At 35.8% G+C, this 288,358-nt stretch overlaps 1 protein-coding gene and 1 pseudogene across 3 annotated transcripts; one reads left to right on the forward strand and one right to left on the reverse strand.

Moving 5' to 3' along the window:
* Positions 1-14,479: 14,479 nt before the first annotated feature.
* LOC139706376 (small ribosomal subunit protein uS14-like) lies at positions 14,480-14,689 on the reverse strand (annotated as a pseudogene).
* Positions 14,690-97,965: 83,276 nt separating this feature from the next.
* Emcn (endomucin) lies at positions 97,966-204,257 on the forward strand. Of its 3 annotated transcripts, XM_071614507.1 has the most exons (11): positions 97,967-98,162; positions 140,647-140,724; positions 150,613-150,723; positions 165,152-165,190; positions 179,505-179,576; positions 179,828-179,881; positions 181,450-181,545; positions 185,086-185,110; positions 186,287-186,348; positions 192,122-192,195; positions 201,522-204,257. In XM_071614507.1, the coding sequence occupies exons 1-10, from the start codon at positions 98,096-98,098 to the stop codon at positions 192,154-192,156; spliced, it is 639 nt and encodes a 212-aa protein (XP_071470608.1). In that variant the 5' UTR covers positions 97,967-98,095; the 3' UTR covers positions 192,157-192,195; positions 201,522-204,257. The 3 variants fall into 3 exon arrangements, with proteins under 3 accessions (XP_071470609.1, XP_071470608.1, XP_071470610.1); XM_071614508.1 differs by lacking the exon at positions 140,647-140,724 and having other exon boundaries at positions 97,966-98,162; XM_071614509.1 differs by lacking the exon at positions 181,450-181,545.
* The last annotated feature ends 84,101 nt before the right edge of the window (positions 204,258-288,358 follow it).

Genomic DNA, 288,358 nt, shown 5'->3' on the forward strand with positions numbered 1-288,358 from the left:
AAGGGCACTAATCCCCTTGATGGGACCCTACTCCAATAATTGTCTTAATCACTTCCTAAATGCACCAATTCTTAGTACTTACAGCTGCATTAGAGATCGGGTGTCAATAAATTTGAGGGGTGGGCACAAACAGACCAGAGCATTATTTACTAAGTTTCTTAACTTATTCTTTTCTAGCACCCCAGTTCCTTGGGATTGAGTTCTTGTCTTGTTCTTCAATCTTTCCAGAGAGTAAAGCATTGTGCCTGGGCCATGTGCTATCAGATCTGTCCCAAGGTCACTTTGTATTTATGCCACTCTTCTTATGAAATACTGACTTGAGTCATGCTGTGTTTAACTCTTTAGACCCTTACTTGAATCTTATATTCTCTAAAAATAACTTTCTGACTGTTCAGAATCCAGCTGATTATCTCTGCTCCCCTCTCAGATAAGATTGGTCTCCCAGGCCTCCCTCTAATTTCATTTTTGGGGCTGTGCAGGAATCATTTTGAAGTTCTAGTCACAATATATGTTGCTAATCACATAACCAATAAATAGTTGTTTCTTTCAAACAAGATGATAAGAGAAAATGGTACATAAAATTAAGACTGTAACCTACAGTCAGAATTATTATAAAAGAAAAAATGATATAGTTTAAAAGAGAAAGAAAATGTAGCATTTTGTAGCATATTTTGCAAAATGATATCATAGTAAGGGTGAATATTGATGAGCATAGTGAAGTGGTATATAACCTATACTTAAATACTTATAATGTAAGATTTACTAGAGTGAATGAACAACTTTAAAAAATATATAGCCTAGTTGTCACTTATTGAAAATTCTTTTAGATGATTAATTGAACTGGAACTTGAACAAATATTTGTACACCTGTGTTTACAACGGCATTATTCACACTAGCCAAAAGGAAGACGTAACCCATGTCCATACATGAATGAAAAGTTAAATGAAACATGGTATAAACACACAATAGGATTATTATTCTGCCTTAAAAAGGAAGAATATTCTGACATGTGCTACAACATGAATGAACCTCCGTGACATCATGCTAAGTGAAATAAACCCTCACCAAAGAGGCAATGTTGTTTGGTTTCATTTATATGAAGTACCTAGAATAACCATACTCATGAAGACAGAAAGTAGAAAGGTAGTTTTCAAGGCCTAGCAGAAAAATGTGGATACAGAATTTCAGTGTTAGAAGATGAGAATGTTCTGGAGATGGATGGTGGTGATGGACACACAATATGATGCATGTTTCAAATGCAACTAAACTAGACACCTCAAATAGTTAAAATGTCGAGAGAACAAAAAGACAAACCACAGACTGGGAGAAAACATTTTCAAAGAACAAATATAATAAAGTACTATTATCCAAAATATATAAAGAACTATTAAATTTCAACAGTAAGAAAATGAACAATTCAAATTATAAAAGAAAAAAGGTCAAAAGCTATGAGCGAACAGTTCATCAAAGAAGAGATATAAGTGGCAAATAAGCACATGAAACAATGCCCACCATGACATATTATTAGGGAATTTCAAGTTAAAACAACAATGAGATACCACTGCACATCTATTAAGGATGGGCAAAAGACAAAACACTTACACAAGATGCTTGTGAGAAATGGAGTATTAGGAACTCTCATTCATTGCTGGTCGGAACATGAAATGGTACAGCTACTTTAGAAGACAGTCTAGGAATTTCTTTAAAAAAATAAACATACTCTTTTATATAACCTAGCAATGGCACTCTTTTTTATTTCCTCAAATCAATTGAAAATGTAAGCTCATACGTCCTGCACATAATGTTTATAGCAGCTTTACTTATAATTGCCAAAAATTTGAAAGTTTCAAAAATATCCTTCAGAAGGTGAGTGGATAAACTGGGGTTTATCCAAACAATGAAATAACACAAAGTGCTAAAAATAAATGGACTATCAAACTATGATTAGCTATAGAGGGAATTTTATGCAAAATGCATATTACAAAACAATAATCAAAAAAAGCTACACAGTGTATAATCATAACTGTATGATATTATGGAAAAGTCAAACCCATAGAGACAATTAAAAGTTTAGTTATTACCAATAATAAATGAGGAGAGAAAGATCAATAGTCAGGGTACAGAGGATTTTTCAGGACACAGAAACTACTTTGTATGATACCATAATGGTATAAACATGTTGTACATTTGTCCAAACTCACTGGAGGTACAAAACCAGGAATGAACCCTAATGTAAACTATGGTACTTGGGTAATATTAATTTGTCTGTGCAGGTTCATTGATTGTCACAAATGTATTATTGTGGTAAAATGTTGGCTGTGCTGTGAGTCAGTAGAATATATGTGAAAACTATACTTTTTGTTCTATCCCACTGTGAACCTAAAACTGCTCTCAAAATAATGTTTATTAATTTTAAAATGGCTAAAATTATAAATTTTATGTTTCATATATTTTATGACGATAAAAAACATTGAAGTGATTATTTTAGTTGTAAAGATGTTTAAAACTTTTTGTTGTTAAAATGAAGGGAGGGGGCTGGGGTTGTGGCTCAGTGGTGGCGCTCTTACCTAGCATGCGTGAGGCACTGGATTCGATCCCTGGCACCATGTAAACAAACTAAATAAACAAAATAAAGGTATTATGTCCATCTACAACTAAAAAATAATTTTAAAGAATGAAGGGAAATTATTGTGGAATGATTCCCTGTGAAATCAATTATCTTTCGAAATCAATGAAGCATGGGGACATGATTTAATTGGAAAATAATGCCTCAGGACTATGTTGCACCCGTAAATATGTCCACAGAGAAGTTATTTACAACATTTTAATAAACAATAAAATCAATAATAATCAAATAATAGTAAAAACATTTCTTTTCCAATTTTCTCATTAAATTAGTCACCCACCGTATACTATGAAATTTGAATTGTAAATTTGAGATTATTTCTTACTTTGGGGATCTTTTCAGTGCTTTCCCCACTTTTTCATTAACAATTGCTTATTATGTTACCCAAAAGCTACCCAAATTATATTTTGAAAGGGGTCTGCTATGAATAAATGATTTTAAAATATTTTTAATAATTTGTTTTCAACAAGAGATCATTCCGGTTTAGTTAGCCAAGGATATATAGCACCCACATTTATACATAAAATTAAGCTAACTTTATCTTTTAAAATAGTAACTTATAGACTAACCTTTTCAAATCCATCATAACATGTTTGCTTTAAAAGTTTTAATAGTTCCTTATTAATTCTGAAAAAAATAATGATAATCTAGTTATGTTACATCATTTTTCTCCTTATAGACATAACTTCGACATCAGTAGATAATTGTCCTTGTGAAAAATTCACTTATTCTGATTTTGGGCTTATGCTCAGGCTATTACTTCTCTCTCAAATTCTTTTCCCATTTCCTTACTTATCCAAGTAGTGTCAAATCTCAACTCACAAGGTATCCAGCTGTACACTTGAGACAAAAGTTGGTGCTGGAATAAGCATCTCACCATCAACGACTGAAAAAAAAAATCTGGATGGACTGTAGAAGACAACTGTTTGAAGCATTGGAGCACAAGCAGGAAGGATTTGAGGAGCTATAAATCCAGGAAGAAAGAGAGAAAAGACAATAGAGATGATCTGCTAGTATTCTGTCTGCCAGCCTAAACAAAGCAAAAACAAATCCAAATGAATCCAAAAGAAAGATAAAATGACAACCTTCTTTAGACAAAAATAACATCTACAGCCTTCATAAGTTTTCATCCATAGTTTCTCATATACAATAAAACAGCATGAGACATATAAAAACAAACAAAATTAACTGCAGGTGACCAAAACACACCAGAAAAGCAACAGATAATAGAAATGAATCCATAGGATGATACATAGGATAGGAGTATCAGACACAGATTTTAAAATCGTTATTATTTATCTGCTCAAAATTTAGAGATGGTATGTAGAATTTCAGCAATGTAGTAAAAATAAAGAAATGGGAATTTTAGAACTAAAAATACAATAACTGAATGAACTATGATATGATGTCAATGATTGATTTGATAGCAAATTAGACATAACTGAAAAGATTTGTGGCCTGGAAAATAGATCAATAGGAAGTAATCAAAGTAATGCATAAAAAATGATGAAAACAGAGGAGTATAAGAAATATATGGAATATGATTTTAGAAATCTAATATGTAAAAATGGAAAGAGAAAATGGGAGAGTCAATATTTAAGGAAATTCTGGCTCAAAGTTTATCAAAACTACTGTAAGACATAAAATATTATGATCTAAGACGTTCTCTGCTTCTCTACATTCTAGTGTGTCAGAGGCTAGATGGTAGATGTAACCTCTAGTGTTCTAGTATGGTCTAACCTTGGTTGTAGTAGACAAATATTTTGTTTTTTTGTAAAGTGACTTTAGTACTTAATTGTGCATTCCAGAGAACAATGTCCAACCCCACAGGGCTTGTGTGAAATGATTTTTGCCTGTAAGGATACATCACTTCTTTCACTAATGTGAAAACAAGTAGGTAAAGGTGAACTACCATTATGGGGCTGGGCAGTCTCTCTGAGGAACAGAGCCATACTGAGTGCTCAATGTTGATCTCTGCTGCAGATTGAGTGTTCCACATGGCAGTAGTTGGGTCAGTTTTGGTGAGGAAGGGTTTTGTTGTCAGGTCCATGCATACTCTTCAACCCTAACTCTTCCATTGCTCTTAGTTTGACCCCTGGATCAGGCCTCTGTGGGCACTGAGGAGTTTCCACAGAATCTCATGTTAAAGACAGGATCCTTAGTGTATTTAATTAAAAACCAAGAAATCTGTTGAGATTTGATACATATGGAGGGCTATAGAAGGATTTTAAAGAGGAACAATAAGAAAACCAGAACTTCACCACAGGAAAAACAAGTTAAGAATAGTGTTAAAGAAATGAATTTTAAAGTTAGGCAATGATTCTAACCTTAACTGAGGCATAATGAGGCTGAAATTTTACTAATATGAATGAGAATGGTGAAAAGTGGACTGAAAGAAGATACCTTGTTTAGGAATTGACTGGGTGGAAGTAAGAATAAAGGGTATGTCAAAATGGGGGCAGGGGATATAGCTCAGTCGGTAGAGTGCTTGCCTAGCATACATAAGGTCCTGGGTTCAATCCCCAGCACCAAAAAAAAAAAAAAAAAAAAAGATATTTCAAAGATGACTTGAATTGTCCATCCTAAATTATAGAAATGGGAGTAAAGCCATTTTTGAATATCAGAATACCAATCACATTGAGTTTCAGGGATTTAAATATCAGAGTAGAGATAAAGTCAGCAGATAGGTTATATGCATATGTGCACGCATTTATGTGCATACATGTGTATGCATGTGCACATACAACTGATATAGACACAAAGATACCCAGATCATCTTTCAAGGAAGGATTGACCTGCAGAGAATGTGGTGAGAATTCAACTTCTGCTACCTTTCCCATAACATCTATCTCAAGCTTCAGGGAAGTCCTTTGCCTAAGGTCAAATCCTTACCAAGGAAGCCTGTATCCACTCACTAAGTGATGCAGGAGTATAAATTTCTGGCCATCAGTATCTGTGGTACAAGACTGTGCTGAACAATACTTGCTTCAGAGCTCCCCTAAAAGTTCAGCCTCTTTCACTACCCAAATCTGTTTTTTTTTCTTCATGTTTTGTACCGTTGTTGGTCCTTCATAAACATTGCATCTAAACTGTGTTGCCACATGTTTCTGGAAACCTAATCTGTGGTAGCAGCAATGTATCATTTTGAATTCTTTGGGATGCAAACAATGGACTAAGCAACAAAATTTGTCTTAATAAAGTGTCTTATAAAATGTATTGAAGCAGGGTATTTACAGAATTGACAAATAAGTAACTCAATTTTATCAACATAATTTCAAGTTTCTTTATTCTTTTCATTCTTTTTCTTGAAACTTTGTCTTCTCCAATTTGTCTCCTCATAATCAAAAGATGGATGCCATCTGGGTGCCTTGGCACATGCCTATAATCCTAGCGCCTCAGAAGGCGAAGGCAGGAGGATTGCAATTTCAAGGCCAAGTTGGTTAACTTAGCAAAACCCTGTCTCAAATTAAAATAAAAATGTCTGGGGATGTGTCTCAGTGGTATAGTGTTCTGGGTTCAATTACCCCTACCCGCTACATACTCACACAAGATGGATGTCACAAATACAGGTAGCATATCCTCGCAACCAAGACCAAAAGCAGATTGATAGTTTCATGTTTGCATGATGGTTTCTTTGTTTCCAATTGTTGAAAAATCCAGGTTCCAGTATTCTGAGTTGGTCCATCTCATAGCTTATAATGACACTGGGATAGCAGTTTCTGGAATATTCAGCTCCCTTAAGAAGACAATTTGCTAGCAATTATATATTTGGTAAAAAAAAAAAAAAAAAAAAAACTGTAAAACTGTATGTGGGTCAGTAACCACCATGCCTGTCATACAAAGAAATGAATTTGAGTCCACAGATGTATGAAAGATATATTTTCCATTAGTATCTTTATATCAACTTAGACTATAAAGTCATTGTTCCGTACATAAGAGAAAATTCAACCTTAGACCATAATCTAGGGAACTTGTGGGTGCAAAGGTTTTGTGATATTATTTGATGCCTCTGGTGATTAATTTTAGTGTCAACTTGACTGGATTAAAGAATATTTAGAAACCTGGAAAACATTGTTTTGGGGGTATGTCTCTAAGGGTGTTTCCAGAGGAGTTTGATATGTAAGTATGAGTAAAATAGGTGGGAAGATCTGCCCTTTAAGTGAGCAAATACCATCCAATTTTCCAGGGATAAAAAGATAATGAAGGGGCTGGGGTTGTAGCTCAGTGGTTGAGTGCTTGCCTCACATGCATGAGGCACTGGATTCGATCATCAGCACCACATAAATAAATAAATAAAATAAATATTTTAAAAAAAAGAAAGAAAAATGAAGACAGAAGTTGAGCTGGTGTCTTCCATCCCCAGAGCAGTTTATCTCCTGCCTTGGATGTCAAAAATTCACCTTTGCTGGGTGTGTGGTAGTGCACACCTAGAATCCCAGCAGCTCTGGAGTTTGAGGTAGGAGGATCACAAGTTCAAAACCAATCTCTACAACTTCATAAGACCCTGACTTAAAATAAAAGAAATAATAAGGGCTGGGGATATAGCTCATTGGCAAAGTGCCTTGGGATCCACCCCCAGTACCACCTGCCCTCCTCGCCCCCACAAGAAAAGTTCAGGTTCTCTTGTCCGTGGACTCTAGAACTTTACCAGCATCTCCACTTCCACTCCAGTTTCCTGGGATTTGTGCCTTAAACAAAAGTTACACCACCAGCTTTCCTTGTTCTGAGAACTTCGGGTTTGGACTGGCCATACCACCAGAGTCCCAGGGTCACATTGCAGATGATCTGTCATGGACTTTTTTGCCTGCTGCAATCACATGCATTAACTCCCTCTCTCCCTCTCATATACCTCTGTATAAATCCTATTGGTTTTGTTCCTGTGGAGAACCTTGACTGATCCAATGATAAAGCAGCATCAAGGAAAGGTCACCAACACTGGTTTCCACTGAAGCCTCCTTTCTTGGGATGCTCATGGTAGCTTCAGGTCTGTTTCACTATTTCTGTGCCACCACTCAAGCATGTCAATTGATGGTGAGGCTGAATCTCTGGGTCATGGGTACTATCTCCTTAGGCACACCATTCCTCCAAATCACTCTCTTCAAAGCTTTGTCATTGCTCTGCTCTACTGATTCAAAACAATGTCCTGATCTCTGAAAAAAAAAATGCTAATCTCTGACCTCTCTCCAAGGAAAATCTCTGCCTCAAGTAATTCTTCAGTCTTTTCTTGCTCTCTTCTTCCCTTTAAACAAAGAGTAAAGTCTTTTTACTAAGTTTCAAGCTTGGACTTTATGCCCTATGAAAATCCTTGAGATGAGGAAATGCTTAGGGCTTGGTTACTGCTTAGAATTAAGAGAAGTGAAATGCAAAGATCAAAACAATGAAAGAACAAAAACATATCCTGACCCCCACACACAGTGTTGCCAGAATTAGCAAATTAAAATACAGGAAGCCCAGTTAAATTTAAATGGCAGATAAACAATGAACATGCTTTTAGTAAAAGTATGCCCTACACACACACACACACGCACACGCACACACGCACACACACACACAAACACACACATACACACACACAAAACAGTTTTGACAAATGTAATTGTGAGTGTTGGATCAAAGCTTTGAAGAGAGGTTGCTATTGAAATACAGATTTCAATGAGCTTAAATGGAAATTTATTCTAAAACTGAAATTTATGTGTCACTGAACCCACGTTTTTACACACACAAAAAAATGTTTACTCCATGGGATAGGATACACCTAGAGAAAGAAATATTCTTTATATTCTCCTTAGTTTCTGAAATGAAACAAAATATATAGACAGTCTCAAGAAATAAGCATGGGATAAAAAAAAAAAAGTCAAACAAAAATAACCAAATTGGTGTGGAAGAATAACCAAATTGGCATTTGAGTAGCTAATATAGCAATGTATTTTTAAATTTTGTTTTTCTGCCTAAGTACTGCATTCTGTAGCTACAGTTTTCACTAGTTCTTTAGATTATGCTATAGAGACATGTATAGTAATTGTGATCTTTCACAAATTTTTAAAATTAGAGAGATTCATATTTATATTCCATTTTTGTAGTTATTCAGATTGTCTATGCATGTGACCTAGACATTACATTGGTAAAAGATTCTCATAAATGAATAATTATAAAAATTATTTTTCAAATATCAATGTCTATTTCTAGATATTCTTAAATGGTGTGTAATTCAATATTTTAAAATCTACACAATAGAGATACTGTTTGATGGTTTTCATGGGTAAGTTAAATGTGTCATACTGTTCACATAGGGCTTCTTGGGCAAATTAGAAGCTGATGTCTAAAAATAAATGTTAGGTTCCTAAAATACCCGATTTTAGAAAGTATGGCCTTAATTATATTAGATCTAGAGTGATCTTGATATAACCTGAATAATTGGCATTCCCATGGAATAATCAAGAACACAGAGAACTAGCCAGAAGTATCTCAGAGAGACACCTTCACACAGCCATGATTAAATCACAGCTGTTCTCATGGCCAAGGACAGGTCAGGTCCCATGTAGCATTCAGAAAGTTCCGGCCCTGGCTTTCTCCACAGCACTATATTCAGATGCAGGACTTATACTATTCAGTTATTTTTAAAATTATATATATATATATATATATATATATGTGTGTGTGTGTGTGTGTGTGTGTGTGTGTGTGTTTAGTTGTTAATGGACATTTATTTTATTCATTTACTTATATGCAGTGCTGAGAATTGAATGCAGTGCCTCACACATGCTAGGCTACTGCTCTACCACTGAGCCACAACCCCAGCTCATTACTATTAAGTTGTTTTAGAATCATCTTAGCTTGTAACATTTTCAGACAATAAGAATATCTTATCTAAATAGCTAGCAGAAATGATTTTGAAATGAATCAGGAGGAAGTTTCCTTGGATCAGAGAGATTATGCAGTAACTTCAGAGATGATTATTATTCCATCTGTTGATGTGATTATGGAAATTCTGGCTGAGACTGTGAATCTTGTGCACTGTGTTGTCCCTCTACTCCCCAAAGATGGAGGGCTGCCAGCTATACAAAGTATTGGAAACAGATGAAAGCAAAACACTGACCTTGAAGTTCTGTTTGGGAGTACTTAACCCTTTTTGTATAGATGGTGTTAGAGTATTCATGCATATTTATTCAGACTTGCAAAGCTCTCTAAGTGTATTTAACTGAATTTTATTTTTTAAATTCTCCTCTGAACTCCATCACATGGCACCCAAAGATAATGACAAAGCTCAGAGAAGAGAAAATGAAAAGCAGCAGCAAGTTTAACTGAAAAAGTAGGCTATCATATGCACTGGGCAACTTAAGCAACTGAGAAAAAATGTGAGTGGAACAATGCTCATGTTACAGCCAAAACCAAAAACAATTCTTGTTAAGAGAAACAACAGCATAAAGGAATTAGTACTCAGTTCTTATAACATAAATTTGATTTTTGCAGTAAACGTGGTCTGGGTTGTAAGGAATGTTACTACTTTTAAAAAAGCCTCAAGACTTTGATTCTTTTTGATTCATTTTTAACAGAAACAATCAAGACTAAAACTATCACTTTAGGACATCAAATTTCTCTAGAAGAGCAAAAAAAGGGATTATCTTATGGAGGCTTTCAACCCTCAGGAAGTTTTGGCACCTCAAGAATGCAGTCTGGGTTTCTAAAGTGCTCCTAACTGGAATGTTTGGGCTTTCTAAGGTATATTCTTTTTCCCGCTGCATGTTTTTGTGAGATAGGATATTTTCTTATTCAAAATAACTCTGTGGGTAATTGTATATGCCTCTTCAGGACGCTGACCATGAGATGCTGTCATTTCTGTGATTCAGCTTCTCTAGTGAGCCATAAGGCCCAGCCTGATGTTGTGAAAGAGGAAAACAAATCCTCTCTGCATCAGAAGTTATTGCAATACCTTTGAATGTGAAATGACTCATGTCAGCCTTTGAGAGGGTCTTGAGTAGATTCCCTCATGTTATTGTCTGCTGAAGCTATTTATTACCTAGAAGTTTTCTTAATTACTTCTCACTTAAAATTCCTCCCACCTCTCCAGGGGACCAACCCTGGGGACAGGATATATGTCCATGGAAGTTGAGAATAAATGGTGGACTCCAATGTGCACTGTTATAAATCCAGTGGGATCAGTTTTTATATAACATATACCCCAGTTGAAGGACTTCAGGGCAGTAAGTTTCCTTAGTTCAAACTGGGAAGAAGGGAAATTTTATGTGCTTTCTCTGCAAATTGATTTCTTTCATTGTTCTACATGAATTCTAACCCTAAAGCAGGTTGGAGAAATTAAAAATGGCCTCACTAATCCAAAGCCAAAGAAGAATCAGAGTGAGCTGTATAGAGTAAGTCTGCAGGTCAGTAAGTCTAATATTTTAAACCAAAAATTAGAGTATGAATGAAAATCCTGTCATTGGCACAGTATTTTTTCAATGCCAGATGTGTTTTTTCATTATGTGGAATATCACTGTGATTTGACAATATCGATAGTGTTATGGAAACTTTCATAAACTGAAGAAAATGCTCATGGTTAAATGAATCTTCAAAATAGTTTCCTCCTTCCTCAGTAGTCAGTTCCACAGTATTACAGAATGACTTCTCTTGGACCCAGATGCCAGATGCAACTGGTTATTTAACTGGTCCTTGGTGCCACGAGACCAGTGCTGTGGAGACATTAACCTTCTTTGCAGGGCTATTTTCCTCAGAATTATCTCTTGCTCCTTTTATTCTCAGTCTTTATTGTCCCAAATGTGCAAGCCTGGACTCCTCTCCTTTTTTTTGGTGAATATCCATAGTGAACAAGAACAAGACTGGTCTTACAAATAGTACAAGTAGCATTATTTGAGTCTTTGTATCATTTTGTGAATATTTTTGATGACCTACCTACGTTGTGCCACTACTCTAGTCACTCTTGGAAAAGTCATAAAACAAACAAAATCCCTGGTAGAAGAAATCAGACAATAAAATATATAAAATATATAGTTCATAAGAGATAGTTACTGCTATAGTTAAAGAATGGGAGGGGTCAGAGAATCTGGAGAGTGAATGAAGAAACTGCACTTTTAAATAAAGTGATCGTGAAATGCTTTACTATAAAAGTGAAATTTTTGACCAAAGGCTCGGATAGGTGGGGAAGAATACTTTTCAAATATCTAAGGGAAGAGAATTTTAGGCAGAAAGAATCACAAATAAATGCCTTGAGGGCCAGAGTGCGTCTAGCAGGTTTGAGAAACAACAAAGAGGTTTATGTTGTTGGAAAGAAGTGTGGTGGTCAAGAAAGACACCAGAGAGATAGAGAAGGCCTGATCAGGTAAAGAATCTGGACTATGCTCTGCGGGAGGTGGTATTTGTTGATATGATCTGGCTCCAGCTCTTAAGTCCACAACTGACCACAAAGGGTCAAGGGTGAGATCAAGGGAGATCAATTAAAAAGCTATGCTAATAACAAAACTGTCAAGACAATGACTGTCACTTGGCCCAGGGTGATGACAATGCTGCTGGAAATTGCAGCTTGATTAGATATAAATTGGGAGAGAGACAGAGGAGTGGAAGATAGCTGCACGGTTTTGGTCTGAGTAATTGGAAAAATAGACTTTGCATTTATTGAGATAGGGAAGGACACAACCTGCTGAAGTCCTTCATACTTGATCAGTGGTCCTGGGCCAACATCATCCAGAGAAACAACCCTTAATTTCACTTCTTCTCTCTACTTCTCAAGGGATGCGATTTTTTTAAAACCTTCAAGCCACTGGTAACAAAAAGCCTCTGGTATTACAAAGTCTTATAACTCAGAGCATGGACATTCAGCCTCATATTTTACCATAATTATTTTGCAACATTTCACAAGCAAAATGAAAGTTTGTGTGTTTGCGAGGTTGTTTAATTATCTTAACATCTAAAAGTGACACTCATCTGATTCACCCCTGAAAATATTGCTTTGCCCTCAGCAGAAGGCATTCTGGGTGCTTGACTCATTTATGGGAATGATTTTAACTACACTATTGTTTCCATCTTGGACTCTTGTTTATTTTGAGCCTCATGACAGATGAGCTCACCCAGACCTTAAAATGCAAAATTTAAGGTTGTGTCAGACTATAATTTTATGCTAACTTTGTTTATTCCCCTCTTCAATTACTGAAGTTACCACCCTAATCCTTGGAAAATAACTGGAGACAATGTTTGTTTTGTAGCAAATTAAAAGCTGACATCCTGGTTTTCCCTGAGTGTGACTATGTGTACCCAATTGAATTACATTGGAAATACACATTATGGTGTTGAAACTTTTTCTTTATTCTCTGGGATTTCTTTCATGTTTGGAAAAAGCAAGGGAAAGTGATAAACATCTTCTAAAAGTGGAAAATGTCAAATCCCAAGCTACTGAGACATAAGGCACTTCCATAATATTTACATAAAGTCTAATCATGTCTCCTGTCCTACAGGGAGAGCTGAGAGTAGGAGGAAGGGAAGGTTCAAGCTATTACCTTTCATTGGGTTATAGAAGGGAATGTTCTGGAGCCTCTATCTTTGGGCAATGCAGTAAACCATGATTATGACTGTGGCTAGGAAAACATTTTAAATGTGGAATAAGGTAAGACATAAGACCAAGAATGTCTACTTTATGGACTCTGTGGGTTTTATTTTGAGCATCTGTAAATCTGTAGACCTTTATAAACAGAACAAAGTGGTCAATTTTCAATTTTCACAGGGGCTATGCTCACACAATGGTACCAAGGGCTTAGTTTGGGAACAAAGTCATTAAAAATAACTACACACAAAGAACTCAGTCATAAATAATGTGCCACAAAAAAAGCCAAAGACTCCAAGGCTGATTTACTTCAGTGTGTCTAAAAATCTGCTTCAGACTGCCTGCCCCTAAATATGGTAAGCCCCCAAGGGACCCCTCTGATTCTCTTTTCTTCCATTTTGTTTTCTTTCTTCCCCTCATCCCCTCTCATCCTGTCATTCTTTCTTATTATGCTGGTGGTTTGTCAGTCATTCAGACAACCAGATGGAGAATGAGAGAATGAGAGAAAAAAATAAATATTCCCTAGGTTCCTTGTCTTCTGGCTTGGGCCCTGCATTGAGATACAGCCTTTCTGTGTTTTCTTCCCATTTACAAACTTTCCTGTCTTGACAACTGTTTCTACCAGATTTCACCAGGATAAAAATGTTAAAGAAAAACAGGGAAACTGACATTGCTTAGACACCAGAAATAAAAAAGGCCAATGAAGATTTCTTTCCTTCTTTTGCCTCTTCCTCAAATGTTGTTATTTTTAACTACTATGGCTTCCTCTTTGACTTTTCTCTTCTTCTATTTCATCTAATTATACAGGAAATTATGTTCTCTCATGCATGCACATATAAGGACCTTTTCTTACCATCACCACAAGCCCAGCCTCTTTACACTCTGATACAGCAGAGTTTAGAATCTCTAAGGATACTTTCCTGACTCTCTGTCCTTCCAAAATGTAATTAATCCCTCCCTTCATTGGCCTCAAATTTGTGTTATCATGGAAAATATGACCTCACATATCATGGGGGGAAAATGTGTTAATGGACTAAACACTGACTCCTCTGATAAATGAGGGCCAAGAAAATAGTTATCTTGTTCACCATGTCTGCCAGTGTTGAGCGCACAGTAGGTACTTAAAAGATCCTTGAATTAATGTGTATATCATATACCAGGAACTTCTAGTTACTCTTACATAGGTTAGAATATTTCATCTTTAAAGAGTATAATATTGGTTTGCTTCTTCTGTCCTTCACTTTTTTTAAGTTTTTTTAGAATTTTATTTTATGTACCAAGAGCTAGCAGTTGCTAGCTTTCATTAAGTGGCTGTCCTGGGCAATCCATTCAAGGAAGTCCATTTAGCTAATTTAATGAAGCCTATATCCTTTGCGTACTGACAGAAATACTGCCAGCACAGACTGAGACCATATCTCCAGATCAGATTGTGCAGGATTATGCAGGTATGGCAAGAGCAAGAAACCTGGCTAAATTTTCACACATGGCTCCTATAGAGCTGTTGGTGATCCATCTTGCTTTTAAGGGTGCAAGAGGGCCAAAGGTTATCCTTCACTTTTGTAAAAGTAAAATGATGGAAAAGCAGAGGATGTAATGGTAGGAAGTCATGTGTACCTTCTAGTACTAACGGGATTCAACTGTCATGAAGGAAAAGCGTACTTTCAGTGGTACCCCAATTTCAGTGTGTGTCACAATAATCAGTAGGTCTTTCTTAAACAAAATTCTGGGCCACATTGTTAGAGTTTCTGATTCAGTATGTCTGTGATGGGGCCTAACCATTGGTATTTTCAACAAGATATCAGATGATGAGAATGCTGGTCCTCGGACCATCGTATGAGGAACTCTGTTTTGCATCATCTCTGCATCCTAATCTGTGAGTGGTTACATTCTAGTTAAATCATGCATGAATGGAATTTGTAAAGAAGTCTAAGAGCTTATATATCAAGCCTGTCAGTAAGTTGATGAGTGTTTACATTCTATTATCTATCTACCTTTCTACATATCTATCCATTCATCCATCTATCCATCTAACTGATTTTTTTTCAAGTGTTTTTATATGCAATTCTGGTTACAAATCTATAAACAGGAGATATTTCTGAGTTTATGGGACATATTTATTTTTGTGAGTTCTCCTCTTCCATGGACATTAGAACTATAATAGCTGTCATATAAAGAGAAGCATGCTTAACATTATAAAGGGAAGTTATCATAAAGTGCTAGAGCTTGAATGTTTCCCCCAAAACTCATGCCAAATTTTAATGGCATTGTGACAATATTGAGAGATGGGGCCTTTCTAAATAATTATGTTATAAGGGATTCACCTTCATGGATGGAATAATGCCACTGGCACAGAGTGTGTTAATTACAATGGGAGTGGCCTTGTTAGAAGAGAAACTTCTCAAACATGCTCTCTTACTCACTCCACACCCTCCTCACATGCTTTCTTGTTGTGTAATTCAACTCTTATCGAATGAGTTCCTCAGACTCCCTGTAAGACATGTATACATATGTCTTATATATATGTCTTCCTTCTGTATAAGTTAGACCATTTGTGAGATTCTGATACTCTGTTATGGTAGTAGGAAAGGATTAAAATGTAAGGTTACAGGGCCCAAACCAGTCTTAAGCCATGGACACCTGGGTGTGATGTGCCTTTGTAGGCATGCAGGGCCAGGGGAGGCTGAAGAAAACCAGTTAAGGACCCCTGATTTGAATATTCTAAAAAGTGAGAATTAATGCAGTAACATTTCAGATACAGTGAGAAATAAAGCAGGTCAAGGGTGATGGTAGATGCAATGGCCTCCAAGAATATTCCGTATGGGAGAGGAATCAAGATGGCAGAATACAGAAGGTTGCATTACTGGAAGTTACATGGCCTAAAACCAAGAAAGCAGACAGGCAGCTTCTCCGCAAGGTGGGTGAACAACAACAAAAAAGCATAGGGATATTTCACTGGAATTTAAAACTGATCATTTCAAAGCAGATGGGGGACACAGGAGGTTGGATATAATAAAATAAACAAAAAATCCCAGCAGCACAGCTGAGGTCGGGGTGGGAGCACCAGCCAGAGTGGTCCCTCCGTGCACAGAGTGGAGGAATAAGGTAGTTTAAGGAACCCACATTTTCGGGAGACCCAAGGTGTGTCTGGGCATTTAGAGACTATGCCCCAAACCTGAAAGATGAACTGCATGATATCTGTGTGTAGGGAAAGAAACCACCATCTCTCCAGGAGACCTGAGGAGGACAGGAACGAACCATTTTGCAGCCACAGGGGCTGGCAGCTGAGGGAAACAATCCTTGCAAACTCCAGTTTGGCCTGAAATACAGGCCTAGTAAACACAGGCCGCAGGACGCAGAGCATGCTTAAGTGACCAGGAGAAAATCAAGCATGGATAGATGTTTTCACAGGACACAACCTGTGGCCGAAACCCACCTGGCTCTACCCCTTTTCTTCCAATTTGACTGCTTGCAGGACCTTCTGGGAGAGATGCATCTGGCTGGGAGCTCATAAGGCCCCGGGGCAGGAGAGACTGGAGACTGAAACTGAGACCTGGATATGTGGGGTCCACAGGTGACATAGGGAACTAAGAATGGCTCCCCCACCATATGAGTGGAACCCAGGGGAGATCCCAGGGGTTCAGTATTGTAGCCTGGATCAGTAACTACTGGGTGCTGGAGATGTGCTTATTTAGAATCTCCAACCAATTGGCATTCAACAAAGAGCCTGGAGCCCACCTAAGCCTACACCCTGCCTCCAGGAATTCTGCTGATGGGATTACCTCTCACTCCAGCAACCCGGAGGGTGCAGCATCATGCTCCAGACACTCCTCCTACAACTCTGAGAAGAGACACTGAGAATCTTTTGAACTCTAGCAGAAAGAATTCTTTAATTTTTCATTGAGGTTGTTTTTCCTTCCTTTTTAAAAATTCTTTTTCTCTGTTTTATTATGAGGTTGATGGCACATGGACATTTATACACTTTCATATTTTTTTTCCCTCATTTATAGCAGTTTTTAAGCCAGTTGTTTTTCATGGATTACTTTTTTTAATTGAGAACTTAAGAAGAAGGAAGATGGCGGTGAGGGGAGTGCATTGCCCCCGTGTGCTGCTTCACTGTGTGGGAGTATGACAAGTCAGAACGGCTAAAGGATATCTTGTTAGGAATTTCCAGCAATAGTGGGGTGCTCCGGAACCTGGAGGAAGGATTTCCATCGCACGAGGATCGGCTACGGGGACTCAAACGCGAGAGGTTTGTCACACGGAGGGTAACACTGCTTATTCAGCAAATCGCCCCGCGGCTAGAGTCTGCAGCGCGCGCTGGGAAACGAGGAGATAGCGACGCAGGGATACAGCGCTGCAGTTTCTGCCAGCCATGCAAGCACCGTACTCAGGGCTGAATTCTGGGTTCGAGACGGGGGAAGTAAGCGGTCCATCTCGGTTCTCCACACCGGTCAGACCACAGAGGAGGCCAGCAGCCACCATGTTGGAAAGCTGACGTCACCATCCCTGTTTTTGACTGACCGCAGCTCATTCAGCCATAGAACAGGTAATTTCAGGCTGCAATTCGCCTGTGGCTTGCAGACAGATTACTAGGGTTCAGTGCCTGGGTGCTTCTTAGAACCTGATCATATCGGAGCGAACACCGAGCGCGGGGCGGCCGAGTTCCGGCTCCCAGAACCGTCCCGGAACCGCCCTGGCCCAGGGCTGCGGAGCCTGCGGAGGCTGCTTCTTGGACCCTGCTCCTATCAGAGCATACACCAAGCACTAAGCGGCCGAATTCCGGCTCCCGGAACTGAGCACGCGGGGACTGCTTCTTGGAGCCTACACTTGTAGGAGCTTACACCGAGCACGGAGCAGCCGAGTTCCGGCTCCCGGAACTTCCCTGGCCCGGGGCTAGGAGCCCGCGGAAACTGCTTCTCGGTCCGGGTCCTGCTGAGGGCCGGTCAGGACTCACCGGTTGCTTTGGTTGCCTGGCAAGGGGAACGAAATGCTGCCATTCGCATAGGATACCAACATGGCAGAGATCTGATGTCATCAGAAAGCAGCGGAGGAGAGAACTTCATCAATACCAGCGGCGACATAAACAGTTGGTCTCCTGGTACGGGGGGTGAGGCACAGACACCCGAGTCTCCTCAATTTGTCGTCGAGCCAGAGGGGAGGAGCCGGGCCGCCGCCAGCGCCCGGAGCAGGCCCAGCGGCTCGCCAGCGTGGTGACCGCGTGACCCCAATTGGAGAGGGGGTGGAGGGGAGACGCCACCCGCACCCGCAAGGTGGGCAGACCCGTGACCCAGTGGTACATGGGCGTGGTGGGGGGGCAGGGCAGAGCCGCCGTTTGCGCTTGCAAGGTAAACAGACCTGTGACAGCCTGGCGGGTCAGGCCCAGTGGCCTGCCAGTGTGGTACACACGTCACCCCAACTGGAGTAGGGGCAGAGCAGATCCTTCTCCCACGCCCGGATCAGGCCCTGCCGGTGTGGTGGTCACGTGACCCCAATTGGAGTGGGGGCGGAGCGGAACCGCCACCCGTGCCTGCAGGGTGAGCAGACCTGTGACCAACCTGCAGATCAGGCCCAGGGGTCCGCAGGCGTGGTAGGAGGGGCAGGGCAGATCCGCCGCCTACGCCTCCAAGGTAGGCAGATCTGCAACAGACCGGCGGATCAGGCCCAGGAGCCTGCCGGCGTGGTACACACACCACCCTAATTGGAGTAGGGGCAGAGCAGAGTCGCCGCCCGTGCCAGGAACAGGCCCAGCGTCCTGCAGGCGGGGTAGTCACGACACCCCAATTGGAGTAGGGGCAGAGCAGAGCCTCCACCCGTGCCCGAAAGGTGGGCAGATCTGCGACCGACCAGCGGGACAGGCCCAGTGGCCTGCCGGTACGACAGACACGTCACCCCATTTGGAGTAGGGGCAGAGTAGAGCCGCCGCCCGCGCCTGCAGGGTAGGCAAACCTGCAACTGACCGGCGGATCAGGCCCGGTGGCCTGCCGGCGTGGTACACTCGTCACCCCAATTGGAGTAGGGGCAGAACAGAGCAGCCGCCAGCACCCAGAACAGGCCCAGTGACCTGCTGGCGTGGTAGCCACGACACCCCAATTGGAATAAGGAGAGAGCAGAGCCGCCGCCCGCGCCTGCAGGAAAGATACGCAAGCAGTATGAAAAGACAAGGAAAGAAAGGACCACAAGCAATGCAGGTCAACGCAACTTTAGAAGAGGTAACAGCTGCAGCAGATGGAATGTCAGATAAAGAATTCAGGATATACATGCTTCCGATGATCTGGAGTATCAAGGAAGACATTAAACAGCAAAATCAGACAATGAAAGATCACTTCAACAATGAATTACGCAAACAAATCCAGGAAGCAAAGGATCAACTATACAGGGAGATAGAGGTTATAAAAAACAAACAAACAGAAATCCTAGAAATGCAGGAAGCAATAAACCAACTTAAAAACTCAATGGAGAATACTACCAGCAGAGTAGAACACTTAGAAGATAGAACATCAGAGAATGAAGACAAAGTATTTCAACTGGAAAAGAACATAGACAGCTCAGCAAGACTGTTAAGAAACCATGAGCAGAACATCCAAGAAATATGGGATAACATTAAGAGACCAAACTTAAGAGTCATTGGGATACAGGAAGGTACGGAGCTCCAAACCAAAGGAATGAGCAGTCTATTCAATGAAATAATACGAGAAAACTTCCCAGACTTGAAGAATGAGACAGAATCCCAAATCCTAGACGCCTACAGGACGCCGAATGTGCAAAATCATAAGAGATCCACACCTAGACACATTATAATGAAGATGCCCAACATACAGAATAAGGAGAGAATTTTAAAAGCTACAAGAGAAAGGAAGCAGATTACATTTAGGGGTAAGCCAATCAGGATAACAGCTGATCTTTCAACACAGACTCTGAAAGCTAGAAGATCCTGGAATAACATATTTCAAACACTGAAAGAAAATGGGTTCCAACCAAGAATTGTGTATCCAGCGAAATTAAGCTTCAGGATGGAAGATGAAATTAAAACCTTCCACAATAAACAAAAGTTTAAAGAATTCGCAGCTAGAAAACCATCTCTTCAAAACATCCTCGCCAAAGCATTACAGGAAGAGGAAATGGAAAATAACAATGAAAACCAACAGTGGGCGGTAGGACAGTAAAGGGCGGGAAAATAATCAAAGAGGAAAACAAACCATGTTTAGTAACAGAAATAAACAAATATGGCTGGAAGAACAACCCATATCTCAATAATAACCCTAAATGTTAATGGCTTAAACTCACCAATTAAGAGACACAGGCTAGTAGAATGGATCACAAAACAAGACCCAACAATATGCTGCCAACAGGAGACGCATTTGATAGGAAAATACATACATAGGCTGAAGGTGAAAGGTTGGGAAAAATCATATCACTCATATGGACTTCGGAAACAAGCAGGAGTGTCCATACTCATATCAAATAAAATAGATTTCAAGCCAAAGTTAATCAAAAGGGATAAAGAGGGACACTACATACTGCTTAAGGGAACCATACACCAACAAGACATAACAATCATAAATATTTATGCCCCAAACAATGGTGCAGCTATGTTCGTCAAACAAACTCTTCTCAAGTTCAAGAGTCTAATAGACCACCATACCATAATCATGGGAGACTTCAACACACCTCTCTCGCCACTGGACAGATCTTCCAAACAAAAGTTGAATAAGGAAACTATAGAACTCAATAACACTATTAATAACCTAGACCTAATTGACATATATAGAGTATACCACCCAACTCAAGCAGTTACACTTTTTTCTCAGCAGCACATGGATCCTTCTCAAAAATAGATCATATATTATGTCACAGGGAAACTCTTAGACAATACAAAGGAGTAGAGATAATACCATGCATCCTATCTGATCATAATGGAATGGAACTGAAAATCAATGATAAAAGAAGGAAGGAAAAAGAATACATCACTTGGAGAATGAACAATAGGTTACTGAATGATCAATGGGTTATAGAAGACATCAAGGAGGAAATCAAAAAATTCTTAGAGATTAATGAAAACACTGACACAACATATCGGAATCTATGGGACACATTGAAAGCAGTTCTAAGAGGAAAATTCATTGCTTGGAGTTCATTCCTTAAAAAAAGAAAAAACCAACAAATAAATGATCTCATACTTCATCTCAAAATCCTAGAAAAAGAAGAGCAAAACAACAGCAAAAGAAGTAGAAGGCAAGAAATAATTAAAATCAGAGCTGAAATTAATGATATCGAAACAAAAGAAACAATTGAAAAAATTGACAAAACTAAAAGTTGGTTCTTTGAAAAAATAAACAAAATCGACAGACCCTTAGCCATGCTAGCAAAGAGAAGAAGAGAGAGAACTCAAATTACTAACATAGGGGATGAAAAAGGCAATATCACAACAGACACTTCAGATATACAGAAGATAATCAAAAATTATTTTGAATCCTTATACTCCAATAAATTAGAAGATAGCGAAGGCATTGATAAATTTCTTAAGTCATATGATCTGCCCAGATTGAGTCAGGAGGATATAGACAACCTAAACAGACCAATATCAATTGAGGAAATAGAAGAAACCATCAAAAGACTACCAACTAAGAAAAGCCTAGGACCAGATGGGTATACAGCAGAGTTTTACAAAACCTTTAAAGAGGAACTAATACCAATACTTTTCAAGCTACTTCGGGAAATAGAAAAAGAGGGAGAACTTCCAAATTCATTCTACGAGGCCAATATCACCCTGATACCTAAACCAGACAAAGACACTTCAAAGAAAGAAAACTACAGACCAATATCTCTAATGAACCTAGATGCAAAAATCCTCAATAAAATTCTGGCGAATCGGATACAAAAACATATCAAAAAAATTGTGCACCATGATCAGGTAGGATTCATCCCTGGGATGCAAGGCTGGTTCAATATACGGAAATCAATAAATGTTATTCACCACATCAATAGACTTAAAAATAAGAACCATATGATCATCTCGATAGATGCGGAAAAAGCATTCGACAAAGTACAGCATCCCTTTATGTTCAAAACTCTAGAAAAACTAGGGATAACAGGAACATACCTCAATATTGTAAAAGCAATCTATGCTAAGCCTCAGGCTAGCATCATTCTGAATGGAGAAAAATTGAAGGCATTCCCTCTAAAATCTGGAACAAGACAGGGATGCCCTCTCTCACCACTTCTGTTCAACATAGTTCTCGAAACACTGGCCAGAGCAATTAGACAGACGAAAGAAATTAAAGGCATCAAAATAGGAAAAGAAGAACTTAAATTATCACTATTTGCAGATGACATGATTCTATATCTAGCAGACCCAAAAGGGTCTACAAAGAAACTACTAGAGCTAATAAATGAATTCAGCAAAGTGGCAGGATATAAAATCAACACGCATAAATCAAAGGCATTCCTGTATATCAGCGACAAATCCTCTGAAATGGAAATGAGGACAACCACTCCATTCACAATATCTTCAAAAAAAATAAAATACTTGGGAATCAACCTAACAAAAGAGGTGAAAGACTTATACAATGAAAACTACAGAACCCTAAAGAGAGAAATAGAAGAAGATCTTAGAAGATGGAAAAATATACCCTGTTCATGGATAGGCAGAACTAACATCATCAAAATGGCGATATTACCAAAAGTTCTCTATAGGTTTAATGCAATGCCAATCAAAATCCCAACGGCATTTCTTGTAGAAATAGAGAAAGCAATCATGAAATTCATACGGAAAAATAAACGACCCAGAATAGCAAAAACAACTCTAAGCAGGAAGTGTGAATCAGGCGGTATAGCGATACCAGAATTCAAACAATACTACAGAGCAATAGTAACAAAAACAGCATGGTACTGGTACCAAAACAGGCGGGTGGACCAATGGTACAGAATAGAGGACACAGAAACCAATCCACAAAACTACAACTACCTTATATTTGATAAAGGGGCTAAAAGCATGCAATGGAGGAAGGATAGCATCTTCAACAAATGGTGCTGGGAAAACTGGAAATCCATATGCAACAAAATTAAACTGAATCCCTTTCTCTCGCCATGCACAAAAGGTAATTCAAAATGGATCAAGGAGCTTGATATCAAATCAGAGACGCGCCGTCTGATAGAAGAAAAAGTTGGCTATGATCTACATACTGTGGGGTCGGGCTCCAAATTCCTCAATAGGACACCCATAGCACAAAAGTTAATAACTAGAATCAACAAATGGGACTTACTCAAACTAAAAAGTTTTTTCTCAGCAAAAGAAGCAATAAGAGAGGTAAATAGAGAGCCTACATCCTGGGAACAAATCTTTACTCCTCACACTTCAGATAGAGCCCTAATATCCAGAGTATACAAAGAACTCAAAAAATTAGACAATAAGAGAACAAACAACCCAATCAACAAATGGGCCAAGGACCTTAACAGACACTTCTCAGAGGAGGACATACAATCAATCAACAAGTACATGAAAAAATGCTCACCATCTCTAGCAGTCAGAGAAATGCAAATCAAAACCACCCTAAGATACCATCTCACTCCAGTTAGATTGGCAGCCATTATGAAGTCAAACAACAACAAGTGCTGGCGAGGATGTGGGGAAAAGGGTACACTTGTACATTGCTGGTGGGACTGCAAATTGGTGCAGCCAATTTGGAAAGCAGTATGGAGATTTCTTGGAAAGCTGGGAATGGAGCCACCATTTGACCCAGCTATTCCCCTTCTCGGTCTATTCCCTAAAGACCTAAAAAGAGCATGCTACAGGGACACTGCTACATCGATGTTCATAGCAGCACAATTCACAATAGCAAGACTGTGGAACCAACCTAGATGCCCTTCAATAGATGAATGGATAAAAAAATGTGGCGTTTATACACAATGGAGTATTACTCTGCATTAAAAAATGACAAAATCATAGAATTTACAGGGAAATGGATGGCATTAGAGCAGATTATGCTAAGTGAAGCTAGCCAATCCCTAAAATACAAATGCCAAATGTCTTCTTTGATATAAGGAGAGTAACTAAGAACAGAGTAGGGTCGAAGAGCATGAGAAGAAGATTAATATTAAACAGGGATGAGAGGTGGGAGGGAAAGGGAGAGAGAAGGGAAATTGCATGGAAATGGAAGGAGACCCTCAGAGTTATACAAAAGTACATACAAGAGGAAGTGAGGGGAAAGGGAAAAATAATACAAGGGGGACAAATGAATGTCAGTAGAGGGGGCAGAGAGAGAAGAGGGGAGGGGAGGGGAGGGGAGGGGGGGTAGTAGAGGATAGGAAAGGCAGCAGAACACAACAGACACTAGTATGGCAATATATAAATCAATGGATGTGTAACTGATGTAATTCTGCAATCGGTATATGGGGTAAAAATGGGAGCTCATAACCCACTTGAATCAAAGTGTGAAATATGATATATCAAGAACTATGTAATGTTTTGAACAGCCAACAATAAAAAAATTAAAAAAAAAAGAAAATGTAAGATTACAATAATTGGATAAAATTATGGCTCTACTTTATCATGAAAAACTATACAACAAATAAAAAGGATATGATTAAATGAATTCATGGTGTTGAAGATCAGATGTTGAGTGAATAGTAGACTATTTAAAAAATGAATATGCACATTCATAGAATTCATAGAAAATTGTCTAAATACATACAAACACACACGCACACATAGAATTTATGCTTCTGTGGTATCTTAATAGATGATTTCTTTCTCCACTTTACTCTTCCTCCCTCCATATTTCTTCTCTTTGCCTTCTTTTTCTTCTTTTATGTTTGTACCTTTTAAATTTTATACAGAATTATATTTAATTCATTGCCATAATTTGAATATTTGTGTCCTCTTCAATATTCATGTTGGAATTCAATTTTTGCTTAGTCCATTTTGTGCTTCCATAACATAATACCTGAAAATAGATAATTTATAAAGAACAGAAATTTCTGTGAGAAAATACTTCTCACAGTTCTAGGGGCTCAGAAGTCTAAGATCAAGGTGCTGGTATCTGATGAGGGCCTTCATGCTATTTCCTCACATGGCAGAAGAGGGGACACAGGGCAAACCCATTCCCACAAAACCCTCATAAATTCATTCCTCAGCCCCTCCCAAAGACCATGCTATTGAATTAGGGGTTAGGCTCCTAACACATAAATTTTTGGGAGGATGAATTCAGACCACAGCAATCCCCAGTGCAACATATATATAAGAGGTGGGTCTTCAAAAGGTGATTATGCCATGAGGGCTCCTGGTGACTATAAGTACCTGTAAAAGAGCAGCAGGCAATTGGCTGGACCCTTTTGTCCTTCTGCCTTCTGCCATGTAAGGATGCACTAGCAAGGCACCATCTTGGAAGCACTGAGCAGCCCTCATCAGACACTGAGTAGCAGTGCCTTCACCATGGGCTTCCCTGCCTCTGGAACTATAATAAATTTATGTTCCTTATAAATTATCCAGTCTAAGGTATTTTGTTTTATCTGCATGAATGGACTAAGATACTCATGTAATAAATATATACTCCAGAAGATAGGAAGCATCCTTCTATATCACACTGTGTGTAGATTATGATTGCTCCTGGGCCTGAAACACTCCAGAAAGTCTTTGGCTTTGGGAACTTGTATGCAGTACAGCTCTTCTGATTTCATGTGTGGCCTTGTCTTTTTGAAGTCATTGGATCAGGACAGTCTAGGTTCAGAAGGACACAACATAAATTAACCCAGCTTCTACAATGTGGTAATAACATTTCTAACAGCATCCTTATAATTATTTTCTTCTGCCATAAACTTCTTCACTTCTATCAACTCACTGACCAAGCAAAATCTTCCAAGAGCAACTTTCTCTGACAACCATATGTAACATAGGACCTCATCATTCTCTATCCTCTTATCTTGGGTTCTTTTTATTCATCGCACTTATCTTAGGTGGTACCCAATAAATATCATTGAACATATAAATGAATTACTTCTCATCAAAACTTTACAGAGTAGGTACTAGCACCATACCTATTTTCAAGGCTTAGAGAGAATTAAATAGATGGTCCATTTGAAATAAGTTATCAGCATACCTGTTCTTAGCCATTATATATCAGGATGTTCTTTTATCAACTAGTTAGTGTCTATTGTCTCAATGTTAAAAACAGGCACTTGAAAGAGCAGAGATGGATAGATAGTAAAATACTGCTGATAATGAAATGTCCAGACACATGACAAATTACTAAGGGTATGCGTATGAAAAATGATGTGTACTTCCAAGCTATCATCAAGCAATTGAAAATGCCTTCTTTTATGAGAAGGTCAAGATGGTTTTATTTTAAGATCTGTACTTACTGGCAAAATTGATTGCAGTATTTTCAGGGAGAAATATTTTGTTATCTTCTATCTCTGACAGAAAGTAGAAAAAGGAAACACTGAAAACAGGAAAATATGTGTGATATCTATAGAAAGGCAGACACGTAACTTACTGAGCAGCTGAAGAATTAAATCAGAGGTATGTGTTGGCTCTCTTTACAGGCCCTATGCACTTCTCTTTATCATGCAGGATGTGGATCTGGAACCTTTTCTCAGTCATGCCTAAGTTACAAAATGTCACTGGCAATGATCCTATAAGAACTGAAAAAGAGGTGGTCCCTCAAAGGACCCAGAGAAGAGGGATCTGGAACAGGTCTGGTTTGACTGTCCTTACAGTAACTGTGAGCCTGATCTGAGCCAATAACATTAGAGACTTATTTGCATTATGATTATTTATCTAGTTTAATTCCTATACCTTTTGAAAATAAAATAGTTACACTGAGGCTTAAGGTTCTTATTCCTTATCCATCAAGGACAGTCTGGTCTACTCTCTTTTTCACTGTCAGATTCAGATATCTGCCATAAGGAATTAACATTCTGTAATCTATTCTTGTATAAATCTGATTTCTACTCTTTTACAGTTTTATTTTAAAGTAACATTAAGCATCTTCAAATTTCCATGCAAATTTTTTAAGAACACAGGAAATAAGCAATATAGGATTTTTTTTTTTTCAAATTGCAGTTAAAAGCATGTAGAATCCTGCACTGTCATGCATGCCTGTAATCCCAGCAGCAGCTCAGGAGGATGAGGCAGGAGGATCAAGAGTTCAAAGCCAGCCTCAGCAAATGTGAAATACTAAGCAACTTGGTGAGATCCTGTCTCTAAATAAAATACAAAATAGAGCTGGGAAAGTGGCTCAGTGGTCAGGTGCCCCTGAGTTCAATACCCAATACCCCCCCAAAATAAATAAATAAATAACAAAATAACTACAACAACAACAACAAAAACCATACAGAAAATATTACTGTGTTTTGGATGAATGTTATAATTTGGGTACCTTCTGTTTTCACTCCAATCAGACTGCCTCTGGTTACTCTGCACAAAGGCTTTGCTTCAAATGCCAACAGGGGGAAAACAAAAACAAAAACAAAACACTATATTGCCTCCAACAATCTGAGACCACCCACTTGGTGTATCTCAAGTATAATTTCAAATGAGACCAGGGGAAGATCATTGGTTAAATTACATGATGATGTCTGACCACAATGTAGGCATAAATATTAAAGGAAGATTTATCTGCATCTCATGGCCAAATTTCCCTTTTAGTTTCTCTTTTTTGTATAGAGACAAAGAAAAATAAGCAAAACATTAAGAATATGTCATTACATCTTCATAGATATTAAAGATAAAACTAATGAGACCCAAGATAATATACCAAAAATTTATAGGCCAGGATTCAAAAGGTGGGTTAGAGGCAGCCAGACTTACAGATTCTACCTCCATGAGTTAGAATCTGTCTGTTCAATAGTGAGCAGACAGAGACTTGGAGAAATACAGAAACTTTAGAGCATGCAGCAGAGAGTAAACCAGAGTGCCCCAGCACTGATCACACAGCAGAACAGCAGATGGCAGGGGCAGAGGTGAAAGGGAGAGTCCCAATAATCACTAGTAGCACAGGAGTCAGCACCTCGCAGAAACAGTCAAAACAGGTAATAGACTTGGGATGTGTGTAGCTCTGGAGAAGTTTTCAGCACTTTCCAGTATATTCTCTTGGGTCTGTAAGAGGGGGCTGATGGCTGTAGGAATCAAAGCCCCCTCCATTTTCCTATCTCTGGATCTTCATGGCAGTATTACTGCACTAATTTAGTGGGTGGCTTCCTTGAGGGTCATCTGGGGGGCAGGGGAGAGTTTTTGACTCACCAGCCTCTGAGAATTCTGTGTGCTGGGGAACTGGACTGATACACACAAGGAAATGAAGACACTTTCCCTTTAAAACTGCATGTTTGGAAGCCATATGAAGGTGTCCCAGGAGGCCACCAGATTCATGAATTGTGGATTGCACTGGGCCCTCCCTTACCCAAGACTCTGGGAAGGTGGGGCAGCTATAGGGAGTTTAGGGCATTGTAGGAGGAAAGGGAAAACCAGTCCACACTTAGGGAACATCTTTTACAAATTGACTAAATTAATCAAAAGACCTGAATTGGATTTGGCAACCATGTTTGTTATGTTTTTTCAAAGAAATGATCACTTTTTTTTTTGGCCTTGTCTATTGGAAGTGCTCTAACAAAAGACCATAAACTGGGTGGCTTACATATCATATCATTTTGTTTGCACGGTTTTTTAGGCTGAAAGTGTACTATCACAGCAACAGTATGGTCAGGTTCTCACAAGGCTTCTCTCCTAGATTCATGGATAGCCATCTCCTTGCTGTGGCATCAGAAGGCACCAAGTATGAAGGAGCTCTTGAATCTTCTTTTATGAAGCCACTGATTTCCCTCACAAGGCTCCACCCTCATATGCTAATCACTTACCAAAAACCATACCTCCAAATACCTTCATTTCACAAGTAGGTTTCAATATATGAACTTCAAGGGAAGACAAACATTCGGTCCGGTCCATAGGTCCATAATATTCCACCCCTGCAAACTTATGTCTTCACATGCAAAATGCACTCATTCCATCCTGATAGCACCCAAAGTTTTAACTCATTCCATCATCATTTCAAAAGTCAGAAGTATAATGTCACATCTAATTATCCTCTAAATCAAATACAGGTGAAATTCAACGTCTGATGCTTTCTGAGGCAAATTCCCCAACAGCTGTGAACCTATGAAACCAAACATGTTCTGTGCTTCCAAAATACAATGGTAGAATAGGCACAGGAGAGACATTCTCATTCCAAAAGGAAGGAAAAAAAAAAAAAAAGGAATGACAGGTCCAGAGTAAGTCCAAATCCAACAGTGCAAACTCCATTAGGTCTTCAGGTGTGAGAGTGATCGTCTTAGGCTTGATCTCTGTCTTTCAGACTTTGAACCCACTGGATCCTGTCCCTGCACTCTACCTTGCATGTGTGCACCTCCAGGGCTCTGCAGAGTGGCATTGCCCTCATGACTCTCAGCAGAGGCCACCTTTTGAAAGCAAGACTTTGGTTCCCCCTTTTGAAAACAAGGAGGAAGCTGGGCATAAGGAGGCACACCTGTAATCCCAGCAGCTTGGGAGTTGGAGGCAGGAGGACAAGTTTAAAGCCAGCCTCAGCAAGTTAGTGAGGCCCTGTCTCAAAAATACATACGTATGTACGTACATACATACATACATGCATGCATACACACATGCATACATACATAAAGAAATAAAAAGGGTTGAGGACTGGGGATTTGGCTCATTGGTTAAGCGCCCCTGGATTGAATCCTTGGTACAAAAAAAGAAAACAAGAAGGCAGGTCCAGGGATGTTTAAATTGACTCAGGAGTCATTCTTCCCTTGTCTGGAAGAATAGCACATTCTCTCCTATAAATCCTCTCCTGTAAACCCTAGAAGTCTGACAGCACTCCTACATTTCTTCCTACCTTCTTCCCCTTCAATTTCAACTGGTAACTTTCTTGCTGGAGTGACTAAGTCCAATTTTCTGTCTTACACTGATAGAGCTGCTATAACAAAAATGTTAGTGGGAGACACATGGACAACGGAAATTTATTTCTCATAGTTTTGGAAGTTGGGAAATTCTCCAAGAAAGTGATAGCAGATTTGGTTTGATAAGGTCCCACTTCCTGGTTCATAGATGGCCATCTTCATACTGAGTCCTCATATGACAAAAGAACTCTTTGGGGTCTCTTTTATTAAGGACATAAATCTCATTCACGACGACTCCATCCTCCGTACCTAATAACCTCCAATTGGCCCCACCTCCAAATAATATCACATTGAAGATTGGACTTGGGCAGGGGGTGGGCAATAAACTTTCATTTGGTAGCATAGATGATTATGAAACTAACATATTTCTTTTATTAAAAGTATTCATGTAATATTCAGTCTCCACAAAAAACCTAGAATTGTCCTTCTTGTAAGATTACAGTTTGCTGATGCCATAGTGTCAATGATATGGACCTAATTTAGGCACCATCTTTCTCTCCCACACCTTAGTCTAGCATAATAGAAGCAGCTCTGGGAGCACAGAGAATGTCCAGGTGAGGTGGAGGACATTCTGAGTCCATTGACTTTGGACTCACTGATTTTCTGTCCCTTGGGCAGCAAAAAGTTCACTTGTGTACTGAAAGCATTGATTGCAGCCATTGGCCAGTCCCGGAGGATCCTTCAGGTCTCTAGGATGACCTGGGATTTCTGTTCCATAGCTAGCATCTAGGCCCTATCGGGACTTTTTCCCCCCACATATCAGACAGGTGTTCCTGTTGATTTAAGCAGGTGGGAGCATTGAGTCTGGGCAGGGGACTATGGGACATCAATTAAATAATGACATTATACTCCAGGTTGGTGGGAATTGGCCTTACTACTTATCTGACTTCTGAAATTCCATTAAACATGTAAAATTTAAATCACGGTAACTCCTTGGCTGCATCGCAGCTTACCAGACGTACAGAAGGAAAAATGGCTTAATGGGGTTTCGAAACACCTCAAGAATGACTTTTTTGAACTAATTTCCTGGATTTTTTTTTTTTTTTTTTTTTGCTTTCATACTGTTTTTCTTTCTTCAAATTCCATACATTTTCCCAACCAGAACAAAGAGTCAAATCTTCTGTAATGATTATTCCAGTCACTGTCTTCCTTTCGGGCCAAGGATACAAAAGTAAATCAACTTGTTCACATCTCACAGCTGCTATACAACAGCAGGAAGAGATCTGAATGTGTCATTATTCCAAGTGAAGGAAAACTAATTGAAATAAGAAAGAAAAGCATGTGTAGTTCAAGTTCAATCACTGTTTTATAAGGATGTGCCTTAGTAGGAGAATAATCATGACAAGGCTTTTGGTTATTGATCAACTATAAAAAATATCTGAAAAAATTTTCTTCCTATAATTTGGCTTTCAGAGAGGGAATAGTTTAAAATTATAGAAAGCTTTAGATTAATAAGTCTTTACCAGTTTATTATTATTGACTTATTGGGAAATAAGAAACATGGACTAAGTAATGCCAATTTTAGTATTTTTTTTGAAACAATGGTTTAGGAACTTGTGAGAAAGGGTCATTTTCTCTAAGCTTTTCCTTTTTCACCTCTGGTTTTCACCTCACAGTTGAATTGCTGATTGTTCCTTTGAGAGGCAACAACAAATCCCCTTGATATCAATTCAGGAAGTTGTGTCATAGCGCTTGAAGTCAAGGCAGGTTCCTCTTGTCCCCAACTACCTGAAGAAATGCCCATTCCAGAAGTTAATTCCTTGAGTGGTGAGCACAAACAAAGCTTTATGGTTCCCCCTATAGTACCTCAAAAGACGCAGGAGGGGCTCTCATAGGGTCATATGTTGATGCAAAACTTGGAATTTTCACAGAGTTCCCAAATAAGATCCCAAACAATCCAAGTTTTTTTTAATATAGTATTGATATTAATTTATCTTTATTTTTTTCCTATACAAAATAGTATAAGTTTTACCATAGGAAGAGATGATAAGAGTATGCAAAATAATGTAGGAACAATTATATAAATGTATCTATTTACTAACATTTAACAATTATGTTAATGTTCTAGGTTTTTATGATACTTTTTGTGTATTAGACTTTTAAAAATTTACAATTTATTATTTCTTTTCTCATTTATAAATATTTACTTTTGTATCTAATTTTGTAGCTATAAATTAGTGCTCCTTTTCATAAAGAGGCCCCTCAACTGCATAGGATCAGATACTGCAAAATCAGGATTCATTTGATCAGAAGATTTTTCTGTTGTACAGAACAGTGATTGGGAGTTGGAAATCTGTCATGACAGACCTGGTTCAAATCTTGATCCTGCATTTATTTTAACTACATGACCTTGGACAATTTCCTCAAATTCTCTAAGATTCAATTGTTAAATTGGAATACTATTACTATCTACCTCATGATGTCAATAGAATAATATAACAAATGATACTATGTTATATGAAAGCAGTTGAGACCATTCCTGAACAGATGTCAAACAAGTTTCCTAGTCATATGAAACCCAAAGAAAACTATTTCCCCTTCCTCAAACTGACTCCTTCCCTTGCCTTCCCCATCTAGTAGTAACATTAATCCAGTTTATCAGATAAAAAAGAGTTTCATACTCTAAATCTAATTCCATCAACCAACTCTATTGACTTTAGCCTCAAAATATGTCCCCCCCATATCAGATCCTCACCATCTCCACCTTTATTGACACAATCCAAACCCTAAAGTATGTGCTGTACAACTCTCATAATCTTCATCTGGTCATCTTGATCCTGCTTTGACCCTTTATTATGCCTCTCCAGAATCAATGCATTGAAATCCTAATCCCAACTTCTCATTTAGAGAGAGGACTTTTGGAGTTAATTAGGTTACCAAGGCGAAGCCCTCCATGAATGGGATTGATGCTCTTATAAAAGACCCAGAGAGCTCTGCAGTACTTCTGCCATGGGAAGACACAGCAAGAAAACAGATGAAGGAAGCAGCCCTCACCAGACAAAGAATCTGTTGGCATGTTGGTCTAGGAGTTCTCATCCTCCATAACTATGAGAAATAAGTGTGTGTTGTTTACATCACCTAGTCTATGGCATTTTTATCATGGAAGCCTGAGGAGACTAAGACAACCCACCTCCAACCCTGGCCTCAATCTCTCAGGCCCTCTATGCTACTTCTAAGACATTGACTGGCCACTCCCAGTCTGAAGTTACACTTGTCTCCTCCTAACTCCACTCTTCCCATTTGTTCCCACTGATAGCTTTCTGTTATTTTCTTCACTGAAGATATTGGACATGACCCATAGTCTGTTTCTCCAACTCAACTCTTAAAGATCCCATCTGTAACCTAGTTCTCCTTTCCTTGGCTTTCACCAATGCCCCATGCAATGCACACCTGTAATGAAATCATTTTATGTCATGCCAACATGTACCATTGGCCTCTGGTTGAACTTTCTCACCTAGAAACTGACATATTTATTTAAAAATAAATTTCAATGCTCCATTCTGTGAAAAAATTATTGTACATTTTCCATCTCTCACTCCTTCCACTATTTTTTTGTTTTGTTTTTGTTCCACTGGGTCTTCTAGTCCTTATACCTTTACCTTTTACCCCAATCTCTCCAGCCCTTAAGGAGTCACTTTCTTTCTACCCAGTCTATATTACACAACATATCACAGTGACTTTTATTGGATCAGAGTTCAATTTGACTGGCAAGGAATTGCTCTTAAGTCAATATATCTTTCTACCTCCTTGTCCTTGGTAGCTAAGCAATAGTGGAGGAAATCATATAATCATGTAGATGAAGCCACTACAAAGAAAGTTTCTTCTTTTGGGAAATCTTTTGGCTTCTAGCTAATTTTGCAATTCCCCATGGTAATTATTCAAAACCTAAGCATTCCATTTTAGCCATTATAATTTTGGCTTTCTTTCATGATCCAACACTTAACTTGTTTCCATGATAAAATAATAATAATAAAGATTTTAAATTGGATATCTTTAAATCATTCAATAGATAGTTATTAAAGATATTCTATTTTCTGGACACTGTTCACGGTACTCAGGTTATATCACTAAGGCAAGCCAAGTCCCTTCATCATTTTGTGTGTGTGTGTGTGTGTGTTTGTGTGTTTGTATGTGTATGTTACTGTAGAACATAGGGTTGCTTTATTCTGAGCTATATCCCCACCAACCTCTGCCTTTTTTTTTTTTTTTTTTTTGAGAAATGGGCTTGATAAGTTGTTGAGGCTAGCTGTGAATTTGAAATCCTTCTGCCTCAGCTTTCTGAGTTGCTGGATACTCTCATCTTTAACCTCCATTGTCTGTTCAAATATATTCAGAAAATATACAGCAAATATGTTAATTGCCTTCTTCATACCAAGGATTTTTCTTGTATGGAAGAAATGCAACAATTAAAAGGACATACATAAAATAGTCTTTCCTTATGATGTGTTCATTTTAAAGAGGGAATGGAAAAAAACAGTAAAATTAATTTTAAAGTATGTACATACTGTCTACATATGCATATTCTTGCATTTATATGTGTGTCTATTTATATATGTATTCATGCATATATCATCACTGGTAAGCAGGTTAAGGGGCATAGGAAGTGGTTGGGGCATAGAATGTAATGCCAGTAAAATTACCTTTCATTTAACTTAAATAACATTTAGACAAATCCCATGCAGCTCATAAAGAATGGAAATGGGACAACCGAGTGCCAGGTTCTGTGCCCATAAAGAGAGATGATTGGAACATAATATAATAATCAGGTGAAAAGTGGAAAGGTTTATACTGATTTGTCTCTTTTCTCTTTTGCACAAAGGTCAAGGTTAATACTAACAGTAATGTTCTAAGGTTCCAAACTGTGAGTTCTCAGATTAACAAACCTACCAAAAGTTTTAGGTCTAAATAAACTTAATGATCCCTAAAATTAGTATTGGCCTCACAGAAATTTCTAAAGCCTCCCCCATCTGGCCATCTGCACCTCCTTCTCCAGCTTTGTGTGCCTCTGGTAAGAGAACACAACCATCTGCCTTTAGCAAGTACACCCAGTTGCCTTCCAGACAGATTTCCACAAATTTCTAGCACACACACACACACATACACACACACAGAGAGAGAGAGAGAGAGAGAGAGAGAGAAATGAAGGAAATGTAGAGCAATGGATTTAGTATGTTTTTCTCAATACCCAACTGTCAAATATCTTCAGTGTGTGTTTACTAGTTGTATTCCATTGCACTATTCCAACTAAAAACAGATTTTTACCTTTAGTTGTACATTTCTAAATTTAAAAAAACCTTTTATTTCTCATAAAGTTATCTATGCATAAGGGAAATGTATAGTAGAAATACTTTGATCTTTGTCCTCCTGGAATCCATTCAGACTGCTAAGAATGCCCTAATTTCCCCTCAGAAAAACCTTTTCTTCCTCAACCCTCAGTACCTGGCTTACAGTACAGCTCTGGTGTATAGTTCAAATCTCAGCTATAGTATAAACCTGTAGTACAGAATGGGCAGGCAAAACTTGCTGCAATTTGGGGGGAAGCTTGTATGTTCTAGTCAGATCATATAAGGACCATCAAAATGGAATCTAGGCTGCTGGGAGAGAACTTCTCCTTCCAATCAAATGTTGGTGAAAATGAGGTAAAAATAGAATTCTCTGACACTATCGCTTCTCGGCCTTTTGGCTAAGATCAAGTGTAGAATTCTCTGACACTATTGGTTGAATGCAAAATGGTGCAACCACTTTAGAAAGCTGTACATTTTTGTAAGTATTAAATAGAGACCTATAAAACTGAGACATTCCACTTCTAGTGATTTTCACCACAGAATAAAAATTGATGCCCTTATGATATGTGTACACAAACCTTACCACTTTTTTTTTTTACAAGGATCCTCAAACTGGAAACAATCTAAGTATCTACCAGTACATGAATAGATAACCAAAATGCAGTATATACACTTAAAGGAAAACACTCAGCAATGAAATGAATGAGTTTCTTATAGCTGTGACATGATAAATGAATCCCTAAATCTTATGTTCAGCTACAAATAAACACAAAAGAATGCATGGTATATGAATTCATATATTAAAAATTCTAGAAAATGCAAATTAATCTATTGTGACAAAAGCCTTACTGGTTGTTTCCTGTAGTTGAAATAATGGACCCTACTGCTGCAGAGGGGAAAGAAGAATCTACTAAGACCAGTAAGAATGTTTGTTTATCAACGATGATGGTAGAGTCAAAGCCGTTGCAATTGTTAACATTGATTAAGTTGTGAATATATGTAAACAAATTATAGCTCAATATAGTTCGAAAAATTAAATAAAAACTCAACCAATTTGAAATCAATCTGTTTTTTAATCATAATAAGGAATAATTCTAAGTAATCTTTTGTCTAAATTCTACACAAAGTCTTCAGTAACATCGTATCTATGTGAAAGCTAATTCAGAGAACTCCCAGTGCTATATTTGGCTCCCAACTCTGTGAACTTACTACAGATAGGTCAAAAACTTAGGCACTAGAATAGAGACCCTGTGTCTAATAGATGAAAAAATAGGTCCAAATCTTCACCATTGAAAGTTGGCCTAGGAGCTTTCTTAACAAGACTCCTAAAGTGCAATAAGTAAAATCAAGAATTAATAAATCATATGGATTCAAATTAAAAAGCTTCTTCTCAGCAAAGGAAACAATAAAGTGAGGAGAGAGCCTATGGCTTGGGGAAAATCTTTACCATATGTACCTCTGATAAAGCATTAATCTCTATGATATATAAAGAACTCAAAAAACTTAACACACACAAAAAAACAAATAACCCAATAAATAAATGGGCTAAGAAACTGAACAGACACTTCACAGAAGAAGAAATACAATTGATCAACAAATATATGAAAAAGTGTTCAACATCTCCAGCAATTAGGGAAATAAAAGTCAAAACTACTCTAAGATTTCATCTCACTCCAGTCAGAATGGCAATCGTCAAGAATACAGACAACAATAATTGTTGGTGAGGATGTGGTGAAAAAGGTCCACTCATATACTGCTGGTGGGACTGCAAATTGGTGCAACCACAATGGAAAGCAGTATGGAGATTCCTCAGAAAATTGGTAATGGAACCAACATTTGAACCAGCTATCCCACTCCTCAGTCTATACTCAAAGGACTTAAAATTAGCACTATAGTGACACAGCCACATCAATGTTTATAGCAACTCAATTCACAATAGCTAGACTATGGAACCAATCTGCATGTGCCTCAATAGATGAATGGATAAAGAAAATATGGTATATATACTCAATGGAATTAATTACTCAGCTTTAAAGAAGAGTAAAATTATGGAATTTGCCAGTAAATGGTTGGAGTTGGAGAATATCATACTAAACGAAATAAGCCAATCCCACAAAAACCAAAGGTTGAATATTTTCTGTAATATGTGGAGCTAATTCAACATAGGGCCAGAGGCACTAGGAAGGAATAGCATTATCTTACACTAGGTAGATGGAAGTGATGAAAGGGAAGAGGAGGAGATATGGGGTTAGGAAAGATAGTAGAATGAAACACATTTTATTACTGTATATATGTGACTACATGACCAATATGATTCTTCCACATGTATACTCAGAAAAATGAGAAATTATATCCCATCTATGTATGATACATCAAAGTTCATAAATGCATTCTACTGTCATATATAACTAATTAAAACAAATTTTAAAAGTTTAAAAAACAGCTGATTGTTTTGAGAATAACTTCTCCACTGTTAGAGATAGTTTGTGCTCACTGAGAACAATTTGATGTGTGAGGTACTGGTAAGTGTTCAACAACTGGTTTTCTGAAGAATATATTTCCCTTTCTGACTTCTTTGGTACTACTGTACCTTCCAGACCAATCTGAAGCTACTAAGACAATGTCAAACAAAGATTTGGGGAGTGATATTTGCAGTTGCCCCTTGTGAGTTCTTGTGAGCCAACACTAGACAGTGTTGGATTAACCAATGTTGAGCAGGGTCAGTAAAGTCCTATAGCACTGAATTCCTAAAATTGCACACTATGCTTGAATAAACTTGATCAGATTATAAAGTTCAAAAAACAAAATTTCAGTCACTTTAGTTCATTAAATTATTACCTAAACTTTCCAGAGCTTATTCTTTGGAAGGATTTATGTTATTTTTCTACTTTAAAAAATATATTACAAATGCAATTAAAATTATTAATCACATTTTTTATATTAGCACATTTAGTTAGTTGTTATTTATGTAACTACATATACAAGTTCAATCACAGAATACATTTACATCTATTTTTAATTTTTGCATTATTATTTATTTAATTTTATATTATTAAAGATAATTTTGGTTTATGGTGGAGGGGTGCTAAAAAAATTCACTCCAGGTATATAATATGCCAAATAGGTTACTGCATAGATTAAGTATGTAAGCACAGAAATTTCAGAAATAAACAAAAACAAAATTTTAAATGAATATTTCAAATATGACAGTCTAATTAAAAACATAAGCCAGACTTAGCACTAGAATTAGTATTTCTAATTCATTCACACTTCATTCTTTCACCTAAAACACAAACTGAAATGAAAGTTGTTATTGATTTCTTAACCACAGTGCCATGAAAGCTTCTTTGGTATCATTTTTCAAGTTTTTTTAAATAAAATTAATATATTATCATAGATAATACCTATCTTTTGTGGATTCAGAATTCTAACAGAAATTGATATAATCATTTTCATGCCACTGACAAATTCGTAGCAACAAATGTGAAATGGTTTAAGGGACAGAATTGGGAAAGTCAAATCAGATCTTTACTGAAGCCCTGGACAATTATTTAACCCATAGGAACACCTGATCCTTACAACATTTTTTTCCCAAACTTAAAATAAAATTAAAAATTGCATATTGAAAACCCTTTTACTAGAATCTAATAATTACAGTTAATAGTATGTTGATCACTATATTAATCACTTTACAAATATCATCTTACCTATTTTATATAGTCCCCAAACTCTAATTTAGTCTCCATTTTACAGATGAAAAACTGAGGCACACAAAATTTAAATAACTTGTTCATAGTCACAATGTTACTGAGTGGAAGCAGAAAGCTAAAACTTATATCTCTGTTATTTTAAAGCTCATGTTAATGCCAATGCTAATAATTCTTATTTATATAAAGTATTAAATATTAAAGCACATAAATAATTTCTACTTCAATTTGGCTTCTGTGTATAGACCCAAGGCTTCCTAGTGAGAATTTCAAAAAATCAAAAATGGAAATTAGAATATGAAATGGGGTTTGGTGTTTGCTCTAATTCCCATCAAAATTTCTATCCTCCCTCAAATACGTTTCTGAACTCAGAAGCAAGTATGTTTATAATTATTGTTACTGTTCTTTTTATCTCTGTCCCGGTAATCAGAATATGACAACTTAGCTTGAAATTGTCATTTCTTTTTAGTGTAAAGAACAGATCTGTCATGGCCATCAATTCAGAAAGCCATCACTATGATTAAAAATAAGCCAAAACCATTCATCTACTCAGTGAATTCTGAGAGAGAGAGAGAGAGAGAGAGAGAGAGAGAGAGAGAGAGAGAGAGAGAGATTGCAGATAGGTTTTCTTGTTAAAGCTAGTGGAAGCCGTGTGCCTCCAACTTGAACCATGTCCCTAAGTAACTTCACAGGTAGATAAGGAAAAGTATGAGGAGGACAGAGGCTGAGCTTCTGCATTGAATTAAAGTAGTTATATAAAATTTATCTGTCACACTAAGATAGTATTTTTATGCATATAAACTTGAACTCAAAGTAAGAAAATATCTCTTTTTTTCACAGAAAAAAGAAACGTGCATGGAATATTCATTTCAATGTGCTAAGCAGTTCTGAAGACCTTTAATACAGGAGTGAAAAACGCTGGATATTAAATGCTGGGCAGCAGTTCTAGTTTTATCGTTTATTAGCTAAGAGATCTGGGCTAATCCCTTAACTTCTCTTGGCTTCAGATTTTCATCTTTAAAATGATGATAACACAGAGTTTTGTGAGCTTAGTGGCCAGGAAAGCACTATACAAATGTTAGTAATGATAATAGCTCTTATTTGCCATTTCAATACTTGCTATTCTCTGTTTCCCTGCTCCAAGGAAGTCTATGTGATATGTGATAAAAATCTCCTATGCCTCCTCCTCTTTAATCATCATTTCAATCAATCAGTCCCTCTGCATATGCATTTATTTAATTGATATTGACTAATATATTTGTCTTCCTTCTTATCTATTTTAAATATGTCTTTTAAGTGTCCCCCTGTACTCAACACTGTGACTATGGTATACTTACTTGTTTAAGCATTCATCTCTCTGAACGTACTGAAAGTTTCTAAAAGCAGGGACTGTTCTCTTAATATTTCTATCCTAATTCCCTTGGTGCAACATCTATCAATAAATGTTTATTGAATTGGCAATTGCATAATCTATTCATGCATTTTAGTTACCAACTAATTTTAGTTACACTTTACATGTGTAAAGCATACTGTTAGCAGCTAGGGATCTCATGCTACGTCAGGAAATGTCTCTGCCCTGAAGAACCCAGTCTACAGAGGATGAGGGGGCACATGGAAAAGTCGCTTATGAATGGGACTTGCACTGAGGGCTTTGACAGGGTGTGCATTGGGAGCACAGAGAAGGCCATACCTGCCTTCTGCAACCTCCAACACAATTCATCCTCATAACCCACTCCTCTCGAAGCTGGGATATTATTCCTGGTATTGTGCTTTCCACTCACAACTACCCATCTTAGCTCTAAATTTCATTCCTAAAATTGAAGGTGATCTTTTTGTTCTTCTAATTTGTTTCAGTTTCAGATATCAACTGAAACAGCAACTTTTTTTCAACTTAAGATAGTCTAAACACTAAATCCAATACTCTTCAGATGAAACATTTTAGAGCTAACCCTGAAACACTTTTAGCACTAGTGAAATGGGAAAATAAGAAATTTCATAAAGCAATAGGAAAAAATTCAACTACACTTATACATAGAAATTTTTTCATTAGAAGTGTTTGCAGTAGACACCTATCCAGGCTCTTCCTTAAATTTGATGATCTTGTCTCTGGTTAGCATACACAGCAACAGGGAGCTCATGCTTCAAAAGCCTACCATTCCATTTTTGATACTTCTAACTATTCTAAAGATTCACTCTACTAAAGAAAACAAATTATCTTTAACTTTCTCTGAGATTGATTGCTAGAAAAAGATCTCCCCCTTTTTTTACCTAATAAACTTCCCTTTACTTAAAGGCCACTCCTATTATCCTGTAAATATTTTCTCTGGGTGAAATTTTCCAGTCCCATTTAACTGTAACCCATGGTACATGTTATTCATCATTTATTAATTCAACAAATATTTACTGAGTGCCACTTCAAAATATTCACTGATCCTCCAGCTCTTTGTACTTCTTTTGGGTGGACTTTTAATGACAATATTCCACTTGAGCTATATTTTGTGGAGTCATGTCAATGCATACAAATGAGGCTGAGATTACATTATCTTCATGAAAAACCATTTTATACTGTTGTCTATAATTGGATCTGTAATAGCTAAAACTTTCTGAGATTTTTTTTAATGAAGAAATGTTGAGCCACAAATCTTCCTTTCTTTGCTAGTATTCAATTTTTGAAACTAAGTGTAAGATTTACCCTGTTGGATTTCATCTGTTTCTTTGACCTATCAAAATGTTTTATTTTTATTCAGAAATTCAATGTATTTGTTACTCATCATTTTCTGCACTTAACAAATTTCCTAAATAGGCTTTCATGTCTTCATCAATGATGTTTTTTAAAATGTATAGATCCTGGTGACATACCACTTTTTTTTCCAGTAATCTTTTGGAGTAATTTTCAACTAGCATCAACAATTGTATCAATAAACATTAAGATATCAAAAATGCTTGTTCAAAAAATGTTTGTGCTAGCTGGACAAAAAATGTTGAATCAGAATCACTGTTGCTCAAGTTAAATGTGAAATAGATTTCTAGAATTGCATAGCTTGCTAATAATTATTTCTTATTTGTAAGTGTTCATATATCATTAGTAAAAATATACTCTTAAATAAACACCGGACTTGTTTAATTATAGTTTCTGGAATACAAGTGTGCGTTTTCCCCTCTGAATAAGCAAGTATTTGCACTTTTGTAGTATTTTAAAACTTCTCATAGTTCCAAAGTGCAAAGTGTTGACAGATATTTTGCATCATGCTTGTAATTGTTTTTGTGCCCTCAGATGTAATTTGCATGAACTTCTGGTTTCTCCTGTTAAGAGAGCCTCATAATAGAAAATAAAAATACACAGCTTCTGGGGCTGAGCAGGCTTAGGTTGTCATCCCAGTGTTTACACTGAATATGCTTTGAGTCCTTGAGCAACTTCATGTCCTTCTCTAAGCCTAGATTTCCTTTTCAATAAAAGTAATGATGTCATTCCTACTACACATACTCTTATACCTTTCTGGTGGGACTGCAAATTGGTGCAACCACTATGGAAAACAATATAGAGATTCCTCAGAAAACTTGGAATGAAACCACCATTTGACTCAGTTATCCCACTCCTTGGTCTATACCCAAAGGACTTAAAATCAGTACACTATAGTGATACAGCCATGTCAACATTCATAGCAGGTCAGTTCACAATAGCTAAGCTATGGAAGCAACCTAGGTGCCTTTCAAAGGCTGAATGGATAAAGAAAATGTGGTATATATACACAATGGAATATTACTCAGCCATACAGATGGATAAAAGTATGGCATTTGCTGGTGAATGGGTAGAACTGAAAAATATCAAAATATCATGCCCAGTGAAATAAGACAATCCCCCCAACCCAAAGGCCGAATGTTCTCTCTGGTATGTGGATGCTAACCCACAACATGGGAGGGTGAATAGAAATCCATTGGGAAATGAAAGGAGGGGAGAGAAGAGAGGAATAGGAAGAACAGTAGAATGCACTGGACATAACTTTCTTAGCCTTGCATTTGAACACAAGACCAAGGTAACTCTGCATCATGTACAACCATAAGAATAGGATCTTAGGGGCTGGGGTTGTAGCTCAGTGGTAGAGTGCTTGCCTCACACATGTGAGGCACTGGCTTTGATCTTTAGCACCACATAAAAATAAATAAAGTTATTGTGTACATCTACAACTAAAAATAAAAAAAGAATACATGGATCTTCTTAATTCAGGAAAAATTAGAATTGGGTCATATTTAGAACAAGTTATACTTCATGTATACATAATATGCCAAAATACATTCTACTAAAAAAAACAAATAATTTTTTTTAAAAAAAGTGATAGTGTCTTTACATTCCTAGGAATACGTGAGCTATGTGTGTGTAAAATTTCACTAGGGGTAAAAGGTTCTTGAACTCAGAGACTCATTTAACTTCTTCATTGCTACATACACAGAACTTAAAGAATATGTATAGAAAATTTCCTAAAAGCAATTGCTGAATAAATTTATGGTACATGATAGATGCCAATTAATGTTGTTTTAACTTCTCCTTCCTGACCTACTTTGATCCTAATTTCTTCTTGGCAAAGTTTTACCCTGTGTACTTTGAAGACCATTGTCTTTCATGTGGAAACTAGAAGTAAAATAAATGTTGGCTTATTCTTTCTTATTCTTTTAACATCACAGTGTCTGGTCCAAAACTAACTCTTCCTGATGGTCTTTTTGCCTACACAGTAGAAAAGGAGAGAAATGGTTTTTGTCCTCAGTCTATTTTAAAACCCTACATATTCTGAGTTTTAGTATTTTCATAATGAATTTCTGGCTAGAGTACTTTTTTTATATTCTTCCTATGCAGTGTGTCTGCATCATTTCTGATTTCTTAATGTCAACCACTTTTTCTTCTTTTATGGGATTATTTATGTTTGAATAGATAGCATTTATTTACTTTGAGATTTTTATACCTTTCTTTATTCCAATCCTTTTCAAATTACCCTCTTGTTTTAGGTTCCTAAACATGGACTCGTGTTTTCTATGAATATTTTCAGGCCGTTTTCCTAAAGGCCAATGCACATATCAGGCTATATTCTGTGTATATCCTTCCTTTGGTTTTATGCCAATGTTTATACATAGAAAGTCAGCCCTTCATTTTTTTTAAAGTAATGTTCAAAGTAGCAGTCTCAGTAGTTGCTTCTAGAAAATGAATCTATTAATGAGGAAAGTCAATAGTGTTTCAGATCTTCTACTTTAAGAGAAATTAAGTTTCCAGAGACATTTTTCAACATCAAAGTTTTAATACACTTTGGTATTTTGCATATATTAAGTGATCCCTGTATTTTAATTGCATTATCAAAATCTATCCAATTTCTCCAACTAGGCTCTACCTCCTAAAGATTTTACCATCTCCCAATGGCACCACTACCTGGGGACACACAAGTCTTTGAAGGATATTCCAGGTCCAAACTGCTATAGCCACTATATATTTTTTAATATCAGATATAAAACCATAATTTTTCCTGATTACCCTATACAGTATGGGATATTGGGTCTTTCACAAGAACTAAGATTTCCAAGGTACTTGCTTGACACCTATAATAGAATGTTCTTTGGAACTAGACATATCTGGGCATGAATTCTAACCTTGCCACTTATTAGTCACTTCCCATTGGTCAATTTTCTTGAACTCTATATATCTCAGTATCTTCATCATTAAAATGGAGAAAATAGACCTGATTTTCTGGTTGGTTTAGAAGAAAGTGAGACCATGTGATATCCTTTCAAGGAACAGTGTCTATTCCCTCTGTTTCATCTTTGACTTGCTTTCTTCTTATGAACAAATTAATTCCAATTTGGGGGTTTGTGAGTCCTCTGAGTCTTTCTACTTGGTTATTTTCTCTAGTCAATGCATTGAAAGGCTTTGATTAAAATCTTTTACCTCCTCCTATAATGAAACAAATTTCACTGTTTATAATAGTGATCTTTGAATTTTAGACCATGCTCCCTGGATGTTGCTGAAGAATTTGATATTTCTTGGTTTCTCTTGGTCTCAGTTTTCCTGCAATTTTTTTTTTTTTTTTGCAGTTCCCTGTTAATGTGGTAAACTATGTCTTGACAGTGGGTTCTGAGGGCATTGCTTGTAACTATGCTTTTCTTTATATATAATTTCAGCCAACTGTAACTATTATCAATTACTTTGATAAATGCCCCAGAGTCCTTTAGTAATCATGAAAGCATGATTATATTTTTTCTCGCTATTAAGAAAACTATAGACCATAATGACTAATACATAGAAATCTCTACTGTTTTCTTGAGAAGTATACATTAGGTGCAAAATCTTATAGTGTGTACTACTTTGAACATAATCTTAATTGAAAATTAGAATATATATTGCCTTTCTATACATTTTACTGCCTGAAAATAAAAGGCTAAAAATATTTTATTCATCATATTACAGTCGAATTCTACAGAATTTTTAAAGACCTGTCTTTATTAGACAACTCTTCATTATGTGTTGAGTTTTAAATTTTGGTTATATTATACAAAGTGTGTACAATAAATCATTTAAGTTATGTGAATACTAGAGTTAAGTGTGTTAACATTTTAGCTTTTAGACATATAATTTTAATATTATACTAATATTTATTTTACATTGACATTTATTTGTTCACTTTTTTGGAAAACATCTTCTATATTAATTATTGTTTTCCATGTACAATTTTTGATTCATTCTTGGGGTCCTGGGCACTATATTTTTATATCATAGTTATAATTTTGTTATTTTACCTTATACTTTCAAAGAAGGAAAACAAGCTAGAGAAATATCTACAATAATCTACACCATGGGTTAAAGCTTCCAGTCAGAACAGAGAATAACTGTGAACAAATGCTGAGATACTCAGGATTGCACCTTTCTCCCTGCTCAATTCGGCCATCCAGGCCTGGAAGAACAAGCTCTTTCTGACTAAAGAAAGGGAGAATGTGATGTGTATCTGGGTATACAGTGATTGAATTTTTCAGTCTTCTGGAAAATTAAAGCCTGACCAAAATATACACTTCTGTTTTGTTTCCTTTGAGACAGCCAAGAGTATGAGATAATAACTCCAAGCATCTCAAATAGCAGGAGATGCCAAGGCTGATGCATTGTTTCCTATTTCATGAGCTCAGGACAGGATGCTCAGCCCATAAACACATTTAGGGAGCTTTATAGGACACAAAATCACTTACACAGCACTCTGAGTCTCCATGTTTAATTCCTTTCCAAATTAATTTTTATGACTTCTCAGGGAAACTTTTCAATTCCCTACACAGATCATGAAATTTTGATTAAACATTTAATGAGGTTCTTTGCATAGATCTGTCTTATTTCCCAAGCCCCTTCATGCTACCGTGTCTATACAACTCAGTGGCCTTCTCTAAAATAAACCATTGAAAGAAACACATTATCTTTTTATAGTTCTATAACACACAGTCTTTTCAGTTTTGGCCTCCTTAATTATAGCATTTTTAAGATATTTATTTATGAATCCATTGCTGAGAGTCAACTGTGGGCCAGTCACCGTGCCAGATGATAGAAAAGGCAGAGTTGAATAAAAATGATGAATTTTGCTCACAAATAATTCATGGTATATTTGGAGATAATAAAAAAAATATTAACAATGTTTAAGTGAGATGAAAACCAATTTCTACTAAATACCTTGTGCATTGGTACTTTCTGGTGCATTACTTTTTCAGAATAATGTGGACAAAGATTAACTCAAAAACTTAATTTTTCCATTCAGTGGAGATAATAAAATTAGTCAATATATATGATGTGACCCTATGGAGCCTTCCACTAGTAATTTATAGCATATCACATAAATATACAATCATTCCATAGCATCTAAGAGCAACTGGGTTCTAGAACAATCCCCTATCCCCATGGATTCCTCAATTCCCTTATACACAATATTGTACTACTTGCATATAACAAACACATCCTCTCGTATAATTTAAATCATCTCTAAATTACTTGTAATTCCTAAGGCAATTAAATGCCATGAAAATAGCTGTTACTTTGGGGAATAATGACAAAGAAAAAGGTTTGTATAAGTTTAGTATAGATGCAATTTTTTTCTCAAACATTTTCAATTCTTTGTTAGTTGAATCTTCAGATGTAGAACCTGTAGATCTGGAGGGACAATTGTATATGTGCCAAGTACACATTTTTTTGTATTATTATATGGTGCTAGCTATTCATATGTATATGGTATTCAATTTCATAAGCATATGCTACAATTTATAATGTTTGAATAGTGAACTATAATTATGAAAAAGAAAATTCAATAATGTAACAGTAGAAAATAAGAGTATAATGAAGAATGAGCAACGAATTCTGCCTGGGGTTAAGGATTTAGGGAAAATCTGACAAAGGAGTCACAGTTATATTGACATGCAAAGAATACGTAGATGAGCAGGAGAGGGAGAGATATAGAGAGATAAACATATGGACAGGCAAGGCCAGGCAGAGAATGTAGAGCAAATACTCCGGTCATTAGAAAGAGGATATGCAAGAAAGCATGTGGACACCATAGCAAATTTGAGAGGTGGAAAAGAATTGGTATTTGCCAAATTTACAGAGCCTTTATTATGCAGACCTTGAGGGTACAATATGAGCATTTTCTTTTCAGCAGAGCCACACAAAGATTATAGATTTGGTTGAATATTGTTAATAAGTGGTTATTACTGTGAAGTTGGAGGAGAAATTGTCTGTTTATTCAGTTTCTTTGCAGCTGTGACTAAAAGGACACAAAACAACAGAAGAGGAGGAAAAGTTTATATGGGCCCCATGGTTTCAGAGGTCTCAATCCATAGACAAGTAGACTCCATTCCTGGGGGCTCAAGATGAGGCTGAATATCATGGCAGAAGAGTGGGGCAGGGTGAAGGAGCAAACATGATGATCAGAAAGCAGAGAGAGAGAGAGAGAGAGAGAGAGACTCCACTCTCCAGATACAAAATATATACCCCATAGCCACAACCCCAATGAAACACTACCCTTAGTCCCACCACACCTGCCGCAAGTTGCCAATCAGTTAATCTGATCAGAGATTAATTCACTGATTAAGTTAAGGCTGTAACCCAATTGTTTTTTTCTCCAAACTTTCTTGCATTATCTCACATATGAGCTTTTGGGGGACATCACATATAAACCATAACAGTGGATGGAACTAAGGGGCCAATTAAGATATTTTGCAGTACTTCACAACTGAAAAGGTGGTGTCTAATGTGTTAGAGAAAAGAGATGCATTCAATAACTATATTAGGCAGAAAGAAAAAATGTTATTGATTAATGAGATAGAAGAAATAAATAAGAAATGAATAAGTAATTTGATGGGTGGATGACTGCTGATTTCATTAAATGAACTGATGCAAAAAAGATCAATTGCATGGACAAAATGAGGTGAAAAATAGAATTATATATTTGTATGCCTATAGTTCATCTAAATAGGAATTTCTAAAAGGGAATTGTAAACATAAATGGAGCTCAGAAGATAGTTTAATTCTACATAAAATGGTTATTCTGCTATGATTATAGTAAAATCTGTGCTAAACCTAATAACAAAGGGTTAATAGACCAAAAATAATTTTTCACTAACATGATACATTGTCTTAAGACAAATTTTTTTTTGATAAATCAAATGATTTCAGTTATCTTATTCAAATAATTCAGCATTGGAAACTAGTGAACCATTGCTTGAGGAGTAGGCCAGATCTTTGAATTTTTTTCCCACCTCAGTTTCTCCATTTATTAGGTATTTATGACAATATCTATTTTGATGAGTTATTAAAATTTTCAAGAAAATTTAAAATAAGGAAAAACTACCTAAGTAAATTATATCTACAAGAAATACATTTTAAATTTAAAATATGGCTATATTTAAAACAAAGATGGAAAACAATATGCTTTGTTTTTTTTGTCAGTTTTGTCAGCACCATTTTTTGAATGTTATTTTTTCTTTTTTTTTTACAAAAAAATTATTTTATTTTATTTTTTTTTGCTTTTATGATCATATTTTTTATTGGTTGTTCAAAACATTACAAAGCTCTTGACATATCATATTTCATACATTAGATTCAAGTTGGTTAGGAACTCCCAATTTTACCCCAAATACAGATTACAGAATCACATCGGTTACACATCCACATTTTTACATAATGCCCTATTAGTAACTGTTGTATTCTGCTACCTTTCCTATCCTCTACTATCCCCCCTCCCCTCCCCTTCCATCTTCTCTCTCTACCCCATCTAGTGTAATTCATTTCTCTCCTTGTTTATTTTCCCATTCCCCTCACAACCTCTTATATGTAATTTTGTATAACAATGAGGGTCTCCCTACATTACCATGCAATTTCCCTTTTCTCTCCCTTTTCCTCCCACGTCATGTATCCGTTTAATGTTAATCTTTTCTTCCTGCTCTTCCTCCCTGCTCTGTTCTTAGTTGCTCTCATTATATCAAAGAAGACATTTGGTATTTGTTTTTTAGGGATTGGCTAGCTTCACTAAGCATAATCTGCTCTAGTGCCATCCATTTCCCTGCAAATTCCATGATTTTGTCATTTTTTAGTGCTGCGTAATACTCCAGGGTGTATAAATGCCACATTTTTTTTATCCATTCATCTATTGAAGGGCATCTGGGTTGGTTCCACAGTCTAGCAATTGTGAATTGTGCTGCTATGAACATCGATGTAGCAGTATCCCTGTAGTACACTCTTTTAAGGTCTTCAGGGAATAGTCCGAGAAGGGGAATAGCTGGGTCAAATGGTGGTTCCATTCCCAGCTTTCCCAGGAATCTCCATACTGCTTTCCAAATTGGCCGCACCAGTTTGCAGTCCCACCAGCAATGTAAAAGAGTACCCTTTTCCCCACTTCCTTGCCAGCACTTGTTGTTGTTTGAATTCATAATGGCTGCCAATCTTACTGGAGTGAGATGGTATCTTAGGGTGGTTTTGATTTGCATTTCTCTAACTGCTAGAGATGGTGAGCATTTTTTCATGTACTTGTTGATTGATTGTATGTCTTCCTCTGAGAAGTGTCTGTTCAGGTCTTTGGCCCATTTGTTGATTGGGTTATTTGTTTTCTTATTGTTTAATTTTTTGAGTTCTTTGTATACTCTGAATATTAGGGCTCTATCTGAAGTGTGAGGAGTAAAAATTTGTTCCCATGATGTAGGCTCCCTATTTACCTCTCTTATTGTTTCTCTTGCTGAGAAAAAACTTTTCAGTTTAAAGAGTCCCATTTGTTGATTCTTGTTATTAACTTTTGTGCTATGGGTGTCCTATTAAGGAATTTGGAGCCCGACCCCACAATATGTAGATCGGAGCCAACTTTGTCTTCTATCAGACGCAGAGTCTCTGATTTGATATCTAGCTCCTTGATACACTTTGAGTTAACTTTTGTGCATGGCGAGAGGAGGGGATTCAGTTTCATTTTGTTACATATGGATTTCCAGTTTTCCCAACACCATTTGTTGAAGATGCTATCCTTCCTCCATTGCATGCTTTTAGCTCCTTTATCAAACATAAGATAGTTGTAGCTTTGTGGATTAGTCTCTGTGTCCTCTATTCTGTACCATTGGTCCACCCACCTGTTTTGGTACCAGTACCATGCTGTTTTTGTTACTATTGCTCTGTAATATAGTTTTAAATCTGGTATTGCTATACCGCCTGATTCACACTTCCTGCTTAGAATTGATTTTGCTATTCTGGGTCTTTTATTTTTCCATATGAATTTCATGATTGCTTTATCTATTTCTATAAGAAATGCCATTGGGATCTTGATTGGCATTGCATTAAACCTATAGAGAACTTTTGGTAATATCACCATTTTGATGATGTTAGTTCTGCCTATCCATGAACAGGGTATATTTTTCCATCTTCTAAGATCTTCTTCTACTTCTCTTTTTAGGGTTTTGTAGTCTTCATTGTATAAATCTTTCACCTCTTTTCTTAGGTTGATTCCCAAGTATTTTTTTTTTTTTGAGGATATTGTGAATGGAGTGTTTTTCCTCATTTCCGTTTCAGAAGGTTTGTCGCTGATATACAGAAATGCCTTTGATTTATGCATGTTGATTTTATATCCTGCCACTTTGCTGAATTCATTTATTAGTTCTAGTAGTTTTTTTGTAGACCCTTTTGGGTCTTCTAGGTATAGAATCATGTTGCCTGCAAATAGTGATAATTTAAGTTCTTCCTTTCCTATTTTTATGCCTTTAATTTCTTTCATCTGTCTAATTGCTCTGGCCAGTGTTTCGAGAACTATATTGAATAGAAGTGGTGATAGAGGCATCCCTGTCTTGTTCCAGATTTTAGGGGGAATGCCTTCAATTTTTCTCCATTGAGAATGATGCTAGCCTGAGGCTTAGCAGAGATAGCTTTTACTATGTCGAGGTAAGTTCCTGTTATCCCTAGTTTTTCTAATGTTTTGAACATAAAGGGATGCTGTACTTTGTCGAATGCTTTTTCTGCGTCTATTGAGATGATCATATGGTTCTTATCTTTAAGTCTATTGATGTGGTGAATAACATTTATTGATTTCCGTATATTGAACCATCCTTGAATCCCAGGGATGAATCCTACTTGATCATGGTGCACAATTTTTTTTGATGTGCCTTTGTGTCCGATTCACCAGAATTTTATTGAGGATTTTTGCATCTAGGTTCATCAGAGATATTGGTCTGTAGTTTTCTTTCTTTGAGGTGTCTTTGTCTGGTTTCGGAATCAGGGTGATGTTTGCCTCATAGAATGAATTTGGCAGAGCTCCTTCTTTTTCTATTTCCTGAAATAACTTGAAAAGTATTGGTATTAATTCTTCCTTAAAGGTTTTGTAAAACTCCGCTGTATACCCATCCGGTCCTGGGCTTTTCTTGGTTGGAAGTCTTTTGATTGCTTCTTCTATTTCATCTATTGTTATTGGTCTGTTTAAGTTGTGAGTATCCTCCTGACTCAGTCTGGGCAAATCATATGACTTAAGGAATTTATCGATGTCTTCACTATCTTCTATTTTATTGGAATATAGGTTTTCAAAATAATTTCTAATTGTCTTCTGTATTTCTGTAGCGTCTGTTGTGATATTGCTTTTTTCATCCCGTATGTTAGTAATTTGAGTTCTCTCTCTTCTTCTCTTCGTTAGCATGGCTAAGGGTCTGTCGATCTTATTTATTTTTTCAAAGAACCAACTTTTAGTTTTGTTAATTTTTTCAATAGTTTCTTTTGTTTCAATTTCGTTGATTTCCGCTCTGATTTTAATTATTTCTTGCCTTCTGCTACATTTGCTGTTGTTTTGCTCTTCCTTTTCTAGGGCTTTGAGATGAAGTGTGAGCTCATTTATTTGTTGGTTTTTCCTTTTTTTGAGGAATGACCTCCAGGCGATGAATTTCCTTCTTAAAACTGCTTTCATTGTGTCCCATAGATTCCGATATGTTGTGTCTGTATTTTCATTTATCTCTAAGAATTTTTTGATTTCCTCCTTTATGTCTTCTGTAACCCATTGATCATTCAGTAACACATTGTTCATTTTCCATGTGATGTAGGATTTTTCCTTCCTTCTTTTATCATTGATTTCCAGTTTCATTCCATTATGATCAGATAAAATGCATGGGATTATCTCCACCCCTGTATATTTACTGAGGGTTGCCCTATGGCATAATATATGGTCTATTTTTGAGAAGGATCCATGTGCTGCTGAGAAAAAAGTATATCCACTTGATGATGGTTGATATATTCTATATATGTCAGTTAAGTCTAGGTTGTTGATTGTGATATTGAGTTCTATAGTTTCTTTATTCAACTTTTGTTTGGAGGATCTGTCCAATTGTGAGAGAGGTGTGTTGAAGTCACCCATAATTATTGTGTTGTGGTCTATTTGATTCTTGAACTTGAGGAGAATTTGTTTTATGAACGTCGCAGCACCATTATTTGGTGCATAAATATTGATAATTGTTATGTCTTGTTGGTGAATGGTTCCTTTTAACAGTATATAATGTCCTTCCTTATCCCTTTTGATTAATTTAGTCTTGAAGTCAATTTTATTCGATACGAAGATGGCCTCCCCTGCTTGCTTACGAGGACCGTGTGCGTGGTATATTTTTTCCCAACCTTTCACCTTCAGCCTCTGTATGTGTTTTCCAATCAGATGTGTCTCCTGGAGGCAGCATATTGTTGGATTTGTTTTTTAAATCCATGTTACCAGCCTATGTTGCTTTATTGGAGAGTTTAAGCCATTAATGTTTAGAGTTACTATTGATATATGGTTTGTACTTCCAGCCGTGTTTGATTATTTATCTTCTTTTTTTTTTTTTAATTTAGTTTGTTTCTCCATGGTTAGCTTTCCCCCGCCCTCTGTCTTTATAGAGGCACTTCCCACTGATGGTTTTGGTTATTGTTTTTCATTTCTTCCTCGTGTAGTGTTTTGCTCAAGATGCTTTGCAATGCTGGTTTTCTGGCTGCAAATTCTTTTAGCTTTTGTTTATCATGAAAGATTTTTATTTTGTTGTCGTACCTGAAGCTTAATTTTGCTGGATACAGAATTCTTGGTTGGCATCCATTGTCTTTCAGTGTTTGAAATACGTTGTTCCAGCATCTTCTGGCTTTCAGCGTCTGTGATGAAAAGTCCGTTGTTAACCTTATTGGTTTACCCCTGAATGTAATCTGCCTCCTTTCTCTTATAGCTTTTAATATATTCTCTTTGTTCTGTATATTGGATATCTTCATAACAATGTGTCTTGGCGTTGGTCTACTGTGATTTTGTGTGCTCGGTGTCCTGTATGCATCTACAATTTGTATATCCATTTCCTTTTTTATTTCTGGAAAGTTTTGTGTAATTATTTCACTCAGCAGGTTACTCATTTCCTTGGTTTGAATCTCTGTACCGTCTTCTATCCCGATGACTCGTAGGTTTGGTTTTTTTATGTTATCCCATATCTCTTGGATGTTTTTCTCGTGATTTTTAACCAGCCTTTCTGAGTTGGCTAGGCTCTTTTCAAGATGATATGTTTTGTCCTCATTATCTGACGTTCTGGCTTCTACTTGCTCCACTCTGTTAGTGATACTCTCAATTGAGTTTTTAATTTGGTTTATCATTTCCTTCATTTCTAGAATTATTGTTTGATTTTTTTTATAATCTCTATCTCCTGATAAAGATGCTTAACTTCTTCTTTTATCTGTTTATGTAATTCATTTTCAAAGTGTTCCTTCACTGTTTGGATTTGCTGTCTCGTATCCTGTTTAAGGTTCCATTCCATCTGTCTAAGGTATTCCTTGAGTTCTTTATATGACCATTTTTCTGCTGACTCTAGGTCCTCCTGAATATTTAGGCTGTCCTTCATTGTTTGTACTCCTTTTCTTCCTTGCTTTTTTATGCTGCTCATGTTACTTCTTGTTCTGTTTGACTGCTGAGTTACTGTTTACTCTTATAAATTTATTTGATGCTTGGGAGGAAAGATATTAGAAGGGAAGGGAAGAAGTCACTAAAGAGAATGAGAGTAGGCAGGTAGAATTCAAGGAAGGGGTAATAAGAAAATTGAAAAGAAATGAAAAGACAAAAGAAACAAAAACAAAAAAATTAGAAAAGAAAGAAAGAAAAGAAAAAAAATTTTTTACAAAAATAATAATGATAATTTAAAAATTAAAATTAAAATTTAAAATAATAATAATAATAATAAAATAAAAAAATTAAAAACATTTAAAAAAGTTAAAGAACAACAACAAAAAAATGAAAATGAAAGAAAAAGAAAAAAAATTATAATAATAATAATAATAAATGCAGTCCTAGAGTTCGATTAACTTCTCTTCCAGTAGGTGGAGCTGTGCCCACTGGGTCAAGCTTCTCCTCTCAATAGGTGGGAACCAATCACTGTGCAGCAGCTCTTCCTCACAGACTGGGCGGGTCTCCAATCCTGAGTGCCTAGGGCCTTCTCTTGTGTTTCCTCAAGCCAGGCCGCGCTCACCTGTGACGCTCACCACAATACTGGCTACACACCAAGTCTGCTGCTCCTGGGAGCCCTGTTTTCATGAACGCCTGGGCTCACTCTCCCTGTTTGCCTCCCTGAGACCCTAAGTTTGTAGAGCTTGGGGCTGAGAATCCCCCGCGAATTTGCTTGCCCTCCGGTAGCCACGCCCCCAGTAGCTGGTGCAAGCGACCTCAGTTGTCAGCACTGGTTGGAGCGGTAGCCGGGAGTTCCGCGCTGCGAGTCCCGCGCCACTCCTGATTCCCTCGGTCTAGCTATTGCGCTCACAGGAGAGCTGGGAGGGGCCCTTAAGGTTTCCCCACTGTGTGGAGAGAGATGGCTAGGGGATTACACACCTGTCACGCTGGTTTCAATGCAGTTATCTCCTCCGCCCGTGATGTCAGTTCTCTGCCAAGGTGGTATCCCATGCAAATGGTGACCATTCGTTCCCTTTGCCGGGTGACCAATGCAACGGGTGGGTCCTGACTGTCTCTCCCAATCCCCTTTTCAATCCTGTGGCCACTGCCTATGAAGGCTCGGCTGGCTTTTACCTCTGTAAGTTCATAAGGGCCGACCAGTTATTTCAGCAGGATAGTTAGTGCTGAGTCACGAGAAGCAGGCGAACCGGAGCTTGAATGCAGCCGATCCGGGCTCGGTGTGTGTGTTCTGAGGGGCCCAGACTGTACGCCCCAGATCCACGTCAGCTCAGCGTTGCCTAGTGATCCTGAGCAAACAGCATTTAGACAATTTACGGCTCCCTATGCCCGCGCAGTTGAAGAGGTCAGAGACTTGATCTCTCCGCACCCGCCACCATGTTAGATCCAACAATTTGCTTTGCAAGTAGTAAGCATACAAAGACTATGCTGACTATAGTAATATTCAAATAAGTTCAGAGAAAAATTTTGCCACCAATATTGCATAATGCAAAAAATGATCAATTCTATACTCTTTTGTTCATGCAAAAAGCTGAAAATTAAAAGAAAAATAAAGATAAATCCATAATTACATAGGAACATTTTAATATTCAAGTCTCCTCAATTAATAGGACAAGCAAACATCTGAAGGATATAGAAAACTTGACGACATTTTCAACTACCTTCAATTAATTGACATATAGTGCTAGACTTTGCCCCAAAACTTCAGAATATACATTACTTTTCAAATGGGCACAGCTTCTTCATTAATTTATGTCATATATTGGATCACAAAATAAGTACCAATAATTTCAAAAACTAAAACCATTCAGAATATTTTCTTTGAATATGGAAAATTAAACTAAGATCCAGTAACAAAATTATTAAAATTTAATGACAGCCCCCTACTCACCCACATGGAGGGAGGAGGAGCAGACCACGCATACATAGTGGGAGGACAGTGACAGCGACACATGGAGTGGCTTTCCCCATTAGCTTCCATCTAGTGAAAACAGCCAGGAACTATAAGACCATCACCCAGGTTCATGCAGGCAAGGTATTGGTATCCTGGAGGACACTATAAGATTGTAAGGTAGAAACTGTAATACCTTGAATCCATACTGCTAGAGAGGAAAGACACATGTATAACATGAAGAAACAAGAGGAAAAGTTCCTGAAACAAACCAAGCTAGTATAATAATAGATTCCATTGACAGCACAGTAGATGAAATGTCAGAGAAGGAGTTCAGAATGTACATAATTAAAATAATCTGCAAAGCATGGAATGAATTAAGACAGCAAATACAGAAAACAATCGATTGCATCAATAAAGAGATACAAGAGGAAATACAGATTGCAAAAGATTACTTCAAGAAAGAGATAGAGACTCTGAAAATAAAATCAAACAGACATTCTTGAAATGAAGAAAACAATAAACCAAATAAAAATGCAATAAAAATCTTCAACAACAGACTAGATTACCAGGCAATGAAGATGAAATATATAATCTTAAAAATAAATTTAATCACACAATGAAGATGGTGAGAAACCATGAACAGAATCTCCAAGAACTATGGAACAACATGAAAAGACCAAATGTAAGAATTATTGGGATAGAGGAAGGCGCAGAGATACAAAACCAAAGGAATGCACAAACTATTCAATGAAATAACATCAGAAAATTTCCCAAACATGAAGAGTGAATTGGAAAACCAAATACAAAAGGCTTACAGGAGACAAAATGTAGAAAATTACAACATATCTACACCAAGGCACGTTATAATGAAAATGTCTAGCATACAGTATAAGGACAAAATTTTAAAAGCCATGAGAGAAAAGTTTCAGAATACAAATAAGGGGAAACCAATTAGGATCTCAGCAGATTTCTCAACCCAGACCATCAAAGTTAGGAGACCCTGGAACAAAATATACCAGCTCCAGAAGAAAATGCATGCCAACCAAGAATCTTATATACAGCAAAATTAAGCTTCAAATTTGATGAAAAAAATAAAAGCCTTCCATGATAAACATAAATTAAAAGAATTTACAAAGAGAAAGCCTACACTACAGTTTGTTCTTTGCAAAATATTTCATGAGGAGGAAATGAAAAACAACAATGAAAATCAGCAAAGGGAGGAACTATACTAAAGAAAAATCCAATCAAAGGAGAAACAAAGTCAAGTTAAAAACCAAAAATAAACCAAATGACTGGGAATATAAGCCATGTCTCAATAATAATCTGAATGTTAATGACCTAAATTCATCAATTAAAAGACATAGGTTGCCAGACTGGATTTAAAAAAAAAAAAAAAAACATAACAGTATGCTGACTTCTAGAGACTCATCTCCTAGGAAAAGGCATCCATAGACTGAAGGTGAAAGGATGGGAAAAACATACCACTCACATGGGCGACATAAACAAGTAGGTTTTTCCATCCTCATATCAGATAAAGTGGACTTTAAACCAAAGTTATTCAGAAGAGATAAAGAAGGACATTTTATACTGCTTAATGGAACCATACACCAACAAAACATAGCAATCATAAATATCTATGCCCCAAACAATGGAGCATCTACATATATCAAACAAGCCCTTCTCAATTTCAAGGAGCAAATAGATCAAAACACAATAATACTGGGTGACTTTAATACACCACTCTCACCACTGGATAGATCTTCTAAACAAAACATAAACAAAGAAACTATAGAACTCAATAATACAATCAATGATTTAAACTTAACAGATATATATATATATATATATATATATATATATATATATATATATATATAATTTCGTCCATCATCTAGCAAATACACCTTCTTCTCAGCAGCACATGGATCCTTAATTAAAATAGACCACATATTATGCCACAAGGCAACTCTCAGCAAATATAAAAATATAGAGATACTACCCAGTATTCTATCAGATCATAATGGAATGAAATTAGAAATCATGATAAAATAAAAAATAGAAGCTACTCCAACACCTGGAGACTAAATAATAAGATATTCAATGAGCAATGAATATCAAAAGACATCAGGGAGGAGATAAAAAATTCTTAGAGGTAAATGAAAATGAATCACAACTTATCAAAACCTCTGAGACACTATGAACGCAGTGCTAAGGGGAAAGTTCATTGCATTTAGCTGATTTATTAAAAGAATAAAAAGTCAACAAATAAACAGTCTAACATTACATCTCAAAGCAGTAGAGAAAGAAAATCAAATCAACACCAAAAGTAATAGAAGACAGGAAATAATTAAAACCAGAGCTGAAGTCAATGAAATTGAAACAAAAGAAACAATTCAAAAAATTGACAAAATGAAAAGTTGTTTCTTAGAAAAAATAAATAAAATTGATAAACTCTCAGCCATGCTAATGAAGAGAATGAGAGAGAAAACTCAAATTACTCAAATTTGTGATGAAAAAAGAAATATCACAATGGATACTATAGAAATACAGAAGATAATTAGAAACTATTTTAAAATTTATGCTACAATAAAAGAGAAAATCTCAATGACACTGACAAATTTCTAGAAACATAATCTACCCAAACTGAATCAGGAAGACACACACAATTTAAACAGATCAATTTCAAGCAAGGAAATAGAAGACACCATCAAAAGCCTACCAACCAATAAAAGCCCAGGACCAGACAAATTCTCAGCCAAGACCTTCAAAAATGAACTAATACCAATACTCCTCAAATAAGTCCATGAAACAGAAAAGAAGGTAACCCTTCTAAACTTATTCTATGAGGCTAGCATCACCCTGATGCAAAAACAAACAAAGACACATTAAGTAAATAAAACTTCAGAGTAGTATCCCTGGTGAACATAGATGCAAAAATTTTCAAAGAAAAGAAAATCCTGGCTAATTGCATACAAAAACATATTAAAATGATAGTGCACCATGATTAAGTGGGGTTCATCCCAGGGACGCAAGGTTGGTTCAACATACAGAAATTAATAAATGTAATACCTCACATCAATGGACTTAAAGATAAGAATCATATGATTCAGCGTCTCAATAGATGCTGAAAAAACAATCAATAAAATACAGCATCTCTTCATATTCAATACACTAGAACAACTAGGAATAGTATGATCATACCACAACATTGTAAAAGCTATCTATGCTAAGCCCAAGGCCAAAATCATTCTAAATGGAGAAAAATTGGAAGCATTCCCTCTAAAAACTGGAACAAGACAGGATGCCCTCTTTCACTACTTCTATTCAACAGAGTCCTTGAAATTCTAGCCAGAGGAATCAGACAGACCAAATAAATTAAATAGGAAAAGAAGAACTCAAACTATCACTATTTGCCAATGACATTACTTTATATTTAGAAGATCCAAAAAATTCCACCTGAGAACTTCTAGAATTAATAAATGAATTCAACAAAGTAGCAAGATATAAAATCAATACCCATAAATAAAATGCATTTATATACATAGAAAGAAATTAGGAAAATAACCCATTCAAAATAGCCTCAAAAAAATACTTGGGAATAAATCTAACAAAAGAGGTGAAAGACCTCTACAATGAAAATCACAGAACACTAAAGAAGGAAATGGAAGAATAACTTAGAAGATGGAAAGATCTCCCATGCTCTAGGATAGGTAGAGTTAATATTGTCAAAATGGTGATACTACAAAACTGTTATACATGTGTAATGCAATTCCTATTAAAATCACAATGACATTCTTCTATAGAACTAGAAAAATAAATCATAAAATTTATTTGGAAAAATAAGAGGCCCAGAATAGCCTAAGAAATCCTTCGGGAGAAAAGTAAAGCAGGAGTCATCACAATACCAGATTAAACTACACTAAAGAGCACTAGTAAAAAAAAACAGCATGGTATTGGCACCAAAACAAACATGTAGACTAATGGTACAGAATAGAAGATACAGAGACCAATCCACAAATACAGTTATCTCATATTATACCAAAGTGTAAAAAAAATATGGCATTTGCAGGCACATGGAGAAAGGATAGCCTCTTTAACAAATAGTGCTGGGAAAACTGGAAATCCATATGCAGCAAAATAAAACTAAATCCCTATCTCACCATGTGCAAAATTCAACTCAAAGTCAATCAAGGACCAAGGGATTATACCAGAGACCCTGCACCTAACAGAAGAAAAACTAGGCCCAAATCTTCATCCTGTCAGATTAGGCCCCGTCTTCCTTAACAAGACTCCTAAGGTGCAAGAAATAATATCAAGAATCAATAAATGGGATGGATTCAAACTAAAAAGCTTCTTCTTAGCAAAAGAAACAATCATTAAGGTGAAGAGAGAGCCTACATTATGGGAGCAAATTTTTACCACATGCACATCATATACAGCACTAATCTCCAAGATATATAAAAAAACTCAAAAAACTTAATACGAAAAACAAACAAACAACAACAACAACCTAATCAATAAATGGGCTAAGGAACTTAACAGACACTTTTCAGAAGAACATATACAAGCAATCAACAAATATATGGAAAAACATTCAACATCTTTCATAATTAGAGAAATGCAAATTAAAATTGCTCTAAGATTTCTTCTCACTTCAGTCAAAATATCAAGAATACAAGCAATAATAAGTGTTGGTGAAGATGTGGGGGAAAAGGTACACTCATACATTGCTGATGGGACTAAAATTGGTACAACCACTTTGGTGAGCAGTATGGAGATTCCTCAGAAAACCTGGAATGGAACCACCATTTGACCCAGCTATTCCACTCCTTAGTCTATAACCAAAAGACTTAAAATCAGCATACTATAGTGACACAGCCACAACAATTTTTATAGTAGCTGAATTCACAATAGCCAATATGTAGAACCAACCTAGATACCCATCAATAGATGAATGGATAAAGATACCGTGGTATATATATACACAATGGAATATAACTCAGCCATAAAAGAGAATAAAATTATGGCATTTGCAGGCACATGGATGGAGTTGGAGAATCTTATTATAAACAAAGTAATCTACTCCCCCAAACTAAAGGCTGAATGTTTTCTTTGATTAGTGGATGCTAATCTATGATGGGGGTGGAAGGACATGAGAAGAATGGAGGAACTATGGATTGGATGAAGGGGAGGATGGGATTGGGTTATAGGATTAGGAATAATGGTGGAATGAGATTAATATCATTACCCTAGGTACATGTATGATGGCACAAATGGTGCCTTTCTACATGATATACAACCAGAGAATTGAAATATTATACTCTATTTGGGTACAATGAATTGAAATACATTCTGCTGTCATGTACAACTAAGTAGAACAAATTAAAAAATAATTTAAAAAAATTCAATAACATATCTAATACTCCCCCAGTTATTTTAAAATTAAATAACAGACTTCTGAATGAGCCGAAGAGTCAAAGAGTTCACAGAAGACTTGAAAATACTGTGAACTGTATTATAAAAAAATAAAATATACCAGAATATCTGTGTGTTTTGAGAAAATTAGAAATATTTAAAGTCAATGTTATAAGTGTCTATCTTAACAAGTGAGAAAACTAAGGAGAAAGAAGTACATTGATGCTACCAGAGGGCCAAACTAGCAGGTTCGGGCAAGGGGATAAGGGAGATTGGAAGAAATAAATCGTCAACACACGCAGATCTTGAAGATAAATCTGGGGTCAGATGGAGCACAGCTCTCTGATGGATAAGCAGGTCTAAACAATTACACCAGCAATCTTTATTATATATGTCTCTAAATCAGATTAAAGACTATGCAAGCATTATTCTTTGTATTCATGAAGGTTACAAAGTTAGCAACAGTATGCAACTATTTCCTCAGTTACATTCTACTGTTGCAATGTGCAATATTAGGAGCATTGTGCAGCTCTCAAGAAGTCCATTGTTTAAAGTTACTAATTTGCAGGCAGATTCAGATGCAGCAGAACCAGTGAAACATTGTGGTTATCTTAGCAAGAAAGTTCCTTCATTCACCAGGCATCCTATGCCTTTGCACAGAAACTTTCCCAGTCACCAAGTATGCCACATCCGTGAAGTCATCAGGGACCCCAGTCTCAGACACTGGTCTCCCAGTCACTGTCACCGCTCTCCAAGTACATAGTAAAGAAATTAAGGAAATGTAGAAAGAACAGAGTGGAGAAAATTAACAAAGGAAAACACACACTAATTACTCATAGCTAAAAATACATAAATAAATAAATAAATAAATAAGAAAAGGAAAAAAATATTATTTGTACAGATCTTGTAGACATTAAGCAGATAATACAGGAATATTAGGAATAACTTGGGTGAATAAATTTGACAACCTAGATGAAATGAACAACCAATTAAAAACACAATTTTTCAAATCTTATTAAAGAAATAAAAATATATAAAGGATTTTATATACCTATAAAGGGTTTATTTTTGTAAAACTTTGTAAAACGTCAAAAATAAAATTTTAGATCCAGATACTTTGATTGATAATTTTTTACTAAATATTTAAAGAAGAAATCATATCAAACTTATACAAACTTTTTTGGAAAATATAGGAGAAAGGAACATATCCAAACCTGTTTTCTGTAACATTGTTGGCCCTGTCAGCTAAACCTGATACCGATGCTAGAATAGAAAGCTAGAGTCTATCATCTCTCATAAACAAGGTGACAAAATTCTTAATAGTAGCAAATATAATTTAGCAATATATAAGCAGGATTTATCACAAGGATGCAGAGTTGGCTTAACAGTCAAAAATCAGCCAATGTAATTTACCATATTAGGGGATTAAAAGAAAATGTTCTCAAAAAAATGAAGAAAAATATCTTAAAAAGTTCAAAATATATTAACCAAATTGAAATTTAAAGGAGAACCTTTACTAAAAATTCCTATACTATGACAAATTTAATGAATAAATGAATAATGACAAATGAATAAAGTTTCTCTTAAGATTTGAAGAGTTTAAACTCTAGATTTCCAGAAAAAAAAACATGATTATTTATGTAGAAAACCTTAAGAAACTTATAAAACAGTCTCAAAACTCCAAAGAATTTTATCAAAATCACAGAATATAATGTCAATATTAAAAATCAATATTTATGATAGAAGCAGAAAATTGAGAATAAAGATTTTTAAATTTACTTATGGTAGTACAAAAAATATAAAATGCTATTAAGAATTTTACCCTGTATGTATTAATTTAACTTAGACTCAACCAATAACCTAATAGACTCTTTTTTAAAGATTAAAAACTTAATTTTAAATTTATTTGCAATGCAAAGGGTATTGAGTATGCAAAGCAAGTTTTAAAAAATTAGGTCCAAGTTGGAGAAACTTCACTATCTTATTTCAAAATTTTTAGCATAAAAGAAGGTGATCAGTGGAACAGAAAATAGTTATTTGACTTAAAACAGAGGTCCCGGGACAATTCAATTCAAATGTGAAAGAAAGGTCTTTTCAACAGTATGTAGAAAAACACAAATTTCAACACTTAACTACACACCACCCCCTACAAATTTCATGAACTTAGAGTGGGCATGGCTTCATTTAAGATGCTGGAGAAAATTAATTATTATGAAAAAGAAAAGTTAAATCAGACCGAGAAAAGATATTTTCACTATGCATATCCAGATGAAATCTCGGATCATCATGAGCTATAAAAAGATACCTACAAACCAATATTTTAAAAGCAAATACATTTTTTGAGTGAACAACAAAAATTGTTTAGTTGTTTATCACTGAGCAATGAACCATCCCAAGCTTAATGATTTAATACCAATCATTTTTTTAAAATTTTGCTCACAAATCTGTAATCTGGGCTATGCTCAGTGGGTCCAAGACAGATATGCTTAATATGGCAAAAGTTCAGATGATATGAAGATGGAGGGTAACTCAATGCCAGGGACATGGAATCATCTGGAAGTTTGCTCATTTACATGTCTAGAAGTTGTTTGTGGATGCAGACTGGTAACTCATTCAGTCACTATTGTCCATGACACACTACACACGGCCTATTCATGAGGCTGCTTGGCTTCTTCATTACAGAGTGGTTGGTTTCCAAGAGTCAGCATCTCAGGAGAAAATTCAAGATACAAGGTTATTGAGTTCTAGGCTCAGAAACCAGTTCAATGTTTCTTCTACAATATTAGATTGGTCAAGCTGTCCCAGAATCTAAACTAAATTACTTTATGGAAGAAGTTAGCCATGTTTTTAAATTGCCAAAGATCATCTTTTTGTTACAAATAACTTCTATTCCTTTCCATTTGAAGTATTTTGCTCTCTTCTAAAGAAAAGCCCTCCAGAGGTTTTCAAGATGATAGAATAAAGGAGTTCACTTTCGTGGCTGCTCCATGGTATGAAACCAAGAAAGCAAACAGGTAGCTTCTCAAAAAGATGGGTGAACAACAAAAAAAGGACCAGCTTGGAATTTACTGGAATTTAAAACTGAATATTCATAGGAGATCAGGGACATAGGAGGTTGGAAATGATAAGGATGAAATCCTCAGCAGCACAGCCACTATTGTGGCTGGGCCAGAAGCACAAGCAAGAGTGGTCCCTCCATTAGCAAAATAGAGGAATAAAGGAATCAAAGCAACCTACATTTTTAGGAGGCCTGAGGCTTGTCTGGGTATGGAGCATTTAGCGATCAAGGACATTGCCTGACTAAACTGAAAGGTGGTGTGCAGCACAATGTCTTTGTGCAGGAAAGAAGGCACCATCTCTCCAAGTGGCATGTAGAAGACAAAGGAGGAACCATTTGTAGTCCCTGTGCAGGGGCTGGCAGCTAAGGGAACTGATCCTGGAAAACCTGAGTTTGGCCCAAAATACAGGCCCAGTAGACACACACAGCATGTCATAGAGTGTGCTTAGGTGACCAAGAGAAAATCAAACTAGGAGAAAGGTTTACACAAGAACAATTGTTCGTGGACACCCACCCAGTTCTATTCCCCACTCCCCAATCAGGCTGCTTGCAGGACCAGCTGGGAGAGATGCATCTGGCCAGGAAGGGTAAGGGTGGGAGAGACTGAGTTTGGAGACTGAACCCAAGACCAGGAAACATGGGGTCTATAGGTGACAGAGGACAAAGAATTGACTCCTACCACATGAATGGAACCCTGAGGAGATCACTAGGATATAGATTTTCAGCGTGGACCAGCAATTACTGGGCTCTGGAGGTGCACTGATTTAAAATCTCAAGACTTCTTGGCATTAAGTGAAGAGCCTGGACCCCATCTAAGCCTAAATGCTGCCTCCAGGAATTATGCCTATGGGATTACCTTTCTAACTCCAGCAATTTGGATGGTGGAGAATCATACTCCAGATGACTCTACCTAAAACTGCAGAGAAATAAAGCTGAGAATATTTTGAACTCTAATGGAAAGAATTCTTTAACTTTTCATCCAAATTTTTTTCTCCTTTTTATTTCTTTACTGCATTTTTCTTTTTCCTTTTTCCTCTCTTTTCTCTGTTTAATTATGACCTTAAATGAATTCAGAAATGTAGCAGGATATAAAATTAAGAACCGTCAATCAATTGCATTTCTATACGTAAGTGATGAATCAACTGAAAGAGAAATTTTTAGGAAAACCAACCCATTCAAAATAGCCTCAAAGAAAATAAAATATGTGGGAATCAATCTAATAAAAGAGATAAAAGACCTCTACAATGAAAACTACAGAAATCTAAAGAAATACATTGAAGAAGACCTTAAAAGATAAAAAGATCACCCAGGTTCTTGGATAGGCAGAATTAATATTGTCAAAATGGCCATAATACCAAGAGTGCTATACAGTTTTAATATAATTCCTATTAAGATTCAAATGATGTTCTTCATAAAAAGAGAAAGCAGTCATGGAATCGATTGAGAAAGATAAGAGGCCTAGAATAGCCAAAGCAATCCTTAGCAAAAAAAGTGAAGCAGGAGGCATCACAATACCAGACCTTAAATTATACTACAGAGCTATAATATCAAAAACAGCATAGCATTGGCTCAAAAATAGAAATAAAAATCAGTAGCATAGAATACAAGACTCAGGGACAAAGCCATGCAAATACAGATATCTCATAGTAGACAGAGGCTCCATAAACATGCATCGGAGAAAAGATAATCTCTTCAACAAATAGTCCTGGGAAAACTGGAAATCTATATGTAGCAAAAGGAATTAGATCACTAACTCTCACCATGTATCCAGGAATTAGACCAGAGACACATGCACCTAATAGAAGAAAAAGTAGGCCCAAATCTTCATCCTGTTAGATTAGGCCCCGACTTCCTTAACAAGACTCCTAATGTGCAAGAAATAAAATCAATAACCAGTAAATATTATTTTATAAAACTAAAAAGCTCTTCTCCACAAAGGAAACAGTCAGGAACAGGAAGAGCAAGTCTATAGAATGGAAGGAAATCTTTGCCACCTGTAACTCAGGTAGAACATTAATCTCCAGGATATATAAAGAACTCAAAAAACTTAACATAAAAAAAAACAAAGAAACCAATCAATATATGAGCAAAGGAACTAGACACACACTTCACAGAAGAAATACAATTGATCAAAAAATATATGAAAAAATATTCAACATCTCTAACAATTAGAAAAATGCAAATCAAAACTACAGTGAGATTCCATCTCACTCCAGTCAGAATGGAAATTATCAAGAATACAAGCAACAATAAATGCTGGCAAGGATGTGGGGGAAAAGGTACACTCATACATTGCTGTTGAGACTGCTAACTGGTGCAACCACTCTGAAAAGCAGTGTGGAGATTCCTCAGACAACTTGGAATGGAACCACCATTTGACCCAGTTGTCCCACTCCTCAGTTTATACCCAAAGAGCTTAAAATCAGCATAGTATAGCAACTCAGCCACATCAATGTTCATAGCAGCTCAATTCACAATATCGAAGCTATGGAAGCAACCTAGATAGCCTTCAATAGATAAATGGATAAATAAAATGCGTACATATACCCAATAGAATATTATTTAGCCATAAAGAAGAATGAAAATATGGCATTTGTTGGTAAATGGATGGAATTGGAGGTTATCATGCTAACTGAAATAAGCCAATCCCCCAAAACCAAAGACTGAGTGTTCTCTCTGATATGTGATGCTGACTCAAAATAGGTGGGAGGTGAGAGTGGGGGGAGTGAAGGTTCACAAGATTGAACAGGAAGAAGTGGGGTGAAGTAAGGAGGGATGAGAATGAGAAAGACATAGAATGAATTGGACATAACTTTCTCATGTTCATATATGAATACATAATCACTGTAACTCCACATCATGTTCAACCACAGTAATAAGAAGTTATACTCCATGTATGCATGATAAAAGAACAAATTAAAAAAAAAAAAAAACAGAAAAACCCTCTACTGTCTCATCAGTTATGCCATCAGAGTCAATTTCTAGGTTTGGAAAATTGTCATCTAAACCAGTGAAGACATGGCCAATTTGTTAACTCCTGATACATTGTCCTTTAAATATAAAGATATATGAACTAAAGAAGATGTATATGCCCCATACATCCTGTATTCACTAGTGAAAGGGGCTATCAACATACCAAGAAGTCATGGGGTGGGGGTTGGGGGGTTCATCCACATTAGTCACTGGTCTGTAGCAATCCAAAATTGATCTGGTATGTGAACTTGACACCTTCATGATTGGGATCAAGAACCATTTTCTAAAAATGTCTCCTTGTAGCTCATGACTTCATACTTTTAGTGTTTGAAAGTGACTATTAAGCATCACCTTTCTGAGATCTTTACAACGGTTCTTAAACTACTACACTTAGTGAGGCATCATGGTGCACACCACCTACAATGTCAGCCTCTCCGGAGGCTGAGTCAGGAACATCACAAGTTTGAGGCCAGCCTGGGAAAATTAGCAAGACCTCAAAAATAAAATTTCTTTTTTTTTTTTAAGAGAGAGAGAATTTTTTTAATATTTATTTTTTAGTTATTGGCGGACACAACATCTTTGTTTGTATGTGGTGCTGAGGATCGAACCCCAGGCCACATGTATACTAGGCAAGCACGCTACCACTTGAGCCACGTCCCCAGCCCAAAAAGTAAAATTTCAAAAGGGCTGGGGATGCAGTTTAGTGGTAAAGGACTTGCCTAGCATACATGAGTCCTTGAGTTCAATTCCTAGAACCATGAAGTGAAACAAAACAAAACTCACTACCCTGTATATGATATTTGCCCTAAATTTTTTCCTTTTGGGAACCATCTGTCAACTGAATAGGAAAAGAATGAGTGACCATTTCATTTTTCAAATCTAGAAAAGTCCTAGGTCTTTCATGTTTAATGTTTCATTCTTTAACTCTTCTCTTCTTGCTTTTTATGAGAGACAACAAGAAGAATAAACCAAGTAGCCCTTTCAATATTTGGCCTGGAAATTGGTCAGTAGACTATGCTCTGTGGGATGGCACCCATTCTCATTGCAGAATAAGCTCTTTCACACTACGGTGACACAGTTCAGCAGTTATGACCTTATAGCTATGTATGTTTTCTAAAACAGGGTTCCCTAGAAGAGCAGACTCAATCGAATGTAGGTATATGATAGGGGATTTATCAAGTTTATTACATACCTGATCAGAGCTGGATAGCCCTACAATGGCCAGCTGCAGCTGGAGAGTCAGGGGGCCAGTAGCTCTTAGTCCAAGAAGCTGGAAATGTCAGAACCAGAGGGACCAATGATACTTCCTCAGTCTGAGGATGAAGTCCTAGAAGCACCCTTACATTCTAGCTGTGTCTTCCCCACTTAGGTCACTGACCCACATCATAACTGTTTCTGGAATTACACTCTAGACATACCCAGAAGTGTACTTACCAATTCTCTAGGCATCTCTCAATTCAGTTGACATCTAAGATGAACCAACACAATCTGCAAATTAAAATATTCATTTTCTGGCCCTTTACGTAAGATCTTGCTGACTACTCATAAACTAATTACGGATTTAATCATGAATTTGTTGTATTTTCTATATCACTTCAGAGATCATTTTGCAGCATACCTCACATATTGCATTAATACATTGCAACTCTGCTCCAGCTTCCAATGTTATATTCACATTATATAACTTTACAAGTTTCACTGACAGCCCTCTAGATTTTCTTAGGTTCTTCTTGAATCCCTTAGGATTTTTCTAGTACCCTTTGGTTTTCTCACATTATTTATCACAAATCTGTACCACATGTTTTAGTTTTTTTATGCAACAAATAAAATCTGTTCTTGTTTTTAATGCTGCACAACAAAACACCTTAGAGAGAAGTGCGTTTTTAGATCAACAAGTATTCATTTTGCTCATGAATTCACAATCTAGCTAAACCTTAGTGGGGACAAATTATCTTTGATGATCAGGCATCAGCTAAGGCAGTTCAAATGAGCCTTAAGGATACTCTTCCAAGATAGTGCATTCATATAGTGAAAGTTGGTGTTAGCTGTGGGTTCCTATCACAAGGACCCTCCACAGGGTGATGCAGGTTTTCTAACTGCATAATGACTGGGTTTCAAAAGAGATATCTTTAGAGAAATAGATTCATATCACCTTTAATAATCTAACCTCTGAAGGCAAATAACAAGACTTCTACCACAAGTTGTCAGCCAAGGCAATCATAAAACCTGCCCCTTTTAAAATGAAGTGACATACACCCCACCAACTAATGGTAGTAATGACAAGAATGCATTATAAACCAGGTGTGGTGGCTCAGGCCTCTCATCCTAGCAGCTCCAGAGACTGAGACAGGAGGATACAAGTTCAAAGCCAGCCTCAGCAAGAGTGAAGTACTAAACAACTCAGTGAGACCCTGTCTCTAAATAAAATACAAAATAGGGCTGGGGATGTGGCTCAGTGGTTGAGTGCCCCTGAGTTCAATCCCCACTAACATACATACATACATACATACATACATACATAAAAGAATGCATTGTAAGAGAAACAAATGTTATAGGAAATATTGTTGTGTCTATTATTATTACTATTTTGGAAAATACAGTTCCTGACTTGAGCAGTCTTTCACAAAGAAGACACAGAGATGGCACATAAGCACCTCCCCCCCCCCAAAAAAAAAAGGTGATCATTATTCATCTAAAAGAACCATGTGACCCTGCTTCCCATCCACACTATTTCATACCTATGTCACATGGCTTAAATTAAAAAGGCTAATAACACCACACTAAATGTAACAAGGAGGTGGAGAAACTGAATTCTCACTTGTTGCTAGTGAGAGCATGATATGATATAACTGCTTTGGAAAAATAGTAATTTCTTGGAAAGTTATCCAAATTCTATGCCTAGAAGAGAAATGTAACATTTTTCCACTGATGCCTTGTATAAGAATATATTTTTTATAGATGCTTTATTTACAATTGCAATAATAGAAACAAGTCAAATGTCCACTTACAGGAGATGAATGAACTGTGGTGTATTTATATAAAGAATGCTATTCACCAATAAAAGGGCAAACTATTGAAGTCTGCAACAATATGAGATGAATCTCAAAAGCATCATGATAAGGGAAAAGATTTAGACACAAAAGTGTATATAGTATTTACTTCTATTTGTATTAAATTCAAGACAAACTGAGACTGTTTATGGTAGAAATTAGAATGGCAGTTCCCTATGAGGATGAAAATAAACTTGAGATGAAAGAGAAAGCTTTCTAGGATGGTGATTGTATTATATGTTGATCAGAGTAGCAGTCATCTGGATGCATACATTCTTAAATGCTACCTTTTTAAACAGTTTTAAAAATGCAATGATTTGGCAGTAGGGTTGTGGCTCAGTGGTAGAGTGCTCGCTTAGTACACATGAGGCACTGTATTTGATCCTCAGCACCACATAAAAATAAATAAATAAAATAGTTATTGTGTTCACCTACAACTAAAAAAATGCAATGACTGGTATATATGTTTGTGTGTTTCAATAGTTATACTATAATTTCATCATTAAAGAAAATTTGATATTGATATGTGAGTTTTCTTTAGGAAAAAATGTGCATGATACCCATCCTGCCTAACACCCTGATCTGGCTTTAAGAGGTCTGTGGATACTCTTGGATTATTCTTAGCAGTTCTACATGCTTGAACCTGTTGTCAATGTCTAGTCTCTCAACTTTGAAGTCTCAACATTCCAGCACTAACTATCACCCTTGATACTGGAATCCCAGATTTACCAATATTAGTACTTTTGAAACTTTAATAGGCCCAGGAAATTTATCAAACTGCAGATCCTGATTCTGGAGTTCTGGGAGGAAATCTGCAAGTCTGTACTTCTATCAAGCTCCCAGGTGATGCTGAAGCTGCTGGTGCACGGGCTGCAGGGGGTTGCAAAGCTCCAGTGCACCTTGATGTGGCTTTCCTCTTGGAGCCTCATTGCCCTGTGCTGCCTCATCCAGGAATCTTCCCCAATTTCTGGCACCTTGAATACAAACTATGTTTCCACTGCCAGACCACTTCCCATGCTGGGCCATCCCCATGTCCAACAGAAGGGTGTTATTTAATCAGTGTACACATGGAGAGTATGTGAGTGTCTTTATTTATCTGTGGAATAAGCTTTTTCTACTTCCATTAATTTTCCAAATAACTAAAATTTTCTCTAATCTATATTTAATATTATTTTTTGTGCATCTAAGTCTCTGTAAGCTTCATCTTACTTCCCCAAAGTCCTAAACAGAGAATAGTAAAAATGATTGAAACTTTCATTATTAACTCAGGGACATTATTAGTCTGTAATGCAGTGATACCCTCTGGAGCTATTGAGAACTGTTTATCCCTATCTAAAGAGAGCCTAGACTGCAATTCTTTCCTTGCTTCTGTGTGCTTTTGGAAATGGCTTTTGTTTTTCTAATTCCCTAACAGACTCTCAGCTTTTAGTTCTTATTATTAGACTTCAGCTCGCCTAGCTCTAGCAGGCATCATTCCCTCTTCTAATTGCTGTTTCAATTCAATTACAAAAATTAAAAATTAATAACCAGGCAATGGTAGTATGGGCTCATTTAAAATAAAAATGAAAAGACCCTCGAATGAGGATATATAGATTCTTCCTTTAGGAACAAGCAAGAGCTTTGGTTTCCGACTTTCACTAATTTGGTAACTTAGAGGCAAATGTGGCTTTCTTTTTTTATTATTGGTGATGTTATAATATTTGTCCATGTTTGGTGTATTAACAACTTCAATAGAATCAGCTGTGAAGCTTATTAAAATTTAAGATTCTAGGACCTCAGTCTTAGAGATGCTTTTATATTAGTTCCTGAGAATGCTCCATTTTAGCAAACACATCAGGGGCTTCTTTTACCCAGGAAATTTGAAAAAAAAACCACTATTCCTATGTAAGTATCATTAATAGTTGAAGATTGTGGAGCCTGCTTTAAAATCTCATTAGAATGTGTCCTTTCTCTTCATGCCTCTGCCATTATAGCTAGGTTTAACTTTCCGTGCTGAACTAGAAGACTTGTTTATCTCAATTAGGAAGCTCCTTATCGCTTTAGTGACTCAACCTTTTCCATTTCTTGGGAATGGAAAATTAGATGGAAACACACTGACTTACAGAGCAAAACTCTAAGCCTGGTCTGTGACCTCCAAACTTAAATGTTCTCTAGATAGAGCATTTAAACTGTGAGTTCACCTGTGTGCCAATAAATACAAGTTTTTCCTAAATGGGGGGGGGGGGGAGAGAGAGAGAGAGAGGTGTATAATTTAAGGTCTGATCTTAAGTTACCCTTGTAACGAGAAAACAATTTCCTTTATCCAAAATATATATCATGTCAAACAAATAGTAACTCCCACCTGTATCTTAAAAAGCTCTCTAAAAATTACTTATCACAAATTTTTACCTGTCTAAAAATTCATAAGTCACAAAAGAGGTACAAGATTTCTTTTATGGCAGAACACAGGAGAGAAAAAGACATCTCTGAGATAAATTCTTTAGGAGCCCCCAACCCCACACCTATAAGTGAATCAACTGACAACTATAGAAGAAAAGCACATATTCATGGTCAACCTGGTATCTTCTATTGTGAAGATTTCCCAGTACATTTTACCAAGCACTGGACTCTGACTCTCTATAACAATTCACTTATTCAACAAATATTTTTCAAGCATCTAAGAGTCAGGCATTCTGTTAAACCACTTGGGATATAGTGGTAAAAAAAAAATTAAAAAGCAAATGAAAAGTTCTTTCCTTGGGGAACTCTAAATTCTAGTGCAAAATATGATCTGTACAATAAGACAAAAAAAAAAACAAAAGCATATAATATGGTACGTAATTATAAACACTAAGAAGAAAAGAAAGGATATAAGAAATATTGGTAGGACTGCTGAGATCTTAGTATGGTCACCAAAGCCTTCTCTGAGAGGCACCTTTTAAACAATTTCTGGGAAATATGAAGAAAATTGGCCATATGTATTTCTTAAGAAAGGGTCCTTTATGCAGTGGAGAGAGAGTTAGTAGCCATGGTAGTACTGGAATAATGACTGCTATTTTCACTGAAGGTTGGAAGACTGAGTGGACAAGGAGAAAAGAAGGAGGAAAGGATCTCAAGAAAGAAGACAGGCAGGAAAGAATTGAATAATGCCATGCCTCACAGGTCCTAATGAGAATTGTTTAACTTGCACTGTGACTGAGATGGGCAGGTACTGGTGGATGATCAGAGTGACAGAATTAGACTTATGTTTAACAGGACCAGTCTGATGCCATGAGAACAGATTGGAGAAAGGTGATCTGGATTGAAGGAAATTATAATCAGCTAAACTATAGATGAAATATTTTTCAATTCCCCATACTATAAACAAACTCCCAGCAAACCCTACTATTCACTCTTCACTGATGGTGTAGTCCATTGGATAATTTGGAGCAATTTGTTGGGAATTCCTTCACCATTCCACCACAAACATCTTCAAATCTGCAACTACATTCGAACTCTCTTCCTTTCTTCTTATCACAACAGAAGAAGTGATCAGATTCTAATGAAAGATACACAGTACAATGAACAAAGTGAGGATATTGGCTCTAGAAATAGGTTCTTAAAATAAAATTCTGTCTCCTCCACCTAAATTATTTGCATGGAAAATAATTCCTTAGTAGTTCTGTGCCTCGATTTCTTCATCTGCAACATGACAGAGGGAAGAACTACTTTAACAGATGGTGTGGAGACAAAATAAAAAGTATAAGAAGAAAAGAAAAAGAAAAAATATTCACATCACTTAGAAGAGAGACTGGCACATGACTAAAGCTCAAGTAAACTTAGTTTCACCTTCCAACCATCCCAGGAAGCCCATTGCTTCTCCATACTTGAAAACCTTTCCGGAACAATGATTCTTCAACCTTGTCTTCCCAACTAGATACTTCCCGTCAATAATGAAAAGTGTTCAGGTCTTCTTCATCATCATATATATATATATATTTCCCTGGACCAGCCCTTGTTTTTGCTCATTTGCTATAATCTGGATAGCCTCACACAAAGATTAAATTATTGAAGGCTTATGTGAAAGGAAAAGAAAAGGAAGGTAAGAAACAATGTCACACAACGCCAAATAAGGTGTTAACAAATATAGCTACCTCTTCATTGTAAGCTCTGAATTGTGTAGCAGATTTGACTTTTGGACATTTTCAGTTTTTCCAGGAAAACAAAGGTGTTTCTAGTAATCCTGGGGAGGAAGGAAGGAGGGGGAATTGATTTGTGTAACTCCCTCCTCGTTCTTGTTCTCTACTGGGTGATGTGTGTGGCCTTCAAGGAGTTAACTTCTGTGTTCTTTTGAGTTTTGTGGCCTGGTCCTTGTGGATGTCAGATTCCACTTTGGAATCTGTCAGTGTGGTGTGTGGTTGTAATTCATCTAAGCTCAGAAATGACATGAAAAGCCAAAAAAATTCAGGGGAGCATCTGGTCAGCCTAGCTGCATAAAAGTAGCCAAGAGGGAGGCCTGGTGTTCTCAGAGCAATTTGAGACCAGACAATGAAGCAGTGTTGACCAAACAAAGTTGGCTGGCCTCCACTGGGGCCAAAGCTCTTGGAGATAGGCGATGCCAAAGGAATATGATGAGTCATGTATTATCTGTGGCTGATACAGCACAATAGCTGTTTCAAGTTTACTCCTGCCTCTTCAGCTCTTTACAAATTTGGGGAAATATTTGTCTACAGGCTCTGCTTCTTCTTCTTCTTTTTTTTTTTTCACAATCTAGTAACTAAAACTTGGTTAGCACACTAATCTTAAATCTACATTCAAAATGGCTCCCAGTGCAGCCATCAGTGGGCTCCCAAAAACATTTTTAATTCTTATCTTATTTGACCTTTCAGAATTATTTGATGTAAATTTACAATATTTTGTTCTAGGCAGTCTCTGCTCTTAGCTTACAAGACAGGCACTTTTTTTTCTGGTTTTCCTTTTATCCTTCTGGTTGCTTTTTCCCATCTTCTCTACCTATTCTTTAACATGTCAGGGATCCTCAGGGTTGGATTTTAAGCTCTTTAAAGAAAAAATTTTTTTTTAGTTGTAGATGGGCACAATACCTTTATTTTTATTTATTTTAATGTGGTGCTGAGTATCGAACCCAGTGCCTCACCCATGCTAGGGGAGCACTCAACCACTGAGCCACAACCCCAGCCCTGATTTCAGGCTCTTTTCACCCCTCTCTTTACATGTCCTTTGTTAATACCTTGTTCAGTCCATAATTTTAGTTACCATGTTTAATCCAGAGTTACCTCCCTGGAAATATTATTTTTTACCCCATTCTCTATTCTGAGCCTCAATCCAAATGTGTACAGACTATTTTATTTTATATTCTTATAAATACCTCAAACTCAACATGTCCAAACTTTAATCTGTGTTCAGCCCCCACAAAGCAGTTCATTCTACAGTTCCACTTTGAAGGACACAACCCTATCACCCATTTGATCATTTATACAGGAACTTTGAGAATCATCCTTGACTTTCTCCTTCTCCACCTATATGCAAACAATTACCAAGTTTTGTAAATTTTACTTTCAAATCTGTTTTGAATTTATTTAGCTCAGTCCATTTCTCTCCTAGATCAAGCCATCCTTTGCTTGGACTTAAACAGTAATATTACAATTGACTTCACATCTGCTCATGGGCTTTTCAATTCTATTTGCCATAAAAGTAGTCTTAAATATATATATATATATATATATATATATATATATATATATATATATGAACCCAAACCCACCTCCCAGTAATTATTTTCTTCTCTTTTCTCACCAGTTGAACAGATAACTTATGTACTTAAATCTCCATTTCCTCACTTTTCCATGGAATCATTTACTCATTCCAAAAGGGTCTCATGTTTGCAATCTACATTTCCTTAGAATAGTTCCCAATCTTCTAATCATGCATCAATCCATTCCACTCACATGACCTGTTGAGAACATCATGCTATATAATCCCACAATCCTCACCCCACTCGTTGCTAAATCCACAGGGAATTTTAAAGGCCTATTCTTACTTGACCTTGTAACAACATTTAATAGCGTGAATTATATCACTGCTCTTCCCTTTTCTCTGTCAAGAGAGTTTAACCCTATCTTTCTGGAAGTTGTTGTCTTTTTTCTTTTTGTCTCTGTAGACTGCTCATACTTTCACTCATCAATTAAATGTTGGAATCACATCAGGTCCTTTCCTTCTGGGAAGTTTTATTCATTGCTACTACTTTACAACGTTACACAAAATATATACTAAATTCACATTTCCATCTCATTTTTTTTTGTCTATTTTTAGACAGAAACATGTATGTGCCTACTTGCATCTCCTTTTGAATATCTCAAGAGAACCTAAAGCTCAATATCTGCAAAACCAAACTTATGAGCTCACTATGGAAACCTTGTGCATTTTTATTGTCCTTTATCACTGTAAATGACAGCACTATTCTTTGAATTTTGCAAGTCAGATATAGCAACATCTTATTCTCCCTCCATTCTTACTTCAATCCATCAGGTGCTCTCAATATTACCTTCCCAGAATCTCCTTAATCAATTCATTTCTCTTCATCTCTACTATCTTCACTCTAGTTCAAGTTTCCCATCATTTCATGTCTGGACATTTTCCATAACTTTCTTATTAGACTACCACATTTGTTCTTACCTCTGTCAAATCCATTCTCCATATAGCAGATAAGGTGGTCTGGTCAAAATGCAAATCTGTACCTAGTCTTTTGAGATAAAGGCTTAAATCCTAAACATAGCCCATGAACCTCTGCATTCTTCAGTCACGTATCCATCATGGCACTCACTTTCCACACACATTGCCCTCCTTTGTCCCGGGTCTCTTTCATGATCACATTTGCCCTAAGGTCTTTGAGGGTTTTGTCATTATTGTTGTTTTGGTTTTTGTGTAGTTTTGCTTTATTTTTCCTGCCTGGATGGATCATCCATTCTTCTTTTGATTAGTTCACTATTCAATATCCTTCAGATTAAGACATAATTCACTTTTCCAGGAAGATTTGGCATATCTTCCTAACTAGACTAAAATCTCCCACTTATACAAATTTTACTAAACCAAAGTTAGGAATATTTTCTCATAACAGATCAGATCAAATGGAAGTTGAAATTTGACATTTTCTGTGCATTCTTGATTAATGTATGCTCCTGGCTACAACCCTCCCTACTAATTTGTCAGCTTCATGAGATGAACTACACTAGTGCTCATCATTCTGTCCCTAAGCTAGGATAGTACTAAGTGTATAACAGACATTCGATATCTGTTGAAAAACAAATGAATATATATGACATATTTATTGAAACATTCTCTCCTTTTAAAGATTTAAATATAACTGGAAACTTTGAAAATTTGAGCAACTCTAATGACTTCCTCACAATTCTTGTGAACTTATCATACCGGTTAAAAGCTGAACTGCAAAGGCAGGTTTCTTGGGATTCAAATCTGGCTCTATCACCTAACATATGTGCAAGTTCTATAAATCATTTAACCTTTCTGTGCTTTGGTTTCTGATAAATAGGGATAATAATTATACTATTGCTTCCAATTCTTATGAAGATAATATGAATAAAATAAGTGGCTTAGCATGCCTGTCACATAGAAAGTGGTCATTATGGCTATTATAATCACTGACTTTATTTCATCATGTTTCTCTCCTTTTCTAAATTCGTGATCTCTGTTGGATATTTAGATTCCATCTCCACTAGGACCATAGTGGCAAATGCATTGTCTTGCACCTTTTTTTTGAGGAATTTATTCCCATCAAGTTTATTTTAATTTTTGTCATTTTACCCAAACTGTGTGTTTTCAAAGGGAATTGTCTAGAGCTCAAAGTGACCTACTTGCTTCATTGGTTTCAAACCAACTTCCTCTCTTCTCTGAAGTGGCAGTCTACACTTGATTGCTTTTCATAGACTTAACCCATGACCCTTCCTCAGGCACAGATTCCTTGGATTTAAAGTTAAGTTTTCCTCCAGCAGTTTCTCTCCCAAGTTACAACCATGTTAATCTTCTTGACCTCTGCTTCCTAAGAATTATAATTAAAAAAAAAAAAAAGATTCCTATCTTCCAGCATTGGCAACTCATTTTCAGGCGTAGAATACTTCTCTGAAGTCTCTTGACCCTTACAGTTAAATTCAAGGCAGACTCCTGCACAACCTGATTCCTACCCACTTTTCTGAGCTCATCATGTGCTACATCTTCTTACTCACTTTTCTTTAGCCACAATGATGTATTTCCTCTGACTTGAATGCAACAAGGCTTTTCTGTTTCAGGGTCTTTACAATTTTCCAACTCTGTTTGCCTACTTCAGACTCACTCATTCTCTGGATATAGATTTAACTCTATTCCTCAGAGAATTCTCAGTTACTAGAATCAAGGTCCCTTTTCATATATTTTCATTGCATAATATATATTACTCCCTATAACTCTCATCACAAGTGTATGAAATAATAATTTTAATAATTAAATCCTTGTAACTACTTTTCTATATTTTAAAATCAACAAATATTGCTAGTTAAATAATAAAGAAATTAAGATTTATCTTCACATCATAAATACTATAAGGGCAGGTATTATATGGGTTATGTTCATCATTCTTTATCTAGTTCCTAGACCAGTAATGGACTCATAATGTGTAATAGATATTTGCCAAATGAATGGTGATCTAATCTTTACAGTTGCATTTTGCTTGATTCCAGTTTTTATTCCCAAATCATTCATAAATTTCAATTCCACCTACTTCTTGAGTCCAGAGTTTGTGATGCTGACCTTGAATCTTTTGTGATTATAGTGCTGTTTTCTCTGTTAGGGTCTGAAGGGTAAAAGAATGTAAGCAGAAAAGCACTGGGCTGAGGGCAGGGAGACTAGTTGGAGCCGGTCAGTGACCTACTTAGTTTCAGTGTGAGCCTTGGATTAAGTGAGAACTTCTCAAGTTTCTTTCAGTGTGAAATTATCCTGTTGAATGATTTCCCTTTGTTTTAAAGACTACACACAAAAAAAATCTAGTCATTAGTTTTATAGATTTAGTTATAGGATCTATTCATCTGATAAATGGTGTCTTCTTTGTGTTTTTTCCCTGAGATAACTGAACATTCTTTTCTGTGTGGTTTTGAGTTGTTTTCCTAGTTAGCATATGCTGCATAAATAATCAAGAACAACTGCTCAGGAATATAAGAGGAGTTTCAAAATTGCTCTTAGAAACACAGGATAAACCTTGTTTAGAGACATAGAGTCAAGAGAAGGATGAAATAACCAAGTTGATTGGAGTCAGCAGAGGGGAGGTATTATTTGGCCTTTTGTGGAGACAAGAAAACCAAATCCACTGCAGCATTTTCTCACTGCGGTTGACTGATCTCCCTTGCAAATTACAACATTGAACGTGTCTGTTCTGTGCTCTGCAGTATGAGTCTGGAGAGCTTCTGTGTGCGTGCACAGCACATGTGTGAGAAAAGAGGCTTACAGGCAGAGGTCTGCTGCAGTCTCACGTTACTCTACACAGTTTTGGAAACATGTTCAGAGCCACATTATTTCTTAGTTGAATATTTTAGACATTTTAATATCCTCCATTTATCTCTCACCAGAAAGGCAGTAACAAGATTTTGTGAGGCCTGAAGCTTGTAAAAATCCATGTCGTTTTTAAAAGAAAAAAAAAATACGATATAACAGTAATTATTTATTTGAAACAAGAAATAAAAGCACAGCAAATATGTATTTTAAAAGCCCACAAATATTACAAATGTCATAAGATAAACAATCTTCTATAATACTTTTTTTCTACAAGTTTGGGCTTTGAAATATTTGATCACTGCTTCATATGATGAAGATTTTTTTTTTTTTTGGCAACAGGGATTGAACCCAGCATTGCTTAACCACTGAGCCACATCCCCATCCCTTTTTATTCTTTATTTTGAGACAGAGTCTCACTAAGTTTCTTAGGGCCTTGTTAAATTGCTGAGGCTAGCTCTGAACGTGTAATTCTCCTGCTTCAGTCTCCCAAGCTGCTGAGATTACCAGTGTGTGACACTGCACCTGACTTGACAAAGATTTTGTAAAACCGTTTTCTACAGAAAGAAGAGAAAGATACTCGGCTTTCTCAAACTGGGATGAACATGCTTTCTGTTAGATTGCGTGTAGTTGTGATGTCCAAACATGCAACATCACAAACACACATACTTGTTTTTGTAATACTAACCCAAGTAATATAGGCAACGTGATTAATTCTATTTAATTAATTAATTCTATTTAATTAATTCTAATAATTAATTCTATTTCTTATGATTTGTTTAAAAAAGACATTGCATTACAGTGTTGAATTTGTGATATTTATTAAATGCTTTCCTGAAAGAAAAGAGTAAAGGAAAGACACACCCTGCTTATAACTTGATACATCTGATATTTCCAAATGCCCAAATTGTTCTCCAGGTCCTTTGAAGATTTATTTCCATCTGGGTCCAAGAGTGCAGAGAACCAAGAAGTTCTGCAACCCTCCACCTGATTTGTGTTAGGAATATACTTATAAGGCTTAAAACCACAAAGAAGGCACAGGCAGGAGAAGCAATCATAATCACAAGGTACATTTCATACAAATGGAAAGTTGCCAGGCTAGAAAGGTCATATAGACATATTCTCAGAAATCACATATTTAATACATTCTCAGAAAATCAAGCTTGCATTAGTTCCACAGTTCAAAGATATTGTGGTCAAGGTGCAAATGGGTGAAGGTGGAGGTGTTAGCTTCTATGAGAGTGGTCTCATGTGGAATGGTGGACAATTTCACCCAGGGTGAAGTGTCTGAACAAATGGGGTAAGTCTGGGTTAATTTTCAAATCAACTCCTAACAAGAGAAATTACCCAGAAACTGGCTTCTGGTTGTAATGGTTAATTTGAATTATCAACTTCATTGGATTAAGAGGCTTCTGGGTGTGTCATTGAGGGTGTGTCTGGGAATGATTGGCATGTGGGATAGTGAACTGAAGTGGAGACCCTCCCTAAGCATGGACAGCACCATACAATAGGATGATGGCTTTGATGGAATAAAAATTGGAAGAACAAGGAAGCAGCAGCAGATGTAAGCTCTATTCTTCTTGAATGGGTTCTTGATTGCTGCTTCCGATCTCCTGAGAATATCAGACTCTTGCTTCTTCACCCTTCCAAAGCTCCCCCAGGGATTCTCCAGGGAGTTTCCAGAAGCCTTGGGTCTCAGATTAGGGGCACTCTTGATCCCTCTTGTTCTGAGGCTTCAGCCTCTTGGACTGCGCAGGTACTGGTTCCTCCAGCTCTCCAGCCTGTAGACAGCTTTTGTGGACTATCCAGTCTCTGGTCACATAAACCAATCTAATAAATCCCCCTTTATAATCATACTTCCTGTTGAGTCTGTTCCTTTATAGAACCCTGACTAATACATGAGTCCTTACATTTCAGACATTGTTTCACTTCCTCAACTCACAAAATTTTTGTACCAGGAGTCATAAAACACATCATTATCATAATCATGCCCAACACAACCCTAATCCATGCAGCAAGGAGGTAGACATGCTCCTGAAAGCACTAGTGCCCCAAGCAGCCATAACTAGATACATAGAAAGGACCATTTACCACATGAATATACACCACCAAGCCCTAACTAAATTTTCTGACTTTTCCTTAGCCATATCACCATAATATACTTTTCTAATGCTACTCAGCAGGGGAAGGGAGACAATGGAAAAAGAGATAGTAATCTCAACTGACTTCAGTTAAAGCATCTTCTTTTAAGATTTACAACAAAAACATATGACTAAGTGAATACATTGCCTGGTCCCGCCCAGAGGAACTTGGAATGAGCATCTGTAAATGAAAGACTCTGAAGCATAAATTGCATTAGCTTTGTGGTAATTCTGTCTCCACCCCTAGATCTGTCTCTGGTGAAGTTTCATCCATCAATCCATATTTTTTTTTTTCTTTCTTGTAAAATGAGACTGGGGGAGGCCACCAAGGTGGTGAAGAAGTCTGGCCTCTGGCAGACTAGAGACTTGGTTTTTTAAAGGGCCATCAGTCCTGAGCCTCATAATTGATTGTCTAGATCTTTTATCTCCTGGAAGGTCAAAGAGAAAATAAATTTATACTTGGGATAGCCAGTGCCTCTGTTTTTCATTATTTCCATCAAGAAGCAAATCAACATAATGAACAGCTCTAATATTCCTTTTGGGTGGTTATTTTTTTTTCTCTGCACAAAATGATAGCTATCAAAATAAGAGCTTGTCTATTGAAAACAACAAATTTAAGTAAGCTATGAGTTCTTCTCACATCTTCTATAATAATATCTTCCCAATATTTATATTGCTGCTTTCTTCATAGTCCTTATCTTCCAAAAATATCTAATTATTATACTCATCAAGTAAATAACTTAATTCTGTAAAATGATTTCTCGGCTTAGCCTCAGGTCCAACTCTGAATACACTTTCCAAGGCACATGTTTTACTGCCCTACAGCTCTGGGCTTCATGAAAGAGCTGACTCTGCAGTTACTGGGGCCTTCCTTGTTTTCTCTATTAAATAAAATCACTCAGCCAGGATGTAAGTAAACAGGAGCATTCCCTTCTCTCCACTCCTCACTGAAATTCCCATACTTACCGATGTGCTACAAAGGATATGTGGGGAACAGGTTCCTGGCATCTGGGATATTGATGGGAATCCTTATTTTCAAGATGGATCTAGAATGTCAAATATGTATTGAAATATCATCAGAAAAAGTAATTGATAACTACCAAATGGAAAGGCCTTGGCTCTTAGTTTCTCACTCACAAGTCTCAGGTTCTACAGAGTTCAGGTTCAGAAAAACCTAAGAAAAACAAACAAAACAAAATCCATGAGAAAATAAAACTATAAATGTGCTTCCAAAACTTTAGTATACATAAGAATTACCTAGGTTTCGAACCTCTCAATAATACAAGATTTTATCCCATTTGTAGAGATTTTGACTAGTTGAACTCCTTGGAGATTAACCTATAACCTTTATTTTGGAATAAGCACTTCTGGTGATCTTTATGTTTGCAGTCTCCTGCCACACTTACAGAAGCTCTGTGCTGTAGAATTTCCAAACTCAGGTTGACAACCTCTGACTCTTGATGGCTATTACTCAGGTTAGCATTGAACTAACTGAGTTAGAGTCAATACCCAGTCCTGGTGTATAAACACTGGGCTTAGTCTCTTCTTTGTCTTTTCATATTTAAGTGTTCTTTCCTGGTTTTTGTTTGCTTCTTTGTTGTGATCCATTTTAAAATTTTAAAGTACTGATTTCAGTTGTTTTTCAGACACTAATATTGACATTAGAATAAGGAATTGGTATAGATAAAACTTGCTCTTTTCAATGATTGTCGATCATTTTTCTAAATCACTACCTTATAATTTTTCTCTATTCTTGGCTTCTTTTTAGGGAAGTATAGATTATTCTCCAAAAATCATACTCAAAAGCAAGCAAGCAAGCAATACAGTACAAAAAAAAAAAAAAAAAAATCCACTAAATTTCCCTGTATCTAACCTAATGGGGAAAATTAATATAAAATATTAGAAAATTAATTCCTTTTTAAAAATTTATATATGATAGTGGAATGCATTACAATTCTTATTTCACATATAGAGCACAATTTTTCATATCTCTGTCAATTTTTCATATCCCAATTCGTGTCTTCCTACCTGTATTTGGATAATAATGATCATCACATTCCACCATCATTAATAACCCCATACCCCCACCTTTCCCCTCCAACCCCTCTGCCCTATCTAGAGTTCATCTATTCCTCCCATGCTGCTGCTCCCTATCCCACTATGAATCAGCCTCCTTATATCAAAGAAAACATTCAGTATTTGGTTTTTTGGGAATGGCTAACATCACTTAGCATTATCTTCTCTAACTCCAACCATTTACCTGCAAATGCCATGATTTAATTCTCTTTTATTGCTGAGTAATATTCCATTGTGCATATATGCCACTTTTTAAATCCATTTATCTATTGAAGGGCATCTAGGTTGTTTCCACAGTTCAGCTATTGTGAATTGTGCTGGTCTAAACATTGATGTGGCTGTGACCCTATAGTATGCTATTTTTAAGTCCTTTTTAAGGAGAGGGATAACTGGGTCAAATGGTGGTTCCATTCCCAGTTTTCCAAGAAATCTCCATACTGCTTTCCATATTGGCTGCACCAATTTGCAGTCCCACCAGCAATGTATGAGTGTATCTTTTTCCCCAAATCCTTGCCAATATTTATTGTTGTTTGTATGCATAATAGCTGCCATTCTGACTGAAGTGAGATAAAATCTTAGAGTGGTTTTGATTTGCATTTCTCTAATTGCTAGTGAGGATGAACATTTTTTTTATGTGTTTGTTGATTGATTGTACATCATCTTCTGAGAAGTGTGTCTTCAGGTCCTTGGCCCATTTATTGATTGGGTAATTTGTTTTTTTGGTGTCTAGCTTTTTGAGTTCTTTATATACCCTAGAGATTTGTGCTGTTTCTGATGCGCGAGGGATAAAGATTTATTCCCAAGATGTAGGCTCCCTATTCACCTCACAGATTGTTTTTTTTTTTTTATGAGAAGAAACTTTTTTAGTTTGAGTCCATCCCATTTATTGATTCTTGATTTTAATTCTTGCATCACAGGAGTCTTACTAAGGAAGTTGGGGCTTAATCCCACATGATGGAGATTAGGGCCTACTTTTTCTTCTATTAGATAAAAGGTCTCTGGTTATATTCCTAAGTCCTTGATCCATTTTGAGTTGAATTTTGTGCATGGTGAGAGATAGGGTTTAATTTCATTTTGTTGCATATGGCTTTCCAGTTTTCCCAGCACCATTTGTTGAAGAAGCTATCTTTTCTTCAATGCATATTCTTGGCACCTTTGTCTAATATAAGATAATTGTAGTTTTTTGGATTAGTCTCTATGCTGGGAGCCATTAGCCAAGTAAGTAGGTATGACAATTTCCTTGCCAGCGTACCCCATGTTGCAGTGACATTGAATGTAGGTGACCTTGCTCAAGGACCAGGGCGGATTAGGGTGTTCCGGGTTTAAGATAATCGTGTTTAGGGCGTTCCCAGTTTAGGTTCCAGGTTTAAGGTTTAAGATTATTCCTCCTGGGAATAGGGCGTATCCTGCTGCCTGAGTTCCCCTTGAGTTCTCACGGGATTCAGACAGTATATTTTGGAGATAGAAGCCCAGTGGATGTGGATTTGGGCAGAGAATGTGGATTTGGGCAGAGAACGTGGATTTCCCCAGAACGTGATTGTAGACGGCTGGTGTGAGTTCGGGAATAAAGAGTTGCTGTTTGAATCTACAAGCTGTGTGGTGGCTCGTGATTTTGTGCCCAGCCAGACTGTGGCATCTCTATGTCCTTTATTATGTACCATTGGTCACCAGTCTGTTTTGGTGCCAATACCATGCTGTTTTTGTTACTATTGCTCTGTAGTATAGTTTAAGTTCAGGCATAGTGATGTCACCTGCTTCACTCTTCCTGCTAAGGATTGCTTTAGCTATTCTGGGTCTCTTATTTTTCCAGATGAATTTCATGATTGCTTTTTCTATTTCTATAAGGAATGTCCTTGGAATTTTGATTGGAATTGCATTAAATCTGTATAGTGCTTTTGGAAGTATGGTCATTTTGATAATATTATTTCTGCCTCTCCAAGAGCAAGGTAGATCATTCCATCTTCTAAGGTCTTCTTTGATTTCTTTCTTTAGGGTTCTGTAATTTTAATTATATAGATCTTTCACCTCTTTCATTAAGTTGATTCCCAAGTTTTCTTTAGGCTATTGAAATTGGGGTAATTTTCCTAGTTTCCCTTTCTGAGGATTTGTCACTGATATACAGAAATGTCTTTGATTTATGGGTGTTGATTTTATATCCTGCTACTTTGCTGCATTCATTTACTAGTTCTAAAAGTTTTCTGGTAGAACTTTTAGGGTCTTCTAGGTATAGAATCATATCATCAGCAAATAGTGCCAATTTGAGTTCTTCTTTTCTATGTGTAGCCCTTTAATTTCTTTCCTCTAATTACTCTGGCCAGTGTTTCAAGAATTATGTTAAATAGAAGTGGTAAAAGAGGACATCCCTGTCTTGTTCCAGTTTTTAGAGGGAATGCCTTCAATTTTTCTCCATTTAGATTGATGTTGGTCTGGGGCTTAGCATAGATAGCCTTTACAACGTTGAGATATGTTCCTGTTATCCCTAGTTTTTCTAGTGTTTTGAACATAAAAAGTGCTATATTTTGTCAAATGCTTTTTGTGTGTCTATTGATATGATCATATGGTTCTTATATTTAAGTCTATTGATGTGATGAATTACATTTATTGATTTCCATATGTTGAACCAACCTTGTATCTCTGATATGAATCCCACTTGATCATGGTACTTGATCTTTTTGATATGTTTTTGTATTCAATTTGCCAGAATTTTATTAAGAATTTTTACATCTATGTTCATTAGATATATTGGTCTAAAGTTATTTGTTTTGTTTTTGTTTTTGTTTTTTTATGTGTCTTTGCCTGATTTTGGAATCAGAGTGATATTGGCCTCATAGAATGAGTTTGGAAGTGCTGCCTCTTTTTCTATTTCCTGAAATAAATTGGAGAGTATTGGTATTAGATCTTCTTTAAAGGTCTTGTAGAACTCAGCTGTGTATTCATCTGGTCCTGGGCTTCTCTTGGTTGGTAGACTTTTGATGGCATCTGCTATTTCATCACTTGAAATTGATCTGTTTAAATTGTGTATATCATCCTGATTCAATTTGAGCAAATTATATGACTCTAGAAATTTGCCAATGCCTTTGATATTTTCTTTTTTATTGGAGTACAAGTTTTCAAGATAATTTCTAATTATCTTCTGTAATTCTGTAGTGTCTGTTGTGATATATACTTTTTCATTAAGTATGTTAGTGATTTGAGTTTTCTCTCTCCTCTTTGTCAGTGTGGCTAAGGGTCTGTCAATTTTATTTTTATTTATTTTTTCAAAGAACCAACTTTTTGTTCTCTCATTTTTTTTCAATTGTTTGTTTAGTATCAATATCATTGATTTCAGCTCCAATTTTAATTAATTATTTCCTGTCTTCTACTGCTTTTTGTGTTGATTTGTTCTTTTTCTAGGGCTTTGAGATGTAGTATTAAGTCATTTATTTCTTGACTTTTTATTCTTTTAAGGAATGAACTCTATGCAATGAACTTTCCTCTTAGAACTGCTTTCATAGTGTCCCAGAGATTTTGATATGTTGTATCTGTGTTCTCATTCACCTCTAAAAATTTTTCAATCTCCTCCTTGATGTCTTCTGTAACCCATTTTTCATTCAGTAGCATATTATTTGGTCTCCAGGTGTTGGAATAGATTTTATTCCTTATTTTATCATTGATTTCTAATTTCATTCCATTATGATCCATAGAATGCAGTGTATCTTTTTATATTTGCTAAGAGTTGCTTTGTGGCATAGTATATCATCTATTTTAGAGAAGGATCCATGTGCTGCTGAGAAGAAAGTATATTCTCTCACTGAAAGATGGAATATTCTATATATGTCAGTTAAGTCTAAGTTATTGATTGTATTATTGAGTTCTATAGTTTCTTTGTTCAGCTTTTGTTTTGAAGATCTATCTAGTGATGAAAGAGGTGTGTTAAAGTCACCCAAAATTATTGTGTTGTGGTCTATTTGACTCTTGAACTTGAGAAGAGTTTGTTTGATGAACATAGCTACTCCATTGTTTGGGGCATATATATTTATAATTGTTAAGTCTTGTTGGTGTATGGTTCCCTTGAGCAGTATGTAGTGTCCTTCTTTATCCTTTTTAATTGGCTTTAGTTTGAAAGCTACTTTATTTGAGATGAGGATGGAAACACCTGCTTGCTTCCACAGTCCACGTGAGTGGTATGATTTTTCCAAACTCTTCACCTTCAATCTGTGAATGTCCTTTTCTATGAGATGAGTCTCTTGCAGGCATTTTGTTTTTTTTTTAATCCAATTTGCTGGTCTATGTCTTTTGATTGGTGAGTTCAGGCCATTAACATTCAGGGTTATTATTGAGACATGATTTGTAGTCCCAGCCATTTTTGTTTATTTTTGGTATTTAACATGACTTGGTTTCTCCTCTGATTAGATTTTCCTTTAGTGTAACCCCTCCCTCTGTTGATTTTCATCATTATTTTTCATTTCCTCTTCTTGGAATATTTTGCTGAGGATGTTCTGCAGCGCAAGCCTTCTAGTTGTGAATTCTTTTAACTTTTGTTTATCATGGAAGGTTTTTATTTCATCATCAAATCTAAAGCTTAGTTTTGCTGGACATAAGATTCATTTTCTTTCAGAGGTTGGTATATATTGTTCCACGATCTCCTAGCTTTGAGGGTCTGGGTTGAAAAATCTGCTGAGATTCGAATTGGTGTCCCCCTGTATGTGATCTGATTCCTCTCTCTTGCAGCTTTTAAGATTCTATCCTTATTCTGTATGCTAGGCATTTTCATTATAATGTGCCTTGGTGTAGATCTGTTGTAATTTTGTACATTTGGTATCTTGTAAGCCCCTTGTATTTGGTTTTCCAATTTATTCTTCATGCTTGGGAAATTTTCTGATATTATCTCATTGAAGAGATTGTGCATTCCTTTGGTTTGAAACTCTGTACCTTCCTCTATCCCAATAACTCTTAGATTTGGTCTTTTTGATGCTATCCCATAATTCTTGGATGTTCTGTTCATGGTTTCTAACTATCCTCACTGTGTGATCAACTTTATTTTCCAGATTGTATACTTTGTCTTCATTATCTGATGTTCTTTCTTCCAAGTGATCTAGTTTGTTGGTTATGCTTTCTGTTGAGTTTTTTTTTTTTTTTTTTAATTTGATTCATTGTATCCTTCATTTCAAGGATGTCTGCTTTTTATTTTTCCAGAATCTCTCTCTCTCTTTCTTGAAGTTATCTTTTGCTACTTATATTTGCTCTCTTATCTCATTGTTGAAGTGATTGGTCTTTTGCTTGTATTTGCTCATTTAGGTCATTCTTTAATTCACAGATCACTTTAATCATGAGCTTTCTGAACTTCTTCTCTGACATTTTATCAACTTCACTGTCCATGGGTTCCATTATTATAGTGTCCTGGTTTGTTTGGGGCACTTTCATTCCTTGTTTTTTCATGCTGTCTATGTGTCTTCCTTTCTTGCAGTGTGGATCTGAGATATTAGTTTCTTCCATATATTCTTGTAGTACCCGTGCAGATTGTACCTCACCTTGATGTTGGGCTTCCAGACCCTGCTGGTGTCCCTCAATGAATGCTACTGCATCCTGGATCAGGGTCCTGCTTAAGATGGACTGGGTGGATCTGGGCCATTCAGCTTGACCTCCCTTGGTAGCCTGCTGGTCAGAATGGGTGATCCTGTGCCAAAGGCTAGGCTCTGGCAGTGTCTTCCCTGCTGGGGAATGGGTGGACCAGGTCTGCTGTGTGCCTGGGCCCCATAGAGGCCATTGTGGGTGGATCTGGGCTGCTGGGCTTGACCTCACTAGAAAACTAATTTCTTAAATATTCACTGCTCTTTAGTTCAAGATCTGCTTCAACTATGGGTTTCGACAATTGTATCCTGAAAGCAGAGAAAGAGGAGATTGCAAATAGAAATTGGTGGATAAAGTATCTTGATTATAATGTACAAGATGACATGCCCATTGCATAGACCCTAATAATATTTGTAGATGTTAATAGGAGCATAAAGCAAAAGTTATCATTCTTTAGAAATAAAAGTTTTAACACATTAGAGATTTGATGGAATGACACATAAAGAAAAAAACTAAAAAGAAATTATAATTGAGCAATCATTATGCTTGATTAAAATAGGAAATAAATATTTAAGAAATATTCCACTCAGAGTCCAGGCTTAGATAGCTATCCTTGACATTTAAAAGAGTAACTTGGGGATAAAAATGAAGAAAAAAAAGCAATATGTTATATATAGTGCAGTTTATAATGAAATTAGAAAGTTCTGTGACAGGAACAACATAAATAAATAGAGATGTCATTTTGGTTGGGTCATGATGGATTAGGGTCTGGCTTTTAGTTTAATATGCTCAGAAATGTAAACTTATCAGACCTGGAGAATTAAACTAAACTCATCATATTCAAAAGACCAGTTGTATAGAAACACAAATATTGACTTATTAATTTGAACAGAGCATAATTTCTCCTAAGGTGCCGAGACACCAACTGGCCTGTGGGTCAGCATATTATTTTTCTCAGAGGAGAATTCTAGTTAGGTGCAAACTTTTAATTAGAAGACTATTTGGACAGCCTGAAAACAAACATAGCATAATTAAATAATTGGATAGGGAACTTTTCTAATAATATCTTGTTCACTGTGTCTTAGACAAGTTTTCATAAAACATCAAATACAAGGGGAAAACATCTAAAACCACTTATCAAATTATTATTTCTTCAATAATTGAAAGTATACTCCTGGTTTCATAAATCAGGTCGAATGCAACAGGAGATTAATAAGTGATTATCAAAGGCCAAATGAAATGTTTAGAATTTAAGGTTTTAGAATTTAAGTGTTCAAAATCATAAAAACTAGTTATGCCTCCCCAAGTACAGTCTAATTGCCCCTTGAAAAGATCAAGCTAGATTTAATTAGTTATGGATTTGACCATATAAATGGAATTTTTATTTTAATTTGAAGTGGTAAAATTTTTGTAAAAGTGTGTTTTGAGATATTGTTATTGCTGCTTTTTAAACTTTGAATATGCTGATATTAAGATGGCTGGGTACTAGTCAATTAGAAGCATTTATTGTATTTTAAAGTGAAACTTTCCTGGGTGGATGCTGTCAGTGAGGACCAGGAAATGCAGCTGCTTCCTTTTAAATGGTAGCAAACATCCATTAAAAAATCATTTTCATAATGATTCAAGCTTGTAATTATTAACTGCTGTGACCATCCCACACACCAATGAATCCCCCCCCCACACACACACACACATTTATATATGGGAGTTTTTTAAAAGCTCCATGGATGATTCTGATGCTTACATTTGAGGACAAATGTGGGCAATACTGCCAGTCCAGGATATCAGGATCCAAAACCTCATAAGACAGGAAATTTGGATTTTATGATTGGAAATGTGCTCAGAAAATGCAATTTGCTTGTGAAAGCCATTACTATGTCATTTCCTCAGACCAAAGGCTGAATTTGGAAGGATGGGTCAGATTGGGCTCCAGCTTTGTTGTTCATCCAAGATATTTTTATGTTTAATTATATATATGGGGTGAGAAAATATTAAGCCAGTGCTTGTTTAATGAAGTTGAAAACATTAGTAAACAATTCAATTAGGTGATGAAATAGAAATGATTTATTGTGAGAAGCTTGGTGAGAAAACCATTTGTACTTGGCTAAAATTGTTTGCATTTTGGTAAGGTGAACAATTTTATAATGGCCATGTTCTTAATTACTAACATCCTATTCCTAAAACTATTCATCTTACTTTATGAAACAATTCACAAATTTTAGGAAAACTTGAAACAAAGTATCTTATTTTTACATAGAAATGATACATTTAGAATCCTTCCCTTCAAGTCATCTTCAATGTTTAATATAACATGAGCTTGAATTGAAGAACTAAGTTGAAGAACTAAGAATTATCATTACCATTTTAGAGATGAGTAAAGTAAGACTCAGAGAAAAAGTTATTTCTATTCTATTGTCATGTAACAGAACTGGAATATAAGGAGCATCAATTGCTTCAGGTAATTTGCATACATGAATCTCATGTATTATTCCAATGGCACTTTTATGGAAGGGCCCACTGTGATTGAAGGCTTTCTCTGCAGGGTAGTGGGATTGGGAAGTGTGAGGGAACCTTTAAGAGGTGGAGTCTAGTAAGAGTTCATTAGGTCATTGAGGGTATAAAGTAGATTAGGTTCCACAGCTTGGTAATTCTCAAGCAACCTCTTTGGGAGAGGATTGTTATAAAAAGAAGCAAACCTGGCCCTGCCTGTATTTTTTTGTCTCTGCTCCTGGCACATGCCCCCACCAACACTATCTGCCATGATGTGGCCCACGGGAGAGATTAATTAATCCATCATTTCCATCTAAATAATAGTTGGTATCAGGTATTCATTAGAGAAATGTAAAACTGATGAGCAAGTTCCATGAAAAAAAAAAAAAAGAAAAACTAAGAATTGGAGAATTTTATTAACTTCCCCTCATTCACAGAGAGAAAGTGGCAAAGCCAGCACTCCTTGCTCTCATGAAATGAGGATATCTATACATTCATGAAGACTGGCTTTGACTGCTCCCCTCTCTATGCAACCACTGGATCACTGAGAATCTATGCTGACTGTGAGAACCAGGCTAAGTTCCTGGGATTCTAAGTTCACCCAGATATTGGGACAAAGCTGGCAGAATCTAAATCGTGGCTATGAAACAGAAGGGCAAAGACTGGAAGACCTCTATAATAAAAATTATGTAATACTAAAGAAAAAACTGAAGAAGACCTCTAGAAGATAGAAAGACCACCACATTCCTAGATTGTGAAAAATACATATTTTTGAGATGACTAAACTACCAAAACAATCTAGAGATCCAGAGCAATCCCCATAAAATACAAATGACATTCTTCAATGAATCATAAAAAGCAATCCTAAAATTTGTATGGAAGCACAAAAGACCCAATGATCCTGAGCAAAATAAAGAGCTCAGGATCAGACAAACAAACAAAAAATAACTACCACGCCATATGACAGAGCTCTCCCACGTCTGGGTATTTATCCAAAGGAAGTGCAGGGGATGTCATGCTAACTGATTTCAAAATATATGACAGAGCTGTAGTAACAAAAACAGAATGGTATTGGCAAGAAATTAGACACGCATATCATCGAATAGAATAAAGCACTCAGAAATGAACCTGAACATCTACAGCCAACTGATTCTCGACAAAGGTGTCAAAAACATACCTTGGAGAAAAGATAGCCTCTTCAGCAAATGGTGCTGGGAAAATTGGACATCCACCTGTAGAAGATTGAAATGAGAACCTTGTCTCTCACCCTGCACAAAATCAACTCAAAATGTACCAAACCTCAATTTAAGACCTGAAACTTTGAAACTACCAGAGAAAACATAGTGGAAACATCAAGATGTTGGCCAAGGCAGCTATTTTCTGAATAAGACTCTAGAAGCTGGGGAAACCAAAGCAAGAATTGACAAGCTAAAAAGCTTTTTATCAAGCTAAAAATTTCTGCACAGCAAAGGAAACAATCATTAGAGAGAAGAGACAATCTACAGAATAGAAGAAAATCTTTGCCCAGCTATTCATCTGACAGAGGATTAATATCCAGAATATATAAATAACTCAAAAAGCATAACATCAAAAGTATTCCAGTCAAAATTTGGCAAATAATCTGAACCAACACCTCTCAAAATAGGAAGTGCAAATGGCCAATGAATATATGGAAAGTACTCAATATCTTTATCCAATTTACGCCAGTTAGAATGGCTATTATTAAAAAAATTAAAAAATATCCTCAGTGATGTGAGTAAAAGGAACCATCATACAGTGTTAGTGAGAATATATAGCCACCATGAAAAACAGTATGGAAGTTTCCTCACAAACCTAAAAAAAGGCCAGTCACGGTGGTGCACATCTGTAATCCTAGTGACTCAGAAGGCTGAGGCAGGAAGATTGTGAGTTCAAAGCCAGCCTCAGCAACTTGGGGACCCATTTAGCAATTCAGTGAGACCCTGTCTCTAAATGAAATACAAAAAAGGGCCGGAGACATGGATCAGTGGTTAGGTGTCCCTAGGTTCAATTCCCAGTACCAAAAACAAACAAACAGACAAAAAAAAAAAAAAAAAAAAAACCCAAAATAAGTACCATACACATGACAGAGCTATCCACATCTGGGTATTTATCCAAAGGAAGTGAGGTCAGCACACAAAAGAGACACTTGTGTGTCCATGTTTACCGTGGCACTACTCACAATAGTCACAATATGGAATCTGCTTGGGTGCCTGTCATCAGATGAATAAATAAAGAAATTATGGTATTATATGCAATGGAGTATTAGCCATAAATAAGAATGAAATCATGCTATTTTCAGGAAAATGGATAGAACCAGAGGACATGATGTTAAGTAAAATAAGCATACACAGAAAGACAAGTATAGCATGTTTTCTCACATATGTGGAATCTAAACCAGTAAAGAAAAGATGGAAGGGGATAGAGCAAGGAGAGGAAGGGGGATGAGGGGAAGGCAAAGAGGATAGAAGGGAGGGAGGACATAATCTCACCAGTTTGTACAATTAACAACCATTAATAATTTTAATAGAAAAATAGAAGATACTTACAAAGGAAATAAATTCAAATAGAAGAATGTTTTCACCACAAAAAAATTATAAATGTGACTGATGTGTTAATTACCCAAAGTTGATCATTACAGAACAAATACATGTATTGAACCATCTTATCATGCCCTATAAATATGTACAATTATTACTTGTTATTTAAAAAATTATTTTTCTGAAATAAATATTTCTCATTTCTGAGATATTGTGCCAGTAGGATCCCTCCATTTGCATGTCTTCTTGAATCAAGGGACTTACACAAATTTAGAGAGTCATTGTGAAGTGAGAGAACTCTCTTTATAGGCCGAGAAGTTAAATTGGGATAGACAATTGAGAATGTGAGGGACAGACTCTTTGGAAGCTTAATAACCAGCTTGTCATGATGTCTTCTTTCCTTTTGGGGCAATAATGAACTAGCACTGGCCCTGGCATTATGTGCAGAAGGTATCTAAGATAGGCTTGGCCACATGACTGGGCCCTCCCACTGTTGAGGCTCATTTCCATTTTGGCTTTGTAGGCAGGGGACTTAATATTTCTTGTACCATGGGTTTCTCAGTATCTATTTCATTTCAGCTCTGTTCCCAACACCCTCAGAAGATCACCCAATTCTCATCTTAATATGCAAGTAACAGGATAAACTATTAGGTTCTATCCCCACCAAGGAAATTACATGATCCTGAAAGTACCTTGAAGTGGAAAATGGGGCAAATTTCTAATAAAAGTTGAAAGTCTAATATACCTGTTTCTAACAAGGCAGACTATCTCTAAATGTGAATATCTGTTTCTCAATAGGTGAAATAGGTGAATGTGTGAATGTTTACTTACTAAATATATGCCCTAATTCACTTACTAAATATGCACCCTATTCATTATATCAAAAATAATAAATGCACCTATATCTAGTCTCTACGCATATGCATACATATAAGCAAGCCCACACATTCATCTCTCTTTCCATATATATGTATATATATATATATATACACACATATCAATAACACATATTTTTGTGTCTATACTTTCTATTGTGTGCCATTGATCTGTCTCTTCTGTAACCACTACTGTTTTCATTGATTCTTTTACCTTAAAAAAGTGCTTTCTGATCTAGTGAGGCAAAACTGACCACTTTTTATTACTCCTATATTTTTTTTCTGCTTAGCCACTTTAAAATGCATTTTCTTAGTTTTTGTTTCTCTCTCTTTCTTCTTTCCTCTACAAGTCCTTTATATGTTTGTTGGTTTGTTGTTTTTGTTTTTGTTTAAATAGCCTAAATATCTATAATTAAGCATTCTTGGAATGGGTTTCACACAGCACTCAGGAATAAGAAATCCAAGTGCCTTTGGATACCCTAGAAATGATTGTGACCAGCATCAGTGGTGACCCTGTGTGCTGTGAACTCCAGAGTTAGAGTACAGCAGGGAGCAGGAAGTGAGTTAATGTGCATTCACACAACCACACCCCAATTTATTTCTGGAAAGTACATGTGACAGCTATTCATATACATTGATATCACTATATTCTCCAGGATGTGCCAGACAAAATTATAATCCCAAAGGTGTTCTGTTTTATAAAATCAATAAGAATAGAGGGTGTAATCAAGTCTCCCTTAAAGTCCACAATAGAAACCCAGCCCTTCTGAGACGTGGCATAACTTAGGATGAAACAAGCTAGTGTATTCAGGGGTTTTGAGCCACAATTGCTCTTGGGTGGAATCGGAGTCCTTTCCAGCATGGTTCAGCAATGAGATGTGTTACTTCCTTATAAACAGGTAAAGGTATAAGTTTTGAATAGTTTCTTGTCAGGGTAGATCAATCTACACTCCTGTCCAGTAGATCGCAAGTCTAAGGTCTATTAAAGGGTGATTGGCTGAGATTAGATGTGAAGTCTGTCGATGAGGAAGTTATTGTCACACATCAGAGTTGCATCCAGAGTAGAGGCAGAGTTATCACCATGTTTCAGTCGGTCATCACCGACATGAAAGAGATTCCTGCTATATAGGTCATCCTGCCTGGTTGGCATTCTTGTCCGGAAGAATTCATCACTCCCAGCCTCACTGGTCTGCAGTGATGGCATTCCACCCAATGCCATTCTAATGCCATCCCCTCTACCCACAAAGTATTATAAGTATTTTTTCCTTGCTCTTCATCAAAGCCCAGCAATAAAAACAGTGAACACCCACACTCATCTTGCTTAAATAATTTAAATAGCTTGTAAAACCTCTCTGGGCAGTCTAAAGAAGTCTCCTTGCTTACTCAAGGGCAGATTATGATCTATGCGATAAGATTTTGCACTTATCTCCCCCATAAGGTAGTCTTCTACTAGTCTGATTTTCAGGTAGAAAAGAGAAGACAAAATGTGATTCTCGCTGGATTTTGCTCTGATGTCTAGCCCTGGGGAAGTTAAAGCTTTTTTATTCACCCTGAGTAGCCGCTTAATGAGGTCCCTTTATAACCACTCCAAAATGTACTTTCAAAACAAAAGTTAGAAAGCTCTCTGATCCATTCTCAAGAAGAATCTGTTTCTGTTCAAAACCCATCCTGACCTTTTAGTTGAAGAAGAACAAAATAATGTAGTAACAAAAACACAAGTGGCTGCCAAAGGAAGAGAGGGGAAAAAAAAAGAGTTCCTGTAAGGGACTGAAACAATAAATCTCCTCTCTGCTGAACTCCCAAAGGGAGTGTGTGTATTTCCTCCCGTTCCTTATCAGAGCCCCCAAAATAAGTAGGAATGAGCAGTGGCTGCTCACATTCAGCACACCTTTTCCATTTGCTAATAAGGCCCTGCCAGGCTGGGAGGAAATTTTCCCTGCCTTACTCTGAAGAGAGAAGCCACTGTGAGGATCCACAGGCACCATGCAACTGCTTCAAGTGACCACTCTCTTTCTTCTGTTCAGTCTTTGCAGCTGTGAAATCACCCCAGGTACCAATTTGTTATTCTTCTGATGGTGTGGATGAGAAATAACTATGAATGAGCTCTTAGCCTTAGTTTACCTTCAGGGAGCTTTTCCTGAAATTTTGATACAGCGATTCTTTTGCTGAATTGAGCCTGTGGACATTGACTTCCATTGCATGGAGACAGTGCCATAGAGAGAACATTTGCTTTCACTGAAGGGAAACACTTGCTGATGCCATAGACTTGAAGTGTTTGATGAAATCGTAAAGGCACTAGAAATATACAGAAGAAAAATCTGGGGATAGAATGCTGGCTAACATGCACCACTTCTCAAATATGTATTCCTTTTAGACATAAGTCCAGAAGCAATAAGATTGTTATGAATGGCTGAAAGATTGGTAACTGGAAATGTTGCATCACAGATGCTCCCCTATATTAGTTCCAACTGTCTATCAGCTCTGATCTATTGAGAAGTTGGGTACAGCTGCCTAAAGAAGGGAATCTTAATATCTTAAACTGTTGGGATGAGACAGGGAGACTCATTTAGTTAAAGATTATAGAGTTTTGTTACAAAAATCTACATGCATCAAAACATATGCACATATTTTGCATAACATTTCAAGAATATGTAAACACAAAATCCCTGTTGCTTGACTGCAAGTTAAGAAACTCCTATAAAGGATATATATGTATCTACATAATCCCTGACTATATTAATGAACAGTGGCAAGAAATGATTATGTTTGACTCTTAACCTTCCCTGATTAATTCATTGTAATTCTAATTAAATGTAATCAATATTTATTAAGCTCCTATCCTATATTTGGCAGTGAAAGGAATATAAAAATGAGTAAGATGCCCTTGCCTATGGAGGTAAATGTACCATTGGGAGAAATAAACAAGTGATTCTAATACAGGACAGACTTAATAAGTGTGAAAACCAAACTATCATAAAAGAACATAGTTGTAAAGATTGATTCTGATCCTGAGAAATCCTAGGGGGAAAATATCCAAAAACTCAGTTCTAATTTTATTTTGTCTGGGCTCTTTTCAAAAGTTTGTTGCCTACAAAATTCTGATGTATAAGTATAATGTAGGGAAAAAATAAGCAACATCTCATCAATCATTTTTGATCAACATTTTGTCAATAATTTTTCAAAATATCTATGTAAAAAGTTAAGACAAATTCCACAACATTGCAGAATCACATAGCTTGTTTCCCATGCAATTTGGAATTTCCAGAGTTAGGTTGCAATAGGTATCAAAGGCAGAAATTTTAACTTAGAAGAGTTATTAAGAATCTGACTTTTAAAAATAAAGAATGTATATCAGCTGTCACAGAAATCAATGCGCTAGTGGATGAGTAAAGTCAATCCGCATGACAAAGACTGATAAGAATCTCAATGCCATAAAAAGCATGGCTCACAAGTACATGCCAGGTTAATATAAATTCCGAAAGTCTGTGTTAGGCTGCTGGCAGGTCCAGGTCTGCAAGCATCAGCGAGTACAGCATTTTGCCAGCATTATTAAACTCAGAATGGATTACACGTCCTTTGAAAACAAAGTGGAGTAGGATCAATAGAATTAGCTTCCAAAACTTGTCAATAAGGAAGATATGAAGGTGAAGGACATCGCAGAATGGTCTGGCAGATTCTTCCTATTACGTTGGCTTTGGTGAAGCGCCAGCCTCCTTGAGCTCCCTGGTAATGAGCACAACCTTTTTTAAACAGTATCATCTTGCTAATGAACTGTTAACCCAAGGAAGATGGTTTCCCATTTGTGCACACACAAAACTTAAACAATGACTCTCTCTCTCCATTTCTGCCGATAAGCCCACTTATTAACTAAAGGCCAGTGTCTGTGACATCTAAAAACAAAGCAAAACAACAACAAAACTGCCTCATTTATCAGAGAAAAGGAAGTTACAGCATAGGAGCAGACGTCCACCATCCATGTGGTGCCTAGAGGGAACTGAAAGAGCTTTTCCCATGGGCACTTAAGTCTTTGCTGCACCTGGCTTGGCCTGCTTTGTTTCCTTCACAGGTCGGGCACAGGAAGTGAAGCATTTCCTAGGCTGATCTAGTAAGTTCTTTCCTTTACTCCCTGTGCCAGGAACACACTGATTCCAGAGCTTCACATGTTCCCCAAACTTAGGATGATTAACACATTCTAAGGTGCAGGAGACATTTCATCTGCCTAACATTCACAAGTTGTCAAGCAGATCCTTGCTTTTTGCATAGTTATTTATTTCTAAATCATAATCTTTTAGAGAAATTGATCACATTTCCTTTCTAATGTTTTTGTCAGTCTCAGATTTTAATAAATACAATACAGGCTTTTGTGTTGTCAAAATCCAAGGACTCTTTCTACATGGCATGAGTGACTTTTATTACTTGGTTGGTGGTATACTATTTTACAATGTCCAATTTGGAAAGCTTTTCTTTTGAAAAATATATATAGGAGTTTCCTGAAAGGAAACTGTCATTCTTTCCTAAAGTTCTCTAAATTGTACTTAAAACTGAACAGACCCCTACAGTGGCATTTAAGCTCCTTTGAGCTTTCAAGTCTAGATTGATGAGCTTTTGACTATCAGGACTGAGAAGTTAAAGGAAGGATGATTCTAAGCAAAAGAAGGTCCTGGAAACAATATGTATTTACTCTTCAGATGCCATTTCTTTTTAAACTTTACATTAATTCAGGAATAAAAAAAATAGCATTTTCAGACAGAAATAGATTCCCCTTTATTGGTATCTGAAGGAGGATTTAATTGCTTGGAGAAATTCATTTGTTAGTGACTGAACATTCAATTTCTTGAAACAAAAATTGATTGAAGATACTGTAAGCAAATTCTACACTGAATGCTCTAGATTTATAAAAATCATCCTTTGCCCTAGAAGTGGGGAAGGAAAGAAGATAAGCCAAATTTGATTATAGTAAAGGTCTCAAGAGGTGAATAAAGAATATTATGGAAAATTTGCAGCTAGCTTAGTTTGTGGTATAAGATCATCAGAAAAGTCTTCATATAAAACTATAAATTATGAGCTTTTATGAACAGATTTTGTTGAATATGAACATTGAAACATCATAGTATTCTAGTCTGAAAATATAGGGAGGCCACGTGTTGGGCAGAGTTAAGGATTTCCTGAGTATTAAGAAATAAGTTTGGAAAGATAGCAGCAGGAATACCAGGAAGATAAATATTGATTCATATTGCTGGGAGTATAGCTCAGTGGTAGAGCATGCTTAGCATGTGTGCTGCCCTGGGTTCAATCCTCAGCACGATCAAAAAAGAAATATTGATTCATAAAGTTGATTAATTTACAACTTGTAAGTGTGTTTGAGCATGGGAATTGTATGATTGGAAATAAAAATTAGGAAGCTCAATCTATCAGCAAAATATTTGTCTAGACTATTGGAGTCAAGAGAGATAAAAGGTAAAGAAATTAGTTTGTCATTGGAAGTCTGAGAGTATGACAATGAAATGAAAAGAAAGGTCTGGTAAGAGGTTTAAGGAAATAGAAAATGTGTAATTTATTATTTTTACTGCCAATGATAGAACAGGCTGAAACATAAGAATGACATTACTTTAATATTAGAAATAGGCAAATGGCTTTGGAGCAAAGGAAGGGAAAGGAGGGAGTTGGTTTGGTGGAAGAGTGATTTTGGTTTTTGACATGTTGACCTTGAAATGCAGATAAGATATTCAAGTTGTTTTTTTTTGGTAATAAAACTTACCTGGTGGGTAGTTGGGACACCCTTGGTTTTGGATGTAGTAGGTGATGAGAGGTGTTGAATGTTCTTTAGTTCTGAATCCAAAGAGTTCTTAGTCCTGCTCATTATAGCATTAATAAGAAAGGTCATCTATTTGCTCTCCTTCTTGATGCCTATATTTTTAACTCTCCTATGGCACTTATTTTCCAATTTCATCAGTTATTTGTGTGTCTTATCTCCTTTACCAGATTTTAAGTCCTTTAAGGAAGGTGCATATTTTCTATAGATTGTTTGCCCAGCAAACAATGAATGAATGTATAAATGAATGAAAACGTGTGTGTGCGCGCGCATGTGCATGTATATATGTAATTTCACTTTTACTTTCATTTCACCTTAAATTCCTTCCCATGACAATGACTTATGAGCTTACTACTTTGTCCTTGTGAAAAGTTATGAACAGGTGTGAATTACGTAACATAGGTATGAGTGGATTATTTTGATTCAAGGCTATGAAAGTGATAACCAAATACAAGGGCATATTGTCAAAAGCTAGTCAGTTCTCAAAACTTGGCAGAAGAAAACACAATAATATTAGATGAACACCTACTTTCAGGTAACAATAATTTTACAACAAATCTGAAAAAAGAAATTGCTGTAACTCTGACCATTGGGAGGGAAAATTTCAAAATAGAATTGACTCTACTCTCTGTTTGGGATATTAAATACTTAACGTAATACTATAATATAGTTAGAAATATTCAGGAGATACCATATTCTCAACCAACCTTAAAACACAAAATGGCTTTTGTTAAAAGCAAAATTCACAAAAAGAGAAGTTGGAAGAAAGTTAAAATAACTACTGCACATCATTACTTCTTGTGTCATTGTAGGTACCGTGAGTTGGCTGCTTCAAAGCAGGTCATTTTGCTTAGTACTTCTGTTTAGTTTAATCTACATCAACATCTCTTAACTTGTAATAGGTGATCTATGGTAGGAAAAGTAAAATAATATGGAACAAAATCAATGGGAAAAGTATTTAGTCCCAAGCCATTTCTTTAGCATTTTTTCTTTACCCTCTCATTTTTCAATGGTCCCTACCTAAAAATAAAAGTGATTATTCTAGAACTCCTATTTATAGGAGATTCAGAAACACATTCACTGTCAGTTTTATCTTATGAACTGTAATTATTCAGAAAATTTAGGGGAAAAAGATGAGCATTTGAGGGTTTCAGAAAGTTTTTAATTTCCTAGATAATTACCCATCTTTTCCTTTTCATTGGTGAAAAGCATTTCAAGCGTCAGGTACATATTTTAACTTTTGAAAAATTATCAATCCAAATTACTTGTAATCTTTTTTTCCCTTTAGCAATCACTTTCTAAAATCTTCATCTTCGAGACCAATCTGAGTGCACATTTCTAAACACTGAATGTCAAATCAGAAAGTTACCATGACATTCAATTCCTTAATAGCCTCTCTTTTGCTGCTTCTGGATTCCTATGTGTCACTACAGCTTTGTTGGGTTAGGCTAACAATGCCTGTTGGGTGTTAGGGGCAGCTCTCTCAGTAAGGGAGATTTTTTTTGTCCTGTTGACCACAATAGCAGTGTCAACATGAGAAACATTAATAGTGTCAGTTAAAGCTAGAAAGGCCACTAAATGGGTCCCAAATGTTGGGCAACCATTAGAAAAAATGCTTTCAAAAATTTAATAGAGGTTTTGTATCTTAAGAATGATATGTCAGTCGAGATGATCATAACTGGTCTGTAAATACAAGCAGTCACCATGTGGGCACTAGGCATCTGCTCTGTCTTTCCCAACATCTTTTCTGGCCCGGTATACACCAGCTATTGCTGTGGCAACTAGCTACACACAGGTGTAGCCAGACAGTACCCCGCCTCACTTTCATGCATATTGCTTTCTGTCAGGTGCTATTCTGGTACCAATGTATGTTTCAGAATCCCACCTGGCACTGTCAGATGCTTGAGCTACAAGTGCAGATGCATCCCATGAACAGCTCTTAACCCAGGGATGAGTGGAGCTAGCAAATAAATGCTTTCCTCTTCTAACCTGCTCTGGTCTTACTCTTTTAGTTCCTCTCTCCCTTCCCCTAGGTTCATGTTCCTTTAAAAACTGACTGTACATTTATTTTTTGGTCTCAGGCTCAGCTTTCTGGGGAACTCTAGGATTTATTATTTTTCTTGATGGAAACATTTTGGTTTGGGGGTGATAGTGTATACCTAGGTATAGATTAGTTACAGATTCTCCGATGCTTTAATTAATATGCACTACCCTCCCTTCTTCCTCTCTACTTAACAAGCAAAAAGCATTGATTGATCATGAGATGAATAAACTCAACAATATTCTAAACAGAGCCTGTTCTAAGACAATCATTTGCCTGCTTGCATATACTCAGTCATGAATTATTCTGTGAGGTTAGTAGTCAAAAATGTCAATGTCATTGATTTTACTGAAATGTGGACTTCTTTTTAATCTGTTAATCAGTCATTCGGTACTAATTTTGTCAAATACCAGAAAATGGAGATCACAATTGGGTCTGACCCAAATTAACTCAGAGAAATATTGCTACAACATCTACAATCATCTGCCATTTACCATGCCACACACTTTGCACACATTACTTCCATCAGAACATTTCAAGTTTATCTGAATTATTCCCATTTACTTATTAATAATTAGAGGCTTAGAAATGGAGTCAATTATACTGGGGTTGTATGGATTAAAATCAAATGAAGAACTATTGCTCTTTAAAACCTTCCCATACAGCTCACTATCTTCCAATACGGTGACACTTCAGTAAGTTGAGTTCTCTGATCAAAACAACTAAGGTTAGAAACTTGCCACTTGAGTACTTAATAAATCCTTGCCTTCTCACAGCATCTACAGCATTTCTACGTAATGACAACAATTTCCTAATATCCTTGATTCCATTCATTCTTAGGGAACCCATTTGGAAGGAGCTATAGGCATTTGTCTACCTGAACATTATGTGGGTTGAAATAAAATTTGTGTGTCTCTAAACAACAATGAAAGTAGTATGTGACTGGAGAAGATGGGGAAAAAAAAGAAACTCAAAAGAAATAATTATGGCCTAGATGAGTCATTTTGGGTCACATTTGTATTTCTGGAGTCAAACTGTCTGAGTTCAAAGTTCAGTTTGACTACTTGCTAGTTGTGTGAACTCAAGCAAGTTACTTAACTTTCAGCTTCTTTAGCTGTAAAATGGGGGTGAGCACAGTCCTTACCTCATGCGGATATTGGAATGATCACATAAGGCAAGATGCATAAAGCACCTAGAATAGAGTCTGGCATGTGGTGAATACTATATGAACATGCTGAGTTATAGAACTCAGAATCCTGTAGCTTATTATATCCCATTTCTTAGTTAAAATAATGTAATTCCAAGCTGAATCAAGTCAGAACAAGCGAGTGTTTAAATAATTATAATCATAATCCTCGTCAACTAAAATATAAGATCATAAAAATTTTCACAATAGAATTAGTACAGGACTCTAGAAAGATAGTTGCAATATTATATTTTAATCACCATATATGCCACACAATTTGATATATGAAAACTTGTGCATTCTTTGGAATGCCTTTCAGATTTGTAAATTATTTAAAGTTAATCTGTGAACTAACCACTCAAATTAAAAAGCAAAACAGTGTTTTTATTTAACGAGAATTCTAATTTTTAGCCCCCAAACTGTCAATATGCACAAATATTATTACCTGTATTAAAAAACTGGGCATTGCTCAAAGTGATGGAATACTTTAATGGAAAGAACTTGGACTCAATGTCAAAACAAAATGTGGCTCTGCTTCTTAGTATGCTTTAATTGGTCAACATATTAAATCCTTTTCAGCCTCAGTTTCTGTAACTAAACATGAAAAAAGTATATATGTTGACATAGCATTAGCTGTGAGAAAAAGATTTTTAAACACTATGTACATCATAATTTCCGATTAAGATATTATTATGTTAACCAACATTTAAATCACAGAATAAGTAGAAAGCTATTGCATAAATTTCAGAATTCTTTCTTACTAGCTGGCTCTGTCTTTTCACCATTTCTCTTTTACCATAAAACCTCTCTCTATATACACACACACACATATATACACACATACACACACACACACACACACACACACACACATATATATATAAACCCTCTGAGTTAAAATTTATATATATATAAATTTTGTATATTTAAATATATATAAGTATATGTATTTATACATATTTATGTGTGTGTATATATATGTGTGTGTGTGTGTATATATATAGTGTGTGTGTGTGTGTGTGTGTGTGTGTCTGTTCACATCCAAATGGCCATGTACTGAAATAATGCTTGATTATAAAAATCACACAGAAAACCATTTGTATCACACATTGAATTTATTTTTAACTGAAGTGGGAAAAGAAATCCTTTTCTGTGGTAGGAACTGTGAAATTGCCCTCCTGGGGTATTCAGCAAGTGTGAGGACACAAACACGGAGCTCCTGGACACTCTCCCCAGGGTACAGAGGCTACTCTGCATTCATCAGCTCAAAGCCATTGTGACAATGCTTCTATCCAACCACAGGACATCTCCTGGTTTCATCTCTCCCTGATAATCCAATTTTAACTAACTTAAAGATTTATTAATAGCAAGTACATTATTGAGATTAGAATAGTTAATTCATTTGAATCAATAAGCTTTTTCTTTTTTTCTTTTTTCCCTTTCATTTTCTGACAGTTTCATTTATTCTGTTCGATTCTCATGTCAACTGAAGTCTAAAATTCTATAGGTTTACCTGATCAAAGAAAAGTTACAAAACTGACAACTAGTTGAATATCTTTAACTAGAACCAGTTAGCATCTAACTGATATAAATCTCTTGAGAGGTAGGACAACATCTAACTGATCTCATTTCCTCCTCCCCAGGACCTGTTTTTGTCACATAGGTGATATTTAGTTATTAGCCTTTATTTTAATTTGGAGAACTGCATTTCTTCAAAAGTCAGCAGGATTGAAAATATCCAAAGCATTCCTGGATTGGTTTTCAGTTACTTGAGGGCAACGTTTATTTTTATCCTTGGCCTATGTAGTGGACAATCTGTGAAAGTCATTTGGGGATACAGTGTTGGTTGGCTGAACTTATTCAATTTGCTTCACGAAGCTAACTTTTCATCTTATTTTGTATAAAAAAATAGAATGCCCACCACTCTATCACAATGACTGTCCAAATCATGCCAGAATGCATTGACAATCTGAACACTAGTGTTTCTTGCTAACAAAAAAATAAAAATAAAAATAAAAATACTATCCTACACTTCTATGCCTCATTCACCAGGCCACTCTGAACCGTTCATACTGGATGAGTCCAACCCTCACTAGGTCAAATTATAAAAATTCAGTTGTAAATAGTTCACATCTCCAACTCTAAAGTTCAGTATATTGAGTAATTAACTCTATTCTAATATTATGTAAAATAAATGCATCAGATAGTTGAGTTCTCAAGATTTAAAAATTCATAGATCTGTAAGTAATCAAAATGCTGTTCAGTGGTAGAGAAAGAACTGTCAGAGCCAAGAGCCTTATATTTTTAGCTACAAAGGGCCACAAGCCTGCTATGGGACTGGGGCAAGCAAATTATTTATCTTCTCAAGATTTTAACTTCCACAACTATAAAGTGAGTGTGGCTTTCCTAATTGATCATAGGGTTTTTAAAATTTTTTTCAGATTCACAATTTTATGCTTTTACTGTAACAAACAATTTCTATACATTTTGCCCTGAGTTATCTTGTCCCATTTTCCTTCTAGTTATTATTAGGCTCATTATGGAGCAAAGTGCCAATTCTGTTCCACAGCATTTACTTCCTTTGGGGATTTTTGACAATATCTCTTTGGCATGTCCAAGGCCAATTCTCTACCATGAGAGACACTTCTCACAGAACACATTCACAGAAACATTCTTTCCATTTTTCCATGGTGTACTATTTGAATGAAATTTAGAGAGATCTGTCAGGATTGGGGCTAGAAAAGAGATTTCAGTGGAGAGAGAAGGGGAGGAGGGAAAGAAACTCGTTGACACCCAGAAAAACATTACCAGAGTAAAAAGGAGGTTAAAAGAGTAGAAGAAAGCGACAAGAGTCTGGGAGGAAGAGAGAACCTCTTTGAGACAGCTTGGATGGGGAGATGGAGAGACTTTCCAAATGCTCTCATGATTTGGGTAGAGCATTCTCCATTCCCCACCACCTATGTAGCCACTCTTACAGGCCTGGTAGCCAGTGGGATTCCTTCTTACCGTTAAAGTTCTTGGCTGGGCATGGTTGTGTACACATGTAATCCCAGAGACTACAGAGGCTGAGGCAGGAGGATCACAAGTTTGAAGCCAGCCTCAGCAATTTTACGAGGACTTAAGCAACTTAGCAAGACCCTGTCTCCAAAAATTAAAAGGACTGGGGATGTGGCTCAGTGGTTAAGTGCCCCTGGGTTCAGTCTCTGGTACCAAAAATAATAATAGCAACAACGACAACAACAAAATAAAAAACATTACAGTTCTTGTGTTCCTTCCTCCTTCCCTGCATCCATCCTTTCCATTTGCAGAATGCTCTCTTCACAATCCTATCCTCACAAGGTAAGCAGAGGTGTTACATTTAGGGAATGGGTTTAAGTCGTCTGATCCCAGGGAAAATTTTGGTATAAATTCTGTGTAATCTATTTTTTTTTTTTTTTGCCTGTACTAGTTTATGATAATAGAAACAATATTTGGCCAGGACAAATGATGATTGAACTACTGAACTCTCCCTAGCACATAGGCTTAAATTTCAGCCTGTTTGAGTATCCCTTATTAAACAGTTACTCTTCATTCCCTACTAACACTAAAATCTCCCTCCTGCTTTCATTAACATTGACAAACCCTGGCCTCTACCATAGAGGCTGCTCAAGAAAACTTGCCACTTTCAACAATAATTTGATTAGGCAACCAGTTTCAGTACTCCCTTCAACATTTAGAAAATATGTTGAATATAAAGATAAAAAAATATTTTCCAACACAAGGTGTTTCATACAGTTTAATCAGTTATACGGAATTTATTGCCCATATTAAAAAAAAGAAAGAAAAGAAATAAAAAAATAAGCTCAATAAAGGGGTAAGAGAAAATAAAAAAAAATAATAAGAGCAAAAGTTAATGAAATGGAAGGTAAATATATAGTGCAAAGAATATCTTCACATATAAGATCACTAAAACTCTGCAGATACAAATCAAGAGAAAAAAGAAACAAAAGGAAAATACACCTGCAGATTATGTTAAAAAATTTGTGTTTAATGAGTGAATGTAATGAAAATATGCCAATCATTTTGGAAATTTATATAAAATAAATACATTCCTAGGAAATATAGCCAACCAAAACTGACTCAAGAAGAAATGCAAAATTTTAATAGGCCTTTAACAAAATTGACTCAGCAATTAATATTCCCACAAAGAAAATTCTCAGCCCACTTAGTGTCTCCAGAAAGTTAAACAAAACACTCAAATAATAAAACCAGATTTACATAAACTCTTACAGAGAATAAAAATAGAGATTAAAAACTTAACAGTGATATTATAAAATGAGGTATGTTTTATAATATAGATCAATTTCATTTTTAAAGGTTTTTGAAATATTTTTAGAAAGGTTCTTCATCATGCTCAATTAGGATTAATTAGCAAAGTGAAGTTTGGTCTAAAACTAGAGAATCCATCAACACAATTCACTGCATTGATAAAATAAGGAGAAAGATGTATGATCATTTCAGTGGATGCAGAAAAATCACTTCTAAAAATTCAATATTTATTTTTGACAAAACTACTAAGGTAACTGAAACAATAAGGCAAATTTCCTAATCTAATACAGTAACTTCAAAAACTTAGAGCAATCATCATGAATAATTATTCATTGTTAGCTTTGAGAGTGGAAACAAAGCAATCTTTCCTAGCAATATTATTTTTACAAAAACATTGTGTTAATATCCTATCTAGTGCTAACAAAAAAGAAAATAAATATTACAAGAATTAGAAAGGAAAATAACAAAACTAATATTATTTGTAGATGATATGATATGATTGTGTAAGTAGAAAATCCAGAAGAATTTGTTGCCAAGTTATTCATCATGGCTTCTACATATAAAATTCATGTAAAATTAATTGTATTTTCATCAATACAGCATGCATTTTAAAAAAATAATTTAACAATATGCCATCTAAAGAAACATCAAAAAGCCAAGTACCTATACATATTCTAGTAAAAGATATGAATGATATTTCACTGTGTGACACTAAAGAAAACTTGAAATATTACAAAAATATACTATGTTCATTGATTGGACAAACCAATATGTGGAATAAGCTTATTATAAATTTTACATGGAAATTCATAAGATCAAGATAACCTTAGTAATTCTTGTAAGTAAAACAAGAAATGAGAGCCTAGTGTTTTAATTATGAGGTCCCATAATAAAATATAATAATTAAAACTGTCAAACTGGTTCATGGTAGACAAATCAAGCAACAGTGGGGTCAATTCCACATAGATCAATGTAATAGAGAGCTTTAAAACAGACCTCTAGCTATATAGATCTTTATTATAAAACAAAGATGTTATAATATAGCAGTGGGAAAGAATTGGCCTTTTTAATAAATGCTGCTGTGAAGACTGGTTAGTCACAGGGAAAAAATTAAATTGGATTCCAGTATATTACTATATACAAAGTCAATTTTAGTTGAATTACTGACTTAAATGTAGAAAGTATTAAAAACATTAAGACAAATTTAGGATACTATGTTCATAACCTTAATCTAGGAAGAGACATAAAAAGTACTAACCAAAGAAGACATACAGTTGATTGCACTAGAATTAATCATACCATTTATCAAAAGACCAGGTAGCAAAATGGATAGACAGTCATAAAATGAAAGACATGTATTATCTCTATAACTGACCAAAAAACTCATCTACAATATATGGAAACAATACAAAACAGTAAAAGATTAAAACCAACTAATCAAAAAAATGGCAGTCTTAACTAGATACAAAACAATAAGAATACAAACATGTTCATAGCAGTATTTTTAGAAGAGTCAAAAATAATTGACAGCTTAATGTTTTTCATTGCCAAATATACAAATAAATTGTGGTTCATTCAATGAATTGTATACACCAATTATAATGAACATACTGTAGCTATTATCAAAAAATGAAAAATAATTTAAATATACTGAGAATATCACAAAAATACTTACTTTATATCTCTAAACTCTACCATATTCAAACGTACACACAGAGAGTGAGCTTATAAAAAAAGGTTAAGATGATTACTACATGAGATTGGCAATTACCTCTGTATAAGGTGACCAGAAAGGGGATAATTCATAAGAGTACGTTCTCAAGGGGATCATGCAACTGCCAGCAATATTCTATTTTTAAATGTGGGTCACAATTACACCAGGTTTTGGATAAGATTTATTCATTATATGTATATCATGGGCATATTTCCATTTTTGCCTTTTAAAATTGTAACAAAAGTTGGGTAAATGAATAAAATGCAGACTCTGAGTTCAGAATTTTTAAATTGAAGCAGGGATATATTTAAAGGAAAATAAGCTGTCCTATTAGGGGTAAAGAAGATAACTCTTCAAGGTCTTAAGGGAGATTACTCTTAACCAAACCTGAATGCATTTCATCAGGAAACCTTATGACATATCAAGAAAAGAAGGCTATGGAGAGAAATGTCTGCAGGCTTCTGAAGTATTTTCAACAAGAACAAAGTCTTTTTGGCAAATAAATCTCTATTATCGTTACTCCTGCCCTATTTGTGGATTCTCTATTTCCCCACATCTCTTAGTATAAATCTCTTGTGAATAAAAAATATGCACTGCAAACTTCAAAGCTTTAACTTAGCTATCATGGATTTCCTCTCAGTCCCACTCTGTTATTCTTCTGAATTTTCTTTTCTCATTAAACCTTACTTGTTTAGAGTCAAACATTCCATGTAAGTCTCACCTCTGCTCAGGCTTGCCCACTTGTAGTGAGATAGCTTTCTGCAAGATGTCACTGCCTCCAATTATTTCAGCAGTTAGAGACAACCATCTTAAACTAGTTATACAGCAGTGGGTATGTCTGTCATTTCTCTGGATCGAAGACTGATGCTAAGGATTTATGGCTATCCAAGATTCCTAGTCTCCATGAGGTCTTTATTACCAGCTTGGGAGTTATCTTCTGAAGTCCAGACTCATGTTTGAGTGCTGTTCTGGTGGTTAAGAAAGGCTATTATTAGTTGGAACATTGTTTAAATTCTCCTGAGGACTTTTAATTCCATTTAAGTTTGACCTTTTTCAATCCTTATCTAATTCAGTGTGGAAGTACATTTTTTAAAAGTTTTTAACCATTTAAGAACTGATTAAACATTTAATAAAAGTATTTTTTTAGCAAAGCCATGTGCTTTGTTTTCTAGTGAATCATTTCAATATAGAAGTATATTAGACTTCATAATTTAATGAAAACAATGCCATATTTGTATATCAACTGAGAGTTTATGGGGTAATTTTACATATGTCATTCCTACAAAACCCTGAAAACCAGGCAAAAGGGCACATGCTAACTTTTCAATTTATAATAGTTTTAAATACTAAAGGGAATTAAAAAAACATACAAATGAAATTAAATGTTATAGGGTGCTCAAAGTGATTGCTAAGTTTGCTGTATTAGTAAATAGAATAATAACATTTGAAAAATTGAACTTGAAAGCTTAACAGGGGAATAGATTTTTTTATTCTGCAACTTAAAAAAAAATGAATATTGACTTCCAAAGCCTAATTAACCACTGATAAAATATTCTCTGTACACAAATGTATACTTCAGGACATTAAAAAAACCTTTAAGAGTCTAACTGCAAAAGGTACTAAATATTAGTGTCATATGTGTAAGATATACACAGGTGTTACTTGAATTGATAAGGGAAATAAGTAATCAATGTTTATGCCATCACCTACCAAAGCCCTAGTTCACAGTAGGCATTCAGTAATTGTGTGAAAAATACTCATTAAGTGCTCAATTGTGGGATTTGGGAATTGCTTATATAGGAATACTGAGAACAAAAGAATCATTGTAGATGAAACTAATCAGACTTCCTGCAGGTAGTAGTACAACTTGAGCTTCAACATAAGAAAAAGTACTCACATTCTCTAGGGACTTTATTAAATAAAAAAGAGGGAGGAACAACATAAGCATAGTTACAAAGTAGCAAATAAAATTCCATATTTAAGGGATAACAAGTAAACATCTTTTGGAGAGAAATTAGAGCGAATAGTTTCAAGTTATAAATCAAATTCTAAAACTTTTTCTATAATACTGAAATTTATTTTTAAAATTTTAATAATCTCTTTAATATTTAATGATCTCTGACAGTAATCCAACATTTAAAAAAAATTTCTTTTGTTGTAGTTGGACACAATACCTTCATTTTACTTATTTATTTTTATGTGGTGCTGAGGATTGAGCCCAGTGCCTCACATGTGCTAGGCGAGCACTCTCCTGCTGAGCCACAACCCCAGCCCTAATCTAGCATATTTTAAACGTTGTGTCCACTAGTCTCCAAGACAGTCTCTGGTGGTCGTTGGCTTCTTGTAGTCATGCCTCTGGGAAGACCATTCCCACACTGAATCAGGGCTCAGTTGTGTGACTAATGGAATATGTGCAGGTGATGTTGTATTATTTCCAAAATTAGGAAGTAAAAGACATGTGGCTTCTACTGTGGTCTCTTAGATTAAATTTTTCTCTGGAGCTGGGAAGTTAACTTTATTGTTATGAGAACAATCAGGCAGTTTTAGAGAAGATAACCCCTGGAGACAAACTGAGGTCTTCACCTACAGGCAGTACCGAACTTGCCAGCCATTGAGTGAGCCATGCTTTAAATGGATTTTCTGGATACATCTAACCCTCAGCTGACATCTGACTTCAAGCCAGAATTGTTCAAAGCTGCTCTCAAATTACTGCTCTACAGAAACAATGAGAAACAATACATGGTTGTTAAGATCCATGTTTAGGAATGATTTACTTTACAAGCAAGTGATAGCTAATAAAAACATCATCAGTTAAAATTTATAATACATTTAAGTTTTTGAAATAAATTTGACATTTAGATGATACGAAACAGAACACCTTGTATCAAAACAATTTTTCAAGTTGCAGAAGCAAATTGTCTCAAATTATATTCATGGTAAATTTCCAATTAGTATTGACTAAATTTAATCGATCCTTTATTTAGTTGCCTCATAATGAGACCAAAAATATCTTTAGAATTATATCTCTTGCTATAAAATTAAATGTCCTCTAATTTACCATTGAAGAAATAATATAGAATCAGAATGACACTTTATCACCTTTTTATAATATCTTAGTAATAACACTACCAATAAATGTTATAAGAAAAACAATTTATTCTATGTTACTCTTACATAGAAAATTTTTAAAAAACACTGTAATTATGAAAGATATCATGTTATTTTCATAACAGATGCACTTTACTAATGGTTTTTGTTTACAAATAAAATCTGTATTTCGTGAAGTGCCTACATGAGATTACTTTGTTCATGGATCATATTTTCCATTTGTTCTCTCTGAATATTAAGAAATTAATTATTGATTCTTTTTCATCTAATGAAAAATCAAAAATTTTAGGGTAAAATTCTCTTTTACTTTCATTCACATATTGGGAAAGAGACAAATGATATAGAATTGAAATTATGAAAGAATTAAATTTAGTTTTAGACATAGATTTATAATATTAAATGGTAAATTATCCCAAATCCTTTCTCTTCTCCTGAAATCTAATTTACATTTACATTATTTCCTTTTATTTGATAATGTTGCTCTTGTTTAAAATTCATAGACTAAATTTAACTCATGCTATAGTAAAAACCCAACCATTATTTAAATAAATAACAATGGGTACTTTTTTCTAGTGAAATTTTCTTTTTTCAGGGGGAGGTTAAATTTTTTCTTAAATTTGTTCTTTTTAGATATACATGACAGTATGTATTTTGACATATAATACATACACAAAGTATGACTTATTCCAATTAGAATCCTATTCTTGTGGTTGTATGATGTGGAGTTACACTAGTCATGTATTCATATGTGAACATAAAAAAGTTTTGTCTGATTTATTCTATCTGTTTCCTTTCCCATCCCCTCTCCCTTCCCTTCATTCCCCTATGTCTAATTCACTGAACTTCTGTTCTCCACCCCCTTAGTGTGTGTTAGCATCCACATATCATAGAGAACATTTGGGTTTTGTTTACAAATAAAATTTGTATTTCATGAGGTGCCTGCATGAGATTACTTTGTACATAGACTATATTTGTCCACTTGTTTTATCTGAATATTAAGAATTTATTGGCTTTTTTTCATCTAATAAAAAATCAAAAATTTTAGGGTGAAATTCTTTTTTACTTTTATTCACATATTGATTTTGGGGATTGGTTTATTTCACTTAGCATGATAGTCTCCATACCCATCCATTTACTGGCAAAACTCATAAAGTCATTCTTTTTATGGCTGAGTAATATTTCATGTGTGTGTGCATATATATACATATATATGTATACATATACATATATATGTACTTCTTGATCTATATATATATATATATATATATATATATATATATATATGTACTTTTTGATTCTTATATATCTAAGGTCTACTTTGAATGTAAGATTTTAAAATAAAATATTATATTAAGTGTTCATTTCCAAACTTGAGTTTTTCTTTGCTTTAAATCATTTCTTGATGCTTTTATTCTTATACTAGTTTGTTAAATTAGCATATTTTTGCTTTTATACTTTTGTTTTTCATGTTATATTTATTCCTTCTAAACTTTATCTTTCAAATCAATGATTTCTCTAATTATTTATCTTATTTTTATACTGCAACATTTCTTTTTATTATTCAAGGTATTTAAAATGCAGTTCAGTTTATTGTCCCTTAAAACCTTGATTTGAATTATTTTTTCAAGCATAAAGGTCAGATTCTTCTGAAATGTTGTGCCAAGTCTTTTCCAAGGTGCTGTCATTTACAAGCTTATAGTTTAATCTGCTTTGTTGTTAGTAATGTCATAAGAAATAAAAATCAAGAGCCTTACACAAGCCTATCTAAATCACTGTAGGCCCAATGGTTACTGTTTACATAACATATTTTCTCCACATAGGTATTTGAGATATTTAATGATTATCAATCACTGACTCAGCACTTACTTTCTACCTATATTATCAGTCCCTAAAATAATGCTAAGCTTTAGGATCTTTTGACTTTGGGTCTTAAAGAAAGTTGTAATAATGCATGCTAGAATGCAAAAGCAAAGCAAGAAGAGAAAACAAAATGGAGTGGGGCTGGCTTCCTGTCCCATGGGGAAGCTGTGATTTGGTGCATTACAATGTCCTTCATGACAGATTTGGTAACCTTAAAAGACTTCACCTACAGCAAAATTTCCAGTGTATGTAAAGGCTTACAACTGGTGACACTTCAGGTCATTCAGGCATAAATGGCCATAGAATTAAACAACATTGATTAAAATCTCCAATATGCTCTAGTTTCCTAGGGAAGAACTTGTACTCTTGATGTTTTATGTTTTTGTCATTCCCCAACATTCACTGATTCTTTTTTTTTTTTTTTTTTTTTTTAGCTTTTAAAGAGCAGGACTCACATATGAAACCATCATAGTTAGTGGTATCCATCAAGAATCCAGTGATTATTTTTCATAGTATTTATTTTTTCTGGTTATTTCTATTAAGACCAGCAATAGTTTTTATATATATATATATTGCATTTTAACATCATAATATTCAAATGTTCTAAAGTGTGTTGGATTTTTAAAAACTTAAAAATCCAATCTAAGTTGGTTTTAAAAATAAGGGTAAGAAGATAAGAGTAGATACAGGATTTGAAATAACTCACAAAGGTGGTCCAGGAGTGAATGAAAAGTTTAAATATACATTTCTGTAGCTTAAATCTTAAGAGGCCAAGTTTGGCATTTCCTTTTCTTTTGCCAATTCTTTTTTCTCACTCAGAGACTGCTGAAATGAATAAGAGTTTTAAGGGTACTTTGATAATTGGTAAATGACTCTTCTGAACTTATCAAATGCATTTTACCTCAACCTTTATCAACAGGAGGATATGAAGAGAAACGTTTCCAAATGTTACAGTCTCTCTAGAGGTACAGAAAATGCCAAAAACACAGGAACTGCCTCATGAATTATTCCCAGATTTTCAGGTGATCCCATATTTTAAAAAATCATAAATCCAAATTTAATCCAGCATTCAACACTGTTGATGTCACAAAATAACAAAGGTATGTTTACAAATAGAAATTAAAGGTAAGGAATAATGATTAGCAAGTAAATTAAATCCAGACATTTTATGTAAGTATGACATTCAATAGTAAATCAATGTAAATTCAACAGAACTCAATTTTAGTGGGTGATAATTCCACTTTAAAAGTTAGAATAATTGCAACATTATGAAAGTTCTGTTCATTTGAGCAAAACTTACTTATTTTTAGCATTTAAAAAATATTAAAAGCCTAAAGTCAAGTACTGCACTGATAGCTGAAAATACATGCTACACAGAGAAATGTTACTGCTATCTATTAAAATTATTTGAAAATTTGATGGTTCTTATATATTTTTATAACTCTAAGTTCATAAATGTTTGTACAGAGTGTCATTTCTGAGGTCTGGATAAGGGAGATTAATTGTATATTGATAGCAACATGAAATTCCATCTACAGGCAGGCACTATGGTTCAATGGGATACAACTTTTAAATAACTAGAGGTGCTGGAATTTATTGAGAAACAAAATTATACAGTGACTTCTTGCTCTTTGACTTATATCTGTTACTATTTCAGAAAACTAAATTTCTAATTATTCCGGTGTGAATTTCTCTTAAAGATAAAAGAAATCAATTCACAAAAGTTATCTCTGATCTACTGGTTGTTTTCACACTTAAAATCGTAAAAAACACTTCATTACCTAATATTGATGATATCTCAGATTGAAGTAATTATTGCTGCTTCAGAGTCTATTTGTTCTGAATATCATGCCATATTTGTAAAACTTTATAGCCAATACTGTCTGGAATACTGTGCTATAGAAAATTGTACAATTATCCTCTGTTTGACAAACATGATCATGACCCAGCAATTTGATTCTAAGTTTACTAAATGATGTTCAGTGAAATAAAAAACTATATTATAGAATTCAAATATCACCTGTGTATCTCTACCTGTTAATATCATAACATGGTCAGATTCAGGATTTATCCTGAAGTCTTCAATTGAAGACTGGGGAAAATAGGAATATAGCCCAGATTTTTGTGACTCCCTTTGGCAGAAGACGGATTGGATTCTCTTATTTGCCTTTATTCTCAACTTTGAGATCCATTGAATCTTGTAGGTCTTTTGGTTATTTATGACAACTTTTATTTATTTATTATAATAGAAACCCATAGGTTTTTAAAAAATAGTAGCATACATGTGAAAGTCAATTTACCAGTATACAGGTAATAATAATGTGAAAATGAATTCAAAGATCCCTGGTAGAAACTCTGCAGATCTCAATAGTGCAACCCCACAATGAGATAACCATCAGTGTAGGGCTTACAGAGCTGCAGTATGTGGCAACTATTTTACTGTATAAAATCATCTTCTAAGTTTTCCAAAAAGAAAACTTGCATTAGCAAGAACCAAACTGTAGTTCCCCTTTCCCTCAGGCATTCCCAGAAAAATCCACTTATATTAAGTGTTGGTTGGTATTGCAGACTTTAGTGAAAGAACAGAGTTTACATCAGAGAGATGCAAAAACTCTAGTTCTAGATGTCCTTGTTCTTAAGTCTTTTGGATGTGCCTTCTTTTACGACATTTTCTCTCTTCCTTTTCCCCCCACATCCTCAGGGGTAAAAAATATATACATATACTGTTTTATTTTTCTCAGATCAATTCAGTTGCCTCTAGCCCTTTCTATTACACTGAGTTCTGAACATCCTTTTCAATTTTCAAAACTACCTCTTGCAAGGGTACACCTGACCGTGTGTTCTTAGATAAGTATCATGTTTATTCTAGTTATTGTCTTGACATTTTGGAAGGGAGCTTGGAGTGGTTCACTTTTCCAGTTAAAATTGACAGGCAATATGGTTCAATAGGGTACTACTTTAAAATAACTAGGTGTGCTTGAGTTGATGGAGAAGTAAAAGCATACAGGAGGATTTCCAGTCCTCCACTGTCAGCAAGAGTACACTCTTGCCAACCAGGCTTTGAGAGTATATTCTGTAAATATGTCTTTTGCTTACTACTAAACTAAAAAAAAAACTTGGTAAAATGTTCAGTGTAGGCTTTCTTTCTCTCTCCAAAGGCTGTATCTGTCCCTCAACCCACAGAGCTGCTTTAAAAGACATAAATGTAATTAACCTACTCTAAGTAATTCCTTTGATAGCATCCTAATGGAAAAGTTCAAAATATTGTTAATTTGGAAAATATACCCTAAAAAAGCTAATATCTAAAATCTATAAGTAGAAAATCATGAATTATCTGTTCTTGGATGAATACAGGATGTGCTTCCTGCAGAGCGTGTTGTTCAGAACAAGTTTTTCCAACTCTCATGTGGAGAAATTGTGGAGGAACAAATTCAGAGAAGTAAACGATAAGTCTGATGTTAGCATTTAAAACTGACATGTACTGGAATCAAAGGGCTATAAATAATTTGCTCTATAGGTATTAGCTTATGTTTTTTTAATTAAAAAGGGTGAGTCATAGATGTTTAAAGAGATTCCCTGACTATTTGCAGGAAATGAATAAGATCTCAAATTCTGACTCAGTCCTGGGATGCTATATAAAGACTTAAGAGAAATTAACTAAACTTTACTGTTATTGATAAACTGATTGAAGATCCACAAGGAAGACATCCTCCAACTTTCTGAAGACAAATACATCATTTACATGAAAACAAAATTTGAATCCCCCCCTCAGTAATATAATTGCATTCACACACTGATGGAAGAGAAATAAAATGTTACTAAATATTTTGCAATTTTTAAAATGCAATTTTATCATTTACACATATATGCTACTATTTTTTAACCATAGATTAAAAAAAATAGTAGCATATATGTGTAAATCAATTTACCAGTGTATAGACAGTACTTGTGTGAAAATAAATGAAAGATCTCAAAAGTGCAACACCAAAGTAAAATAACAATGTAGGGCTTATAGAACTGCAATATGTAGCAACTCTTTCTTTCATTGTACAAAAGCAACTTTTTTCTATCCTGCATTCTTTTTTTTTCTACTATTAGAATCACAATTTCTTGGAATAGTATAAAGATATTAGGAAAGGAGATAATGAAAACAATTTATAAAATCTAGTAAAGTGGTCATCAAAGTAAGGTCATAATTAGGAGAATCAGACTACAATTTGATACGTTTGTCTCAAAAAATTTTACTAGTCTGAACTTATTGACTATGTTAAAGATAATTTTCTTACTAGTTCACTGGGTATGTAGGGGCAATACTATTGACTACTATACATTTACCAGATTTATCTGTAGAACTCTAAAATGAACTCAATTTTTATTAAGGATATAAAGACTAAAAACTAAGGTTGTATTAGTTCGTTTTCCATCACTATAATAAAATACCTGAGGCAGCTCACTATATAAACGGAAAGTGTTTAGCCAGTCCACAGTTTGGTGGTTCAAGGACATAGTATGGATATCAGTTCAGTTACCAGCTGTGTCACATCGTGGTATATAGCAAAGTAAGAGCACAAGCAGTAGGAAGTAATTACATTTCAAACCAGGAACACAGAGAGGGCAAATCCAAGCTCAGGCTATGATAACATGTGAACTATATTCTGAGCACAAACTCACAATGATGGTCTAAGGATCTTCCACTAGTTCACACTAACATTTCTGCTATCACCAATATTACCACCCTAAGAACAAGACTTTAGCCTATAGACCTTTTGGAGATGTTCAACAATAGCAGGGGTTAAAGACATTGAGTAATTTGCTGATCGTCATAGAGCTGTTATGTGATAGGGTCTGGACTCAAACTGGGTAACACGGCCCTAAGTCCTGCTGTTATCCATTTTTGTACACTAGGCTGCCCCTTGCTTTCCTTCCTGGTAATAATTTTTAAGTGTCTTCTATTCATAAATAACATATATAAATGAATAATGTGCTGAGAAATTCACTGCTAGCCTTTTTGAAACCTCTTGTATGGAATGCATTTCTTATCTCTTGCTGTTCTCATAATTAAACTGTAAGAAAATTAAAGACAAAAAATTATTTGTGTCTTAGGGAATTCCTCTTTGTGTCAAATTGGATCAAAAACCTCTGAACTTACTCTAATTGGATATCAGTATCTGTCTACAGATTGTGGCAGTTTTCATCCATTATTTTTTAAATACGCTTTCTGGTCCTTTTCTTCTTCTTCTTAAATTCATTTATGTATGCATTGCATCTCTCAATAATGTATAATGATTTCTTCAGACTTTCTTCATTCGTTTTTATTCTTTTATCTTTTTGTTCCTTTAAACAGATAATGTTAAATGTTTTGCCTTCAAACTCATTGATTTTTTTCTTCAGTTTGACTGAACCCAATGTTGAAGCTTCCTGGTACATATTTCAGTGTAGTCATAATGCTATTTGTTTCTAGGGTATCTATTCGGATTGTTATTGCTGCTGTTGTTGCTGCTATTTCTATTTCTTTGTCAAAATTCTCATTTGGTGCACTGTTTTCCAAATATCATTTAATTTTTTAATCTATTCTTGTAGCTCACTGACCATTAGAAGGATGGTTCTGAACTATTTTTCTGTTGTTTCATAGATATTCCTTTCTTTAGAGTCTATGGTTGGTGATTTGTTTTCTTGTTTTTATTTTTATTTTTATTTTTTGAGGTATTATGATTACCTGTATCCTTGCACTAGTGTCTATGAATCTGAGCAGTGTGTCACCTGTTCTGGCTTTATGGATTTTCTTTGACAGGGATAGATATTTGCTATTTAGTTTATCCAGTGATTTTGGATGGACCAGATGACAAACAACCTTGGATAGGTGAACTTTGCTTTCCATTTCTCTGGATGTCTAAACTGCTGCTTTCATCCTAAGTTGATTACTTCAGATTGGACCAGGCCACAGCATATATTCCAGTACTGGTACTTTTGTTACATGAATTAAGGAGTGAGGCAGGCTTCTGGTATGTCCCCAAACTTTGGTGGAATTGTTAACTAGCCTGGATAGCAGCTGCTTTGCTCCGTAGAAATGCATAGTGGATGTTTGTCTCTCTGCCTACATAGGGTTTTGGAGTGGGCTTTGAGGCTGTACTGAGTACTGTTTTAATTCCTAACTGTGGCTGATCTAGCCCTACTCATTGCCAATATTTGCTGTGGTGGCAGTCTCCCTCCCCAGGTAGGATCTTGTGGAGATGGGCTTAAGGTCATCTGGAATACTATGTATGGCACAGCTAGCTCCTTGGAAAAGCAGTAGTAATTAAAGCAGAATTGTACTGGCATTAAAATAGACTCATCAAAAAGTGGAACAGAACATAGCATCCAGAGATGAACACAGATGTCATGGTCAATTCATTTTCAACAAAGATGCCAAGTGCACACATGGGGAAAAGGATAGTTTCATCAATAAATGGTGGTGGGAAAACTAGATGTCCATAAGAAAAAATAAATAAAATTGGAACTTTGTCTTATGCTATACACAATAGTCAATTTGAAATTGATTAATAATTTAAACAAAAGTTCTGAAACTGTATAACTACTAGAAGAGAGTATGCAGGGAGAATTATGGTACAATGGTGTGGTTGATGGTATATATATATATATATATATATATATATATATATATATATATATATATATCTCCCCCAAAATGTGGGCAACAACAACAAATGAGATTACATCAAAATAAAAAACTTCTGCACAGTAATGGAAACAAGTAAAAGAGTGAAAAGACAACAGAAAATATTGGGGGAAAATATTTGCAAACCTTATATCTGATAAGGGGTTAATATCCAATAAACATAATGAACTCAAACAACTGTATATGAAGAAAAATAATAATCTGATTAAAACTTGGGAAAGGGACCTGAATAGATACTTCCCAAAAGAAAATATAAAAATAGCCAAGAAAGATATGAAAAAAATAATGCTGAAATTCACCAGTAACTAGAGAAATGAAAATCTAAACCACAATGAGTTATCACCTCATACCTATTAGAATGGTTGTTATTAAAAAGACAAAGTGTTGAAGAGGATATGGAGAAAAGGAAACATTGGTACAGTGTTGGAGGGAATATAAACTAGTGTGGCTGTTATAGAACATAGTACAGAGTTTCCTCAAAAAGTTAAAATGGTACTACCATAGGATCCAACAAACCTGCTATATCCAAAGGAATTGAATTCAGTAGGTCAAACAGATACCTGCACTTGTTGTGTGCTTACTGCATAGTTACTCACAATAGCCAAGTTATAGAATCAACCCAAGTGTCCATCAACAGATGAATGAATAAAAAAATCATGAAACATGAAACACATTGAAACACTATTCAGTCTTAAAAATGAAATAAATTTTGTCACTTGTATCAACATGCCTGGAATTGAAGAACATTATGCTAAGTGAAATAATTCCGGCCCAGAAAGACAAACACTGCATGATCTCACATACATGTGGAATCTAAAACAGCCATACTCAAAGCAGAGAGTAGAATGGTTGTTGGGGAAATGGAGAGATAATGATCAAAGATCGTAAAGCTTCAATGAAACAGGAAGAATGAGACACTTTTTACGGCCATATATTGCACAATTGTGGCAAACGCGTTAACATATTGTACACTTTAAAATAACTAATAGTAAATTTCAAATATTTTTACCACAAAACATTTGAGGTAATATATTAATTAGCTTTAGGTAATAATTTCACACTGCTTTTCTAAATAGTAACGTCAATTTTGCTCACCATAAATACATACAACTGTAATTTGTCAGCTTGTAATTGGAGCAAGACAGGATTCTCTGATTTTTCAGAAGACAAATACTTATTTCAACTTTGCCTTTAATAACTAAAAGTAGTTTTTCAGCTGATATAAATTAAAGCACAATTTAAATCAACTAGATTTTTTTCCCTTACATTTACAGAAAACAAAAATAAAAGTATGTGATTGACAGGACATCTCAAATTTAGCCAAATATCATTTTCTAGCTTCAAATCTTGTCATTGCATGTGTGTAAGTCACTATTCCAAACTAATGTGATTGGCTAATAAACAGTGTCCACTGGGGCCTTCCATGTTTCTGGGGAAATGGTGTGGTTGATGGTATATATATATATATATATATATATATATATATATATATATATATATATATATATATCTCCCCCAAAGTTGAAGTCCATAGTTGAAGACTCAAGACTGACTTAAGTGGCTACATTCTAGGTTCAGAGGATCCTTGAAGTGGCCTTTAAGAAGACTAGAAACTGCATTTCACCTCTACTTTCACTTCTACTGGTCCCAGAGAAGGGACAGAGCACTGCTACTCTTCCAGGAACTGAGAGGTCAACCAAACTGATACCCTTTCTAAAGTCAAGAAATGAGCCCCAGAAACTTGCCCGTGGAGTCAGCCTGGTGCCCTCAAGGGCATGCTGAGTCTCCACATCGTGTTTCCTTGGCAAATATCCTGTGGGCTGCAGAAGCACAGTTTATCTCAGGACTCAGAGAACAGGACGGTGGAAGGAATCTCGGGACAATTGTGTAAAACCCCAAGAGGATTCCCAAGTTCTTCCTTTTCCCTCCCATTCCCACTCCTATAAATTTTAAACACAGCCTTTACCTTCTTGTAACTTAAGCAATTGAAATTCATCAGTCTTCCCTTGGATGTGACATAAAATTTCTCCTGACAATGAAGACCAAACCTAAAGATATCTCAATATCATGGAACATTATCTTTAAAGAACCACTAGTTTGTGAAGGAAAAATAACCAGCACTATCCCATAATATTGAACATGAGCCCCGAGTGAGTAGAGGCAATTTGCCCTGTACCCCTCCAACCTTTCGCCATCCAGAACTCCTCGGATTCTCAGGTCCATTTTGCAGATATTGTTGTTTTCTGTTTAACAAACTCACCAATGTAGTGCTGCCTTCCTGTTCTCCCTAGAGGGGCCAGGTGGCAGAGACACCTGTCCACACTCAGGGCCTGCCAGGCTTGGCACTCCCTCCCCACCTCACAGATGGCTGGAAACCTGAGGAGATGCCTCATTTGAGTGCAGCATTTCCCCACTAATATGAATATTTTCCCTCTATGAGAGACAAGATTTTCTTGTTACTTATCCCCCCAAATCATTCCACATGGGCAATTTGAGCATTCTCAAAACTTTGTCTTTTCCACAGCATTTTTTTTTAGCTTTAATGAAAATGTACTTTAAATTTAAAACCTTATTTTTGAAGAGTTGCCACTAACTTTGATGTTTCATTAAAAATAAGATCTTCCTGTTCTCTCCCAAAAGATCATGCTTCTAAGTGTCTAGATAGCTTAGAGGACATGTGCATTCCACCTGCCTAAATAGCAGAGATGAAATCAAAAACAGATTTTTCTATAGCATATAATAAAGATTACTTAAAAGGAAAACTAGCAGACTTTTCTACTAATTGGTGCTATGATCTTTTGAAACTACCTTATATTTATGCATTTTCTAAGGAGAAAATCTGAAAGATTGTGTTATGTCAGGATATCAAAATTCTTTTCAGGAAGCAAGGTCTACTTTCTTTAGAAGTGAATTTCTAGTGGACTTTAGTTGACTTGATAGAGGAGAGATGCTCTACTGTCCAAAACAAGAAAGACAACTGGAAAGAGACCTACTCATCCTAAGAATGAATAAAATTCTAACTCTTAGATACTATTTCTGCTTCACAGAAATGTAAGTACAAACCATGACTAAAAGGGAGTAGCTGACTTGATCATTTGAAAACAGGAGAAAATATATATGGCTTCCAGTCATAAGCTAAAGTATCAAAGACAAGATAGGCAAGTTCTTATGAAAGGTCCTATAAGGTATTATATCTGAACAGTTGGGAATTTCACATCTTGAACATCAGATGATACAGAACTATTTCAGGATCTATAAATACCTTAATAAATCTATCATTTAACTTTTATAATTAGAATATGTGTGTGTGTGTTGCAGATTTCAAAAAAGCTGGAAAACAAAACCAACCAAACACAAAAGGAATACTCTAAAACTGCAGATAATTCTTCACCCTGTGATAGCATGGAAATTATTATTACAGTATCCCCTGAGCTCTCCAAGTCTGAATGTGTGGGGGTGGGGTGGAATCAGGACACTATGCCATCTGCTTCTCTTACGACATCCCAAGCACAGCCCTATCTGGTTTAGCACAGCAAAGTCATGAGGCTCGGATTGCCTTGTTAAATTTATCTTTAATCACTTTGGAGATAAAGAGAGGTAAAAATGTTATCTCACCATATTCTATGATGAGGAAAACACTTCAGAATAAAGTCATTTTCCTCAATAACTTATTATGAGATGAAATCAAACCTAGAGGGAATATCTACAGATACTACAGTCAAAGAATAACTGGTAGTAACTTGCATCACGGTCAATAACCTTCAGCCATGTTAGTTGGAATGATTCTTTTCCACCATATTATAAGAGAGAGTTTCCAGTAATGGAATTTTCAAACTGAAAAAGCCACTATGTTCATTTTTAATATGGAAATAGTCTTAGTCAGTGGGAAATTTCCTTCAAAGCCTTACGTCTAATATGGAAACGTGTGGTGTGTATGTGTGTGTGTATACCAAATCTACAAGTAATGGTATGAAATACTTGCCATTATTAAAGAAAAAAAAATAGTGAGGCATTTTGTCTAGTTCCTCATTATGAGGACATAAGGACAATGCATCTGCACATCTAGTCATGTCTTCTCTTTTTTTTTTTTTTTTTTTACCACATCCTGTCAAGGCAAAGAACAGGTGAAACTGGGGTATGTAGCTTTGCAAAATGCCACCTTCTCGATGGTCAGATAATGTGGTGGTTGACGCTATATTCTCTTGAGCCTGTCTAAATTAAATTTTCAACTACATCACTTTTCCATGCATAAGGTAGGCAAATTGTTTATCCTTTTTGAGCCTCAGTGGCTCCATCTATAAAATGATGATCACAAGTATATGGGCCTCGTAGTGTCTTTGTTGTGATTACACTCAGTCCTTGCCAAAAGAGAGCATGCTATCTGCTGAACAACCTTAAGAATGAACAACGGAAGTGTAATGAATATTGATGGATCATACTTTTCCTCAGGAGCATTCAGTGGCCAAGTGGGAGAAGGTCAGGAGAAACCTGAATGTAACTCTCAATCTTATCACATCAGTAGTTAGAAATTTGCCTACTTTGAGTTTGCATCAAGTCATTTTATAGATGTGAACTCATCATCAGACAAAGATTTCAAGAGAGCAAGGAACTTGGTAAATATAATATAAAAAGGAGAACTTGATTCAGCTGTTGTCTTCTCATTCTTTATCCCACCCATTTCTCCATTATTTTCCAATATTAGAATTTCTATCCAGCCACTTTCCATGGTTCCCCACTGACTTGATAAAATCCAGAGGCCCAAACTTAGTGTTCATGGCCCTCTGAAATCTGACTCTGGTATGTTCTTAGACAACATCCATCACCATGTCCATCCATAGGTCAACACCAATCAGTCAAACAGAACTCTTTTCATTCATCTCAAATACCTCTTGCTCCCCAACTCCAGAGTTTTGCTCATGCCCTTTTCTCTGTTTGGGTGAACATATGACTAGTTTACTGGGATCTGACTCCCATGTTAACTCTCTCATGAGGGTGGTCATCCTTTATCTTATAAACTTTTACCCAATTTATTGTTTGTCCAACAGCCTCCAAATTTTTAACTGGAGACCCAATAAAAAGTACATTTTGCATTGGCACACATTTCATGCAGAGTTACACGCATGCACATCCTTGCACAAAAAAACTCATGAAATGATACCTTGGTTGTTCAAAATACCACTCTAAAACTGTATCTGTTGGCAAAAATACACTAGGAAAGAATTCAAGGGGAAAAAAAGAGGCTTCATTTCAAAAATTAAAAAAAAAAAGCTCACAAAACAGGGAGACATATCCTTTGGTACAAAATGAAAAGGTAATCTGGAGGAACGAAGGGGTGGCTTTCTTATATAAAGAAATTTCCCAACCAGGTTTCCATTCTTGGTACTCCTATGTAAATGAAGGAGGTAAATTTGTGGGAAGTGCTCAGTCTTGGTTCATCGGTTGAGAATAACAGTTCATTGGTCAGGTCAGGGTAGTGGAATGAGACTTTCTGGTCACTGTTTACCTTGGCAGTTAAAACAAGAACATGGCCAGGCAAGGGACTCAACGTTTAGTTTGTTGTTCTTGCTAGAACAGAGAGTAGATGTGATACACCACACACACACACACACACACACACACACACACACACCCCTCAGTGACTAGACTATCAGGCTCTCTTCTAAATTTAGGCTCAATAACCACTTGGAACCCTTCTTGAAAATTGAGCTTTTTTAAAAATTTCATCTCTCTTTACTTTGTCATTTGGCAACATTTCTGACTGCATTCCCTTAAAGAGATTTAATTGCCCTTAATTATATCATCACCTGCAGCTTAAAAAACATTAATCTATACAACCATACAGGATGCCCTACATTATTTGTTTTGCATGGCCATTATGTTCCCCCACTAGATGAAAGCTACTCAGGCTGATACTAAGTGGTACATCTTAGAGTCTTTTACTGTGTCTAATCACGATTCTCATATAAGTCTTGGTCCAACATGTATTGTGGAAGAGAGAAAAGGAAAGAAAGAAGAGAGGGTAGGAAGGAAGAAGGAAGGAAACAAACAAGAAAGAAAGGAAGGATCCATCTTTGAAGATACTATTTTCAGGGATTAAGATTGTTACTCTTGAATAGGCAGAATCAATATTATCCAGATGGCCATACTACCAAAAGTTCTATACAGATTTAATGCAATTCCCATAAAGACTCCAATGATGTTCTTCACAGAAATAGAAAAAGCAATCATGAATTTCACTTGGAAAAATAAGAGACCCAGAATAGCCAAAGCAATCCTCAGCAAGAAAAGTGATGCAGAAGGCATCACAATACCATAACTTAAATCATACTATAGAGCATAGCAAAAAACAAAAACAGCAATGGTACTGGCACCAAAACAGACACAAAGACCACCAGAACAGAATAGAAGACAGAGACACACCCACACAAATTCAGTTATCTCATCATAGACAAAGAAACCATAAACAAACATTGGAAAAAAGATAGGTTCTTCAACAAATGTTGCTGGGAAAACTAGAAATCCATATGTAATCAAATGAAATTGAACCCCTATATCTCATCCTGGACAAAACTCAACTCAAAGTGGATCAAGGACCTAGGCATTAGACCATACACCCTACCCTTACTAGGAAAAAAAGTAGGCCCAACTTTTCAACATATTAGCTTAGGAACCGAATCCCTCAACAAGACTCCCAAAGCACAAGAAGTAAAATCAATAATCAATAAATGAGATGGTATCAAACTGAAAATATTCACAGCAAAGGAAACAATAACATGTACAGAGATCCTATAGAATGGGAGAAAGTCTTCACCATCAGTACCTCAGACAAGTCATTAATTTCCAAGATATACAAAGAACTTTAGAAAAATAAATAACCAAATCAATTTATGGGCAAAGGAACTGAACAACCACTTCACAAAAGAAGAAATACAAATAGTCAAAAATATATGAAAAAAATGCTCAACATCTCTAGTAATTAGAGACATGCAAATTAAAACTACACTGAGAATCCATCTCATTCTAGTTAGAATGGCAATTATAAAGAATACAAGTAACAATAAATGTTGGCAAGGATGTGGGGAAAAAGGTACTCTCATACATTGTTGGTGGGACTGAAAATTGGTGCAACCACTCTGGAAAGCAGTAAGGAGATTCCTTAGAAAACTTGGAATGGAAACACCATTTGATCCAGTTTTCCCACTCCTTGGTCTATACACAAAGGACTTTAAAACAGCTTATATCAAAATATCAAAGTGATGCAGAGACATTAGTGTTCATAGCAGCTCAACTCACAATAGCCAACCTATGGAAACAACCCAGGTGTCCTTCAAAGGATAAATGGATAAATAAAATGTGGTATATATACACAATGGAATATTACTTAGCCATAAAGAAGAACAAAATTATGGCATTTTCTGGTAAATGAATGGAACTGGAGAATATCATGCTAAGTAAAATAAGCCAGTCCCCCAAAAACCAAAGGCCTAATGTTCTCTCTGATTTGTGGATGCTAACCCCAAACAAGAAAGGTTGGGGAAGGGAATAATAGAAATACATTGGATGAGACAAAGGGGACTAAAGGGAAAGGAGCAGGGAGGGGAATAGTAAAGACAGTAAAATTAATCCATCATAACTTTCCTAGCCTTGTATTTTTTTTTGAGCACATAAAAAACAAGGTAATGTTTTAATGTCTCTTGTGCATAAAGAACATAAAAATACAGAATATAAAATATAGTATATGTTAAAATTACAACGTAATTTTTTTTTTTAATTCACTGGGGCAATTTATTTTTTTTTTCTTTTTTGAATACACAATCAGTGTAACTCCACATCATGTACAACCACAAGAGTGGGATTTTAAATAGATTAAATTATATTCTCTATTGAAGGGCATCTAGGTTGGTTCCACATTCTAGCTATTGTGAATTGTGCTGCTATAAACACTGATGTGGCTGTGTCCCTGTAGTATGCTCTTTTTAGGTCTTTTGGGTATAGTCCGAGAAGGGGAATAGCTGGGTCAAATGGTGGTTCCATTCCTAGCTTTCCAAGGAAACTCCATACTGCTTTCCATATTGGCTGACCAATTTGCAGTCCCACCAGCAATGTATGAGTGTACCTTTTTCCCTGCATCCTCGCCAGCACTTGTTGTTTGACTTCATAATGGCTGCCATTCTTATTGGAGTGAGATGGTATCTTAGAGTAGTTTTAATTTGCATTTCTCTGATTGCTAGAGATGGTGAGCATTTTTTTCATGTATTTGTTGATTGATTGTATATCCTCTTCTGAGAAGTTTCTGTTCAAATCCTTGGCCCATCTATTGAAGGGCATCTAGGTAGAACCAACCTAGATGCCCTTCAATAGATGAATGGATTAAAAAATGTGGCATATATACACAATGGAATATTACTCAGCACTAAAAAATAATAAAATCATGGATTTTTGCAGGCAAATGGATGGCATTAGAGCAGATTATGCTAAGTGAAGTTAGCCAATCCCTAAAAAACAAATGCCGAATGTCTTCTCTGATATAAGGCGGGGGGGGGGGGGATGACTCAAAATGGGATAGGAAGGAAGAACATGAGAAGAAGACTACCACTAAATAGGGAAGAGAGGTGGGAGGGAAAAAGAGGGAGAAGGGGAGTTGCACAGAAGATGGGAGGAGAACCTCATTGTTATACAGAATACATATATGAGGTTGTGATGAGAAAAAGAAAAAAAACAAATTGTGTCACATTAGATTGGATAGAGAGAAAGGATGGGAGAGGAGGGGAGGAGTAGGGAGGATAGGAAGGGCAGCAGAATAGAATAGACAATATGATTGATGTATGTACATTCCATGTATGTATTATATGTCAAAATACATTCTACTGTCTTGTATGACTAAAAAAATAAATAAAAATTTTAAAAAAGAAGTAACCAAAAAATATTATATTCTCTATGTATAATCTGCCAAAATACATTCTACTGTCATGTATAACTAAAAATAACAGATAAAACAATTTAAAAAAGATTGTTACTCTTTGGAAGTCAAAAGATGGTATCATTCAAGCCATTATATAAATTTTCCAGTCTAAGTGGTACGCTTCTTAGAATAATTTTATCAACTTTAGTAAATTATTAGAAAGCAGTGTTACAACATGGAATTTAGGACTAAAGGAAAGAGCTAGAACAAAATGGCTAGTAAAGAACAGATAAGGGTGTATGGGCTGTGTGGCAGCTCCCTGCCGAACACGATCCAGGGTGTGAAGTGTACTTCCTTCCATTAGACGAAAAATGAGCTTTTAACTTCATCTTCATAAAACCTGTGAAAATGCAGCTCTATCATCTCTGTACATGCTGAACACATCTCCACGTGCCAAATATATCTAGCAATTTCTGTTTACTGTGTCTATAAACAAAGTCAGTGCTAAGAGCTAACACTTCCAAGTACCTTCAGGCTATGAAATGAAACAGAAAACACACCTTATCTCATGACATCTGAGACACTACCTTTCATTGACATTCCACATATTGATTTTTTTCAGATTCAAAGAGGAAAGTTTTAACTCTAATTTAAATTTGAGAACTGATACTAATGACATATATTCACTGTTATGAACTGAAGTAGTTTGATGGGACTAGGAACATAAACATTTATTATTCAACTAACATTCTATGCTATTCTATACTTTTATAACACACATATGTATACAGACCAGGATATTACATGGAAATCAATGCCTTCCATAGATTTTTTTCAAATCTTAAGACATCTGTGCATTTTAATCTGTAACATAGTAGTGACTGTCCAGAGATAAGACCAATAATGTCCAGGATTAAACAATCAATATAAATGATAACTACAACAATTTTATATGAAGCAAGTCTTTTGACAGAACACTGAGAGTTTCATTCTACATATTTCAATTTGAGACAATAATTATGAAGTTGTGATATTGCCAACTCCAGCTGTTACAGAAAATCAGTTTCTTTATATAGTTTAAGAATTGCTATTAAAAAGAAATACATAACATGGATTACAATTTATTGCCTTCTTTCCATGCCTCTGGCCGCACACATTTGAAATTTAGAGAAATAAACAATTTGAAAACGCACATTTATGGAGGCTCCATCCCTCAAATTTAGATGTTATAATTATTAAATTTCTTTAGATTAATAAGTTGATTGTCTTTCTTTGGAACTTATCTCCCTCCTTATATATACTTTTACATTTATACTCTGTATAAATAAACATTTCTATATACATATATACATATGTACATAAATATGTGTTATAGATTATATATATATGTATGCATGTGTGTGTGCATATATATGTACACATATATATGGAGAAAGAGAGGAGAAGAGAGATTATATATCAAGAGAATATATCAATAGTACATTAAAGTTATTAAGTAGTAAAATGTCAATATCAAAACATTTAGTAAAACATTCCCTGCCCAGAGAGTGCCCATTGTATTATTTTATCTGGCAAGATTAGTTTAGTTAGCTTAAAGATAGTGTTAAATTTCAAATTTGCACTTCTATTCTTCATTATTCTCAGATATTATGTAAGATCAGAACCACGTACTGACCCTGCCTATAATCCTAAAAAGTCACACCATTGATGTAAATCAGGTACAGTTGAAGAGCAAATACTAAGCTCTTCACAACCAAAACATTAGTTCCAAATCCATGTCCTACTAACTGGATTATCAGAGTAGACATTGTTTATTGTACTTAATTTAAATATACTAGTCTGTTGACTGGCAAAATAAATGTAAATGTTAATGCAACTACTTTAGCATAGTTTACTTTTTTCTAATTGTTTCAAGTGCATCTACTAATATATCATCAACAACAATTTCTCTACCAATCACCACTGTAGTAACAACAAACTCAACGTTATCAACAACTACTGATATATTATTCCATAAAACAACTCCTAAAGGTAAGATTAACTCTTAGTGGAATTTAGTTAATATTAGAATATTTATAATTTAACCAAAAAAATAATTTAGGATCTAATATCTGATTGTTACAAATATCTATGCTGTTTCACTATTTTGAAGTTATTGTGTTATTTTGGCTTTCTTAATGAATCCTAAGATCATAGTGGACTTCTCTGCTGACATTCTTTTAGATCATTCCTGTGTGAGAATGGTCCTTTTGTGAATGTTACAAACAAAATTTTGCTTTTAGAAAAGAAAAAAAATATCTAAGCCATAAAATTATTTTTCTAATATTTCAGTTCTCCACTTATGCAGCATAGCCAATAAGATGGAACTTTATTAATAACAGATCAATTTTGTGGGTTGTACCGTGCTGATAATAGATTTAATTTGTAGGTCTCAGTAGCAATGTCATAATCATTTTTACTGTACTTAGTGACAACAGCTATCCCAAATTTTTGGCTAGATTAAAGGAGATTACAATATCATCCATAAAAATTTGTAAAGCAATCAGACGCATTCAATAAATAACCCAAGGCGTTGTCAAACCAAATGAATACTGTATTGTCCACCCTGCCATGAACAAAAAAAAAAAATGAGGTATATTCAGGTTCAGTAATAAATGAAGGGAAAAAAAGTAGAATTGTTAGTTGATTGCTTAGAGGCAAAAACTCCTGTGAGAATAGTAAGGTCACAGAAAGACTAAAAATATCAAATGCCCTGAATAAATGAAATTCCTGTCTCTGTTTTCCTCACCTCTTTATTACCTCTTATTTTTTTTTTATTCTAAGGCTAAACTCAAATCTATGCAGACCAATGAAGGCTAGTTCACTGAGCTGAATAGGGTGGTGATTCTCAGATGTAAAGTATGTCATGATCAAAGTCCACTATTTCTGCAATGTTTGATTCTAAGATGAAAACCAAACCTCCTAGAACTTTTCTACAAGGCAGGAGAAAATATTGCACAATAGGGGTGACATGGGGATTTTGTTACCAGAAAATCATACAACATCTATTTCCAATCAAGGGAAACTCCAAATGACACAATTACAAAGCCATGCCCTGCAGGTCCCAAGCCAACTCCTGCACACTGCGTTTTTTAATTTATTTTTTAAATACACAACAACAGTGGAATGCATTACAATCCTTATTACACATATACAGCACAATTTTTCATATCTCTGTATATAAAGTATGTTCACGCCAAATTATAAAAATTTTCTAGTCCTGTTCCTGGTTTTCAAGCACAGGCATTCTAGCACTTTTACAAAATATAACTGTTTGCTTGTTTTCTTCTGTGAGTTGCCAGCTGAGTCCATGGCATAAAATTGGCCCTAATTTGGTAAAAATATATTATTTTGCCACTAATAATATCCCCCATAAGTAATAGTTCAAAGAAGGTGAATACTGTTGTTGCATGCAGATTCCAAAATCTGAAGTTCCACAATTTTTATACTTGGAACTTGTGCTTTCTAATTGGTGGATTCCTAGCCCTGACTGTGAGGCTCAGTAGTGAATATTAACATCCAAATAATAACACAAACCTTGAATATTATGTTAAAAAGACCATGCAAGGGCAGAGATGGTAGTTCAATGAAGCAGTTCAGGCAGAATGGTAATTTGTGATACCAGAACTCAAAACTATCACTAATTGCCGACAACATGATTCTATTCTTAGAGGACCCAAAAAATTACACCAGAAAACTTCTAGAACTAATAAATGAATTCAGCAAAGTAGCAGGAATGCATCTTGACTTGCTGACTTGGAAGTGTTATCTCATATCTTTTCATGTCAGGGCATGGGTGAGAACATTCTTCTCACAACTTTCCCATTGGTGATTTCTGTACTGGATGCTGAAACACTCTTCTATGAAGCAATTGATAAGAGCACTTGAACTTATCTGTACAACACACACACACACACACACACACACATATTCACTCACTCATAATTCCTTTATTTTTTTTGATACATTCTATGATTTTTACTACCCAGTTGACAGAAATTACACTTCAGTTTGTAATCTTCAAAGGTTCTTAAGATGAACTTTAAATTATTCACATTCAGTTGCAAAATCTTAATAGATCAGAAAAATTTTACTTTTATTAATTTTTATTTAAAAATGTTTAAATATACTAAACATCTCAAATTAATATCTTTGTAGGTTTTACCACATTTGCTTCAGTTTTATTTTTCTTTCTCCTTTCTTCCTTCTTTATTTATTCTTTCCACTCTTTAATTTGACTACTAAAGTATTTGGAAGGGAATCCAGACTTCTTGCCATAGTTTCTTTAACACACTACATATGAATCTCAAAAAAAAAAAATATGAACAATTTGATCCCAAGTGACAATGCCATTATCAATCCCCCAAATTAACAATTATACTTTAGATCACCTAATACCCATTTAGAGAAGTTTTAATGGTTATAATCTGGTAACATGAATTTTTTTTGCACCAGTGAAAAAGAGCTGAAGGGAGGAAAGTAGCTCCATCCTGGGATCACTAGTGAGACCAGCTGAGAGAATGAGGAGGCAGGGAAAGGAAGCAGGAGAGGGCAGCTAGGGTCCACAACTGGTTGCACCCAGTATGAGAAACAAAGTCTGGCCTGGTGGTTGGGCTGAGTGGAGCCATCAGACAGCACGGGGAGAGGGGAAACGTGGTGCTTAGAAGAGGACAGGGGACCAACACTGGAGAAGGAAGCCAGAAAGGAACAGTTTGGGTCTGGACTGCTTGATCACTGACTGTGAATTAAGGGTATAGGTGAGTTGAACTATATATAGTGGATGTAGCCCATGCTCTTAAACGTTGTGCAATTAATACACAGTAATGAAGAATTTTCCTTAAATTTTCATGTTCTAAGCAATGTGTCAGTATATTTGGCTTCCAATTTCAGGTTGATAAAGGGTTTAAATTTCAAGGAGTTTTATACATTTTCCTATCTTTCAAAATAACCATTTTAAAAACACATAATAATACCCCAAAGTTGTACCTATGGTAAAGCATTTCCTTATTCTCCTTCCTCATGGCCAACATGGTCCTCTTAGCTACAACAAATTATTTCCAAAAAAAAAAAAGGAAGAAAAAATATATATATAAGTATATATTATATATATATTTATATATGATATATATGCCATATATATATTTATGTATATAAATATAAATAAATATAAATATATATAAATATAAATAAATATATATATATGTATATATATATATATATATATATATATATATATATATATAAATAAACATGCCAAAGCTGTTTTATTTTCATTTTTTAAGCTTCTCAATCAGATTTTCTTTCTTTAAAATTAAAAGTACTAATAGTACTTATGTTTATCTACAGCACATAAATATTCTTTCTCTGGCCAATGACAAAAAAAATCTACCATCAGAAAAGTTAAAAAAAAAAAAGTGAAACTTAGAGGAGAATTTTTCTTGTAGCCACACAGTCACAGTGACATGACTGATTGATAGAGCTCTGCCTGGAGCAGGTTTTGCTTTCAGAGACAATCCAATTACAGAGCTGGGACCTGACTTCTTCCTAGATGTGTATGGAGTACAATGCATATTTTATGCAAAGATCAAATGGCCAGAGTTAAAAAACAGAATTTGGCAGATACTGCATATCACCACCGTAAAGTGAACTCCTAGTGTACAAAAACAGGTTTGAAATTTTGTGCCTAAACTGTGACTGTTAGATTGATTTAAAAACATTTAGTATTCAAATATATTTAACAAGTTGAATGATATTGCAGGAATAAAAATTTCTCAGCACTGATGATAAAAATTTCTGATTCTAAATGGGCACTCAAATTTAAGGTCACTAGAGAAGTAATTTGGGGCCATCTATTTTACATAAAGTGTTGGGTGTGGTGATGTTTAAGTGGCATTTCCTCTGTGTAGAAAAGAAATACATCAAACACTAAGGAACAGACTTAAAAAGCATTTTTCTTGTATGAATAGTTGGGATTACAATGGGTTTGTTTTTAAAAAGCATTTTTTAAAAATAGTTGGGATTACAATGGGTTTGGGGACCTCATTTTCCCCCCATATTCTTTCTCCTTTTATCCATTCTTTCTATTGTTACGGTGTTATTTGAAAATGAACTACTTGAGATATTTTTATACATGATTCTCTGCTTTCTCCTCTTCACAGAATTTTAAAGTGGTAAAGATGACATTTTACTGTAAGTTTATCTTTACAAAATATAAATGTTTACAAATTCGATATTTTATTGAAGTACTTGTGACCTGAGCTGAATTTAACCCAGCTCTCAAAGGTTATTTTGGGAAATGCTATAAATGTTAGTTTACAAAACAAGTTTACAAGTAGATTTATGAGATTCTAATGACTTAATCTAAACACTATTGACTTAAAATAACATAATGTCCCTAAAAATATATGGTTATAGTACTTGCTCAATATTTATATTAACTTCAGTCTATTTCTCTGATTAACTTCCTGAAAGTACTTAATCATTACTTTGAACATAAAGTTAAAAGAAATCACTTATCTTTAGTGTTTTAGGAAGCTTTTTTGTGGCTGTGACCAAAAGACCTGACAGGAACAATTTTAGAGGAGGAAAAGTTGATTTAAGGGCTCATGGGTTCAGAGGTCTCAGTCCATAGATGGCCGACTCCATTCCTGGGGCCTGAAGTAAGGCAGAACATCATGGAGGAAGTGTTTGGCAGAGGAAAGCAGCTAGGATCATGGTAACAGGAAGTTGAAAGAGAGCTCTGCTCAGCCAGGACAAAAATATAAACCCTAAGGCATAACCCCAGGGACCTATATCCTTCAGTCAAACCCTACCCGTCTATGGTTACTGCAAAATTAATCCTTACCAAGAAATAATTCACTGATTAGGTTAAACCTCTTACAACCCAATCATTTTGTCTCTGAATCTCTTGCATTGTCTTACACAATGAGCTTTTGGGGGATACCTGATCTAAACCATAACAATTAAGTTACTGTAACATTTTACTTACAATAATAATCTGCATTATACATCAGAATTTTAACAGATGTAGCACATAGGGAGAATTTCACTATAACATATATGTAAAATGTTTACTTATATTCATAAATTAGCAATAACTAAGATAGTTTCACTGTTCTCACCAAACACATACAAAAAAAGCTAAGCATATGAAGTGATATATATGTTAGTTAGCTTTATTGTGGTAATAATTTTACAGAGCATGTATACATATAAAACATCACATTATACATTTTAAATATGTATGATTTTTATTTCTTAATTGTACCTCAATAAAGCTGGAAAAGTAACTTGTGTTTATATTATAAATATTGTTACACTGATTATATATAATGATCAGCAACATAATCACAGGATCCCTGTTGACACAGTTTATTTATATTCATTATTATCATTATGTGTGTCCTACTGTATTAGTAAAAGACAATAGAAAGGTAATTTTTTAAATTTGATTCTTCCTGCTGTTGGTACCAGAAAACCCAAGAGTAGGGATGAAATGAAAACAAAGGCCAGCTGTGGCTAACTTTATTAACATAGTTACACCTTATTTTGAAGATGCTGGCATCACATGAATAGGCCATGCAAAATCTCAAACATAGCTTTTAGGAATAAGGTTTCCTTTGTTGGTTTCTTTTCTTAAACTATAACCACATAAGATTCTAAGATTTTTAGAAGGTCCTAAATACTTAGGTGCTCTCCACTTTCCAATATAATTCACAAATCTGCCTGTGATTTCCATTTCTCAAATAATCTGTACTCCCTAATAACCACAAGAACAGAGGAGTGAACAGTAGACCAAGCCTCCCCGACCTGCCTCAAAGTTTGTCCACAGCAATCCTCCACAATTTGTATCTTCCTTGGTATCCTCTAGTCAATTTACCTTTGAAACTCCCTGCTGGACTAGGATTTCAAAGCATTAGATTAACTGTGCAGTACTTATATTCTTCCTCCAAATATGGCATTGATAAATATAAGAACCAGGATTGTAGCTGTTATGGTGAATATGGAACCATTGCTCTAACTACAAAAGGGCATTAAGGAAGAAGAGACTGTTACTACAGTGTGTATCACACTGAGGAGTTAACTACTTAAGGCAAGTCTGCATTTTTGCCGACACTCATGTCCTCAGTGTACCCCTTTATTTGAAATAACATTACTAAATGCTAGGAATTATTTTGATATTATTTAGATTTAAAAGATAGCAAGAGGGCTGGGGTTGTGGCTCCGTAGAGCTCATGTGAGGCACTGGGTTTGATCCTCAGCACCATGTAAAAATAAATAAATAAAATAAAGGTATAAAAAAAGATACTAAGAGTTGAATACCATACCCCCAAGAGTCTAGGAGGGGGCCTAGCACAGAACAGGTATTCAAAGAACATCATGAACAAATTAATTACAGGAGCTTACAACTTACTTTATACCTATGCTCATTTGGAATTTTCATTAACATAACTAAATTAACAAAATGGAATGTAATTCTGAAAAACAAATCATAATATTCCCAGATTCTGTTGGCCAGTTCATTTTTTTTTCCCCACAGAGAGAAACAAAATGATTTTAAATTACTAGATTTTATAGTTCTTGCAATATATTTTCATATATTTAGTGATACCAAAGAAAAAACCTGTCATGGAAATTTGCTGTTTGGATCTGTCATGCAAGGTGTGTGTGTGTGTGTGTGTGTGTGTGTATGTAAAATCAGACCTCTCAAGCATTCAATACTTAACAATCCTCTTTGGACAAAAGGAGATGGAAAATGGAAAAATTAAAGGTAGACAAAGGCTTACCCTATTCCAGTTTACCTCCAAATTTGATTTACTTTTACTTATGGCTTGACAGGTGAAATGAGATTGTGATTAATAATAATGTCATCTACCTTATCAAACTAGGAGCAATCAACAATGAATTATTAAATACATCTCTGGTGCCAGCAACTGTTGCTTCATCAACATCAGTTAAAAATGAAGGTGAGTAATGATTAATTTTTCCACCATTTATTTATATATATTCATATATATAATATATATATATATTATATATATACACACACACATAAATATATATAATTCACATAACTGTCACCTTTTCAAAGTATAAATTTCAATGGATTCTAGTATACTGACAAGAGTGTGCTGTCTTCAAATCTATGAGCACGGAATGGCTTTTCATTTCTCTAAGTCTTTCTTTCAATGATATTTGTAGTTCTTGGCATAAAAGATTTGAACTTCTTTTGTTCAACTTATTCCTTATATTTTAGTCAGTGATTTGCTTGTGTAAATTATTTTGCTTAATTTTAATTTTGGATTTTCCTTAACTACTCTATACAAATAGGTAATTCTTATAAATTAATGTGTTTTGATACTTTGTTGAACTTATTTGTTTCCAGTTTGTGTCAGGGGATGTGCCTGTGCACATGTGTATTCCTTAGGATTTTCTATATGATACAATATGATGTCATCTGGTAATATTATGTAGTTTTATTTCTTTCCAGTAGAGGTACTTTTTATTTTATTTAATTGCCTACTTGTGCTGACTGGAACCTACAATTTGATATTGAATAGAAATACTTAAAGCAGGTATCTTTGTCTTTTTCCTAATTTTAAGGGAAAGAAAGTTGTCAGCATTACACCAATAAATATGGTGGTGGTTAAGGGTTTTTCATAGATATCCTTTATCAGGATGAGGAAGTTATCTCCAATTACTAGTTTATTTAGTGTTTTATCATGAAAACGTATTAGTTTTTTTAAATGCCTTTTCTAGGTATATTGAGGTTTCAGTGTATTGAAATTATAAGGTGATTTTGATTCTATATTTTGTTAACATGGCATATAACATTGCTTTTTGTATGTTGAACCAACCTTGCATTCCTCATAGTGATCATAGTATATAATTCTTTTCACATGATGCTAGATTGGTATCATTTTCTTAAAGATTTTTTGTGTTCTATATTCACAACAGATATGAATTTTCTTTTCTTTGTAATTTTCTTGTGATTCTTTGGTTTTGATAGCAGGGTAATACCAGCCTCCTAGAATGAATAGGAAGGTATTCCCTCCTCTACCAAGTTTCGAAAGAGTTTGTGATTTTCTTCATCTTACTTTATGTATGGATGGGCAAGGTTACCATTTTAGAATACTCACTATTAAATCAGGTTACTACTGTCCAAGTTTTTTAATCAGCATAAACAGTTCTACATAAAATCTTATTTTAAATGCCAATATTTCAAACAAAAGTTGAACTGCTTTGGGCAATGAAGTGTAGAAGTGGGAGTATTTGAAGTGGCAAGGTGGACTTCTAACCATTTTTCTCTTTTTCTACCAAAGGTAGCTCTTAAAACTTCCCCACTTAACCTAGGATAAACAGGGCTTCAAAAATACAATTAAAATTATCAAAATAAAATATATTTAAATTCTACTCAGAGTAAAATAAGAAATGAATGTGCATTATACAACTAGAAAACAAAGCACTCTTTTTCAACCACCACCTGACCTGAGTGTAAACTCATTGGTAACCAATGAGAAACTACACTTTTCAAAAGAAACATTGCAGAAGTTTTACAGGTCCCCAGAAGCACTACTGGTTATCCCTATTTAAGAACTTGTGGGTAAATAGGATCAAGGTACCTGAGAAGTAAGGGGGAAAAAAAACCTTTAATATTTGATCTGACTCTAAGAAACACTATTAAAATAGACTTTAAGGAAGAGATAAGTCAACACCTATGTGGGGATGAAGTCTTTAAGGAAGAGCAGAGGGATTTTTGAAAATATCTCACATTCTAAATCCCTCTGAGGCTGCCAAACTATTCCAACTCATTTGATTTCTGGGGTTTATAAACGGGGGGCCACTCTATGCAGGTATAACTTTATTCCTGGCCTGAGATCTGTCCCAAAGTTCTGTAAGAACCTACACTGCTAAACAGAGTTAGAAACTGGATAAATCTGTTTTAAATCTAATTGCACAATCAGCCTAGCCCTAAACAATAGAAGGTTCTTAGAGATCTGCTCCATGAGGTACTAGCATCTTTTGGGTCTTCCAAGAGTGAAAACCATTGCTACACCTGCAGTTCAGGGGTCCTTAATGACTCCCTTATCCAACATCTAAGTAATATAAAAATAAAAAGGAAATACAAAACTTACATAGAAATAAAGCTCTTTCTCCTTTTTTTTCTCTCCAATTAAAGGTTCAAATCCTACCCACCTTACATTCTTCTACTACTATTCTTTTTTTTTCTTTTCAGAATCCTTGGGACTCCATTATAGCATGGTTCCTCTTCCCTAGAAGCAACATACTGGAAGAAATGACATTTAAGTTCTTTTTAGATGGTTAGGGCATTGCTTTGCATTGCTTTGCATCATCCCACACCCCCTTTGGACTTAACATTGAAATTTATTTACAATCTGGAATATTTCAACCCAAGGAGAAAGATCATAAGAATCTGAGCAAAATCCTCAAGTCTTTGCCAATGCTTAGAAGCATCTTCTTGGGGCCATTGGTATGGGCATTTAGGCTCCTTGCAGTCTTACTATGAGGGGCTCTTTAATATTACACCAGAAATTACTGAAATGAAACAAGACATTGATTATGTTTATTCCACCTTTTCATGAGTACAGAATTTATATGGAGCACTCTCTGTAAACTGTCTTTGAAAATAGAGGTATTGAGGTATTGGGTCTGCATTAGAACAAGATATATTCCATGCTTGTATAATGATGTCTAAATAGACTCTGCTGTCATACAAAACCAAAAGGAACCAAATTTTAAAAAGAAAATAAAGATACTTGGGCAATTGTTTTAAAAAATACTACTTAGTACTTGCCCAATATCATATATCTTAAACAATTAGCTGTCCTAAATAACAAAATCCATTAAATTTTTAAATTTATAAATCCCTAAATCAATTTGACTAGGCAAACAACTTTTAAAAATATATTGTGTATACCTAACACAACCAACATGGTATTGTATGAAATGTAGAATAAAATGATTACCATCTATAGTGAAGCAAATTAACGTATCCATTTTATCACAGGAAAAAATGGGTAAAAACTACTCATTTAACATAAATCCCTAATTCAATGCAACTTTATTAACTGTAGTTCTCATGGTGTACATTGGATCTCTATATATTTGCAATTTTGTATGCTGTAATCTACATCTCCCTATTCCTCCTGTAACCCTTGTAACTATTGTTTTATTCTCTATGTATTTGACTTGTTTTTAAAGATTTTACATGTAAGTGAGATTATATGGTATTTGTCTGGCTTATTTCATTTAGCTCAATGCCCTTCAAGTTCAACCATGTCCTTTTTAAGCACTAAAGTGGATTTTTCATTGTGTATATATACCAGTTTCTTTGTCTATTCTTCCATAGATGGAAACTTGGATTGCTTATGTATTGGTTATTGTGAATAATGCTTCATTGAATGCAAGAGTATATAGATTTACAAATTGATTATTTCATTTCTCTTGGGTATGTTATTTTGCAGTAATGAAGACTGAACCCAAGGTTTGGCAGCTGCTGGACAAGCATTGTATCACTGAGTTACAACCCCAGTCTTATTTTTAATTTATTAGAAACCTCCAGACAGTTTCCCATAAAGGCTGCACAGTCTACATGCCCAATAGTATACAAGTGTTCTCTTTTCTCCACATCGTCACACCAACATCTCTTGACTTTTTGATAATAACCATCCTAAGGCATGTGAGCTGACATCTACTAGTGGTTTTTACAGAGCATTTCCCTGATGATTAATGATGATGAGCACCTTTTCATATGTCTACCGGCTATCCATAAGTCTTCTTTTAAAGAATATTCATTTATGTCCATTAGCCATTTTCTAATCAAGATGTTTTTCTGCTGTGTAGTTGCATGAGCTTATATAAGCATTGGATATTATCAGATATCCAATTGAATTTTTTTTCCAAATAGCAGGTTGCCATCTAGTTTTGTTGATTGTTTCCATTACTCTTCAGGAACATGTTAGTTTGATGTAGTTTCATGGGTTTATTTTTGCTTTTACAGCCTAAGCTTTTGGTGTGATATCCAAATTATTATTGCCACAGCCAACATGGAACTTTCCCCAAAGCTCTTTTGTAGGAGTTTTATTCTTTTATCAATTTTGAGATTATTTTTGTGTATAGTGGGTTTGCTTTAATTCTTTGGCATGTGGAAATCTGGTTTTCTCAACATCAATTATTGAAGAGACTATTTTCCCACTGCGACCACTTAGTGTACTTGTCAAAAATTAGTTAACATCCAAAAAATTAGTTAATTTAAATTGTGTGTTTGCATATATTTGGGGTCTCTATTCTGTTCCACTGGTCTATGTTTGCATTTTTATGCCAATACCCTGCTGCTTTGGCTACTATAGTTTTGAAATATAATTTAAAATCAAGAAGTGTGATTCTTCCAGCTTTGTTTTCCTTTCTTAGAATTACTCATTTTATTTAGTGTATTTTGTACTTCCACACAAATTTTAGGATTTTTTTCTAATTCTTTGATGAATACCTTTGGGATTTTAGTAGGATTGCACTGATTCCAATTGGATAGTATGAACATTTTAACAATGTTAATTATTCTGATTCATTAGCATGGGGTATCTTTCCATTTTATGTGTCTTGTTCACTTTCTTCCATCAATTTTTGTACATAATCAAAGCACAAAGTTAATCACATTCTTGATTAACTTTCTTTCTAAGTACTTTAAAAAAACATAAAAGGAAATATTACACCACAATACTATATTCTGTAGCATATATTTTAATAAATACTAGCTTTGTCAAAAATTAACTTACTCCCTATTCTTTAGCATGTTTTAGTAAATTCTAACTTTGTCAAAAAGTCTCTTACCCCTTATCTAATAAGCATCAAAATTTTTCTTGTTGTGGCATTCAATAAAGTACTGTAATTAAAATCATACAGTTCCAAAGTAATAAATCTACTAATCTTCCTTTCTGTGTAGTTAAAGTTCATAGGACATTCAAGTCAATCTGTTATGACCACACATTAAATTCTTAATATAATCCATGTCACCATGTCTTACAGTTTCTAAAAATATGCAAATTTAATCACACATTAGTAATTACAAGATAATTATATACCAGCCCTTCTCCCTCACACTCATCTGCAGCAGAGCCCCAAGAATTGGTTTTCTTTAAGGGTATGGTTGAAATCAAGGTTTCTTCTTGCACTTAATATGAGACTTTCAAGAATCTCTTCTATTGAATTTTCCTTATTCCAGCTCAAATATAGCTAAAAATTCATTATGCTTTATAAAGGGACATGAGTTTCAAAACCATAAGTTTTTAAAAATAAGGCCAATATTGCCTTGATGTTAAAATTATCTTATAGATTATAATACAAGTTGAAACCACAATGATTACTTTACCTCAGTAAGAATGGCTATTGTCATAAAAAATAAATAAATAAAAGCTGGCAAGGATTTAGGGGAAAAAAGGAACTCTTATATATTCAGGGGAAATGTAAAATAGCATAGCAACTATGGAAAACACTATGGAAACTTAAAAATAGAACTGCCTTATGATTCAGCAGTCTTGCTACTGTATATTTATCCAAAGGAAATGTAATTCTCCTACTGAAGCACTGTTCACAATAGCCAAGTAATGTAAACCACCAAAGCATTCATCCATTGTGAATGAATAATTAAAAGGGTTTATGTGTGCACAATGGAATAGTATTTAACCAATAAAAATAATGAAATCCTGTCATTTATGACAACATGGATGGAACTGGAGATAATTATGTTAAGTGAAATAAGTCAGGCACAGAAAGACAAGTACCATATGATTATACTCATATGTGGAATATAAAAAAGTTGATCTCATAGAAGTTGAGATTAGAATGGTGTTAATCAAAAGTTGGGGAAAGTAGGGAAGAATGAGTTGGGGGAATTGATCAAAGAGTTTTAAGTTATAATTGGATAGAATTCATAAGTTCTGGTATGCTTTTGTACAATAGAGTGGTGCTAACTAACAATGAGGTATTGTATATTTTAAAAAGTTAGAGAAATGAATTTAAAAAATTTTAAGCCATAAATAAATGATAAGTGTAAAAGATATAGACACGAAGAGAAGGTACTTTTCCCTTCATCTGTTGATAGGCACATAAGCTGATTTCAAACCTTAGCTACTATGTATAGTGTTACAATTAAAATGGGGCATACAGGTATCTATGTTATGTTTATTTCATTTCTTATGAATATGTACCTAGAAGTGGGATAGCTGGATCAGATAATAGACCTATATTTTAGTTTTTTAAAGAACTTCCATACTTCCATAATGGCTGTACCAATTAGCATTCCTATCATCAGTGAATAAGAGTTCTTTCTATAAGAGTTCTTTTAGTACCTATGTTCTTTTTTTTTTTCTTGTGGTGCTGGCGATTGAACCCAGGGCCTTGTACATGCAAGGCAACCACTCTACCAACTGAGCAATATCCCCAGCCCAGTCTTCACATTCTTGACAGCATTTTTTGTTGGGTTTGGGGGTGGATATGTGTGTGTGTGTGTGTGTGTGTATACACACACACACACACACACACACAAACATCCATTTGGGGATGGATATATATATATATATATATATATATATATATATATATATGAATCATACATATATATACATATCTCATATGTATGAGATATGTGATATTATATATATATATATATATATATATATAGTCATATATCATTTATATATAAGCCATTCTAACTGGGTGAGATGGTGTCTGATAGTAGTTTTGCATTTCCTCAATGGCTAATGACATTGAGCATTTTTTTCATATATTTGTTGATCATTTTTATTTCTTCTTTTGGGGAATGTCTATTCATATCATTGCCTTCTTCATAGAAACTTTAAGTTTTCTATATGTAGAATCTGCAAACAGGGACAATTTGACTTTCTCACTTTATATTTTTTATGCTTTTTATTTATTTTTCTTGCATAATTCCTCTGGTTAAAACTTCTGGTACTATATCAAGTAAAAGTAAAAGTTGTGAAAATGGATACTCTTGTCTTGTTCTTCATCTTAGAGGAAATTATTTCAATTTTTCCCCATTTGGTATGATATTGCCTGTGAGTTAATCAGATATAGTCAGTATTTTGTTGAGCTATGATCTTTCTACATCTAATTTGTTCATGGCTTTTGTCACAAAGGGATAGTGAATTATATTCAATGCCTTTTCCTCATCGATTGAGATGGTCATATGACTATTTTTCATGCTTTGATGTAATGTATCACATTTATTGATTTGCATGTATCAAACTATCCTTGCATTTTTAGGATGAAACCAACTGGATCCTGGTGAATTTTTATTTATTTATTTATTTATTCATTTTTAGTTGTAGATGAACACAATACCTTTTATTTATTTGTTTGTTTGTTTGTTCATTTGTTTATATGTGGTACTGAGGATCAAACCCAGTGCCTCACACATGCCAGACGAATGCACTACCACTGAGCCACAACCCCAGCCCCTGAATTATCCTTTTGATGTGCTGTTGAATTTAATTTACAAGTATTTTATTCAGAATTTTTGCACCTAGTTTCATCAGGGATATTGATCTATAATTTTTTATTCTTGTTGTTATATCCTTCTCTGTTTTTTTTTTTTTTTTTGCATATGAAGCAGGGTTTATTTAAAAAGGGGTAAAAGACTTCTCCCACAAGGGAGAAGGAGGCCATAGATGGTATCGTGGTATCCAAAGAAGTGAGGTGTTCTGCCCTTTTTATATGTCCTGGGGTTCATTCCTTTGTTCTCCTGCCTCCCCCACCCGATTATCTTTCTCCTTCCTGCGTACGTGACTAGGCCCAGGAATCCCTAACTTCAATTTTTATCTATATTCTCTTGGTTCCCATTGATTTTTATAATCATTCTTTTAAAACATTTATCCATCATTTTATCTATATCTTTGAAATCTGTTGCTAGAGTTAATGTGTACCTTTTGAGGAATGTTACCTTGTTTTTTCCATATCTATTGTGCTCCTACATTGATATTTATGTATTTGATGGATCACTTAGTTATACCACTTTTATGAGGTGACTATCTTAATAAGTGGTTTCCTTGTGTTATATCTTGGTGAGTTGTTTTATAGTGAGATGTATGCTTTGTTCCTAGGTGGGCACCACAGTATAGTCTCCCTACAGTTTCTTTGGCTGTGATCAATGACTTTGGGCACAGTACATACCATGGTTGAGTCACAAAGTCACACCTACCTGAGGGCCCTTCCAGAGTGGGAAGTTCAGGCAGATGTGGTGCTAACAGCAGTGGGTGTGTGGAACTCACTGTTTGGCAACTCCTATAATGGGAATGGTAGCAGCTATTGTGCAATGAATGTTTCATCAGACATTAGTGCTGATTTCTGGCACCAGACCCAGTTGTGGTGAGGAGCCCAAAACACTTGTCCTCTGACCAGTCTGGTGCAAGCCCAAACAAATACTGCATGAGGAGAGGTGGAGGTGGTGCGAATTGCACTGTCCTCTTACTATGTAATTCTTTATAGTACAGGATAGCTTTCAAATATTTATATTTTAGCTAAATTGAAGAATTCTTATCTAAAAAATTCTGAAGAGGAACTCCTATTTAATGGTTCCCAAGCATATGTAGGAGTTCCAGTAGGAAGCAAAATCTTTACCCATATGTGTGCCCACATTCTCAAGTGCTGAATTTCTGCACCTTGGGTGACCTTTCCCTCGTCTGTGCTATTGTAAACATCAATTTCAGCTCTGCTGCTACATCTAAACCTGCTGCTACTTGATCAAGTATTTATTTCTCAATTTTATACTTCAAGATATCTCTGAGGTTTTTCTCATATGCTAACACTGTAGTTTTTTGTTTGAATTTATTTCAGTTTTATTTGCATATCGACTCCTAAAGTGTTTTTACCTAAATACATATTTATCTAATATTTATGAAGTCTTGAAAATTTTTATTTCTCCAGAATGATTCTCTCAATGGCACCAATATTTTGCATGATTTTGTAGATGCTTTTTACCCTAGATTAGAAGCTGGCACTTCTGGAAGAAACTACCAATTCATGCTCCATCCTACTCTATGATAGGATCATACTAAACTGCTATTTTTTTTCTCATGTCCTAACATTGTATCTAGTTAGATATTTACTAATTGGCATGTTTGTGTTTTCTTTACTGTCTCCTTGTTCCCTATGCTAGATTTTGAGGAGTGAAGAGCTTAAATCATTTTTTATGATATTTATACAAATATTGCTTTAATTTATTCCTTTTTGGAAGTCTCAATTTTATCCTTTTTTTGTTAACTATTCTTTTTTCTTCAGAAAAGTAAGTTAGTATAATTAAAAGTATATTCTATCTGCTTCCTCCTATCCCTCCGCCTCAGGATATTCTACCTACCTGAAAATCATCTCCTAGAACCATAATACCACTTTTAACTACTACTACTTCCTTACCTTCTCCTTTCCAGCATAGTTATGAACTTTTATTTTATATAGGCTTTGACTCAGGTCATGGCTCTTTCCTATTACAAGTTATGTGACTATGGTAAAATCACTTCTATGTCTCATAAGTAATTGCATCATTATCATTTTACTTAATTTACAAGATTATGTTGATGACCAGATAAAATGACCTATAGCAAGCATATAGAAAAGACTAATATCACTCCACTTTCTTAAAAATAATTACCTAGATCATCTAGAAGTGAACATTAAAATGCTGTATTTCTAAGTGTTGGTCAGAAGTCTTTCAGTAGTTAATCTTCAAGGTGTAGCTGGATTTTAATGTGACTATTAATAAGACTAGCTAATGACTTGTTGTATTCTAGATGGATTTTTATTTTCTTCTTTTTCTGCACAATTAGGAACCCCAATCCAGAATGTCACAAGCAGTGAATTCATCACTAAAAAAGGAACAGTGTCAAACCTTCCACTTTCAAATGTTACTTCAACAACACAAAGTTCCCAACATAAAAGTAAGTATAAAGATTTGTGCTAATATTAAAACTGCTGTATTAGATTAGACTATCCTCAGAATGTCTTCTATCCCACAGTTGCAGAGGAACCATGCCCCAAATATATTCTCTTCTAGTCTCTATCAAATAATGTGATCATTTAGCAACCTTGATCTTTACAGTGACACTCTATCCTGCTCTAGCCACAAATGGGTAGGCTCTAGGGAAGATGAATATAAGTTTGGGTAGTAACTCATGATATCACCTAATACAAAAAGAAGAGCTCAGCCCCCAAATTGGATAACTTGGATAAAATAAGAACATTCTTAGAAAGAAACGAATTGCTACAATTGACTCAAGGAGACACAGAAGTATGAAAAGACTTGAAACAACAACCAAAAAAATTAAAATAGTAAATTTTCATGGGAAAAATATTCCCACGAACAAATCCCTAAGTCAACTACAATTCCAGGAAGAATTGATTTGTGAATTCAAAAACTGACAACAATTCTTTCTAAACTCTTCAGAAAATAGAGAAGGAGGGAACACTGCACATGTAATTCTCTGAGGCTAGTATTACCCTCTATGAAAGCTAGAAAAGAATGAAAAGGAAAGTAGAGTACAAACCAATACTCTTCATGAACACAAATATAGTTATCCTCAATAAAGTGACAGTAAAACCACCCAGAAATATGTAAAAAAGAATGTGAAACATGAAAATCAGGGACTTATCCCATAAATACAAGATTGATTATACATGTGAAAACCAAATCATCTAATACACCATATTAGCAGAACTAATACATGCAAAAAGAGCACTTGACGAAATCTACCGACACTCATAATAAAACAATTCTCAGTGAATGAGAAATAAAATGTAACTTTCTAAACAAAGAGTGTGCTAGTCAGCTTTTCATTGCCATAACCAAAATACCCAATAAGAACTACTTAGAGGAGGAAAAGTTTATTTGGGCCCACAGTTTCAGAGATTCAGTCCATGGTCAGCTAACCCCATTTCTCTGTACCTAAGATGATTTAGAGCATCATGGAGGAAGGATGTGGCAAAGGAATGCTGCTTCACTCATGGCAGCCAGGAAAGCGAGTTGGTGGGCAGTGAGTGAGTGAGTGAGCCAGGTGCAAAAATGTAAACCCCACAGGGATTCCTACAGTGACCTACTTCCTCTAGTCAAACCCCACTGGCTTGTAGTTACCAACCAGTACAGTAGTCTTCTTAAATTATTAATCCACTGATTAGTTTACAACTCTCATAATCTAATCGTTTCACCTCTGAATATTTCTGTATTGTCTCATACATGAGCTTTTTGGAGATGCCTCATCTCCAAAAGGCACCTACCAAAGCCCACAGCAAACATGATCCCAGAGTAAAAGACTTAATGTTTTCTTCTTAAGATCTGGTACAGAGCACAGATGTTTGTTTTTATCATGTCTATTCAACATTATAACCAGAGGTTCTAGATATACATAGATGGATAAAGGATGACTAAATAGAGTTGATAGCTCCACAGTGAAATAAGAAATAAGACAATTTTATTCACAGACTGTAAAATTATCTATCTTAAACATTCAAAGAATTCTCATTAAAAAACTGTTAGAAAAATAAAGACTATCACAGGATTCAAAATATTTTACAATTATATTCTTGTATGTTAGCAATGGCAATCCGAATAAAATTAAGGAGTAATTCCATGTACAATAACATAAAAAAATTACAAAATATTCAGGAATAAATTTAATAAACAAATCTTGCATTGCTATTGTTAAAGTACACAACATTTTGGTGAGCAATCAAATACCTAAATAAATTATATATATATATATATATATATATATATATATATATATGTAAATTTTTTTTTCATTTGCTTTGGATATATATCTAGAAGTGGGATTGCTGGATCATATGATAATTCTAGTTTTAATTTTTTGATGAATCTTTACATGATTTTCCACAATGAATATGTTAATGATTTGCCTTTTCTTAATGATTAGTGAGATGAAACATTCTTTTCCTATATCTTTGGTTCATTTGTCTTTTTTGTGAAAAAATGTCTGATTATGTCTGTTGCTATTTTAAACCAAATTATTGGTGAAAGGACATTTATATAAGAACAAAAACTAGTGATTTAGTGATTGTCTGCAGCTGAGGGTGGGACATAATATAGAAAAGCAAAAAGTTTCAAGGGAGTTATTCATTTTGATGGAAATATTCAGAAACTGGAGTATGGTGATGTTATACAACCCTATAAATTCACTAAAAATTATCAGTTGTATACTTACAATGAGTTAATTTAGATATTATTTAGTATTTAAATAGTACCTTGATAAAGATTTGTTTCAAAACAAAAAGAAAAAGTATTGAGCATTACCAATCAGATTTTCTTTCTGAATAATCTGAACTAGAAACCTCAAACAAAACAAGTTAGCCATCCCAGCGGCTCAGTAGGCCGAGGCAGGGATCACAAGTTCAAAGCTAGCCTTGGCAGCTGTGAGGTGCTAAGCAACTCCGAGAGACCCTGTCTCTAAATAAAATACAAAATAGGGCTGGGGATGTGGCTCAGTGGTCAAGTCCCCTGAGTTCAATCCCTGGTACCAAAAAAAAGAAAGAAAAAGAAAAACAAGTTAGCCATAGGAAGTAAAGCTCTGAAATTTTAGTATAGAGAATCTGACAGAATCATGATAAATCAAATGCATGTTTATAGTACAAGAAATAAGATATTATGGGCAACTGGAATTGGATGAGAAAGATGGAGAGTTTGTGGGCAAAAAAATTAGTTCTCATGAAGGATAAGGAGAATAGCAGAACCTTGACTTCCCATAATTTCTGGTATTTAACTCCAGTCCACACACATCCTCTCATCGCATACTTCCCACATTATCACATCCATGAGATAGCAATCTACATACCAGCCTAAATATCCTGGTTAGAGAAGCTAGAAATCAGGCATGATAGCCATACCAGATACCATTCATCATAACTAATAGATATATTTTGGATTCATACAAATCCTTCATAAGAGGCAATGGCAGATGACTCAGTCTCTAAGTATCTTCCTAGGAGATCTTTAAGGTTTAAAAAAAAAATAGTGGGAACTATGGAAGTCCAATATCTAAAAGTTTGCTAGAGGGAGTCTAATTTCAGACAATAATTATAAACTACCAATTCTTTTTAACAATATAATCACCCCATAGAAAATTTGAAGAGTAGGATCTTCTCATCTAAAGAATATTTCCTTTGTAATCATGTTTTGGCTTCTGAGAAACAGAACTTATTTTTTAGACAATATATGTCTGAGAGGAACCTTTAGAGAATCATAACTCAAGTAACTCATAACAAGACTGCTCCTAAAATAAGCAAAAGTAAAATTAGAGATGTATCTACAAAGTGTGGAGCAGCTTCTGAGAGACTGAACTCGAGTAGTTTGTACTTTGTACTAAATATTTACCTATTCTTTCTGTGACTAATGATGAGGAAGATGTCTCGAGGATTGTGGTTTATTAAATCAGTACTTATACAGAAGTATGTGGTTACACCCATGAGTCACTACAGACTCTTTCATTTGACTTTGATTCATGAAGTAAAATGTCCTCCTCTACATCTCAGCTCAGGGGATTGTTGTATTTACTTAGCTTCCAAATGTAGTTTGAAATGGCTTCTTCTACATAGTTAAAAATCCACAAAGGCATTCTTTCTTAAAAAATATAATACACTGGAAAACAAGATAATGAAATAAGGGTATGTATTATTTGTCTTTTGAATTTGTCATTTGATTAACCAGTTCTATACTAAGTCCTTTAGATATTTGTTTTAGATAACTAACAAATCACTTACACCCTTGGAGAGACATTCCTAAGTCTCTTGTTTTTCAAGGTGCTTTCTGCCCAGCTTGGGGCACTACATGATATTATGAGTTTGTCCACATATTCACGTACCAAATGATGAAAAGAGGACCCCTCCCACATTGCTGGTGAGCAGATCCTGACTCTGTTTCCACCATTCATATATATACATCCAGAATTAGTGGAGTCAGGACAAAGATGGATAGAGAACAAAACAATGTAGTAAGGTCAAACAGCTGAAGATTTCTCTCTCTTAAACCTTTGGGAAGTGGTTCCTTGGGTAGTGAATGTCAAAGGAAGGCATTATGGGTATGTCATCTCCACACTGGAGCAGATGCAGGTTTGATTTAGAGACGAGAATGACTGGCGTTTGCTGCTTCACTCCCTACAAAGGTGGAGTGCAGATCAAAAAGAATTTTGTTCTCAAACCTTTTCTCCAATCTTTTCCCATTCTTTCAGAGTCATGTATATTCTCCTGTTATATTCTTTTGTTCTGATGTAGAATAGAAATTCTTAAAATTATAGAATTATGAGAGAAATACTCATTAATTCATACCTCTGATGTCATAATTACAGAAATATGGACATGTTGAATTAATTTATTCACTTAAAATCTCTGGAAGGTCACCTTTGACCTGTGACCTCTAGTTTGTGAGAAATAGTTATATGTTATACAGAGAGATATTTTTGACATTCGATTTGTTAATAATTTCTTGGATAAAATATCAAAACACAGGCAACAAAGCAAAAATAGACAAATGGGAGTATGACAACTTAAAACCTTCTGTGCAGCAAAGGAAATGATTAATAGACTGAAAAGGTAACCTGTAGAATTGAAGGAAATATTTGCAAGCAATACATATGATAAGGAGTTATATCTAGACCGTATAAAGAGCAAGTACAACTCAACAACAGCAAAGAACAACCCATTAGACTCATCACTATCAAAAGTAAATAAATAAATAACAAGTGTTGACCAGGATATGGAGAAATTGAAACCCTGAGCACTACTGATAGCAATGTAAAGTGATGGAGCCCCAAAGAAAAACAGTATGAAAGTTCCTCAAAAGATTAAAAACACAATTATCGTATGATCCTGTAATCCCACTTCTAGATGTATATAAAAAAATAGAAAAACAGGATCTTGAAGAGATATTTTCATACTCACATTCACTGCAATATTATTTACAATAGCCAACAGGAGAAAACAAATTGAAAGTCCAGAACCAGATTAATAGATAAAGAAAATGTGGTATACATACAATGAAAAATTTTATACAGCCTTAAAACAGAAGGAAATCTTGCCACATGCATGGGTAAATCTTGAAGATATTAAGTAAAATAAAAACAAACATAGTTACAAAAAATACAAATATTGCATGATTTCAGTTATACGTGGCATCTAAAATAGTTAGATTTTAAGTTGAATTCTTAGAAATAGGAAGTAGAAAGGTAGATGCCAGGGGCTGGGTAAATGGAGCAAAGGAGAATTGTTCAATGAATATAAACAATGAAAGTTTCCAGAGATGTTTTTTGTACAGCAATATGTATATATATTGCTGTATGTATATATACATATTTTTTAAATCATGTTATGTGCATATATAAATATACCACAGGGAATTTCACCTTTATGCATAAGTAAAAAGAACAAATCAAATATAAATAAATAAACATAAAAGAAAGCCTAGTAGAATACAGGAAAGAGAACACAGAAGAAAGGGAAGAAGGAGGACAAAGGGGGAGGGAAAAAGGAGAAATCATGAACTGAAATTGAATTCCATGCATGTATGAGTTTGTTGGGATAAGCCCAACTGGTATATATAATTATAAAGCTATTATAAAAAATAAAAAATTATCAGTGGTCTGAATGCTTCAAATTAAAAAAAGAAAAAGACTGGCAGAAACACAGACACACATGACCCTATAATATGCTGCTTTCAAGATACACAATAGTTAACTTTACAGGAATAAAATAAATATATACTTCAAAAATATATCCCCCCCAAAAACATACTCCAAAACACTAATTAAATAAAAGGTAAAGATATTAATATCACTACTTGATTTTACAGAGATAAAAGAAAATATACTCCACAAAATATATTCCAAAAACCCTAATTAAATAAAAATGGCAAAGATATATTAATATCACTGCTTGGGAGGCTGAGGCAAGAGGATCACAAGTTCAAAGCCAGTCTCAGTGAATTACTGAGGCCCTAAGCAACTTAGCGAGACTCTGTCTCAAAAAAAAAAAAAAAAAAAAAGGGCAGAAGATGTGGCTCAGTGGTTATGCATCCCTGGGTTACATCCCCAGTATGCCCAGTATGGGGGGGATAGGGGGTGGGGAGGAGATACATTAGTATCAAAAAAAAAAAAAAAAAAGTAGAAGTTAAGGCAAAAAACTAAATGAAAATAAATAGAAAAATTTCATAGTACCAAAATACTGAATTTTCCAGGAAAGCAAATTAGTATTTATGTATATGATAACATAGCTTGAAAATATATTAAAAAATTTAATCAAAAAGACAAACTCACAATTCTATAATATTTAGCTGTCTCAGTAATTGGCAAAACAAGCAAATAAGTAATAAAATACAGAATCCACCTAAATAACCAACCTATCTAATGGTCCAATGGGAAACAGTGCATTCCAAATGCAGAAAGCAAATTATTTTCAAATATCTAAGGATTCTTTATTATGATCATTCTATCCTGTATCATAAACAAATAAATACATTTTAATTAACTTTTTAAAAATTATGTAATATCATCGTTTAAGCTAGTCCTATAGTGAAATAATTAACTGTAAAATTTACATATTAGGGAGGAAAAATAAGAGTTCAAACTTAATTAGCTCAACAACCATCTAAAGCAGTTAGGAGAAATGAATAATAAAGAGAACAGAAGGAAGGAAGGAAGTAATAAATATACCAGTAATGCTAATGAACACCATACAGTAGGCCAACAGATGAATTAGGAGGAAAAAAGTCAGAGAGAGAAAAGACAGACTGGGGATAAAACTAAAACATCTGCAAGCTGAGCATCCTAGGTGCCCAACATGCATGCAATTGAAGTTCCAGAGAAGTGAGAAAGGAAGACAGAGAAATGTTGCAGAAATTTTTCCTAAAACGTGAGAAAAACTATAAAACCAAGATTCAGAGAATGCCCTGGGCCCTAAACTGAAGAAACAGGAAGGAAACCACACCAAAGCACATGGTAATCAAATCATGGAAAACTAGAGATAAAAGAGAAAAATCTTGAAAGATGTTGGAAAAAATGACACTCAAAGTGAAGGAACAATAATAAAAATGACAGCAGAGTCTCATCAGGAACAATGCATTCCAGAAACAAAGAGGCAACATCTTTAGAAGTGGATGGGGCAAAAGCTGTCACCCTAGAATTCTATGTTTCTCAGAGATACTAAAGTTGAGAAAATTCATTATCAGAAAAGACATTTAGGAAGAGAAAATTATCAACAGATGAAAATCTGGTTCTAAATAAAGGGATGAAGAGCATTGGGAATCGTAAATATAGGAATGAAGAGAAAAGAATTTTATTTCATTTTTCAGTCTTTTCAAAAGATAATGGATTATGTAAAGAAAAAGTAACAAAAGTGTATTGAAGGTTTAAAATAAATGTGGAGGTAAAATGTAAACAAAATAGCACACATGCTAACATGGGAGAAAGTAAAATATACTTTTGTAAGATGAATAATATACATAAAATGCAATCTTTAAAATTACCCAAAAAGATCAGTAGAGAAAAGGAGGTAAGGAAGGGAGAGAGGGGGAAATACTCAGGAGTGATACTGCCCAAATTATATTGTTATCTTGTGTGATGTATGAATATGTAACAACAGATCCCATCAATATGTACAACTAAAATGCACCAATAAAAAATGTGGAAAAAGAAAAAAAACTAACTGAAAAAAAGACAATAAGAGAGGGAAAAGAAAATGGAGAATAGATTGTAAGTTAAAAAAATAATCATCAGGATCACGTGTTTGAAACCAACTCTAATGATAATCACATAAAATGAAATGGCTTAAACATTCTATTATAAAGTTTTGATTGTGAGATAAGATCAAAAGTTGGTCCAACTATATGCAGTATTGCAAAAACCCACTTTAAATATAAGTGGGTAGACAATAAAGGATGAGGAAAAGTATACTTTGCTTTATAAAAATATTTAAAAGAAAGCTAAAGTGGCTATGGTAATATCAGAAAAGGGGAGATTTCAGAGTAAGGAGTGTTACTAGGATAAACAAGATCAACCCTGACTCTCTAAATCAGTGTAAGACACTTAATGAAGGAACAATAATAAAAATGAGAATATTATTTTATGGAAAAATCTAAACTTTGATATCTTTGATGATAATTATCTGGTATTCTCACACTAAGCAGAAAAAGAAAAATATATGCCAATCAAAAGAGAAAAGTGACTCTTACATTTAGACCATTTAGAGTAGAAATCTCACAGAACCTCAGGGAAATATATTGGTCTTGTGTTCTTGCTAATCCAATGGAAATGTGCCACTCATTTAAGAAGCCAAGATTACCTGTTCTATATCACAGGCCCCTAAATTATTTTCTATTTATGATTGTCCAAATTTTAGATGACTATCACATAAACAAAGAGTTTGGGCTGTAAAATAAAATCTAAAATTTTTGAATTTTTAAACATTATATTTAAAAATCTAAAGTATGTACTCGGAATAAAACAGAGTATAACAGAATACCCAAATTTAGAATGCATAATTACTATTCAAAAGGAACTTACAAACATGTTGAGAATGCCAAACATTTATAAAGCCATATTAACAATTGTAAAATTATCCACAAAAGGTGCCTGAGTGTAGAAATCAGAAAATGTGAGTAGGTATGCTATCCTGAAATATTGCTATAAATGAATTTTAGTGAATTTTGCCTAGGATGAGGGAAAAAATGTGGAATAAGATTATAGACAGACTGTAAATTGAGATGGGAAGAATTCCAATATAGAGCACTACTCAGACAAATACTTGGATACGAGATGCTCCAGGGGTTTACTGTGCCAGAGCTTCTGCTAGCACAGCATATACAATATTACAGACTTGAAACTTGGAGATCTAGCTTTTGTTAAATAAAAATGAATAATATTTGTAAATATTTAAGCAGGAGTTACCAGCATTTATACATAATTAATATTGTTAAATTTCAGTTCTGCATAATTGATCCTAGTTTAACATTGAGTTTATTTCTATACAAAAACAGATAATTTTGCAATAACTGAGGCCACCTTTTAGATATGCTACTGGCTAAACCTGAGAATGACTTGCACACAAGTTTTTGCTCTTCAAGTTACCACACCCTTAAAAATAAAAATTGGTCTCCATAATCACACTTAAAAAAAAAGTTGGCTTATTGGTTATGAATGATGATTCTGAAAACAGATTTCTTACTTTCAAAAAGTATAATCACTTATTTGTGCTGTGGCCTTTGGTCAGCTACTTAACTTTTCAGTCTCAATTTACTCAGCCAAATAGTTATAGTGAGATTACACCCTCACAGGATCCTTACCAAAATTGAAAGAGATGCAGCATAGAACAGTGTCTGGAAAGTAAACCCTTAAACAAATTTTAGCTACTATTTTGTGAACAGTAATCCTTACAAAAGTCAGGCAAAGTTGGTATCTATGATTCTAATTGCACAAATAGGGAACAAGGTTTAGAAAAAAACTGATTTGGCCAAGATTAAATTTAAAACCCTGTCTTTGTCTCTAACTCTTTACTTCATCACATTTGTTCTCATAACAACTATTTTATAAAAATTATCTAGAGAAGTTAGAAAAGAACTATCTTTTAACTGGGGATATCATGCACCTAACAAGTAGATGTTCAATAAATAGAAACAACTATTGGAATGAGCCAGGGGATAATGGGGAGGGAAGGAGGAAGAGCTGGGGTTTGGAAAGGAACTGCGATATGTACTTACGAATATGTGGAAAGGAACTCTACCATTATGCATAACTGTAACACAATAATTAAACAAATTTTAAAAAGACAATTGATTGATTGAATGAATGAATGAATGCAAACCTGCCATTCTACCCAGGTTGGTCCTCTCTCTAATTGCCTGCTATGCCAGATTTGTTTTGTCTTTGTTTTTCTCATCCTATCACATCATTTGTGCAACTCTTATTTTCCCTCTAATTGTTGATTCAAATCCTACATATCCATCAAAGGCCTCTATAATATTTTACTTTAATATTTCCCATAACTTCAGAAATGTTGCCAGAGATGTATACTATCTGAGTTATTATTTATTTAGCATTTTTCCTTAAATGGTGTACTTTTTAATTCTAGACTTTGTTTGAAAAGTAAATTGCCTAAGTGAAAAACCAGTTTCACTTGGCATAAAAGAGCTGTAACCATAAAAACCACTATAACATAAGCAAAATAAAATTCAAGCTAGATTTTGTTACTTGCCAAAAATTTCTGAGCCTGAAACTTGCTTATTCCTACTTAAAAAATAAATCAATATAAGCACATGCTACATATGTGCATAAAATTGAAATTTTGAAATCTTCTCATTGTAATAATCCAGTAAAGTAAAAGAACTGAATAGGAAATAACTTTTTAATTCAACGTTTCAATCACATCACTGTAGAGGATATCATACAGTGATATTCTTCTTGACTTTGGAAGACAGTATCTGACTGTCCACTGGGTCTCAATATTTCTTTTGTGAACTGCACCATTTATTGATGTCACTTATTTGAGGACTTAACCATAACTATTTTTATATGCTCTTTAGTTAGTTTATATCATTCCAGGTGGGCAGATACTAGAGGGATCTTAGTGGATCTTAGCATAAGACTTGGTTACATGTCATGGTTTAACCAAATCAGAAACAATCTCATATGCAGGGTCTCAGTCAATGCCATAAAAAAAAACTTGAATTGGTCATAATAAATTATTTTCTAGTCATAATAAATTATTTGAAGGAATTACATGTAGGAATAGCTGTATATATTCTTTATCTTGCATTTGTTAATGATAATGTCATGTTCCATGTGTAACTCTCATTTATTGGCTATAAATACAATAGCCTTTATGAGATAAGAGGATTTAACTCAGTTATTTGCTAACTGCTATTAAAGCTTTGTAATTTAAAAGATGTTTGAGTAAATTCTAGTCTTGGATTAATATGATCAGCATTTCAATGTTCTTATGCATTTCACAAGACTTCAGTTTCCATCTTAGAAAAATCAAACTTAAATACAATTTAAATGGTCAACCACCCTGGCTAATGTTTGGTCTTTAATAACCATCTAAGTTTGAGAATGGTTCACAGATGCACACTACAGTCATTCACTCCTTGACTTTTCTCATTTCCTCTACAGATCTAAGATTTGCCTTTTCTCAGGGCATATGTATATCATAAAAATTGTAATTAAAAACTAGAAATAATTGCAAACATCTTTACTTTTAATTAATCTTCACAAATTAATCATATTTCATAGAATTCATCTCTATTAAACTTTTATAGTCACAAACTGAGTCCAAGTTTGAAAAAGTTGTATTTATTTGAAAATACTTTATCTGCTTCAAAATATCTCCCTTCTGTAGGGAGGGAAGGTAGTATATTTTCCATTCTTTATTAAATATTAGAGATTTGCAGAATTTTTTCTCATAATAATACTTTATTGTATATAGATATACATACACACACATACACACACATGCACGTTTTAGGACACTCAATAGAATTGTTTTGAATTTATATGGAGTATAAGATTCAGCTGTCTTAAGACAGTTATATTACTTGTATATTTTATGTTCCTGTAAAATTATTATGCATTTTGAAGACCAAAAAATTCAAGTACATAATCAGAATTTATTTTATTTTATTTTAATCTTATGCAAGCTTAGAATTTTTCATTCTCAAACAGCTCTGTCAGGAAGAAAGGTTATGACCTGATATTAATAAGAAGAAAAAAGGGTTTTGATTTTCTTTATATTCTAATCCTCCAGTAGCTAATAAATATTTTAGCTGTCTTTCAAATGACGCATTATGCCATATTCAAGATTATTTTAATTCGTTATCAAAGCTGGAATTAATTATATAAGCTTTTTATTTAGAACAATTTAATAGAAGGAAACCCATCTATTTTAGTGAAAGAAGATGAATTTGGAAGTAATAGGGCTGAATTAAAATCCTGGTTCTGCCTTTGAGGAAGTAATTTCATTTCAACTAACATTTTCAGATCTTTAAAATGGGAACAATAGCTGGTTTAGTTAGCTTTTTCCATGTTGTGACTAAAAGACCCATCCAGAACAACTTTAGAGGAGAAAAAGTTTGAGGGCTCACAGTCTCAGAGGTCTTAGTCCATAGAAGGCAAGCTCCATTCCTCGAGGCTTGAGGCGCAGTGGGACATCATGGCGGAAGAGTGAGGCAGAGGGAAGCACCTCACACAATGATCAGAAAGAAGAAATAGAGAGACTCCACCCTCGGATACAAAATATGTACCCCGTAGCCACGCCTCCAATGAGCCTCTTCCTGCAGCCACAGCCCACCTGCCTCCAGTTACCACTCAATTAGTCCCATCAGGTTAAGGTTATAACCCAATCACATCTCCTCCAAACTTTCTTGCATTGTCTCACATGTGAGCTTTTGGGGGAGACCACATCTAAATCATAACAATAGCTCTCATAAGTATCAACAAATAATATATGGAAGTGATCATAAAAGTTGCTTTAAAATGTTAGCTCTCGTTACCCAACTGGAAATTCTAAATAAAGTGTCAATTTTACCTTAAAAGTTAAATTCGGGTAGGTAGAATTAGTCTTGTCCATTATTTTCTATCTCCTGGAGATCTTCTCTGCCACATCCTGGTGACAGGCACTGGAATCACTGCTTTTAGCAAGAAGAGAAATCTGTCCCCGTGAAGCCACATTCCAGCAGACAATAAAACAATTTTTTTTAAATAAAATAAATGTCACTGTAGTAATGAAAGTGCTGTTGAGCAAATGAGGCAGATTGATGGACTGATATGAAAAGGATTGGACACAATTTAGGGAAGGTGGTTGATTAGACTTCTCTGAAATTGTGAAAGGAGGAAAGAAGCTGGGGCAGTCTGAACAAACACCTAGGCACAGGGAAGGGACAGAGGAGAAACCTGGCGTGGGAAGAGTCTGGTGCCCTTGATCGACTACCACTAAGGCCCCAAATGGAGCAGTGTTAGAGGACTGAATGGTTGAAGAATTGAGGAACTAGTTAGGGCTCCTCACATCCTGTAAAGACTGCCACCATAGTAAGGAGAGGGACAGGTAATCATTGAAGTAGTTAAATTGTAACTTTTAAGTATTTTTCTAGGCAGTTCTGTGGGTACTGAAGAGAGACATATGGGTACTGGATGAATGATAGTAAAGCAGGTGGTGAGACACTTCTGAATTTGGAATGTATTTTAAAGTTAGAGCTGATAGACATTTAAAAGCAAAAACATAAAAAACAAAAGGAGACTCAAGAATAACCACTAATATTTTGCCTTGTACAAGTGGAAGACACTGATCCAAGAAAGTGAGGGAAGGAGCGTATTTGAGTGTATACCAGTCAAGAGTTCTAGTTGCAGCATGTTGAAATTAAGGTGCTGATACAGATAGTCAAGTGATTCTACAAAAGAGGCAAGTAGATATATTTTCAAGTGTCATTGTTAGATACATAATGCCCTATTAGTAACTGTTGTATTCTGCTACCTTTCCATGTGTAACCGATGTGATTCTGCAATTTGAGGTAAAATTGGGAGTTCATAACCAACTTGAATCTAATGTATGAAATATGATATGTCAAGAGCTTTGTAATGTTTGAACAACCAATAAAAAAAAAGTGTCATTGTTAGGCTTCTATTTGTTTCAAAATTATTTTCTGCATTTTCATGTGGCAAATCCTGTTCATGTTCCACATACTTAAAGTTGTAGAAGGGATCTTTGACTATAGTTTTCTTAAATTAAGTTCCTTCCAGAAAGTTGTCCCTGGACTATATTTACCACAAATGAATTCCCTAATTATCTATCTGAACCTCTTTCACCTTCTCCAGGTCATGAGACACAAAATGTCTTAGTAGGATTGCAACACATAGCAGCCCCATCCAAGAAGCCTTCCAAAGTGTTTGTCATTCTCTGTATTATCGCCAAGGTATCTGAAGTTGTACTAGATGCTCTAAAACAAGATTCAGTAAACTATAGCCCATACACCAAATCTAGCCCCGGCCGTGTGTTGCTAAATAAAGTCTTATTGGAGCATAGCATAGCCATAGCCATTCATTCAATATCATGTGTGGCTGCATTCATGTTAAAAAGGCAGAGCTGAGTAGTTATAAGCGAACTTATGGTCCATGAAACCTAAAATATTTGACACTTAAAAAAAAAATGTTGGTTGACCCCTGCTCTAAGGCTTCCTCTAATCATGAAGCTTCATGATTTTGTGATTTAAGAAAAATGGAATACAAATGAGAAAGATCTATGTCTATTTACCAGCTGAGATAATTGTAAAGCAGTAATGATATTGAGCATTCAATTTTTAGTGATTTTTTTTTCTTTCCTTTAAAGCTGAGAATCAGAGTTCAATCAAAACATCAGAAATACCAGGTAAGTAAACACTCTTTTCTCTGAGTACATTGATATGCAAAATTTCCAAGAAAGAGACAAAGTAGATTAATCAGTTTGAGGGCACAGTGAAATGGTTGAGGGAGAAAACATTACACACAACAAAAATGTTTAGGAGAACTTGGGTTTAAAAGAACAGAACATGCAGACCAGATGAGCATACAGGACATGCCTGAGTGCTCCTTTGCTGAGGTGGAGCCAGCCCCAACGAAAGAACAGTCTGTGGAATTGCCCTCTGTTGGGTCTCACTGTTCTTGGTTTGTTTCTGTGGCGAGTGCTCTTTCTCCCAGAATCAGAGCATCATCTCCATACTTGTAGACAAAAGTCTTACTCCGGCATCCAAAACTGATTGGTGTAAATCACAGTTAGCAATCTAAAATGTTTGCGCTCCAAGAATGGCTCACGTCTTACCATCTCTTAGTTTTACCCTGAATACATTTTGCATGATTGAGTAACAGAAATTGAAAATGATATAGGGCAGATCACAATAGTAAGGGTGAGTCTTCCTGTTTTGAAATTTTAATTTTGGAGGGATTTTCCAACACCCTACCTGGTACTTAAACAAATGATAAATCAAAGGTCCTCAATCCTGGTCACCTTTGCTCTATGTAAAATAAGCCTAAAGGATTATGTGATTTTTTTAAAAATCAGGAAAAAATTATAAGCAATTCTAATACTGTTTCCACAGAAAATGTCTTAAATTAGCTTTCCTTCCACCTCCCTTTTTCAAAAAAATTGAAACAAATTATTATGATTTTAACTTTTAATTTTTATCTACTTCTAGATAATATAACTCATAAATAAATAAGTCATTTGGATTATCAGCTCTCTTTTTTCCTCTCATTGCCATATTTTTATCTTATCCATTGTCAGGGCACTAAGGGAAACAAGGAAAGACAAAACAGAAAAGCAGAGCTTCCAGCAGACAGGGCTGATACAATTCTGAGAACCTCTCCCCACTGCTCCTGGGTTAACTAAGGAGAGGTCAAAAGATGAAGGGGAATTGGGAGGTTGCCAGATTGTCAGTCTCTTTTAAGTAGGAACTGAAGCATCCTTCATTTTGTTTAAAAGAGTTTTATTTGACAGAATGTTAGCTCTAACTATAATTGGTTTTGAATGGAATAAAAATTTAGTTCATTTGAATTTTTTGAGCTATGTAAACTAGTTCTTCTAAAACATAAGAGACAAACCATCAATTTGAATAAGCAGATGAGAAAGAAAACAGACTGTTACAAGAAAAGTCATGGTCCTTTCTTTATGCTCAAACTTCAGATAACATCTTGTGGCTAAATCTAATCCAGACTCATATTCCCTTAAAGGATGAATTAGTAAGTTTATTAAGAGAGAATATCCTATTCATACACTATACATGGGTTGGAAATTCTATTCATTTTTCAGATTAAACACTTCTTTTGACTTGTGTATTTGTCATAAAACACATTAAGATGCAAAATTTGTGAAATATTCATCCAAAAATTGACAAGTAGATTATTAAAAAATAATGTGTATTTTAAGTACAATTTTTTTCACCTCTCATTCGATTTACTTGTTTGTTTGTTTTTGTGGTGCTGGGGATTGAACCCAGGGCTTTGTGCAAGCACTCTACCAACTGAGCTATATCCCCAGCCCCTCTACTATTTTTTTATACAGATTTAACTTTCACATAGTACAATGTACAAATCTTATGAACTTCTGCAAACGTATACATCTGTGCAAGCAATGTTGAGAACAAGCTACAGGGCATATATAATAACCCAGAGGGCCTCTTCTACCCCCTTTAACTCCATTTTCTTCCCATCACCAGAGGTTACTACTATACTTGGTATTTTTATTTATTAATTTTTTTGATCACTACAATTTTGATCTCTAACCAATAAAAATTGTTTAACTTCCCTATGTCTTTTATTTTTAAAAGAAATTTTAGGTTCATAGCAAAATTGACATAAGGTACAGATCTCCCATATGCCTCCTGTCCCTACTTCTGCACAGCCTTCCCATTTTATCACTATCCTGAACCAGAGTGGTACAATCATTTCAGTTGAATGAATCGCACAGTATTATCACAGTATTAGTTTATATTAGGAATCCCTACTGGTGTGTATTTTATGGGTTTAGACAAATACATAAGGACACATATCCACTGTTAGAGTATCGTACAAAATATTGTCACTGTCCTAAAAGTCCTAGGTACTCTCATCATTCATCTCTCTCCCGTGACCCCTGGAAACTTCTCGTTTTCAGTGCCTCTTGTATAGTTCTTTCCAGAATATCATAAGGTTGAAATTATACGTAGACTTTTCAGATTGACTTCTTTAACTTAGTAATACACATTTACATTTCATTCATATCTTTTAGTGACTTGATAGCTCATTTCTTTTTCATGCTCATGTAATTTGATTTTGCTGCATTCTGAACTCTCCTAATAATTCCATATTTCTTTTATATGTGCTTTCAAGATCCTAATAAATAATCATTCTATATTAACATTGTCTTTAAAGACTAGGAATTTAAGATCATTCACTTTTAATATTTGAAGTATGCATTGTTCTTATCCCAATTTACCCTAAAAGTATTAAGTACAATTTGATAAAAATTATTTTAACTAGAAGTCAATATGGAATTGTAGACCCAAGAATTCCTAGTACTGATTCCCTTCTATAAATATGAGCTAATAGGTAGCTAATAGTTCTCAGATTTGATATTTTCTTTCATTTTAGCATCTAGCTTTAATTTTCTTAAAAATTACCTTTTAATCATTTACTTCATAGGTTATTGTTAAGATTATAAATATTGATGATTATTATATGTAAAGTCTTTTTGAGGGATTAGGAATAAATAAAATGTAATTACAAGCAACTATACATAGATATGATGTTTTAACATTATATAAATACAAACAAAAATATTGTAGTTATGTGGAAATGATCAATCAAGGTCTGCAGACATGTTCTTTTGTTCCATTCAATAGAATAAAGGTGCTCAAGAGGCTGAGGCAGGAGGAGCACAAGTTCAAAGCCAGCCTCAGCAAAAGTGAGGTACTAAGCAACTCACTGAGACTCTGTCTCTAAATTAAAAAAAAAAAAAAAAAAAAAACAGGGCTGGAGATGTGGCTCAGTGGTCGAGTGCTGCTGAGTTCAATCTCCTGTACACCCCCCACTGCCAACAAAAAGTATAAAGGTTGTATGCAGTAGTAGCTATGTTTAATGATGCTTAACCTGAGAGATTTATGCTCATTCTCTAAAGCATATGGGAAAGTCAAACTTCAGCTTCCCAGTGTAACCTATCTGCTAGTGTCTACAATTTAGGATGATACTCTGATAATTACACATAATGATGTATTCAATCAACCACTGTTAACCACTGCATTCAATAAATATTCATTCTGTTTCTATTACATATAATACTAAGAATTATTAAAAATGAAGCTTGTCATTACTACATTACTCAGGGAGACTAAGTAATATTATAGATGACTATAATAACTCTAGTAGTCATGTAGCTGTAAAGTAATGTGTCCTAAGCAAGCTGCAGATTACCTTCTATGAGGTCAGAGGAGAGATTTTTTATTTTCATTTTGCTTATTTTATAGTGTCCTTTGAATGAGGAAAAGCACTTTAAGAAAGACACTGAAAGGATTCATTAAAAAAGTGACTTTTGTTGCCATATTATTCTACCTACTCTAAGTTCAGAGCTAATGAAGAGATGGAAAGACCCACTTAAAAGCAATGTAGGGTTACTTATTACCTAGAGATGGACAGACATTATATCCTCATTTACAATGTTAAGCAATGCTGGGATTCACTTTGTGTTAACCTTATTGTTTTCCCATAGACAAACAAAGCTGACAACTTGTCCTTGAGGTTTAGTATTAAAGTACACACCTATAATCCCAGCTACTGGAGAGGCTGAGGCAGGAGAACTGCATGTTCAAGGCCTGTCTGGCAACTTAGCAAGACCTTGTCTCAAAATGAAAATAAAAGAAACAGGGCTGGGAATGTAGCTGGGTGGAAGAGCAATTGCCTAGCATGTGCAAGTCCCTAGGTTTGATCCCCAATACTACAAAAAAAAATTTAAAAATGTAAATAATAATAATAAATAAATGGTCCTTGAAAATGGACATTTTAATTAATGAGACCTCAACCCTACACAAAAATGCATCAGTATATCTCAGTGTATTGGGAAAAGAATAAAGCATGGGTCCTTTAGTTTTTGGAGAATACAAGTATATTAATTACTTTAATGTTCTCCAGATAAATGGATGTGTGTGTATAAAAGGAGATTTATTATAAGCAATGGCCTCACACAATTTCAGAAGCTGAGAAATCCCAATTATCTGCTGTCGACAAACTGGAGTCCCAGGCAAGCCACTGGTATACCCTTAGCCAAAATCCAAAGGTCTGAGAACCAGGTGTGTGATGGTGTAGTTTCAGTTCTAAAGTTGGTAGGCTCAAGAAACACAGGAGAGCTGAGTGTTTCAGTACAAGTTCTAAGGCAGGGGGAGATCGACATCCCCATCCAAGGCAGCCAGGCAAGAGGAGTCTCTTCTTGGTCTATTCAGGACTTTAGCTGGTTGGGCAAGACAAGGTCCACCACCTTAGGGAGAACAATCTGCTTTCCTCAGTCTCCAAATTCAAAGGTTAACCTCAGCCAAAAACACCTCACAGACACACTCAACATAAGGCCTGGTCCAGTACTGGACACCCTGTGGCCCAGTCATGTGGACCCACAAAAGTAACCACCATAGCATCCCCTAGTTACCAGTACACCTTGTGAAAGATCTTATTATAACTATCTTCTACATTTTCCTTAGCTGTGTTGCAGAACCTCAGCTGCATTTTGGTCATTTTGGTTTTGTAGAAAAGCAAAAGCAAGAACTGATGTGACAAATTCCATCAAACCTGAGCACCAGCCCTTAGAAAGGAGGACACTGTGTCTTATCTGAGGATCTTCATTGTGCTCCGTGCTTTATTTCTGTCTCTAGGAGGTCACACAAAGTGAAGCATGAATCATTATGCAGGGCTTGTCTATCTGAGCTTTCTAACTTTGAATGACAAAATCTTAACATTGTTGTTTAGGTAGGACTCACTCAAGCTAGAAATATATCTATAGAAAAGTAATATCTAGAGGGTTTTTTTTTTTAACTTAGGATTTTATAATGCCGAAAAAAATAAATTGAGAATGAAAGAATTCACTTGTGGAACAAATGACATATCAAGATTTAAGTGGTGAGGTTTGACATAAATTTCGACTCAAGAAATTGTATAGATCCTGGGTCTGGCTAATTGGTTTCTTGTCTAGTTCAGAAATATGGTGAGTCTCTAAGAAGCACTCTGCACTATTCTTATACCACCCTAACCTACACTGAAAGGTCATAAAAACACTTTAGGAACCGAAATATTTTGATAGTATTGCCCAGAGGTGTATTCCTCCAACAAACTCCACAGTGTGCTTTGTTCAATGCATAAGGAACGATTCTCCCTGTCTCCTTGTATCTGTCTGCAAAGTTTGGTTTGAACTGTTGAGGGAAAGCGGTATTCTTATGTCTTGGTGTGAAGAATACATTCTTCATTGGGGCCTACACTGAAAATAGGTTATATTTCATGAAATATGATTATTTTGCATGATTTATAACTATTCAAATTGAAAAGGAAGGACACACCCTCTTTCTTCTTTCATGGAAGAAAAAAAGACAAGACCTTGTAACTTGTTTTCACTGAAGTACAGGAGCTTAGGTAATATTGGCTTGTGGTTGACAGCACAGAGTCTAGAGCCTGTGTTAGAATCCTGGCTCTGCTACGTACTTGCTGTGTGACTTTTGACAAATTACTTAATCTTTCTGGGCTTCAGTTTCCACTTTGTAAAATGCAAATAATAAGTAATAATTGGATTAATATTTGTCAAACAATTAAATTAAGATCTGCTATAGTGTCTGTAAGGGTTTGAAAATAAAATCATGTTTTAATATTTTCATGTCCATATTTATGTTGATGAGGTGAGTAAGAACATTCTAAAACTTTCAGATTATAAGTATAAATTTCATTGATCTCGTGAATAATTATGCCATAAACAATAAAATGAACTAACTTAAAATCTGTTATCTCTCTGAGTCACAGTATTTCCCATCTTTAAAACACAAGATTTAAAAGGTTTGTTTAAGAATACAATGAATTAGAACATATGCAAGTAATTAGCAAAACGGCTCATTCATTATACATTATATATAATTTTCTGGGAATTAATAAGTATTCAAATTGAAAAAGAAAGACACATCCTCTATCCTCAACATAGATTTCCAGCTTCCTAAATCCTAAATCTAAAGTAAATAAATCTCCATTCACAGTGATTACCAGGTTAATGGGTGTCATTTCCTCAGGTTGGACCCATTTATGGCCCAAAGCAAAGTGAAGGAAATTTGAGATAAGACTTTTTGTTGTTGTTGTTGTTTTTTTTCACATTGCCATAGAGTGTAACTAATTCACAAAGGTATAATCTAATGAGAGTAAGAATTAATTTTCACGTATTGAAGGCAGAAAAATTCCTGTTTGGTAATTTGCCTGTTAAGTGGACAAGAAGTACCAATTATGGGTGAACATACATACTAGCTATGACAAAATAAGGAACCCTGACAAGAATCTAAAACCTTAAAGCTAGAATAGAATTCAGGGGTCATTTCGGAACATTCTCCTCCCTAAACAGAATTCCACCAACTGTCCTTCTAGCATTAACTGCCTGTACCGCTTGTGTTCCAGTTACTTTCATAACAGCCCATTTATTTTCCCCATGATAATGAAAGCCCAGAGTAGACACCAAGAACTGTATGAATCCTGGGGATTAATCCTTAGAAGGGGCCTACTTACATCTTTCACTTGTATTTGTTCTGATTTCTTATTTCTATTTTATTCCTCAAGGGCATATATCATTGTTTCAGCTTCCTAAATCCTTTTTGTTAAGAGAGGCTTATATGTGAGGTTTGATAAACAATAACAGAATCCTGTTTTGATCTTCGGCTTACTTTATGCTTGATCTTTATCCCTGTTTCTCATTGATCAATTTGGGGGTATGAGTCTCACCTCCCCTACAGAAATGCAAGCTTCGTACATGAAATAGCTGCCTCTTGCACTCTACTGTATTTCCTTCAATAGCTAGTGTTGGGCCCAAAGTGAGTCTCTATTTTGTATGTGTTAATTTTGAGTGAATATAAAATTAATAAAATAATAATTTTAAATATGCAATAGGGTTAATATTAAGATGGAAAAGTTCATTTCATGCATTCATTTCATCTCTAGCCACCTCTGCTGTCAAAAACTTTTGTTTATCCAACAGCGAACTCCAACAGACCCAACTTCTGGACATAGCTCTAGCATTTGTGAAACATCAGTGAGCAAAAATAAAGATCCTTGACCTTGAGGATCTTATGTTCTAGTAAGGAAGACAAACTACAATCAATAAAAATGATGGCTAAATTATACAGTTGGCTTACAGGTGGCAAGTACTCTAAGAAAAAGAAACTACAAATGTGAAAACAGTGTGGGAGGGGGGCAACCCAGGTGTGGAGAAGCTGGCGTCAGTTTGCAGGACTTAAAAAGTGGTCAATGCAGAACATCTTGTAAGGGTTTGAGTAAACATGAGAAGGAAGTGAGTCACCCAACATGCAGAAGAAGAGCCTCCATGCTGAGTTGGAACCGGAGGAGGCCTGGCATGGATAAGGGACAGCACCCAGTAAGTGGGCAGAGTCAAGGCAAAGGGTCATCAGGAAGATTTCTGCACAAATGCAAGGACTTCAGGCTTTTCTGTGAATGGAATGGGGAATGACTGGGGGTTTGGAGCAAAGGGGTTACATGATCTTACTCCTGTTTGTAAGTAACTGTGAGCACTGAAGTGAGTCTTCCAGCTGAAGCGAGAGATAATGGTAGCGTAGATGGGTGATTTCAGGGTAGGTGGCCTGAAATCTCCAAATTCTAATTATATTTTGTGGATGGAGGCAATAGATATTCCTGGGGGTTGCATGTGAGAGGCTAGAAAGAGGTGAGACTAAATAGGTTGTTGGCCTGAGCAGTAAGAAGGTATCTGTGGTCCCCAATAGAAAGGGACAGCTGTTGGTGAAGAAGGTCAAGTGCAGGCACTGCGTTTAAAATGTCTATTATTAGTTAAGGTGTTCTCTGGATTTATAAGCCTGGAGTTTAGGAAAGATATCTGGGTAGGAAGTATCAACTGGATGGTCATTGGCATTGGTGTTGTACTTATCCCTTGGAATTGAATGAAATCAATTCAATGGAATGAGTGGAGTTATAGATAAGGACAAGAACTAAGATCTGGGGGGCATTTCAAGATTATAATTTAGAGAGAAGAGGAGGAAGCAATCAAGAAGACCAAGAAGAGTCAGCCATAGAAAGAAGTGGAGTGTGCTCTCAGAAACCATGCAAAGAACATGTTTTAAAGAGGAAGGCATGGTTTATTGTGTCAAATGTTGATTTTTTTGTTTGTTTGTTTGTTTGGTGTGGTGCTGGGGATTAAACCTAGGGTCTTGTGCATGCAAGGCAAGTACTTTAACAACTGAGTTATATCCCCAGCCCCTGAAAAGTTCTTTTTAAGAATGGGATATGAATCCATCAAGTTGCTATTACTGACCAGTTCTAATTATTTATAACAAATGTAAAACAATAATTGCTCAATCCAATGGAGTTGAGTCCCTTGAGCACCCACACACAAAATGTCTATACAGCCAAAAGAAGTATGGACAACATGAGAGAAATAAAAATAAAAAACAGATATTTATTTTCTTTCTTGAGTTAGAATATTTTCTTCTCTCCTGCCTTACACCGTTATTTCTCAGTGATGTCTGTATATCTCATATGCCTTCCTCTAATTTTCAAGTGCCAATTATCTTGATTGAGTTACTTAGCCAGGCCTGCATGTTATGTGGGTTTATATGTTAATGTTGTGTTAACATGAAATCGTTCTAGGAATTGCAATTGTGTTTTCTCTTTGTTGCTGTTGTTACCAGGGATGGAGCCCAGGAGTACTTAACCACTGAGCCACATACCCAGCCCCCTTTTCTATTTTTAAGTTTTGAGACAAGGTCTTGCTAAGTTGCTTAGGGCCTCATTAAGTTGCTGAGACTGGCTTTCAACTTGTCATCCTCCTATCTCAGCCTCCTGAGCCACTGGGATTACAGACCTGCATCACCTCCTCCAGCAACAATTTATGTTTTGTAAAACCTCTTGTGCATGTACTGGGCATATGCTGATGAAACAATTAAGATCAATACTGTGCCAGAAAACCCGACCAGAGGACTACCATAGAGTTTTTCTTAGAGGGAATGCCACTAACCTTATAGTGCAGTCCCAGCAACAAATCCAATGGTGAGACTTCAGCCCAGGTTGAAGGAAAACAGGAAATGGAGGCTATGCTTAAAAATCAGCCATGAAGGTTTGGGGGCATTGAAGTGAGCAAGGGGGAAGACTGCACACATTTTAATTCATACTGTGCAAATGGCCAATGATTTTACCAAAGATTTGGAAGGAATGATCTCTGTGTGCTTGTTCACATCCCAGAGAGGTAATGAGCAGTCAGGAGATCCAGGTGTTAGTTATGACTTGATCATTGTTGCTGCAAGATCTTGTCAAAGTGTTTTAAACCCCTCCAAGCCTCAGTCTCATCATATGCAAAATAAAAAGCTTGGACAAGTCAGGGTTGGCAAATGTGTGTCCAGATGCTGCCACTCAACTCCTGGTGAGGGCAGTCTCTGCAATGTCACATTGTTCTCAACTATGGTTTCACAGTATTTCTGCACACAGCTTTCCATACAGTCCCTGCCAATACATTAAGGTTGGCACTCAAAATGAACATGCTGTGCCATTCTGTGCCCAAAATCACATGCCTCAAACAACAGTGTACCATGACTCTGAGAATGATTCTTTGGCTTGATAAGATACTCAGATCAAAATGGTGTTTGCTAATAAATCAACTTCTAGCATCTAGAACAAGATCTAGCACATAGAAGTTTCTCAACCAATGTTAATAAAATAAATAATAGCTAAACTTGAGAGCTTGCTTAAGCATTTTGCATATATTACCTTTTTATTTTTATAATTCTTTTTTAAGGCATATACCTCTTTGTCTTCATTTTATTGATGAGAAAAAAAACCTGTAGATGTTACGAAATATATATATATGTATATATGTATATATAATGTAAACATACATTTATGTATATACATATGTACATATGCAGCTACATATGTAAGTTTAAATGTATGTATCTGAATAAGTGATCTGCATATTTGGGGCTCAAATCTTATTCTCTGAGTGTATGATCATATTCTTGACCAGATCTAACTTCAAATCCTTACAGCAAAGAACTTAAGCCCCAAACTACCAAGTCCTATTAGCCAAAAAAAGAAAAGAAAGAAAGAAGAAAAAGAAAAAAGAAAGGAAGAAAGAATGAATGAAATATTCAAGATTACTTGGCTGCAAACAACAGAAATTTGACTTAAGTTAAATAAAGATTTTTTTTAATTAAAAGGCAACTAGAAGGCTCACAAAAGAAGTATAGAAGCCAGATAATTTCAAGGATTTAGTATTCCCATAGATAGTTCTGTCAGAGTTTTGCCTTGGGAATAACTCAGAATCTCTATACTCAAATTCTTAGGAGAGGAATTTAGTCATATGGCAACCTGAGGTCAGAATAAGAAGGGGCATCTCTTATGATGATATAAAAAGAGGAAAAGGTGCTTCCTCACAGAAAAAGTTAGGTTCTTCAAAGAGGGAAAAAAATAAAAGGTTGTAAAAGGCAACATCCACATCTTCTGATTCCACTTGAAAACTCTTGAGATTCCATTTCTGCCCCCAATAGACAGTGATTTTTTTAAACAGATGCAAATGGAGCCTGCTTTAGTTTGAGTCATCAGAGAAGCAGAGTTCAAGATGCAATTAAATGTACAAGGATTTTATTGGAAAAAATGTGTGTGAGAGAAAATGGGAAGGACACCAAGTGAGGCTGCAGAGCTATCAGACAGGGATGCAAGTCTGACATGGAGAGGAGGGAAGGAGGCTGGGTGGAAGCTTTTGAGGTTGTCATGCTCTAAAGAAGGTTCAGGAAGGTCTCCAGGGAATCCTCCAACCCAAGTCCTATCTTCTAGAAAGTGTTCTTGCCAGGGCCATTCATTGACTGGGAGCTGCTGTGGGGAAGCATGGCCCCAGCACAAACACAGGGAAGGATTTGTAGAGAGCACATGAAGACACTTGGTCACTTACACCTGTAGTTGGAGTTTTGTGAGGCACATTCTCAAGGTAATCACAGGTGTTCCCAGGACATCAATAAAGTTTCCTGTTCTCAATGATTTATCATGTAATTGGTTTATAGCAAGGACCAAACATATATCACTGGGAGACACAGATGGGGTAAATTTGGATACATGCTATTTTAACCTATTTGGCTTTGAGGGATTCTACCTCAGGTGCTTGCTCCAAGTCTGACCTGAACTTTGCAAACTGGATTTAAATTGTGATTCAATATATCCCTAATTCAGTAATCACCACACAGTCACCAAGTCAGATTCTAATTGCAAACCTATGTCATCTAAGAGTTTCTCCAATTCCTAACTAGAGCAAAGAAACTTCTGAAAACATGGAAATGTCTGAAAAGTCTAGCTCACATATTTTTAGACTTAGAATTTTGAGAAAATGAGACAAACTGACTTGGTTCAACTTTCAAGGGGCACAATAATATATTATTATAATATCATAAAGTAGTATATATTAACATATATATAATTATAATTAATATATATACTTTCATATTAGGTAACATGTACATATTAGTATCACTTACTCTTCTAGGCAGTTTAAATTTATTTTTACTCATTTAATCTTTGAAGCAAGAACATGATGTAAAAGTAGGACAATCCTCATTTATTTTTGTGGAAAACCAGATTCCAAAAGGTCAAGTAACTTGTCCAGGTTTCCATAGGAAGTAAGTTCTGCAATCAGATTTGAACCTATGGAATCTGTCTTCTGAATCCTGTTCTTAACTGCTTCTCCTGTATCTTCCCTGACAGTGATATTTGGGTAGGAATGTTTTAACAAAATGCATGGAGGTCATCAGAACACAGCATGAATCCCTCTGAGTCACAGAAAGAATGACTTTAGGCTCAAAATTTGTGAATTTACCAAGAACCACAATGTCAACAATATAATCATGCTGAAGATAGGATTTCTCAAATTGTGGATCACTAATAGAAGTTAGGATCAATACTTTTAAAAACAAAATAAGAATTACAGGTAACAGAGATAAATTGCATGTATGTGTGTGTACATGGGCATGTGAGTATTGGATTCAAAAATGATGTTATTTTTAAATTTTTATGGGTTCTTTTTAGTTATACATAACATTAGGACTTATTTTGACATAATTATAAAAGCATGGAACACAATTTGTTCTAATTCGGTCCCCAATATTTTCCCTTTTTCTTACATCCTGTTCCCTTCCCTCTACTCTACTGATCTTTCAGAAATGATTTACAAACTGAGGGTTACAGATAAATGAAAAAATATTTTCTATTTTTTAATTTCCATTTCAGGAGCCACTGAATCCTTCCAATAAAAAGGCGAGCTCTTCTGCTTGCCTGTGGTCATTAGCAATAACCATGGCTCTGGACAACCAGCATGCTTTAGGTGGGAAAGCTTGGGCTTCATCTGAAACAGACAGGGTATACTGTCTGGGGCTGCCATAGCCTGCCTATGAGAAGGTAATAGAATAGGCTATGGAATCTTAGAAATTAACCCTTGGGAAATTCCAGGAGGATTAAGACCATTGGTTATTTAATCAGCCATCTTGTCTTCTACCAAGATAACTGAAAGGGTAGTGCTCACTAAAGCACTTGACACTGGAAAAAAAGCAGCTAAAAGTACCAAGGTTTCATAGAGTTCCCACTCTTTTATTTGACATTCCTTTTTCTGCCTGCTTAGTGCACCAGCCTGACATTTTTCTTTGTTCTTATGGGCATATATCTAGCTTCCTCCCACAGATCTCTTACATGGCAAGAACGGTACAGACTCTAAACATTATTCTTCCCCCACAGATGTCAAAAATGCATGAGCATGCAGTGCGTGCTGGGCTGTGGGTGGCAAAGAAGGAAAGAGCCAAGGAAGGCAATCTTAGAAATATCAATTTCTTTGATATAATTATACAATGGCTTCAATACTCCTAAGGGGCCATAATCATAAATGATGCCTCTTAGCCCTCAGCCACATGCTACTGCATGCCTTCTACTATCCGAGCTCTGTGGAGAGTGTGGGAGAATTGTGGCCTTTGCATTCCAGGAACTTGCATCTTAGTGGAAGACAAGGCAAACAGGTATAATAAAAAGAGAGTGCTTCATACCACAAATGACAAGGAATTTTCAAAAAAGTTTCTAAATGCAAATTACATTTTATTCTTTTTTTAGCATTTTTATTTATTTTTTATTTTTTATTCTAATTTGATATATTTGACAGCAGAATGCATTACAATTCATATTATACATATAGAGCAAAATTTTTCATATCTCTGGTTATATATAAAGTGCATTCTTAACACACAAAAATAAATGCCATAAGCTCATAAAACATTTAATTATTTACATTTCCTTTAAACTTACTGAGACATAGATTTTTGAATAATACTTTTTAAATAATTTATGGTTAGTCCTTCTGATTGAAGATGTCAAATGTTAAGCAAATGAAGAATAACGATAATAAGATCTTAATAACATTTTCCATGGGGACGAAAAAAGAGCATCAATAGCAGTGGGAATAGGTTTCTTTGATTTTACCCCATCTTTCTAACCTAAACTTCATTTACACATTTTCTTCAGCTTTTGAGAAATACTATAAAGCCTGAAGTACTGTGCATTTGTGTCCATTTTAAGCATATGTGATGGAGAAAAATCTCTGTCTTCAAAAATGAAAATATATGAAATTTGTGTAGTGTTCTTGCATAGATTTCCATCTCACAAGAATCTCATATAGTAAGCTATACAATCTCTAGCTTACAGTGAGAAACTTACTCAAGTTTTCTTGGTCAGTTCTTAAAGATATGATACCTATATTATATGATTTTAAGTTAAATCATCTTTCCAGCAAGAATAGATAAATGGTTTAGTGTTACAATGTATGCATGCTATTATTCAGCAATAAGTTGTTTTTCAGAACTTCAAAAATACACTGTTTGAATCTTGAAATGCAACATGAAGACTTACTATTATATTCTAACTCTGGATTTGTAATTTTTCTACAATTTATATTCATGAAACAGATACATCACCTTCTAAAACCACTACAGTATCCTCATCATTAATAACAACTCCAAGATACATCTCCCCACAAGGTATGATTTCTGTGTGTCTGAGTGGAATATTGGCCTGCTTGACCCTTCCTCACCAACAAAATCCTACCAATCTTGGTTCTCAAAGCAGAGTTCTTACAAAATGAGAAAAAATTTTTTTGCTCTCGAAGCATGACATCTATCAATCATAGCTGTTTTCCTTAAATGTGGGTGGAGGGAGGATTATGAAGATTGGCACACATTAACCAAAGGTGAATTGTCTTTTTTTCTTTTTTTTTTCTTAAAAATAATAGGCACTGAGGATGAAAAATATGCAAACCCTTCACCAACCAGTCCTTCTTATTCCAGTGAGTAACATACACATCTCCATTCAGGGCAGTTGATATGCAGAATGTTCAAATATGAGCAATAAAGGGAAGGGATTAGATTATGACTTTTTTTCCCCTCAACTTTATTGAACTTTAGCTGCCTGCTTTGAGAATTTCCCACAAATCTGATCTTAGTTAGCCGACTTTGGAAATATTTTTCTTATCTTAGTGCTAAGGAATTATCAAGGGCCAAAGATGACTATGGAACTAGTTTCAGACAAGCCAAAATGCACAGGAGGAGATCCCAGTAAAAAGTTATTGTGGTCAAACCATCACGTTGTGTACCTTGGATATATTCCATATTCATTTACAATTAAATATTTTAAATAAATAAAGTAAGTTACCTTAATAGAACTTTATGTTTAAAAAAGACCTTTCAAACACATTCCATTTTAACTAAAATATATGTATATATTTAGAGTATATATTAGAATAAATGTATGCTAGGACTAAATACAGAATACTTAATAATTTTCTCAGAAATTTAGCTTAAGATAAATATACATGAAGCTGGAATCATAAAACTTTATCTTAGGTTTGAGTAAAGCCATTTCACTAAGTAAGTCAGTAGAGAAATTACAGAGCTACTGATTCACAGACTCTTTATTTGGGAAAGCAATAATAACCTCACTTAAAGTCTATTAAGAAATCAAAAGAATGTTCTTAAAACAAACATTTAATCATGACAGTGGAAGTGTAAACTATCCTATAAATTAGTTGGAGAACTATCCTCACCCTTTAATAAATATATGAGGATCACATACACAAGCAGATGGGAAGACCTAACTAAAGAGTAGCTTAACTCCTGATTCTCTTGTTGTATTCCTATGACAGTGTGTTTCATTTCACCACTATTCTCTTAATATGGGAAATGACTATCAGAAAAGAAGGCAGATAATTCTATAAAATCAAAAGCACTCTTAAAAAAACAAAACAAAAAACAGGAAAAACACACCCTAGGTCACCTTAGCAACATCACGCCCCCAAACAAACACACACACTCAGGCATTTCTCTTGAATCATGTTTTGCAGTTTTTAAGAATCACACCCAAAGTGATATCTACTTGTGTTATTTTATGCCTTTACTGGTTTCAGGACAATATTATTAAAAGGGTAAATGTGAGTTTTTCAGTAAGACTAGCACAGCCCCAAGTGAACTATATACGTTTTTCCAAGTAACTTTGATATAAAGTGCTTAGGAATATAATGAGTGAATGTGATTTGAACTATAATCTAGAGGACATTTTCTGCCTCTCCAGTCCTCCATCTCTTTATTCCCCCAGTCACCAGGAAGATGAGGAATTCATCTCTCTTAGGTTTGCAAGTTTGTTTCAGAAGGGCTACAAGACTGACATCAAGTGGATGTGTCAGAAATGACAACTGGAGCAAAAATCCAGAAAGCAGATAAATCCTCTTTGTCTGAAATGTAATATTTTTAACAGAATGAAGTTTAAAGGAGAAATCATGCATGCTTTTGCTCAGTTAGTAATCTATCTATGTGAAATCCAGAAGCCACTCTAATTCACAATGTCTCCAACACTTTTCAGGTATTATTTTGCCAGTGGTTATTGCTTTGATTGTTCTAACACTTTCAGTATTTGTTCTGGTGGGTTTGTATCGAATGTTCTGGAAGACAGACCCAGGTATGTAACTGTGTTTTGTTTTATTTTGTTTGCCTGAAAGGATGATGAATAATTGCTTAGTCTAAAATTGAACTTCGATTCTTAAAAGGTGAAAGAAGTCTCACAGATAGAGATAAAATATTGCTTGATCACAAAAATAGAGGGTAAGATGCAGAAAAATTCCATTGAATGCCAGTGGCTTTAAGGAATGGGGATTAACTTCTGTTGGTGGATATTAAATATGGAAAAATTCTGGTAATGAAATAGCCTAATTTTTGTGAATGGTCAAGGGAACATGGGGGTAAAGAGGGCAAAGAGTGGCATATCTGGTTTATAATGAAGTTTTTCTTTTTTTCCATTTGAACATAATAGATAATAAAGGGAGTCTTGCTAAGTTTAGGAGCCCACAATCTTAAGAACAGTGTTTTGTGACTTTAGTCCTTGGAGATTCAGCTTCCTTCCAATGAAGGTGTCTACCTTAACTCTGTTTTGTTTCTTGTTTAAATAAACTTTCTATTTTAGAATAGATTTAACTTACAGATAACTTGCAAAGATGAGGAGTCCCCATATATCCCACATCTAACTTCCCTTATTATTATGTCAGTAGAGTGTATTTGTCACAATTAATGAACCAGTACTCAGAAATTATGGTCAACTAAATTCTTTACCAAATTTGTATTTCTTTCCATTTTTTTATTCAGTTGTTTTTCTGTTTCAAGGACTTTGGCTATTTTTTTTCCTTCAACATCTTCTAAATTTCCTTTAGCTCCCATGGCTCAACTGTCCCCTATGTCACCTTAACTCCATCGATCTTCCCGTTCCCAACTGATGGTATTGTGCAGTGTCATGAATGTGTGTCACCCACACTGGTTCCTTATACTGGAATGTCTAGCCCACCTCTTGGCTTTTATGATATACCTCCAATTTACCCTGTGGGGTCCAGATCAAATGAAAAGTTACTTATCTTTTTATAGCATACCATCATAGAATGAATTGTCCCCTTAATTTTAATTCTACAATGTCGATGATATCATTCATCATACTATGGCATAGTACTTTCTATGCCTTCTTTCTATGCCTTCTCTCCTGTGAGTCAGATGATCCCTCCAAGTCACAAATCTCATTTTCCACATTACACTATAATATATACAGACCCTCATTACATACTTTTGAGTTAAATTTTTAAATCTTCAGTAAAATAGAGTCTTGCCTTTACCCACTTTGATTCAAAATGTTTCACTAACAGAATTCTACCAAAGTCCCAGAAATGGTTAAAATGTAAAAAGCACTAATTTTTATAGAGTATATGAGCTGCACTATTCATTGCTGACTTTGTGGACAGAGTGCCCTCAGGACACTAATGAATGCAATACAGGGGAGCCACTGAGTGTACATCTCACAGGCCATTAGTGAATGATCATGACAGCGCAGGAAAGTTAGGAGACCAAGACTGCAGTGTTCAGTTTAGCTCTTGGTGGAAAATAAGAAAACAAATCAATGCCTTATCATTTGGGAGTGAGTGAATAAACTTCTTAGTAATCTCTGAAATATGTTTTCTTACCCCAATTTCCAGAGGGAAGATAGCTTTTTTATATGTAGGCTTAATTTTTCCAAATTTTTAAACCACCAATACCCAATTTTTATGTTAAATCAGCCTAAATTTGAAGCCTATGAGTGTAGATTATGAGAGTTATCCAACCCCCAAAAACCAAATGCCAAATATTTTCTTTGATATAAGGAAGCTGATTCATAGTGGGATAGGGAGAGGGAGCATGGGAGGAATAGATGAACTCTAGATAGGGCAGAGGAGTTGGAGGGGAAGGAAGGGAGCATGGGGTAATTAATGATGGTGGAATGTGATGATCATTATTATCCAAAGTACAGGTATGAAGACACGAATTGGTGTGAGTATACTATGTATACAATCAGAGATATGAAAAATTGTGCACTATATATGTAATAAGAATTGTAATACATTCCACTGTTATATATATATTTTTTTAAAAAAAGAAATATCTTATATTTTAAAATTGCTTGAATAGGAAGATTTCAAAATATGTTATTTGAAAAGTTGAATTAAAGAGAACTCTGAATATATAAAATTCACTCCATTATGAAGAGTTATTTCGAAGACATATCATTTCTCTGAAATGAAGTTCAGCAATTATATAATTAGCCAAATCTGTTTGGTTACTGTTAACTTTGTTTTCCAAACAGAATTCACAGCATTGTTATCATTAAATTAGCACCATTAAACACCCGCAGTTAATCGCTCTTCAAGTATGTGGGTGAGACTTCATTAAGTTCAGAAAATTAGTAAACCTACTCCGCTCTCTGGAAGACAACATGAATCAGAGTTCAGCATGAAATTAGATTTATCTGGATAATGTTGACAAAGGCTGAGCTTTAACCCAAGTAAGCAGGTGCAAATGCAGAAAGCTGTCTGTTGATGTGCATCTCTCTGTCAATGAACCCATTATTATAGTTCTCCAAGAAAAAAAAAATATTAGAATGGGCATACAAAAATTATCAGCTCATTTTGAAATGGGCTATGAGACCACAAGTGATATTGTCTATGACACAGGAGTTTAAAAATGTTGTTAAAGCCCTTCTGATGGAAAGAAGTCGAGGTTCAATGGCACTGGTGAGGAGTACGCAGTGCTATGGATTAAATGGTAGGGATTAAGAATTATGGTTAGGTGATGTAGGCAAAATGTTAGGGGAAGTTAAACTCTTTATGGAATAATGGTCAAAATGGATGGCATTATATTTAAAGAGCATATCCCAATGACAAGAGCTGAATTAGACCTAAAAGGAAGTTCAAGAGACAGAAGGTGAGCAGAAAAGAATACAATCAGGAGCATGACAAGGAGCATTGAAACAATCATATTAAATAGCCCAATGCAAGTGTTGATCCCCACACCCACTCTAGAATGGGGCATCATTATATAGAAGGGCTCATTCCAAATTCTCACCTGAACCAAAAAGGTGTTTCCTCCCAGGCACTAGAAAAGTGGCTTGGCAGAGTATACAAATAGTCCATTGCTGTTAGTAGCCTGGGTGACATTTTGCAGGGCACTTTAGAAAAATTAAATGAATGGTCCTAAGATGCAATTAGAAACAATACCTACATTGTATCTCACCAGGAATGCAGTGATTTGTGTCCCAAGAAAGAGCAGCACATAAAGGAAAGTAGAAAATTCAATTCTCTGGTATAAAAAGGTAATTTAGTACTTGGAGGAGAAGTTTCTTAAAGATATTAAAATAAAATGAGAATTTTCTAAAGTGGGTTGTACAATAATGGACAGTATTCCGCAAAGTAATATGAAACTAATATTAAAATCAGTCCAGAACTAAATTTAGTGGAATTGTTCTAATTAGGACAATCCCAAGAGTGTCAGGATGAGTATAAACCACACCCAAACAAATGTCTGTGAGGCAATTAAAAAAAAAATTAAAAGCTGGCTTTAGAAAGAGAGTTTGAACAGAAAGCAGTAGGGGGTCTCAGACTTTTGGTAGTTAAGCTCCTTGAAACTCTAATACAATTGTCTTCTCTCCTAGGAACACCAGAAAATGGGAATGATCAGTAAGTAAGGCCATATTGCTTTTTTCCCCCCTAGAAGCTCTGCCCCCACCATTTACATAGTGAAAATGCCAGATCTTTTACTTATTTTTTGTGTTGTTTTCTTAAAAAAAAAATGAGAAAACACCATATACCAAATATAGGGTTCAACTACTTGTCATTTATATTTAAATGCCTTTATTTAACAGAAAAATTCCCAAAACTAAAATAGAAGATTGCTCTTATGTGTGCATAAAGTGGGCAAATAAAAAATAAAAAGACAAAAAATAGAAAATATAACTCTGAAGAAAAATAGCATAGAAAACATACCTAGAGTTTTAAGATTGTTTTCCCAGGGAAATTCCCTTCCTCTTTATCACAGTTAGGAACAAATTGTGCCTATATCTTTAGCCATCTCTGAGTGACTTCCTCTTAGCAGTAGATGATTATCCTACTTTGGCTGCATTAAAACAAATGAAGACATTATCAGAAATCCAGGCAACTGTTACAGCCCAAGTGAGCCACAGAGACATGATAAATCTTGAAAAGGAATTCTGTGGTTTTCTTTGTTGACCTGCATTTGTAGCTTGCATTTATATAAGTTTTTATTTATTTATTATTTTTTTTTTTTGTTTCACTGGGGTGTGAATGCTACGAATAATATCCCTTGGTCCCCTACCCATCTGAATTAGAAGTGGAGCTTCTTCAGATGTTTAGAGAAGGAACTAAGGTTTGAAACTGTTTGGAATCTGGGAAGCAATAAGTGGGAACTCTTGGTTGAAACAGGCGGTTCAGTCTACACTGCAGTATCTCAGGACCTCATGAAAAGAACATCCCCAGAACTCAGCAACAGCCCATAAGGTTTGGAAACATGACTGCATTCCGTATCTTCCCTCTCATATTCAGAGCTGGAGATGTGAGCAATGGACAGGTGCTCCATGTCATCCATATTAACGTTTAATTGAGCCAATGAGCACCACTGTAACAGAGTGATGGGGATTTACTAGCTTGATTACAGAACTGGACAATGCTAAAGAATGCATATGTATTTGTATGTGAAAAAAAATAATTTTGCTATAAACTGCATGATGATATTTCATGTGTCTTTTCTTCGTGTTGTGTGTGCCGTATTTACTTCTTTGCACAGATACACAATGCTCGTGACTGTTATGCTAACTTAATGTTTTCTGTTTTAAATAGACCTCAGTCTGATAAAGAGAGTGTGAAGCTGCTCACTGTTAAGACAATTTCTAATGAGTCTGGTAAGTTCCCAATGAAATGAAAAACTAGTTATTTGAAATCTAACTATAACCTTGGATTTGTTCATAGGAAACACAAGCATAACTTCTTTAGAAATAGTCAATAACTATCAATAAATATAAATTTCTTGTATGAAGGAAAGATATTCTAGAAATGTCATTTTCATAAGATTGTTGGACTAGCTTTTTAGAGATGCCCATCTATTAATGGGTGGTGACTCAACATACTTCCTATTCTGTAGGAATGGCAAAAAGAATATTCAGGTTTTTGGTAGTTTTTTTATTATAATGGTTGTTTTGTTTTATTTTTGATAATGGCTGCCTGTAGTCAATTGGAAACAACATAAATTAACCAATTAAAATATAAATCATGTTCCATATCATTACATATAATTTTAATTGAGCTTCCCAATAAAGACAAAGCACAATTTCTCATTGATAAAAATCAGTTTCCTTTCTAATTTCTTATTTACATATATTTGATTTGAAATATAGCAGTCTTTCAAAATATAGGTAAGATTCACATATGTTACATTTGTATCAAGAACAAATAAAAAAACAAGATGCTAGTTAGCTCTTAAAAATAAAATTGCACAAATTTCTTCTTGTTTAGAGTAGACCAGATGTTAAGTAACTAAAAGCACAAAAGAGATAAAGTAACAACAATTTTATGTTTTACAAAATAATCCAAATAGCTCCAATTTAAATAACATTATATTAATACATCTACCATATTCAGTCCTTCAAATTTTATTTCTAACAAATAGTCCCAGAATACATGTTATACAAAGTGATAGCTACAGAATGGTAAACTGCACTGTAAATATTTCTTCTAGTTAAAAACAATTTGGTAAAATAAAAAAAACTATCAGTATTGCCCCAACTCAACAGCAAGCTATCAAAGGCTAAATGTTTAGGTTCCAATTCTATGATTAGGTTTAAGTTCTGGCATTCAAACCAGAACAAAAGTCACCAGGCAAAAAGAGGACTTAAATTATATTTAAGTCCCAGGGCCCCAGAGCCACCACAGACAAGCCCAACCCCTCAAGAGAGCCATTTTCCTTTAAGAAAGACCTCTTTCATTGCTGTATGTATTCTACTCTTTGATTCATGCATTTCTTTTATCCCTTTCTTATTGTTTCTCTTAGGAGTAGCCCCATCTAAAGGTGCAAAGGAGTAAAATTTATCCCTAGAATACTTGAAAGTCACTTTCACCCTTCTTTTTGGCCCAGAGACAATAAGCTAGCTCCCATTCTCAGAGTGCATGCAGTGGTACATGGAACAGATCATGGTGGGATGATTAAATTGACCCTTGACCCTCTGGACTTAACTTCTTCCTAAATAAGTAGTCAGGTCACAGGTCTAAGGAGGAAGGATCAACACGGAAATAATAAGATGTGTTCTCTAATACTTCAAATTTCTACTGCTTTCAAGAAAATAACCTCTCAAAGATCAACCCAGTAATTACCAGGGGAAATAGCTGGTGAGAGGTGAAAACTGAAAATAGTGATCCAGAGCAGATTTCAATCACCCAGAATTGATAACTTAAAACACAATAATATCCAAAAGGTCCTTGTACTATCAAAATTTTTATTAAAACTTGTCACTAACAATACTCAGAGATCGTTAAACATTTCCTAATAAATCTCTTTCCACTGTCTTTCAAAACCTTTTCAAATATGTTGATTAAACTATGCTTATCACACTTAACAGAAGTTATATTAGTAAAATCATTTTTACTTAAGTATCTCAGGACCAATGGTGACATTTTGCCTAAAACAAAACTGAGACAAAAATTCTGAAGTGATTAGGTTTAAGTTCACAGGGTTAGCCCAAGTTTTCTACTATCACCTACATAAACATCTTTTTCAAATACAGAAAATAATTTGATGAAATAAATATCTAATTTATTTAAGTCAATCAGAAATAATGTTATTATAATTTATATTATTTGTTTCAAGGCCTAAGAAATACAGTGTTAATGTGCATAAGTGGGTTGCTCTTTGAAACATGAGCTTCAGTGGCCATGATAATTCTTTGGAACCCTCATTTCTTCAGTATAGAAACTCTGGACTTCACCTCAACATGAACTGTGTTATTTTAGAGGCCAATAAACAATGTTTCCAAGGAAACCGACCTCTGCTGCAGTTCACTCTCAGGGAAAATGCCAGTGGATGCTAACTTTTCTGGGTTTCTAGAAGCCTCCATGAGTAACAGTTAGAATTCTAGTCCTTTCTCCTGGGAAGATGGTTCCTCTGTTTAGGTCATGATGTTTATCCATTCATACTCTCTGCTTCCTTTAAATACATTCTCTTTCAAGTAGCATCTTCTGCTGAAATGTAAGCCCATCCATGATGAAATTCAGAGCTTTCTTGCATATAAAAGAAAAAACTTGCAAGAATAGTAAGAACACACTTGGCTTTAGTGAGAAATGTTGTCAAGTTAAACATCACCATAGTTGACTTCAAAACACATGTGTGACATGATGCATTCTAAAACATGATTTGCATACCACATCTCAGAGAGTTCATATACATTATTTCACTTTTAATATGTGAGGCTTTAAGAGTTAAGAAGAAAATTGCTTGAACTAGTCAAGAAAATATATAACTGGGGCTGGGGATGTGGCTCAAGCAGTAGTGCGCTCGCCTGGCATGCCATGCAGCCCGGGTTCGATCCTCAGCACCACATACAAACAAAGATGTTGTGTCCACCGAAAACTAAAAAATAAATATTAAAAAAAAATTCTCTCTCTCTTTCTCTCTCTCTCTCTCTCTCTCTCACTCTCTCTTAAAAAAAAAAAAGAAAATATATAACTACACAGAAGAAAGAAAATGCAATCACCAAATTTGTTACTGAAAGCTAGGTCCTTGTCCCCTGTGCCAATAAAGAGGACATGGTTTGAGGAAAAAGGAAAAAGGTTTTATTGTTCTGCTAGTAAAGAAAAAGCACAAGGGACCCCTGTCCCAGAAGCTGTGATTCTCCCCATTAGGAGGAACAGGGAGATTTTTAAGAGATGATTCAAAGGCTACATACCAAGTGCTGTCTCCTGAGTTATAATTCACTTTGGGAGACAGTGATTTTTTAGATCTTCTGGGGCCATCCCCAAGTCTGAATTACTTTGTTCCTGTGGTGCTGATATCAGTCTTGAAAATCAGGATCTCGTCCTTGTTCCCCTGGTGTTGAAGATTAAATACCCAAGAAACACACCAAAGCAAGGGTAGAAAGCAAGTTTTATTTAAGGGATAGAAAAGAGACAGACTTCTCCGGAGAGGAGAAAGGGACCACCCAGAGCTGGTGTCAGTGGGAAGCAGTGGGTCTTGCCCCTTTATAGGTTTTAGGTTTTCTTTTTCTCATGCCCCCATCTCCTCTTATCTTGCCTACAAGCAAGAAAAGAGCAGCCCAGGGGTTACTCATTAGCAACTCCTTGTCTTGGGAGGAGCAATTCCCTGGAGGAGTAGGTAACCTTGGTAACTGGTTGAGAAGAGGGGGAAGTGCTCTGGAGATGTTAGCATATTTTATTTCTTTTCTTTGAATTAGCCCCATTTTAGAGACTCCAACATCTATCATCGTCTACTCTGACTACCTGCCCTTTGTCACTGTTTTAGTGAGTGTGGCTCAAGGTCAGATAACTCTGCCTAGGATGAGGTTTCCCCTGAGATTAGGAAGAGGGGAGAGATTAGGGAGGAGCAGGGAGAGGGAAAGAGAAAGAAACATGTCTCTTTTAAAAAATAAGTTACAGTGTCAGAGCCACAAGGGCTATATTCAAAGCATAAAGTGGACCACTGTTGCAAATTTAGTGTCAAAACATTACTTGATTTTGAACAATGTGAAATGCAGATTGGAAAGCATTATAATATTCCTCTGCTTAGAAAGCTCTGAGAAATTCTTATTACCCAAGTTTAAATCAAAGCCCTTAGCACATCTATAACCCCCCCTAACCCCCGCTTGATGTGCCCATCCTCTCTAGCTCAGTTTTTGAACCACTTAGTAATTCATGTTCTCTAAACTTCAGGCACCTTCTTTTCTCGCTGAGTCCTAGCCCTTTTGCAAGAATGAGGAAAAGGTCCCTTGCTCCCCTTTGTGATTCTCCCCTCCTCTCCTGGCCATCATGGGTACCAACACATCAATACCAATTAGTATATTATGGTAATTACTCATTAAACAAAATCACTTTTTAAATTTTTTGCTTATTTATTTTTAAAACTGTGTCTATTAACAAGAAATGAACAAAAAGTTGAAAATAAGTACAGCATTCATAGATGTATAAAGCCATATGAAGATTCATCTTTCTTCTCAATTCTTCACTGGTTTATGCTCTGCAATTCCACTAAGACTTCTTCGACTGTCCTAGTTTTCAATGGTCTTTTCTTCCTAATTTTGCAAAATTATATGTTTTACTGACATACAATGTTTCTTGGTGCTTTAAACTACTACTTAATTTTTAACTACATTATGCATGACTGGAAATAGAAAAATAAAAGAATACAAAAATAATTTTAAGTGATTCTTGATACAACCACTGTTGGTATTTGGTGTTTTTCCTTTCGGCCATTTGTTCTCCAGGTTTGTGTGTGTTTCACCTGCTTGTACCATTACATCATTATTTGCATCGTTATTATAACTGTTAATGAAATCACAGTGTTATTGAAGCTTTTTCACATTGTCTACTCCTGGATTAGAACTTGAAGGGAGCTATTAAGAACTGTAATAATTTTCACATGAATTGATTCACACGGTTTCTAGCAGATAGTAGAGGGTAAATAAAAATTCATTTAACAAAATACCTGTACTTCTCATGCCTGTACTTCCTAGCCATGGTTTCCAGGGAGGTGCAGTACCTTTTGCAAAATAATAATAGTTAGCAAAAGGTTGTGAAGGGAGGCTGTGAGGGCAATCACATTGTGCCTGCCTCTTTCAGAGCACAGCCCCAAATATGTTCTCCTTGTAAGTCTCTGGCACTATTTATTACTGCCATGACCATGCATGTAACCAGTAACATCCACAGAATCCCCAAAAGACATTTTCCTGACACTGTCAGATAAAAGCTGGAGCAAAATGAATATATTTATCCAAAAAGTTGGGGATGTTCACCTATATTGTTTTATAGAGTGTGGCTGACATTGATGCTTGATTCTGCCTGAAGGATAATGGTGATGTGAAATACATTAGTCATAAATTCAGTGGGATGTAAAAAACATGCTTGGGGTCTCTTGGCTTCCCATCATTCTAGGTTAATATATTTATCACTGGTAGATGGTAGAATATCACTGCAATTTTGAGTAAGGTTGCCTGAGCTGCCCTATATGTCACCAATGTGTTTGTGTTGGTCTATAAATTCATTTTCCCAAAACTCTCAGTGAATTATTTAGACAGAAGGACCCTAGAATTTCTTCCTGATAAAATGGCACTTTGGATAGATGACATGGGTTTGCTCAGGCAAAGCCAGCTCATATAACAAGCCAAAATCAATGATAAATTCCCCAGGGTGTCTCTGTTGTTATGCTCTCCCAATTGACATCTCCCTTTCCAGCGAGTTAGTTAACACTGCTCCTTTAGGGTGAAAATGGATGATGGTCAAAGAAAGCTCATAAATCTTGGTGAATAATTTCCAGGCAATAGCAAGAGGCAAATTGTGGCTGTAATGATAACCTTGCAGGAGAACTGAACTTTCCTTAACAAAAACAAAAAACAAAAGAAAACAAGCCAAGAAACCCTATTTTCATCTTTAGCCATTCTCAGAGCACATAGATCAAAACCTATCTTCTGTTCTTAGGTGAACACTCTGCACAAGGAAAAAGCAAGAACTGACAGCTTGATGAATCCTCCTTACACCTGGGCAATAAATATGTAAGTTTCCTAATTCCACTCACTCTGCTACTCATTAATATCTGTTATCTTAGCCTGCTGCACCTTAGATTATTTCCAAAGACTTTAAAACCTGAAAATTTAATGGTTTGTGTCAGTGAAATCATCATTGTCTATTTGTTTCAAAACAATATCTAAGAAAAGTTGCCAGAAAAATTAATGTCTTGATGGTTGTAGAAGATTTTTCCAATTTACCTGCCTATCTATGGAATGACACAATTCATTCTTCCTGCCTGTTGATAATATTTCCTTATAAATGCAGTCTGTGCCTACCTGGGCCAGTAAACATATACTAACAGTGGTAGTTAGACAAGATTCTATAGCTTACTGATCACTCACAGGACCCAAATGACAATGCTTGAAAATCTGTAGTGTATTGCAAGAAAAGGATACAGTATAGGAGCTGCATTAAAGATATGCATCAAGTCATAGACTGGCTCAGGGTCAAGAATGCGCAGAAGCTGGGTAGAAGTCCAATTGCCTTCCCTCTGTAGGGACCATACCAGCATGCACTTTCTCTCTCAATCCAGGAATTATGAATTTGCACACAAAACATATCAAACAAGGTGATGAAAAATACAGTGTAAGTTGGGGTTTCTTATGCACAACTGATCATGCAGATATATTGGGCATATTTTTGCTTTATAACCAACTGAATGACTTGATCCAGTGCAATGCAGATACGTTTCTTGTTTTAGTAAAATAGCTCATGTCAATTTCAGGGCTGCTCTGGAATTGCTCAATATGGGCTTGTCTTAAACTTTCCTAGAAGCAGGTCAGGAGATTTTCTTCTGATGTTAATTTAATTGTTATAAGAAGCAATAATTACATGCTATTATGATTAACATTTGATGCTTTATAGAACCTAGAGAAGAATATATCATTTGGAATAAACAATTTTAAAAAATCAAAAGAACTAATACATACATGCCCAGATCTGGCCTGAGTACAGTGATAGCCACTCTGGGTAAAGTGTCTGGCATGAAGAATATCATTGATATGTTCACTGCCTCTATCGACTACTCACCTACTAATATGGTGTCATTACAGACACTTAGCAATTGCTTGTTGAAGACTAGGTGCCTTCCATTCTGCTTTGAGTGTAGCAGAATATAGAGATAGAGATTGCCATCCAAATGCACACATCACTATTAGAATTTCATCCCTTTATAGCCAGTAATTAGATGTAGATTCGAATGGAAAGGAATTTGAGAGTTTATCCATTCTTTTATAAACATGAACATTTTCAGGTGCCAAGTTTGAGAAGTGAGATGTTGAAACATGTGGGTCAGCTCTCACTAATATATAGGAAATGTCCTTGCAGACCAGCTATGGTTTCTCCACAATCCTGTGGCTAGTGAAGGGATGCCTTCTTGATTATCAAAATGCTCAAAGTGTAGAAACAAATTGTCCACCTTAAAGAAAGACAAACTCTGGTAAGCTGAAAAAGAAAAAGAAGGAAACTGTATATAGAAGCCAAGGCATAGTGCTGGCCCAAACAAATTTAATAAAAGAAACTATTGTCTAACTCCAATTCATTTCTATTTTTTTGTACTTTAAAAAATATTCCTAAAAACAGAAAGAATTTTCTCCAAAATCAGGGACAAAACAAGGACATCCACTCTCACCATTCCTATTCAATATAGTTCTTGAAACTCTAGCCAGAGCAATCAGACAAGAAAAAAATATTAAAGGGATACAAATAGGAAAGGAAGTCAGATTATCTCTGATTCCTGATTAGATGATTCTATATCTAGAAGATCTAAAAACTCTACCAGAAGGCTTCTAGACCTGATATAAATTTAGCAAAGTAGCATAATATAAGATCAAAATATGGGCATCAATAGCTTTCCTATACTCCAATAATGAATCTGATGAGAAAGAAATCAGGAAAACTACCCCCATTCACAATAACTTCAAACAAAAACAAACAAACAAAAACTTGGGAATAAATCTAAACAAGGAGGTGGAAAGACCTCTACAATGAAAACTATGGAACACTCAAGAAAGAAATGAAGAAAGACATCCCATGTTCTTAGGAAGAACTAATATTATCAAAATGATCATACCACCAAAAGTATTATACAGATTCAATGCAATCCCCATCCAAATAGCAATGACAATCTTCACAGAACTAGAGAAAAATGTTGTAAAATTCATTTGAAAGAGTAAAAGAAGAGTCAAAGCAATACTAAGCAAGAAGAGGATGCTGGAGGCATCTCAATTATCTCAAATTATACTAGAGACCTATAGTAATAAACCACAGTGTTGTCATCCAAACAGATATGAAAATCAATGGAAAAGAATAGAAGAAACAGAGACAAACATAAATAGTCATCTGATATTTGGCAAAGATGCAAAAAAAAATGTTTTTGAGAAAAGATAGCCTCTTTAACGAATGGTGCTAGGAAAACTGGATATTGATATGTAAAAGAATGAAACTAAATCCTATCTTTCACACTTCACAAAAATAAATCCAAAGTAGATCAAAGACCTAGGAATTAAACCAGAAATTTTGCAACTGCTAGAAGAAGACACAGGCTCATTACCCCAACCTATTGGCACAGGCACTAACTTCCTTAACAAGACTCCTAATGCTAAATAAATAAAACCAATAATCAATAAGTGAGATGCTATCAAATTAAAAAGCCTCTTCAGAGCAAATGGAACAATCAAGGGCATGAAGAGAGAGCCTACACAATGGAAAAAATTTTTTTCCAGCTACTAATTCAATAGGAGATTAATATCCAGAATATATAAAGAACTAAAAAACTTACACACACACACACACACACACACACAAAGCAATAATTGGTCAAAAGAACTAAACAGACATTTCTCAAAAAAAGGGAACAAAAATAACCAACAAATATATGAAAAAAAATTTTCAGCATACCTAACAATCAGAGAAATGCAAATTAAGTATGACTGCACATATGGGGCAATGCTCCATCACGTACAACCAGAGAAATGAAAAGTTGTGCTCCATTTGTGTACAGTGAACCAAAATGCATTTATTTGTGGGGGAAAAGGTGCACTCTACACGTGTACATTGTTGGTAGACTGCAAATTTGCATCACCACTTTGGAAAGCAGTATGGAGATTACTGAAGACTAGGAATGGAGCCACCATAGGACTCGTCTATCTCACTCCTTGATATTTGTTTCCATCAGCTTCTTTGCTGGTGTGACCAAAGGACCTGCCAACAACAATTTTAGAGGAGGATAAATTTATTTAGGGCTCACGGTTTCAGAGGTCTCAGTCCAAAGATGGCTTACTTTACTCCTTGGGGCCTAAGGTTGAGCAGAAAACCATGGTGGAAATGTGTGGCAAAGGAAAGCTGCTTAGGACATCACACTAGGAAGCAAGAAGAGAAAGAGAGAGAGGGAGGGAGAAAGAGGGAAAGAGGGAGAGGGGGAGAGACTGATCCTCTCACCATGGACAAAATATAAAACCCAAAGGCACAGCCCCAATGACCCACCTCCTCCACCACATCTTAGTTGCCTGTAGTCACCACCCAGTTAATCCCTATCAGGGGACTAATGCACTGATTAGGTTAAGACTCACATAATGCAATCATTTCACCTTCAAACTTTCCTGTATTGTCTCACACATGAGTTTTTGGGATATACTTCATATCTAAACCACAACAATACTTATCTAAAAGAATTAAAATCAGCATGCATAAAGACACAACCACATCAATATTTATAGCAGTATAGTTCACAATAGTCAAGTTATGGAACCAGCCCAGATGCCTGACAACAGATGAATGGATAAAGAAAATGTGGTTTATATACACACTGGAATTTTACTCAGAATTAAGGAAGGATGAAATTATGTAAATTAGTAAATGGATGAACCTAGAGAACATCATGCTAACTGAAATAAGCCAGGCTCAGAAAGTCAAGGGTCAGATGTTTTCTCTCATAGGCAAAAGCTGGAGCAAAATAAGGGGGAAATGGTGGGGGATTATTTCATGAAAATAGGAGGGAGATCAGTGGAATAGAGGAAGGGGACTGAGAGAGACGGAGGAGAGATGGGAAAAAGGAGGAACTATGACATGAAATTGACCAAATTATGCTATGTACGTATATGAATATCTTACTGTGGATTTCACCTTTATGTTTGTTTGTAAAGTAAACCAACTTAAAAACAATGAATAAGTAAAAGAAAGACCAGTAGTGGAGAGGAAGGGCATTAAGGAGAGGAGGGAAAGAGGAAGTACTGCAGACTGAAATAGAGCAAATCATATCTGATGCTCTTATGATTATGTAAAAATGCACCCATTCTGTGTAACTATAATACACTAATAAAAACATTAGAAATATTCCTGGCCTCTGACTTGCAAAATCAAAGGTATATAATTTTTTTTGCTCCTCTGTGGCATTTTGAAATGATAGAACCATGTTCTAAACAGTAAAGATCAGATATTAATGGGAATAAACAGGTCGGACATCTGCCAATTCTACTGTCTTAATTTTTCTTTAATACATACTTCTATCACCATACTAGGAATTGAAGAACCAGTAAGTAATTACCTTCTAGGTTGTCAGCTAGAAGTCATAATCAAGAGATTGAGAATAAATAAGAATATATTCATCAGTCCTAGAGTATATAGGGAAGGAAGTTAAGAAACCTTTGAATATATATTCAACAGCAAAAAATGATTTAGAAATACTCACCTATGTTAAAAATTTCCATCTCAAAATAATATTTTAGATATATTTAATGCTTTTTGCTTCATATATTGATCAGTTATTTTGTGCAGAGGATTTTATTTCATGTGATTTTGCAGGGCAAACAGGAATTCCAAAATCTTTAGGAGCCATGGTCCTTGCCTTCTGCAAATCATTATCTACTGGGAGCATGAGATTTTGCACAAGAAAACAATTAGAGAAAAAAGTTAAAAGCTATATGGGTATGATTGCTGCTGACTCATCAATTCAAACTTGTCCTAAAATCTCTGCTATTTTTACCTTCAATAGGAACCTTCAATAGGAAGGTTTATAGGGCTTTCAGAAAACATTACCGTTCGCTGCAGATTTCTTGCTATATTCAGGGACCATAATTTTGTTTAGAATAAGAAAGGGATGGGGCTGGGGTCGTGGTAGCACATTTGCCTAGCATGTGTGAGACCCTGGGTTCGATTCTTGGCACCACATACAAATAAATAAAATAAAGGCCTATCAACAACTAATTTTTTAAAAAAGAATAAGAAAACGATTATTTTAATGTAAACTTATTATTTTAATGTAAACTTATTCTGTATAATTCACTTTGGTCTCAATTATGAGAACAAAAGTGGTTCCACTCTCAAAATAGTTGATACCACCCTTGAAATAACAACTTGTGCCAAAATAGCCTGTGATAAGTTTTGAAGGCCCTTTGAATCAGAGATGTGAGATAAAGTTACTATATGCATTTCTATACCTATTATTGTTCATCTGCAGGAAAAATGTGTCTGTTTTCTTTTTCTGAGATGAATTCTCTTATGATAAGGAGTGGCAAGGATGACAGCTCAAAGAGATCTTTTGCTCTACATAAAACTTCTGCTAAGACTAGAATTTCTAAATATAAATGTGGACCAGGCAAAGTACACTCCTTGATGCCAATAAGTGGTCTAAACAAACATGTTCACTGAGTGTGGGGTGTTGACATTAGTTAATGATACCTACTTGTGGGGAAAATGTTATAAAGAACTAAACATAAAAAATGAAATAGAGCAAAAAAATTAAGTAGGATTTATTGAGTCTGCTTGGCTGATAATTTTTAAAAACATAATGTCCAGGATATACAAAGAACTCAAAAAACTTAATACCAAGAAAACAAATAACCCAATCAATAAATGGGCAAAAAAACTGAATAGATACCTTCACAGAAGAAGAAATACAATCGATCAACAAATATTTGAAAAAATGTTTAGCATCTCTAGCAATTAGATGAAAATCAAAACTACTCTAAGATTTTATCTCACTCAATTCAGAATGGCAATTATCAAGGATACAAGCAATAATAGATGTTGGCAAGGATGTGGGGTGAAAGGTACACTCATATATTGCTGGTGGAACTGCAAATTGGTGCAACTACTATGGAAAGCAGAATTCCTCAGAAAACTTGGAATGGAACCACCATTTGACCCAGCTATCCCACTCCTTGGTTTATACCTAAAGGACTTAAAATCTGCATACTATAATAATGCAGCCACATCAATGTTTATAGCAACTCAACTCACAATTTCTAAACTATGGAACCAACCTAGGTGTCCTTCAGCAGATGAATGGATAAAGAAATTGTGGTACATATACACAATGGAATATGACTCAGCCTTAAAGAAGAATGAAATGATGGCATTTGCCAGTAAATGGATAGAGCTATAGAATATCATGCTAAGCGAAATAAGCCAATCCCAAAAAACCAAAGGCCAAATGTTTTCTCTGATATGTGGATCTAGTTCACAATAAGGGTGTGGGGGCTATGGAAAATAGAGTTGCTTTAGATTAGATAGAGGGGAATAAAGGAAGGAGAGAGTGTATGGAGGAAGGAAGGATAGTAGAATGAATCAGGCGTTATTACCCTATGTACATATATGACTACGCGACCAATGTGAATGTACACCATGTACAACCTGAAGAATGAGAAACTGTACTTCATTTATGCATGATGTGTCAAAATGCATTATAATGTCATGCATAACTAATTAGAACAATTTTTAAAAAGAGACAAAGGAAATTCAATGAAAAAGAGAGGAATTCTAATACATCATGACTTAAGACTTCCAAACACAAGAAATTACCATTAAAAAAACCATAATACTACCGGTAATGGTGGTGCACACCTGTAATCCCAGCAACTCTGGTGGCTGAGGCAGGAGGATCACAAGTTCAAAGCAAGCTTCAGCAACTTAGCAAGGCCCTAAGTAACTTAGTGAATCCCTGTCTCAAAAAATAAAAAGAGCTGAGGATGTGACCCAGTAGTTAAGCATCCTTGGGTTCAATCCCTAGTACCTACCCACCCACCCCACCCCCCACCCCCCAAAGAAAAGAAAACTAATTTGGGATGATGTACACGGCCAATAGAAAGCTAATTGACGTTTTAAACATACAAAGAAGTTTATATAAGTTGGAAAATAACAGAAAAAAATGAGCAAAGATCATGAATTCATAGACAAGGCAATAGAAATGGAAATATGAAACTATGAAGAGTTCCTGCACAACTAGTAATAAAAAAAATGTGAATTGAGAACAAAAAACTTTTTAACTTATACATTTATTTCAGCTTTTCTCTCCCCAATTTTTTAAAAATATACTCTGAAGCAAATGATTTCATATACTCTGTACTTTAAAGTGAAAATTGGACTAATCTTTTGAAAAGCAGGTGGTAGTGTTCACTAAGAAACTTAAAGGTTCACAATTGTCACCTAGCAACTCATTTGGGGGGAAATTTTTATAAAGAAATTATCTCAAATGTGAATAAAGATTAATACACAAAGACTGATAGGAAATAATTAGAAACGGCATCAATGTCTAAGAACATGAAATTTCTAAAATAAATTCTGCTCTGCCTTGACATTACAGAGCTATCAAAAGTAATCAAGACAAATTTTTAATAGCATGCCAGATATAAATAAATAATTTCATAACTGAATGGAACGCAATCTGAGTGCTCCATGAGCAGTTCTCTGCTGAGAGCACCCTCTGCCACCTGCCTACTCCCTCACCAACAGGTCTCATCTCCCTGCTGTTCCAAGACCCCTACTAGACTGAGCCAGAAGGAACTTTCAGAAGAGTGAAGAGCTGAGCCACTGCGAAGTCTAGCAGCTCCTATGAAGGTGGCATCACATGGATCTTCGACCGTGGGGACTGTTAGCCACTTCTATTTTTCTCCCAGATCCAATTCACAGTACTTCTGTAATTTTCTAAATGGCAGCCTGATAATGTAAGAGCATCTTTGTGAACTCCAAGAGGGTCTTAACATGTTTTTCAATTATTTTCCTTTCATTTTCAAAATGAAATAACAGACACTAAAAGAAAAATATCATGAGTAAAGATTTATTTTCCATTCCTACTCTATAGCCTTGAATGAGTGTCTTGATAATGTTTTGCACTGGGTTCCACATCTATAAAACAAGGACAAAATGATCTTTTCTCCTATGTCATTGTGATTCTTTATACATGAAGTATTATCATTAGTGTTAAATCTATCATGATAGTTAGCATAAAATAATCATTTATTAATTATAAAAATACAAAAATTTCAATATTTATGGTTGTGTAGAATCCACAGTGAGTCCTGTACATCATTATTGAAGCCAGAACACTCACTCCTAAAAGGATTAAAATGTGAAAGAAATAAAATATTGATATTAGCACAGACATAGAAACTGACAGTATCAGCTAATGAAAAAAGTTATTAATGAAGCAAGATCCACTCCTTGAAAAAAAAATTGTCAATGTGGAATACATGCTGTTGAGATTCCAATTTGTTTCTATATAGATTGTAAATATTTGATAAAAGGTTTACAATAATAATCATGAGTCTTATCTTATTCACACGAATCCAAACATCTACCTAGGCAAACTGTGCTATAAACTGTGGCTTCACTTGGAAGCTCATCTACAGAGGTATGGCTCAGTTTAACCCAAACTCACCAAGACCTCCTCTTGCCATCCTCATCGAGGTTTTATAGTGACAGGGCATAGTGGCTGCATCCCCTCGTGATAGGGCACAGTAAATACATCCCCTTAGTGATAGGGCATAGACTTTATTCAGCAGAGGAGTATAATGACATTTGTGCTTGAGATTCACCACTACTTCGTGTGGAAGTCTACTAATTCAAGAGGAGCTAGAGTGGAAGTAGAGAAGTCAAAGGTTATTGAAATATTCCATTGGAAAACGACAAGGACTTGAACCAGGGCTGCAGTTGTAGGAGAGCTGGAGATGAAGAGGCAGAACAAAATAGAGAGCTGCCTGAAAGATAAACATATCAAGATGTGGTGATGGATTGGATATGGGTGGTGGAGAAAGAGGAAGAATAGAATTGTGGATGATGCACACACTTCCAGCCTGGGTGCCTGGATGGGTCATGGAGGTAATAGCAAAGATTGGGATTATAACACGAAGGAAACAAAGATGGGAGACAATATAGTGGTTTCCCATTCAGAAAGTTAGATTTGATGTGCTTGTGAGACATTCAGTAACCATATTGTGAAATATTGAATATTTCTTACCAAGGCTTGGTCTTCACTGCCATCACTATTTCTACTTCACTGTGTTGGAATCTGAGTTTCTGTTGTTCTTGTTCACAGGCTTAATCTTCAGCTTCTGTGCTCCAGAGGTGGAAAGGGAGAAAGTTCTGCAGAATCACTCCTGACCTCCGGTCTTGCTCTCCAGTCTGTATCAGTAGCCTGTCACGCAATAATTTGATAGAAACAAGAATTCTGGACCTCTCCCGTCCTTTGAGATGTAGAAAAGCATATTCCTTCAATTTATGAGACATTTGTAGGAGAGCAAAATTTAGGAGGGACTTTTGTGTGCAGTGAACCTGGCAGCCCGGGTAGGTGGCTCCCTGAGGATATGTCCTTCCCTGAAATTTAAAGTTTCCAGAGGGTGACAGTTTTTATTCATGGAAACTTTCCTACTTTCTTAATGTTCTTATATTACTTAGTGTTTGTATTTATTGTTTTCTACTATGTTTATGCAGGGAATATTTGCAAGTGTCTTATTAAATATTAGGTAGAAATCATACCATGCTACCTTGTACAGATAGGTATTTTATTCATATTTTGAGGTATTACTTTTAATAAATAATTGCTGCAACTCAACACACTAAAAAATCACATAAAAATGGTAATGATATTGTCCTCCTATAATTATGAATAATTTTGGATTGATTTCTTTAATAGAAAAACTCATTAGAATTTCAGAAAGGCATCTATAATAACCCGAGAAAGGGACAGAGAATTCATGTGTCAGACACTGCCTGGGAGAGAGCAGTTTGCCATTTCTTTGGTCTTTCTGTTTGAATGCACACTATGTGACAAGGATATAAGGGCATTTATGACATGCTGTCTTGCATTAATTAAGAATATAACAGGATCAAGATATTTTTCATTAATCTACTTGGTTGATAATATTTCTGTATTTTTTTATTTCTTTTATAAATGTAAAGATTTATTCTGTGATCATTGCTAAAACTCTGCTTTGTAGAAAGCTGTTACATAAATACATAATTGGGATATTATTTTTCAGGGTATCACTTTCTTAAAAATCCCATATGACTTTAGCTGCCTCCCCATCAGGAGCAAACCCTTCTGTTGAAAGCTGACTGATCGACCTTGACCATTTCCTGGACACATCAGATCAAAATGTCAAGTTGGATGAGGTTCTGTGAAAAGCTTTGGAACTAACAAGCTGCAGTTGTCAGCTTTTTCACTTCTATGATTTCTTAAGCTGATGTCAATGCTAAATTATCTTAATGATCTGAGGGCAATATGGTAGAAATGGAATGCCATGTATAAAACTGCCTTGAAATTTTTTCTTTGTTGCAGTGTATTTGAAAACTTTGCACTTTAGGGATTGTATAATCATCTTGATTTTAGCTCCCTGATATTTGAACTATTTCCAATCAAGGACACCAGGGAAGCATATCTATATTTCTGGTGGATTTCTCTTTATGTTTCTGTGAGAAGGAAGGGGACTAGAAAAAAGAGGAAAGATCTCCACTTCGTGTGCTTTTACTTAGGGCTGCTATGTGCATGTCTAATTCTAACTTAGGAGTCTCTAAAGGAGTGAAACATTTAGAGACTTCACAGTGAGGGAGTGTTTGTCTTCACATGGAAAATAGCCCAATGTCCATAGACTGCTCCAGTAAGCACCCCAGCAAAAGCCTGTCATAACAGAACATCTTACAAGGAAGCATTCTCTTCTATAGTTTAAATTAACACAAGTGATATGACTTATTAAAAAAAAATTCTAACTTTCATGACCATTATTAGAAAATGTTTACCAGAATCAGGAAGAAGGAAAGCTTTTTAATGGTCATGAAAGAATTAAATTCATCCCAGTTCAAGCACTGTATATAATGAATATGCTTGATATTAATAACTAAAGCAGTTAGTCTTTAAAAAGGTCAAAGTGACAGGAGATTGAAGAATTTAGGGAGATATGCATAGAATTTTGTAGCATCATTCTCAAAGATAACCTCAAATGCTGGCATTTTTATAAACCAACTTAAACTTCTATTTACATAGGATATTTTTGTTTGCTGGTCAAAATTGTCATTAATCAAATTCTTTTTTCAAATTAGATGATCTACTTTTAATGCCTGACTTATTGTGAGCTTTTTAATCCAATATACAGTTCAAATGTTACTGCAACAAAGGAATATATGTATTTAGATCAAAGGCAAGACTTTCTATGTGATTGTTCTGCATGACAATATGAATATAATTTAAGTCTACCAATAGTTCGAACATAAACAAGAGCTAATTAACTGGCAGTGTTGTCAGCTGAGAATAAGTGGATGTTGGCTGACACACAAGCTATGATCAGCCAGCAGAGAAAGACTTCTAAATTCTCCTTGCTGAGCTGAAATATTCTATTACATATGGCTGACAAATCTGTTCTATTTCTTGTCTACATGCCACATTTAAGTTTGTAAGGACAACATAGGATATAGTTGAAATTTTGATACTTTAACAATAAACACACTATCCTTGTCTGATTTTTCTCAATTGAGATCAATTTATTCTCATTAAGATTTTATGAGGCTCTGGACCAGGGATGTAACGCAGTGGCAGAGCATATGCCTAGCATGTAAAGTCCTGGGTTTAGTCCTCAGAACTGGGGGAAAACAAACAAACAAAAACAAATTCAAAACTACAATAACAACAAAAAAACATATCTTACTGGGCTCTAAAATGAAAACTGTTTGCTTTAAAAGTTTTATTTTGAGTAACTGTAAAGTCAGTTTTCTATTTCACCAGGTTCCAGTATCCATTGATTTGACCGATCTCTAATAAAAGTTAATTGGAGAAAGAAAACTGTGTCCGTACTGAATATGTACAGATTCTTTTCTCATGTCATTATTTACTAAATATATGATATAATAACTATATGGTATAATAACATTTACATTGTATTAGATATCATAGGTAATCTGGAGTTGATTTAAATTATGGGGGAGGACATGTGGAGGTTGAATGCAAACACTACATAATTTTGTAAAAGACCTGAGCTCCATAGATATTGGAACCTATGCAGGATCCTGGAACCAATTCCCCATGGGTGACTACCATTGTCTCAAGATTATGAAACTGTTTATGAGTGCTTGTCACCATAACAAATACCTGAGATAAATCGACTTACAAAGCAAAAGGGCACATTTTGGGGAACAGTTTTGGGGGTTCCAGCCCATGATCAATTGGCACCATTGCTTTGGGGGCCTGTGGCAAGGCAGCACATCACAGTGGAACAAAATCACTCCCTCGTGGCCAGGAAGCTAGAGCGAGATAAGAGCCTGGAGTCTCATAAACCTCTTCAAGGTCCACTCCACGGATCCCAAGGTCTCCCAGTAGGCCCTACATTTAAAGTTATCACTTCCTCCCAATAGTACCAAGCTGAGGACCAATCTTATAACACATAGACCTTGGGGGGACACTCTGGTTCCAAATCATAGCAGTGCTAATATTAAAGATCTCCATAATTGTGAATAATTGATCCTATGGTAGTTGCTTTGAACTGAAAATTTGGTATGGATTATCCACTGAATTTTTCCTTAAAACTTCCCCAGAACACCAACAAAACATTTTGCATTCCATTAAATGAGTATATTTTGTCCTTTGTTCCAGAGGATGTGTCTTGTAGGCTTGAATATGCCTGTTCCCTGCTCCAGGATACTTTTTAAAGGAAAAACTGTTTTGATAAATAATGAAAAAACATTCATCCCTTCATCAATATTAGATTCCTGAACCTGAAGTCAGAAATTCTACCAAAGTCAAGATGTTGTATTGGTGTTCTGGGGAAGTTTAATAATTTGGAGGTTATTAAGGACTTGTTTAACATTTAGAAATAGTACAAATATAAGCCTATTTTCAATATCATAGATCATGCTTTATTTTTAAAAAAAGGAAAAAGAGTTCTACTAATGTAATAATAAGAAATGTCTCTAGTTCGCTAATACCAATCCAATATTCACTATGTGCCAAGTACTATGCTAAAAACTTCACAGTTACCATTTCAGTTTATCACAATAATTGCAAGAAATAATTCCTAATATTACTTTAGCAGCATCTCCATTTTAAAATGTGAAAATCAATTCAGAAACTTAAGTAACTTTATTGAAGTTTATGCAGCTAGTAAACAGAAAAATATTTAGATTCCAACCTATTCCCCAATTCCCCAATCCCTGTTCTTCTTCACTATATTAATTAGCCTTCTAAGCCACAGTTTGCTTATCTACAGGAAGGAGTTAAAGCATAAAGCTGATAGTCAAGATTAAAAACAGGGAACAGACTTACATAACCCTAATAACAATTAAAAAACAGAGCAACTATTTTGACAGTGGACAACAGGCAGGACTGAACTAGGATTCATTCATGAGCACAGAGAAACAAGAAAAGATGGGCCCTTCAAATCCCTGACTGGCACAGTCCAAACTAGCTTCATAGAGTTAGGTTAGAACCTGATAGTTGCTCTGAGCTGTGGTTGGAACAAGTGGTCTCCATAGGATGGAAATTGTGGGAGCACAGAATCAGAATCAGACAGGAAGAACCTACACAGAGAAAGGCTTCCAAAAAATCTGCATATAAGAAACTATATCCGTTAATAATGGGAGAAAAAACTATTAATACTCTTCTGGTAAAACTCCATAAGGCCAGGAAAATAACTAGGAAAGAATGACTGGGGAGTTGTATGCTGTGAATTTCTAGGCCTCTTACAGAGCAGAAAAATATTCAAGATTTGAATTGAAAATCCTTACTGGTCATCTTCATGAATGATCCCAGAATAGTCATACCCTTAGTAGTATTAAAATATTATTGGAGTAATGACTCTAGATAAGCCCCAACCCAGCCTAAATGCAAGACTTAAAAAAATTACACTGATCTACTAATGGCTTTCCAGAACCAAGTCTGACAATCATTTATAAAGACAACAAAATACAACATAGCACCTCAACAACATGAAAGTCCAAATAGTATCATCTAATCTAAGTTATGTCATCTCCCAAAGAAATAAGTTGTGAACCACAACCATAAGAAAACATTAGTCAATAAAGATAGACTCAGAAATGACAAAAAAGAATGGACATTTTGCAACTAACATATTGATAATAAAACGAATCACAGACCATTTAAAAAAAAGAAAAAGGAAAAAAACTGACTATGGGCAAATAGTTCTTTCTCATGAACATAAACACCCAAACCATTAACTAAATATTAGCAAGGCAAATCCAGCAAATTTTAAAAAATAATAAGGAAGATCAATTCCAGGAATTCAAAGTCATCTAGGATTTGAACATCAATCATTGTAATTCAACATATTAACAGAATAAAGGACAAAATGTTATGCTTATCTATAAAGATGTAAAAAATACATTTGAATAAATTCATTATTCATTTATGATAAAAATCTCTATCACACTAGAGATTTTGATCTGATGAGGTATGTTTATGAAAATCCTATAGTTAATTCTTAAATAAATGGTAAAAATTTAAATTGTTTCCCCTTAAATTAGAAACATAGTAAGCATATAAGCTCTTACCCCTGGTATTCAGCACTGTTCTTGGGGGACAGGTATACTAGCCAGTGCAGTAATACAAAAAAAAAAAAAAAAAAAAAGTACATGCAGTCTTGAAAGGAAATTGAAAAAAAAATCAGGAACATATTTTATAACATCTACCAAAAAATCTCCTAGAATTAATAATTGAATGTATTATAGTTGTATGATAGAAACCAAAATACCAAGTTAACTGATGTCTTTTATAAACTAGTGATAAAAAACTAGAAATTAAAAATAAAGAATATTTCCTAAAATAATGTCAAGAAATATAAAGTACTTAAGCATGAATTTTACAAAATAGGCTCATTCCTTGCTCACATAAAACTGTTAAACTTCTGAGAGAAATTAAAGAACAGTAGATCATAGACTAAAGGACTCAATATTACTATGTCATGTATACTTAATTGATCTAAGTTTTCATTACAATCCCAATTCAAATTCAGTATTCCTTTTTGTAGAAACTGATAAGGTTGTCTAAACTTTATGTGGAAATGCAAAAGACTTAGAATAGGTATTTTTTTTAAAAAAGCATGCAGTTGGAGGATTCACACTTCCAGATTTAGAGACTTACTATAATTTACAAAAAGAGTATAATCTGGAAAAAAGAGATTCCAGAAATAAATATAAATACTTTCCCCCTATAATCATCCCCATACATGGCTGATTTTTGTTTTTACAAAGGAGCCATAAATACAAACAACAATAAATGTTAACGAGGATGTGGGGGAAAAGGTACACTCATACATTGCTGGTGGAACTGCAAATTGGTGCAGCCAATATGGAAAGCAGTATGGAGATTTCTTGGAAAATTGCCGCAGTCAGGCTGGGCACAAATCACAAGCCACTGAAGCAGGAACAAACTTTATTTCTGAACTCCACCAGCACACTCCACACACGCTCCCGAGAACTCCCCTGAACGCCACACATGCGGCTCCTCCAGGAATCACCAACCGGAAATCCCTCCTCCGGCACTTCCCCAACCAATGGGAACTCTCCGGGAATCCCCCTGAGAACTCCAAAGTAGCAGGCCGAGGTGGACAGCAGGGGTCTAATATACACAGCTTAACATAACCATTATCATCTCAATGGCTTGCTGGTGTCACCTCTCAACCACTCTGTTCTGGCAAAAATGCCATGCGTCATTCGGACTCGGCTATGGCTCTCAGCAGAAAATTGGGAATGGAATCACTATTTGACCCAGCTATCCCTCTCCTCAGTCTATACGCAAAGGACTTAAAAACAGCATACTACAGAGACACAGCCACATCAATGTTTATAGCAACACAATTCACAATAGCTAAACTGTGGAACCAACCTAGATGCCCTTCAATAAATGAATGGATAAAAAAGTGGCATATATACACAATGGAATATTACTCAGCAATAAAAAAGAATAAAATCATGGCATTTTCAGGTAAATTGATGAAGTTAGAGAAGATAATGCTAAGTGAAGTTAGCCAATCTCTAAAACACAAATGCAGAATGTTTTCTCTGATATAAGAAGGGGTAGGGAAGAGGAGCATGGGAGGAATAGAAGAACTCTAGATAGGGCAGAGGGGTGGGAGGGGAAGGGAGGGGGCAGAGGGTTAGAAATTCTGGTGGAATGTGATGGAAGTCATTATCCAAAGTACTTGTATGAAGACATGAATTGGTGTGAATATACTTTGTATACAACCAGAGATATGAAAAATTGTGCTCTATATGTGTAATAAGAATTGTAATGCATTCTGCTGTCATATATAAATTTTAAAAAAATTAATTAAAAAAAGAATTCAATGCAGAAAAGAGTCCTTTCAACAAATGGCCCTAGTACAATAAGACAGCCATGTGCTGGAGAGAAGAAAGCCTCAACACTTACACTAAACACAAAAATAACTCAAAATATATCAGAAACCTTAACATTAAATCCAGATCTGTAAATTTGCCTTCTTTTGAGTCAGTAAAGATTTCCTAGATAGGACACAAAATGCCCAAACTAAAGACAAAATAATGACTCAAACTTTATCAAAACTAAACTCTTACCAAACAATTTTTTTTTAAAAAAAACTAAAATCTTCTAGTGTTCAAATGATGATTAAAAATTTGAAAATGAAAGTCCAAAGAATAAAAGAAAGTGTTTACATTAAATATGTCTCACAAATGACTTTCTTCTAGAATGTGCATTGAACAAAACTTAAAAATAAGAAAATTGATTCACTGAAAAATAGGGGAAATATCTGAACAATTTACAAAACAAGGCATATGATTTGCCAAAACCACTGACACTTTAATTTCACTTGAAAAGGCAGTTCTATCATTTATTCTTCAGGAGAACGTAATTTTCAAACAACAATGAAATATACTACATATCCACAAAAATGGCCAAAATTATAAAGGACAGTATATCAAGTGTTGGTGGGAATATGGAGAAACTAGAACTTTTATACATTCCTAGCAGTAACATAAACCCTTACAATGATTTAGAAAACAGTTTGGCAGGTTTTTTTTTTTTTCAATTAAGCAGATACATCTCATATATACATAATTCCTACTTTATTAATTTATCTAAAATAAATAAAAACATTCTGGCTGTACAAATATTTATAATATTCATAGTAGCTCTACTCATAATGGCGAAAATCTATAAACAATAGGTGAATTGTGGTATAGTCATATAGAGGGATATCTTTTTGCAATAAAATAAACAAACAATTGATATAAACCCCAAAATTAATGAATCTCAAAAACATTATTCATTATGCACAGAAAAGCCAGAGACATTAGAATAAAGGCTTCATAACTCCTTTCCAGCATGTTAGAAATCAGATGAGTGGCTGCCTGGAGCCCAGGATGGAGGGAATTATCAGGAAGGAAGCAGAGGGCAACTTTGGGGACGATGATGTTCTGTAGTTGATAATGGTGTTGGTTTCATGGGTATACATATTTATATACACACTTGCCAAAACTCAAGCTATGCATTTAAAAATGGGTGTATTTTATTAAGTATGCATATATCATTGACTTTGAAATATCAAATACTTCAGAAGGAGAGTCAGATAACTAACTTTCTGTTACAGGCTGACCTGTTGCCTCCAAAATCCATGTGTTAAAGGCCTACCTCCTAGTACCCCAGAAGGTGTTTGTATTAGAGATCAGATCTTTGAAAACATAATTAAGAGTAAATGAGGTCACTGGGGGCGGGGGGAGAGCTGACCCAGTATCACTAGTGTCTCTTTATAAGATGAGAAGAGTAGAACACACACACACACACACACACACACACACGACTACGTGAGGACACAGGCAGAAAGGAAGCCAAGGAAACAGGCCTCAGAATAAAACCAACCTAGATCCTGAATTTTGACAAAATAAATTTCTATTTGTTTAAGCTATTCAGTCTGTGGTACTTTGTTAATAGTAGCCCTAACAAACTAATACATTCCTACAATGTTGTTGAGATAATTAAATGAGATTATAACTGTTAAGGATGCATGAAATCAACATTCTCCCTCCTTAGTTTTACCAGTGACTAGAAAAATCTAGATTCAAGATTAATTGGCAAGCCTGAGATTCCTCTCAGATGACTGGAAAATTTTCCAAAATCTTCTATTGTACTACTAGACTAGATCCGTTTAAAATTCTAAGCATAATGGTTCTAGTACCACCTATGAATATAAGCGAGCTTTTAGCTCACTTATAATGGGTAACAATGGTTTGATAAGCTGTTAAAATATTGAAATGTTTTCATACAGAATAGTACAGAAATGCATCCATAGTTATTTAGCAATACATAAACGCATTCCCTCCCCAGTTGCCCTCCTCGTCTCTCCCCTGAGACCCTCAGACTTCTTCATGACACAGCACTTAAAGAGGTCACACCTGGCAAAAGTGAAAAGGTATGTTCTGATAAACCAAAGCCCTTTGCCACACTTTGGGTTAGGTACTCTGAACATCACTGGTGTCTTAAGGTGTGAGGAGGAAGACAATAAGAAAATAAAGGTGAGAAAGTGTTTTTTAAATTAGGAATTTGATTAATATCTAGAAAATGTTCATTTTATTGACTAAATGTAAAACTTACTCTCTTTGATTTAAGTGCTCTTAATATAGGATAATGTTTGCAATGTTTTCAATTATAAACCCACCTGTTCATCCAAATTTAGGGTAATGCATTCATTGGCCTTCCCCAGTATCAGGTGTTGTGGATATCTATATGCCCCCTCGCTTACAGATATTAGCCAAATCCACGCCCCCCCCGTGTGTGTGTGTGTGTGTGTGTGTGTGTGTGTGTATTACAATAAAGAACAGGGGTTCTTTGACGTACTGGTCATATAGTATAAAAAGGACTTTTGCAATGCTGCAATATAATAGTGTTTTATTCATTTAAATTTTAAATGTAAGCACCATGCAGGATTTACAACATTTGTCTTGGAACCAAAGCTAAAACAAAGGAGAATATTATAAATAAAAACTATTAGCCACTGCATTGCCATTCTCATTGCAATGTCAGTGTTTAATCACCTCAAATAGCTTAGAAGATTGATGGTTTTGGAGGAAGCACCAGTGAGGTTTTCTATGGCTTTGCAATAAAATCTACTGTGCTGAGTTCAGAGCCACTGTAGTGTGTGCTACAAGAGGCTGGTTTTAATGAATATCACTATTATCTAGGAATTATAGTTCAGAAATATACTGAAGTTTACTTTGGCATCTTAGAATGATGTGCTCAGTCTCAGCTCCATCCCGTTGTGGTGATTTGGCCCACTCCTGAGGGTTAGCATGACTTTTTATTTCAAGAAAAGTTCTGACAGCTGAACTTCCCACTCTAGAGGTTCAGAGTACAGGGTAAGGAATTGAAATCAAACTATCTGGAAAGACAAGTGTGGGAAGTTCTCAAAGGTTGAAATTTTAAGAAATGTGCATGGGAGAAGAACAGAAATTGAGATCATCTCTTTATATCAAATGCTAGTAGTTATTATCTTCAGTGTTATATCATCATTACCACCATGCATACTACTTCTTACTAACCCAAGGTATTGTTTTATGAAAAGGGATTACAAAAAGACATTACGAGCGATAATTTCCTCCAAAAGCTTATCATTTAGCATGAAAGATGAGGCATATAGTTTAAGAAGGAGGGCGTTTTGATTTACTGCTGATATGAGCAGGGGAATTGAAGTGATTAAATGTAAAACTAAAAGTGAGGTGATGTTGCTTACTCTCCAAGCTTCATAGAGTACGTTGCACAGGAAAGCAACACGAGGACCTCTGAGTTGGTTAGACATGAGTTCAAGTTCAAGTCCCATCGGTTATCCTCTCAATTCTAAACAGCCATATTAAAGTTTTGAGATTAAGTAAACTAATGCATAAAAATCATTTAGCACAAGGTATAGCATATAAACCATGCCTGAAAAACAAAAACCTCAAAACAAAAAAAATATATATATTAAACATGGCAGAGAGGTAATATAGACAATAAAGTTGGAACATAAATAGAAGTCATAGTCTAGAAAAGTCTGGGCTGGGCTCTTTTTTCTATAGATACTAAAAAGACTCAATGTTTTTCAGCTTAGTATCTTATTAAAACAAGAAATAGAAGAAGAAAGATACAACAGAAGACCTTTTCTATTGTTCTCTTTTAATGCACAAAAGAAGGAAAAATGCAGTCAATATTTCCAAAAGAATGCATGCAGTATACATGTTTAGAATAGCCTCCATAGATGACATATTTAATGCCACAGAATTATATTTCCTTCTCTTGGCCTATTTTGGGACATAATTTTTAGCCAAAAATTAAGGAAGACCCTTTCTTCTTGCTGAGCCAATTTAAGTAATAAGATATATTTTTATGAAACAGTAAAGGGTTCCCAGAAAATAGGAAATACAACAGATTTCTAGAAAAATTCCTTTATTTGCTATGCAGCTTAATGTTACTTAATAATTACATACCCACACTGGATTCACAAGTTTCAGTCAAATGAATATTTCTCCTTTAATTCTTTCAAAGGTCTCATATTTTCTGGAGTAGATTTTTAAAAATTAATTCATCCAGGATTAATGTTGACAGAACGCTACACCTGTGCCTTGAAATGACCTGCACACTTCTTTTATAAGAAGACTATTGACAGGAATAAAAACCAATTACAATCTGTACTTTCCCATTATGGGTGTTAGAAAGCAGATTTTCATCTTCTCTAAAAGAAATTATCAAGTGTTGTGTAAACAAAAATTCTCATGCAAGTGCAAGGTAAAATAACTTTAATGTATCTTGTACTGTAATTATCATCTTAATCTCAAATTACATATTGGTATAGAATAACATAAAACTAGTACATACCTACTACAATATATCAAGTCTATAAGAAGGAAACCTCAGCAAAATTGTACAAAGACCTTTATGAGAATAAACATCATTACTAGGCTCTACAATTAATGCTTTTTAATCTCTTGTACTACTGTAACATGTTTTTATAGATTCTCAATTTTGGAACCATACTGCACACAGAATTTAAGGTTAAACCAAAAAAGTTAAAAATCTTTGAGAATATTAAAAAAAATAATAATGGTACCATCCAATGGAGCTATGGGAAGGAGGGGAGGAGGAGAGGTGCAAGACACAGTGGGTATGCTAAAGCCTTTGTTTTCTAAAAGAAACAAAAGATATTGTGTAAGTTAATGAAAAATAAAAAGATACACTTAATAATATTATCTAAACTTAAAAGAAAAATAATGAAAAACATTAAATAGTAATATAGGTTTATAACTTGAATGGTAAGAGGAGGGAAAGTATAAAATAGTGAGCTAAATTATTTTTCATGCATAAAAGGGGGTTAATAGCTGTTATCTTAAGCAGTAATGAAAAAGATATGTGCATATTATTTAGAACTATAGTGATGAGTCCCAGAAGAACTGAAAGCAGAAATAGTTAAGATGATTATCCCTGGCTGGTAATCAGGAACAAGGGCAAAAATAAATGGCAGCTTTGCTTTGGTTGTCAAAACCTCTACTATGTAAATACTACATATCTATTTTCCCTTTAAAAATATTACAAATGTACATGCAAGTTTATTGTCTGTACATAATTAAAAACTAATAAAATCACAGCATCCTACATACATGGAGCAACACATAAAAAATTTATGGAACACTGACAATTATAAGTAATTATGAGTTATGATCATGGAATTATAATTCCTTTTGCCACAGGAACCTGTGGATAGATTGGGTTGCTATAATTAAATTTCCCCCCTTCTTATAGATATGGTAACAGATTATTGGCTTCCAGAAAGATAATTAGTGGAAAACATATGGAGAGTTTGTACATGGCCAAGTAAGGGCTTTAACACAGGTCTCTGACTTCTAGTTCAAAGTCATTCCACCAGAAAGGCTGGAACTTTTACTTTCCCTAGACTTCAATGTTATAATAGCCTTCTATCCTCCCCTGGAATGTGAACTTCTGGATTATCAAAAATCCTCATCAGTCTCTGAATTCTTGAAAGGAAATTTCCTATCCACATTTCATCTTCTTGAGAGGGAGAAAAAATGTTTAATAGGTACATGTGGCAGTGGACTTTTCATTTCTATGACAAAATAGCTGAGGTACCCAACATATATGATGGAAAATCTGTTTATTTTGACTCACAGTTTCAGAGGTTGGCCTTGTCACATTGGGCCAGTGGCGCTAGAATACATCATGGTGGGAACATGTGGCAGGGAAAGACTGCCCATCTCATAGTGGTCAGAAAGCAAAAGAAAAAGAGGATGAGACCTGGGGGTACCACTCTTCCTTTCAACTTGCCCCCAGTGAACTAACCTCCTTCCTCTATGCCCCACCTCCCAACAGTGCCCCAAGTTGGTGATCAATTATTTAACATATGGGCCATTGGGAAACATTTCAAATCCAAATGATAGTACCACATATTTAGACATCTTTGTTATCAGATTTTGGAGGGCTAACACAATGAAGTTCTATGTGTCCACTCACATCTCGGCAGATTTTATCACTAGATTTCACAATTCTATGATACTTTTTCTAAAGCAGTGTTACTCAGGAGAAATAAATATGAGCTATAAATGTAATTTTGCATTATCTATTAGCTACATCAAAAACTAGAACTATGAAATTGATTTTAACCAAATGTCATTGATATCATCATTTCAATACGCATATTAAAATGTATGTATATAAAAATAAAAATATTTTTAAATTATGGGATACTTATGAACCCTGTCTATTAGAGTAGCCACATTTCCAAAGCTTAATAATCCTGGTGTTTAATGACTACCATATTGGACAGTACAAGTTCACAGATTCTAGAGACACCTGTCTTCAGATTTTGTAAACCTAATATCTCAAATGGAAAGGCAGAGGATAGAAAAAGAGCTATATTTTAAACCATCAAATATTGCAGAAGTAGTTTTAGTGACGGACTCAACTATTTGCCAAACCATCCATTTAATGACTCAAAAATGTGTTGTCTATATGATTTTATAAAGGAAAACTATCTTAAATTATAAATCAATTGTACTATGAAATATCCCTATTCTCCAGGTTTTTTTTAAAATCACAATTAGATTTTTAAATCTCATATCTTGCATATGGACCCAGTGGTATTTTTCCCTTGTTATAAACAGTGAGATAACTATCAAGGATATAGTTTAGATAAGGTAATATTATTTTCAGCCTTTGCCAACCACTCATCATGTTGAAAATTTATAGAGGAACTGCCTGAGAACTACCAATGCTTCCTTGAGGCTCTTTCCTAATTAAATTGTTCACATCAGAGTGAAATGAAATAACCTTTTCACAGAAAAAAAAATACCTATGGATAATGAGCTGAAAAATCAAGGCTATGTTCTGAAGTCCCCAATCTACAACATACGTAGAAATGGTTACTAGCTGATTAGATGCATCTGCTCGAGTAAGCAAAAGCACAATCACTCTTTGCTAAGTTAATAACATTTACTGTCACAACTAGAAGGAGAATTACAGCCAGGTCAACGTATTAGCTGAACATTACCCATAACAATATAAGAACACACACTCACAGAGCTCCTTACCAATTGTATTAGATGTGAAATCATTATCTTAGCAAATACAATCTAATCAGAAAACAGTAAGTAATCGCATCATATAAATAAATTTATTCAGTGATTTAAGACATATTCACATATAAATTTAGTAGGCTCAGCAGAATACTGTTTTATCAAAGCACCTTTACTATTGGAAAATAAAAAGCATCTGATCTTGAAATTTTTAAAATCAAAATTGCCTCTTCCAAATCAAATGCTAGAGAATTACCTGGTTACGCTCTAGTACCTATGGAAAACCCATAATAAATTCTACAAATGTATGAAGTACTCTCCTTCATAGAGTAACAAGGCTGGTCAGACTCTTACTTATTTATTCATTCACTTATTCAATGACATTTTCTGCATTCAATCATTTGTGTCTCCATTGCATTTATGCATTCTCTACTTAACCATCTGTATTTCCAATGAATCTCTAACGCTTGTCAGAGCTCACATCACAGTGAACACAAACTTATGAAAGGGAACTAAAAAGTCATTTTAAACTCTATCTCATGTATCTCTGTTCTTTGCATTAAATTTCTCAATATGTGAGGGGGATTTCCTGATCATAACAACATGTTCGGAAGTCCCCCTTTTTACCCCCTTTCTTCATATACTAAAAGGACCATTCTCAAATCTCCTCCAAAGGTTGTCTGAGGCATTCCTCATTCAGTTCTAACTTAAGGCTTCTCTTCCCTTTCTCCTTATTTTAATTCTCTATTACAAAATTGAAAAAAAAATCCAGGTTAGTGAGGGCAGAAGCCCCCAAAGAAACTGAGTAAAGGGAAAGAAATAAAATGGCAAAACTTTTATCTTTGTTTAAAAGAAGGGAAAGATAGGGAGGGACATTTGTAACTCAATAAGGTTTTTGCCCTATTACATGTCCACTCAATAAACATTTTAGTACCTAGAAATCAGTACCATAGAAGCAAAAGTGAGACAAAAAAATCCCCATATTAAGTGGCTCCAATATAGTATTGTGTGCAGGTGTATATGTGTTTGTGTATGTATGCGCGTGCACGTGGTTGTGTGTGTGTGTGTGTGTGTGTGTATTTCAGGTGGTGTTATAAAAATAATTTTATTTAAGTTTTATTAGTACCTGTTGGACATGGTGGCACATGCCCGTAATCCTGGCAACACTGGAGGCTGAGGCAGGAGATTGCAGGTTCCAGGACAGCCTCAGCAACTTGAGTAAGGCTCTAACAAATTGTTGAGACACTGTGGAAGGGCCAGGGATAGAGATGAGTGGTAAATTGCACCCTGGGATAAATCCCCAGTTCAAATTAATTAATTAAATTAGTGTCTGAACTAAGATGATTAAAGGAAAAAGAAAGGGATAATTGATAGAATTCTATGATCTGAGATATAAAAGATGAGCAAAGGGATATATCCTAGATGTTTCCCAGATGATCCATTTGGATGAATGGTTGAATCAATTTAAGAACAGGGAAGAAAGAAGAGAGAAAGGGAGGGAGGAAGGGAGAAAGGAGAACTCAGAGTGAATCTGATGTTTGATTTTAAAGAAGCAGAGCTTGCAATGCCTGTGTTATTTACATGCATCCATCAGTGGAGATGTGGGGGAAATTAGAAGCCTGGATCTCAGGAAATACAGACTTATGTCATCAGCATACACATGGTGGTTGAAGAGCATTACTCTGTCACAGGAAGAGTTCACACAGTGAGAACGAAACAGAGAAAAGCATCAGCACTTAACTGATAGGCAGAGGGAAAATCAAAATTGAAATGAGGGTAGCAAAGAACCAAGAGAGAGCATTGATGAAGCTGGGAGCTGTCTCAATAGAATGCTCTATTTCTGAGAAGCAAATGTGTGAGTTCCATTTCTACCAATAAATCATATTTATTCCACCATAGTTCTGCCCCAGGTGTGAGTCCACTGTATATTGGACTTGAAATACATAAGACTTGAAGTTGTCCTGTGCTTTAACAAGTCTGTACTTTGAATCATTTAAAATGAAATATCCCTTGTATAATACTTGGAACTCTCTTGAGAAAGAACTGTAGTAAATTAATACAGATTGGTATAAAGATGCATTTTCAACAACTTTGGAAAAGCAGCCAACATTCAAGAATGGTTAGAAATGAACTGTGTGTCCTAGGTTGACAGTTTCCTAAAGAGAAATATTTGATGTCTGTAGATTTGGGAAAAAAGCATTTAAGTTGTGGTTTTTCATGGTGGAGGAAAGCTAAGTTTACCCAGCTCCTGTAAGAAATAAAGGAAGACTAAACAAAAAGATTAGATTAATATCTTTCAACATATACATATGCCCCTTGGAACAATCTAGATTGTTTTATGGTTTGGATGTGAGGCATCCCCCCAAAGCTCATGTGTGAGACAGTGCAAGAAGGTTCAGAGGAAAAATGATTGGGTTGTGAGAGTCTTAATCAGTGAATTAATCCCTGATAGAGATTAATTGAGTAGTAACTGAAGTGGTAGAGGAGGAGGAGTGGTCTGGAGGAGCTGGGAGTTGGAGTGTGGTTTTGGAATATATATTTGTATCTGGCAAGTGGAGAACTCTTGAAGAGGAAAGGTGAATGGGCCTCACTAAGTTGCTGAGGCTGGATTTGAACTTGCAATCCTCCTTCCTCAGCCTCCTGAGCTTCTGGGCAGTGTCAAATTCTTAAGCACACCCTGGTCCCTTCTACCATGTCCAGAGGCAAATATCTACTAACTGGAATAATGATGCAATTCCTATCTTTGAGAGAGCTATTTCTTACTTTGGGCTTGGTGGTGATTTACTAACTAGAAGATATGACAACATAGCAAAATTTTGTATATCTTTATCAACAGGCCGCCTGAACAACAATAAATAAAATTTCAAGAACATTCTCAAGTACACTATAGCTTTTAAATTTAAATATAAAAGTTATCATTTTAAAATTACCTGAGGATGGATATGGAGATATCTATACACAGATGTATACACATTATAATAGATACGTAATCACCTTCTAAAAGGTAGTAGTAAGTTCTTGAAAATGGATGCCACTTCTAAATGAGAGCATTAAAAAATAAGTTTAGACAATTGTTTTAGTCAGCTTTTTTGCTGCTGTGACTAAAGTACCCGATCAGAACAATGATAGAGGAGGAAGAGTTTATTTGAGGGCTCAGGGTTTCAAAGGTCTTAGTCCATCCAAGGCCGGCTCCATTCCTTAGGGCTGGAGGTGAGGCTGAACATCATAGTGGGAGAGGGTGGCAGAGGGAAGCAGCTTATACATGGTGATCAAGAAGCAGGGAGAGAGTTCTCCACTTGCCAGATACAAATATATATCCCAAAGCCACACTCCATTTCCCAGATCCTCCAGACACCCTACCACTTCAGTTACTACTCGATTAATCGCTATCAGGGGATTAATTCATTGAGTGGGTTAAGACTTTCACAACCCAATCACTTCTCCTCTGAACCTTCTTGCACTGTCTCACACATGAGCTTTTGGGGGATGCCTCACATTCAAACCATAACAACAATCTAGATTGTACCAAGGGGCATAGGTATATGTTGAAAGAAACTAATCTAAAATTACCAGGATAGAATTTGATTGTGAATAAAATGGCAAAGCTTTGGCATGGTCATTATGGGACATATTTTAGAGGTAAAGCCTACATTCTGAATAAGAGAAAATCTTTTCTTTATGGTTTGCTAAAGCAGTCATTACTATCATAAGCCTCAGATCCACCTTGCCTGGACCCATTCCCCCTCTAATTCCCTTAGTTAAGTGCAGTTTTCCATCTTGACCATTACTGTCAAGGTTACTAACCCTTAGCATTATCACTCCTGTGACATCAGCTCAGAGTCCTTCAAAGTCTGTGATGATTTCCCCTGATGGCTTTACTAGTAGTTCAATTTTTTTCCCTTTTCCCCATGAGCTTTCTTAGCTCATGCTTCAATCGTACCTGCACTCTTCCTCCCTTGGATTGGAATCAGACACCAAGGCATACCAAACAAATTCAGAGACACCAACGTGGTTCCAGTTCTGGCCCAAGCGTGTTTGTGATCACACACATATACACAACTATCTCTTCCGGTAAGAACGAAGTGATTCTCTCAGCACTTTCTCTCCTAACCTGTCAATGATAACTTTTAAGTTCATCTTCCTGAAGAAAGTTTGACCCAGTGATTCAGCCCTCATCCATATACTCTTCTCACCACCCATACTTCCATAGCTTCCCCAGTCATTGTCACTCTGCCCTATGGTCAACCACCTTTCTTGAATCTAGCACTAACCATGCATCCCAGGTAAAATTTAGCCTTAGCAACCTAAAGGCAACTGCAATCCCTCTAGGTGTCTCCACCTCTTTTTTTTTTTTTTTTTTCAGTCACAATTAACTACATGCAATTCCCTGACTATTCCAGATTCTGGGTATTACTATCTTTTCTAGAAATATTCCTCCTCTATAGCTCCATTTCTAACTCTTCATCTCCATGGTTTCCTCTAACGACTCATAATATAACTTAAATGTCTCTTCTATGTATCACATATTAGATTTTATAGAAATATTTTATATCTCACAATGCTTTGTCATTATTTTTAATGTCTGGTTACTACCAAACCTCTACCCTCCGTGGAGGGGAGGATCCTATCATGACATAGTGCCAGCTATAAATAGGCATTTAATATATGTTTGTGGGATAAATGATTGAGCTTAATGCAAATGGGGGCAAATCAAAGTTTCCAAATCCAGTTATCTACCCTTGTTATGTGATTGAAATATTACTATATGAGAAAGAAAGAAACTTGGGAACTAAGATTTAATGAAGCCAACCATAGTAGGAAAATGTACTTTAAATTTTTGTCCAGCAAATTACCCTTGATTCAGTTCTTCCCAATGTGCCACTAATGTAACAATTGTGGTGTTTATGGATTTATTAAATAGATTATGTATTGAGCACCTAGAGTATTCTAGGGATTGTGAATATAAGAAGTAAAATAGTAAGAGACACACAGTTACTGGGAGAAAAAAGGTGAACATACACACAATAGTCTAAAATTAGAATTGAAATGATGAAACAGGATTGGGAAACACAGTCATTGTCACACACTTTGCTTCTGAAAGAAAACAAACCTGCTGTCCTGCAAATGCTAGATAATAGAAAAGAAAATAACTTTTTTTTCTCCCTGTTTATCCCACTCAGAAAGAGGATACGAACCAACTAAAACACTGTACGTGATCTGCTGCTGGATGGATTTTACTTTTTGAGGCAGGCAGGGTGACATTTCCTTCCCTTTCCTACCCCCTAAGGGAAACACCCCTCTTTCTATATTGACAAAGGGAAGGGTGATGCTCAGAAAACAACTGGCCAGAATGTCAAAACAGGTCTTAAGTACATGCATTAAAAAAAAAAGGTCTTAGTGTGTACAAAAATTTTTATAATAAAATGTTAATTAAAAATTAGGAAGAAAGAAGAGAAAATGCACCAAAGTACTAAGAATATAATAAGCTTCAGGCCCAGGAAGAAACATTTATGAATGTAGCTAAACCTTCTCCCCCCAAAGTACTCAGTTAATGTTCATTCCAGCTGTTAATGCTGAGTTACTTTGTGAGTAAACTTAGGTTTCCAAAGAACTAAAATGGTGTTGATTTCTGTCCTCTAATTTGTCTCCATATCAAAGTTACCAAAGTTTTCACATTTCTCTACATTTGTTTCCATTTCCAGATGAGCTCTTTGATCAGGAAATCCTAAAAAGAATGGCACTGGCTTATAGCTGTTTTGAACTATAAGTTGAGTGGTTATTAAATGAGTTATATAAACTAATTATGAAACAACAAAAAAAAGCCTTAGGACTAGAATATTGTTTCCTTTTTATTTTCCACTGGTGCAATATAGTCATACTTCATAGTGGGATCCGTCATGCCATGTTTGTACACGCACATAATGTAGGACCAGGATATTCTGAGAACTATTCTTTTTCATTTGTTGCATGGATTCAAATTGTTACAAAGGAAATGAGATGGGGGTGTCACGAAATGGAATCTCAATTTGGCTGTGTTAGGTAAAAGCCTGTCAAATTCCAGAAACCAAAATGAGCTATTGCATTAATTTGCTCTCTTGGTGTGTATATGAGAAGATTAAACAAATGGATACTCAAGAGGAAGTCCGGTGAGATAAAAGGCAATCCTTAAGCTCTGTTTGTAAACACAGGTGCACATCTTTTCCTTCAAGGAGAAGTTGACAACATGTTAGAGGAAGCATAGGAAGAAAAGCTATGGGACAGAACAGAACATGAGACTGAAGATCCAGAAAAAGAGCCTAGACGTAAAGCTGATTTATCATGGAATCAGTGCATAAGTTTAGAAAGGAGCGTGACCCCTTTGACACAGAAAAGCCCTAAGCAAGGCACAGGTCAGGCATTAAAGACACCCCTGAGGGCCAGTATTTCAGGATCTTAAGGAACCAAATACAACAGAGGAATTAAATTCCTTTGGAGGGGCAGGGGGGTCCTGGGGATCAAATCCAGAGGTGCTTAACCACTGAGCCACATCCCCAGCCCTTTTTATTTTTTTTATTTTGAGCCAAGATCTCACTGAGTTGCTTAGGGCCTCACTAAATTGCTGAGGATGGCTTTGAATTTGTGACCCTCCTCCCTTGGCTTCCTGAGCTAATGGGATTACAGACACGTATCACTGAGCTCCGCCTAAATTTCTTTTGAAGAAGCAAAGAGAAGGAGGAAATAAGAGAGAACAAAACAGTGAATGAGAACAAGTCTATAATAAATTCATAATTTGTATTTTTAATAAGAAAAATTTAATTGACCCAGGTTTACTCAAAAAAGAAATTTAAGCTGGGTGCAGTGATGCACGCCTGTAATCCCAGCAGTTTGGGAGGCAGAAGCAGGAGGATAGCAAATTCAAAGCCAACCTCAGCAACTTAGTGAGGCCCAACGCAACTCAGCAAGACTCTGGTGTTGTGGCTCAGCAGTAGAGCGCTTGCCTAGCATGTGTGAGGCCTTGGGTTTGATCCTCAGCACCACATAAAAATTAAATAAATAAAATAAAGATATTGTGTCAACTACAACTAAAAAATAAATATTAAAAAACAGGGAGCAGGGGATGTGACTCAGGGGTTAAACACCGTGGGGTTCAATCCCCACGAAGGGAAAGCAAATAATGATAGACGGGTAAGCGAGAAATGAAAGACAGAAGAGACCAGGCAGAGAGACACAGGAGAGTTTATTTATCAGAGCTGACAAGTAAAGGCCAATTCTCTATAGGAAAGAGAGGCAAAACAGGCTTGGGTCCCAGGACTTTTATAGGGCAGGCTCAGGAATCAGAGCTGGAGGGGTCCTAATGCAGCATTAGGGGTGGGGTTGGTATGAGGGAGTGGTGAGTCTTTCTCAGAAATACCCTTGGGCAGGAAAGCAAAACTTTTTCCTTAAAATGGCAGCTGTCACTTAAGATGACCATCCAGATTCTTAAGCAAGGACCTTATATCCCCCCTCTTTTTTTAGGGGGGGGGGCACTTAGGCGACAGGACGCAGGTCAATCTTCTATAACTGCTTCCTGCTAGGAAGGAGTGGCATTTGAATCCCTCATTAGGGGTGTGGGATATCATTGGAATGATGACAGATTTTGAGTGTGGTGGAATGCACTCTCCACAGCCCAATTTTGGGTGAGGGATTGATAATCCTGTAACTAAAGCTGGTATATATAGTTTGGTTAGAGATTTTTTTGAATCTGGTCATGAACAAATCTAATGACACAGGGGGCTAGCATTAAGAGAAGGCCTATGTATGACAAGGAGAGGGGTCAGGAAAGGAAGTGCTTACTGGAGAAGGGGGTTACTTAGCTGCCATCCTTCAGCAGAGGAGAGCTGTGGTTTCCTAGGTCCTGTTAGAGTTGTCTTGTCTTGTCTTTTACTACACCAGATTGATTGACATAAAAATAGCATTCCTCCTATAGGTACAGACAAAGTCCTTTTGGGGCCGTAAAAAGATGAAGGCCCCTTTGATTCTGCAGAACCACAGCAGGTAAAGAATCAAGCTGGGATTGTATGGCTAATGGCTTGAGCAAGTTGCTACACGTCTCCTTGAAATTGGAATGATAATCCTGGTAATATTACCCCTGGGAGGTGAGTGCAGAATGAGGGAGGAGGGCAAAAGTGGAAAAAGGAAGGATGGTACTCATGGTTCTGCAGTGCCCTCATGGTCCTCAGAGACGGAAGGAAGATTGGGGTGTGGGGGGCTCCAGCCTTGGAAAAATGCATCTTGAGAGGGCCTGTGGAGGTCACTGTATAAAAGGGTGGAGAAAACTGGTCCTATTTTATAATTAGCTATGTGCAAATATAAACAAATTTTCTCTTCTATGAAATGAAAGAATTTGACTGGAGAAAATGTGTGGCATTTTTATATAATGAGAATCCTAAGTCATTGTGTATAAATGTAATTAGATGTTACAGTGAGAGAGCAAGAGGTGTCAGAAGAAATGCCAAAACACAAAAGAAAGCAATGGCCAACCTCACATCAGCAAAAGCCCCAGTATTCTTTGCACTCCATTCCCACAGAGGCAGGCAGCAGATAAAGCAGAGGGTGTGATGGCTCTGTCTTGACCTCTAGAGGTCTCAAAGAATGCTGTATGGAAACACTCAGATGTGGATTTCACTGGTTTTTGTTGTTGTTGTTTTTGTACTGGGGATTGAACTCAGGGGCACTTGACCACTGAGCCACATCCCCAGCCCTATTTTGTATTTTATTTAGAGACAGGGTCTCACTAAGTTGCTTAGCACCTCACTTTTTGCTGTGGCTGTCTTTGAACTCATGATCCTCCTGTCTCAGGCAGCCCCCTCACCCTCCACCTTCCCCTCCCCACCCAACCACTGGTATTATAGGTGTGTGCCACCGTGCCCAGCTGGACTTCACATTCTCCACAGATATACTAAGCATAAAATGTTACAGCTATTTGCCTGCCTACCTACATAGAAACTTGCATAAAACTTTGTAGATGTATTTCTGTAGTTTACAGCATTTTACCTGGACAAGGTCATGTTCATTGTTTCATTTTTATAAAATTTTAACATCCCTATAAACAGGTTGCATCTTAAAGTCATTCTGGCTCTACAACAGTCACAATACAGTAATTTGGGTATGTGTATGTAAATACTTGAAGAATGCACATAAAATGTGCAAGAAGTCATCAGAGACAATAAAGGAATAATCTTTGTAAGAAATGTGCTATCACCAGTGGTCTTGATTTTACGCTTGATAGCTTGTTTCAAGGAAAAAAAAAAAAACTAAGAAAGTGTTAAAAAATAATCCACAAGAGGAGGGGAAAAAAAATTCCAAAGCACCAGCCAACTTATTTCAATTTTTTTTCTTTCTTTATATGTGTAAGAGTGACTTATAAATAAGACGAAATAAGATTTTTCTAATAACTATAGAATTAAAACTAAGAGATAAAGTAAGCATCATGCCATAGTTTTATTAGTAGGCATTTCCTCCCTGTGGGTACTTGAAATAAGGGGCTTTCTTCTAAAAAATGCATCTTAGACTCAATTAGATGTGATATTTAATGAGCTCCTACTATCTGTCAGGCATGCAGTGAGCACTGAGAATATAGAGTGAATATTGCCCCTTCCCCTTCAAAACGTTCATAATCTTGGCACATATAGTTGCTAAAAAATATAGTAAGAAAATTAAGTATAAGAAAGATGAGCCAGGTGGGGTGGCACACACCTGGAATCCTAGCAGCTCAGGGAGGCCGAGACAGGAGGATTGGGAGTTCAAAGCCAGCCTCAGAAAAAGTGAGGCACTAAGCAACTCAGTGAGATCCTGTCTCTACGAAATAGGACTGGGGATGTGCCTCAGTGGTCTAGTGCCTCTGAGTTCAACCCCTGGTACCCCCAAAAGAGAAAGGAAGGAAGGACGGAAGAAAGGGAGGTAGGGAAAGAGAGAGAGAGAAAGAAGAAAGATGAGAGCTCCAGAAGGAGACAATAGAGGGCATACTTGGAGCATCTCTCAGAAGAGCCTAATCTCCTCTGGGGGATGGTGGAAGCCTTACTGGAGGAAGTAAGGCTTAAGTTAAGAGGATGAGAAGGGGTTAGCCAAGGGGTGAAGAAATAATGTCCCCAACAGAAAAAGAGTAGCATATGCAAGTGAATTAAAGTGAGGACAAGATGGCTAATGGATAGAACCAAGAAAAGTTAACAAGTGAAGGAGAGAACAGAGGAGGCCTGGCAGTGCAGGGACTGGATCATGGCATGAGCCCTGACTTCCCAGGTTACCAGGTGGTGGGTTGATGCGTTCATAGTGGCAGCTTGAAGGCAGTTGTGTCCAACTCTAGCAACTTTGCTTGTAGGTTGTAGGAATTTCCTCTGAGTCATTTTTGAGTAAGCCATTGAGGATGTTTCACAATCTCTTCTCACATGCAGAGGTGCTCTGTGTTACAAGTGCTCCAATTTAATTTAGCAGTTTTAGAAACTCCCTGTCCCAGTGTTGCATTAAAATTCCAACATTTAAGGTAATGATATTTTATACATTCCTCTACTTTGAGTCCAGACTTCAATCAGTAACCTATTGTCCTCCAGTTGCATAGTATCTGAATGAGATGTATCTGCAAAAAGTATCCATAAAATGTAGTTGAAGTTATTTTTAACCAATCAGATTCATGAATAATGTGTGTGATGGAATAATGTGTCTTCCTAAGAGCTTTAAAATATATAAATATTATCAACACTAACCAATCACACCTGTCTACATTTCAGTGTTGACTAATTAATCTATTTGTATGTATTTCCATTCCTCATAAAATGATAATACAAAAACATTAACAGCAATTGAGCCCTAAATAAACCTCAGATATATTAAGGTCTTTATACTGACTTTTTGATTGTACCTTATAAAGGTGTAGAGAAAGTAAAAGAAAACTAAGCTCAGAGAGATCAGATAAATGTCCTAGGGTCAGCAAATCTGTTCAGAAGCAAGTGGAATTTATATTTCTTTTGCAAACACTAATATAGTACTCATGCTGGGCACTCTTCTAATGCTGTTTATTTAATCTTTCTAGTGGTATTGGGGCAGACTCAGAGAAATTCAGTCATTTATCACAAAAGAGACAGACCAGGATTCAAATCCTGATCATCTGGCTCCTGAGTCCTCACCCTAACTTCTATGTCCCAGTTTTCTGAGGCCAGACATCTAGCAGGCAATTTCAACTGTATGAATTATTGTCTTTATAACCTTGGTAGAATTATTTAGTTAGAATTAAATGTGACCTGAAATTTGCTATAGGATATAGTGAAGATCAAATAAGATGATTCACATTTCATTGTTATCTTAGTAGTTATCATGATAATGGTTGGCCCACTGATTTATAACTATTATTATTACCACCAATTATTTATGTTTAATTTTTGCTATGTTGTCATTGATTTGGTGGTTGACTGTCACAACTATTGAGTGCTTCAGTAAAGGCATTATACATTGCCCCCAATTTTAACCCATTCATCCAATCATCCAAGATATGGAACACTTATAAAAACTGAAATATATTAGTATATAATATGTAATATGATTATATGATGTGTAGTATAATAATAAACATAATTATAAGGGGAGGGGAGGGGGGATAGTAGAGGATAGGAAAGGCAGCAGAACACAACAGACACTAGTATGGCAATATGTAAATCAATGGATGTGTAACTGATGTGATTCTGCAATCTGTATATGGGGTAAAAAATGGGAGTTCATAACCCACTTGAATCAAAGTGTGAAATATGATATATCAAGAAATTTGTAATGTTTTGAACAACCAACAATAAAAAATTAAAAAAAAAAATAAACATAATTATAATATAGAATTATAATGTAATACTATAAATCAATTTTAATATATTTTAACATAATATATGTAAGCTTCAGATTATGATTTCCAACCTATCTGAATGCACCTGTGTTGATTTTATCGCAATATTTGCAGAATTGTAAACTTGGGACTTAATGGGTTAAGGGGCTGCCCATGAATGAAGCTTTATCACCTGTTACTTATTGTGTGGGCTTGGCTGCCTCAATCTTCAACAAGGACAACATGGAAAGGAAGGACAAGAGATCAGGGTGAAGTGCCAAACAATAAAGGGACAGCTTGGAAATCCATTCTGAGTCACTGGTAGGGCCAAGGTTGAAGGTGCCACCATTCTACACTATTGTCCATGAATTAAAGTCATTCTCTTTCATTCTGTGTTTGAAACAACAAGGCAATCCAGATAAGCCTAGCCCCCTTTCCTAAATCCTCTCCTGGAGAATAGTACAATCTAAAAGTAATATCCAAGCAAGGATATATATCAAACAACAGCAAAGTACATAAAATACCAATCACAAAATCCCCACAACCCCACCAATTCAGTAAGTGTCATTGGGGAAGTCCAACCTTCCCATTTTACCTGCAGCTGCAGAATACTTGTCCACCTGATTGACTCACCTGCCATCTGGATTTGTTTGGGGTCAGGGGACCCTCATGAGCATTGCTTCTTTTTTCCCAAACCCTATGTCTCTGGGGAAACTTGAGGGTATTTTTCTGCCTAAAGTCAAAACTGCAGATATCTGTGTGCAGCATTTTTTTTTCCTCATCAGTTCCCACTTCAAAATGCTTTAATCCCTCAAAAATGTGTGTTGCCATGGTGACTCTTATTGTAGTTGCTAGAAGCTTTTGTAGGATGCAGCCAACCTCTTTGCTATATTTCAGTTTTTAAAAAATTTCCAGCAACAAGAAAACAGAAACTTCATTTGCTAGTGAAGTGCATGCAGTTAGCAAAATGAAAGGGAGTAGGGGAGTGGGTACTGAAGGATAATTACAAAGGGACCTCAAAAGCTGGCTATAGGGTGAGACATTTCCACAGCACAATGCCAATGCAGAACATAAATCCGTCTGTTCCTTCTAGCTTAAATAATCTTTTCAGTTTCCAGAAACCTAAGTAAATGACATTTAAAAAGTCAGCCAAAGGAAATATGATCTTGAAAGACCAAGGATTAGTAAACTACGACCTGCAAACCAACTGTATCCTGCCTTGCTTTTTTAAAATAAAGCTTTATTAGAACACAGTCATGTCCACAATAGCTGAGTTGAACAGACCATGTGACAAGCCATGTGGCCCATAAAGTACAAAACATTTGCTATTGTCCTTTGTGGTAAATGTTGGCCAACCCCTACTCTAGAGCTACTTAGAGGCAAAGGAGCTGAGAAAACAGGATGGCTAAGCACAGGATTGAATTCCATTTGAATCTGGTTTTCATTAATGTGTTGTCATGTGAGAAAGTCTTCTTCCTTCTTGGGTTAGCTCAGATCCTCCTAGGAGCGGTTGTCAAGACAGCATTAGAACTATGAGAAATTTACTGGAGAAATCCCATATGAGGGGCAAAAATGTGTGTGTGTGTGTGTGTGTGTGTGTGTGTGTGTGTGTAGGAGGGGCAAGGCAAGGTTGTCCCCATGGAAGGGGAAACGAACTGGAGGAAGGTTGGTAGAAAAAGTCTCCCTGAAGTTCAGCTCTAAAAGTTTTGGCCAAGCCTGTGAGAGTCTGCAAGGTGGTCACCCATCAAAGAAGTCCCAGTAGAAGTCCTTGGAGAGAGCCAGATCTCTCTTCAAGATGCATGGCCTTATACAAACACAGTGGTGGATTCAGAAGGCAGTGGAACTATTTTCCCCACAGCAGATCCAAGTGGCATATTTTCTCAGTCTTCTCCCCTCACCTGCCATGCTCCTAATTCAGAATTACCATATTTTCAAACCTGCCCACAGTTTGAGAGGCCATATAAAGTTCTATGCTAAGTATTATAATGAAAAAAAAGAAAGAGAGAGGAAGAAAGAAAGAAAGCACATAAATGATAAAAAGACTGCGAAAGGTAAAAGTAATCACTTTATTTAAAGCACAAGGAGCATATCTTCGGAATTGTTGACAAAGGGCTGATAATCTCTCAAGTTTCCCTTGCAACTGTTCATAAGGACATGGACTATGAGTTTTAGACTCACATAAACCTGAAAAACCATCTTCCTAACTGTTACAAGCTCTCTAACTTAACAGATAATAGTAGAAAAGGTCTAAATGATGTCCCTGTCCCTTGGACTTCTTCTCTCCTCAGCTGTACAGATGGAAGGCACATTGAGGAGAGTAAAAATATACACATTAAGTGGAACATATGCCAATCTGCTTCCAGTTTCCCACAATTGTTCCTGCTTCACAGTGGGAACAGGGAAGGATAAGAAGGAGTTCAAAAAGATGAATCTTTATGTTTAGTCCTTTCTCACTTTAGGTCAGTGTGACTTTGTACAATGCACGTGTTTGACATTCTTCACTTTCTCTGCCTAACCTCCTTTTGTTAAAATTTGATTCAGGAGTCACCATGGTCAATAAACAGAACAGTGAAAACAATATAAATTCACGTCATCCCAAGAGTGCTAAAATGTTGTTAAATAAGTCAGTGAATGAATTAGTACTGATATTCATCAAGTATTTTTGCTGTCCTGTTCAAGTCACTTAAAAGGATGACCTGGAATCTCAAGAACTTGTTGACTATTGTTTTAAAAGCAAAATTCTTCTAGAACACACTGTGGTTTCAGAACTAGATGACATTCATTTTCTATGAAGGAATATCAGCAGATCAGCTTCCTTTTTTTTGCTTCCTGCCATCTTGGAGATCAAACCAACAGAAACAGATACTTGTCTATCTTGAACCCTTTTCATCCTTTCTCATGCCTGTGTTTCTCATGGCCATTTCAAATGCTCTGTCATCTTTTATCCTTTCCTCCAATTATAATTTGAATTATGAAGAAGACGGAGAAAAGGACAAATAACTTTCTACTCCCCCAAATTTAAAAGCCAGTAGCTTCCAAGTCCTCCTCCCTCTGCTCTATAATTTTATTATCTTTGCAACAACTTTTCTAAGAATGGTTTGCTGGTGAAAATTTTCACTAATTCTATAACACAAAGAGAAACCCAATGTCCAGATTTTAATATATAAGCCATTATGCAGAAAATAGTAAGAACTACATTAATGAGCTTTATATTTGCAGATATATTTTTAAGGACAAGCATTCTACCTTATGTAAGACCCAGAACTGGCTGATGATGCTAATTTTGTAAAAATGCTTCTGAAGTTGAGCCTCCCACAATCTCACCACCCACAGCACCCATCCCAGGAAGAACAAGGGTGTGGAATTCAAATTTACTGAAAGTAAATAAGACATGAATAATTTTAAAAGTTCATAATTAAAACTAATAAATGATCAAAGCTGCCAATATATTTAGAAATGTAACCTTAACATATTTGTCGTTCTTTCTTGAGTTCTACTTTAGAAATTATATATATGTATATACACACTCTGTTATTTCCCCTGTGCTTAGCTTAATCTCATTTTAGGTAAGTACTTTCCAAACACTTAGTTGCTAAATGAGTTTTTAATTTTTTTTTCTTCTATGTGTCTCTTGTTTTGAAATATTACTTTCCCATTTTTATTTAAGAAACATGTAACTGTGCATCAGAACTTCCATATAGCTAGTAATAGTTGATCAATGTGAATTGATATAATTTGCACCTGAAGACAAGAGTCAAGGTTTTAGCCAGCTACTAAAATAGCTTTATTGTCAGTAGATACACAGGTTCCATAAGGTTGCTTTAAAAAATAATGAACATTGCCTGCAGGTCTCCATTACTAACTTGCTGAATCCCCAAAGATCTAGGGACACAGTAGAGAAATATTGCTCAAAGATGGTGGAGATGTGTTTCTCATTTTTTTTTTTACTCTAATATCCAGGAGATACAACACACTCTTACAAGTAGGTATTGATCACAGTAGCAGAGTCTATATACATTCTGGTCCCCAAGCAAGAATGCTATAATCTTGAGGAGAAAGCAGGGCCTGTTGAGAGGAGGGAGTGTAGGTTTGAAAAAAAATGTCACAGGTATTTCTAAAAAAAACTTTTTTAATTGGAAATGACTGGTAGAAGTTGCATAATTCCTGAATAGAAAGGAAGTTTACTCAGTTATGAAAATCAAACTGTTGTCTGAGAACTTTAGGTTATAGCTGGAATAGTAGGGAGATTTTCAGGATCTGGAATATTTTCAAGTCTTAATGTATTTTGGAACAGCAAAATAGTATCTTTAGTCACTTTTGAAACCCAGTCACTCTGAGAAGAATACAGTGCTTTAGAATTCCTGAAGATAGAGTTTGGTGAGTAGAGAATCTTCCCCATTAATGAGCATAGAGATGTGACTCAATACTTTCAAAAAATACAGGATAGGGGACTTTCAGGAACTGTGGCCAAATTACACCAAAATTCCTCCACATATTCCTTTCATTTCAATTCCTGGGTGGCCTTTTGCTTTAGAAGAAGCTGTTTTGAATTTCAGATGCTAAGATAAAACAACATGAGGATACTCACTAAGTGTGGGAGGCAAAACTTATTGTCCCCTTCCCTACGGATGGTGAAAAATGCCTCCCACACTCCCCAAACCGCCATTCCACATGAAACGACAAACCTGAAATCCACCAATCTATTTTGGAAATGGTAGTCTTGGATGTGCATGAAGTTGATTTTGTTGAACTTTAAATCTGCCAAAGTCTTCCTCATATTTTCCAAGGACCTTATTATTTAGCTTTACTCAAAGTACATGGACACCTTGAATACATTAGAGTAATCCCTGCAGCTTTATCTTTCAAAAGATTTTGAGCTAGAGTTTTGGCTAATTTTATTTTCCAGTAGAAGTCCAACCCTGCCAAGGATCCAAAATTGGAAGTATTCCCAAAACCAAGTCTATTTATTTTTAACGCATTATCTTTCACAGTAGAATTTTGCCAAACATGGGAACTGTGCACATTTTTAACCCCATAGTTCATGGAATCAAATAGTTGATAATTTTCACTTAGGGGGAATCAGAAAGCAGATATAGTACAGAAAAGGCTAAATAATAAACAGAAAGTACCATAAAACAAAAAACAATACTGATTTTTAAATATTTTATGTGTTATCCTATGTGCTTAAATTTACCTCTAAATTAAAAAGAACTGTTACTGAAATAAGCTATCCATTGGGCTTTCTTAGGAATTTTCTGGAAGAACAAATGTCTTAGCTTTCCATTGCTATGATATAATGTCTACAGTAAATGAACTTAAAGAAGAAAAGATTTATTTTAGCTAATGGTTTCAGATTTTTTAGTCCCTGGTCATTTGGCCCTATTACATTTGGCCCTATTACATTTGGGCCTCCAGCACATCATGGAGGAAGCACACGGCAGAGGAAACCTGCTTACCTCATGGTTGCCTGGAAGCAAAGAAAAAGAGAGGAAGGGACCAGGACCCCAATATCTCCAATATTAAGGGTACTGCCATGCCCCCAATACCTATCTCCCTTCCACTAGGTTCCAGCTCCTAAATATCTACCACCTTTCATTAGTACCATATGCTGGCAACCAAGCCTTCAACACATGAGTTTGGGAAAAACACCTCACATCCAAACTATAACAATGATGTAATTATTTAGAAATATATTAGAATAGTAGACTCACTGAACAGGAAACTTAGGATGTTAAAAACTTCATTAATCTGAAACTCTGAATTTATACATAGGGAAACTGAGACACTGACTGGTCTACTGCATATTTCAGTTTGTACAAATAGCAGGCCAAGACCTTGAGATTTAGCTTCTTCCCATTAAAATACCTAGTTGCATATGAGGATTAAAAAGCATTCAAGCCAGACACGGTGGTGCACACCTGTAATTTTAGTATCTCAGGAAGCTGAGGCAGGAGAATCTTAAGTTTAAAGACAGCCTCAGCAACTTAGCAAGACCCTGTCTCAAAATAAAAAATTTAAAAAGGATGAGGGATGTGGCTAAGTTTTGAGAACCCCTGGGTTCAATCCCTGGTACAAAAAAAAAAAAATGCTTTCCATTCTTTATCAAAAAGTGTGATAGTAGAATTTGGAGCAGTTTTATCTGAGCTCTGGAGGCCACGAAGCATAAGAAGTAGTGAGATAAGATGAACTGTTTTATATGTCAAGCCCCCAAATGTAGGACAAAACTTGAACTAATTAAAACAAAGTACAATAATTATGTATAATGGAACTCAATGGAAAACAAAATATCAATTATTAGCTGTTTAATAAAAGATTGATGTGTTACATTGGAGAGAGAAAATGTGATTGGTTTGTCTGACTGTGTGATGCTGTTCTCTCACCATAAAAACACAGAGTTAAGGAGTTCCCTTTAAAATCAAATAGTTTTGGGTTGGGGATATAGCTCAGTTGGTAGAGTGCTTGCCTCACATGCACAAAAACTTGGGTTTGATACCCAGCGCCACAAAAAAGAAAAAAATCAAACAATTTTGATGCAATATTTCTCTATATAAATATATTTTAGAAATTTACTAAAATTTCATAAAGCTTGTTTCATTTATTGACATATTACATGAAATTATCAGAACAATTATGTTCAAGTTTCTGACTATCCCTGATTTGGTCAGCTTTTTCACTGCTATGACCAAAGACCCGACAAGAACAAAGTTAGAGGAAGGAAAAATTCATTTGGGATTCACAGTTTCAGAGATCTCAGCCCACAGATTGGTGACTCCATTGCTCCTGGCTGATGGGGAAGCAGAACATCATGGAAGAATAGTGGGGGAAGAAAGCATCTGGGAATATCACACCAGGAAGCAGAGAGAGACTAAGCTCCACTCACAAAATATATACCCAAAGGCATGCCCCCCAGGCACTTACCTCCTCCCACCTATAGTCACCACTCAGTTAATCTCTATCAGGGGATTAACTCACTGATTAAGTTAAGGTTCACCTAATCCAATCATTTCACCTCTAAACTTTATTGCATTATCTCACACATGAGCTTTTAGGGGACATCTAATAGCTAAATCATAACAATCCCCCAATGAATGGTGACTCATTCAAATATAAGAGATAAACTTCTAGCACTTTTTTGAGGGGTGGGAGGCGGCTACTGGCAATTGAACCCAGAGTTGCTTTACCACTGAGCTATATCCCCTGACCCCTTTTACTTCTCTTTTATTTTATTTTTTTAATTTTGCTCAGTTGCTAAAAGCTTTGCTAAATTGTTGAGGGCTGTTCTTGAATTTGAGATCCTCCTGCTTCAGCTTTCTGAGTTACTGAGATTAGAAGAGTGTGGCACCATGCCTAGTTTATAGCACTTTAAAAAGAGATGAGCACTTGCTATGTTGTGTAGAAATTGGTTTTATTAGAGTGTATTCTCTATGATCCCATAAGGACTCTAACTATCTTACTATCACTATTCACAAAATCTAGTGCAATACCTCAATAATATTCTATCCCCAACAATTTTTTATCAAAATTAGCTGAATACAATACTTTTATTTCCTAATTATACATAGATCTTAGATTAATGTAGTATTCCTAATGCAGAAAGTATCAGAACTTAAGTCAAAACATGCATTGGGGTGAAGTCTATTGCTATTGTCTGAAGGCAGTGATGGTTTACGTAGAAGAGTAATTCAGCTGCCCTCCACAATTGCCAGGGAATAGATATAATTTTGATTCATGGCTTAATTGACATAGAACACATTCTCTAACCTCCCTTTCAGTTAGGTGAAAGTGTAAACTATTCCTTATTATTGGATTACTACATTCACGGGAAATAACCTCTCATGTTGAGCTACTAAGTTGTGGTGGTTTTATTTTTGCATCAGCTACTGAGTCTGATATAGACCACAAAATATCCCTTTGCCTACCAATTATTTTCATGAAACCCATACACAAATATTGTTTGCTGCTGAATACATTGTACTGTAAAATGCACAGGAGTTGCAATTCTGCTTTTGAAGTATTGCCTTTATGCAACAGGATTTGCTACATTCAATCCGTTGAATGAATTATCAAAGTGATGGGGCTGACTTTTATGCTAGTGGCAGAACTTTGAAGTTCTTGCTCAAATCTTTAGAAGAGCATCATTATTTTTCTCTTCTATCAAACATAGGTAGGTATATTCCTTCACTTTCCTCTCTCCCTCCCTTTCATGCTCCTTCTGCCACCACACCAGTCTGGTACTTTTAATACTTAGAAAGATTGTTAACCAAACAGCTTCATTTTTAGCTGCGACTTTTGTAATAACCAATTCAGCATTTTTTTCTCTTCTTATGAATTACTGACAATTGAAGAAGTGAGTATTAGGTTATATTTTATTTATGATTATGTTGCATTCTCCACTGCATTTAAAACATAGGAAACAGAGCTGTCACTGATGTCACCTATTGAAAAATAGGACTGTGGCATTGATCATTTAATGAGACAATAAGTAGGCTGCCTTGGAAACTGGAGTAACTCTTTTATGTTATAAAGATTACAAATCAAATTTCCTTTGTACATATTCAGCACAAGTTAAGATTTATGCCTTTAATAAAGCAGAGCAGTGATCTGGTTGCATATCTGAAAACTGACAATGTGCAGAATTTTCCCTATGGGTGCCATTTGCCTGCAAGCCGTAAGAGTAGAAGGCTGCATGGTCCCAGTAGAATAAAAACATTTTCCAGAATCCTGCTGGGTAAGTCAACAGTGAAATGGACTTCTAATGAGGCACTGAGTAGTTAGAAACTCTGTTATCACTTAGTGATCATTTCTATCTGCAAACATTTGTTGTTGGCTAAGTGCTATCACACTTTAAGGAATACTAATATCTTTACCATTTGAATGTAATCTGGCTTCCCTTATATTCTTGAATTCCATCTGGAAGACAGTTTCTACATAGTTCTTCTAAGCAATGTGCCTGTTCCCACCTCCTACAGCTCCAGTGTTCCCAAGAGGATCTAAGGCCCAAAATTTCTCAGGGTAGATTATAAGATCTTCAGTGACCTAGTCAAAATATGCTTCTCAAGCTCTCTCAAACCACCATTCTTTCCCCATCCTGCCACTGGAACACACATAAAAATGCACACATCTCTAGCCTCCAACTACATGAACTGTCAGGACCTCCTGTACATATTTTTGTATACAGTTACTTTAGTTCTCAGGTTGAATATCATTTCCTCCGGAGAATCTTCTCTCATAGGTTCAATTCCCAGAGAGGACTGACACAGATTACTCTGCCAGAGGATTTTTAGAGTATTCATAGAATCAGAATCTACGGGAAGAAAAGAAAGAAAACAGGATTGGGTGGAACCAAAAGTCTTGATGAGATAAAATTTGAACAGAAATCAGCAGACTCCATAGGGTATCTTGAAGCTGTTCATTAAGCACTGCCCTAAGATGGGGAGAGAAGGTCTAGGAATTCTATCCCATGTCAATCCAGAGGATACAGAACACCAAAGAAAGAAGCATGACATTGAGTGAGGCAAATATCATCATCCAAGGTGGTACCTGAAGGAGACCTACAGCTGAAGCTCACTGCCAGCAAGACTCTTAGCAGGTGAGGGAGTGCTTTCTTCTGGAAGGGGGACTAGGAAACATATCACAGCATCCACAACAGTCTGCCCTTTGCTCCACTAAGATCCACTTCTTTGTATAAACTGAAAAATACTTTTTATCAAAATTTACAGCTGGGTGTGATGGTGCCTATCTGTAATCCCAGAGGCTTGGGAGACTGACGCAGGAGGATTGAAATTCAAAGCCAGCCTCAGCAACTTAAAGAGGCCCTAAGCAACTTATTTGAGACCCTGTCTCAAATAAAAAATAAATAAAAAGGGTTAGAAATGTAGCTCAGTGGCTAAGCACCCCTTGGTTCAATACCTGGGACAAAAATAAATAAATTACTAGATGCAAATGAAATATTTTGTAGCAAATATGTATGGACTTAGATAAATGATCTAGGAATCCATCATCAGAAGTTAAAAGATAAATACTTTCAAACAAAGATGGGCCCCCAAAAAAACAGGCAAAAATGGTCAAAATCAAATTCATCAGAACTTTGGAAAACAATCAAAGGTTTACAGCAGTCAAGGGAACGGTTAGTCAAGAAAAAGGCAGTATACACACAGTAGGAGAGGTGGTTTGAGGTATTTTAACTTTCCCTCATGCAACAGCAGCTCACTTTCTTGAAGACAGCAGCCCACATTTCTGGTGTGAGGAACTGGTACCAGAGGGAGCAGATTGGGCTTTGTTCAAGGGAATCCTGTTTCTGTGTTTTGAGTTGTCTGTGGCTTGCCTTTATTTCATCTAATTCAGAACTTTCTTCACATGGAAAACTGGCAGATGCAGAGGTCATTTTTTGAAAGGCAAATGAACAAGCCACCACAGCCACCTGTGACAAAAGACAATACTCAGAATATCCAATAGACATGCCAGATCCTGGGGGCAAAGCTGTTTTGTTAACAAAACAGAAAACAAACACACAGTAGGCAGAGTACTCAGTGTGTGTGTTGGGGGGCAGGGAAGAACCAATTTTGGTCATGAAAAACTGACACCATTCCAGATATAACAGAAAAAATTTTAAATGTGTAAATATAAATAAATTCCTCAAACATTTCATCAGGTTAGATATAGTAAATAAATAAATACATACCTACAGAAATAAAATACCTGAATAGGTTTTAATTTTAAATTAATCAAGTCAGTAATTTAAAACTTTCAACCAAAAAAAATTCCAGGTCTACATTATTTCACTGTTAGGTTCAACCAAACATTTAAGGAAGAATCTCTCTAATTGTATACGAATACTTCCAGATTATTGAAAAAGTGTTTTAAGTCTCAACTGATTCAAAGGATTTGAAGAACTAATATCATCTGGATAGAAAATTCTAATAACAATAGTAAAACAAAAGAAAATTATAGACAAATCTCACTCATAAACAGATGTAAAAAATTCCAAACAAAATATTAGCATCTCAGAAGCAGCAATGTACGAAAATATTATTTTATGACCAAGTTTTTTTTATTTATATGTTGTATGCATTATAAATTTGGTTCAACATGAAAATCAGTCAATATGAGCTTGTTAAATTAAGTGACCATCAGATAGACAAATTATAATTTCTAAAGTAGTAGAAGCAAATAAATGATTAAAAACTAGGAACTTTAAAAAAAAATCTTGATAAATCCAAGAAGACAGAAATGAGGAGAGGAAAGCATTAAATGGAGGAAAAAAGCACAAGATGAGATTGTAAAAGTTACTCCAAATACACCAGTAATTATCTGTAAGTGGTGGAACTTGCCAAGCAAAACAATTTTGTCAGATTAGAAAACACTGACAAATTGAAAAATCATAGTAGAAGCACTAGCACAGTATTTAAATATATGGGCATAATAATAATAATAATTGGAGACAGAAACAATAAAAATGGCTGCCTCTGAGAAACTAGAAATTAGGAGCAGTGGGAATAGGAGTTTCCTTCCAATCTCCTTCTGGTCTGAAATTTTTAACTAAATGTTTAGGAATATCTACAAGTCATTACCAATGTTTATTTAGATCTCATCCATTTCCAAATATTCAAATTATTTTCTCATTTAAAAAGTCTGCGTACAATTTTTTTATGCATTTGATTCTTAATGTATTTGAGTTTGGGTTTTTCTCTAGTACTTCCTAAACTATGGCAACTAAATTTCTATGATGGGGTTTTAGGAAGTAAAGTTAGATGCTGACTGTCAGTGTTTTGGGAAATGAAATTGCCTATAATGGTTTATTATTTAAAAAATAAATTTTCTTCATTTGGTAACCAAGACCATAAAATGTCAAAGACACCCAAACAACTCTCTTGTGACTTCAGAGAATCAAGCAAGAACAAAAGTTAAGTGTCTCATTTTAAGTGTCGCCACTGATAATTACTGAAGCCTCATATTCTAGTGAGTACCTGTAACTTGATTGGTGTATCTGAGTATACAGTATAACACTTTCCAAGAAATTCAATATATAATGTGTAATGTGATTAGAGAAAAAAATTGCATAAAATGTATTTAAGCCTGCCAATCATTTTTCTTGAATAGGGAGGAATAGACTTATATTTGTCAGAGGAAGCAGATGGTGAGGAAAGAAATTTTATATTCTCTTTATTTAAAAAAAAAAGGAAAAAAATCAATGCTTCTATCAAGAGAATAGAAATAACAGATAAAACAAGATAAAAGGTTGGTATAGTGTGGATCTTAAATGTTTCCCTAAGGTCCATTTGGTGAAGGCTTGGTCCTCAGCATGGTGCTAGTGGAAAGTGCTGGCATCTTTAAGAGGTTTGGGGATCTAGTGAGAGCTCTTAGGCCTTTGGAGAGTGTTATTAAAGGAGATTATGGGACCCAGGCCTCTTCCAAGACCCAGTTCTGAGGTGTGTGGTTTTTCTCTTCCATGTTGGGGATGCAATTCAAGTCAAGATGGCGCCTGGCAGTTTGCCAGGAGGAGTGGTTTGTGAAGCAATGCCAGGGAGCCCTTAAGATGGTGAGGATTCCTTATTGGCTGACTGCTGTATCTAGATGATGTTAATTGAGTCAAGCTGTGTGTAATCAGTTGGGTATATATACCTCTGCTGTCCCGCAATAAAGGGGCTCCTGCCATCTCAGGTGCCCGCTACTTTGAGTTCCCGCTCAGTTCCTGCTGAGTTCACTCGCAATAAAGTAGTTCCCGCTTCAACCTTCAAGTTGCTTGTCACCTCTCGGTTATTTAGCCCAGCACTAAATAACCGAGAGGTGACACTTCCACATGATGCGCTGCCCCACCACAAGCCCAAACCAACAGGGTCAACCAGTCATGGACTGAAACTTCCAAAATGATGAGCCAGAACAAACACTTTCTTTTTATATACGATTTTCTCATGTATTTGTAACACTAATAGAAACTAACAATTATTTTAAACAAAAATAAATGGCAATTATATAATACTTACTATATCTCATATGCTCATAAGTATTTTTAATGTACATTAATTCATTAAATGTGCATAACTATAAGGTAGTTGCTAGAGAGGAGGGGTTGATAACTTATCCAATTCACCCAGGTCACAAAACATGCAGCTGGTTTTGAGTATAGGCAGGATGGTTGAAAATGTTGTCCTTTGATCTTTTTTTCCAAGTATTAAATATAAACTTCATAGGATATTGATTGCACTAAGATATAAAAGCAACATTATCTAAAGTTTGAAAGTTAAAGGAAAAAGTCATCCCAAATCTTTATTCTAACACTGCCACTATTATATAATTTCATCTTACCCACTAAGTTTATAGTGATTATATTATAGCACATATTCTGTACCTGGATTTTATAAGTTAACAAATTAAAACCATTCTTTCATTTTGTTATATAATCACCATAGTAATTCAGTTTAATAGCTTCATATTATTCAATTCTATAGATGGAATAATTCACTTAACTGCCTTTATTGTACATCATAGTTTTTACTTATTATTATTGGACTTTAGACTGCATCCATTATTTTCCCATTGTGGGTATTAAGTCTACCCTTAACATCTTCATGAATACAGCTTTTATCATCTTATTTCTTAGGAAATATATCTGAAGTGAAATTATTATTGAGCAATTTAAATGAATGTATGATGTACTTTTTTCTTTAAAACACCTAAAATGTTCTGATTTTTTTCCTAAACAACTATGTTACTAAGTCATTAATCTTTAAACCAGTAATAAACCACACCCATACCCTTTTAAGTTCTCCCTCATAAGAGGTTCCTGACAGTTATTCAAAGTCTCTGTACAAGGGTAACCAGCCATTCACTAGGTAGCTTTATTCAAAATCCTAATCTTCCTTCTTTGAATCTAACAATAATGTTCTCAAATCTATTTGTCACGTGGGCATTTATCATGGAACAATATATTTTCTACCAGCAAGACAGAATCCCTTTGTTTTGCCAAAGGATGATTAAAACTGATAATTTTAATCGTTTCAAGTAGAATCTGCAGAGAGGTTTCCTAGCCACAGATGGATCAAGCAAAGTCACCATGAAACTATACCATTTTAATTGTATTTCCTCTGCTCTGAAAGCTAAAAAGCTAAAGCTCCAGAAACCTAGGCATTTGAACTAATTTTTTTTTTAATGTACTGGATTACTAAACCATCAAAACCATTTCAGTAATAAGCAACTTGTTGCTCTGAGTCTAGGATTTTGTGAAACAACAGAGAAGACAATTTTACAACTGAAAAGGAACCTAAAAGCATTCATCTACCCGACTTCTTATTTTATAGATGAGGAAAACAGGCCCAGAAGGTCTGAAATGCCTTTCCTAGACATACACAGATGAAAAACTAGAAGGCTACAGCTCTCTCCTCACTCCTGCTTTCTGTGCCTAACAAGATGTGAGACTTGGGACGAAGGAAGTCTTGGAAGGCCTAAATCAGGAGAAAGAAGTTAACATCAATCATAGGAATCAGGCTCCAACCTGTACCGTATAATATGTATACCAAGAAACACAAACATCAGGAAAGGAAGAAAGGTATGTTGATGTTTTCATATTATTCAATTCTGTAGATGGAATAATTCACTTAACTGCCTTTACTGTACATCATAGTTTTTACTTATTATTATTGGACATTAGATGTCTTGGTCATTATATCAAGAGCATATGGCCATGATTTTTATTTCAGTCATAAAATTTATGGTTAGCATCACCCAGTATATGATGGGTGATAACTGGTCTTTTTTAAAAACTTAAGAAAGAGTCACAGTTAAACTGTTTTAAGTGATAATTTTGTTCCAAAGGAAAAATTTATTAATGTAAGCATCGGCTGAATCTGAACTTTAATTTGCTAAGAGCTGTATGTTACTCTCACAGATGAAGATCTGCCTAAAAGTTCAGAAGCTGTACCATCTCTGTGAAACAGCACTGCTGAATTGTAGCCTGGACTAATGACATCGGCTTCACCTGGGAGCTTATTAAAATACAAAATTTCAGCCCCACCTACACCGAACTGCAAGATCCCAAGAATCTATATTTTAACAAGCTCTCCAGGTGGTTCTTATGCATCCTGACATGTAAGAAGCAACGTTCTAATAGGCTTTCAACCTTTTTAGCACACAGGGATCAGAAAATGCTAATTCCTAAGTTCCAAACCAGATTCATGTTTTCATTTGGTCTGGAGTACAGCTAGACATCATCAGGCCTATAAATCAATAGTTGGGCCATTCATTTGTAGTGTATGATTTGGCCCTTTTTATATAAAGTTATTGAAAATACACCTCATTCTAGCAAATTCCCCCAAGGTTGAACAGGAGTCTGCAATGTGATAGGATACAAATATAATCCATTGGATGTAGAAATAAAATATTAGAACTTCCATTTGACATATTTTCAATTTCAACATGTTAGAAGTTATTTTCACAATGTTTATGATCTCCATAAAATATCAATACATATATTAAAAGTCCATTATAGGTATAAATTTTGTAAATAGTATTATAAGTACTGAGGATGCATATTAAATTTATTTATCAAAGTATATGATCTAGAATAATGGATTTCAAACTTGAGTATGTATAAGAATCACCTGGGAAACTTCCTAAAAATGCAGATTTCTGGGGCCCATGTAACAGATAAATTCAATTAGCCTAAGTATGGGCCCAGAAATCCCAAATGATTCTCATGCTTAAATGCTCCATAGGCCACTCCTTAAGAGATACTGGTATAGACTCATACTCTGTTATGGTTAGAGCAAAAATAGAACTATCTGGAAAGACAGAACACCCATTTGAGGCCTCAATGGGCAGTTGTGCCTCAGTGGAATAATCATGTTCAAAGGCACAAACCTTAGCTCTGAAGGATCTCACCACACTTACAAAGGTTTCTTTCTTGGGGGCTGAGGATATAGCTCAGTTAGTAGAGTTCTTGCATCTCATGCATAAGGTCCTGGGTTCAATCCCCAGCAACACACACACACACACACACAAAAAAAAAATTTGTTTCTTGGGCTAGCACTAATTACAAAGACAGTCATGCAACCAGGAATACTAACAGATAGATACACAATGAGAAATAGAACTTTTTCAATAGTAGTTCTTAATTGCCAATGCATGATATCCCTGCAGAAAACATGTGGGCTGACAAATTATTATCAAATTTGCTTCTTTAGGCTGGAATCAAAGTAAAGCAAAATAATTATAATTAGAAGCTGTAACAGTTTCTGCCTTCAAAATATGATAGGTGACACTGCCAAGAAGAGGGGAAAATTAAGCTAAATATACATATAAATTATGTAAAATTACAAATTAAAAGGTGGAGGTTATCATTATGTATATAAACAAAACCAATTCTATGCTTCCTCTAAAAAACTCATTTATAAATAGGTTAAAAATAAAAACATGTAATAAAAGTGCCATGGTAACAGTAGCCAAAAGAAAGCTGATACAGTTATTTTATATCTGACAAAGTAGATTTCAGAGCAAAGGATATTTGAGGGGATAGAGGGGACTTGTTTGTAATGATAATGGGGTCAATTATTCAAGAGGACCAAGCAACCATAACATTTATACATCCAACTACAGAATTTAAACTAAAATAAAGCAAAAAATGATGTATCTGCAAGGAGACATAGACAAACCTACAATTAAAGCCTGAGTTAGACAATGCAGAACTTTCTTGCCTGAGACAAGAGAAATCAATGCACTAAACAAATGGGTGAATCTCAAAAGATATAATACTGAGTGGAAAAAAAATCTAGACAAAATATAACACCTATTATATTATTATATTTACCTATCATTCTAGTAAAGAGATCCAGATCAATAAGGACAGAAAGCATATTATTGCCTTGGGAATTTTATTATCTTGATTATGGTTACCATTCTATAAGCATGTCCAGATATCAGAAGGTATCAAATCGTAGCTTTTAAACATATTAGGTTACATTTTAATTATACTTTAATAATTCTGTTACAGAGGGAAAAAAAAGTCACTCTTGACCCAGCAAATCTCCATCTGTAGCCTCTAGCCATGTCAGAAATAGAAAGCCAGCACCTTGTCAGGGTCTGCTTTTAAGAGCGGTAGTATCTATTGTAAATATTATTCTGATCAATAACAGACTAATATTTTAATGTGTTAATTTTCAGCTGCAGTGGAAGGAAGTTTACATTTAGATGAAAATTTATACCTAGATACTGAATACAACTAAACAGGCTCCATTTTCTGAACTTCTATTCTTGGAATCCCTGGTCTAATACTTTCTAACACTTTCTTCAATATAAAAAATGACTTTTACCAAATGATACTTTTATTCACCCTGGATAATTTATAAGACTTAAAATTATTACTCTTCTAGAAAAATTTGCTTTTGATTTGAATTTAAAATAAGAATTTAATCCAAAGAAATGAACTTCTTTTTGTGGTATTTCAGTCATCACACATTAGGTAAGTAATTAAGGTTAGCAGAATTTCTAATTCTATAATGTTACAGTTCTTTTGCTTATCATCATGATCCCTCTTTTTTTGGTATCTCAAAGAAAAATCAATAATTTCATTTTCTTTGAAGTTCCTCTTTTTTCACTCTTAATCCTTGTGGTTGGACCAATCCATACTCTAGCTTTAAGAATACGAATAAGGTTTTATGCTTCTTCTCAGAAAGAATTAATCAGCACGAGAATCTCCCTATTATTTTTAACAACTTATAAATCCAAATAAATAAAATGACTTATCCCCAACTTTAGACAGTAGACAATACAGGACTTTTATCTCTCAAAAGAAGAAAATAAACAAGATAGAAACCCGATGATTGTTCCTGTTTGGTGCCCAGAGTCATTTTTCTGGCCGGAGTCTAAGCAGAGAAAATATAAATATTTCAGAAACCTGGCCAGGTTGAGAAGACAGAGGCTGGGTATCAGAAGAGCTGAGACAGCTAGAATTTTGTTGGGCAAAATATTAAAGAAGTTGCTACACAGAGATATGCAGAGGGGTATCTATAAGATTTGATTACTAATCTATACTCAGTAAGAGGTAACTACCTGAGGCAGGGGAAGAAAGTACCAGAAATCAAAAGATGAAATAATCTACAAATTTCAGAACCACCAGGGATAAATAATTCTCATTCTGACCAGTCATACTGGAAATCTAATAGTATAGGAGACATTAGGTAGATTCTTTAAAAGAACATCACTGTGATAGCAGGGCTAAATAAGCTGTAGGTCAAACACTGTTACAGATCTACTTCATAATAGAGTTTAAAAGCAAGCTTTAAAAAATGCACCTAAAGTAATTAGTTGCATTCTAAACAAAATTTCATAATTCTTAAAAGAACATAGCAAAATCCAGTACTCAACAATGTAATATTTATACTGCTCGGCACCCAATTAAAAGCTAACAGGAGCCAGGTGCACGCCTGTAATGCTGCTGACTTGGAAGTCTGAGGAAGGAGGATAGCAAGTTCAAAGCCAAGCTCAGCAAAAAGCAAGGTGCTAAACAACTCAGTGAGACCCTGTCTCTAAATAAAATACAAAATCGGGATGGGGATATGGCTCAGTGGCAGAGTACCTCTGAGTGCAATATCTGGTAGGGCCTCCCACACCCCCCAAAAAAAACTTTAACCAAGAAAAAATCCAGCCCTTTGAGAAAGATCCAGAAAAAACTTATAGCGGAACTAGTAAATAGGAATGATAATAGAACTATTATAATTTCCCTAATGTTCAAGAAAATAGAAGGAAACATGGGCATATTGGTTTGAGAAATATATATTTATATATACATAATACTATATATGTGTCTAGATGGAATTTTGAAGATAAAATATGTATCAAATGAAAAATATAGTGGGCAAGAGTAACAGCAAATGCCACAGGAGAAAAAAAAAATTGAATTTAAAGGTATAGCCCATGAAGCAAAAAAAAAAAAAAAGATTAATAAAATAGTGATGGAACAAAAATCAGGAAGTACAAGGTACACAAAATTTATGAGAGAAAGGAAGGTCAGAAAAATATTTGACTAACTAATAGAATGTTTCTCAATTTTATGTTAAATATAATCCCACAGATCCAGGAAGCTTCATGAACTCGAAAAAAAGACATGAAGGAAAACACATAAAAACAAATCACAACCAAATTAATAATAGTGAAAAAGAGTAAATCTGAAAAATAATCAAAGGAAAAAGCAGATGCATTCCACAGAGAGAAACAAACATAAGAATGACAACAAATTTACCGTTAAGACAATGGTAAGCTGGAAGACAACAGACTCTTGAAAGAAAAAAGTTCTGTTAAACCAAAATAAAATATTGTGTTAGCTCAGCCGGCTCAGGTTGCTATAACAGAAAATCTTAGATCAAATAATTTATAAATAACAAAAACATAATATTCACATTTGTGGAAGCTGATAAGTTCACAGTCAAGGTGCCAAGTGATTTGTACCAACAGACTGTCTGAAAAGAGTCTGTTCCTCGTAGATGGCACTTTCTCTGTCCTTGTGCATAGACAAGGCAAGCAGGCCCCCCAAGTCTCTTTTATAAGAGCAATTTTTTTGGTTTGGATCCTAAATGGCCTTTAAAAGCCATGTGTAAGCTTGGTCCAGAGTGGCACTATTAGAAAGTGGCAGGAACTTTAGGAGGTGAGACCTAGTAGACGGAAGTTGGGTCATGGGGGTATCCCCTTAAAGGGGATGCTGGAACCCCCGTCCATTCCTCTCCTTCTTTGCTTTCTGAATACCATGAGGTGAGCAGCCCTCTGCCATGTGCTCCCTGCCATGATGTTTTGCTTTACAAAGGCCCCAAAGCAATGGAGCCCACTGATGATGGACTAAAACCTCTGAAACCAAGTGTCAAAATAAATCTTTCCTCCTTATAAGTTGATTATCTGAGGTATTTTGTCAGAGAGATGGAAAGTTGACTAACAGAGGCCTTCTGTGGCTCTGCCCTCGTAACTTAATTACACCCAAAAGCCTAACACATTGGGGGTTCAGTTCCAACACATGAATTAGGGCAGGGGTGGACACCAGCATTCGTATCATAACATATATCTGGCAAAACACTTTCTGAAACTGAAAGTGGAATTAAGTTCAATAAAGACTTTTTCTGACTAAAATAGAGAATTAATCTCCATAAGGAATTCATTACAATATTTTATACAATTAAAGTTCTTCAGGCAAAAAGAAAACGATGCCTGATGGAGACTTGAATTAACATGAAGAAATTAAAGTCATTAGAAGGGCTGTGGCTCAGTGGCAGAGAGCTTGCCTCAAATATATGAGGCATTGGATCCGATCCTCAGCACCACATAAAAATAAATAAACAAAATAAAGACATTGTGTCCATGTATAACTAAAGCAAGAACTTAAAAAAAAGAAATTCAAGTCATTAGAAATAGTAAATATGTGTGTAACTTGGAAAGGCAGTTTGCCATTTACCTCCCTATACATAGATATTATTATCCTATTTTATGGATAAGAAAACGGAGGATCAGAGGCACTAAAGGGTCTTCTCAACACATACATTTATATTGTACAACTATCAAATAGCAAAGCAGGGACCCAGGCCTATCTGAAACCAAAGTTCATGTTCATAACCATTATTAAAGAGAAAAAAGAACACAACATAGACATATAATTTTAGACTTTTTTTTTTCTATTTTCTGGTAAAGCATGACACAATAACCAGGACAACTCCTGGGTTCTTAATATGTATATTTTAAAAAAAAGTTCAAAATCACATGACATTTGTTCTAAAACTATAGTACAGTCATACAAATTACTATTGGTTACTTCTTATACTCACATATTTACAAGGAAGGCTTTTAAAAATAAGTCGTATCGGTAAGAATACAGATTGAAAAAATATTTGCAATAGGAATAAAAAGAAATCAAGAACAATAGATTCTTCTGATTTAAGCCAGAAGGTCACATACACAAACAAGCTTACACATACACAATCATTTGAGATGCCCTATATGGATTGTGACATGAAAAACACTCAACAAGCAGGAGGCTCATTAAATACGGTTAGGGAGAAAAAGACGATAGTATATTACCTTGAAGGCCAACACCTGACTGACTGAGTTTACTGCTATATTCTGAGCAGCATAATGATTTGAATGTCATTGTTATGCACAGGAAAAGCTTTAAGTTTAGCTGTAGTGTGGCCATTATGCAAATAAAACCCTTCTTTGTCTAGCTTAGTCTCTCCGTTTGCAAAATTGGATATGCCCAGCCATGTTTAAAAAGCTTACTAAATCATTCTGTGATAAATCCAAACCAACTATAGCTTATAGAAGAAACTAATGGCCAAGGCCAACACAGCAAAATATCCAAATGTAGAAATACATTTTCTTTAAATAAATGATAAAACTGAAAATAATTGCAACAAGCCAAAGATGTTGCTAACTTGATAGAATAAAAAACACATGAGTTCTTATGTGGCTGTCTCTGACCTAAAAAAGCCAATTCATTATACCCTCAAAGCAAAGGGATTTTTTTTTTTTCACTTTTGGAATATTAGAACCCTCTAATAGAAATTCTGTATTTCAGATTGTAAAAGAATATTCACTTTCCAAGGTTATTGGTTTTTTAAATTCTAATTTGTTATATATGACAGCAGAATGTTTTACAATGCATATTATACATATAGAGCACAATCTTTTAATATCTCTGGTTTTTACACAAAGAGGAGTCACACCATTTGTGTCTTCATACATGTACCAAAGTCATTGGTTTTTGATGTATGAAATTCATTAAGAATCAAGTACCACATTTCATATGCATAATCAAATGGTAAGACCAGCTTCCATTTCTGAAGCATTTTGTATGTTGAAGGCATTGTTGTGCTGGTTAAACTCATTTAATCCTCACATAGCTTTATGAAGTCAACATATCCATTATAGATAAGAAAACTGAAGTCCGGCAAGGTTAAGTTGCCCCAGGTCACGGAGTTGTGTCAGATGCTGAGGCAGGATTTTAGCTTAACTAGCCTGGTTAGAGAATACACACTTGATCACCATGTGGTGCCACCTCCATTTTAGATGTGATACTGAATGTATATGTGCATTATATGGATGTGGTGTGTTAATGGGCACGTGAGTTTTTTTATATTTAAAATAATATTTCTTAGCATTTACCATCTGTTGTTCAGGGGCTCTAACCCAGGAAACAAGACTTCAGAATATAGCAATTGAAAGAAGATATGAGGCACTGTAAGAATATTGATCATCCTTTATTTGAAGGTAGCCATAGCCATTAGACAAAACCCAATCCATTTTCATAGGTGCTTTTTATAAATAGCTCATACAAAAAAAGGCACACTGCCAACGGGTTACATAAGGTGGGTGGGGTGCATGTTCACAAGTTAATGCTTATGACTTTGAGTCTATCTATAAGCTCAGTCACGGTGTTTCTGGCCTTGACTAACCATAACATCACCAGACTGCACACCAAAAACATAACATGGCCCCCCAGAATTCTTGGCGAGGGAGCCTAACTACAGCCATTTTGGTGTCTGCCCCAACACCGTCTTAACCATATTTAAGTGTACAGCTCAAGGCATTAAGTATTTTCACATTGCTGTGTAACGATCACCATCACCCATCCCCAGAACTCTTTTTGTCTTGTGAAACAGAAATTCTATAATCATTAAACAGTAGCTTCTTATTCCCCTTCCCTGTCCCCAGCCCTTGACAAGCACCATTTTTCTTTCTCTTTGTATGAATTTGATTACTCCAGATATTTCATATGGTTGGATTTATACAGTATCTGTCTTCTATTTACTGGTTTTCTTCACTCGTCATAATGTCCTCAAGGTTCAACTCCATTGTAGTATGTGACAGATTTCCTTCTTTTTAAAAGTGGAGCAATGTATATTACATTGTGTACATAAAATGTATACATTGGTTTATCCATTCATCCCTCTATCTATAGTTGGGTTGCCCCCACTGTTAACCTTTATTATTCAATGCAGCTATTTGTGCACATGTGTGCACAAATACCTCCTTGAAACCTTATTTTCAATTATTTTTGGCATATGCTCACAAGAAGAACTGCTGAATCATGTGGTAATTCAATTTTTAATTATTTGAGGAGCCGTCATTCTCTTTTCTATAGCAATTGCATCATTTTATATTCCCACCAACGATGCACAAAGATTCCTATTCCCTGTCTCCTCATCAAAACTTGATATTTTCTGTTTTGACCACAGTAGTCATCCTACTGATTGGTGAGTGGGGCTTGTGTTTTAAGTTCTTGGGAGTTTCCTGCTCCTGTACTCTGAGTTACAACCCATGCTGTTGAGCTTATCTCTCTTTGAATGTTCACCATGACTATGTGCTCCACAAAGTAGGTAACAGGCCTAAAGACACATAATTTGCACCAAATGATCCCTCAGACATGTGGCCTCATGTGACCCTGCTTTGGGGACCAATGAATTGCTCCTGAACCACAGGTTAATCAGCAGTCAATGAGATGTTTCGGTGAAAAAATAATAAATAAATAAAGATGATCCCAAAGAGTATCTAATCAAATCTTCTCTCTCAGTTTCTATCTCAGGGTTTCTATATCTGTAGGCTATGTTCCTCTGGAGGATTAAACTTATAAAATTTGAACCTAACAGTCCTTAAAGGAAGGGAAATAAAAGCAATAAAAACAGATGAGTATCTGAGGCCACACAGTAGTGGGATATTTACAGGGACCACCTCTGGAAAGTTTGATCACCAGTCAGATCATCAGAGCTACTTTGATTTCCCTAGTGTCGCTCTGATGTCAGGACACCTGGGGTTCCCACTGGATGTTGTATATTCCCCACCACACCTTCCCCACAAACACCATGACCTTTGCACTCTGAACATGCCTCTGTTCTTTGCAATCTGAAGATGTCTATCATGGATTTTTTTTCGTTCTTGTTCTTTTTTAGATATATATATGCCAGTGGAGTGAATTTTGATGTATTATACATACATGGAGTATGACTTCCCATTCTTGTGGTTGTACATGTTTTCAACAAAGACATACACTCACTAAAACTAAATAATGTTTCCATTTTATAAGACTGTTCCTGATATTTTTTTAAATAAGTGAGTACTTCTTTGCACAGCTTTTTCTGTTTGTTTTATTTAGATGTCTATCTTAAGATTTTTTTTATGTTACTAAGAAAAATCAGAAAGAAGTTATCAGTACAAAGGGACTGAGTAGAAAATGAAAACAGGGTATCTGACATTAAATTAGAATTACAGCAAGCAAATAGAAAATTTCAAAAGGAATACATTCACAAACGCTAACCACCACAAACATTCCTACTCAATGTCTTCTATTCTATCAGATCTCCATAATGACTTATCCCATAATAGCCATAGTACAGCTAAACTTAAAGCTTTTCCTGTGCATAACAATGACATTCAAATCATTATGCTGTTCAGAGTATAACAGTAAACTCAGTCAGGTGTCAGCCTTCAAGGTAATATACTCTAGTCTTGTATTCAACCCTAAGGTCCAATACTGACTCAGTTCAGTAAGTGAAGTTCAATCTGAGGAACAATCTAAAGGGAGCTGATGGCAAGGAGAACACACCATTTTCTGTCTTTTTTTTTCATTAGTGTGTATAAAAGTTAAAAAGGCATAGTTTTCTTTAATTCACACAATACACACACACAGTGATACTCTGGGTAACTGGTTATTGTAGTGTGTCATCATAGTTAACCTATTTAAACAGAGAAACAAATGTGCTACTAAATGTGCCTCCCTCATCTAGTAATGTAAAAACGATAATAATGATGATGATAACGGGTCCTAAGCCAGTAACACGAACAGTTGGCAAATAAGAGAAGAGGCTTGGAGGTTAAGCTATACTGACATTAAAATCAAAATTAAAGTATCACATTATTAAAAATGTATAGGAACCAGCCCCTGGTGGAGACCAGAAATTTTAAACTACAGCTAGATTTCCAAATCTTAGTAGAATGACTCATGTCCCCTCTAGTAAGTATGTGAGCCATACTGATAGACTAAATAAATACAATTTTGACCCCAAACAGGAGGAATAAAATCAAAGCATGGAAAAGTCACCAAAGCCTTTGGTAACTCAGCTGAAAAGAAAAAGGTGTTGAGCCTTAATGTTCTCACTTCATTCAAACTATTTAAAGTGAGGAGTGGAGAAGAGGAAGGAAACATCAGTATTCATGTGTGACGTCTTCTTGGTTTTAACAAATACATTCTGATTCAGGTCATTTGCTGCATGATTGTTGTACCAGTCACTTTGTATCCATTATCTAATTTAACCTCTACAACAAACCCAAACAGTAAGAATTGTGTTCTACGTTTTACACATGAAGTTCAGTTATTTGACCAAAAACAAGCTAAGTGACAGAATAGGTATCCAAAAATCCATTTCAAATACCAAAACCCGTTTTTTTTCCAGTTTATGACACTATCCTTCATAGTAGATACTAAGTTCATAGTAATAAAGAATTTAACAAACATCTGGTGAGGAAAACATGCCAAAAGTTCTAGTCATAAAAAGTCATACATTCTTGAAAGATGCAATGTATGTTTCTATGTATTTTGATTCCTGGCTTAATGTTTGCAAACAAGAATTTATAGGCAAATGGATTCTGTCTACTATTTCTTCACACATATTCTATCTTCAGCATAGAGAAATACCTTTACTTCTTTGTCTTGCTTTCCCCCCAGTAAACTGCTAATTGCCTTGTCTAGACCCCTGGCACTTCTTTCCTAGACAGCCATAACCTCCTTCCTGCCAGTCTCCTAGCACCATGGCCAAAGCTATTTTCCATGCCTGCCACTTTCATGATGAAATCCACTTTAATATGAAATCCCTGAGGTTTCCCAAGGCTCTACTAATTATATAACTGAGGGTCCTTCCCTGCAGGAGCTCACCCCACCCCACCTGTCTGTTCCCTCTACTACTGTAACCCAGCTGTTTTATATATTATGTATTACGGAGAGTATACTACAACCAGACAAGCTGGCTCATTTACATTCCCCTTCATCTCAAAGGTTCATGCACATGGTTCCAAGCCATATTTGCAGAACTGGCTGCCAAAGAAGAAGTGCAAGTTAGCAAAGGGCTTCCTTGACTCTTAGGAAGTCTTTTGAACAGACAGCTTCACTATTTACTCTAGAGGATCCCTCTTTACTGTATTATTGAACTTGGCAATAAGAATGAAGCTGAAAGCCCATTCCAAATGGATTAGCTAAATCAATCTTTAGTCTTAAGTGGACAAGTGACACTGCGTTCTAGGGAGAGGAACATTCCAGTTACAATAGAAGCTGGCCTTTGGTTTACCGTACCCCCTCTATTATCACTGTTCCTCCTATTTTCAAATCTATACTTCTAAGAGAGAGAAATTACTCCAATTGAGGACTAGGAGATGTACTCCTCTCAGTCAGATGATGATGTTCTTTTTCTATTCACCACCACTTCTTGGCCAAACTGCAGAGGGTTTGTTAATTTATGCCACATGACTGTTAATGTGACAGCCAGGGACACAACCTCAACTACACTCAGCAGTTCACAATTGGAATCACTTTACAATGTGTGTTAGGACACTTAGAGTTATCTCTCGCGCTTTTTTTTTCTGGGACTGCAATTTGCAAAGCCATGGTAAGCCAGAAGCTGCCAATGTCCATATTTGTCACTTTGTGGAAAAGACTTGCTTGAAAAGGAAGGCAATGTAAAGTAGAGCCAAGAGGAGGAGAGAGCCCTGCCAATATCATGTGAGCTCTTGGATTTAGTCGTGCCTAAAGAAAAATGCATCCCTTGGACTTTCTAGAGATGCAGGCCAATAAATCTCTATGCCTTTTTTAGCTTAAGCAAGGGTAGTTAGAATATTTTTATCATTTGCAATTGCTTGAGCTCTAAATAATAAACAGTGTGTAGTTGAGAGGAAAGATGGCTGTGTGAGCTATATTTCACAATAGGAAACAGATGGTACTCTCAAACTGAATAATTTTAGAAAAATAAAATAAAATTAGTTTCTGTTTACAAAGGTATAGGAGGGTGGGCCAGAACCACAGGGTTGTGAATCAACCCAGGATTGGTTATAGTGGTTTTATAATCACCTTTAGCTTTGGAAGGACAAGGGAGCCAACAGTTACCAGAATATGAAAGACTCAGGAAAAATGACCTTGAAAACAAAAAAGGAACAGTGATGTTGAATTAAGGGTTAACACAGGTTAACATGAACTCACAGGAAAAAATATCAAGGGAGAATATACACTGACCTCACTCTAGTTATTATCTGCTGCCTGGATCCCTACTGGGTATATTCAGCTGAAAGTCAGAGAAGCCTATGATGTAATCCACACAAGTTCATCTCCCCAGGAAGATATCCAGGTTTAGAAGAGTGAAAATTGATCTATAGTTTCAAGTGAAAGATATTCGGTACAGCCTACATGCCCTTCACCACTCACTCTTGCCCTTTATCCAGTTGAAAAACACATGTTCTCCTCTCCAGAGACATATCAAGACCTATGATCTTTTGTTCACCATGGAGTGGCGCCAGCTCCATCATTCTGTCACCTGTCTTTCAAGGTCACCACTGAGTGTGATTCCTGTGCAGTGTCTGTACTTCTTCAGCAGGTTCCAGCAAAGTGTGGAGATCTTTCTGTAATGGAGGCCCATACTTTTGTTTCCATAATACTAGCCACTGTGGACGCCCCATGAGGTCATAGCCATGAATGATGAAAAAAGATGGCAAAGCAGTACAAGCAGATACAACCAGTCTGAGCCACCTGCTCCCACACTTACTAAATATGCTCAGGTTTGGACTGTGTCTAGTATTTCAATTTCATAACATAATATTGTTGTTTATATCCAATGCTAAATTCCATGGATCAGATAATATTTCGAAGATAATGGAAAGTTCAAGTGGTACAGTCACTCTATTTCTCTTGGTAAAGTATTTAGTATTTGACAGAACCCAGCAGCAAGTCAGAAGCAGCTTTTCAAACAGAAAATAGTTGTCAGTAAAGAAGGGCATGGCCTTACTCCAGAACCCCAGGCATGCATGCTGATGATTTTCTGATTGGGTTTGCCATGTAGTGCTATGTAATCACCACATGATCAAGGTGACTATCATCTACTGTATTCCCATAACACATATCTTTTGCATGAAACAAATAAAAATGTATGCAAGTATATCTACCATTTTATTTCATCAAAATTTTGTTAGTGAAACTAATCTCTGCAGTACTCCCAATAATGGGACATAGCTTTTGGTTTATCGTTTCATTGAAAGAGAAGAGAAGGGTTGGAGGCAGTCTGAAAAATTTTCACTTGACCTTGTCTACCATACTCCACTTCGTAGGTCACAACATAAATATTGGAATTTTGCTTTTATTAAATATATTAATCCCTAGAACTTTTTAGATAATAAATTAATTGTAGTATTCATTCTTAGTCCCTAAAGAGCTACTACTAGATTTGAGCCAAGATTCCATCTATTACTTGGCTTCTGTAAGACCCAAGACCCTGATCGTTAGGACACAGAGTTATATTACATCTCTGGGTATTAGTTTTTTTGTATAGGTAATTTCTAATAACCTTCAGGAAGTCTAGATATTTACTTTTCCCTCAGTGCATAGTCACCATAGTAAATGCCTTCAGATCAACTCTGGGAAAGCCTTGAGGAATTATTTATAGAGTTGATAGGTCCATATTACAATGTCTTTCCTCAAAAGGACCTGGACAACATCTCACTTAAGAGACTTTAAGAGCTTGAACGAATTAGACTAGGAAATTTGGTATAGGGCATAGAGCCTTTCAAGAGCTTCAGTTAGGTTTCTGTACTGTGGATCACACAATTTTCTACTTATATATGTCAAACACTCCTTTAGAAGACTCTCATGTATTTTTTTCTAGAAATTCAATGATCAATTAAACATTTTCACAGATCAAAAGGCTATCATTACCATTCCAATCCTATGGCTAATTATAGTAACAGTGCTCACCTCTGACCATCATCTGCTAATAAATGTCCTTTACAAGTCTAATAGTCCCAATACTCACATTGAGATCAATGATCTCAAAGAATCCACCAGAGACCATTTCAAGAAAACTGATGTCCATCACAATAATGCATTTAACGCTTTGGTGAATGCTGGGTCCTTGGGCCCTCCTAAAGGATATGACTGGGGAATTGCTAGGCAGTTCTGTTTAAAATGTATTCATTCAGATATTCTCATCTTCCTAAGGCTTCAAACTCTTTCTTCTCAATATGTCAGGCAAGTTCCACACCTGAGTCCAGAATTCAATTAACAAACCTAGCACACTACTAGTAATTTTCTAAGGCCCTGGAGATGGCATATTGAATATAGACTTCCAGGTGAGTGTGACTATGTCCGTGTCTTTACTGTTCCATCCTTGTAGTATTCTCCCCTGCTCTAAAATATTTAGAAATTTACTCCCACACCATATTCCCAGGCTCCTGCTGGTACAGACTGGTCAATTTCTCTGTCCTCTTGTATATGCCCCTTACTCATGGAGGCATACTTGTACTTCTCATATTAGGATATATTGGAAAACAACTCTCTTTTTTAGGTCTAAAATGAATGAGAGTTAGTGAAGTTGGGTCTTGAAGAAAATCAATACCAGCTTGGATCAATAGCCTTAGAATCAACCACTGAAAAGCTTTCATGCAGAAGAGGACTATTTTAGAGAAGGGAGTTTGGTAGAGATTCTTCCCCAAACAAAAGAATTTGGAGGATCAAAATTCTCATTCCTGTCTGTATCTACTCAAATTTCTCAATTCCCTGCCTCAGGGTACAACTCCTTCCCTTCTAGTTTTTTGTTTGTTTGTTTTGTTTTAGATGAGAAATCTGGAAGACTTGAGCATTTAACTGATGCTGCAGTTCCACATCTCTTATATCAGTCCTCAGCTGGTGCCTCAGCCTACCATGTGTCCTGCAACAGAAGGAGACCAGGAATTTCCTCAAATCTGACATGGAAGTCTTCTTGTTCTCCACAGATATTTATTATTATATATTATTATGTAAATCTCTATCTCTTCATTTCTCTTTTCCCTAAGTAAGCTCTTAAGGGAAAGAAGCCAGTATAGTCCATGGTCTTTGTAGTCTCAAGTTGACACTCTGATCTCATGTTATTCTCCATCTGCTTATCATTCTACACTACCATCAGTGATGAGTTAGGTGATAGCAATATCTTTCCATGCCATAGATGACCTATTCCCAACTTCCCCTGACAAGATGATTCTCCCTGTACTCCATGAATTTAGGAGAGAGAATCCCAGAATCTCTTTTCTATGTCCTATTTTCTATGTCCACTTCCAGTCCCAATAAACCCTAAATATGATTCCAACCATGGTATTATTCAGGGTCACAGCAGGAAAGAAAATACATATTCAAATTAGGACAAATCAAAGGAGGCTTATTATAAAAAGGGACAATTTACCAAGATGGCGTTTAGGGAAAACACAAGTGAGAGTGCTTTATTCCAGGTTGTTAAGACTCATAGTGCAAAGGTATCAGTGAGAGGAGGGAGTAATTTTCAGAATCCAGAATTTGAGAGACGAGAAGGTGGCTTTTGCAGGTTCTGGTAAAAGAGCGTTCCAGGAAAAACGTACAGAGACCCGAGAATCCAGAGGAAGAACAAGTGGGACAGTCCCTGGAACAGAGTAAGAGGAAGGCTCTTAGGAAAGAGGAGAAAGAGGGAGAATAGTGTGGGAATTGTGGTGCTTTTGTTTTTACTGTCATTTCATAGGAAAATTTCAGAAATTTCCAGTAGATTAGTGATCAAATGTGAGTCCCATTTTAAAAGAATCACACAGAAAACTCTGGCAACAACAGACATGGAGAGTAGTTGGAAAGTAATCTCTGCGAAAGGACCAGCGAGGTGGTGGAGGAGGTGGCACACAGTGGTCAGATCCTACCGACATTTTGAAAACCGAACCTTATAGGAGTTGCTGAGGAGTTGACTATGAGTCATTAGAAAAGAAGGAATAAAGAGTCAAGTGGGAAACTGAATAGATTTTAAGACTGAATTTGCCACTGACAGATTTGGAGAAGATTATGAAAAGAAAATCATTTGGTGGGAAAAATAGGGATTTTTGTTTTGATCATGTTAGACTTGTGCTTTTAGAAAGCCAAGTGGAGGTGTGAAGTAGGTAACTAGATATGTAGACTAAAGTTCAAGGAGAAAGTCTGGTTCAGTGATGTAACACAGGAGCATCAGCACATGAATGGATTGCAAGCCAGCGCTCGATCAGATAACCTAGGAGTGGATAGCAATATGGAAGAGAACCAGCAATTTCAGATATGAACTGGGCTCCAAGCAAATTTCATCCTAACCTGATTATTCTGAGGACCTTTAAAATTATGGAAGGTCTAGAGTCTATTTTATTCCTCAGTGGAACTACAGAAAGTTCTGATTTAAGGTTGCCAACACTCATGGGCAATTCAATAAAGAAGAACATGGATGTGAGAGAAAACACAATCTCTTTGGACTTGTATTTCTTCATTCCCTCAGGTTTCACACATTTGAAATGTGCCAGAAAGTATTTAGTACAGACTTCATCAGAGCCTCCAGAACGTGAATGGTGCACAGCCAGTACTTAGACCTTTTGGAGGAAAAACTTTGGCCAGTTGAATCCAAACTAATTTCTTAAGGATTTTTCTGAGCAATCCTTTAGAGACCATAGGGAAAAGAATTAATAAGCATCCTCCATAGACAGTAGCAATGCTTGTAGTTTGTCCTCTAGTAAAATCACCAAGGCCCAAAGCAGACTTAAAGCTTTTGAATAAAAATTTGTGTCCAGTAGCCACCAGCAGTGCCTTTGATGATATCCCCCAAGGGCATCCAAACTGTGAGCCCCCTTCAATCAATCTAGCATTCTGACTTGCATGTCAAAAACTTACTCCTGGACAAATGGTTTCAATATATTTTTTATTGTTGGTAATCACAATGTCCCATGACACTTCTGCCCTGGTGTTTGCCCTGGTTTTCACCGGAAGATAACAAGCTATAGATATTAAATGATTTGTCAAGAGTCACAGAGCAAGTCAGAAATTGGCTGTCTGATTCCAGCCCTGGATTTACTGCCTTGCCTCCCCCACCCCACTTTATTTCAACAAAGGATCTGTTTAAAACTACACACAGTCACCAGCAAATGTCAGTTTTAGATGCACTAATAAAATGGAGCAGCTTGGAAGCCAATATAATTTTGAACCCTGTTCCCAGTAGCCCTTCAGTCTTCAAATTTTGAGTATTACTTTCCCAATTTTGAAAGATAATGGAGAAAGAGGACAGAAATAAACCCTGGCTGCAACTAAAAATATTTTTTAAAGTATACCAAGCAGTAAACAATGATTAAATCCTTTACCAAGTGTTGTCAGAACATCCCATATATTATTTCGTGACCCTTTAAAAATAGCATTTTTATTTTGCTGACTTAGTTGGTTGAGCCTCATAAGAATGTGGACATCATGAACCAGGCAAGTGAAGAACATCCAGTGTGTTCCTCCTGGTAGGCCTGTGCCTAATGTGGGACAAAACACAATTTCCCCACTAGTAAATCTGAGCTATAACACTTGCTCTGTTTACCTTATTAGTGGTCATGAAGATCAAATAAGTTATTTCAGGCTAAACTGTAAGCACTAAACAAATAATAATAAAAATAAAGATAGTAATAGATAATATTAAACAGTACCTTGGGCTAGGTACTCTTTGAAGTATGTCTCTAAATCTTCACAGCAGCCCCATTGAAATATTGTTTATTTTATAAACAATATTATAAACATAGCACATCGAAATATTGTTTATTTTCATTAATCCATTTCTTAGCTAATATATTCAAGTGCTAGATATACACAACTCTTGATGCTATTCTTACATGGATATTAAAAAGGAATCATGAACTACCTTCCCAACCACCTATTAACTTTGACCTTGCTGAGTGATGAGTCAATTCTAAGGAGGCCAGGAAATGCATCACAGCCTCAAATCCACAAGTGAGTTGTGACTGAAACTATGAAAGCCCTAGAGTTCCACACAGGAATTTAGGTTTCAAAGTAGCAGTGTAATTAAGGCAGAAGTAGGTGCTACAGTGTGCGGGTCAGGAAATTGGTTTTGAAACAGTGTTTGCATAGCAATCATACTGTATTTTTGTGTAATGAATAATACATGTATAATATATGCAATGCATTTAAATATATGCCATGGCTATATAATACATAATGAAAATTAATTGTAGCCAAAAAACATTTGAAGTGCTTTTGTTAACACTTTGTAGAAGGTGAGAAAAAAAATGGCAATTGTCCACATCAAAGTATATGTTTGGGAGATGAAAGCAGACAGTGATTTTAGGGAGAAGCAGTATGACTCTACCTACTGCCTCACATGACTACTGAGTGCAAATTTGTTCAGGCAGGTGATGTGCAGCTATGAGCCTCAGATTTACCTTTCCTGCCTTCGCTTTCTACTTTCGTGTGTTTGTTTTGGTTTTGGGTTTTGCTGCTGGGGATGGAACCCAGGGCTTCTTGCAAGTTGAGCACTGAGCTACTCCACCCCCTGCTTTCTCCTTTCTGATCACTTTTATACCTTACCTTCTATCTTCTCTTTCATTCCATTTCTTTCCCCTACTCTTGAATTTTTTTCTTCTTCTCTCACTGCTAGCCTCTTTCTACCATCTTCTCATTGCCCTTCCCCTCCTGCCTTTCCTCCATTTTTCTTTCTCCACTGCCTTTCATCTTTTTCTCACTCGATTTATATTTTGGGCTCCTGCCCCAACCTGCTAGCCCAGCAGCACCATTTCCTACTGATGGAGGAATACTTCTTCCTACTCCACCTATATATTGCCAGAGCCTCCCCTGTTGCCACAAGCTACCTGGATTCTTATCAGGAAAAGATTGTTTAACCAATGCTTTGATCCCAGCATTTTCATGAAACACCTATGTCCTCTCTGTGCCAGCCAGATTTGATGCCCCCAGGAGCCTAACCTCTTTCAGACATTTCTGACCCAGTTCATCTCTGACATTGTCCTGCAACTCCCACCTCAAGCCTCCTAGTGCTGTGTGTCCCTGAGTTTCCCACATCCTCTGAACTCAGACTTGCCTGAGTTAAAACTTCCCTTGAGACAACATAGGTATGAAAACAGAAACTTGCAACATGGGATGAGGAGAATAAGGAGAAGGGTTTATGTGGGGATCTAGAAATTAAGAGGACTGCAAAGTAGAAGGGATGGCATGGGCTTAAGTAGTCAGAGAAACTTCACGAGAAGAGAGAACTTAAATTCACATTTGAATGGGTAAAATTAAGCATAAAACTTCAGAATCTTTTATAAACAAAAAGTTGTATATTGCCAGAGGACGAATTTTGAGGCAAAGAATCAAGGAAAATTATGAGAGCAAGTCACGCACAGCCTTGTATGTTATGTTAAGAAAGAACAAGATCCAAAGACCAGGGAGAAGAGACTGATAGAAAAGGGCCTGTCTGACTTGGCTTGAGCCCAGCAAGAAACTGCAGAGCAGATTCCCAACAGGGCATGAGGAGGCTTACATGTGAACATGTGGGTACCCAGGGGTCTACTTCAGGCACTCAAGGCTCAGAGTACCCCAGTAATTCCTGTCCCAGGGAACAGAGTTCCTTTTATACCTGCCAAACATCATGCATGTTGGTGCATGGCAAGGACAGTATTAAATCCATAGCATTTAGTACTTCTTGCCATTTGGCTGAACTGGGGTATGTAGAAACTAACATTGAGCATACTTCATTGGCTAAAGAGAAAAGTTCACGTGGATATACATGTGATGCCCAGATTCTGAAAAGTCTTGGAGGGGCTGAGAAGTTTGAGGGGGGCCCAAAACCAAGTTTTCATTTGACATAAGAAAAAAAAAAAAGAAAGAAAGTTAAAAAAAAAAAAAAAAAAGAAAGAAAGCCATAGAGTTCTGGACTAAAACTTCTACTAACAGTTACAGTTCAAGAAATGTTTTACTTCCAGGCACATCACATTACCTTAGGTCAAATGTATAAAAATTTGAATTTTTAATAAGAAATACATTGTATTGTATTTCAATACAATACAATGTATTGTGATTGTTTTTACAGTTTTATTATTTTTTTTTTTTACTTTATAAATTACATCACCACTGTCATCTGATTGGTTTGCAAGCATCCAGCTTAGGTGCCATTTTTTAAGAACACAACAATAGCATGGAAGTACCCTGTGCTCATCTCTCTCCATTTTGTAGGCAAGAAGACAACCACTTTCACCCTAAATCTCAGGGTTATTTTAAATTACAGGTAATGAAAAAATCTAAAGTCTCTTGAATTCTTCCATAGCAGTAGTGCTACATGAGTGTTGGGTCCACACATTTTGAAGAGTACCTCCTTTTTTGCATCTTTTTAGCTGACCTAAAAAGATAAAAGATTGATTTAGACCTAAATCAGGGTCACTATGGTCAATTGTGTGATCATCAGACTGTAGATTCCAAAATTTCTTGTTTAGATTGAGAATGAAGAACTGCCCTTGCTAATGTAGGTATCAATAAAACAACACAAAACAACAGCCATACAAGTTTGTTGGACTACACTAGGAATGTGGGCTGATAAAAGATCAGATTAGTCTATGTTCTCCAGAGAATAAGAATCAATAGCTCTCTATGGCTTCTTGGAGCGTCCCCAATATATTAATCAGAAATTTTTTAGGTTCAAGTAATAGAAACTCACTCCAACTAGCTGGACCAAAATCTACTTAAGTTTCTCACAGATTTGAAGCTATAGGAACCCAGATCTCAGAACCCAATATTGCCAGGATTCTCTTTGCCTCTTCTCCACTATTTCTCTCTTTCTCCTCACTCATTCTCAATCTCCACTCCTCACCCTGAGAATGAGACAGACTAAGAGCATTTTCTTCTTTTGCTTTATATTGCAAATAACCTTTGCTGTTTTAAAAAATAACTACTTTCCAGAGAAATTTATGGCTTCCCAACTTTGTAACTGCAGCCAAAATTAATTTTCCTTTCCTACCATCTACCTGCCAATATTGGCAAAGGATTTTATTGGTTCACCTTGGGTCATGACTCTCCTATTGGAAGCTTCAATGTGGCCTAGGGTATCAGGTAACAGGATAGTCCAAGCCTGAGTCACATTCCCATCATGACTGAAAGAAAGTAGCTGGGAGGTGCTATCTCTTAGAGGCCAGATATATTGATTGAAAATATGTCCAGAACCACATGAAATTTAGGGAGAAAGATGATTTCTCAAAGAAAGGGACACTAAGCCAACAACCCAACAAATAGCATATCTATTGCCATTGGTTGAATGTTTGGCTTTTTCCTTCATATAAATATTTTTCAAAGTTTTTTTTTTTTTAATTTTATTGTATTCTTTTGTTCCATGAGTATTTGGTTCAATTCCATCCTTGAGATTAGTGTATCTCTGGCTGATGTGTATAAAGCGTCAGGTGGCTAGAAAAAGGGCATTGTGAATTATATTCATTATGAGAATCAGAACAAATAGGTGACCCCCCCCCAAACAAGTACCATGACATAGATGGAAACATGGAATGATAAATGAAATATGGGCATGAAAATTGGGCTTTGCCTCTTATTAGGTGGTGACTTAAACAAGAGGCTTAATGTTTCTGAGATGCTTCCACAATATAAATGGTAGTAATAGCCATCTCACAGGATTTTTATCAGGATATGGGGATACAAAGAAAATGTTTTGCATAGTACCAAAACATGGTGCTTAGGAGATGTTGTTACTTTGTCCCTAACACCTATACACTCAATCTCCAAACTTTCTCACTCTGTGTTGTACAGGTCAAGTGGAAAGGTTTATAGGAAACATTGATCAGTGATCCTTGAAACAGTGATCCTTGACATACATGACTTCCCAAGCATTCTGAGAAGCAATCAAGTGGAAAATCATGAGGAGGGTAAGACAAAACCAGATGGCCCTATGCATCTAGAAGATGTTGTTCCAGTAAAGATGGCCCTGAGCACCAGAAGCACTTCAGCAACCTCTGAGCAGAGGGAAAAAAAGAACAGATATAATATTGCAAAGATTGCACAACTTAAGTGGCTCTCCAAAGAGTACTTCACTGACTCCTTGATTGAAAGAAGGCCTTCTTGACTATCTACTGCTCTATACCCAGGACCTGGAAGTGTCCCTTGCTAGTAACTGACACTCAATAAATATATGTTGAATAAAAGGAAGACAGAGGAAAAGGAAATGTTCTTTATTCAGGCCAGAAAACCAGCAGAGAAGCAAAATGAAATATAAAATGAAGACCATATTTTACAGGGAGTAGTTCAGCTGGTGAGTCATTGACTTGCTTTGCTGACAGTGTAATTTTTAAGGGTGAGTATGTAATAAAAGGCCAATTCTAGCTATGGAGGAAGTAATCAGTAGATATCATTTAAAAGCAAATTTATTAAAGTAATAGTTAAATTGCACAATTGTACCCAGCAAATGCTTATTTCAATTCCAAAAGAAAAAAAATAGTGTACCATGTGGTTAGGAGAATTAAAGTCTCTCATCTCTTAGTAAAAAATTATCCCAAGACCACTTGCTTAGTTCCTGCTATGGGCAAGAGAGTATTTAACTCTTCTACCATGAAGTAATTATTATTGTACCATCTTACATATGAAAAACTGAGACTCAAAGTGGAAAATGACTAGTCTAAGCTCACATAACTGGCCCAAAGTCATCCAATTTAAATCCTAGACAATCTTCCTTTATGAAATGTAGAGACACATTACCTCTATGAAATATATCGTTCAAAAATCGCCAACAAATACATGAAAAAAATGTTCAACATCTTCAGCAATTAGGAAAATGCAAATCAAAACTATACTGAGATTTCATCTCATTGCAGTAAGAATGGCAGCCATCAAGAATACGAATGATAATAAATGCTAGAGAGGATGTAGGGTAAAGGAATAATTTTACACTGCTGGAATGGTAAATTAGTACAACCACTGTGAAAACCAGTATGGATTTTCCTGAAAAGACTAGGAATGGAAGCACCATATGACCCAGCTCTCCTTGGTGTATATCATAAAGAATTAAAGTGAGCATACCATAGTGATGCATGCATCCTGATGTTTACAGCAGCCCAATTCACAATAGCCGAGTCATGGAACCAGTCTAGGTGCCCAACAACAGATGAATGGATAAAGAAAATTTGCGATATATACACAATGGAATTTTATTCAGTCATAAAACAGAGTGAAATTATATCATTTGCAGGAAAATGGATGGAACTTGAGACCATGATGTTAAGTAAAACAAGGGAAACAAAAAGTCAAAGGTTGTATCTTTTCTCTCACATGTGGAAGCTAGAGAAGAAAAAGGAAAAGAAAGATGTGTGGGGAGGGAATCTCATGAAAATAGAAGGGAAAACAGTAGAATAAAGGAAGGAGTGCAGAGGAAGGGAGGATCAAGGGGAAGAGGAGGTACTGAGGAGCAAAATTGACCAAATTATATTGTTATATTGTGTGCAGGCATAAATATGTAACAATGAATTCCACTGTTATATATAATTATAATGCACCAAAAAATAAATTAGAAAAAATATTGTTCAAACTTATAAACCACCTTATTAAATATTAAGAATTTTATCAAGCTTCTCTATGTACTATTATTGAAAAGTTTCTCTTAAAATGAAATGCTTTCATTTTAATCCTGTTTCTAATGGAGTTCTATTATAACATTCAAAGTACATTTCATAGAACAGTATGGCCCAGGGCATAATAGAAACATTCTTACTCAAATAGAACTCTTTAAAAAATCATGTTCCAGATAAAGTTAATGTATAATGATAAAATATTCATGTAAACCAAGCCACACAATTCAAACCAAGCACAGAAGTTATATTATATCTGACAACAGTTCAACATCTAAAACCAAAAACAAATGGCAAGACATCATTGCCTTGAAGTTACTCTTCTAACTCTGGATTTTTTTTTTCTGTCTCCTCACTGAAGCACAACTCAACTTATTTATTTCTAGAAGCCAGTAGCTTCTCCATATACAGGGGCAGAATTTAGAAACAGAGAATTTCAAAATAAATTGAAAGGAACCTAATGAGGAAATTGATTTCTAGAAACATACAGCCAACAGCATCTGAAATATAACTCCTAGGAGTCCCCAGGCAATATTCCAGGTTTTCTCCTTATTTTATAAATTCATACAGTCATTGCATTTTAATGCCCAAAGCAAGTGGAAACTTCCGCTCCTTGATTTTGATGCATACTGAAGATGAGAGTAGATGAAGTAACTTGTCCAGTATGGCACAGCTTGTTAGAAAGCCTTCTGTGTCTCTTTATAAGAGTCACTTTTACCAACTGAAAACTATATTTCAAATAGCTCCATATAGTAGGCTACGCTCACAAATTAGCAAACCACTATACATTCAGTAATGATTATCTTTTTATCAAATTGTTAAAATAAAATGTTATATAATTTTTAAAAATTATTTTTGTAGAAACATGAACCTTTACAAAAAAAAAAAGTCTGGTGAATCTATAAATAAATAAGTTGAAGTTAAGGGTAAGCAATCTAGCTTGTACTTGCAAGATTCAACAGTAGAATTTAGAACAATCTACTTTATACCTAGATAGGATAAAAGAGACTGAGGCAGAGGATTCAGAGCTAAGATATTATTAGCAAAATATTTCTTTAATAGAAGTGTGCCAATTGGCACAGGATACACAGGGACCAATTTGGAATGGAAAAAGAGAAAGGATCAAAGTGCCATGGAAAGTAGGAGCGAATGAGAAGGAGCTGAGAGATGAATCCATGTAGCCTAACTCATTTTCCTGCCTTGGCAGGCTTTCAGGACCAGCAGAACACTGTTCTGTCAATGGATGTGTTCAGCAAGGGTTTAAAAAATAAAACACTTCTACAGCCCTGCCAAGCTACATTTAAAAAAAAAAATTAAAAACCACTGACAATACTCTCGGGGATGTGAGGTTCCAAGAGTCAGGAAAGTACAGCCCTGAGGTTTCTGCTTAGTACCTTCTTCCTTTTGCTGTATTTCCCACACAGCCCTTTCACACAGATACAGCAGGGAGATTGTAGAGTCAATTGATACGTTCTATGCCATGTTCCTTAGATGCTGAAAGCCTTTTTAAAAATCATTGGCATCATTTTTTATTATTTTAATCATTTGCAATTTCATGTTGGAGTTTGACATAAGGCCATTTTCCATTTTTGTTGCCAGTAATAGAACTTGGTCGGCTGCCTCTCTCAACTAGTTCCACACTATTTCTCCCCACTATCTATAATGTGACCTAGTTTTGATGAGAGGAAAGAGTTCATAATCCTTAAATACAGCTCCTGGGGGGAAGCTCTTTGCCAGACATGGGAAGCTCCTGACCCTCATGAAAACTCAGGATGGGTAGGTTAAATGTCTGGTCCTTAGAGAGAGTAGCAGAGTGTTGGAAATAGGGGAAGGTTTCTTGGAAGGTCAAATTAAAAGGAGAAGGCTGCATCTCCTGATCAGATCACCAGAATGGGAAGCCAGACACTGGACATGTGAATGACATTGGAGCCCTGCAAAACCATTCACTTGACTTATGAATGTGAGTTAATCTTACTGAACCTTAATCCTAGTATCTAAATATGAGATACAGATTAATATTTTTGAGACAATTGTTTGATAGGAAAATGTCAGATTGGTAAACTATAATCTGACATATGAAGATCAGTTATTACTGTTACTTAGTAAGCAAAATAATTTCTTTTAGGTACACACACACGACACAGAATAATCCCCGTTACTTTATTACTTTAGTATATTTCTACTTCCCTACCTCACATAACTTACTTTGATATTAGTGTGATACATTCAATCAGTCTGATTAGACGTGAAATGAATTTGTCTTTGGAGAAGGTAATTGAAGCATGATGTCACTAGGACCCAGGGAACACATCATGAGGCCTCCCACCATATTCCATTGGTAATAGAGTTTGGAACTGACGGGAGGTGGAGGGGAAAATGGGAGAGTCCAAGTCATCGCCTTAGTGTTGCAAGATCCACTTTAAAAGAGAACATTTACATAAAATAGAAAATATTGTATAATTTCATTTATATGAGGTACCTGGGATAATCAAATTCATAGAACAGAAAGTAGAATGGTGGTTGCCAGGAAATGAAGAATTATCATTGAATGGGTACAGAGTTTCAGTTTGGGATGATGAAAAATTCAAGAGATGAATAGTCAATGTGGTTGCACCAGAATATGAATATACTCCATGCCAAAGAATTATATTCTTAAAATGGCCAAAATGATAAATTTTATTTGCACTACATATTATCACAATTTTTAAAAAGAAAGGTTTACATCATATGATTTAGCCACTTCATATTGCATTGCTGATTTGATTTTTTGTTAAAAAATATTGATAAGTACACAGTATTTAGTGATATATATCAAGTCCTATCTTAAGTCACTAAGGAAAGGAAAATGGTTATTGATGAAGATCTTTTATTCCAAGTTATGTTTGAATTGGCATGTAGGGGGAAGCATATGTAAAAAAAAATGTTTGGATTTATCAAATTGTCCATATTTTACTGAAACCTAGATTTACCACATCTAAGTACAATCTGTACCCTTGAAAGAAGTGGAGACAATTTCATCACCTATAACTGAGTTCCAACTACTATAAAATTCATGGATGAAAAAGAAAGTCATTAGTAGGATGAATAAAACAATTTGGGACCTAAAGCAAAAAGAATACTTATGCCACACTGCTTATAGCCAAGATAAATACATGCACAAAAAACTATCATAAATCTAGTGAAAATTTTTGTATTCGCAGTAAAGAAAAAAAGCCAAGGGTGTTTTGGGATATATAAAATGATAATCAACATGAAGCAAATTTAAAAACCAAATGCAAAAGCTTGTATTATTATCACTGGAAATTAGAAGATAGATAAAACAAGGAAGTCATTCTTCCTGCTATTCAAAGAGCTATGACAATGTAATTGATGTCATTTATTTCTAAACAAATAAATAACTGAACTGTATCTAATGAAATTACAGGTGTGGTGTCCTAATCGAAAGGAGTGAGGGGAGACAAAGGAAACTAATTCAGATAAAGTCAGTTCCTTTACAAGGAGTCACTCAGTAAGTGTTTCTAAAAGCAAACTCATTCTGGATCTGGCAATTATCACAGTAAATTTTGTGAAATACTATAAATCTCCAAATGGCCTTACTAAAGTCAGAGTGTTTTCTCCTGCAAGATACTGAGTTCATAAAAATATAACTGGTTACTTCAATGTCAATGATTGCCTTAACATTTTTTTTGTCTTTTTAATGAACAATACCTGCTGACATACCTCTATTAATTTAATCTCCAAAGGAGGCAACAAGTTGGAAGTTGTTTCATTCAATCTTCTAACGCTCCTTACCAAAGTCTGAAAGAAGAAATTGTATCTCTGAGCTCTTGGAGCTCGCACAGCATCTTGTAACACCAAGAATAACTCAGGCATGTCAAGGCTCACGGGACCTGCAAGCTTTGGAGCAGTCTCCTTGGGAGCACGTTGATTTCCTGAAATTCTTCACAGCACACACATCTCCATCTTCTAAATTCTCTTTCCCCTGTTCCCTTTTACCCCTACTCAACAAACATGGTAGCTTGGTCTCCAAGGAATAAAATTTCATTTCTTTCCTAATCTTTTTCCTCCAAATTTATACCCTTTTCTGTTTTGTTATTAAGGTACCTATGCCAGTGCAAGTTCTCTGGTTGTTTTTTGTTTGTTATTTCACATTGGGAATTGAATTTATTGATCCAGTGACCACATGAAAAGCCAGACAAAAAGGCAAAAGTTCCATTATTTTTCTATTTACTTCTCATATAACTAGATATTGCTTTTTCTTCCATTAAGAACTTTAAGATGAAAAATCATTTCATCTCATTTTTTATTTTACAAGAATAACATGTCTGAATTACTTTGTGTATACCTAATTATCTTAGTTTTCACAATGGCTTATTATTTCACTTGGTCAAAATTATATGCATGACATTATGTCTTAGGAGAGATACACAGGCTCTCACATACACTGGCAAGAACACACATAAGCATGTATACATGCATGCTACACAGCCATCTTGGTCTTGAGTCTTTATCGTGCCCTCAGAAAATTCTAGTAGACTTTCCATAAACTGAATTCTAGTAACTTATGCTTAATAAAAGACAATATAAACATGCATGTGCAAAGTATTTTGAACTCACTGATGGGGCATTCTCAATCATCAACAAACATATTCTCTCTCAGCATTAGTTGTTAAAATGTACAATAGTAGCAGATGCAACACACAAAACCTAAAGGAATGAGAATATTTTGCTCATGTAAAGAGTAAACAGATTTTTCAAATATAGTATTTCTCAAAGAAATAACCTGGAATGTGAGAAATGACTGGAAAGGAGCATGATTATTAATGCACTTTCTTTTTCAAACCAACCGTATGTTCCACATTATGAATATGCAGATGGTCTCAATGCAGTTATTTTTCTCTAATTAAAACCATCAGGGTAAAACAATGCAGTAGTTTAGGAAGCTGATTCAGCTGGGTCTCTTTCTTCCCTTCCCTAAAAGTGCATCAAAGCCTCTACATGTTTATATAATTTGAGGATTCTTGCTGTTAAATGAAAAACAGACACAAGCAAAGCAGCAGGTAGCATTATTATTGTGTTCTTTATGGTAAATTCTGCACTTGATGAAGAAAAGGCATCTCGCAGATGGATTTCTCTTAGATAGTTTTGTACAGAACCCACCTTTGGCATTTCATGAGCAATCACCTCTCTGAATCCAGGATGCTTGCTAGGACTCTCCTTGATCCAACACTGATGTTGAAATCAAGTGTATCAAGTTAATCTGTCAGCCTGCGTGCGTGAACGGCAGCTGTAAACTGAGCACTTCAACTGGGACTGGCTAAGTTGCTCAAGATAGAGGTTTGAAATTCTCTTCTAAGATGTTATACACTCCTCTTTGAGAACACATTGGGATCAACCATGGGTGATAGGTATTTGAATGACTACTCTATTTGTTCTTCATCTGCAAAAAAACTCCAACAAAATAATTTTGTTTCAGATTCTTTCTCTTCCACCTGTATACTTTCTATACCACTGACCTTTCAGCAATCATAGAACTATTTGATTTTTCAAGGCATTGTTGGATGGCAACCTGAGCTAGAGAAACTAGCCTTATGAAGGTTGGCCTTAGTTTAAGCTCACATAGTTACCTTTATTAATATCATTGTTCTAAAAAAATACTTTTTCCCTAGGCACATACAGATATTAGGAAATGTGGTACTCAGTTTTAAAAGGAATAATTGAAGGAAGCTATAGGAGAAGAAATATATAAGTGGTGAAGATGCCATTCTTTGTGCTATTTTAGATCCTAACTTTCTTTACTCTACCAAACTTGGATAACTAAACTCATCAATGCTACAGATTAGCCACCAAACATGTGGATGGGGTGAACAAATATGCATTCACTGGAAGGTGGTTTTCCATATGGGAATTTTGAGTCATTAAATACAAAAGATTTTTTTATAAAAGTGAAATAATAATCTCTAAATGATCACAGTGGAAAAAAACTTTTAAGACAACAGTAAGAAAGGAAAAATAACTATCAGAAGTAAATTTTTCAACAAATTTTACCTAACTATGGCATAAACATAACTCTAAATCTTGGGGAAAGACAAAAAACTGGATTTTTTTTTTTTTTTTTTTTTTGCCTGAAAGCAGACAGAAAATTAAAACTCTGCATAGTGAAGATTTCTTCCCCTTTTCTAATACATATGTGTTATGGTTTTGATATGAGATGTCCCCAAAAGCTCACGTGTGAGACAATGCAAAAATATTCAGAAGTAAAATGATTAGATTATGAGCATTTTAACTTAACCCGTGGGTTAATCTTTGGGGTTTGTATTTTGTCCCTGGTTAGTAAAGCTCTCTCCCTCTGTTTCCTGAGCTGCCTTCCTTCACCATGCCCTTTCACCATGATGTTCTGCCTCACCTTGGGCTCGGAGCATGCACTGAATCTCCAAAACTATGAGCCCCAAATCAACATTTTCTCCTCTAAGTTGTCCTTATCAAGTGTTTTGTTAACAGCAATGGAAAATCTGACTAAAATAACATGCATCTGGACACTTTTCTAGTCTGAACTGAAATTATACATGGCATAAATTCTCATAATGTTCTCAGGGCAAATTGAAGCTACATACATTGTAAGATCTATTTGAAAAGGTCATGCTAATTGAGTCTTCAGAAGCATCTTCTGACCATCAGAGGATTTGCATCAAGTCCTAGGGGAGCTGCCACAGATCCAGCTGGGAAGAGAGAGGCCCAAGCCATCCTCAGATCTCTCCTAGTTTCTTGGTTACTGTTTGTGGGAATTATTAAGCTTTCACTTCCAACACACCTTTCTACACCTCGTTCTGAGACTGGTGCTCTTCAGTCCACAGTTCTGCTTTGCCGTCTGGGTCCCTACTAGATTTTAGGGGGTGAATGGAAGAGGGGAAGGCCAGAAGAAGAGGAGAAAATTTGCTCCTACTGGTCGGCCTCCTGGATATATCTTTTCTCCTTGGGGCTTTGGCTTCTATCTAAGTCACCTAGCAATACTACTTTTGCCAACCAAATTAGTTCCTTCCAGTAGCAGAAGGTTGAAGTCTAACACTCACAGACCTGAGGTATCACCTGAGAGATTCTGGAACCAGTGTCTTCATTTCCCTTTCCAAGACCCATGTTCTGGTTGGCCAATACCCATTCTCAGAGGTCTTTGTCTCAGCCTCTCAGGGTCTCTCTCTGAACTCAGAGACTCAAACTAAGTGGCATCCACACCTCAGAAGTCACTTCTTCAATATTCTCTGTTTAGGCCTGGGGATGTAGTTCAGTGGTAGAACACTTGCCTATTTTAAAATTTCTAAAAATCCTTAGCAAATTGGAACTCAAATCTTGTAGCAATAAGTATTGCCTTCAATAATAATTTTCCCTCCTATTGCATCATCTCTCTTGGCCTCATTTAAGAGTGAAAAAGGAATCGGAGAATGAAATCCCTTTGGGCAGCAAAGACTAACAGAAGGGCTATTAGTGATTAACTTGAACTCCCTCAAGGAGAGAGCCCTTTAGTCAAGCATTCTTCACTAAAGACTGCAGAACAGAGCATCCTCAAGTCGCCATTATTAAAAATTAAACTTACTTTACTCAGTAAATGGGAGAGAAAAGCATCAGACACCTGTGCCTTTGCTATTGTATGCTGGAATACAACTACCCTAACAGCCATTCACAGTTCTGTCAATGTGCCTAAGTATTAGATCCTACCCTACACTTACTACTTATTGAACCCTTGCTATGCATCATGTCTTGGGTAAGGATTTTAACACAAATGTTCTTATTTAACCTCATATGTACTCCGAAATAGTATTCTTATGCCTGCATTACTTATCAAGGAACTGAGGCTCAGATTGGCTAAGGAACATGCATATGGCCATGCATGATAGTAAATTGAGATAACAAAACAAAATATTTGTCTTGATTTCTTCTAGAAACAAAAGCCAATTCTCCTAGGTGTTTTTGTATCATTTCTAGAGACAGTTATTAAATCAATCTCTGGGACAATTGTTTACCTTGGAGTTGAATTAATAGACCACTAAGGGATCCTTTCTTTGGGGTGGTATTATGCCTAGATAAGTAGGGACCTCTTAGGGCATAACATGACTAGATTAACCTCTATTCCTCCACTAGCTGCTACATTCACACACCCAGAAGATAGCTCTTTAAAAAACATAAATTTTAACTAGCTGGGCATATACCTGTAATCACAGAGACAGAGGAGACTGAGGCAGAAGGGTCACAAGTTCAAGGCCAGCCTGGCCAAATAAATGAGACCTCATCTCAAAACAGAAATAAAAAGGGCTGAGTATTTAGATCAGTGGTAGAGAACCCACGGGTTCAATCTCCAGTACTGAAAAAAGATTAATTAAAAAATTCTTTTTATAAAAGAAGACTGCATTAGAGATTGCCAAGAACTAATTTAATCATTAAGCCCACTGTACTCTAAAGAACATCATGCATGAGATAAATCTAGACAAACGCTCTCCATTATGCAGATATTTTCAAGTATCTGGCTATCTGATGTTATGTAGACAGGCTGTCTGAATATTGGCATAATTTTTTTTGGCTTTTATTTAGGTATTTGGCATTAGACTTATGCTTTTCTATACAACTACTTGCCAGGCTCCTTAGCCATGCCACAACTTTCATGGCTTACAAACAATACATAAACTTATATGTAAATTCCATTGCCTCTTACGCTCTTCTTGACTACTGCAGTTCCTCTGAATTAAGGATCCATAATTTTGTTTCTGTATGTAAATACATTAAACGTTAAGGTAAACATATGGTTTGGGAGTTGCATCTACAAATAAGATGGAAAAAAACTAGAAATTTTTAATGGATGCTGAATTATCTGGTTAAGAAAGGAGGTTGTCCACTTGGAAAAGAAATAGGGCGGCTTTACCTCTGCAGATTTCCAAAACCACAAATCTATTTAAAACCCCAAGTGGAAAAATCTACGTGCCCAATCCTGCACGATGAGTACAATTTGGAGTCTTTCTTTACTAAACACATATGCTTTAGAAATGTAAAGATAAAGGGGGAAAAAAACTGCAGAATTTCAGAACTCAGGAAAAATGCCCATGAAGGCTACTCTTATTATGCAGACTGATGGCAAGTAACAGGGTCATTAAAACCAGCTCATGCATGCAGAGTTGTTTCCCAAAGAGCTGTAAATAATATCAATCTGATGAAGCTCAGCATTAGGCTGAGTCAGCAACCACCCCTGCTCAGTGTTCACCCATTAATTGTACATATTTGCACTTCTTTAACATCAGCAAACTTCACAGTCTAGAGTGGCTTTTTGAGATATGCAGCTCTATTCACACTTCAATAATACATTGAAGTTCCCTGTGAAAAAGTCCATGCTAAGTATTATCTGAAAGCTTTTTTTTTTAATGCAGTGACTATATTTCTAATCACTCCTCCATATACTCTACTCTGATTTATGAGAAAGATCATTAGTACTTTAATCTGTTAGCCCTATACTGATAGCCTTGCTAAAGAATTATTTCACTGCTATTAATACCTCTCCTGCAGAAATACTTTTTTTGAGGTGGATATGCCTGTATAGCATCTTGGCCATATAACTAATGCTCAATAATATGCTGAAGAGCATGTGTAGGAGGTTGTCGGTTGCAGGTGGGAAGAGTAAAGAGAGGGTTCCAGAATAACTACTAGTTTCAGTATAGCATTTGTTATGTTCCAGGTTCTGATCTAAGCACTTTAAATCTTTCTTCATTCAGTCTTTACAGCACCCCTAGGAAGTAAGTCCTATTATTATCCCCATTTTACAGTCAGCATAACAGAAACAGAGGGTTAAATTAACTTGCCCAGTTCATACAACTGGGTAGTAAAGCTGTGATTCAAACCCAGGCATGGCTCTTAATTGTAATGTCATATGGCCTCTTGTTAAAAACAAGAATATTTTGAAAGGTTATTACAGTGGAACAAAAAAAGATGGACAACTAGCCTTCCAATAAAGACTGTAATCCAGCAGGAAGCAAAAAGGAAACGCTTTTTAAACCTGCCTCCCGCTATCTTATATGATAGAGATAGATGAAGAGATAACATACATACATACATAAATTAAAACCTTCATAAATTCAAGGAAAACCACATCAGAAAAACATTACATTTGTGAAATAGATTTTTTAAAAGAAAAAAGTTTATTTTTCTAATCATGAAATCATATGCCAACTGAGATACAAGGCCTCAAAAATAATTTTTAAAACTGGGAGGAATTTAATACAGAACTGCATGAGCCGGATGGATAGCTCTTACCTACTCAAAACTTCAGGTGATTTATTTTCATTGTCTACCAGCCATTTATACCTCCATCTTTGCATGTAATAAGAACCTGGCAATAAGACTTTTTCTATATATTATGCGATAGTCAATTCAGCCAATGGCTGGGGACCTCTAATATGGATATATGTCTGATACTGTGAATATGATATGTTTCCAGCTTTTCCCCCATGGTTAGAAACTGGAAAGAAAAGAGAGACACACAACCTAACACTAAAATCAGGTGACCTTTGGTAATTGCTAGTCTATAATAGAAAAAAGGGTGAGACCTCTGGAAAACGTCATGGAGGAGTTGAGATGTGAGATGTTATGTAAGCTGTAGCATATCAGTAGGAAGAAATGCAGGAGGAGGGCAGCTGGAGGAGGGCATAATGAACAGCACCAAAGACACGTTGGATCTGGAGAGTAGGCAGAGATCAGCTTAGGTCTCCAAGACGTTGGAGAGACAGGTGGGTAAATTATGGCGTTGTCAATAATGCTAAAGAGGGTAGGGATGGAGCTCATTGGTAGAGCACTTTCCTAGCATGTGTGAGGCCTTGGTTTCAATCCCCAGCACAGCAAGAAAATAATAATAATAATACCACCCAATAGATAACCTAGGTATAGGCTACAAGAACTCAAGTCCTTACTTAAGAAAGCTGGCTTTTTATTCCCAAACACCAAACAGAAAGACCAAGGCATAAAAGCACCTGATTCTTTTTAACTACCCAACTCCTTTTTGAAAGTGAGAAAGATCTAGTAATAACAACATCAATAACCATACACTTCTTTTTTCACTGATTCCACTTAATTTTTTTTTTGGGGGGGTGGATAATGCAATGGGCCAAGAGTCAATAGAACCACATTCTAGCAGTATTTAAACTGTTCACAGCGTGAGCTTGGGCCAATTTGGTCCACAGTTTCCTTAGCAATAATGCAAGGCAGCCAGTGGAATGAGCCTGATGAGCAGCACCAGTTCTGTGGAGGACGCTAAGAGAAGAAGAGCCCTGTCTCGCCCCCTTTGTGCATAAATGGGCTTCTGCATTTAATACAGACTGTCTAAGTGGGAACTGTATTCTGCAGAACTCTCACCTGAAGAAAATAGTCTAAGCTTCAAAATCCATTTGAGAAACACCTTACTGCAACACTTCTAGTGTTCCTTTAGCTTTTACATTCTATAAATCCATGCTCATTTTAAAGATACATTTCTCATTGAAACATGCACCATGTATATATGCTCCTGTGCTTTTAAGAATGCATTTGATAAGGCCTGACATGAGTTCCAGTTTTTTGTTTTGTTTTGTTTTTGTCTACCAAACAATATAGTTTATTTTCTCATATTTGCTTATGGGCATGTAGGAAAGCAAATAAAGGAACACTATATAAATTCAGAACATGGTTACTGGTATAAAATAACAGAACTTTCTATAGAAAGTGACTTTACTGATTTAGTCATTATCCCAGCTATTCTTGATATCCTGGAAAATACAGGAAAATATCCAGGTCACTGGGTACCAAGTTTGCCAAATCCTCCGTCTTGCTCCATTAGTCCTCAACGGCTCAGAGTACCCTTCCGCAGGAAATTGCCTAGTCAGCAAAATTGCCTGCATACAAAGATATATGTAAACATTAACTGACCAAGGATGAATGATTCTTCTTGACCTCCTGAGCATTTTACTTGGGCAAGGTCTAAAGGAGAGGGTAATATTCCAGCCAGCAATAGGTCTGAAATGAATATCCATGTTCTTGACTTCCAGAGACAAATTGGCTCTGGTCAAGAAAGAGAAGTATAGAACTCTTCTTGTGCAATGATAAACCTTACACAAAACTGGAAATCTAAAGATAAATTTTAAAATTCTCCCTCTCCTCTATATCATCTTAACTCCTTACAACTATACTTTCTCAGCACTCAGTGCCTTTGTGTTTCTGACCATCTCTCAGGTCCTCTCCCAGCAGCTGAGATAACATGCTCAAGCCCATTTTAGAAGTGCCAATTGCTCTATTATCTTTATACACCTCCCTCTTCTCCTGGTGAGGTCTACCTTGAGTGACAACGACTTGTTTAGGAATGTTCTCTGCTCTCTTTCACACAGGAAATATGGCAGCTTGTCCACCATGTTTCAAGGAAGGAATCAATGTGACTAAGACATAATCATGAGAGAGGGTCTGCCAGCTGGTTCTGCCCACCAGTTAAGACCAGAATCTTAATAGCAATAGCCAGGAAGTCTCTCATAAAATGTGTAGATTTTCCTTCCCTTGAACTTAGTAAGAAAAGTAACATTGATTAGTCTAAAAAGATTGAAACTAAACTAGAATTTAAATATACTTTGTTTTACTATATAGTTGACTTAGGCATAAGTGCATTTAGCAGAGTATAAATGCACAGTTGAGGTTCTTATGTAGCATTCCAGTTTCGTCATCACTAAAGGTCACTAAAAACCCTTTGTCAGCTTTAGCTGAGAGAATGATTTCTGTTCTGATTTGGTGTGGATTCATATTTACCTTGTATTGTCTCATCTTGCAGATCTTCCACACAATGTCACCTACTCCTTTTCTATACCAGTCTGCTATGGGAATGAGCACATTCTTATATCTATCCATATTCCTGGGCATAGTCTCTATATTTACTCAAAGCTCAAATTTTGATAGCAGTATTTTGACAAGTCTTATTCCTAGGAAGCTTTGTTTACCTCCAGTATACAATCCTTGAGTTACCTATTTTCACCAAGAATCTTGTGTGCAAGATTGCAGGCTCACACACGCCTGCAGTCTCCCAACCACTCTTCCTCACTTCCTATGAGTTCATCCTGATCAACACTACCACTGCACAGAGGTGGTGGTGGGAAATACAGTCCTTTTTTTTTTCTATAAGAGTAGAAACTTTCAGTGTCAAGAAATACTTTAAAAAAAAGGACTCTTCTCTAGAGTAGAAATACTAAAACTATAGATGTTTTATTGTGATGTTATCAAACCTCACTAGGCTACTATTTAACATGGACCCCTGAAATCCTAATTTCATATACAATTGCCTCCTTAAAATTTCACTTGGATACTTAAAAGTCACTCAAAATGACATTTCAAACAGAAGATTCTTAAATTTCACCTCATTCCTCAAGACTAGCTTCTGCTGCAGTTAGCCTCAGTTCAGTAAAATAGCAGAGGCAGTCAATCAGTGGCTGAAAGAAAAGACATAGGAGATAGATTTCTCCCTTTCCCACTTTCCTCATTCAATCCATGAATAGGAGTTGTAGAATCAACTTCCAAAATATTTCCCACCTGACTCCCTTCTCTCCTTTTTTTCAGCTACCACTGAAGTTCCAGATGCCATCTCCTCAGCCAGTTCCGTGCGATGACCTCCCAACTCTTCTCCCTACTCCTGTATCTATATCAACTACATTTCAAAACAGCATAATGTTTGTATAATATGAATCATATCACTTTACTACTCTGGGTACAACCCTTCCCATAGGACTTAGAATAATTTGATTATTATCCATAAACCCTATGTAATCTTACCTCTTCCTCTTTCCCCTGATCAACTTTTTCTCAAGCTCTAAATACAAGCGGACAATAACCTCTTCTCTGCCCTGTCCCATAGCACTTTGGATAGGTGACATCTTCTCATTCTTTAAGCCTCAGTTTAACTGTCACCGTTTCCTTGCCCTATCATCTAAAGTGACCTGGTCAGACTTGGTGACATTACCCCAGTATTCCCTTCACTGCTTTTTCGTTGTCTGTTTGATATTTGTTCTTTTGGTTTTCAGCCTGTCGTCCACATCTAGAAGAAAAGCTCCATGAAGACAGAACCTCGCCTGATTCGTGTACCACTCCAGCACTCAACACCGAGCAATGCCAGCCACAGGGCGGACTCTAATAAATATTGACAATATTAATGAATATTGGAATTGGCTCCGCCTCTTCCTGGATACCTTTCTAAAGTTACTTACTCTCCATTGCCTTGGTTTCTCCATCTATGAAATGAGGGAAATAGTACGATATCTCTCATCTGGGTTATTTTGAAGGATAACTAAAATAACATGTAAAACCCTCACAGACAAACTTAAGTATTTATTACTGTTATTTAAAAAATCAGTGAGCCACATCATGTAAGCTTCATTACCAAGTAGTCACTATCAGGTAACAAATGAAATTCATAGGGGCTTTATCAACCAACCATAAAATTCTAACAAAGGGCATATTTGAATTCATAGCAAATGGTGTGTGAAATACATGTAATTAGGGAGCCGTGAGGGTCCCATCAAACTCTTCTTCAGGACTTACTTCTCTCTCTAAGCACAGGGTTGAAACTAACTGAATTACAGTGTTTGCTTGAAACTGTGGCCATTTAACCACTCAGCCAACGTGAAATTAAAATGGAAGCATAGAAATATCTAAGTTGGAAAGTTACATGAGATTCAGACAACCTATGTAAAAGTATATTTGTCCCCATGAAGAGTAGCAGGGAACGGGGACTGGGGATAGGGCATTTTCATTTATACTGATTCATTCATTGAGTCTCTCCTAGCTAGGGGCTAAGGAAGTCTAAGACATTGGGGACAACTGAGTACACTGAGAATAAAAGAAAACCCTGTTCTAGAGGATCCTAGATCATGGAGGGAAGGTGCTCTGTAAATCAAGTAACCAATGACCACACCAGGAGTCAAGCAAAATCTCTGGAGGTTGCTTGACCAAGATGATCATTAACTAGAGTAGGTAGGAGGCCAGTCCAGAAGGCTTCCTGAACTCCTCATTGACTCTGACCCGGAGGCTGATCTTGTGGTCAGGAGCACTTCCAGAAAATCAGGAGATCTCTGAAACTAATCTGGAGCTTTGGCTCTGTTCGAGGTACACCTAAGCTGGCCCTGAAAAATTCAAACCTCAAAGAAACTCAAACCGAATGTGTTATATTCCAACTTGTAAGCTGACCCTGGGGCCATCTGTGCTTCTCGGAAGTTCTCTAAATTGGAGCTCTAGAGCCAGGATAAACCACTAGGTTTTCTTGGAAGGCCCACTACCCTGCAATCACCTTTTATCTGCCTGCAGAAATTTTATGCTTTGCTCAAAGCCCAGTCTAAATCTTCTCTTCCCCAAATTCCCTTCAAGCCTCCAATCTGGGTTCATCTTCTTCTACCAACCACACCCTGCCCCGATTCATTGGTTTTTAAAGTCACAAAATCCATCATATTTGTGTTTTGATTAGTTTTGCTTTTATTCTGCTTTTTCTTCAATGCATTGCTCAGAGTGGGTGCTCCAGCACCCACTGAAACCAAAGCCCTAAAAGTGAAATGAATATGGTATTTGAAATGGAGCAGGCCTAGTAATTGGGAGAAAGGAAGAAAGTGGGCTGAACACAAGAACATATAGTGTGACTAGGTAACCTAGGGAAGGATTTTGCCCAAACCCTGGCATCCTAATCTGCCTATAATTCTTTCCACGGGGCACTTGACTGACTGGACACAAGTGTGGCTTAACTGCCATTCTCTTTGAAAAAGCAAGTATGATTTGGTGACTCATTCATAGAGGGCATGAAGTTATTTTCAAAAAAAGGTCAGATGCTAAAGAGAACACAAATGGAGCAGGGAGTCAATAAAACATTTGCCCTTTATCGGCTGAATAACCTTAGAAACCATCTCCCTCCACGCTCAGATCCTTAGCATCTGTACTGAAAAACAGAGATAATGAAGTTTTCTTCAGAGGACTAAGTGAGGATACAGATGAGTTTTATGAGAAAGTGCCTGGGGTAATAAGAACTCAAATTTGGGTCTCTGCTCCACATTTAGCTGGTTTTTTGTTCACTGATTCAATATCTAACAGATACTTATTACACGCCTGCCACATATTGAGCGCTATGAGCATAACAGGAGATAAAAAAACAAAGGTGTCTTTATTCCTGGTTGATACGATGTATATTTAGCAAATAATAGCATGATTAAATAATCACTGCTGTGACATGCTGTGAAAGAAGAACTGTAGGAGGCTCAAAGAGTGAATAACAGAGAGCTTGCTCTAGTCTTCTGAGGTTGGTTAGGAAGGACTTGGAATGGGAATACACCAATGTGGGAAGAAGACATTTTGGAACATAATGCTATTCTTTTTTTTTTTAAATTTTTTATATCATAATGCTATTCTTCCTGAGTCATCATTGTTCAGCCAAAGAGGGAGTACAGGGCTGCAATATATTCAGGGGAAGAAACAGGAATGGGTATGAGAATAATAAACAAAGTCTCTAAATTACAAAGGGAAGATGAGATATGGCTGTTGGGTCTTGTTCCAGTGCAGTCCTGAAATGACCCCCCCCCCAAAAAAACAGCTATTGAGGTGAAATCCTATCTTTGAAGTGCTAATCAATAGATTTTTTTTTCCCCTAGATCTTCCCTCTTGTCCTTCCAGGGCTTCTTACCTCCTCCTTCAACCTCACCCCAGTTCCTAGGAATCTTAAAATCTTTGCCTTAAGGGAAGATTACATTATAACAAAAAGCAAAGGAAAGGAAGCATCTTCTTAGATGTTGTTTTCAAAGACTTACGCCTTTAGGTGCAGGAAGCACTTTTGACATAGACAAATGTTTAGGAGCAAGGGATTATAGGTGTTGAGCTTCTCAAATCAGGAAGATCATGGAAGGCAGAGTTACACACACAATGCCTTTGCCTCTACTTCAGACACAGAAAATATCCCACTGTCTGGGGACAAAGAAAAAGACAAAACAATTAGGGTAGGAACAGTGGTGAATCTCCAGGGACCTCTTTTGTCCCTGAAGTATGGCCAACTTTGAAAAAGGTGTGAAAAGAAGAATCTCCCCCTTATGGGAGCCTCAGGGGAATTTCCGCCTGAATGACTGGCCCAAGTTCTCACAGTGAGTCTTTAATGCCCTCTGGGAGAGGCCTGATGGGGCCTGTGCTTCCACACTCTGCCTGTCAGCAGGAACCGAGCTACTGGAGCCAATAGGGCTAGCCTAGCCCAAAGGGGCATCAAGGTAACAAGTTATACACGCAAATGACCAAGTCCCAACAGGATGATAGACACCTCAAAGCTTCCCATTTAGGGACTTGTACAGGCAACATTTAGGAACCACCATGACATTGAAGACCCCGAACTGATGGAAATCAAATGATACCACCTCCATGGAATAGGGCCTAGAGATAAAAATTGGCTTTTGTATGAAAATGAAAAGTTATGTTCTCAGACCTTGGTTTGTGAACTGAGATTCTTATCTACTGCACCTGATTGCTACCAGTTCTTAGATGTCGGATTTTGCTTTGCTGCAGCCACAGCTGTTCCTGTACTTCTTTATTCCAGGTTTAAACTTCTGCACTTATGTTAAAGCCCCAGTAGCACTGCAGACCTTTTTTATTTTTTTTTCAAAGGGAAGTCAAATCATTACACATTTCACTGTTATTGTTGTGAACCTAAGCATCCTGCTGTGAAGTGGCCTCCATTCGATAGGCTGCAAAGAAGATTAAAAGGACAGCAATTATGATCTTCCTCAGATGCAGGAACTGAGCTCCAGCCGCAGCAACTGAAATCTGTATATCCTGGTGCCGGCCAAGCTTTTAGCAGTTCTGCCTGGAGTCTCTCTTTGAAGTGTGTCCAAATGGGACTTTAAATCACAAACGCTCGCTGCTCACACTCTCTCCTCTAGGACCAGGAAACATGCTCTTGTTTAATGGTGTCTCATCTAAGGTGGTTTTTTAGCTTTTAAATAAAAGAGATTACTCCCACTTCAAAGCTAGTTGTTCCTTGGCAAAGGGTAACACAGATTCTTGGGGAAAAGATCGAAAGAATGAAAATTCTGAGTCTTCGAGTTCCCTCTGGAGTTCCCTATTTTAGGTCACTTTCACCAATTAGCCCCCAAAGATCCTTGCTGACAGTAATTTACAGATGAAAATCCAAACCAAATGAGCCCCAGCTGTGGGGCAAAGGCTTCCATGGTAAAGCCGGGAACAGATTAGGAGTTGGCTCAAAAAATATACTAAGTATGGGAATTGAGCTAAGGAACCTCAAGGATGTTTAGGCTCCAGGGAATAAGTTCTGAGTCACCGCAGCAGTTTACTGTCTTGCTGTCCCCACCCCCCAACCCCCACCCCCGCCCTGATCCTGTGCTCTGGCTTCAGTCTTTTGCATGCTCCATTGAATCCCTTGGCCTTCAAGACTGAGCGTGGGTTTAAAAGTTGAAACTAACTCCAGTGTTTGTTTTTACCAACCCCCTGCCATCTGGATGGGTACATCACTTTGTTCTTATGAAAAGGAGAGAGGGAAAGTCACAGAAAGAACTTGGAAGGAAAATTCAAATAAATAGATAAACTTCATAAATGGAGAGTACTTTCAGGGTATGTCCTAAGTGGGGTTGTGCATTGTTTTGAAAAATCTGAATTCTAATAGATAGAATGCTACATTTTGTGTGCTTTTTAAGAACGACTGGTTAGTCTCATCGCAATTTAGCTTTTTGTCACTTAGGAGAATCGTGTTCTTCAGATGATTTTGCCAGAACTTAATATTCACAGAAATGATATTATGTTCAAGGTCCCTGAGAACAAGTAAAAGAATCTCCTTAATTAGCGGAAGTGACCACAAGGTATTTGCAGAACCTACAGAAAATTAGATAGAAGGGTTTTAAAAATCAAATAGTCACAGGGCTTTTATCCTGGCTATGTTTATTTGCTAGGGCAGCCATAACAAAATACTACAGACCAGATGACTTAAACAACAGAAATTTATTGTTTCAGAGTTCTAGAGCCTAAGGTCCAAGATCCAAGTATCCACAGGTTTGGTTTCTCCTCAGGTCTTTCCGCTTAGATTATATAGATGGTCATCTTCTCCTAGCGTCCTCATGTGGTCTTCCTCTGAATGCACATTCTTAGTGTCCCTCTGTGTCTCCCAGTTTTGCCTTCTGATAAGGACAGCATCCACCCTAAAGGCCTCATTTTAACTTACTCACCACTTTAACTTATCTCCAAATATAATCATATTTTGAGATAACAGGGACACAATTCGGGTCATAACATTGTCTTCCATTTATATTTAATCCTGCTGAATACTATAGCCAGAATATGCATGTTTAGGTCTTAAAAGAAAGTGAATCCTATAGGTAACAATATCCATATAATTAATAATCACAATTTTTAATGAATATGTTCTGCCTTGCCAAGATTTTAAGTTTAATCTATCTTTGTTCTTCCCTCTAACCAAAATCAAAAAACATAAAACTCTCCTACTTGGAAGTCTTCCATTGTGAACTAAAACTTTGGGCCCCCACCCCAATACATACACGGAGACCCTCACACAGCTCCCTACCTATATTTGTGGTTGTAGATAGGTAGTAATTAAGGCTAAAGAACTGGGAGGGGAGTATGGTATGGTGGGTATGGTGGGGCTCTGTGTCTCTCAACCAATAGGCTCTGTCTCCCTCTGGTGTAAGAACCAGAATTAGGGAATCTCTGGTATAAGCAGCTGGGAAGGAGTGAATGGGGAAGGAAGGGCACTTGGAGTCTTTGCTGTCCTTCTTCCTCCACCATCTCTCCAGAATTCTCTCCACTGTGAAGAAGTGGAGATTCCTGCCTTTGGTTTCTGGAAATAAAAATGCTGTGACTTTTTTACATTCCATCCAATGAAATAGACTGAGAATTTATATAAGTAAATCTTTTGAACCAGATACTTCATCAAGCACTAAACGTGATATAGCTCTGATTTCAAAGAGTTCTCAGTCTTGGTGGGGAAGGACCCCATAATGATAACTAACTACAATATAAGGAAGAACAGGATTTGTGTGACAAGAGATCAAAAGAAATTCTAAGTATACATAAAAGGAGAGATCATCTCTTGTGGAGGCTATCAGAAAAAGGTTCACAGAAAATCTGGAAATAGACTTCGATAAATGTATAAGATTTTGATACAGAGGTTGGGAAAAACCAATGAATATTTCATGAGACAAGAAAAAAATCACACTGAAGGCAGTACAAGTAGGAAAATATGACTCGGAAGCATATTCTATGTAGTCTGAATATCAATTCGTTTTAATTTGAGGTTTTTAGGAAAGATGTTAGACTGTCTTGATTTTATTTTATAGAGATTAATCTATCAGAAATATATTCAGTGGGTTGGAACTGGAGTTCGGAGAAAGGGATGCTGGATTAGAAGTAATAATAGCAGCCTCAGCAGAACTAATAAAGGGCAAAAAATGGGAAGAAGAATAGAGGATTTTGTAGAAGAAGGGGAGCTTTAAGGACTAGCAGATAGTTGTCAAAGATGGCCCCAGTTGATCTCTTTCCTCCTTGGACAAGCTTGCTGTTCCTTACTCCAAGAAATGCTATAAGTTTCTCCTCACTTTAATATAGGCTGGTCTTCAGACTTGCTTTGGCAAGTACATTGTAAGAAAAGTGACATTTTAGACTTCTTAAGTGATCTCCTTCTGAAACCATCTGTGATGAGGTGAAGAAATCTAGGCCAGGCTACTGAAGGGTTATCATTGGATGGAGAGAGCCCTGGGGAGGAGAGACAATCCTGGAGGCCTCTCTGCTGAGTGAAGATTCCAGGTGGAACCAGCAAAACAACTGCCTTTCTGATCTTCATTCCATTCAGAGGACTGTGAGAAATTATAAACCATTGTTAAGTTTTGGAGGGTTTGCTATTCAGCAATAGACAGAGAGTCAAGCAAAATGGGAAAAGATGATGCTAAAACTACATGATAAGCAACCACTGTGGAAAGCATTGTGGAGATTCCTCAGAAAACTTGAAATGGAATCACCATTTGACATAGTTATCCCACTCCTCAGCATATACCTAAATCTGCATACTATAAAATCTGCATTCTATAGTGATGCAGCCACATCAATGTGTATAGCAGCTCAGTTCACAATAGGTAAGCTATGGAACCAGCGTAGGTGCCCTTCAACAGTTGAATGGTTAAAGAAAATGTGGTACACATAAACAATGGAATACTACCCAGCTACAAAGAAAATAAAATTATGGCCATTGACAGTAACTGGATGGAACTGGAGACTAAGTGAAATAAGCCAATCCCAAAAATCAAAGGCCGAATGTTCTCTCTAATATGTGGATGCTAACACCCAATAAGGGAATGATGGAGGGAAGAATAGAAGTTCATTGGATCAGATAAAGGGGAATGAGGGAAGGAAGGGAGGATGAGAATGGGAAAGACAGTAGAATGAATCAGACATAACATTCCTATGTTCATGTACAACCAATCAGTGTAACTCCATATCACAGGAATGGGAAGTTATACTCCTGTGTGTATAATATGTCAAAATACACTTCACCCTCATGTATATCTAAAAATAACAAATTTTAAGAACTACATAAGATTTCATAAAAGCATTCACATAAAATATTAAAAATTTTAATATTTTAAATGACAAAGACCACTCAACCAGAAGAAGTATATAAATGATTCCTTCTAAGCATAAGTCACAAAATAAACATGGATGAGATGTCACTATAATTGGGAAAAATCAAACCTTTGAATTGCATATAATAAACCCGACCTTAAGACTGGCTTAATAAAAAGTGATTTTGTGAGCTCATAGAAAGGGCTCCTCAGGAGCCAACATGGGCTTATCTAATAGAACAATACCAGACTGATTTCTTTTTCTTCTTTGGTCAAAATTAAAGACTGAAA

This window comes from Marmota flaviventris, chromosome 7 (genome assembly GCF_047511675.1).
Source record: "Marmota flaviventris isolate mMarFla1 chromosome 7, mMarFla1.hap1, whole genome shotgun sequence".
In the NCBI taxonomy this organism is placed as follows: domain Eukaryota; kingdom Metazoa; phylum Chordata; class Mammalia; order Rodentia; family Sciuridae; genus Marmota; species Marmota flaviventris.

Excerpts from the sequence above, each read along its gene's own strand:
- Emcn (XM_071614507.1), top strand. The coding sequence starts at position 98,096 with ATGCAACTGCTTCAAGTGACCACTCTCTTTCTTCTGTTCAGTCTTTGC. Across the intron at positions 98,163-140,646 it reads CAGCTGTGAAATCACCCCAG|GAGCAATCAACAATGAATTA; the intron begins GTACCAATTTGT and ends TTATCAAACTAG. Across the intron at positions 185,111-186,286 it reads CCAGAAAATGGGAATGATCA|ACCTCAGTCTGATAAAGAGA; the intron begins GTAAGTAAGGCC and ends TGTTTTAAATAG.